Source organism: Emys orbicularis, chromosome 11 (genome assembly GCF_028017835.1).
Source record: "Emys orbicularis isolate rEmyOrb1 chromosome 11, rEmyOrb1.hap1, whole genome shotgun sequence".
In the NCBI taxonomy this organism is placed as follows: domain Eukaryota; kingdom Metazoa; phylum Chordata; order Testudines; family Emydidae; genus Emys; species Emys orbicularis.
In genome coordinates this window covers 38,418,359-38,654,903 of record NC_088693.1, presented here as the reverse complement: position 1 = coordinate 38,654,903, position 236,545 = coordinate 38,418,359, and the positions used below count along the sequence as shown (strand labels likewise).

At 39.9% G+C, this 236,545-nt stretch overlaps 3 protein-coding genes across 5 annotated transcripts; 1 reads left to right on the top strand and 2 right to left on the bottom strand.

The window, feature by feature from the left end:
- Positions 1-3,098: 3,098 nt before the first annotated feature.
- Positions 3,099-207,933, bottom strand: UBR3 (ubiquitin protein ligase E3 component n-recognin 3). Its single transcript, XM_065412946.1, has 40 exons — positions 207,491-207,933; positions 175,035-175,174; positions 172,410-172,568; positions 170,261-170,404; positions 169,552-169,601; positions 163,084-163,150; positions 158,438-158,568; positions 154,301-154,529; positions 148,495-148,674; positions 147,041-147,174; positions 142,029-142,115; positions 141,328-141,393; positions 141,123-141,212; positions 139,868-139,996; positions 139,715-139,767; positions 138,571-138,704; positions 136,644-136,729; positions 134,759-134,900; positions 118,597-118,693; positions 110,113-110,254; positions 104,821-104,925; positions 101,537-101,710; positions 101,224-101,256; positions 99,472-99,932; positions 94,075-94,163; positions 72,133-72,282; positions 71,433-71,566; positions 67,350-67,460; positions 65,667-65,879; positions 64,677-64,813; positions 54,885-54,970; positions 42,115-42,220; positions 33,188-33,288; positions 22,696-22,820; positions 19,009-19,116; positions 17,734-17,859; positions 11,346-11,525; positions 8,853-9,062; positions 5,764-5,903; positions 3,099-4,635 (listed from the first exon to the last, which is right to left on the bottom strand). Exons 1-40 carry the CDS (start codon positions 207,931-207,933, stop codon positions 4,518-4,520), a joined length of 5,610 nt encoding a protein of 1,869 aa, XP_065269018.1. The 3' UTR covers positions 3,099-4,517.
- A 163-nt stretch (positions 207,934-208,096) lies between these two features.
- Positions 208,097-217,636, top strand: METTL5 (methyltransferase 5, N6-adenosine). 3 transcript variants are annotated; one of them, XM_065413125.1, is made up of 8 exons: positions 208,097-208,226; positions 212,108-212,230; positions 213,119-213,233; positions 213,728-213,906; positions 214,256-214,338; positions 214,771-214,822; positions 215,697-215,746; positions 217,522-217,636. In XM_065413125.1, the coding sequence occupies exons 2-8, from the start codon at positions 212,122-212,124 to the stop codon at positions 217,573-217,575; spliced, it is 642 nt and encodes a 213-aa protein (XP_065269197.1). In that variant the 5' UTR covers positions 208,097-208,226; positions 212,108-212,121; the 3' UTR covers positions 217,576-217,636. The 3 variants fall into 3 exon arrangements, with proteins under 3 accessions (XP_065269197.1, XP_065269195.1, XP_065269198.1); XM_065413123.1 differs by having other exon boundaries at positions 208,097-208,326; XM_065413126.1 differs by lacking the exon at positions 208,097-208,226 and adding an exon at positions 211,112-211,344.
- Positions 217,637-230,143, bottom strand: SSB (small RNA binding exonuclease protection factor La). The gene is made up of 12 exons (XM_065413122.1): positions 230,011-230,143; positions 224,050-224,124; positions 222,330-222,433; positions 221,984-222,158; positions 221,636-221,743; positions 221,427-221,527; positions 221,136-221,207; positions 221,006-221,048; positions 220,016-220,156; positions 219,039-219,225; positions 218,731-218,865; positions 217,637-217,734 (listed from the first exon to the last, which is right to left on the bottom strand). The coding sequence occupies exons 2-12, from the start codon at positions 224,113-224,115 to the stop codon at positions 217,637-217,639; spliced, it is 1,230 nt and encodes a 409-aa protein (XP_065269194.1). The 5' UTR covers positions 224,116-224,124; positions 230,011-230,143.
- Between the last annotated feature and the right edge of the window lie 6,402 nt (positions 230,144-236,545).

The window sequence follows — 236,545 nt, the reverse complement described above, 5'->3', positions numbered from 1 at the left end:
GGGCAAATGTCACTATGATGAGTGGAAGTATTTCTTTAGGATTGAACAACCGTGAAAACAAATTGATCTAGCGGATATATTAAAATAAAAGAATGTGGAACATGAGTTTACAGAGAAAAAGGTGGGTGAGGTCAGCGCTGTGTCACTTGAAAGCTTGCCTCTCTCGCCAACAGAAGTTGGTCCAATAAAGATATTACCTCACTTACTTTGTTTCACTAATATCCTTGGACTGACACGACTACACCACCACTACATACATAAGTTTATACATATTGCTTACTTCATTAAAATCATTTCCCCCCCCCCTCATTCTTGTTCTTAGAAACCACTTCGCTACATTTGCTGAAACTTTCTAAAAAAATTCAGCCTGAGTCAGATACCCAGCATGGAAAATTTCAGCCAGAATGGTTAACATTTGGCAAAGTTATAAGCAACTGATAATGGGAAGTGTCAGTTTTTAATTATAAGCAGCACTACCAGCTCTTCCTATAATTAATATATATACACACACACACACAAACATGCATCATCCTGCACACATAGTGTATGAAGCTGAATCCAGGAAATGGTAAATCCATTGCTTCAGACTAGGCTTTACAGGGAAATACATTTCTCAGAGAAAATTCATGCTTTGTGAGGGTGGGGTGATGGAGCAGAGAAAAACATTGTAGGTTCCAGCTCATAAACATCTGTTTTCACACTTGACTAGTAAGAAAGGTTTACTAGCCATTTGGTACATACCAGAGATAAAATACAAAATGGATAATAAGTTGTTTATTGGGTAGTAAATTATTCAGAGATGTGAGGGTTTCCATGGAGTCTGTTCCAATTTTCACAAATTAAAAGACGACCATTCACTGCATCAAGAGGTAAAATTATAGAAAATAGCTTTCCAAATGATACTCTTATATGGACTCATTTTGAATAAATTTAAGTAGGGCTATGAAGGCTCATTTTAAAATGTTTAAAAAAAACAACACCTATTTTGAAAAACATTTCCCTGTGTGATGCTAGTGCAGACATCACACTAGTGATGTTTGGAGGATAATTAGATTAATTTTTTGAAACTGTCACAATTTAACAATAGAACAAACAGTCAATTTTGCGTTCTCAAACATTATTTAAAGGAACAGGCATATTTAATATGTAAAGCATATTACACACAATCTGTGGAATGTAAGATAGTGATAAGAGAAAGTACAAATTAAAATGTAATAAAAGTGAATGTGTGAACAAAAGAAATTACAATTAAAAATAACCATTAAAACCAAAACATCAGTCTTCATCTTATATTCCTACACCATAGTATACTGCAAATTCAGTATTTCACACACACACACACACACACACACACACTCTCTCTCTCTCTCTCTCTCTCTCTAAAATCTGGTCCCTACCAAAGTTATAACCAGACCTCACTAAAGAATGGTGACACAAATACCTGACCCTCCATAGAGCCAGCAATGGCGACATCTGGTTCCACCAAAAACATTTTATAATGTTAATGCAGGACACTGAGCAGAAGACAGAATGGAGACAGACAACCAAATAGTAAGAACCAAGGTGTGGGTGGAATTGCTTCATCAGAACCTTCTCAATAAACCACCCATCCACAACCACAGAGAGGATAAAGACCAGATTAGTAATAGTAAAGTGAAGCAATGTTTTTTTGACCAGAGCATAACTGTCACCTGTTCAAGATTCAAAGAGGCTTAATAAATCAAATTCATTACTAGTTTAATTCCACTGATAGAATTACCTCAAAGATAAATTTAACTTAAAACCAAACAAAAACAAATAAACATGATTTTCCCTAAATCTTGGTTTCTTAATTTGGACTTTTTATTGTTAGCAGTTTTCAATAGCAACAGTGAAATAACAGCAGACTGAGGTAAAGTTTGGACTAAGATAAGGGACCATTAAGTGGTATAACTCAGAGCAAAATGAAATTAAAGTTAGTAATCACACACACACACACACACACACACACACACACACACACACACACACACACACACACACACACACACACACACACACACACCAGTTAAGTAAAACATGCCAGAGTTGCTTTATGTACATAATGTTTTTGCATGCATTAACTATTAATGCATTAAATAAATATTTGGACACCGAACGCATTTCAATAACAAATATACCTCGGATCCTTAAGGTGGAGAGAAAAAAAGCCCACAGACACACAGAATGATAGTAGACTTTTATTAACATATCTTACAATGTTGATTACTGTATTCCTATTTTTGTACTTTTTGATGTGTTATAAAGTGATTTAAATGCTACAGTAATGTACTGTACTTAAATGATCATTCATCCAGGATACCACACCAGTACATTTGAAGAATGCACACACCCACACCCACCACTCTAGTTTGGAGCTGTTATTTTTCAAAGTAAGCTTAATATAGCAGGCTTAAAAAAGTTATGGGGGAAATCAAAATTCTAGTTTAGCAGCATGCATGTATATTCAAGTAAAATTCTTGAATCAAGTGCTTTTTTCTTTATTTAATTGACTGGTGACTAATTCACCAATACCAAAATAAACACTATGAAATACCCAGATTTTAAAGTTAAGGCTAATAATTTTACTTCACATCCATATGCACAACCATAAAACATTCCATTTTAAATAATACACAGTAATCAATTTCTGGAGACATTATCTCTTGTAAATATAGCATCAGAGTTTCAAACTATAGATTACTCTAGTTCATGAGCCCTGTAATAATGTTGTGCTGGAGATGTAAAGAATCTTTTTGCTCTTCAACCACGTTTACAAAATGGCCTAATAATTAATTATGAGCAATGCAAAAATATTACAGGCTGAACTTATGATACAATATTAAAAAAAGTAGTATTTTGGAAAAGACATAGCTATTCAGTTGGTGAAACAGAATAATTCTAATCTTACAAGTAGTATTCTAATGCTTTTGAAATATATATATGTATATAGAAAAAACAGCACACCATTATAATGTATTTTAATTGTAGATCTTGGGGAAAACCCTCAGGGCATCACATTTTTTTTTTTTTTTTTTTTTTTAAAGTGGATTTTTTTTCTGTCCGTCCACTGCTCTTGACTGCTGTATGGTCATTGTATTTCCCCTATACACTTTTCACTAGATAATGACTTTCAGTGAGACCCTTAAAGAGGGATCTGTTTTCATTTTGTACACATGGTTTTAGCATTAGATGTTTTTATTTTACACATATAAATTTTATTTTACATAACAAGCTATGAAAAGTCTATAGTACCAGGAACTGCTTGATAGTACTGTATGAAATAGCCAACAAATGTCTGACTCATTTGAGAGAAAAGCTTAGTAGCAATATATTACATACCAGTATTTATCTGTAATCTTCCCCACCTACTTACAGTGTGGAGTTTAGCCCAATCATGCCTATTCTCATGGATCTGTAAGACCTCTGAATATAAACTGTTTATTCGGCATTCTTCCAATGAGGATTCAGATGCATTGCTCATTCACCAGGGCCACCTCTATTGCGCTTTTTTCTTTTTAGGAAATCAAGCAGAAAGAGCACTGATTACTCTGCACAAATACAATACAGATGAACCTCTTGAGCTGACATGAAAGATTCAAAATTATGTTTTATTTGCAGGATAACCCGCATGTTTCCAATCCAATCATTCTGAAACATGCATCTGGTTGGCAACGAAAGGCAGGCAGGGTTGTAATTAGAACCTGCCGTGTTGTAAGTCTGACAAATTTTGTACATACAGTAACATCTATATATGTTATCACCAGTAATTTACTCAACTGAAATGGCAAATTTCATTTCTGGAAAAGAAAAAATAAGAAAGAATACGTGTTCTGTTTTCATAGCAAGCTACTTAATTCGCAGCTATTTCATTTATACATGGAAAATATCTATGAAATTCCTGAGAATAAATAAGGTTTTCAGCAATGCGTGAAATCTTTCAATAGACCTTTCACAATAAGTGAAATGTTCTTTAAAGTTCTATTTTAGACCCAGTGTTACTATACAGTCTCACAAATCATGTGTTTTATATAATTACAATTGGATATCAAGCAAAAATCTCAAATTAATACCAGAAAGGCAAAGAAAAATCTATCCAGTATGTTTAGCAGATGTAATACACATATAGTGTTTCAGCAGAAGATGCTAAATGACTCAATTCCACCCAGAGAAATATAAGTTCCTGGGACCTGTCATCCCTAAACAAGTATAAGTACAACTTGTGCTTCTTATCATTAGTGGAATTCTAAAAATACAAAACAAAAGGAGACTACTGAATGAATTTAGATTTTTCACACCATTCAGAACGGATTTTTAAATTGTCATACCATTAATTTGGTAGCAAAAGCACCTATTTATTGAAAGACTTCATATATTGGCATAGTTTCACTCCCCCCCTCACCCCCCCGTGAGAGCTAAACCCACATTCAGTTAAAGCTATTGTCAGTCAAGTTGCATTCATTCATGGTAAGGCGATGATATGGTACAATAGTGATAGTTTACAATCCATTGTAATGTGGTCCCCATCTTTTATTGATGTGATCGAAGGTATGAGATACCCACTGCTGTTCAAGCACCTTATATCTTTCCTTACATATATAGAGAGGTTTACCACGCCTACAGGGAGAGAAAAAAAATCAACAGTTAATAGTGAAAAACAAACGGAAAATGTTTATATGGTGGCTCTAAGTTAATAGTAATGTTCTAACAGCGAAGTTAAATGATGTTTGCATTTTTTTTCTTTTCAGTTTCCGTGTACATATGTATATATTTATATTATAGGATGCCGGTCTTCATTTGTTTTAAAACACACATGCATTGAAACTCTTGACAAATAAACACCTTAAAATAATGAACTAAGTGGTAAGACCTTAATGCCCAATAGCCCGTATCGTAGGGAAAGCTGTGGGAGAGGCCGGTGGGGCAGCAGTCTAGGTACTGTAGCATGCTCCGTGGGTCTGCAGAGAAGTGGTGCTCTGTGTACAGAGGGCTCTATATGGTTGATCAGAACATGCAGGAGAGGAGTGGCTGCCCAAGCAGTCTGGAATGTCACTCAGGCACCTGAAAACCTGGGCAGAGCGGCACTGCGACCCCATGCACCAGACGAAGGGGCTATCGGGTATTAATGTCTTACCGCTTAGTTCATTATTTTAAGGTGTTTATTTGTCAAGAGTTTCAATGCATGTGTGCTTAAAGACAAAGACAGGCATCCACTTTAATTGGCGGATGAAACGGACAAAACCAAATCCAACTATGAAATATCATATTCTCCTCCATTGCCCACCTAGGATGAATAGCCACAATCCTTACTTTATCCCCTAAACTCATATTACTTACATTCTGCACGTATATCATTATAGCCTCAACAATATTCCTAATAATCAAACTTCTAGAAACAAACAAGATTTCTGTAATAACAAGATCATGAACAAAACTCCCAACCCTAAACACCATATGGATTCAGAGATGGCAAAGCCTCTCCTTCTCAAATTGACATTCTGCAGGAAATTCCTGCACCACAACGTACACCTTGCAAGTAGCACAATTCATTTCTTAGTAAACAAGTTCCAGATCATTTTATTTATATAAATCTAATTAGCATAATATAACAAATACAATGACAACATTTACATTTCTAAATATGGGCTACTCAGGAAGTGAGAACTTGTTAATTACTGTATCTGTTTTATTACACACTGTAAACATAAAGCAGCAAAATCAAAACATGCTTTATTAAAAGGTTACCTAAGATCTCTGTCTTCTTCACCATGTGCATCTAGATAAACAGAACCCCAAAGGCAGAAACGATGGCCTCGAATGATGATGATTACAGATGCATTGATCAGAAGAAATATTCCTGTCCCAGCTCCACAGTTCTGAGAATGCTAGAAGTTTTATTTTGGGGTTAGGGAGAGAAGAGTACAAATATCCTATTAATGGCTGACAGTTTTATAATAAAGAGAACATTTTATTTCAAAGACACTACTTATATGAATGAGAGTCACATCACTTACTAAGGAACAATTTGATCCTTGCCTCTACTGTATACTTAGACACTAAGGATTATATGTTTCCAGGGATTTGCATGATAAAGTAGAGCCTACCATACATTTTATGAATAAGCCAAAACCTCGTACATGATATGTTGCCATAATACATATACTCGAAGTTCCATGCAGAAGATGGTTCCAAACTCAAAAAGGGAATGTTGTCTAAGAAAATCAGAAGTACAACAACATGCCACCCTGGGGAAAAACTAAGTTACTATAGAAAACTGAGTGAAAGTGTTCACAACAATATCACTAACTTGCTACTAGCAGAAGTGCACAATTTGCTGTGGCAAAATATTATTTTTTAGTGAACAGTGAGAATTTGAGATTCTCTCAGATTATGAAGTACCCAGGGTATTTTGCTGCACACTGCTCTACAGGATGGACTCCTATTTGCAGATGTTGCCATACTTGTGTATTGCTCCTCATCTTGCCCTTCACAGTATCTACACTGGTCACAATTTAAAAAAAAAAAAGACTTCTTAAAAGGTGAAACTCCTGGTTACAACAATATATTTTTATTGTTCATGAATGACATATATATTAATTTATGCAGTTCATTTCTGTAATTGTATTTTGAAGATTTTAGCCCTTTCCACACATTTTTACTACAAAGGAAATTTATGACCACAGAACTAAAATATAATTAATGATCTAAATATTGCAAAGTATTCTATTTTTTGTCTTATACCTTTATTGTCTGCAGTATATTTTCATAAAAATGACCTCTCAAATGTAGTCCTTATGTCCAACTATTTTAAAGTTTGATAATTTTTTCTCATACCATATTATTTTTTTGTGACCGAGTTGGAGATAATACTATTTTCCACTTATAAAGCACCTGTCACTTCAAGTACTTCAGAAAGGTGCATAAGTATTATCCTTATGGGGGTTTTTCATCATGGCAATTTTTAGGAATAAACACATGCAGAGCTCATGCTGAAAAGAGTAACTCATGGAAATATAATTTAAAAATTTTAAAAGGTCAGGTGTCATTTAATCCCCAATACCTTTAAAAAAAACATGTTAGAGGAAATTACTAGAACTCTACTTGCGCTGTGAAAACAGCAGCCAACTTTGAGTATAGTACAATAGTTACCATCTCAGGGTTGAAATTTGCAAATCCATTCTACTATAAACTCTTCACAATTTAAGCCTTTTTCTTGCATTTTATGCTGGATGGGGAAGAATCCCCCCCAGAGTTCCCAGGTCTGCCCCTTCCTGCTCTCTGTCTCATGTGCAGCCTAAGATTTAACATGGCAGCACTCAGTCCTCAGTGAAACCACCCACATCCACTCACCGATAAATAAAAAAAGTCACTAAAATTCAAGAGTAAAGAATATATTTTTAAAATATTAAAATCACAATCTAACTCCCATGACAAAAATGCAGCCTTAATTATCTTTATTTTACAGGTGGGGAAAACGAGGCACAGAAATGTGGAAACTGAGAACACAGCAGTTAAGGCCCAATTTTAAAAGTTATAGCCAAAGTGACATCAAAAAAGTGGTGGTTCAGAATAGAATCCAGATGTGCTGACTCCCCCCTCTGCTTTTCTCTAATACTGGAAACATATTCCTACAATAAAGAGCATGTAGTTCACAGGAACACTCATGAAATGTGGAGACTTTAATTTTTAAGTTATTGATATGAATATGCATCTAAAGATAGTACTGATAAAACAGTAAAGACTGATGGCTCTTATGTGGCTTATGAGAAATGAGTTTGTGGTCTCAGTCAACTTTCTAGTGGTCAAGCGGCCACAAATAAACAAACCACACACACACAAAAATCATAACCACAATTTGTAGCCTTGTTGGGAAACTTAGTAGAGTTTTATAATAATTCAAGTTTTATGTTAAGATTTCATGGGATTGAACATAGTCAATTTAAAAGACAGTGTTAAAAATCCTATTTTCAAGAACATTTTCTTAATGGTGTTATTAGCAACAAACCAGATGAATCAAACAAAAATTAAAGATCATTATCTGTGTTGTTTACATTTTGCATTTCATTCAGAAAAGGAAAATAGACCACTCAGTTTTACTTTTATTTCTGTTCAGTTTCACTTTGTAGCTTCCCTGCACTAGTACAATGCTAAAAAGTTTAGGATGAACACACTACAGGAAATTAAAAATAAACTTGTTTTCATTCACATTTAAATAAAACATCTATAAATATCAGATGGTATAAAAATTAAATACAAAACTGATTTTTGGACTTAAAAACCATGTGATAGTTTCTCTTTAAATATATTTATACTAATTTTATAATGGCTAGTCTTGTGTCAGTACCATGGATATACTAATTCAGGAACAATCACAAGATTCTTTTCTCAAGCCAGCTTTGCAGAGATGGCAAATGTGAACTTCAGAGCGAGAGTGGGTGACAGCCATTGACTTACAGAACTGTTCCACCCATTTAGTAACACTAGCACTGGCCTCAGAGCAGACCATCTACTGTCCATCATGGAGGGAGAATAAGGCTAGTTGCTGTCCAAACAAGGAAAGTAAGGACTGGCCCTTAGAGGAAGAAGTACCTACATATTCTCTCACTCAAGTTGCCTTAGAGACAAGGCCAAATACCTTAAGGGCTGCCTCCTCCTCCAGAAGTCTCCTGTGAGGGGGCAGACTAAAAATTTAATTAAAACATGTTTGGAAAAGAAAACTATCAGAGCTGAGAAAGGAACGCAGAACTTCTTAGCATGATTTTTTTTTTTTAATTTAAAAATGGAAATAAAGCTACAGTAGTTTGAAATTCTCTTATTGTAGAATCCTCTCTTACCAGTACACATTCACAGTAACTCTGTTGTTTGCAGCAAAGTCCTTTCAAGCATACAAAAGTACCACAAACTAGACAAACAGCGGGATCTTTAGGAACCTTGGTACAGACAGTACAAGTCTTTCTGTGATAATACTGGAAGATGGTATTATAATTTTCAGGCAACTGAAGGAGACATGGCAAGTCCCACTTAGGCTCCTGTATAAGCAAAACCTAAAAAGAAAATGATAGAAACATTTATCAGTGTTGTATGTATATTTATCTGAGCTATGAGAACTTTAGAACTTGTAGCCCTAACAACTCACAGTAAATCGAGCATTGTGGAGTACTTTGCCACCTGAGCATAGGATAGGAAAAAAAACTTTTAATGAAACAGTAGCCCTATTAAACCAATCAGCATCCGGGGCAAGCTGGGATCCTTTACCCAAAAAAGTAAAGGTGACCCAAAAAGATAAAACACCCACGCAGATGTCTAAAGACCTTTTACCTAACCCAATAGACAATGAAGAATGGCAAAGGGGATTTTTCAAAGTTGTACCCACAGACTTAACAAGTAAACCACAAGTGCATACACACCTGTCATCCATACAAGGAAGGATTTCCGACCAATGCCCTATAAAAAGGCGATTCATCTCACCATTTTGGAGGCAATCTACTCTTCATTGTCTCCAACTTCAACAACGTATCGATGCTACCCATCTACGACGGCTATTAACTATTAATAGGCCGTACTTTTTTTCTTTTCAAACTAAGTTTTAAGGGGAGTAGGCTAAGCTTGGTTTCCCTACACTTTATTTCAGTTTAAGGTTTATTAAGTTAAGTTAGAAAGTAAACAGCTTTAACAGCTCTTTGCATCAGTTTCCTCTGCTGGAGCTGTGAAGCCGGAACCGCCAGAGGCGGGGTCCTGTATCTTCCAACACTAGGTTACTAAAATAAAGTGTGAGTATTAACCAAAGTTTGCAGCACATAATATTGTATTATCATATGTATCTCTTGAATAACAGTAGTACAATTGCAACTCTGTAATTCTAACTGTTTTACCATTTGCTTACTATTTCATTGATTTTAATAAAAGGTCTTTATGACTGTCTCAGTGTAAGTTTCCTGTCATACCCCCGAAGGTCCTTTTATAAACTCTGTGAAGCCTGATTCAGGACGAACTTTTATCTTCTGATCAAACAAATTGGCGAGCCTAAACCCATACTAATTAATATCCATAATAATTATTATATTACTATTAATTAAGAATTAATTAAATACAATTAAATTAAGCAAATGAATTAAATCAACATTACTAACACACCCAAAATCAGGCTACAAACTACAAAATGTAAACATCAGAATTTTTTTTAAAGGAGGGAAATGTGCTCTTTGAGATGGCCCATTCTTTCTACTGCATTCCACACAAGCTCCAAAGTGTCCTTTAAATGCCTTTTGGCTGAAGACGACTAGACGTGGCTTCCTATGGAGCCTATTAATGCTGCATTAAGACTTCAGCCAGAGAGCATCACTCAAGAGCAACGTGCTTCTTGCCCCAAGGAGCTCAGCATACTCATAAATTGCTTTAGTAAGGTTACAAACTGATACAGACTGCCTTTCCTCAGGGCACAATGCATTACACCTTCTAAAGGCAACAAACTTCACAGGTAAAACATGGGTCTTAAGTCTTGTTTACACTGCGGATTTGCCCTGATTATAGCCATTAGTGGACAGCCAGTGACATAGCTGCACCTAGCATGGACAGGCAAAGCTGCTACTTGTACTGAAATTTGGGGCCAAACACAGTAGGGTAAAGTTAGGCTCTGAAACTGAAGTCTAGGAACTTGCTTGATTTTCAAACAGACTGAGCACTCAATTCCCAGTTAAGTTGAAGGGAATTGCTATTCACTCTGAGGTAAATGTACTCAGTACATTTAAAAATCAGACAGGTGCCTAAATATTAGTTTCAGAGTCTAACTTTACCCTCTTATTTTTTGAAAAACTTTGCCTACAATTTTTAAAGAGCCAATAATACATTACAGTTGAATCTATTCCATTTTTTGCAGGTTACCCACTTAAGGTAACCTGTGTGAGGATCTTTCTTACAAATTACTGTTCTGTTCACAAGAGTTTGTTATAAAAACTGAAAGAGGTCTTATTTGGAAAATACAGTAAAACAGCAGTGTTCTTTTTCAAACATAAAAACGATATCAATAGTTTTATGACCATGGCTCAATGGTCTATCGAATGAATCAGATCTACTAAGGGCAAGAACATTTTGTTATTACCATTAGGGTTCAAGTTTTCAAAACAAAGTTGTACCTGCAAAATATGCAAGTGAAACAGATGCAAGCACAAAACACACATATTAGGGGTTCAACTATGCCTGCTTATTTTGTCATGATAAATTTAAAACACAGCATTACACATACACACACAGCATAACTAGAATCAAGGAATTCCATTCTTACACATCAGCACTGTATGGGGGGGGGGTGTGCAAATTTTTTTACATACCTTCACTTGTTCTGCATGTCTGTCTGCAAATGAAGCCAATTCTAAGCACCACTGTGATATCATATTAAATGCTGGCACTGGCCAATCAAGGCAAGAGGCACTGGTGAATTGATGTGGTGACTGAAAAGATGATGGTAATAGACCCAGGCAGTTTGTAAGAACTGTAAATTCTTCATCTTCCTTTTAGACATGAAACAAGAAAGACTTGATCATTTTGTGTTATACACTCAAAGCACAGCACTGTATGTATCAATTCCATATCAACGAATATGTAAGTGACTGGGAGGGAGCATGGCAGAGTGAGGCTCTGCTACACCTGATTCTTCAGTGGTGTAAAATCCCTGAGGGTCCTTACATCAGAGGTGCAAGTTAAAGCTGCCCCTGAACTTGGGTGAAGTGGAGAATGAAGCCCATAAAATGTTAGCTTACACTTCACAGACCTAAGACTGAAGTCTAGTTTGAATGGAAGTACTGTATTCTCTACAAATCCAGAACAAGTTTTAAGATTATTTTGGTGATATATCTGAGAGGCAGATAAACCGGTGTAGGGCTCCGATGCTACAAACACACATCTGCTTAATTTTGAACATGAGTAGTCCTACTGATTTCAATGGAACTACTTACATGCTTAAAGTTAAGCACATACATACATGTTTAGAACTGAAGCCTAAATTGATAATTAGAGAAAAGGAAGAAAACATAAAATAAGGCTATAAATTTATTCAGAGCACATTGGTAATACAGGGATGAAATGAATGCGATAAAACAATACAGGGAAAGGACCTGAAAGAGAAAAAAATGTGAAGTATTCATAAATGAATTACAGTATGCCCAAGATGCATGCCAGCCAGCAATAAGTATATGATTAGGAATAATAATAATAATAATAATTAATAATAAAAGACCAATTTGGATAAAGATATGCAGAGTAATCAAGGGTGAGAGAGAAGAGGCTGCAAAGTATTAAATGACAGATGATGAGAGGACAAATTATAGAATGACGATAAGGAAGTGTAAAAATGGAAAGAAAATGTAAGTAGGAGAAAGTAAAGGAGCTTGCACAAAAGATTAAGCCAAAGATTATCACATTTTTCATTGGAACAATAGAAATCAGCAAAGGAGACATACAGCTTTTAACAAATATAGAATATAACTGATTGACAGAAAAGATACTACAAATACACATATTAATTTGTAAAATAGAACAGGAGATGGATGACAGAAACAAGATCAGGAAAATATACACTGAATGAAATTAGGATTGTTTCCAAATGGGTATGAATGAAATGTCTGAGAGCCATCAAGTTCTAAGGCAAGACAAGATTCACTGCAGAATTATGGGGTGAAAGTTGCAAGAGATACAGGGCAAACATACTTGATCAACTGGCAAAATATATGGATAGAAAAGACCTATTTACTAGGATCCCCTGCCAATGAAAGATTAGTAAATGCAAAGCAGATAACAATGTTTTGTCCAGTCTAGTTTTAAAATGCAACAAGAAGGGTTCTAATACTTTTTCTATGGAGATCATTTTACAGTCTAATACATCTCCTTGATATATTCTAGTCATACTACATTTTTCATTTAATTTCTTACCATCACTCCTAATTATTTCCCTTTTACTATGCTATGTTATTTCTCCCTTTTCCTTCTTAGTGCCTATGTCCTTTAAATAACTGTAAACTTATGCCCCCCCATTAATCTGTTTAAGCAGGTGCTGGTTGCTATGGCAGAACAGGAGTTATTGCTGGTGCTGGGGAGCATTAAATACCTACAGTCAAATGTGCATACTGTAGTCCGATGGATGCTAGTAGTTTTTTGGGGTGGTGGCTAGTAAGACTGTCCAGGATGACTCCATCTTGAAGGAGTATGTATGTGAAGTGGAAAGACCATCTTTTGACTATAACGTAAACCTAGTAGGACCATGAGAATAGCTGGTCTGAAGAGAAAGACACCCCTGTTCCTATCACTTTTCTAATTTAATTGGCCACTTGCGTTAGTTCAAGTACATATTAAGCAAAAACCCATCCAGCTAGAGATTGAGTTTGTCCACTTGCAGAAGAAAAAAGGAACAGACAACGAATATATTTTAAAAATGAGTTTTGAGAAATATGGAGACTCATCGAGAAGAGAAATACAGAAAGACGGCTGCCATCATCGAGAGCTGCAGAAGGAAAGGGTCTCTCAGCTATAGTGGCAATACTGTGTAGGAGGACTGATTTAGGAGACCATTGCCAGAAGAGAGTGGTGGGATAAGGTCAAGATCTACTGAGTCAATAAAAATTGAAGGGCAATAGAATATAGAATGACTAGGATAGACTAGAAAAAGAATAGGAGAAAGGGTGAGATGAGTTGCAGACAAGGCTGGCCCACAACTCTATCCTTCCTACTCCTCACTGGAAAGGATAGGGGAGGAGCAGAACTGCTCTTTTTCTATCTCCCTTTTAGCACAGGGAGCCGGCCAGCATCTGGGTTTATTCTCTTCCAGGAAATACATGGCAATTGTTTTAAACACCACCACTGCAAAGAAAAAAGGTGCCAGGCTATTTAAAGACCTCCTCCTACTCCTCCAGTAGAATCAATGACCGCTGAAATGGCTACTCGGGTTTCATGCAACTCCCAAGGTGGCCAGAGATAAGGAGTGCCACCTCAAGCAGGGAAAAAGCTTGGCCCAGATCTCACCCCTCCCACCAATTTGGGTATCTAAATTCCATCAGGAAGCATGAAAGAAGCATGGAGAAGATCATCAACAGCATTAGGCATTGTAAGAACCCTGTCTGAGGATTTGCCGAGAGCCAGAGCAAAGGAAATGTAGCATCATCTGAAGTGGCCTCGAGCCCCTGCACAGCAGCACCTCATGGATGGATCTGTATTTCAGTTAACTGCAAGACAGGGAATCCTGTGTTAATGCAGTTTTGTAGTTTACTGAAGTACAGATGAATTAAGTTTTATTGCAATTGTGATAATCACTCCAATCCTATTCTGCCATAGATAATGTGCTGGTGAATATCCAGCAATTCTTGACTCTAGGCATGTAACTGCTTCAGACTCATTCATTAGAGTTTAGCTTGGAACAACCACTTTCCTAAAAGCAATTACCATTTAAGCTGTAAACTCCTGCAGAGTCCTAAATCCTACAGTATTTTCATATTCATTTCAAATGAAATAAATGAAAAGGGAAAAATAGGGGAAAATCCTAAGATCTCTCTGGCCATTACTGGGATTCGATCAATTTTTTTATGATGAAAAGACGACAAATTTTTTCCTTACCCGTAAATGTCTTTTCTGCCAACAGTACATCTGAAATTCTGTAAGTGTTAATGGGAAATCTTCCTTAGGGGATATACTGGTAGAGCATTAGGACACGCCCACCTCAGAACAGCTCACTCACCTAACTGTAGAAACACCACCAGAACTGGCTAATAGTTAGCAGCAAGTTTAAGAATCGGGAGAAAAGGAATCAGGAAGTTTTAGCAGGGATTGGATGGAATGGGTCCTATTCTATATTTGGGGACTGGAGTCTCTGACCAAATTTCTTCTGTGACAGAAATACTTTTCAAAACAATGGACACAATCAACACTCTTAGCTGGGGTAGGAACAGACAGGCGCTCTTCCTGAAGTCTAATCACAAAATTGGTTGGTGCTGCAGCCTCAGTCACTGGTGAGTGCACCCTCAGACGATCATCGTCCAAAAATGCACCTCTGTAAAAATCTGTACCTTTGTGCTCAAAGGTGGGTTGTCAGTGTAATCAGCATCTGGGTAAACACTCAAACAGTAAGTGAAAAAGTACCGTATATACTCGTTCATAAACTGAATATTTTTGGTAAAAAAGTGACACATCAAACAGCGGGGGTCGGCTTATCAATGGGTCTACACCAAAATGTGATGATTTTAAACTCTATGGAATCATTGAATTGAATACTAATACATTGTTGTTTTGTTTACCTGGAGCGTCTGCAGGCATGTGAACGCTGTGGTAAACAAAACGTCTAGGCCCGCTAGCGGCTTACCCTAACGGGCCAGGAGCCAAACTTTGCCAACCCCTGAAATATAGGGTCGGTTTATGAAAGGGTCATACAGCTTTTGCTATTTTTATCTATCCATCTTGGGGGGGGTCAGCTTATAAATGAACGGACTAATGAACGCGTATATACAGTAAGTAAAAACTGAAACAGTAAGTGAAAAAGGTGCTGGTAATGGGTATCGGATATTTTTGTATCCCAGTTTAATCTGGGTGTGAATATGTACCTTTTTCAAGTTGACTGGCCAGGAAGTCTCCAAAGAGAGACATAAGGCTTGACAAGAGTCTCTACATCTGGAACGTGAGATATTTCATGCACTCATTTGTCCTCCAAGATCAGTTGTTTTTTTCAGACTGGCAGCCATGCAAAGATGTTTTGACTGCAACTGAACAAGTGGGGTGTCTCAGTGGGTCCATGGGCACAACCACCCTGACTTATTTGGCTAATAACATCTTCACCCTAAGAGAATATTGTGGGAAGCATCTTGGAAGTATGATAACCCAAGTGAATCATGATGAGGATGCAGAGGAAGGATATATAGTTCCATATTAACGCCAATAACAATTGTGTGTGTGTTCCACTTCTGGAGAAGAAGTCTCCTGCCTGCTCAATTATGGCATCCTTTGCAGGTGTTGCCATTGCTGCATCCACTTTAAATGATCATGATGCAAATGGTTTTGGTTTCTGGTTGTTGGCTTTAGTTTTTTTTACCTTTTGCTGGTTCATTCGCTTTCTCTACTTGTCTATAATGACTTTCAGCAGATTTCAAATTCAAATTCACAGTCTCAAATTTACCTGGCCCTTTTATAGATGGGCCTCAGAAGTCATTCTGATTATTTTAGAGGCAGACTAGTGCTATCAATTCAGACAGACTCAGGAAGCCAGACTGTGAAACAAATGAATTCATTTTGGAGAAATTTATTTAAAGCAGGGAGTTCTTGATAGATATTTTCTCCCATTGGCCTTCAAGTTCACATCGAATGGTTGCTGTGACTATGCACGGGACTGCTCTCCTTGGGCAGTATTCCTCTGGAAGAGCTTGGATGGATGTGGCCGCTCCCTAAGCCTCCTTCTATGGGGCCCTGAACCTTTCCCTTTATGCATACATACTGCAAGGACAAGTATTGCAGGAAAAGCAGAGGCACTCCTTTTGTCATACAGCAGGTCTCTCCAGCTGGTGAGTTCATGTTAATAAGCTACACGGTGAAAAGGAGATCCCTGTGCTGTGGAAGTAAAGCCAATTAAACTAAGCCCATAAAAGAGCCCTGAAGTTATCCTGTCAGCAAGAAGTAAGATACATTTGATCAAAAACCCAGTTCTATGAGAAGAATTCACAATAGGAAGAGGACACAAACAAAGGCAGGATCACTAATTACTACTGATTTCCCTTGACTAGAAGCCAGAAGTTTGAGGAACAGGTGGTTGGCAGGTCACAGTGCCAGCTGCTGGAAGCAGATAAACTTCTGAGGAAAGAAGACCCTCCCACACACACAGGATTGTCAGACATACCTTTGAGATGGAATATTACTATAAATGAAACATACATTTTCCACATCTCAATTCCCCTATGCACAAAATGAACTCCCTATCCCCATTTACTAAGCCATACTGTCTCGACACTTAAATCTCTATTAAAAATTTTATCTGATCTTAAAAATAACTTTTGGAAATTTATATTTTATTACACACTCACACACGCATCCACCCACTCACACAAAATAAAAGAAATTTATTAAGGTTGCAAAGTTAAACACTCAAAAGTTAGGAAATGCCAGAATTAAAGTGGCCTGGGCTAGCGTATTAAAATACAGTATCTCTTAATTCTTGATGGAATTGTTTTTAACACGTTACTTGCACAAAGAAGAAAATTCTGTGGCGGTTAAGATTAAACATTCTAGGGACGGTGTGGGGTTATTTTTTAGCATAAATGTACACAAAATAAAGTTACACCACGGCCAGTGATTTCACTCTATATTTTGTCTTTTCCATGCAAAAGAGCCAATTCTGAAACCCTTCTGTCACATAACCTCCTGTGGGCTTCTCTGGGAGTTATGAAAATGAAAAGGAGGAAGTATCTGGCACATATTATATTGCAAAGTTAGCAGTTCTTCTTGCCATGACACTTTCTACAAAAATATGTGAAATATAGTAAAACATTATATAGATTCTTACCGTGTACCTGAAGTCTTTCACGGGTGTCAGACATGAAGCAATGTTACAACTAAACAAATATCTGCTCTAAATAATACAAAAATGTTGGACCTTTTCTCATTTGGGGGTGGAGTAATACATGTTTCAATTATACTATATAAAACTTTCAACAGAAAAAAAACAGTGTCATTTCCCGCCTCCCTCCCTTGTACCTGACAACTGGGTAAATCCCCTCCGAAAAGATGATGTTGAAGAAGGCAGGTGATCCTGAGGAAAGGCAGGCAGAACTGCTGCAGATAACACTCTATTGAGTCAGGAGACCAAACACTAGAGCTAACCTACAGTGGAAAGAGAGGTTATTAAATTCTGCTTTCCAAATTCTACATTCCAAAGGCTAACAGTTCACTAATAATCTCAAATGATTTTGTTACAAACAAATCTCGGATATAGCACCTTCCAGTTAGGCATTTTCTTTCTCAAAAAGCTGTTTTATACATAAAGCCAACTTTAACAGAAGCAAAGGCTTCTGGTCAGTTAAGAAACAAAAAAAAAATAACTAATTTAATTTCAATCTTTTCAGACAACTTTCCGAACAAAAAATGTCCATATAGGACATGGTGGGAAAAGGATTTGGCTAGACAAATTTCCCCAGAGGAATGGGCTTTGATCTGACAAAGAGGACCTTTATCAGTCTGTAGCACAAAAAAAGAAAGTATCTTCAAGATACCATTTCAATGGTTCTCATGCCAGTCAGATTAAAATATGTATATAGATAGAATGGAGATAAATGTTGGAAAAACTATGAGAGATTTTATGCATATGGTGGACATGTCCAGTCATTAGAGAATACGGGGACATGATTTGTAACCAAATATTACAAATTGCTGAATATTTATTACCAAATGATCCTTTGGTAATCCTCCTGGGGCTTCCTAGCAGAAGTGGTCACACCCAAATTAATATCATCTGCTACTAGCCACTAGATTACTAATAGCCTCCCACTGGAAAAAGAAAAATAGTTCAACACTAGAGGAATGATTACAAAAAATACGGGTGGTAGATGTTATGGAAAAATTAACACATCAACTAGGCACCCAGCAAAATAGACAGACGACAATAGATGCTTAGATTTTTTTTTACCATTCAATTTACTACTCAGACAAAATACATTCTCTGAAGGAAAAAAAAAAAAAAAAAAAAAAAAAAAAACCACACATGTCCAATATTTGATTATTAACATTTATAGACATGCCTGGTTTGATCGAGTCAGTAGTTTCATTCAATTTAATAAAATCACCAGAAATAACACATCATGAGTGGTCTAAAGAGGCTCAGTGTAATTTGTTAGCACCCTGCGAAACAAAGATTTAATGACTACATAACTGCATAATATTTCCAAAACAAACAAAAGCTCATTTTGTTTTTATTTACATGGTAATGATTTGTAAACTTGTTAAAACTTCCTAAACAAAACTTTAAAAAAATACCATTGCTAATTCTTCAGTTTCTCCTTCCTCAAACATCTTCCCTTTAGAGAGCTCAGAAATCACATGACTCAGTAATGCTTCCCAAGACTTTTCTCCATTGGATGTGTTCTGTGAATAAAGAAAAAGGCAGACTCAAATTGCATCAGTCATACAAAATAAGGAGAAAATTGTTTCTATAGAGGCTGCAAAGATGAAATATATTTCCTTTAAAGCAACACACACATTCTGACTCAAAGAGAAGAGGTACATATGATATTGGAAGGGTGATGTTTTAAGCACAAATAAATACTGCATAACAATACACAGGATGTAGAAATTGAAACAATATTTGGATAGTGAAAAGCTACCAAAAACAAATACAATTCAGATGGAATATATTTAGCATATACAGTGAGGTTAAGTGGCAGTTTTGAGACTGTAATTTGCTATAATGCATTAATTAAACTGAACCAAGAAAGGCTTGCAATTTAAATATACTGAATGAGAAAGAAGCTATCAAAAATTTAATGCTATGTAGAGAATGGGTAACATTTATACAGATAGGGAAAAATTGTTCGGTGGACTTTATTTTTTTAATCAGCCACTTAGCTTTGTGTCATAATAATTATGTGTCAAGAAAGCTAATAATTACAGAAACCCATGAGAAATAAGCAGCATATTTCCATAAATGTCTTCCTTGAAATTATACAAAAATACCCACAAGAAGAAACAATATTAGAAACAAACTTTAGTTCATGTGAGAAAAGTATAAACATGCTCAACAGAAAAAGACAAAATGTTACCAGGACGATTATTTTTAAAAAATACCAAAACAAATGAAGTGGGCTGTAATATATAAAAGCTCTACCATACAATGCTGTATAAAAACTGACATTCATTTCCCTAATGTACAACAAGGTTAATCATCTCTTTCTATGAGTTTAAACTCCTCACTGAGGGTGAAATTCACCGCAGGGGCCAGGCCAAATCCCTTTTCCCCATTTAGGCCCTTAGCTCTAAGCCAATGGTCTCCAATCTTTTTTGTTGGAGGCTCCTCTTGTGATGATTTGGTAAAGAGATGTTTCTCTTTTCACCCCGTGTTCCATCTCTCCACGACGCTCAGTACCACTATATGTCCTTTCTTCTGCCCATTTACACTCTTATCTATTATTTCCATCTATTCTTAACCCTGGTCTCTCTCTCTCAAAATCTTTTTTCTTCTTTTGCTCTCTCCTCACTACTACTTCTCCTTCCTTATTCCCCCAGTCACCAAAAGGCTACATACAGCTTGCAGAGTGATTAGGGCTTCACTGGGCTGGGTTTCAGGTAATCTCAGGGCTGATCTGAGTACGAAAAGGAGTAAAGAAAACAAACTTGACATTGAGCTACTACCTGAACCTGTATCCCTGTACACATGCCAGCTGTACTAAGGCATCCGCCAGAAACAGGCAGGGAAGGCAGGCTGCTGTCAGGAGCTACCAGGAATGCTTCAATTGCCACTATTGGACTATGTCTGCTGAAGGGTGCAGGTTGGATTCTGTGTCCAGTGGGTAGTTCTCTGCCTCTCTCACGCTTTACCTAAAGTAGCGTATGAAGCCGTCAGTGGGCTCTCTGTACTGGGGGGGGGGGGGGGGGGAAGGATATGTCAACCTTCTTGAATTGACAGACTTTCAGTTACCATTCACTTTGATTTACCTACACAAACCACGAACAGCCTTCAGCAGCAGGGTGTCATATAATGTAAAACTACTACCCACATAACAATGTTAACATCTGTCAGCGACAGCCATGCCAATGAAAATGCCAGTTTTTCTTCCTAGAATACAAAAATATGCTACCAATGCATATTTAGCTACATATGTCAAGAGGTTTCACCACTTGTGATTCTGAGTGCCTTTAAGATGAAAAAAACTCTGCTACTTCATAAATCCATTTGCTGATCCATGAACATAATTTGCAACCCTAAGGCACAAATTGCCTTATGTACTAAAAAAGCTATTATTCTGCTAGAGAGAAAAGGTCTTAGCATGTAGCAAACCTGACTACGGTATGCCATCATTCTCTATTTTCATACAATAAAATATTTCATTGTAGCTAGCTGTTGAAACATTTAAAATATATATTCAGATAAAACTTGACCCATTCTACTAGCATTTTATGAAGGATAAATAAAAGCTGCCTACATTTATCAAATTGATTGCGAAAGAATATAAACTGGCAGCGCTTTCAAGCACTCTGTGTCACAGATTTACACCTGTAAAACTGTCTGTCACTTAGGTCTCATTTAGATAAACAAAAAAGTGCACAGATCTCATGCTAAAATTGTGGGTTTGAAATTGAACTCTTATTATGACAGTATCCTATGGAAAAACATTTATTTAACAATAATGCAGCATCCATCCCATTGCACAGTAGCCTGAGACACCAAATAGCACATACAGACAAAACTAAATTTCGTTACTTAGCCCCCTCTGGACAAACTACTGACTTGCACTTAAAAACTGTAGGTGTATGTGCTGACAAGCATGGCCAATTTGTGATTACATGGGAAAAGGAGGCCAGGTGTCTCAGTTTCCTCTTAAATACTACCAATGGCAGGAGGGAGGATTACCTGCCTGGCCCACAATATTGCTAAATTCCTCCTCTGGTTCCTTAGTCAGTTGTGCATCACATATTGTATTTTGAGAGGATTGCACATGGCTAGTGATTAAGAACTATGAACAAAACTAGAAAATTCCATATTTTCTTTGCAGACAACTTGCTTTTTTATTTACTGAAATGAGTATATTAGACTGATATCTGGCCCATCTAACAGGACTTCAATTTTACAGTGAGAGGAATATTCTATTCTATTCCATTATAACTAGCTAAAGAATCAATTTTTAAAAAAGTCTTATTCTCAGTCTATCAATCACTTCTTTATCAATGGCACATTGTGAAACTTCCAAAACCTCTTCATGTAAGTGTCTTTATCTGATTTCCACTATCATTCAAACACATAAAATTACACACACAGAAAAGAATAGGCAGGACTTTCCGTTCGTGAGAAGCAGAAGAATAATCTTCTGCACTGGGGGAATGACCAATCATACCATGGTTGGACCTAATGAAGAATTTTCTTTCTGTTCCAACAGTTAATTAACAATTTCCAATAACCAATTTTGAGATCGAAGTTGACTTTGGACAGGTCACCTTAAAAATTTGCCTATCCTGGCAACAACATATTGACACCATCATATATTAACCAAAAATGTAGTAAACCAATCCATACATGGATTTTTAAAAAAATGCAAAGCAGGACTAATGTGTAAAATTAAAATACTACTTGAAATATTTTATTAGCACTTATGTAGATTTTAGTGCTCCTGTCAGTGAGGGACTTACATCACTAGATACAGAGGCAGTATGTAAGCTTTTAAGCACAACTCTGCAAATCTATAGTATAACAATATTAGAACTTTGATATATTACGAAGATAATTACTTATGCCAAAATGTGTAGTAGTCCACTGAGATTAAGCTAAAATGAAACAAATCTGATTCACTTGTTACTTGCACAGTAGTTGAACCAGAGATGAAATTCTCATGATGCTAAGCCACACCTATTCTACATTAAGTTCACCATTGAATTGATATAATATACTAATAAATGCTTCATAAATTTAATAAACAATCTACTAAAAACTATATATTGATAAAACTGACCAACCTTTTTCAGAGCTCCTGAGTTCTTCCATGCCACCCTGTCTTCAGCGCTGCATTTTACAGAAAATGCTGCCAGGGCTTGGGTATACAATAATGTAAACAGCACCTTTACAATGCAGGTAAAGTGTTCTATAAAGTAAACAAAGAGTCATTGTGTTTCACATTTTTTAAACCATGACTTCAGTTTATTGTAGACCAACAATGGGGGGAGGGATAGCTCAGTGGCTTGAGCATTGGCCTGCTAAACCCAGGGTTGTGAGTTCAATCCTTGAGGGGGCCACTTAGGAATCTGGGGCAAAATCAGTACTTGGTCCTGCTAGTGAAGGCAGGGGGCTGGACTCAATGACCTTTCGGGGTCCCTTCCAGCTCCATGAGATAGGTGTATCTCTCTCTCTATATATATATGGAGACACACCTATAAAAAAAAAAAATTACACAGTCTCTTTCAATTTGCAAACATAATGCTTCTCAAATGAAGAATGAATTCAATATGAAAAAATCCAAAACGCACAATATCATTTTTAAAGTACAAGCTTTCGGACTCTCCCACCCCACAGGGTCCTAGAGGCCATGGTCCAGCCAAGCCCGGAAGTCTACACAACAGTGAAACAGCCCTGCAGCCCGAGCTCCATGAGCCCAAGTTGGCTGGCATGGGCCAGCCGTGGGGTTTTCTTTGTTGTGTAGACATACCCTCAATGCTTTAGAAAGTTATGGCAGACAGCCCTGGAGCCTGTGAAGTCTTCAATGTACAAAAGAGGTACAGTGCAAGTATTCTTTCACTGCCCTGAAAATTCACCTCAATCTTGATCAGCAGTGACTTCCTTCTAGGGGGCTTCACATTTGTCATGTTCACGTTACTGTAAAGAGGTACTGATAAGATGTTCACCACAATCGACTGCGAGTTGTAGACTAGAGCAAATTGTGTATCCTATCATGTCAGCAAACCTGATTCAAATATCTTGGGTTAATCACAGTTCTAACAAATACTGAAATAGGTGCTGAATGACCCAAATAATCACAGTAACAGGGGCATTCAGCACATTTGTTTAGCTTAATTCCTGACCCTCCACTTCATTTTTCAGATACTGAAATTCCAGGCCCACCACGAGTCACTAGTTCCTGTTTAATACAGTACCACACCTATGGTACTATATTAAAACAGAGCTGAGATGTGGAGCTAAGATAAATCCTGTTGTATTCTTGTATATAAAAATATGAACTATGTTTCAACTTTTTTAGAAATAGCTTTCTCTTTTCTTTCAGAAGCCCTCATAATTGACACACACACACACACACACACAATATATAGATATAGATATATAGATTACACAGACAGATAGGACATCTCTCCCCTATAGGAAGGCTCCAGTGCAGGGAACTGCTCTGAAATCAGCTGTGAGCAGCTGGCAATCAGAGGCAGAACCAGACTTCACAACATTTGAAAGAGAAGAAAGGTGAAAGTTAGGGTTATGGTGCAGATGTGCTAAATGTCCCTTTTTCTCACCTTATTAGAGGCTTACAGCACTCCCTGCTCCAAACAATTTCATTTATGTTCAATTTTGCAGATCAATTATAAAACTTAAGTTTCCACCACCTACCCTTTTCCTACTTCAAATCAAATCAGTCCCATACTAAGGGGACAGTCTTCCATACTAGCATCAATGTAACTCTGATTCATATTAAAAATAATGGGAGTTAGGCACTTAAAACAAGTTCTCCCCAGATTTTGGTAGCAACATGGTTCACTTTTAGTTAAATAATATGATGCAACAACAAACCAAAACTGACTTAAATTCATTCCTCCTTAACCAAGGGCTGAGTGAACTTTGTGCATAAAAACAAACAGGAGTTGAGGTGGATTGAATTAAGTGCTTATCCAGCATATAAGCAAGACTGAGGGGCTGCAGCCGGGGTTCTTGGTCCTCGGACCCAACATTAGACTGCAGGATTCATTTGTGAACTAGTGTCCATTTTTGTCTTTTTGTTTAATAAATGCTCACAAGAAATCCATACACACACAGAAATCTATGGATTTTCACATTCTTTAAACACTATCTGAACAGCATATATTTACTAAGCACAATTTACATCTAAATGGTCTGTGTAATTGAAAAGGTACTGGTTTTTCTATCATCATATGCATCCCATGTTAAACAAACCAATGCACAGGCTTTACTTCCTATCTCAACTTAAATACACTAGTTTTCTTATAATGGATTTCATAGTATATGTCATCTTCTACTCCAACATCCTCCCCAGAGAGAGGGTAATCTCCTGAGCCTCTATCACAGCCCCCCACAACCTGATCCCTTCTTTTTTTCCTCTCCCAGAGGCTCCATTGTCATGGCGTTTCCACCTCCAAAGATTAACGCAGGGAAGGAGATCCACAGTTAAAGGCCATGCATGCGCCCGCATGCACACATGCAGGTATACATGGCTCCATCTACAGACACTTAATTCCATTCTAGTTTAGGACTGAGCTCAGGTTCTCAATTCTGATCCCCTTTGTGGCAGCACAGAGATTTGAGCTAGCAAGAGACTGTATATTGATTTTACATCATGAAAGGGTAAATGAAAAAAAATACAACTTCATAATTCTTATTGTAAAACTGGGACACCCTCCTAACCCAGTCTGCACAGCCACTATCTTTGTCACCCCTTCAAATCTCTTAATAAGACTCACCTCTGTCATGTTACCTATGATAGCAGGACTCTGTTATGATGCCTAGTGATAATAGCTAGGGAGGTGGCCTTCCTTAGAGTTTCTTATGCACCTGTTTTAATTATTTTTTTTAACAAACTCAAAACAGTACACCTAGGATAAGATTGCATATGTAAGCTATAAACATTACACTTGTCTTCCGCCTCCTTGTCATTCACTTGTATTATACACCCAACTGTCATGTCTTAACCTTGCTAAATTATAAGGTCTGTGGGGCAGGGGCTATATTATAAGTGTGTACAGCACACTGGGTCCCCAGTCCAGTTTGGAGCTCTGGGCTCTACTGCAGTACAAAAAAGTAACAATGATTATAATTAGGGCCCTACCAATTTCACAGCCGTGAAAAACGTGACACGGACCCATGAAATAAGCCCTTCCCCGTGAAATCTGATATCCCCTTGTTCCTAGGAGCACCCCAGCGAAGGGGGATCCTAGTTCCGGCTGGGCTGGGGAGGGACAGGACTTTTCCATTCCCTGCACAGGTGTTGGGTGGAGGAGGGGGGCGGGAGAGACCAGACCCACCTCCTGGTGCCTCCCCCTACTGCAGGATGCTCTGGGACTGGGCAGCAGCCCTGGAGGTTCCTACAGCTGGAGGCAGCTTGTGGAGTTGGATCCAATCTTCCCTGTGCTGTTAGGAGCGCCCCAGCAAAGGGGGGCTCCTAGCTGCTAGTCCGGGCAGGGCTGGGGCAGGACAGGACTTGCTCTTTCCCTACAGGGCTGCTCTTGGGTATCTCTCCCAGCTGCAGATAGCTCCGCACCCCTCCTCCCCACTCTGTCCAGCCCTGAAGTTAGGGTGACAATCTCAAGACTCCCCTACAACAGGTTTGTGACCCCCCCCCATACCCTTTTGGGTCAGGACTCCCACGGTTACAACACCCTGAAATTTCAGATTTAGCATCTGAAAACATGAAATTTACCAATTTTCAAATCCTATGGCTGTGAAATTGACCATAATGGACCGTGAATTTGGTAGGGCCCTACTTATAATGACATTATGGGATAACTACCACATAGATTAATTATAAGCTTTTTGCATGTCCATTTTACACATTATTATTGCTAAAATTAAAGATCTATCATGCTTTTGTTGTTCTACTTACAAAATACTTGCATTGTTTCATTAATAGTAAAAGATGAATTTTTTTTCTGATGTGCAGAAATTTTAGCAGAAGCCAGAACTGCTTTCAGAACCAATTTAAATTACTTGGTAACATCAAAAGAATTAGGTTAAGAATTTACCATTTGCAGAAAATGTGATTTGTACAATATGCAGCAGTAAAATAAAGAAATATTTCACATAAAATACCTCAATACATACACAATACAGAGATACCTTGCAGTACTGCTAGGATTAGGGGGTCTGCCAGCCTTTCCTTTATAAACTCTGTTTTTGAGCGGGCTTTAACGTAGGCTGTGTAAAGGGACACTGTCAAGTATTTGGAGCCCAAAATGTTGTTTTTGTTTAAAAATCTATTTTAAAAATCCAATAGAAATAACTGTTAAAAGCATTACTTAGTGGTGTTGAAAACCCAAATACCAACAGCATGGCAATAGTCTCACCCTTGCTAATGCGCAACTCCACCTACTATCTGGATAATAGCAATGCAGTCTATTTTGTTATGGAAACATCAACCCTGAAAGGACTGCACCTGGGGCAGAATGCAGCAGGAGGTCTCATCAGCACAGAAGTTACTGAGAGCACATCAGCCCAGTGTTCTTCTCCTGACACTGGCTCCCTGTAGAGCATGATGTTAAGTTTAAGATCTGCATCCTGATTATCAGAGCACTAAACAGCTGGGCACAGGATACCTAAAATAGCATCTCACCCTCAGGGACCAGAACTGCCCTCGATGCAGCTCCACTCCTCTGGTATCTGCCTCCAGGATGAAGCCCATCTGTGCAGAAAACAGGGCTTTCCTGGGGGCTAGCCCATACTGTAGAACTCTCTCCTGCAGGAGCTGAGGAGTACCACAAACCACACCATAGTGCGGTACAAATGCAAGACTTATTTTTTCAACCTTGCATTTGCTAAGAACAGTATTACCACATTAGCTTACGTTTAAAAACCACACATGCACCCTAACAATACGCTTTCGCCTGGGAGTAAGGAGCAGTACAGGAATGAAGAGGAACTGCACTTGATAGATATTTGTCTCCTTGTTTCATTTCATAATTCTAGAAGGAACTAAGATACAGTGTTGGGTGCTGTGAAATAACCTAAGTAGGATAGAATCAGAACTGGAAGATTAAACTGATTTTAATGGAATGGAGAATGACTTAAATAAACCAGTCTAGTTTCTCTCCAACCTGAGCGAAGTACACAAGGTCAAAAACATCATAAACGGTAAAAATATAATAAGTTTTTAAAATGTATTTTAATTCTAATAAAGCTATTGTTACAAAGAGCTTTTTTTTATATAATATACTTTTTATCTTGAAAGTGTCTCTTTAAAGGCCATTTCCTTTATTTCTTTTGAGACCCCTTTGCTTTGCTTTTTTGTACAATAGGGTGAGAAGTCTTTTCTACACCCCTCAAAAAATGACAGAAGAGGGCATGGCTGGAGCATCTTGCATTCCACTAATCCAAGGCAAGAATAACTGACCCTAGTGTGTTCTTGCAACCAGCAAAACTTAAAACTGCCCTGAGGCAGTCAGAAGAGTTCAAATGCTACATTTGAATTACTTTTCCGTTGGCCCCCTCCCCTCAAGTCCTGCACCACTGCATAGCTTTCATGGGCATCAGGGTATGTCTACACTGCAGCTGAGTGTGTGCCTCCCAGCCCCAGTAGACAGACACACTCTAAGGCCTGGTCTACACTAATCCCCTGGGTCCGTATTCCAATGGCTAGCCTATGCTGTAAAGCCCACACTGCTATTTTTGGTGCTCAAGCTTAAGCAGAGCTAACGCATGCCTGTCTACCAGAGCTGGGAGGCACACTTCCCATCTGCAGTACAGACCTAGCAAGTCCTAGTCAATAGAATTTAGGGTATGTACATTTTCATCCTAACAAAGCTAAATTCAGCCATTGTATTTAGGTAGTTCAAAATGCAGGGTTTTAAAAAATGTGGTTATGCTTTTTGTACTTTAATTGAAAAAATTAATAAAAATTAGATTTGCAGGTTAGTTTTTTCACAATATAGGTTCTTTGGGAATCCAACACACACCCACTCTCACACTCACTCAAAAGGCAGAATGTGTTTGCACTGGGGCATCTACTATAAATAACATTAATTACATATTATTGTTTGTTGCATGTTAGGGATAAAACAAAATCATATTAATGAGACCACTGTACATTGGTGTACTATTCTAATTTTGCATTTACATGACAAAAATATCCAGGCAGTGTGTCTTTTATTATTTCTTAACTGTATAGCAGATTAGGGTGAAACACAAGTGTGTGCAAAAATCATCCCATTTATCTTTAATATATCTTTATACAACCTACATTGAAGTCCATTATAGAGTTTATAAAGGAAAGGCTGTAGACCCCCTAATCCTAGCAGTACCGTGATAAGTCATTTATTGATAACTCGGCATATGCCTTTTTATTCTGTCATTTATATCAAATTAAATGTCATATGCTGGAAGGCAACAACTGCAATAAGAGATCTTGCTGAGTAAACAAATTCAAAGGAAAAGGTTAGCAATTTTGCATAAACTGGAAATAGTCACCTTTCGTAAATAAACCTTTTTCTTTCACTGAAACTTAAACAGATATTTGAAAAAACATTTTTAAAAAAGGAAGTCAGCATTAAAATTTAAGATAATCCATGAAAGGCTAACCAAAACCCCTGTGTATACATAATCTACTTTTAGTGTAAGAACTGAAATATTTACTATTCAAGCTAAGATTTTTTCTCTATTTAGTCAAGATACATATCCAGTGATGAAAGATAAATTTTAATGTTCACCTGAGGTGCTGCTGGACCCTTTATGGTGCCAGAGGGGGATTCAGGCTATAAATGGGCAATGGAGGCAAACATTACTTCCCTTATGATCGGCTACAAGTCACTTAACCTTAGAGTGGCATAAGTTAGAGCAGCTCCCAGGCTGCTTTCACAGATGCTCATGCTGAGCTGGTGAAGAAGCAGGAAGCTATAAGCAGTTCTCTGATGGTTCATGCCCACCCTCATTCCCGTGGCAAACTGAGTGACGAGCTGAACAGAGGAAGAATTGAGCTCCATATTTTGGTTATTCAATAGGTTGTACTCTTCTTTCAGTCAGTACTTGACCAATGTCCTTGCATGTTATTAGGGGGCACCGTGCTTTCAAAGGTATCACCTTTCAGACAAGATTTTAAAAAGGATTGCCCTGGCTTGGTCATTAAACCTTCTCCTCTCCTCCCCTCCAACCCACCCCAAATTATTTGCTAGTTTGCCTGTACAACCTTCATTTGGGCCCCTGGTGTTCATGAATTATGAGACATAACTACACAATCTCATACTATTTTTTCACAAGATGCCTGCCTTTTTCTGTGTTCTGGGGAAATGGGGTAACTGAAGGGGTAACTAGTTAATATTTCTTTTTACCTCATTGTTCAGTGTGTGGCCCTGGGTCTTATTTACTGCACACCATCTAAATCCTGTTCCGAATACAAAATTATTAATTTCCTCTGGGGCTTTTCTATAGTACTCATCACAAACAATCCATTTATCCTCACAACGCCCCTGTCAGACGGTATTATCATCATCTCCATTTCACAGATGGGGCACCAAATCACAGAGAAAGCAAGTTCAAAATTGTCAAAATGTCTACCAATTGTGGTTGCCCAACTTAACACACCCAGGTCCTGATTTTACAGAGTACTTAGCGTGTATATGATACTTTATATGTTCAAAGCACAGCTCTCCTTCACTTCATTACAGCTTTGACCCCACAGTTTCAAGTCAGGCACCCGGGAAATGAGGAACTTATGATGAGTGGTTACCTGTGAAAAGTTTGGCTTACGTGATTTGCCCAGCATTAAGAATACTGTGGCAGAGGAAGGGGCAGAATTCAATTCACAAGGATGTCATTCAACTGCCTTAACCACAAGACCACCCTTTCTGTTTCTGCAGTCTCCTGCCACATACATTACATAACTACCTACTTCTGCAACAAATGTGTCAGGGCTTCTATAGACAACAACCGCATTTGCTACACAACCCTGATTCACTCCCTGAGAACTGTCTATTCTGTGCACTGCACGATGGCTGTAAAGATGAATTCACGGTACCCTACACATATGAAGAGAATTTCACTTAATCACAATGCCAAGCATGTCAAGCACACATCAGCTCTGCCCATCTTAGAGTGTTTAGGTTTTTAAAATTCACAAATTGTTTCAGCAAATGAACACAGTGACTATTTTGCAGGTCACACTACACAGCAGGTGCACTCTACACGTACAATGTGTACTCTCTTAGTCCTCTCTTAATAAATTGATGTGACTAGAGCCTGTAAATGTTCTGACCTCTACCATTAAACTTCTCTGTAATAAAAGACTTAATTTGTGTTCTTTCTTTACAATGGGTTCAGATCAATTTTCACTCTCTGAATGAAGAGACTGAACAGTTATAATGGTATTATTTTGCCTTAATCAATGTAGGAATGAAAAAGATACCAAGATGGTACAACAGTTAATAAGGTAGCTAATGCAATTCCCAGAACTATACTTGAAGGGCAATATATGAAGTTTCGGTCCTGCTTCTTAAGTGCTAATGTTCTCAAAGAATACTATGTAGATATGATTAGATCCCAAAAATGGATTTGAAGCAAAAAAGATGAACTGACACATTAAATACTTGAAGAATAAGGTAACTGTAGTTTACCATAGGGACCATAATCAAATGTACAAATATTTTATGACTTTAAAATTGTCTGCACTCCAAAGAATGGGTAATGTAATATGATGCAGAATCCAATGCCAGTATAAAATTGTCTCTCTCAAAAAATGAAGAGGAAAAAAAACCTCCATATATTCTAAACACAGATTTTCTGTTTGTTCTTATGACTCAGAGCCCCCTGGCACTAGATTTAGCACTATATTGCAATACCATTTCTTCTATAAAATACTTTAGTATAAAGTTGGAAGAGCATTCTAGGAATAGGTAAGTATAAGACCACATCCCATACATCCTCTTTGCCTCGGAATCCTCATGTCCAGTCCTGCCACAATTGCTGTGCTCTGGAATCAAACCGAGAAGTTGGAGAAAGCTTGGGAAGTAGCATGGTGAGATGTGGGTTCTAGTCTCAGCTCTACCACTGACCTGCTGTGTGACCTTTGGCAAGTCACTTTACCTCTCTCGGTCTCAATTTCACCATAAGTAAAAGGGTGATCATGATACTTTACTTTGTGAATTACATACACATTACATAAGAGCTAAATATCACTATTATTGCATGTACAAATAATAACACATTTCACCGAGCTCCCATCTCTGTGTTTGGAGAGTGAGAGATGGAGGGGCAGAGCTTGAGTCAAGCCGGGACCCAGGTTCAAGTCCGATTGCTTTGCGATGTAGACAGAGACTCAGTGGACTCATGCTACGGGAGTCTGCCAAAAGTATCTCGCAATCCTTCTGATCTTCTTTGTCCTCTGGACAGTCAAGTTTTCCCACACTGCACACGAAGAGAGGGCTACAGCAGTCACATTTGGGGAGGATACTAGGAAATCTGGGAATGGATGGTTGGACTCAGGCCATCATATGCAGTGTAGATGCTGGAGCTCCAGGCTGGGACCCAGGGTTCAACAATTCCTAACCAAGGGTTACAAATGAGTGTAGCTGCTATAGTCCTATGTTAACAAACCCAAGGTCTTTTAACTCGACTTCTACTAACCCTGAGCTTAAACAGCAGAATAGACATATCCTTTGGCACCCAAATGCCTACCTTCCCCTAGTGTATAAATCACTGTGGGCCTCGGGGAGGAGACAGGCACCCTGGCGCCTAGAGTGAGGCCGCAGTGCACATTCTTAGGGGCCAAGTCACAAGCACGTAGGGAGCTTTTACTGCACAAGTAAGCTGAGATGCCTACAGGGTTAGTCACCAGCTGAGTGGAAGCACTGTGGATCGCAGCGGTGCCTAGAAGTGGGAGTTAGGCACCTAAGTACCTCCGCGGATTGCATCCTACGTAAAAATAAAGAATTGTGAAATCAAAAGCTAAGTCGCCTTGTTTAGGGCCGTACACTGACTACTCACAAAATACGCCATGGTCAACTGTCCTTTTTACAAATATAGATATATTTCAAATATCTTGAATTTTGGTAACTAAGACTTCAGTTCATGAGTGTCTATTTAGAATTTATACCAAGTTATACTATATGCTGACTCCATTATAGTTGCTGCGTTACTGCAATTAACATCTTTGTATGTGACCTCCTATTAAACATGATTGCTGCAATTTGAACTCAAACTCAAAATAAATTACTATCTTTCACCCTTAGGCACTCAGTTCAACTTGAAATATTGAGCTGCCCCTCTAGAGAAAAGAGATGAAGGTCACACAAAGGACACGTTTTTTTTTCCAGTAAAAGAACTTAATAGTTTTTCTCAGGCTTTGGCTCTTTGTTGTATTGGTTGACTGATAAGGTGAGAGAAGACAGGGGACACAGATAAGCCTGTCAAACCACAACAAAAATTTCTGTTCAATGCCACCTTCTGTAGATAAGGCAGAGTCACTATTTCAGAAAACACAGCAGACAAGCTCTGACTTGCTGTGTTTTTAAAACTACCACGAATGCACACAGTTATGTTTACAATCATTTAAATATATGCATTTTTGTAGCATACCTTTGCACAATGGTTGTGGCATGGTTAAAATCTGGATGAGCAAAAGGGATGAGACATCTCTGTAAAGTACTGGAACCTCTGGTAATTCTTCACTGCTCATCCTGAAAAATTATTAAAATCATCACTTTTGACACTATAATCCATCTTTCATTTTTACATTGTACTTTGCATTTTAATTTTAAATGTTTGTCATTGCAATATTACATGATCGCAAGCTTTTGGAATTCTAATATCTGATAATACTAATGAAACTATAGTTTTAAGATCACATTTTAGTCTATGGTACTTATGACAAATCACAATTTGAGTAGTTTTAAGCTTTTAAAACAGTCTGTAAAAAACGTTTCTCAAGACCTAAAGATACAACGCACCTGCGACATTCAATGTGTCTCCCTAAATGCTCATGATCCACAAACTCCCAGTCATTCACAAAAACAATTTATAAAAAACCTTAAAATTCTGGCAGGCAATTTAGCGTGTTCCTCCTCAAAAGGTTTAGCACATATACATACGGATTCACACACACATGCACGCACACACACACATCACTACAGTATTCAAGATTAACATTCTGTCCCACAGGATGAATTCCACCGAAAAACACAGATCCTATTTAAGACTTTCCCTTCCTTCATGAGATGGAATAAGAACTGTTCTGCCAAATGTATAGGCTTGGAAGGCTTAGATTTTTATCGGTAAATGTTGATATCACTATACACACACAAAAACCAACAAAAATATTTACATCAACAATAATCAAAATTTACAGATAGGCAAAGCAAGAAAAATGCTGCTTGAGAGCTTATTAGAGTTTGATGTAAGGATATTTACTTTATATACTTTGACATGTGATATTGACAATTTGTGTTGTAATGGTTATACAGCTTTAACATTTTGAATCTCAATGTCTACTGTCAATGAATAACTATTGTCTGATTCCCATATTGTCTGACTCCTGCCATAATTTCCTGCAACTGTGAAAATTTAAATTGATTAAAAAAAGAAAGAAATGCTTAAATCCAAAATTTTGCACAACTATAAATACTTAAATTGATAAAAATAAAACATACTTAAAATAAACATTATAAATAAACATAAATGTTTAACAAATACACATATCCATCAGAATTATAATAAAAATAAAAATTGAATTCTGCCAAGCCTACAAATGTTAGGGTAAAGGAAAAAAGTCAACTAGATTTCTGCCCGATTTTTAGGGTCTCAATCCTGCAACATTTTATTATGAACCATAAGTTTTATGAAAAAATTCATATGGCTAGATAGAGAGAGCAACCACAGAAAAAGATTACTACAGATTTCCTGTTTGATTAATCAGTTTCATTCAACAATACAATTTTATCAGTTATCTACTTATAAGTAAGGCTACGTTTTAGTCACAGGTATTTTTAGTAAAAGTCATGGACAGGTCACGGGCAGTAAACTAAAAATACCTGTGACTAAAACTTGGTGGGGGGGCCCTGCTGCCTGGGGGTGCCGCGGGTGCTGGGGGGTAGGCTGGCAGCAGCCCGGGACCTCTGCTGGTAGTGGAGGGGGAGGCGGAAGGCGGCGCGTGGCCCGGGACCCCCGCTGGTGCTGGGGGGGCAAAGGGGGGTTGGTGGAGCCAGCAGACTTCCTATCAGGCTCAGCGCCTCTTCCCCCCCCCCCCACCAGCAGCAGAGTTTGGGTGGGGGAGGGGGCAGGAGGTTGGGGCACGGGACGGGGTGAGCCGCGATCGGCCGGACCTGCAAAGGGGGCAGGTAAACAAACCGGCCCGGCCCGCCAGAGGCTACACAAGCGGCGACCCCTGTTTGAGAAACCCTGACCTATTCCCATTTTCAGAAATGACACAGGCAATTAGGAGCTTAAATCTCACTGAAACATAGGGATATAGGCTCCTAAATCACTTAGGCACTGTTGAAAATTTTACCCATGATTAGTTTTATTTTGCCTTTTGTGAGATAGATTTATAAAAGTTTCATTAGGCTGGTGCCCTAAATTATAAACAAGTCATTTTAATACATTTCTCACCTTAATTTTTTTTCCAGAATTTTAAATTCATTAAAAAAAGAGAGAAAGAAAGAAAAAGAACTCTTAACTCTAGTTGGTCATGTTCATATTTGAAAAGTTCTTTCCTTCAGAAGGTATCAGAGTTAAAGCCATTTCACAGCAACAGACAATTAGGTCAAATGCCAATTTTGACATGATAAATTAGATAAGATTCCAATTTATATAGTATGCAGTGATGACTGGCAACATCACAAAAAAAAGTATGGAAGACTCACTTTTTAAATGCGAGAACAAGTGAAATGCTTGCCTAATTTATTCATTCCATATGAATTGGAGAAGTAAAGCTATATGAAATGTCAAGGTTTTCGATAAGCTGCTTCAGTCTACGTCAATAACTGCAGCACATTAAGCACTTAAAAAGCGCTCTGTCATTCGTTAACAGCCTAAGCAACTTCTTCATTATGACATTGAAACTGCATTTATAAACTCTGTTTAGAGTATGGAACTTATCCATCCTGCTAATCCCCTATGCATATGAGAAAGCCTGATAAGTCTGACTTTCCAACAGATTGTACCACAGTAGCAGCTAATGAAAAGCTAGTTAATATAACTTCTCATGGTGCTGAAGCAAGGTACTGTAAAATGAATCCATGCATCCATTTTGAAAAGAATCTATACGATACAGTACAAAGAGGCACCTTCTTATATGTCCATAAATGGAAAATTTGTTACTGGATTTCCTTTCTGGGACTGATCTCTCCCTCTAGTCCAAGACAACTGGGCTACATTTCTCTGGCAGAACAAAAGTCCATGGGCTGGGACTGGGAGCAATTATGAAAATGCTCCACTTTACCCTTCTGTGGCTCCTGAGAGAGTCTCCGAGTGTAAAGCACCTCTTAATCTCTGGTTTACTCCATTTGGCCTGTTCTGTGATGATGAAGGGAAGGGGAAACAAAGCCACTCTATGGGTGATCTCATCAGGGTACAAAGCCCTAGAAATATTGGTCCCCAAGGGAGAGAAGAGAATGACACACAAGCTTTAAACATTAGCATTTTCAATAAATAAGGTGTGAAGGCTGAACCAAGGCTCTGTTTGCATTGTCAGGGGCAATCTGACGGAAGGGAAGAAGAGTGGCCAAGTACAGAAGCTTCATCAACAAGGACAAGCTTACACCACTTCTAAATTCTACGCTTTGTATTGGGCACCACATAGGACATAACACAGCTTTATGTTGTTGCCCTTTTGCTGCTAATGTTTGTGGGCTTTTGCAGCAGGTCAGTTTTTCATTTGATGAGAAATTGGTGATGGAGTGTCAATGTATTTTCTAATATGATTTATTTAAAAAATGCTCATAACCCTGGTTTCCCTGAACAGAGGTGGGGTCACAGACTGTACATAGGCAACTGCCGCTTGCAGAAACTTCAACTAATGCACCACTGTCACTGTCTTTTGGTCTCTGTCTCTTACGGACTGTCTGCTTAAAACATTCCCTCTTCCTCCCTCAGCCCCTGAGCTTTACTCCTGGTAAATGCAAAGCTGCTCATTTAGCACCATATGGTGTCAAAAGGTGGCTTGACCATTAATCTTCCTTTTGTGCAGCTTCTCTGCAACACACAGGAAATGGGCAGAAAAGGTTTGACTGCCCATCCAGGCAAAGAGTACTTTAACTTGCAGTTGTTAAGAGAACCGTGCCTGGGTGCACCTACCGTATAGGGGAACTTCACAACTTTCTATGGACAGTTCCATCCTGAGTGCCTATATATCAGGGGTGGCCAAACTTACTGACCCTCTGAGCCGCATACGACTATCTTCAGAAGTTCGAGAATCAGGGTGCGCCTGCTGGGGCTCGGGGACTTCAGCCCTGCTCCTGCTGAAGCCACAAGCCCTGGCAGGTGTGCCCCTGGCAGGTGGGACTGAAGCCCCGATCCCCTCCTCCCTGCTGGGCAGAAGCCCCTACCTCCCCGCCCTGCTGCAAGGCAGAAGCCCCAAGCTCCCTCCCCTCCCCCCTCATCTAGTAGGTAGAGAATGGGGGGGGGGCTCCGCGAGCCATACTTTGACTGTAAAAGAGCCGCAACACCCCCACTATATATCAAAGATTCATATCATCCTTGACATTAGCACCTTTTGCCAAAACATTTTATCTGTCAACATACCAACCACAGAAGACTAAGCCAACATGGAGAATTCAGTTTAAAGCAACATTCACTTTTATCCCAGATTTGGGATGGCTAGGTCACCAGGTGGTCAAGCAATGACCAACAACAGGCCACTATGTCACTGGTTCAGCAGAGACTGTAAAGAACCTGGTATATCACCAATAACAAAGTTTACCACAAAAATCTCCATAATTTATTAGACACAGCTTTTTCGCTTTATAGAATAATTCACATATTTTAAGTTCTTTTGGACACTGAATCTTCTTGCTTAATATTTCTCATACACATAGCACTTCACTTGTGCGTGGCTAATGTGACATCATATTAACCCCTTCCTAAATTGCCTAGGGTTATTTACATGGATAAAGTTGCATCCAATGATCTGTGTGCTGTACAAGAGAGTTACAAACAAGGCAACTGCGGGTGTGTGGGGGGGGGGGGGGGGGAAAGGACTATAAATTTCTCCTTATTCCTTCTTGCACAATAAATCACCTCTCCATCCAAACCTACACCCCAATCAGATGCTTCCTTTCTACAGGAAAAGCCAGGAAAAGCAACTGAGTACTGCTGTGTGTATCCTGAAGTTCAACAAGTCTGAGCTCTGGCAGACCAAGTAGCTGGTGGAAGAAAGTTCCAGAGTCATGAATTCCTGACCAAAAATTCCCTGATGCTATCCTGCTTCTGATTAAACAAGAGGACTGTTCATTCAAGCACTCAATGAGGCATCACCCAAGAATGGAGGCAATCTCTCAGGTACCCAGATCCCTCACCAATTATGGAGGCAGATCTTGGCATAGATTGGGGCTGTTAGCAACACTGACATTTTTTTTTTAAGTAGAAGTATTATTTTGATTTAATTTTCCTATACATTTGGCATAAAATCTCCAGCCTGATATACAAATTAGTGTCAGTTGTGTAGAGGAAAACCAAGCTTAAAGTGTGAGATCTAGAGTCAGGAGATTTTAAGTCTAAATTTGTATTTATATAGAGAAAGTTATTAACATTATATAAGAGCTGCAAAAATACAATGCAATGTTGCTTGTGTTTTGTAGATTATTTACAAAGCTGAAAATGAAAAAACCTTTTATTAAGGATATAGTTATGCAACTAATCTCCTTATGAAAACTGTTTTCAATTAAAATGTTAATTTAAAGTAAAAATGAGATAGAACAAATCCAGAATGTTACTAGGAAGTTTTGTTTTTTTTACAAAACAAAGAACCTGGATGAACAGTACTCTTCTGACACAGAACAGGTTTTGCTAGTCTTGGTTTTTGTCTGAAGATTAGAGGTAGCACAAGTGAACACATTAGTGATGTTCAGTCAAAAGTTGTTTAGCTGTTGGGACTTTGTCATTATGCTGTTTGCAATCAGAATAAGCAAGTGAGGCTATTTGGATCTTTTTCTTTTATTGACAGATATTCTCCTACTGGGAGAGTCCTGACCTGGGAAAGATGATGATTTAAATTACTAAAATGCTTAGTTAGACTCAAAATGACAGAGTACAATCCATTTCCTAAGCCTGCACTGATATTTCTCCATCAACCTTCTAACCTTCTGCAGGTTATGGCAAGAGTTGTAGTAAATCACCTTCTCATTATGCTGAGTTCTTACAACTGTATCTGAAAAAGATGCACTTTAAAAAGATCCCGTGAATTTTGAAGCAGCTTCAAATCACACATGCTCAATACGTCATAGTTCACTCCAAGATTTTATTTATTTCTTCAAATTCCAAAAGTGTAATTACAGGAGCTCAAACTGTGCTCTGGGTGCTTACGCTACAAATTAAAATCACAAAATAATGCAAAAAGACTGGCTGCAACTATATCCTCCTTTGCCACCCTTTCCTCAACAGCTGTAGAGAAGAAAAAAGATGGGCTTTGCAGTGTGCTCAATAGGTTACCAATCTGAGCTCCGGAGGACCAAGGCAGGTAACAGCGCAAAACTGAGGAACCTTCACAGAATGCCCAGCCAGCAGCTCCCTCGCATTTCTACTGAGGGAGCTCCAGCTTGAGTTCCTCTGCTGATCTGAACTGTGGTAATATGGCATGATGAGAAAGGCTCTCCCTCGGGTAAACAGGTCCTGAACCACTTAGGGCTTTATAGGTTAAAACCAACACCTGGAATTCTACATAGGTAGTATAATGGAGTAATCAAGGCAGAGTTCCTCTTGTATGGCTGTTCACTTTGCAAAATAGATAAAGAATGGGTACAAGAACACTTGGAAAACCTGAACCTGTCAGCACTAATTACAGTAAATATTTAGAAAACCAGGAAACATCAGTTTCAGAAGTAAGAAACCTATTATACCACCAGCTGCATCTGTAACTACTTATCTCAGAGGTTTTTGAGCACAGTATCTAGTGTGGCCCATAGCTCCATAATCACTAAGGGCTCTAAGTTCCATAAACAGGCTCTGTGTAAACCTGTACAGGTTCCATGGGACTTGTTTGCTACATCACATAGATATGAAATCTTTCAACTGATTCAAAAGCTCAAATAGAAAAAAAAAAATCTCAGTAGCCACTCACAGACAAATCTCCCTCTTCTCCCCTAATACCACTCCACAGACATAGGTAATCCTTCGTTTGTGATTCCCATTGTTAAACTTTAATATTATGAAATTATGCACAAGCAGTACCCAAAATGCCTTTCACAGGGGGATAGGCTATCCCTGGCTGACCAATGACGGCTTGTAGAGATCAGTATGGAAATCATAATATATGGAGAAAACTTTAGAAAGGTAACTTTCAAGTGTTCTTCATGCAGAGCACGTTGCACTAATCCAATCCTGATATCACACCCAGGTGTGTTTTACTGTAACCAGGTCCATATCCAAGAGAAAAGGCAGCAAATGCTTAACTAGAAGCAGGCCTGGTCATTACAGTGATTTTTCCTAAATATCATACATTCTAACAGTCCCTGCCACAGTCATCCAAGATCAGTTTTGAAGGCCCACTAGCCATTCATCCACCAGTCCTCAATTTACTGGAAGCTCTTAGACCAATCTTTAGCAATAGGGAGAGGGGAGAAGCACTCAGACTGCAGAACTGTCAATGAGCATGCTGACAGAGCCAGTAGCAGCATGCCTCCAAGCCCAGGTTGAAAGACTCAGGCTCATGCTACCACATTAAAAATAGCCATGTAAACAGCACTTTTATGTTGCAGCTCGGGCTTTGAAGCCCAACCCCTTCACTAGGCTTCAGAGCCCAAGCAGCAACATCTACACAGCTATTTTTAGTGCACTAGCACAGGCTCCGTAAACCCAAGGCTGTCGACCTGGGCTTCAAGGCTCATGCTGCAAGCTGTGTAGACATATCCAATATGGCCACAGGGGAGCAGCTCATCTATGAGGACAGTGCTCGGTGTGCAGAGAAGGAGGGACTCAGCATCCTTCTGGTAATACTAGCCGCTCCCTTAGAGGGGATCAAGAAACAATGTGGTTTCAAAGGAGGGAGAACCTAGCCTTTCCCACCACTCTCAGTAGTGGTGGTAGCAGACCTTTCATATACCCGCTCATTAAAAAGAGGCGACAAGGCAGAGAGATTGAGGAAAGGCAGAAAGATGAGTCTCCACAAAGAGGAGATATCCAGATTTTACTGCCACACAAAAAAGAGCATCAATTCAAAGCTCTGGATGCCCTTGAATATAATACACATAATTGAACAGATTACCTTAATTGTTCTAATAAAGAACAATATTTTAGCATAGATTTTTTTCTTGGTCTTCTCACAGATCTCCCTATTGCCCAGTTTTTCACACCTCTACCCTCCCAAAAGCCAGGGAGAAAAAGTAGGCCTTGCAGTGTGCCCAAAAGAACAACAAACTCTCGTTAATTCAGACCAGGATCATTCACGACTCTTTCTCCTTCCTGCTTGTCTCTGAGTGATTTCCTCTCCACCTCCTCCACCATTTGGTTATTTGTCATCTTTGCACGCACACAACCTCCATGCTTTCCTCCATACTGTTCCACAATGCATGGTGTTTATTGCTGGGTATCTGGGGATTTTCCATTAATTTAATTATATATTTTTCTTTTAAATAAATATTCAGACAACTTTTACTACTGGATTCAGGCACTCTCATGAGGATAACCACAAGACCAATGTGAAGGAAGTAAGTATAAAAGAATAAAAGAGAAATTAGGATAAAGTACCTCAAAGAAAAAGGGGTCACATTTTATATCAAAATTCCATTTAGAAATAGTTTCAAAAGGGTTAATAAGTGATTTATAGATGTTTTAATATATGGTTAATCAATTGTTATAAAGTCCAACAGATCAATAAACTGCTTATAATAAACGATGACACATTCTAGCCTATAACCATTTTGACATATACTATTTATGTCAGTAACATTCTTATAACATCTATTAATCATTTAACTCTTTATAAACCATTTATAAATGGAATCTTAACATAAAGTGTGACAAAAAGAGTTGCTTCCATTGTCCCTGGCTATATAAGTTAAAAGATCAAAATGTACAGAAAATTACAAGCCCAATTTCCTACCATCCTTAATGTTGGGCCTACTTGGCTTAACAGTATTACTTTAAATCACAAATATTAATCTCTAATATTTTGTATAAAACAGATTTGAAAATTCTTCTCCGCAAAGAAATACACTGTGTGTTAGACATTAAGTTTTGTATCTTACATGCTTGGCAATTCAGATTGTTGACAAGTAAAGATTTTTAGCTTCAGAAAGTTGAAACTCATTCTGTCCACAGAACTATACTGATGTTGGGTATTTTAAAATACTTACTGTGAATTCCTATCCTGCATTAGCTGTGTTAGTTTTCTCCATGGGTTGTACGCAGAGTCAATGCTGTAAAGCCGCATGTGCATGGCCAAAACATGGAACAGCTGATCTGAATTGGTGGGGGGAAAAAAAGATAATTTTGTTAAATATATCTAAAATATTTTATATCAGTTTACCACCATTTATTTCCTAAGCCGTCTACAAAACCTGATATCTTTTAGAATGTTATAAATGATGCTCTAATGACAGGTCTACAAGATTCTCTCTCTCATAACTTCCCCTATGCTTCGAAACCCAGGGATTATACCTAGGGCCCTACCAAATTTATGACTGTGAAAAACGCGTCACGGACCATGAAACCTGGTCTCCCTTGTCAAATCTGGTCTTTTGTGTACTTTCACCCTATACTATACAGATTTAATAGGGGAGACCAGCATTTCTCAAACTGGGGGTCCCAATCCAAAACAAGGTTGTGGGAGGGGGGGGTCGCAAGGCTATTGTAGGGAGTCATGGTATTGCCACCTTTACTTCTGTGCTGCCTTCAGAGCTGGATGGCCGGAGAGTGGCATATGCTGGCTGGCCGCCCAGCTCTGAAGGCAGTGCCGCAGCCAGCAGCAGCACAGAAGTAAAGGTGGCAATACCACGACACCCTTATTTCTGCACTGCTGCTGGCAGTGATGCTGCCTTCAGAGCTGGGCTCCCAGCTAGTGGCCGCAAAGCTTCCTGCTGCCGGGGGAGGTTCCTGGAGGTGGGTCTTACCCGGCCCCAGGAGCGGCTTCTGCAGGGGAAGAGGAAGTCCCATCCCTCACCAGCCTTGCCAGGACCAGCAGCTGGAGCCTGGCGTACGGTAGGAGCCCACAGCCAGAGCGCTCACTGCTCTGCCCTTATATTTATCAACAGAACTAACTATTCATGGGGTATAATTAGGGCCCTACCAAATTCACGGTTCATTTTGGTCAATTTCACGGTCATAGGATTTTAAAAATCGTAAATGTCACGGGGGTTTCAGATATTTAAATGTGAAATTTCACGGTGTTTTAACTGTGGGGGTCCCAACTCTAAAGGGTGTCATGGGATGGGGGGGTCTCAAGGATATTGTAGGGGGGGTTGCAGTAATGTTACCCTTATTGTGTGTTGTTGCTGGCGGTTACTCGTGACACACAAGATTTTCATTATACAACTTCACAATATCAATCAGAATTTATGAGTTGCATAGATATAGCCCCAATTCAAAACAGTGACACCGTGCTCTCACTTGTTTGTCTCGTATCTGAAGTACTCTTCTTGTGTTCCATATGTCTAAGGTTTAAAATTCCTAAAGTTGCTGGAATCAAAGGTTCAGATTCCAGCCCTTCATCTTTTGGGGGTAGAAACTTTTAGTGCCACAAGTTTATTATGCAGTCATCTTTTGGATAAGACTTTAAAAACAGAGTTTCTGCCTACTTTGCATTGACATTACAGATAGCATGGTATTTTTCTTAAGAACACTATTTTGCCCACATATCCTTTCTGCAATGCGTTGTGCAGTTTGTCATCACCCTCCAACCCAGATGTGGCTGTATTTCAAGGGCCCTGGATATATATATGATTATTTTCAAAATACTTTTTAAATCCTTTTGAACAAAAGGCGCGATTATACTATTAATGTAAGTTATTACAGAATCATATATTAAATGTGATTATTGCCACATAGATGCGAATTGTACAATTGGTCCATAGAAACAAACTAATATATTCATGAATTACGGATAACTATTCACTTGAACTACATACATCTGCTCTTTTTTCAGATTTCCTCTTTGTTATGTAACTTAGGCTGGCAGTCACAATCAGTGCAGGCACCATCTTCAGAGTGGTCCCTAATTTTTACATTTTGCAGGTTTTGAGACCCCGGGAAGCGCTTTCAATTACTCCTTGTATGTTTATTGTACAGTTACATCCCTAGTGAAAATGTATATGCTATTCTACTGTAATGTTTTGATATGAAAGTCCTATTTTTAAAAAATGAACCTTCTAGGTTTCCCATAATTTGGCTCAGTTTTTCCTTTTCCCTTTCTTCACTACATATTTTCTTTCATTTTACACTATATTGGTGTCTTCTGCTGTGTCTGTTTCAGTGTCTGCCCCACTCTAATTTTTCTGTAAAGTTAAATAATGGTTCCTTCTTATTTTCACTCTCTCTTCCTCTACTTCCCTTCAATTTTTCCTTTTTGCTCAATCCTCTCTCCCATTTTCTCCTCAAATCTTTTACTTCTTTCTCTTGCTTCATGTTTAATGTCTCTCCTTTTCTTCTCTTTCTGCAACCCCCATCACAAACTCATTCCACCTGCACACACATCTACAGGTCTCCATATTTAAATAAAAATAGTAGCTATTAATTTATTTTCCACAAATAGACAATTACTCAGAGGTATTTGGTGGCCAAAAAAGTCTTATGCTACAGTCAGCTGACTCTGCCGGAGCCTGAGGGCTGTAATTAGTTCCCGGGGTTTGTAAAATAATTGAAGACGTAGATGACACTGGAACTGATTGCTGTCACCTGCTTTCTGAATAAAATCAGTCAATGAGGACAAAATAAATCCTCATTTCTCCTAGCAAGAAATTATAACAAAATGTTTTGTTGACAGATTTCTCAACACCCTGAGAATATACTGATCTTTCAGAAAATTATACTAATTTCTTTTTATTTAAATGAACACCACAAAACTATTGGTTTCCTCCCTTCTCCAAGGAAAAAAAATAGAAAATATGATAATTTACACTAAACTGCTCCTTGCTTCAAACAGAAAGGAGCAACGAGGCAGAAATGTGCTCAGAGTAATTAACTCTTTGTTCCCATATTGACTATTTTCCAAGCTTACATTTAACATAAAATGAATTGGTCAAACATCAAAATCTAGCACCAGAGGGTTTATTATTTGTATGTTCTGGCTCTATGTTTGTGAAATTAGTACGTGTTGTATTGTAGTATTAATTTGAACAGAAAAATTTTTGTTACCAAAAGCTTTATGAAACACAAAATCTTAGTTTGTTTGTGATGGATCTAGAAGACATTAATCTTACTACCTACTTCTGTTCTATATAAATACGATGCAGGATATTCAGTCTAAGATAGGCAAAAATGAGCAATGCTTATGCTGGATTTTTTTTTTTAAATGAAATATTTTCTACGATGCTATTTTAAAATATAAAAATAATTCTCCTATGTCAATGGAACACAAGCATAATGTGTTTTCTTCTAGATTTAGAGTAACAAAAGAATACATTGCGCCCAATGGGAACACAGTAGCAAAAAGACATGGTTTTTGAGTTCTCTTCTTGATGTCTAAGTATTCTTCACTGTTTAGTAAAATGAAGTCCTGAAGTGGCCATTTGTTTTTTTTACTACTCCTTTTGAGGTGACTATGTGATTATGAAAAGCAAGAGAATAAGGACTAATGGCTTGTCTACATTACTGGCTGGATCCACGGGCAGCAATCGATCCAGCGGGGGTCGATTTATCACGTCTAGTCTAGACGCGATAAATCGACCACCGAGCGCTCTCCTGTCGACTCTGGTACTCCACCGGAGTGAGAGGCACAGGCAGAGTCGACGGGGGAGCGTCAGCCGTAGACTTACCACAGTGAAGACACCGCGGTAAGTAGAGCTAAGTACATTGACTTCAGCTACATTATTCACATAGCTGAAGTTGCGTAACTTAGATCGATTCCCCCCCCAGTGTAGACCAGGCCTCAGAGAGAATAGAGAAAGAAAGGCATGATATGCGGTTTCTTCACAAAAATTGGCTTGTCTTGTATACCTCAACATTCGAACCACAACCTTTGGAGTAGAATAGCAGGAATGTTTTCCTGCTTATGCGTTTATGTGATGCGGTGGAAGTCCATGTGGGGCTACACAAAGGCAAAATTTATCTGCCTTTATATACTATGTTCTGCCATGATTGCACCTCACCAAAGTGTGGAGAGAGGCCTATAAAAAACAGTTACCTCATTTTCCATAGACTTTGTTTTAAAGATCTAAAGTACAGCCTCTTCTGTTAACAAGCAAAAGCAATATATTAAATGACAATGAATCATTACAGAGCCACCCTAACTGCTCTCCAGCAGCAAGAGGATGACAACCGTAACTCAACAGGCATCCCAGACACCTCCATAGACAACAGTGTTTCTTATGGGCCCCTCTCTCAGGGATAATACAATGTCATCAAGCAGTGATGGTGTGCAGAGGCAAGTGAGGGGTCTGGCCTGGAATCTCCAAACTAATATTCTTCAAGCTATTTGAAAAAATCTGTTAATTTTTTTAAATCATAGAAGTATCAAAAATTACAGGTTTACAATGTAATGAATGGGATAGGACAACTTAAGTTGGATTCTCCTATTTTTCCTCATATAATACATGAGTGAGGTGACAGCCAATTAAGTTGACCAAATGTAAATACATTTAATTTAAAAAGAAAACCACCACACAATACAATTAACTTGTGATTCTCACTGCCAGAAGTTAGCACTGAGTCCAAAAGCCTACCAGGACACAAAGGATTAGACCAGGGGTAGGCAACCTATGTCACGTGTGCCGAAGGCGGCACACGAGCTGATTTTGAGTGGCACTCACACTGCCTGGGTCCTGGCCACCGGTCCAGGGGGCTCTGCATTTTATTTTAATTTTAAATGAAGCTTCTTAAACATTTTGAAATCTTATTTAATTTACATACAACAACAGTTTAGTTATATATTATAGACTTATAGAAATAGACCTTCTAAAAAGGTTAAAGTGTATTACTGGCACACGAGACCTTAAATTAGAGTGAATAAATGAAGACTCGGCACATCACTTCTGAAAGGTTGCTGACTCCTGGATTAGACATTTATATTGATAATGAGAACACCCACAGTTACATAGACATGTGACTTCAGCGGGCTTACTCACATGAGTGAAGTTAAGCACCTGCCCACAGGTTTGCAGGATCGGGGCCTTAGTACTATTTAGAAAGAGGAGTTAGATTGTTTTTGTTTTCAGAGAGTACCTATTTATGAGCACAAACTATGTAACATACTTATCAAAACATCATCTACACTTACAGTCTAAAAGTTAGTTTTCACTTTGATTCATGGTAATTTATTACCAAACACTCCCCTCAAAAATTATCTTGCTCAAAGAAAATATGTCATCGGCTACCGGGGGTCTGTTCTTTTCAGCTGCCCCATGCCAGCTCTGCTTTTAGTGTTATCTTATTGTGAAACAGCAGAGATGAATTAATCAGTCAGCACTTTCAAAAGAGCAGCTGGAGAGAAAAGACACTAGCACTGCTTTGAGACTGAAGCTGCTAGAAAAGAGTCTTCTAATGTTCTCCCTCTCAAACATCAAGGATAACAGGCATTCTATATATATTTAGATCACCAGCACTTGCTGCTGTAATCACATCCTTTATTATTTTCAATATTAAGGAATACTGGTATGCATTTTTGATTCCACAGGAAGACAGAAAAAGATGGTCCCCCATAGATCTTTTTATCTTTCATTTCTATTTATGCATAGGACAAACTAAACAAATTTGGAGAGATGATTATATATTATTTTGATAGGTGAATGGCAAGATGTATCCAATGTCTGCTAAATTTACAATATCTACATTAAATTTACTGAAGCTACATATTTTCTTCTTGTTTAGTTTGGAACTCTTCTTCTGCCCTACAAGGAAACTTTGCATATCTATTTAACCTACTGCATTGTCTTTTGTCAAAGAGAGAGTTTAGCAACTTCATTCATATGAGGTATCACATTCTACATACGGAATGGAGGAGGTGCTGTAGGAGTGATGAAAAACTGCATGTTTGGCTCACATATTTATTTTACCCTTCAAAAGTCAGGAGCACATTTTTATCCTCAATTCTTCTCACGTTTGTATTTTTAAATACAGATAAATATTACCTGTTTTTCTGTAATGCTCATAAGTCTCTGTTTTGACTTTACTTTTCTTGATCTGCCCTTTTCTTCTCCCCATTCCAGAGACTATTATTCTTATTTCCAGTGTTAACAGGGACAGCTTGCAGGAGGCAGCAAACAGTCCTCTGCAAGTGGAGCATAGTAAGTGCTTCTTGTTTCAGGCGCAGTATGAAACCAGTAGCCCTATTGCACTCCTCCCCCCAAACTCCTGGTCAGGACTCTATGTAGATCATTACTGGAGACATTGGCTGGAGTACTGATTTTTTAACAAGGAGTCCCAGATTTCCTTTTTCCTCTTTATAGAGCTTAGTTAGCCTATTTAATCTCTTCAGTAGGAAAGATTTGCTGTCTGTCTTCCCATTCATCACTGATCCTGTAGACTGGAAATAGTGAGAAAAAATTTCCTTTCTGTGAAGGTCAGGAAAATCCTTTTTCTTTTAGGCAATAGGTGATGCAGCGTCGTCAGACAAATTTAAGGCCTTGAGCACTACACTGATTAAGTAGCTAATATCCTCTGGACCAAAACTCTTCAGAGTGGTGTCCTTACAGTAAGAGATCTATTTTAGAGAGGATGAGAGAGAAATTTGCCCTTTTTCTTTGAAGAATATCATTGGCTTTCTTTTTAGATTCCTTCCTCGGGTACAGAAGATATGTCAGACTTCTTAGCGACCAGCAAGTGGGGCTCTTTGCTATGTGATCAAGGATACTTTTTGCGGCTATATTTTTAGTTGACCTCTGTACTTAAGCTGAGTGGGAGCTATCTAGGTTCGGCAGAGGTTTTGGCTTTCTTGAAATCAGTGTCAAGACAGACGACCAGCTGTGACTGAAGAAGGCAAAAGGGGAGACAGGCACACCCAGATGGCTGAGGAGCCAGCAGCAGCTATAGGAATGTTTGCATACGCCTGGGAGATGCTCATAATAGCAAAGGAACAGGACGTGGTTGAAAGAGAGTTTTACCTTTTGCTATGACTCCTGTAAGAAGTTAGCTGGGAGTCTACTCAATTGTGCTCACATTACTAAACTCTGCGAGATAGAAATGCTACAATCTATACTGGGGGAACAATGCAAGAACCAAATGACTTTTCTGGAAGAAACAACATATACCATCTCTGGATGGTGGATCTAAATTTCAGTGTGGAAAGTGTGGTCCGATCCAAAGGATGGAGCCAAGAGCTATCATTTGATTTGGCTAAGGAATTTGGTTCAGAGTTCAATAGAGAGCATACTTATTATCTGTGCAATGTCAATTTGTTTCAAGTGCTTAAGAAATTCTGTGTATCAAGAAAGCTAGCTAGGCTGATGGAAAACATTGAAGTAACTGATTAAAACAGACACTGGCATTACATCCATGACAACTGACGTTATCAAGTCATCTGATAATACAGAATGCTGAGCTCTAAACTGAACAAGAGCCATTAGAGAGGACGTAGAAACAACCTAATGAGACAGTTTTTCATTGCTTAGGACCACTATACAAGGATAAGAAGGTGTTGAGCACTTCATTTTAAGGACAGCTTACAAGAGTCCCAAATACTCTTCCAATATGCATATACATGTGAATTTCCTTCCAATTTAAAAAACTGGTGCTGTGAGCTCATATGGAGATCACTGTTTCCTTTGGCTTTCTCACAGTCAGCTCTGACTGGAAGCCTACACCAGAAATGACCTTTCATCCCAGGTTGAGATCAGAAATGTTAAATTTTCCTATCTCCATCTGCTGCTATCAGGGCACTTTGAATTAATAGTTACTTAGAAAAGATAAGCAAGTACAACTACTTAAGGAAAGTGAAAAATATGGAAAAATAGGATTTTGTGATATTTATGGGACATTAGAGAGTTAAATACCATAATGAAACACACATCAAAGGAACATCAGAATGTAATAGAGAAGACAGGTGGGAGAGAGAATCTGGGTCAAAAATGTCTGTACTACATTAGAAGATGAACACTGCTACTTAGACATTGAAGGAATCAATAGTATTTATAAAAAACTCAAGGAGATGAGATCTCTGTTTTCATATACCTTTCTCCTTAGCATATGTTATTTACATAAGAAGAAAGAAGGTATTTCATATCACATTACATAACATGCTATGGTATGACAGGAGAATTCCGTTCTGCATTCTTCTGACCAAATCCTAGAAAAAAAAGCAATTGAGAGATCTGAGCTTTTTATAAACCTTTACAATATTCCAAAGTAAAAAATAAAATTTGTACAAATATTAGAGGATATAATTATTTCTCCTTAACAACAACGTTTCAAGAACTCTGACCTCATGTTGCTATCAATGCCTAATGTCACACCACTTCTAAAGAACCTACATGTGAGATAAAGAGGACTTGACATGCATGTTTGTGTTGTACACGGTATACAAGCACATATTTTCATAAATTCACAAAATTTTTAAACCTTAAAATGACAATTACATGGCCAGATTTCCTTTATCATTCTTGTCACACTGGCTCAGTCACTGACTCTAGCAGCTACATTAATCATTCTTAATTTTACTTCCCAAGTGCAGCTGCCCTCATGGTGCAATCTACTAAAACAGCACTTGACCTATTTGTTCCCACCATCTTCACTGACACTTGCTGCTGTAATAGCTCACCTGGGACACCATATTCCATTTTCTGCAATATCTTATCAACCAACTTTACAGTTGTTACAAGACTAATATAGAGTGATGTGCTTAATCACAAGAGAGATACCCGAGTACCACAGCTGTGAGAGAATCAATGCAAGATCTATGGGAGCTTACATTTTCATGGATTTTAATTGTCCTATACTGAACAGAAGCAGGTTTAGAAAGACCACAAAGTTAGTATAGTACTGTACAAATAAAGCCTACATTTCCTAAGAATAAGATTCAACTCAAAATAGTATTAAATTACTACATAAGGAAACAAATTGCTCGCCAGCAATCATTTCATCTTTAAATAAATAAATAAATAAAGAAAGAAAGAAAGAAAGAAAGAAAGAAAGAAAAAAAAAGTGATTCAGTTCTATCTACATAAAGATAATGAAGAAACTGCAGGTATTTTGTAAGTAATTTTTTTTTTTAATGGAACAAAATACAGGACTATGGAAGGATAATTATACATGGCAAAAAAAGAAGAATTTTGTCAGGCTTATGTTTCTAAATGATATTTTGTAAAATGACTATAAAGAGAGAAAAACAAGAATTCCCTTTTTAAAAAGTGCAGCATCTGTTTTATAAGTTCAGCTAACCCATACACTTGAGGGACATATTTTCACTCAGTCCACAGACATCCCAATGACATGAATGGACTCTCTCTGTATGGGAGGTTGAGGACAGAACATTCTCATTAAGTTACACACCATTTCATAAAACCTGTTGTCTAGGGAAAAACAATTCTCTTGTCATTAGTCAAAATCTTACTGTTCAAAGCTAAACATATTAATACTAAACTCAAGTCCAGTGTGATTCTGTTCAAGCAGGACCTACATTTAAACAGGAGTCTATTTTATTGCAAGATTTAATGTGACTGAATAGTATTCCAATCAGCTGACTATCCAAGCTTTTTTTACCAATTTAATGAATGCAATATAAATAGCGTGTGAATGAGTTAATAATTAGATGACATTCATGGTTTTGTAGTTTGTTAAACAACATGATCTTAGTTTAAATAGTGCATTTCAACTGACGCATCTAAAGCCCTTTTTCAAATTTTCTGAACTATGAGCAGATATTCAAAACTACTCCCAGACCTGACTTAGCCATGTAAAAGACATGCTTAGATATGACTCTGAGTTTTACACTGTCAGGTGTGTGAACCTTTGTCCCAAATATTATTTCAGGTATTTCTAATATATAAATCACTAGAGTATACAGGAATTATGCGACCCAGCTTTCAAGTGCAGCCACTGCTGCAACCACAGCCATGGCTAACATATTGTAGCAGAACTACACAACAGTTTTGGACAGCAACTGAAGAACACCATGTTCCACTGAAATTTCAGTATATAATATTGATAAAAATAGCAATGCAAGCTTAGGAAATTGCAATTATATTTATAAAAAAGTAGAAAAACAACATTTTAGGGTATGTAAAAAGGTTAACAGAACTTAATTTCAAAGTCTTTTCTTTCCCCTCTTGTGTGTGACATGGCCCAAACTCTCGTAACATAAAATGAAAATATTAATTGTTTTTGTCCAAAAATCCTATACTAAAAAATTCTGCTATGTACGAAAATGAATCAGGATTGAAATCTTAAGGTTTTGTTTCTGAGACTATTTACCTTTCAACACATGCAATTAATTCCCATTAGTATACCAGGAATTCTGTGTATCAAAAGGCAAAGTACTCTATCACAATATTCAATGCAAACTTTTCTAGTCAGCTTCTGACAGGCTGAGTGATTAATCAGGAGTTTATCAGAAAAACCTTTTAAAGTACTATAACTTAACCATTTTTAATGAAACGTGTGTTGTGTACTAGTTTATGTACATCATCTGTATTTAACCTGGGGTATGAGAGAAAGAAAGAACTTGGAGGATGTCTTTCAAATACATTTTTCATTTTTAAAAAAAACTGTGCTTTGTTTTAAATAAAAGCTACAGTTTGAGTGCTCTTTTGATATTAATATAAAAGTCAAATATTTTTACAGTGCTTTAAGGTCTGGTGAGTTTCGTTCATTCCACTTTTATCATACATCAAAAAATCGTAAGTGGTACTACTATGGGGCTAATAAGTCTCATATTTCTCAAGACGCATGGCTCAAGATAAAAACATTCCTTTACTCACTACAGGCCACTTTCTCCAATTATAAAAAATTACCTTAACTCAGAAACATTAAAATGGTAGAGCATGAACAGACACTGATAGTCATGTGGGCCAAAAGGCCAGACTGCTACTATCAAAGACCTGTCATTTATTAATGGATTGTACTCAAAACACATCCAGTACTTTCTATACATAGCAAGAGACAATCCTTTTCCCAGCGAGCGCACAAATACTTTTCACTTCTAGAGAGACTTTCATTGAAGGTTTTCATAGTACTTTACAAATATTATGCGTCACAACAAACCTGTGAGAGAGGTAATATATCCATTTCACAGGTGGGTAAAAGGCAGTAAGAAAATCTCCATTATACCAATTTTACATTTGGATAAACTAAGGCACAATGACTCGCTCAAGGTGCCCAAACACAGACAGAAACAAAACTGGGAATAGAACTGTAGTCATCATCACCAGCCATTAGACAATACCTCCATTACAAGAATTCCTATGGAAATAAGCCTTACACAGCAGAAGCAGTTGTTCTGCAGCTGTGTGGGAAATGTTTTGCTAATACACACTGGATAATATGCTGCTTATTGTACATTACATTCAAAAAATGATGTTAAAATAACATTATTTAGATTGCAAAGTGAAGCACTTGAAAGTTAGAAGATGTCCACACAATCTTAATTCTGCCTCTTTGTTCACCCACCCTGTGCAGTGAATGAGGCAGTGGTTTTATGTAGAAAATAGTATGTGATTATGTTATTAAAGACAACATAATGCAAATGCACAAGTCGGCAGAATTAAGGTTGCATGGATAATTGTAAATCTGGTGCTTCCTAACTTTAAAATGCTAGGATTTTTTTATTTTTTTTTAAAGGAGAAAGTTGATAACAAATCCTATTATGTGCAACTGTATCCTCCCGTCACTTATCAGCAGAATCTGAAGCTAGGTCTTCAGCAATACAACACAGACTGCAAACCACTTAAGCTACAGAACTAACTAAATTGGCTGGTAAAAGCAGAAGGTTGCATCACCCCTACTCCTCCAAGAAAGGGAATGAATCACAGGGTCCTGATGCTGGGTCTTGGCAGTGATTGTGGGTGACAGAGCCCAGTCCCAGCCCCCCCGCCACACACGTACACCCCACCCCAGGGGCTGGGGTAAGCTCCTGGTCCATGTGGTGCCCAAGAGGTGGGCATGGACCACTGGGACCATGTGCCAGTCTGGGTGGAGAGCCTAGCCCAGTCCAGCTCCCTCAACTATAGCTGCTCTGATAGCTCCCGAGCATTCCCAGTATAGCATCCGCTGCAGCATGAGCCCGGCCTCAAAATGTGCTGTTATTATTTTGGCAGGCTGCCCAAATTTTCCTGAAAAAGGTAAACCACAGAAGGGAAATGATCATTTTTAATACTTTATATCTCAGCGAATTCATGGGAGAAAGAAAAGGTACTTCTTAGCTCTCCTTGCCAAACAGCAAGGTCTTTCTAAAAACAATGGAAGTGTAAAAGCTTCTCAAAGTAACGGTCACAAGAATTTTTATCATGACAAATGTTAAGCAAACTAAACATAGGTGTCACCACCAGCTCCCCCATTAAAGAGTCAGTGTGTTCATCTAGCGTGAGTTACACAAACACAAAGTTGTGGATATCTTTACTTACTAGCGATAGCAGCCAGGGTTGTACAAAAATTCTCTGGCAAAGTAAACTGCTTTTGTATAAGCATTATCTTTTGCTTTTAAAACGCTTATAGGTGCTTTGTTTTTATAATTTTAAGTCATTCAAATGATATTACATGGTTTTGATATTTGCTTTCTAAATGGATTATCTTTACAATACAGGAATATTCTTTGTGGATAATCTTTGTAAGTTACACTTCTGTTTTCTCTTAACGAAAATTACAGTGAACAAAAACAAAAAATTAGCAATCTGAAAAAAACTAGCATAGAAATAATAAAAAGTTGACAATAGCAGACCTAGAAAATATGCTAAAATGTAAAAACAGGCAGCATCTTTATTTTAAGCTAAATTTCACAGTTCTCATTTAATTTTAAAATAATTTAAATCACACAAATTAAACTTACTTAAACAAGATCTTTTTCCAGCTGTGCTTGCCCCGCCTAAGCATAAATTGCCTCCTCGATGAACCAGTTCAAGTTCCAAGTTTGTTCTGCATGAAATATATAAAGGTATTAGGATGGAACTTCAGTATTCAAGCGACAAAAAGGAACTTCCATAAGCTCGCATTGTATACCATAGGGAAGAACGCTGCGCATTAGTTGCTTGGTGGTTACATAAAGGGAAGGTTTGACTATTAAAAATAGCAAAATATAATACTTTTGTGATTTAAACAGCTTGGTTGGCAAGTATTGTATGAGGCACTCAAACTACAGCGGTGACTGCATTACAGATAACTAAATATATTTATTTTGCGGCATGTATCATTTTCAGACACTTTCACAACTCATTGCTGCTAGTGGAATGTTTGTGTAAACCTGGAAAGACAACAAAATTTTAAGAAGTTAGATATATTACAAACATGTGACTTCCTTTGTGAGGCACAGAATTTTTTTAAAGTAATTTACAAACAAACAAACATAAATCAGATGCTTCATCTTCAGATTATTTTAATTCCATTACAATGGAAGCCCTGTCCTTTGTTTGGTAGCAATGTTACTGGAAGCCGTGGAGGTAAATTTTCAGTGAAAGGCACTGGGATTTAGCTGTGTCGCTCATTATTATGAATGGGAGTTGTGCAATGAAATCCCTGCATGTCACATTAACACTTTACTTCTTAGTATACTATAATACTCTGATGATTAGATACTATTTTTTGGCCAAATTCATTAACAATGTTTGACTTTGGAATTGGATGTTTATGTACTGTATTACCGTTTACCCTCACGACACTGATCAAGCAATTTACATTTTGTCTTCTGAAAGTTTGTTTTAACAAATAAAGATGCATTCCTACATTTCTGGTGTAGGAAGACAAAATTACTATGCTAAAGTGATATTATGCTAAATTAATTCAAACGGCAATCTATTTCCTTATATGTTTTTCTTTAATTGAAATTAAATAAACCATCTCTAGACTCAGTTTAATTTGATTGAATATCACTAATTGCAAGAAAACCTATTTTAGAATTTTAGGCATATGCATATTTAATCTAAACTACAGGATGAAGAGAACAGAAAAATACTTCATTCAAAATAAAATATTTTGGAAAAATTTCAGCTCTATCAGTTTAAGAGACTACTGGGTTCTTGATATACAGTGTTTGTAAAGATACTTTCATATGTTTCTAAAATAGTAACATTTCAAAATATTAATATCCCTAAGTTTGCAGCTCATGCCACCCATTTCTGAAGGAATGCTTTAATCCTCTCTACTCAGGAAAAAAAAAAAAAAGGCAATTTAACACTGATAATGTTCCTGCTCAGAGCTCCATCTGGTAGCTGCTGATAAGGGCATCTGTGTGACAGGGGAATTTTCCACTCTTCAGGCGATTTGCAGTGCTCACTGAACTTCTAAAAACCTACCAGCAAAGAAGCAGGGACAGGGATTTCATATTAGTGGGCAGAATAGCAAGTGTAGATCAGCATGTGTTAGTTCATCTTTGGAATATAAATGAGACAAAATGTTTTATTTCTACAAATCTTCTGATGACTAATTTGTAAATTAATGGCAGTCTTCTACTACTAAAACCAAGACATTTGCTAGATGTTATTTAAATGATTTAATCAGATAATCAGAAATACTATCTCAATCTCTTAAGAACAAATTTGTCATATCTAGAATTTTCAATTTTCCTTTCACTAAGACATATATATAATTTTACAAAAGCAAAAGTCAAGGACAAATCTGACAGAACAAGACATGCATGCAGTACTATGCTCCGTAGGAGGAGAGTCCTGGTGACAATCTCTCCCCAGCCCTCCTCCCCCTGGCACACTCACTCTCTTTCCCTCCCAAGAGAGTAAGGCACCTCCTTATAGTGTATCATATCTCCACAGCAGAAACACCAGCCCTCTTCTGGTGAGGCATCCCCTCCAAACATGCTCATATTTATGGGAGATACTTTCCCCTATTATGCTCAATCTTCTGAGAGACTAGAGCACTTCTCCCATAAATAGGCACTTTCTACATGGCTTTTTTCCCATATTACCCGAAAACATAGAACATTAGGTTTCGAAGAGACCTCAGTAGGTCATCTAGTCCAACCCCCTGCTCAAAGCTCAGTTGTTGGAGAGACCTGCACTACACTTCCTGTTCTCTTCATCCCCATTCACATTCCCATCCATACTAAGGTATTGGTTAGTCCCTATAGTCAATCACCCACTGATGGAGAAAAGTAAAGCTGAACTCTCACCATCTAATCTCCTGTCACTGATGGAAAAGTAGGGGCACCTGACATACTCTAAATAAGAGAAGTGGAAAGTAAACTTGTCTCTCGATTGAATCCTTTTGCCAGAAGCTGGGAATGAGCGACAGGGGATGGATCACTTGATGATTACCTGTTCTGTTCATTCCCTCTGGGGCACCTGGCACTGGCCACTGTCAGAAGACATGATACTGTGCTAGATGGAATTTTGGTCTGACCCAGTAGGGCTGTTCTTATCCTCCACTATCCCACCTCCCTCAAAGAAAAGTAAGAAAGATCAACCACTTCCAGCTTGATACTCCATCTCTCTCAGAAGAGGAGAAGCAAAAGGAAGTGTAGCCTCTCCATCTTTCACTGGGGCAGGGACATAGGTAGCACAGCCTCATTTGGATTGCTCTTCCTCCCACTGAAGAAACTGAGAAGGGAGGGCTGCTTTGGCTCAGGCCTTGCTTCCTTCTGCTGCAAGGAAGGGACCGTTTTTAACTCGTGTTTGTGAACTCCAATTAATCTGAAAATATATGTGATGCCTTGTTTTTTAGTAGCCATCAGAACACAGAGTAATACAGGGGTATAGATAAGTTAATCCTCTGCTACTGCTCTTGACCAGGAGGGGCAGATAATGGGGTGGAAAGCATGTCTGGAGGAACCAGCCCTTCTCCTACCTTTTCACAGGAACAAGTATTAGAATGGGAAAGTCCACTACCACTATCATTGCCTCTCTCTCATCTCTTTAAAGAGTTAGCATGTACGAGACAGTGAAAAGGGAAAGGAGGGGCAAGGGAGAACTGTGTGTCAATGTATACATAGCTGACAGCATAAACAATGGCTTTGTCTAAACATCCAAAAAGCAGAGATCTATCATATGCAACGCGGCAGAAGCGGTTTACAAGATGCTGCCACAAATGACAACCATCAGTACAACATGGAGCTATTACAATTAAAAGTAACATACTGTGACGTTATGAGTATAATATAATCTCTCATTGAAAGGTGACAGGGCCAGAAAGAGTTAATTAACTCACAGACTGACCTGACCCATGGCTGACCTGTAGAGACTGGTTAGGAAGATAGGTAAATGAATAGAAGAGCTTTGAAATGTAAGTCTGTATTGCTAGAGGTAGAAGGGTAGGTGTTTGCTCAGGTCTTGTGATGTAAGCAAACAAGTCTTGTCTATTGCTATAACTTTAATTCAAAGATCAAAAAAAGAATATTAACATTTATGATGATACTTGAGTGAAATAGTATTATTGTCTATATGTCTCTTTGAAGGTTGTGGTAACCTGTATCTGAACTGTTTAATGGATAAATTACCCTGTGCTAATTGCCAGAATGTTTGGAAGGAGAATTAAGCCTATTGTTTTCTCAGGCCGAAAGGCTGCTGGAAATGTATAAGAACCCTGGGACACAATCCTTCTTCATCTCAGATCTGCTTTGGGTTTCAAGAGGGGGGAACCTTAAGCCATAAGGATTGAGATCCCCAGTCATTGACTAGAGCCACCCTGAATATGGCCATTGGACTATAACCTCTGGACTATTTCTAAAAGGACTTTTGTCAATTACAAGCTCACCTCTGCTATCTATCTGAACCTCAAGAATTGAATTCAAGTCTTTATGTATATTGATCTTTTAACCAACAGTCACTCTCTTTTCTTTTTTAATAAATTTTAGCTTAGTTAATAAGAATTGACTATAGCGTGTATTTTGGGTAAGATCTAAGTTATAATTGGACCTGGGTATGTGGTTGATCCTTTGGGATTGGAAGAACCTTTTCTTTTATATGATGAGATAAGATTTTCAGTAATCATCATCATATCTGACGTGTGTGTCTGGATGGAGGCCTGAGGCTGGGTACTTTAAGGGACCTGCGTTGTTTGGACTTCTGAGAAACCATTGAGGTACTATAGAAGCTGTTTTGTGCTGGCTTGGTAAACCTAAGTATTAGAATATCCACCAGCTTTTGGGGTTTGTCTGCCCCGTTTGGTTTGCAGTTCACCCTAATTGAGTGACCTCAGATGGCTCCCATGGGCAGCACCGTCACACGTACATACACCACTGTACCAGGCCTATAAACGCCTGTGAAGAGAGAGAAATGGAGCAAATGGAGGAACAGACTTAGGTAGCAAGATAAGAGATTGGGTGAAAGAAAGACGGGACCTCTATAGATAGCTAAGTAGCTGCTTCTCCAGCTGCACACACAGACCAGGAGGCAATGGCCACGGAATGTCTCTGGTACTGGGACAGCTGGCAAGAACCAGCTCTCTCCCCCTTAACAGCTGCAGAATACCCCCTCTACTTCCACTCCTTTACCTCTACTTGCATGTGTCCAGGCAGCAAGAGAGTAATAGGTGAGGAAAGCATGTTGCATTCACACTGCTATGGAAAAGGAATGAACTGCTACCACTGGCTACCTCAGGGCATCATAATTCAATCAATAACACCCCACTTTCAGTATGTGGAGTTTACAAATGGCTGCCCAAATGCCCCTTTCATCTATTGCCTATGGTATCTTCTCCTCAGCTCTGCTTCAAAATTCTTACCTGCAAAATGGCTACCTAGAGAAGGTAGGGAAGGACATTTCTCTTACTACAGATACCCCAGCCTATCCTCTGACAGAAAATGGAACAAAGGGCTGATTAAAGCAAGAAGATTCAGAGATTTAAAGATTAATTCACTGGCTAATAAAATGGCAAGGTTGAAGGTCCAGTGGATATAATAAAAAAATATTTTTGAAAAGTGCTTTATTAGGAAGTGGCCAATTGTCATCTTGACCACTTTATGTTGTGCCTTTACCCCAACTCTCTATTTGTCCATGTTTTTGATTGTAAGCTCTTCCGTGTTTGTACAGTGTCTAGTGTATTTTGCACAGGCAGAACCAAATTAATAATAATAGTGAACCAACTATATACAGTTTGACTAAGACAGACTACAAAAGGAGAAAAGTGGGCAAGAAGGTAAGAATCTACAAATAGCAGAAACATCCAGAACAGTTATTTAGTGTGCTAAAAGGAGAAATGAGATAGGATTAAGAAGGGAAAATTTAGGCTGAATACCAGGATAAACTTCCTGATAGTGAGGAGTATTATTCTGTCATTTAGCAGTGAAGTGGAGGATACTCTCTTGCATGGACATTTAAAATTACACAAAACAAGTCACTAGAAAACCTACAACAAAGAACAATCCTGCTTCAGATAAGGAGGTGAACTGCTGACCTGCATAGGACATATTCTTATTTCTATTAATGTTATGTATATTAAGGTTAAAGTAAAAGCTTTTAAAATTAAGGTTTATGATCATAGATATTCCAACCCTATAGTCCTTATACAGATAAAATTCAATAGGAGTTCTGTGCACATTTGGATTGCTGAATCAAGTTCTAAATCATTAAGAGTGAAATTAACACTGCTGCAGAAGACCTGGCAAAGGCCCTCCATGTTACCTCACATGTATGGGAACAATATGGAGTGTCTGAAAACGTCCATGTAGGGGAAACAGAAAGCAGCAACCACTTATCCAGTCCAAAGGATGAAAGAACAGCCATGGATGGGGAGTGAATTTTATCTCTCCCACCCTAACGGATGTTCATGTCATTTACTTCTAAAGCAGTGTAAGGAACAATGTAACACTGTTCTGGTCTGGGATATTTTTAACTTTCTTATATTTTTAACTGAATTCTGAATTTAGATTTTAGCACAAACACGGAATGTCCAATTTACTTTTTAAATTGGTTCAGCTGACATTTTCTATGTTGCATACCTTTTATATTATTATAAACAGGTTTTTGCATTTTAAAAAGGCATTTAAGCAAATCATTTTTCACACAAGGAACATATTCATTTGTTGAGCTAAACAGAGCGACAAGAAAACCTCAACTGTGTACCCTTGTATACAATATAGTGTATAGATTATAGTACACTCCATGTAAATATAACTGTTTTCTATTTTGAAATTATCCTTACCATTCATAAAAATGAAGTTACTCTTTCACATTAGCTAAATATTCTACTTACGATGTCAACAAGACCCAAGAAAATCATTAAACAATTATTATGAAACAAAATTCAACTAAAGTATTCTTAAAGAAATTCAAATAATTTTCCATTTAACTGACTAGTTTGTTTTATAAATAAAGGCAACAGTGGTTAGTTTTTATGGATATATAATAGACACAACAGGGCTGTGAATCTTTACTGTGACATGGCTGTATTTGAATCAGCAAAATATTTGTATGAAAGCTTTAAATATTTGGAATCAATAAATGAAATTGTTCAGAAGAGGATTAAAATGTTACTCAGAATTAACAAAAAATCATCATTAGAAACTATATCAAAACCCAAAACTTTCTTTTACCAGTTAAGGTGGCTATGTTAAATTATAACAATATAGTTACCCTTTGCATCACTTACAAAATCAGGAAGTGATTAATTAAGGATATGACAGGGCTCGTCAATCTATAGATGCACCAGGGCTCTGTTTGGTGCACAGCTGAGGAAAGGGAGGAGAAAAGTGGGTGGCATTAGGCCACCTTTCTTCTCATTCACTTATCCCTGATCATGGGCATTGCCTAAGGGCCATTATGCAGGCAGCGATAATCAGCATGCAATCCATGCAAAGAGGAGGGGAAGACTGAGGGAAGAGGACTGGCTGGAAGTGGGTGGTACAAAGCTGATAGAGCTGGGTTTACACAATCAGGTGAATCCCTATGCAAGCAAAATCTCCAGCTGCACTTTTTTACGGTAGCTTTAAGTTCCCTTTAAGCTGCCAAAGAGGCACAAAGGACAACTGGCATAGGACAGAACCTGGTCCATAAGTCTTATACTGTCCACTTTATTCTTATCAATGCATATTTCACCACAACACAGCCTTGACTCTGACCCATGATTTTTATCATCTTGATTTCAATTTCCAAACATTTTAAAGGGACAGTATTAAACGGGAAACATTAACAGTATTGTTTTAAAAACTATGTATCATTGTTCTTTCTTGTACATATACGGACAGATCTTGCAGTCGTACCCTTGGAAGCAGACATTTGTGCCCCCACTGAGGCCCACTGAAGTCAGTGGTGCACTGGGTGGGGGTACGAACCCAGGTGTAGGAATCCAATTGCAGGATGAGGCCTTTCGTTGAAAAAGAAAAATGTATAACTTAACTTATTTATAAAAAAACGATGTGTGTGGATTTGCATTTAAAACTGAATCAATGTGTTTTAAGAAGAACTGTATGCTGCAGTTCTCTTTTGAGATTACTGATGAAAGAACAGTATTTATTTCGGGAATTAATGTGCATTATGATACAATTTTTTTTTTTAAACCCGTGATAAAGAGTAAATGGTTAGGCTATTATGCAGGCAGTTTAAGATTTATGATACTGTACCTTAAACTGGTCATTTCCTTGCTTTCCAGTATTTCAGTTTTGCACATGATAGCTTAGTAAACTGTTGCCACTAAGCAACCATAATTGGGTTTTAAAAGAAATTGATGCTGATCAAATATTAAATATTAGCATTCGCATTTTAACAAAATCCTGAAGTTCATAGCTAAACTGCTTAAATTTTCCTTTTGTTTTTATAACACTCTAAGGCAGTGGTCACCACTCGTAGATCGCAATTGACTGGTCAATCCTGGAGCCTCTGCCAGTTGATCGCAATCCCCGGCCGCTAAAAGTCCGGCAGCGCAGCGGGGCTAAGGCAGGCTCCCTGCTTGCCCCAGCCCCATTCCGCTCCCAGAAGTGGCCAGCACATCCCTGCAGCCCCCCCAGGGGGTTGGGGGGGTGGAGGCAGGGGTCTCCACACGCAGCTCCCGTCTACAAGCACCACCCCCGCAGCTCCCATTGGCCGGGAACAGAGAACTGTGGCCCATGGGAGCTGTGGGGCGGTGCTTGCAGGCAGGAGCAGCACGCGGAGCCGTGTGCACCCCTCCCCCCATGGGCGGCAGGGGCGTGCTGGCCACTTCCGGGAGCAGTGTGGGGCTGGGGCAGGCAGGGAGCCTGCTTTAGCCCCGCTGCACTGCCAACCAGGAGCCCCCTGAGGTAAATGCCACCAGGCGGGGGCCCACACCCCAACCCCCAGCCCTGAGCCCCTTCTCAGAGACAGCACCACATACCCCTTCCTGCACCCCAAACCTCCAGTCCCATCCCTGACCCCCCTCCCGGAGCCAGCACCTCATACCTCCTCCTACACCCCAACACTCTGCCCCAGCCTGGAGCCCCCTCCTGCACCCAAACTCCCTCCCAGAACTGGCACCCCTCATCCCCTCCCACACTCCAAACCCCTCGGCCCCAGCCCAGAGCCTGCAACCCCCCTGCCCCAGCCCAGTGAAAATGAGTGAGGATGGGGGAGAGCGAGCAACAGGGGAGGATGGAGTGAGCAGGGTGGGGCTTTGAGGAAGGGGTTGGGTCTCAGGGAAGGGGCAGGGCAGGGTAGATCCTGGATTGCATTTAAATTCAAAAAGTAATCTTGTGCGTAAAAAGGTTGGAGACCACTGCTCTAAGGGTACAGCTATTCATCACTGTGTGGAAACCATTGCTCTTCTGTCAAACTTCACCTGCTCAGCCACACTAGAGTAGCTTCCTGCCTGTCCAAGAAAAGGTTGCTAGTCCTCATACTAGTATGTCACATCATTACTATTTAACATTTTCTTATTTCTCAAGCAGAAAATAACTAGCTGTAGTACCATAAAAGAAAACTTTGTAACATGAGAGGAAAGAAGATATTATGTTGAATGAGCTAGACTCAAAGAAATTAAACAGGCTCTTTGATTAGCAAATTCTATTTTGCTTTAATTGCATCTTTTCCCACACAAGTAAGTCTGTAAGAACAGCACTCTGTAGTCATAACAACTTGTGTTGAGAGCCAGTCAGCTCTCCCATATTAAGTAGGGTCAGGCCCAATCAATACATAAATGGGTGACCTATGGGAAGATATGTTGACTATTCAGTAAGCAACACCTCATTCCTTTGAGTCAGTGCTAAGCCAATGCCCCAACACGGTGGTTGTGTCCCTTGATAATGGAGATGTGGTCCTTCAGAGGATATGCAGAACTCAGGTCCTATCTCTCCACCTCATTAGACTAGCTATTCTTAGGAGACAAGGGTTAAATAAGGTCCATTCCGACACAGATAGTTCACTTCACACAACTAGTGATGTTATGACAAGTTTCACAATAATGTGTGTTTTTCTTAAAGCTCCAGCTGTTGGAGTTATGTGAATACATGTGAAACTCAGAATTCATTAAGAAACAAAACAAACACAAAACAACCCCCTCCCTAAAATTCTAGCTCTGATTGTCCTAGAGTGAAAAATGTGACCCGAGGGCACCCTACATATTGAAAAAACAGAAAATAAAAAGAACCCAAACTTTATTATTATTTTTTAAATCTCATGATTGTTAAACCAATCTCATGATTTTGGTGGGTTTTACTAATTATTTTTTTGGGGCACTATTACTAATAACAAATGCAAAAGGAACGGTCAAAATAGCTTAATAGACCTACCTAGCTACAGAATACATGAAGAGAAAATCATTGTCTGGTGATCCAGGAGTCTTGCTGTAGTCTGTATATTTCTTCTGGGTCGTACTTTTTATATCTTTCATTACAGATTCCATTTCCTTACTAAGATTGGTTTCAGACTACGAAAAAAGAAAAGGCATTAATAGGTTAATTTACTCATCCGGAGAAAAGCAATATACAATTACAAAGCTTAACATTGTCGTATAGCTATACACAATAACATTTATGTGTTATATGAAAAATATGTATTAACAGCAGCTATCATACTTTTTTGTCTAGTAGAAAGGTATATTCTGAATAGGCAGGGAGATGGACAAAGCAATTTCACTGTTTTGTCTACATAATGTACAGAATTTTTAGTCTGTGCTATCCTAAAGTCAAGCCAATGGGGCATATGGATTGTGCAACAAGTACATGAAAATAACACATTTAAAATTGCAATCCTTAGCAAATGGATGTATTGTTACTCTGAAATACTTTTTAAATAGAGGTATTTCCTATGAGATTGGAAGACTAACATGATTTTACAGATTTAATTACATTGAATGACATTATAAAGCAGCTATATTATGTATGAGTAGATGTAAATTGTTATCTTTGCAAAACAAATAATCTATACGATTACATGTTCTGAACATACTTTAAATAGCTTCCAGTTACAAGGGATTCATGTTTTACATTGAAAAAATATAGTGAGCTTCATAAAATACCATTCAGTTCTATGTAAATTACAAGAATGAATTGAATTAAATGAATAAGAAAAATCCATTCAAAAAATAAACTTTTAGATTAATAATGTTTTGGTCATAACTCTGTTTTTATTTGATTACATTTAATCCATTAAAAATAGTACAATTTTCCCATACAGAAAGAGGAGGAAAAATTTGGCTTTATAATTTAAATAATCACAGAAAGAAATATGAAACAAAGTTGAAAGATAGAAGCAAATTAACAAGGATCTTTCTGCCTTACACTGATGCTTACTGGGAAAGTTCCCAGCTGTTCTTGAAGCTCTTCCACCTCTTTTATAAGATCTTGCATACTCTTGTTACTATGACATTGCAAAAGGCTTCTTTCCACACTGTTTCCAGGATAACAAGGAAGAACACTGTTTGCAAATTGCCTACAGAGGGGACAGGTAAATTCTCCTTTGTCCACAGAAAAACCCTGGAGGACCTGGTCATTCTAAAAAATAAAAAAAATAAAAAAAAAAAAGGTAGATACATATGAAGTCAGTGAAGATGACAATTGTGTTCTTGAAATTTTATAGACAATATCTCACAGATAAAAATACAGACCATCTACAAATAACTGAAAACCAAGAATGATACGAATATGTGCTTAATTTTGTAAGAGCACTCTAATTACTAAGACTGTCTCATGATATCCCCATAATTTACAAGTATTCCAGAATGTCCAAGACAATCCCATAGTTAATATGTCCCACAGTTAAAGGAGAGATATTCCTGCTGTTCCCATATCACAAAAACAGTGACTGCATCATCTCTAACTGACACTCCGATTTGCTTGAACAAATTCTGCGTGGGACATGGAGCACTCACCAGAGGACTTCTCCTACTCTGCTTGATTCACGTTATTTCAGGCAGAACAAGGAGCAATATACAATTACAAAGCTTAACATTGTCAGTATAGCTATACACTATACCAGCAACAGAGAACCCTGTGACATTGCAGAATGCCTTCCATCACTGGGAAATAGTGGGGCTAGTGTGGGGGGAAGGGGTTAAAGTGGCATTTAATGTTTGTTTTTTATTGCTGATTGTTAGCAACTGCCTTAGAGTTTGAAAGTTTCCCTTATTAACTTTATTACTAGCCATCTGGCAAAAGGGAAATTTACTTATCAGTAATGGGAAATACCTGAAGTTACTGCCTCAGGAGAAATACATTCTTGAACTTAGTTCACACTATAGTCCAGAGACCAAGAACCTAGCCATTGGAGGGCACCATGCCAGATGGAACGGCTCAGTTTCTCTCCACTACAACAAATCTCAATGGACTCTAAAGCAATACGGAAGAGGAGTGTGGAGCTATAGGGGGGAAAGCTTCAGAGAGCTTCAGTTACTGTACGTAACTTCCCATTTTCACCTTCACAAAGTGCCTCATCAGATTCCCACTCCTGAGAGCACTGCAGGAATAGTGCTGACTAAGTGTAATTTGAGTTCAAACAGGTAGTCCTGGTACTGAGACAGTCTCCAGCAAACTGACAGAATTACCTTTGTAACTTTCTGGGTCCCTGACTAGTTAGATCAAGTTTGAATAAAAAGTTTTATCCGTGAAATGGGAATGCAGTTTTCTACCAAAATTTACCAGACATACAGTATATACATAGCATAATTACAATATTTTTAAACAGTGAGATTAATTTGTTTAACTTTTCTTCTTTATATTTGCTTTGGTAGGTCAACATAATTAGATATAAAGTCAATTTTTTATAAAAAATGTAAAGAAGAAATAAAAAGGAGATGTTAAAAGTACACTGTTTGGAAGATGATCAAAAAAGCCTAGCACATCAATGTAGAAAATAAAAAGGACAGTCTTCCATTTAAATTAGTGGTAAGCTCCCATTGACTTCAATGGGAGCAAGATCAGGTGCAAACAATACAAGACAGTTTTTGGAATTGCAGATCAACTTACTCTTAATGATTCCATGTAAGATTTATGACAATCTATGTGTAACGTATGACCACAAGTTTGTACATAAACACCTCCTTCCCAGCCTATTGACACTGCTTGAAGACAGGAACTCTTTAAAAAAAAAAAAATGTACATGATGTTATTCAACAGACATTTCCAGCTAAAATGTATACATGTGTTGTTCAATAAATATTTCTTTCACTTTTATAGGGCTTAGTTATAATAATCCTTCCACTATATACCTATTGCTGTGCTTTACATTGAAAACCGAATTTAAGCTCTTATTAAAGCTATAATACTGCAAACATTTGTCTCCCAGGATGGTGATAGAATTAGGGAGGAATAAAATGCATATAGAGTTCACATAGATTTTACCGTGTTAGAGCATTCATAGTTATACTGAAGGTAAGTGTCACAATGTAGTTCTTGCAATTTTATTTCTGAACTTCTAATACACTCCACTCCCCTAAGTTACACATTATTTCAGCACCAAAGCAATCTTTTTAAAAGAATCTCTGGCATTCACTGTATTCAGAGAGCTTTTAAAGTCCATTCTGCTGTAAAACTACAAACTTTTTCCTGCTTCAGAAAAGCGGACGCCAATATATTTCATTCAACATGAGCAATACAACGATGCCATAAGGCTTTGAACATAACATATATCATATACATTAATAAAATGTCCACAGTTGCATAATTAAATATCTATCCCATTTTAATTCAATTCTAAAACTTCAATTCTCTTGCTAACTGATTAACAATACAGTCAGGAATACAGTATAAGATGAAAAAAGGCATTAAGTGGCACAATAATTCAGTGTATCAACTTTTGGGCTGTGGAGATCTAAAGTCAAACCTTAGCCCAGGTCTAAAGCCTAGCATAGGGTGCTAGGATGATGCCAACAAATTATTTGGCCACATCACAAAACCACACAATTTGGTGAATGGTACTCTAACTCAAGAAATGATCAGCTGGAAAAACAGAGAGTTATGATGAGAAACTTTTATAATACATGCATGTAATATATCTAGTTATAATCAGTTTTATTACTTCTCATTTCATGAGCAACAGTTTCAATCACAAAATTAAAATGCATGTATTGCATTTACACAAAAACCTTGCCCTAATAGTGAAGAGAGAACAGTAAAAATGATCAGTAAAAATACCTGTTTTAGCCCTAAGACAGACTTGCCCTGCAATGATTTATAATGGAGAATGTAAAAATAACATAGTGGTGGTTTGCTTTTTTTGGTGCTAGAACACCTCTCTTTTTCTGCAATTGAGCATATAGGACATTCTTCTATTTTAGGAGTTACATTAGGACAAATTCATTAATATTTGTGAGGCAATCAAAAAATGATAAAACACCACTGAAAAATCTATCAAGAAAAATTCCTGCTTCTGAGCCAGATGTGGATTTTATGCAGTGAATAAGGTACAGGGCCTCACACAAACAAAAGGCTTCCTTAAAGTCCTGCTTCCTTCCACATGCACCTTACTAGACCATGTTTCACAATCTCCCTACCTGTTAAAATTGAAATTCCATTAAACTTTCTTATGTGTGCATGTGCAAATCCCTTAGAACAGTGAGAGAGTGCCTACTCAGTGGAAGTCTGCACACAATTGATACATACGCATGCACTTGAAGTGCCACTGGAAAGTTGGCAGATTGTTAGTTTTGTCATATGACAATAATCGGTGTGAATACACAAAGTAAGATTTTTAAACATTTTTAACTTCAATAAATCAAAAGAGAATTTTTACCACAACATGTGTAAACAACAAAGGACCAATAAATGACCTAGGGATTACCTATCTGCCAAATTTCAAGATTCTAACAGCTTCTAAGGGTCTAGAATTGTGGGTTGGTTATTTCTTTTAAGTTTTCCCACAGTTGAAAAAACACTATTTCTCTCCTCCGACACACACTCTCCATTCTTAAAAATAGCTCAGCCATTTTCCCCTGACTGAGCAAATACACCAAATTTCAGCCAAAAAAGGTAAAACTTTAAATGACCTTCTTTTGCACTGTATAGTATATGGCTTCTGAAACAGTGTTTATGTTTTTCTTCAAGTGGAAGAGTATGGATCCTACTTTGTATCTTACAAACAATTTTCACAACTAAGTAAAATCATCCTTCCGTCTCCTGAAATCTTCTGCAGTACTTGTCATTACGGGAAGGACACCTACCACTGAGGGCACAGCTGATCAACAAAAGGATTTCTTATTGCTTAGCTCAGCGGAACAAGCCACTCAAGACACTAACAGATGTTTCTGTTTTTATGCCAATAAGAAATTTAAGGATTTGTTCTTTCATGCAGAGACATTTTTAACACAGTAGTGATCTAGAAACTTGAAAGCAGAAACAACTAATCCAACTAATGTCTGAATTGAAACCAGAGTTTTTTAGAGCAGAAAGTATTAAGCCACTGAGTCATTACAGTATCTTTTAGATTATTTTACAAACATTCAATGCAGCCTCACAGGAAGGGAGAAATCTGATTGATCATGAAGTTACACTTCCATAAGGTCGAGTTTAGATAAAATACACTTTTCACCAAATCCCCCAATATTTGTATCATGAGAAAAGCATACAGATATAGATTACATACATTTTTTTAAAACACTTCACTGGGGAATAACTGTCCACTAGCAGTTTGAAACACTGCCAGACAAAGACCCACAGTTATATTAACCAAGTAAACATTTACCAAGTTTTGCACTTTGTTAACAGGTTTCCTTCTGAACTTGACAAAAGCAATATATTATTAATCGCAACAGGTCAAAGTAAGTGCATTACTGTCATTCTTTGGTGAGTATTTATAGCACAAGTATATTATGCTAGGGTTGACTAGGGTGACCAGATGTCCCGATTTTATTGGGACAGTCCCGATTTTGGGGTCTTTTTCTTATATAGGCTCCTATTACCCCCCACTCCTTGTCCCGATTTTTCACATTTGCTGCCTGGTCACCCTAGGGTTAACAAAATAGCATCATGAAATGAAAGGTAACATCTAAATGATATAATGCCATCATGGGGCTGACACAAGTCACATTAGAGTTAAGATGGCAGCGACTTTTCTGTTTAAAACCAGAGTTTCAGTGTTCTAAGCTCCACATGTCTAGTTAGATCAGTTTGAAAACTGGTATGCCAGCAGAGGGCCCAGCGTTTGTGCTGCAAATCTGGGGTCATTGGATCTCAGGATTCGGAGATACAACCCCCTCCCCAGCAAATGACCTGTTTTTTAAAATGTTCACTCTTTTACAATACTTTTTTGTACAGAGACAAGGATAAAACTATAGGCTGTCTCTACATAAGTTATCACTGGGCTAGCCCTGCTGAGATCTAGTGTTCAGTACCAAGAACCAGCTCCAAAACTGAACAATTAATAAGTTATTAGACATTGTTTTTGGTTTTATGAGGAGGTGAACTGGGCTGCTGGGCGCAATGCACAGAATGTCACAGCAACTATGTGCAGAACCCAGACTGGAGCTGCGACATAGAGAAATTATACCCAGTCACCTAGGGGAAAGTGCAGTGGGCTGACAATCTGACTCTTCTTGTTTTGATCCCTGTTAATATTTCAGTGTATTCTTATTAACCAGGCATTATATCTTTACCCTAGGTAGACAACTATCATTCCTTCATTCTGCAGAAAAAATAACCGGGAGGATGAAAAAGGTCACTTCTACCAGAACTGGAAATAGAACTGAGGTCTCTAATATGGCAAACCAAGTCTCATTCCCTTAGCCACACTATCTTTTGAAATGACATCCACTATTCCAGTATTGCAAGGATATTGTATGAAAATTTTAGCTTGCAGAGTTTCCACTGACCTATGCAGAATAACCTGCACAAAGAGAATTAGGCCCTAAATTTAAAAACCAAGGAGCTTATCAAATGTAAATACTTTACACCATTCTTATTTCAATTAATTTTTCAAAAAACAAAAGGCAGAAATAAAATCAGGAAGTCCAATTCTAAATACACTGCGCACAATTATTATACAACTGGTAATTCAATTCATGTTTTTACATAGCACTTTTAGAGATGATAGTACTGCCCTGTATCAATACTTACATCTTTAAAGTACCGCTGTAATGTTGTAAGCCTAACATCATGTACTGCTGCACATGTATCCGAAGGGTATATTTGCTCCTCTTCACTGGTAGGTAGTTTCTTTGGCTCAGTGCTATTGCGACATTGCCCCAAAACTATACATAGAAAAAAGATGAGCAAGAGTAAAATGGACAATGATATATGCCCAATGAAAAAAGATTAAATGAAAATTTACCCCAGGAAATTGTAGGTATAACCATATTTGTCAGATAAAAGGTTTTGTTTCTGTTGCTAACAGAAATGGTAGGAAAAAATTAAAGAAAAACTACTTTGTGAAAATGTCTTTTGCTCTATGCTCTGATGGAGTAAGTACATACTGTGTATACACTGCTAGTTTTTACATTTTTCCTTTAATACCAGGTTCCTATGCTCCCATCAGGAGGTTTTCCTTTGGGATTATTCAAGAGGATTTGGAGGATTGGGAGGGTAAACAGGACGAGCCTCCTTCTCATCTCCAGCCCCACAGAAGAGGCCAAGTGTTTAGCTCTTTAAACCTACAGAGCTCTTTAAACCTACAGATCTGCATGATGCAAGGACCATCCATATGGAAGCATGTCTCCCTCATCCCCTTTCCCAAGCTCCATGAGGCACCTTAACAGTATGGTTTATGCTGTCAAGGACTCCTGGAACAGTGGCTCTTGCAATAATCCCCTTTTCATACCTGAAGAGGCTTGTAAAAGCACAACTAGTCCTGTAGGTCGATCTTCAGTGGAAGGGCCACTCTGTCCACAAATAACACAATCATACACAGCCTCAGAAACATGCTGTTCTGATGTGGCTATCTCCATGGCAATATCAGCATCTGGCGACTCTAAGAAAAACAGACAAGTTATGGAATAATTAAGATGCAATAAACATCTTGCATATAGATCGGGATAAAATGTCATTAATCCTGTTCCCAGATAGAATATCATCGAAAAACACAGAAGACTACTTACACCTAACCCTGATACTTCAAGTAGACTAGGTGCACATGCAGACTGTAAACTAGAGCCAAAACACTGTAGAAAAGCAAAGACTACTCCCTCACAGAACTGAATGTTCACTTCAAACTTATAAAGAGCCTTAGCTCTGAGATGCTGGTTTCTTTCACCTACTTAGATTCTACATGAAAAACTCTGAAGAGCAGGGATGAAGGGTGATGAGTGTGAATCCATATCTATTGAAACCAGTTAATGGTAAGTAATCTTTACTTTCTCTAATTCGTGTCAGAATAAATTCTGAAGAACTTGGGAAATCAGCAATAAAAACACTTTAAGGGGGTGGAGCTGAGGAGAACTAGTTAAATAAAGGTATCAGGACTGCTCTGTGAAGTGCGTGTACATGCGTGAATGCACCTCCAGGTAGTAGCCTTGCATATTTCAGAGATGCAGACATACCCAAGAAATGCTGTAGAAGTTGCTTTAGAGTCAGTGGGCACTGATAAACCTGCAAGGGCATAACTGGTTTGTATAAGGCCTGGTCTACACTACGACTTTAATTCGGATTTAGCTGCCTTAATTCGAATTAACGCTTGACCCGTCCACACAACGAAGCCATTTAATTCGAATTAAAGGGCCCTTTAATTCGATTTCTGTACTCCACCCCGACGAGCGGAGTAGCGCCAAAATCGAATTTGTCAATTCGAATTAGCGTTAGTGTGGCCGCAATTCGATGTTATTGGCCTCCAGGAGCTATCCCACAGTGCACCATTGTGACCGCTCTGGCCAGCAATCTGAACTCGCATGCACTGGCCAGGTGGACAGGAAAAGCCCCGGGAACATTTGAATTTCATTTCCTGTTTGCACAGCGTGGAGAGCACAGGTGACCACAGAGAGCTCATCAGCACAGGTAACCATGCAGGCTGATAATCGAAAAAGAGCACCAGCATGGACCGTACAGGAGGTACTGGATTTGATCTCTATATGGGGAGAGGATTCAGTGCTAGCTGAACTGCGTTCGAAAAGACGAAATGCCAAAACTTATGAAAAAATTTCCAAGGGCATGATGGAGAGAGGCCACAATAGGGACACAGATCAGTGCCGCGTGAAAGTCAAGGAGCTCAGACAAGCCTATCAAAAAGCAAAGGAGGCAAACGGTCGCTCCGGGTCAGAGCCGCGGACATGCCGCTTCTACGCTGAGCTAAATGCATTTCTAGGGGGGGCCGCCACCACTACCCCACCTCTGACTGTGGATTCCGAGCTGGGGATAATCTCATCAGGTACACCTGATGATTCCGCGGAAGGGGAAGAGGAGGAGGAGGAGGACGAGCTGGCAGAGAGCACCCAGCTCTCCGTTCTCCCCAACAGCCAGGAACTGTTTCTCACCCTGACTGAAGTACCCTCCCAAGCCTCCCAAGCCAGCACCCAAGACCATGACCCCATGGAAGGGACCTCAGGTGAGTTTACCTTTTAAAATATAAAACATGGTTTAAAAGCAAGCATTTTTAATGATTAATTTGCCCTGAGCACTTGGGATGCATTCGCAGCCAGTACAGCTACTGGAAAAGTCTGTTAACATGTCTGGGGATGGAGCGGAAATCCTCCAGGGACATCTCCATGAAGCTCTCCTGGAGGTACTCCAAAAGCCTTGCCACAAGGTTTCTGGGCAGTGCAGCCTTATTCCGTCCTCCATGGTAGGACACTTGACCACGCCATGCTAGTAGCAAGTAATCTGGTATCATTGCCTGACAGAGCCTGGCAGCGTATGGTCCCGGTGTTTGCTGGCATTCAAGCAACATCCGTTCTTTATCTTGCTGTGTAATCCTCAGGAGAGTGATATCGCTTAGGGTAACCTGGTTGAAATAAGGGAATTTAATTAAGGGGACTGAGGTGGCCGTTCCTACTGGGCTGTTTGCCTGTGGCTGAAAAGAAATCCTTCCCTGCATTTAGCCAAGTGCAAGGGGGGGGGGGGGGGGGGAGGATTGGCCCAGAGCTTTTCGCGTTTTGCTAGCAGGGATCTTCCCTGATACCAGCCAGGCGGTGGGGGGAGGGAGAAAGCACTCATCCCAGAGAATTCATGGCGGGTGGGGGGGGGGGGTGTTAGTTTGGTTCCTGCAGGGATCTTCCCTGATACCAGCCACGCGGTGGGGGGAGGGAGAAAGCACTCATCCCAGAGAATTCATGGCGGGTGGGGGGTGGTGGTGTTAGTTTGGTTCCTGCAGGGATCTTCCCTGATACCAGCCACGCGGTGGGGGGAGGGAGAAAGCACTCATCCCAGAGAATTCATGGCGGGTGGGGGGGGGGGGTTGTTAGTTTGGTTCCTGCAGGGATCTTCCCTGATACCAGCCACGCGGTGGGGGGAGGGAGAAAGCACTCATCCCAGAGAATTCATGGCGGGTGGGGGGGGGGGGGGTTGTTAGTTTGGTTCCTGCAGGGATCTTCCCTGATACCAGCCACGCGGTGGGGGGAGGGAGAAAGCACTCATCCCAGAGAATTGGATGGGGGGCGGGGGTGTTAACCTTCAGCAGCAGAAAACAAGCTAACAGGAAAACTGCAGCACAACGGGCTTTGCTTGGTATGTGGGAAAGCAGGGCGCAGAAGCCTAAAGACAGTGGCTTACCATGGCAGCATGCAAGGTGAATTCTGTTGCCCCGACCTGCGTCTGTGATCTCTAGCAGCAAAGCCACAGGCACTCAATATTAAGAGGCAAAATGCGACCTTGCACAGAAATCACATGTGCTATGTAATGTGAATAGTATACACCGTGAAAGAGTATAAGCATTGTTCTGAAAAATGTATCTTTTAAAAAAATTCTCTCCTTTTTTCACTCCCTCCAGCAGGTGCAAATGTTTCAAGCCTCCCTCCTCCTTCCCGAAGGCTATCCCAGATAAGGCGTCGTAAAAAAAAGACGAGAGAAGAGATGTTTTCCGAAATCATGCAATCCACCAGGAATGAAAGAGCTCATCTGAATGAGTGGAAGGAGACGGTTTGCAAGTATAGGAAAGAAGCCAGTGACCGTGAGGACAGGAGGGACCAACGTGAGGACATGAGGGACCAACGTGAGGACATGAGGGACCAACGTGAGGAGAGGAGAGACGCTCGAGATGAGAGGTGGCGGCAGGAAGATCAGAGGAGTCGGGAAGCAACGCTGGGGCTGCTGCGTGAGCAAACAGACATGCTCCGGCGTCTGGTGGAGCTTCAGGAACGGCTGCTGGAGAACCGAGTGCCGCTACAGCCCCTGTATAACCCCCCTACCTCCTCACCATGTTCCATAGCCTCCACACCCAGACGTGTAAGAACACGGGGGGGGAGGCTCCGTACACCCTCCCATTCCACCCCAGTGGACAGCCCAAGCAAACGGCTGCCATTTTTTTAAACCTTTTTTTACTGGGCTTTTCCTTCCCGCAGATCCTCCTCCCAAACCCCACTCAGGTTCTGTGCCGCTACAGCCCCTGTATAACCCCCCTACCTCCTCACCATGTTCCATAGCCTCCACACCCAGACGTGTAAGAACACGGGGGGGGAGGCTCCGTACACCCTCCCATTCCACCCCAGTGGACAGCCCAAGCAAAAGGCTGCCATTTTCTTAACCTTTTTTTACTGGGCTTTTCCTTCCCGCTGATCCTCCTCCCAAACCCCACTCAGGTTCTCTCCCTCTTTTTATAATCAATTAATAAAGAATACATGATTTTTAAACAATGGTGACTTTATTTCCTTTGAAAGCAAGCTGGGGGAAGGGGGAGGGTGGGTTCCTTACAGAGAATGAGTCAATAAAGGGGGCGGGTTTTCAGGAAGGATAAACAAACATAAATTTCACACTGTAGCCTGGCCAGTCATGAAACTGGTTTTCAAAGCTTCCCTAATGCGCAGCGCTTCATCGTGTGCTCTTCTAATCGCCCTGGTGTCTGGCTGCGAGTAATCAGCAGCCAGGCGATTTGCCTCAGCCTCCCACCCTGCCATAAAGGTCTCCCCCTTGCTCTCACAGAGATTGTGAAGCACACAGCAAGCAGTAATAACAATGGGGATATTGGTTTGGCTGAGGTCTGAGCGAGTCAATAAGGATCGCCAGCGACCTTTTAAACGGCCAAATGCACATTCTACCACCATTCTGCACTTGCTCAGCCTGTAGTTGAACAACTCCTGACTCCTGTCCAGGCTGCCTGTGTATGGCTTCATGAGCCATGGCATTAAGGGGTAGGCTGGGTCCCCAAGAATAACAATTGGCATTTCAACATCCCCCACGGTTATTTTCTGGTCCGGAAAGTAAGTCCCTTGCTGCAGCCGTTTAAACAGATTGGTGTTCCTGAAGACGCGAGCGTCATGAACCCTTCCCGGCCAGCCCACCTGGATGTTGGTGAAACGTCCCTTGTGATCCACAAGTGCTTGCAGCACCATTGAGAAGTACCCCTTGCGGTTTATGTACTGGGTACCCTGGTGCTCCGGTGCCAAGATAGGAATATGGGTTCCATCTATTGCCCCACCACAGTTAGGGAATCCCATTGCAGCAAAGCCATCCACTATGACCTGCACATTTCCCAGAGTCACTACCTTTCGTAGCAGCACCTCCGTGATTGCTTTGGCTACTTGCATCACAGCAGCCCCCACAGTAGATTTGCCCACTCCAAATTGATTCCCGACTGACCGGTAGCTGTCTGGCGTTGCAAGCTTCCACAGGGCTATCGCCACTCGCTTCTCAACTGTGAGGGCTGCTCTCATCTTGGTATTCTGGCGCTTCAGGGCAGGGGAAAGCAAGTCACAAAGTTCCATGAAAGTGCCCTTACGCATGCGAAAGTTTCTCAGCCACTGGGAATCGTCCCACACCTGCAACACTATGCGGTCCCACCAGTCTGTGCTTGTTTCCCGGGCCCAGAATCGGCGTTCAAAGCCTATAACCTGGCCCATTAACATCATAATCTCCAAAGCACCGGGGCCCGCGGTCTCAGAGAATTCTGTGTCCGTGTCCATGTCCTCATCACGCTGGTCGCTGCGCTGCAATCGCCGCCTCCTCCTCCTCCTCGCCTCTTTTTTCTGGTCCTGTGTAAGCATAAACTCCACGAGAAAGCGCGAGGTGTTTACAATGTTCAAGACTGCGTTCTGGAGCACAACGGGATCCATGCTTGATGCAGAATGGAGTCTGCAGAGTTCACTCAGGAAAAAAGGCGCGAAATGGTTGTCTGCCGTTGCTTTCAGGGAGGGAGGGGGAGGCTGTACCCAGAACTACCTGCGACAATGTTTTTTGCCCCATCATGCACTGGGGTCTCAACCCAGAATTCCAAGGGGGGTGGAGACTGCGGGAACTATGGGATAGCTATGTAAAAGCTACCCACAATGCAACGCTCTGGAAATCGATGCTACTATGGTAGCTTGGACGCAAACCACCGAATTAATGGTGCCTAGTGTGGCCGAATACATTCGAATTTATAAAATCGGTTTCCTAAATTCGAATTATATAAATTCGAATTAATCCTGTAGTGTAGACATACCCTAAAAGTTTGACATTCCCCCAGATTGTCTTCATACACCAGAAACAAATAGGTAGGTTAGAAAATATTTAAGTATTTATCAAGATAATTTGGGGCCTTTTAACATCTAAACTGTTCAGGACTGTGACAACAGTGCACCTCCAACTCCAACATTTTAGTAAATTAACAACTAACTCTATACAAACGAGAGTTGGAGTTTTGAGAATGGAAAATAAAAACAGCCATAAAAACGTAACAGCAGGAGAAGCAGAGAGAATTCTGAACTCATTTCTCCATAGACTGGAAAGAAGAAAAAGGAGAGGTCTTGAGGAAACAGCATCTTAACATCTTGCACTGAACGTTTACTACTGCACAGAAGCATGAATGCTGCACCAATAGTCATTAATCTTCTAGAGGGTTCAAACTTCAATGTAAAGGGCTCACATGCACCCAGAAGAGCAAACTTGTACTGACACTATTTGAAGGACAGCATGAAGGTCTTCCTTAAACTGATCAAGTTTGCAAAAACATGGCTATGAATTGTTTCAAAAAACCTTAAAGCTAAAACTAACATGGACTTTCATCTTCTTGACTGAAATATGGAATTGCTGATCTAGTCATTGTACAACCAATTTATTTAAGTCATGAAGAAGAAAGCATTTTTACAGAGCGTTGATGAGATTTTCAGTAAGTCAAAACCTGGCTGCCACCTTGGTTTTCCTTGTATATCTCTGGAACTCAAGTGGAGGCCTGATGATTATTCTAACCTTCCTCCCCTCTACCTCAGTAACATCAAGTCCTTTTGCTGATCACAGATTGAACAGAACTATTTTCAGAGTTTAACAATATCCTACTGAGTATGGTGAATCCGTGTAACAGAAGGTGAAACAGGCATATCTGCAAAAATTACAAGACACATTTTTCAAGAGATATTGCTTAAAAACAGAAATGTTTATTATTTAAAAGTGCTCCAAAGACAGTGATCCATCTATCATCAAGCAATAAACAAAAACAAAACTGTCCTTTTGCATTCTAAGTATTAGTGCAGGCCACTCAACTGAAATGTCTGAAGTATGACAGTGGTCACAAATAGTGTCTATTATAGTAAAGGTTGCAAGACAGTTTTGACCATAACTCTGTTTTCACTTGCTCATAACCTTCTCATGAAATTCAGATTTGGACTGCATTTTCCATGCTTAGTCTCTTCCCACAGATGATGGTGGATGTTCGAAGTCATTTTTGAGTTATGGGAAAGTAAAACCAAACCAAAACACAACACACTTTTGCATTGTAAAAGAAAAGTTAACCATTCAGCTAAAACAGTTGAATATGAAGTTGGCATGTAAAAAGTCCTTACTGAAGAGGCTTGTGCTTTGAGTAAGGTTTAAAAACATGGTTTCAATATAAGTATTTATAAACATTTTAAAATAGCATACTGATCATGCTTTCATACAGTATTCTAGTCTATAAAGGTTCTTGGATTCCTATACCATGCTCAATGCTATAGTATCTGAGCCTTCCAGTACGGCAACTAACATCTGCCACATGCTTGTTCTCTCATTTTCTTGCCAGTAGAAGGAAATGCATGCAGTGGAGTGTTTTTTTTCTTTGTTACTTTTTCAAAATATATTATAATGTACACACACAACACAAACATTTACAGATTTCTATGTTTGTTAGAGAAATCAAGGTCACAGAAGAGTGTCTTGCACTTAGAGTAGAAGGCAGTGAGGTTTGTGATGGTCATAAGTTCCTGTGGTCAACTTGATGCTAACGGTATGGTCGTACGGGTAAAGAATAGGTAGAGTTATGTGTCATCTGCATATTGCTGGCATGTTGGTCCGTGTCAGTTCCCTTAGTGGATGCATGCAGATGTTGAACAGGACTGGAGAGAGAATCAATCCCTGTGGGACTCCGTAAGTGAGGGGCCCAGTTGCGAAGGTGTAATTTCCCATCACTTCTCATTGGGTGCATCCCTCCAACAAGCACTCAAACTATTTTAGCCCAGGACCCGTCTCCTCTCTCAGGTGAGAAAATTCACAACAATGTAAATACAGAATGCCAGTGACGTTTACATATCTTGCTTTAGGCACACACATTTCAAAATATCAGTATTTAGAATAGGATTGTTTATAAGTGTAAACAGCAATAAAAGCATTTTCACTAAGAAGGCTTTCTAATAGCACTAAAATCAGTACAAGTTGCAGGATGAAAAAAAACATCATTTCCAAAATTATATTATTTTAATAGGTACTCATTCCATAATAATTCATTTTAATGTCAAATGAAAATGATAACCTTCAATATTTATATTCTTGAACACAGAAGTTCCACCTGAGGTGTTTATATTAATTTGGCTGAACCATTTCTCTAGCAGCCAAAATAATGATAAAAATTATATTTAGTCTAGTCACATAATGCAATAATTGAAATCACTGTTATAATTATCAAACGGCCTCTCTGTTCATTTGTAAATTATGCCCCCAGTTCTATTGATTTCCAGAATGATTTTTTTCCCCTTCTTCATCTTTTTGATGGATGTAACATGAACGTTTTTGAAGTACAAAAGGAAGGCTCATGATTCCCTCCTATTGTATTCCTTCGGTGCTGAAACGATTTTGTACTACTTTTTTTTTTTTTAAACTTAAATATCTGAATTTCCTTGCTGGAAACATATAAATTTCCACAGACAGACTCAGAAGTTATTGGGAAGATTATATATTTGTTTAGATCACAAATAGATATAATAATATTCAATATCTGGTTATTTGTTTCTTTAAAAGGGACTCTGTCAGAGTGAAGACTTTTTGTAATATGCAATAATATTTACTTCATACAACAGATGGACCTTCTTGATAGGATTTGGGATATCATACAAACGGTTATCAACAAACATGGAGGTAACCACTTTCCTCCAGGAAATCTGAGGATCCTCCAAACAGCAGTTTTATTTTAGAACTTTGCTAAAGGAAGTAGTGAAAATAGTACACCCATAATCACAATAGTGTCAGTCAGCTACGCACCACCCTGGGAAACAGAATAGCACATTCAGAACTGGTGTTTATTGTCATAATGCCCAATATACCAATTCATAAGTCAGATATTTATCAAATGCCCATAAAGAGTGTGGTGTGAAAGGTAGCTCACTACCCATTTATCTCTAATTTATACAAAATATGGTATAAACATTTCCAAGTCTAAATGCAGTTTAAAACACCTAGTGTATAAAAATAAATCATCAGTTGTCACAAAAGGAAGATATTTTAAGTTGTTGGGAGCTAAAATTACAATGGGAAAGGAGGCCATAATATGCTGATTATTAATTTGTATGTGCACTTAATGAATACCATTGTAATATAATTTTTCCATATATTAGCAGAGAGCTAAATCAGTTTATGAAAAACAGTTTCCTTGCAATCCTTATTAGCCTATGGTTATTAAAATTGTGCAAACATTTATCACCATCTAGTGGCAGCATGATGAACAGTAAATGAAAAGCAAGCTATATAAATATTTTTCCCCACTCTGAAATTCAAAGTACTCCATTATACATTAGCTATCAGAGAAAGTGTGTGTGACATCAGTTATCATAAGGGGGAAACAGCAACACTAAAGTTATTTTTAATTTTCAATATTTTTGGTGCCATTCTAAACAATGGCTGACTGGCCAGGGCTTTGGGGTTGTTTTAGATTCTTTTTGTTGTTGTTTTGCCCTATCTCCAAAAGCCAGAGGTGTGTGGAAAGGAAATAAGGGAAGTGTTCCTGCTCTTTCAATACTGTCAGATTTAAATAAAATATCACTTTCAATACAGCATAGTGTGCACATCAATTCAATATCCTTTCACAAGGAGGTGGAACACTAACTGCAAAAAAAACCTCATTATCACTTACATATCTCAACTATTAATTGGCACATCCCAGATGTAACCTATATTTTTCAAGGCTCTTGTATATGGTGTGCTACCAATCTCTGTGTTAGTTTGGTGTAAGCAGGTTTTTTGCCTTTTCAGCTAATACTTTTCAAGATACTTATTGCGTTCTGCTTGTCAGTCGTGATGACAGATGCAATTTCTATTGCCCTAGTTTCTGAGAAATGGTCAGCCTTGTCTCTTCATTTTTAAATCTTCCAGTGAATTAAAACCACATAAGGTTATCTAACATGAGAGCATTTTCGCCTTTTACTTCCTTCAAAGTTCTCATTTCCCTAACATGCATTTTTTAATATAAATAGGAAATTAAAATAGCTTAGATTTAGCAGTATTTGTTCGACAATTTACAGCAATATACTGTAACAAAAAAAAGTTATGCATTTGATTTATTTAGGCTCTGCTTCCCTCCGATTAGCACAAAAATCAGCCAGATCCATTAGTGCACAATTTGGATGTCAGGGTTCAGGCAGATTGTTGAAAAATATATATATTTGCACATTGCATGAACATATCAAAAATATTTTACTCCAGGGTTCGCTTGTTTTACAGTTGTTTGCAGGGACAAGTGTCAATATCTGGTACTTGTATCCACACTATGATAATCTATTTCTCAATAAAATTTGTCTTTAAAAAATGAAAATAAAACTAGCATAAATTTCAAAAGTAAAATATAGATACTACTTTAAAGAATTTCAGAGCCACAGTTTCAAGACACAGTGATGTGTGCCAACATTTCTTCTAACAATGCAAATGACCAAAAGTAAGCTTGCTCCATAATCTTTTAGACGTGATGCAGGGCTCTTTTAGCCACTATTTAAAAAAAAAAAAGAATTAAATACAATGGGGCTAGATCTTTGAATCCAAAAGACTACTTACTATTCAAATGAGAAGGCAATTTCCTGACTGACAGTGAAGGAAAAGTGGGTGAGGATACAAAACCTCGATAGTAATCATTAAAACAAGACAAGATTTTTGTTTAAACAGACAAGACCATACTTAAGATTGCTGGTTCAGGCTAAATTAATGGTCCCAGTTAGCTTCTGAGCTGAAGCCAAGTTTTCTGCTAAGAAAGCATCATCTATGTAAGCTCCACATACTGTACTTATGGTTTCTGAGACTGTACTGTCCAAGAACAAAATTCACAAATACCGTTCCATTAGCCTAAAACTCCAAAGTCAGAATTAACCCAGGTTACACATATTTACATTTGAAGACAAGACAGGTGTATTTATTGGTGACACAGTAGTTGCAGGTAATTAAGCATGTCTTTTGCAGTTAACTAACCACATAAAAGTAGTTTTGGGTCTATGCCAGAAGGGCATTTTTTAAAGTATACCATCAACTTCTGGCTTTACAATACTGTTACAAGATGACAGTATGGTAACAAACCCGGGACAACACGCTTAAAATAAACATAGGGAGGAGGAAAGTGTAGCTTGTTTGGTAGAAAGGAGGGTTAGAAGAATATTCTGAGGAGGATTAGGAGAACTGAAAGGATTTTGGCAGTTTGGAAGAGAAGATGCAGGCTGTGGCTTATATCACAGAGTAGAGTTTTGCAACAGGAAAGAGGATGGGCACAGGGTGCATGACTGGATCAGAATGCTGAAGGTGAACTGAAAGGAGCCACATCACTAGCGGTGAGGGAGGTTTAGGATGCCTGGCAATAAGTGGAGTGCCTATTCCTATGTTCCGTCTTGTCCCAGACTTCCAGTTTCCCCCCTCCTCTCTATTGAGCAACCCATCCTCTCACTGCCTTAATTCTAACTACATGCTCCCAGCTGAACTTGTGCTGGGTCCAGACAACCATGTTTCTCACTCAAGACACTGGAGATGGATAGAGATTCCTCCTTCCTACCTCCAAAACACGTTACTACTATGTCTTATGAATGTGCAGTAAGGACTGTGGCATTCAAATGGTTCAGAAGTACTCAGATTTCAGTTATCCATTTTGGGTTTCATTTGGAGGTTGTTCATTCAAATGCAATAAAACTCAGGGCTTTACTACAGATGGAATTTATATGCAAGTTTAATATTCAGTATACTTTTTGACACCATACTTATTTGTTTTAATGTATAAATAGTGAAAATAATAATGCAGAAATGTCTTGTGTAATCTGTCATGAGTTATTCATGCCTTGTTAGACATTTATAAAAAAAATTTATAGAATATTCAATTGACTTGACTGGTTTCTCTCTTTAGTATTTAGGTAATTTTATTTTAATTCTACCAGTTATGTTCTCTTTTCCTTCCTATCATTTTTAGCTGTACTTGAGGAGTTGAAGATCATTAGAGAGTCAGATGGGATCCAGGTAATTCATTCCTTCTTCCATGGAACCACAGTTATATAACTTCACAAGGGTTATACTGTACGTTGAGTAATGGTTTGGTTATTTCCTTGTAGTAGTAGCTACTCCTGTTGAAGTGAATTCATAGATTCATAGATTCATAGATTCTAGGACTGGAAGGGACCTCGAGAGGTCATCGAGTCCAGTCCCCTGCCCGCATGGCAGGACCAAATACTGTCTAGACCATCCCTGATAGACATTTATCTAACCTACTCTTAAATATCTCCAGAGATGGAGATTCCACAACCTCCCTAGGCAATTTATTCCAGTGTTTAACCACCCTGACAGTTAGGAACTTTTTCCTAATGTCCAACCTAGACCTCCCTTGCTGCAGTTTAAGCCCATTGCTTCTTGTTCTATCCTCAGAGGCTAAGGTGAACAAGTTTTCTCCCTCCTCCTTATGACACCCTTTTAGATACCTGAAAACTGCTATCATGTCCCCTCTCAGTCTTCTCTTTTCCAAACTAAACAAACCCAATTCTTTCAGCCTTCCTTCATAGGTCATGTTCTCAAGACCTTTAATCATTCTTGTTGCTCTTCTCTGGACCCTTTCCAATTTCTCCACATCTTTCTTGAAATGCGGTGCCCAGAACTGGACACAATACTCCAGCTGAGGCCTAACCAGAGCAGAGTAGAGCGGAAGAATGACTTCTCGTGTCTTGCTCACAACACACCTGTTAATACATCCCAGAATCATGTTTGCTTTTTTTGCAACAGCATCACACTGTTGACTCATATTTAGCTTGTGGTCCACTATAACCCCTAGATCCCTTTCTGCCGTACTCCTTCCTAGACAGTCTCTTCCCATTCTGTATGTGTGAAACTGATTTTTTCTTCCTAAGTGGAGCACTTTGCATTTGTCTTTGTTAAACTTCATCCTGTTTAACTCAGACCATTTCTCCAATTTGTCCAGATCATTTTGAATTATGACCCTGTCCTCCAAAGCAGTTGCAATCCCTCCCAGTTTGGTATCATCCGCAAACTTAATAAGCGTACTTTCTATGCCAATATCTAAGTCGTTAATGAAGATATTGAACAGAGCCGGTCCCAAAACAGACCCCTGCGGAACCCCACTCGTTATGCCTTTCCAGCAGGATTGGGAACCATTAATAACAACTCTCTGAGTACGGTTATCCAGCCAGTTATGCACCCACCTTATAGTAGCCCCATCTAAATTGTATTTGCCTAGTTTGTCGATAAGAATATCATGTGAGACCATATCAAATGCCTTACTAAAGTCTAGGTATACCACATCCACAGCTTCTCCCTTATCCACAAGACTCATTATCCTATCGAAGAAAGCTATCAGATTGGTTTGACATGATTTGTTCTTGACAAATCCATGCTGGCTGTTCCCTATCACCTTACCACCTTCCAAGTGTTTGCAGATGATTTCCTTAATTACTTGCTCCATTATCTTCCCTGGCACAGAAGTTAAACTAACTGGTCTGTAGTTTCCTGGGTTGTTTTTATTTCCCTTTTTATAGATGGGCACTATATTTGCCCTTTTCCAGTCTTCTGGAATCTCTCCCGTCTCCCATGATTTTCCAAAGATAATAGCTAGAGGCTCAGATACCTCCTCTATTAGCTCCTTGAGTATTCTAGGATGCATTTCATCAGGCCCTGGTGACTTGTAGGCATCTAACTTTTCTAAGTGATTTTTAACTTGTTCTTTTTTTATTTTATCTGCTAAACCTACCCCATTCCCATTAGCATTCACTATGTTAGGCATTCTTTCAGACTTCTCGGTGAAGACCGAAACAAAGAAGTCATTAAGCATTGATGGACTGTATGTTCACTGACAATATTCTGTTAAAAGTTTTAAGTAGTTATTTGTTTGGAGTTTTTGTTGAAGTGCTATGCCTCCTTACCCAAATCCTTTATATTAGTCAATGATTGTAAAGTGCTGTAAAGAAGCAATATAGAGAGAATCTTAGCTATTAATAAATTTAAAAATATGTGAACTGACATTTTCTAGCTTCTAGGGTGGTATTAAAACAATGATGGTTTTATAAAAAGCAAGTAGTCTAGGTACTTTTCAATCTGCAAATTATTCTTTATATTCATCATCATTTTCTTTGGATGTCTTAATATATTAAACATAAAATATCTCCTATTGCAATCAACAAGACTTCACTGAAACAAGGTAAGCTGTACCAAATTAACTGAAATACATTTCCAAGGACATAAAGTAATTTAATTTTGTAAGCCATTGTTTGTTTCTCATATAACAAATTGCATTGTTAACCCACTAGTGAAAACATTTGCTACAGGGTTTGAATCATTCACCAACTAGAATGGCACTGGCTGCACATATCAAGAAGAAAATATGGTTAGTTTGTAGGCTGGGGGCAATTTTCTCTTTCTGAGCAAGGAAAATTTTTGCAAGCCATTTGCAAAGAGATACTGGTGTCAAGTCCTAAGGCAGTTTACTCTTCCTTCTTTTGAAAAGCATTTTTTAACAACTGCCAACAAGGAAAAACAGTGATTTAAGGGAAAAAATTTGGATTATAAATAAATTGCTTCTCAACTCCAAGCTGTTTAAAGGGGCTTCTTCATCCTATCCTGAATATGAAAAACTATATTTATGTCCTAACCAGACAAAAATAAAAATCTTTCTCCCACAGGATAGAAAGGAATCTTGTCTTGAATTCTGTATGCATAGGCAAGACAGCATTGTTCTCTGTAACATTCCAGTGCTGAATTCTATGGCAAACTGGACATTTTGCAGTAGCGTCAAGTAAATTTAAAAAAACCCAAGTACTTTATATTCAATATAACAAATAAATACAAGGTATAGAATAGGATAAAGAAGAACAAATAAGCAGAGCAAGGAGAAAAGAAGAAATAAAACCTTAGGTGCTCACCAAATTTCACCTCTGATCATAACTACGTCATAAATTCTTTAGAGAAGGAGTCTGTGACATGAAGCATCTAGCACACCCTTGTACTTTATACCTTATAAAATTAAGTTACATATTTCTTGTTTTGTTTTTATATTAAAGTGCTATGGTACACCTCCATGTTTTCAGTTTGCATCAGCTTTTTTTCAAAACATATACACACTGTAGTAGTTGCTGATGAAAAGCTGGAGGTCTTGGCAGCTGCGAAGGTGACATTTAAAGATTTTAACACCCAGGAGGGAAATTGTGTGAAGCAGGAACCAACCAAGAGGTGATTCTGCTTTTGGCAATTGACAAGAAATGCATCTCACCCCGACCCTCCTTCTAGTGCAAGGTCAGAGATGATATTTTTGTTTGTGCTTGATCGCGCAGTTCCCTAGGCCAGCAACCTTTGACAAGAACTTACTGCCTCCGCTGCAACCAACAGCCATGGATAAGCACATTAGCTAGATGTTTTTGCTAAAATAAATACCAGTGAAGTAGCTAAAAATGGTTGATTAAACTGAACAGTGCAAACATCTCAGAGCTTTTGGATTCAGGCTGTCTGCAGCCTCAGGCAGACAACACAGCAGCAGTTTACATTTGGTTCACATTTAGAAATGTAAATGGCTAGAAATGCAATTAAGGACAAAAAATTATTTTAGAGGAAGTTTAGGTTATAGATTCGGAGACAAATTCCAGGACTGCAGCATCATGGACCTGTGTACAGATCAATCTCACAGAATACTAAAATCCAGTCCTGGTCATTAAAAAGGTTAGCCTTTAACCATATTAATTTAATATAGCCTTAGCCACATGTTCTCTGTTGCCATGGTAAAGTTTTTCAATTTTTGGAAAGGATGAAAACTGCTCTCTCAGAAAGTAATTCAGAATGGAAAAAAATCAATGTTTCCAAAATCTCATAATAAAATGGCACCAGGAACGTCCGTGTTTTGACTGATCTAATATAGTCATGATTCTATCCTTGCACACTACTAGTTGGGAATCCTTTTGTTTACTGAAGCACGCTATCACTGACACCAAAACATGTAACGTACTGTTCAGTCAAAAGGCAGGTTTTCAATACCATCTCAGTACATCTCTTGTTTTCTCTTCCCCTCTGTCCACAGTTCTCTAGTAGACATTTTATTGTTCTCCCTACTCCTTTCAATCTCATTCACTCTGCTCACCTAAAACCTTCCTTCTCACTGCCCTTACTTGCAGGCCCTTCCTTTCCAGTTATTTAAACCTTTTTCCCCTGACATTTTTGCAACCTACATCCAACAGGTATCTCAGCTTTTCAAAAGCCATTCCTGGCTGACAGGTGTCACTTCAAAAAGAAAGCTGCTGATGCTTAAGACCAGCGGTACTTGGGGTTAGTTTGTTGGAATTTTTTAAGCACCACTGCACAGTGGCACTACAAAGATGGGGATGTTAGGAAGCCAAGTTGGGGAGGAAGTGAATAAGACAAGTGAGGGAGACAAGGGAAAAAGAAGAGGTTAAGTTATTCTAGCAGAGAAAACAAAAGAATTATCAGCTATTGACAGTCAGAAAAAGGGTATTTGCTACTTTTTTAATTACCTTAATTTTGAATCTGGAAACATTTCTCTTGGCATAAAAAGTATGTGGTCTGTTCTGTACTTTCCCTTGCCCCGAAGACCTCACTCACACCTTTCTGCTGTGTGGCTCACTCTTGCTATTCTTCCCCAGTTTGAGAAACAGACAGACAAACACCCCTACCCACACTTCCTGGCTCATGCTACTCATTCTCCGGAGTCCTTTCACTCTCTGCCTACATCTAGTTTGGCTCAAGAGGTATCCCAGGACCACATCTTTCCTAGCCCTAGAGAAACACTTAGTGCTTGCTCCTTATGAGATTTTCAGTACTGATTGAGATTCAGTATCCAGCAGATACTGATAACCACATTCGATATTCAAGAAATTCAGAAAGCTTGGAATTATCACATCCCTTTTCTGAATATTGTACATCTCCACACACTTGAAAAATACTAGTACTGTGTATGTATTTCCAGTCAAGACTAACACACACAAACTTGGACACTGTCTATATTATACTCAATTTAAGGCATCAATCCTCCAAAGACTTACTTGCATGCTTAACTTTGATGGGGTCCCACTGAAATCAAGGGTATTACTCACAAAGAAAGTTAGGCACCTGCTTAAGTCTTTGTAGGAATGGTCCTAAGGGTATGTCTTCACTAGCAACATGGCTGTGTAGTCGCGGCACTCCCAGCTCTGTAAAAGAGAGCTCTCCCAGCTCTGTAAAAAACCCACCCCCATGAGGGGAGTGGCTCCCAGTGCTGGGGCACTGTCTGCACTGCCACTCTGCAGCACCCAGAGGGGTGTTTTTTCACACCCCTGAGAGAGAAAGTTTCAGCGCTGTAAAGTGGCAGTGTAGACAAGACCTAAGTAGAAGGCACAAAACAGCAGGTGAATACAAAAAACCAGGAAGAACAAGGTAACAATGAGATGATAATGATCAGCATGATAACAACGCCCCATCTCAGTCAATCATGTTTTTCTTGCATGATTTCTGGGACATCATAAACCTCGTAGTTCTCCAGTCAATCATTGGATGTTCCAGGAAAGAATGAGTAGACAAGATATAAAATTTCTCAAATAAAAGAAAAAATTCTTTAAAAATGAATATTAGGCCTCCCTTAAAAGTCATAACACTTAAAGAGCACATTTTGCTCTTCCTTTGCAGGTCATCCTCAAGATGAGCTGAAAAAGTCTATCTTTGTAAGCATTTTCATAACACATAATTTGTTTGGAATTGCTGGAAACTGTGTCAGGTTTCCTTCATGCCATGGTTTGGGAGTGAAATATCAAAGTGAAATTTCAGTGCATTACTTTCTGATGCCAATTTCTCTGCATTTCTAGCTCTGGAAAACATGCCAACCTTATTAAGTCAACATAACAGCTGCATGGTTCAGCTTGCACACAAAACTTTTGTCTGTTTTCATGACAGACAATCCACTGTCATTTCAACAGTCTATGCCCAGAAGATAGTCAAAGTACTTCAGAGAGGTGCTAGTGATAGAACCAGCATTACAGTATAGGAGGGCTGCTTTAGAACTATGGGGGATTCTCTGATTATCACCAACTAAAAAGTTCTTGTGATTTTTTTAAGTGTTCCATCATCTCCTCAGATTTATGTGTATCCAAAACTATTAAATAAATTGACTATAACTCCATGTAGCTAGAGAGAATAAAGTTAACACTAAATATTACTGAGGGACGAAGAAAGCATTTAAATCTGTGACTGATATCCTCGGTGGTGCAAAGCATCCACTAGTCCCATGCATTTCAACACGAGCTGTGGTTGCTCAGTACCACTCAAGGTTTGGCTCCGTATCAACATAACTGAGTGCCCCAAGATAACAAAATCCCAACATATACTTCCGCCTAGTACAAATTTTAACCAATTTGATAAACATCTGGTGCTTTGTTTTATTATAGAATTTAACAGTGACCTTGCTGACATTATATTTCATTCTGTATTCTCCTGAGTTTAAGTGCATGAGATTCAGAAATCAAAGAGCTAGTTAAAGGTGTCTAAACATGCTAAATACAGTTTACAATTTTAACTGTAGGCAGCATTCCTCCTGCTGAACATTATGTGTCAAGGTGGTCCCCTAGCATCAAAGCAACTATTAGCACACTAATATCTTTTGCCCTGACCCAGCATGTGTGCTCTCAGGAGACCAGTAAAAACTAATTTATTTTTCTAACTGGCTTCAGAAGATTGAGTGTTAGGAAATGTGTGTCACCTTGCTTTAAAAATGTGCACTTTTTCCCCTTCACTAAGGAGCACTGCTTCAAGGACTGAAAGATGTCCTGCTGAGAATCACAGCAAATTAGGAAAGAACTGAGTAAGCACCGATAATTCCCACTTGTCGAGAGGCATTGCCATATACATTTAATTGAGTACTCCAAATTGATAAAACTATTAAAGGAACACAAGCTATTTAACATTCATAATAAAATAAATGATAAAATTATGTAATATGTCAAGTTCAAGACAAAGGTATATTTGAGACAATGGTTTAGAAGTTTGCCTGGAATAGTTTTTACCAATTCACTTAAGCGTTCATTCAATTATTTACAAGTATCTATACAATTTATTAGAAGACATTATTAATTTGAAGAAGAGGACTTGAGCTTTGCTAATTACAGTTTGTAGGACATTAAATATCCCAAATTTTTTTGTAATGTGAATGCAACATTGTAACTTTGCGACACTGCACCGCTATGGAGTGGCAATGACCAAGCCTAATGTCATCACATAACAACTTTGTTTTAGGAGGAAGTGTTAAAAGTAGCCATTTTGGGGAGTTACAAGGCTCTGGAGATTACAACAGATATCTTATTGGCAGTTTTACTCTGAAACGTGACTATATAAAGATAGTTGTTTGCAGTGTTGTTGTAGCAATGCTGGTCCCAGGATATGAAAAAGACAAGATGTGTGAGGTAATCTTTTATTGCACCAACTTCTGTTGCTAAAAGAGACAAGCTTTTGAGCTCCACAGACCTGAAGAAGAGTTCTGTGGAGCTCAAAAGCTTGTCTCTTTGACCAAGATATTACCCCCATCCACCTTGTCTCTCTCATATAAAAATGACTTTCTTAATCAATAGACCTTCTCCATGAGTATATTCAGAATCGTATGTGCTTACTTTAGTGACGTATATATTATATATATATTGCTGTAAGTCCTGCAGAATCCATACTATTGTTAAAACAGAGTAAGCTGGACTCTATTCTTTCTTGTGCATAGATACAAATGTTTACAAAGTTTCATTCAATTACATCTAGGTAACCCAAATGGCAATATGGTTGCACGGGTCTCAATGAGAGTATAATTAGAAGACAATGAGATATATACATGCAACTGATGGCCTAAATAATATGCAGAACTTCTTTTACTGGTGATTACATACAAGAAAGAAAGAGCTCTGAGCTCTCTCAATCAAAACTGAGTTTGCAAGGTTGCAGTTAAGAGATTCTTTTGAATTGTAAACTGAGCATGCTTAATATTAAAACAAAAGCATGGAAAGTCATGACATTTTTACTAACACAGAAAGCACTCTGAGGATCAGACTGTCTGCGTTTCAGTATGCAGTGTAGCTGTAGCCATGTTGGTCCCAGGATATTAGAGAGACAAGGCGGGTGAGGTTTTAAACTTTTATTGGACCAACTTCTCTTGATGAGAGGGACAAGCTTTCAAGCACTTTGGAAACGGTAAAAGATTTCTGTTTAAAGAGATACCATTCCCTATTCTCTGTCATGTTTGTCACTGTCTACCCACATTTACTCTAAAAGGGAATGATCATACTGTAATACAAACAATACAACACATTTACACTAAATTTGATCTACTTTTTGATAGCCTAGAGGATACACTATATCTATACTAATTTATTTAAACAATTACATAGCTTACTATACATTTATTCAGAGTCAAATTTTTATATGATGTTAAAAAATGGTAACTGACCCATTTCTTATTAAATAAATGATAGGAGTTTTTTTAGTAGGGTTTTGTGTCAAGCTGTATTTGGACAGAAATTGGAAATCAATTAAAAATTTACAACAGCAGTTGTTTTGAAATTATTTTCATTAGTTAAATAAAACTACCTTAAATGTGCTTGGTACCTAAGGAAAATATCATCAAAACATTTTTTGCACTTAAAACTGATTTATTAAAACAAATGATGTATTAACTTTAGTTAGTGAATTGACAGATTGTTTCCAGTTCTCATAAACCAGATTTTTTCAAAGGTATTTAGATGCTTAAAGATGCAGAATAGCTGCCTAGTGGGATTTTCAAACTTTAACAGGTTAGGTGGCTAACTCCCATTAAAATCAATAGGAGTTAGGCACCTAATGTACTTAGACACTTTTGAAAATCCCATTAGGCACCTATCTGAATCTTTAGGTGCCTAAATATTTTTTAAAATCTGGCCCCACATCCTTCAAGTTTTTAAAATTAGCAGAGCTCATCCCTTCCCACTTGATTTTTATTTATACATTTGAAAAGGAAAACAAGCTTTCCTGCCTTTTTAACTCCCCAAAACGTCATCTTAACTTTGAGTGAACTAGTCCAAATGAAGAAAATATTCTCTCTGTATCTGCTAGCTAAATTGAAAACAAAAGTAATTAATTCAAAAGCTTTTCTGCACAACAGAAACTGAAAGTACTTACATTTGGAAAAAAGTAAATACCAGTATTCACTTCATGGTCTGAAAATAATAGATATAGTAATGCAGTACATGACATCGTGATAGATTTATCAAGCTTGAGCTGACCTCAAAAGTTAAGATGTTTTCCTTTTGATTCTCTATATAATTAAAAAAGCAGCATCCTTTAACTATTAACATGTGAGAGGGCTCATTGTTGCAGCTTTTTTTATTTAAATTACTTTAATAGTTTCCAGTAAATTTAGGCCTAACATAGGCTGTCATAATTTCAATTTTAAACAGGTTTATTTTAAAAAAGAAAAATGTATTTAATTTTTTTTTAAAAAATCCATCAACTTTTATCCACCCTGTGTTAAAACTATTTGCCCTTTATTGATGGTTGGGCTCAGTTCTACAAACTAACTCCTGAAGTTTTCATGATTGCTATGCTTTGTTTGGTAGAGAGCATGGTCAGGTGGTGAGAGAGCAGAATTAGGAGTCAGATTCAATTCCTGGGTCAAGCCACTTACCATTACTTTGTCTCAGTTTATCTGTAAAAAGTACAGAATGTGTCTGTGTGTCACAGGAATTTTGTGATGTTCAATGTTTGTGAAGTACTTTGGAGGTGCTAGGATGTAAGTAGCTATACAATGTAAGTGCACAGTATGAAGAATTATTTGAAGTCCAAGAAATGTAATTTATAAAGGGCATCTTATTAAGCAGCGGCTTTTTTTTTTTTTTTTTTTTTTAATAGAAACTGCATTTGTAAGCATCTGTGGGAGCATCAAATGCACAGAAATTGCTACAAGAGACTTTTTAAAAATAATTTAACTACATACAATAAAATAAGTAATACAACTTACCAACATCCATGGCAGTTTCCATGAAGCTTTTCTGTCTTGAAGCAAATTCAGCTAGCAACTTTTGTTGCCTCTCTCTGGCCTTTTGTCGTCTACATGAAAGAGATAGTAGAAATTTACTGGAGAAACTGGTATAACAGTGAGCAGTGGCGGCTCCAGGCACCAGCGCAGCAAGCGCGTGCCAGGGGCGGCGTGCCGGTCGCGGTGAGGGCGGCAGTCAGGCAGCCTTCGATGGCATGCCTACGGGAGGTCCGCCGATCCCGCGGCTTCGGCGGCGGGTACACCGAAGGCGCAGGACCGGCAGATCACCCGCAGAAACGCCGCTGAATCCGTGAAGGCTGCCTGACTGCCGTGCTTGAGGCGGCAAAAAACAGAGCCGCCCACGACAGTGAGAGAAGAGTTAAACATTTATTTTCTTGGGTTGATAGCATAGCAGTTAGCACTCCACACAATTTCATCTGAGACACAAGATTTACCACAGTCCCCTCTTTGCATTAATTTGTTAGACAGACAAATGAGGAATCTAATACCCTAGAAGTGATCCTTGATGATAAATAAGGAGGACTTTTTGTTGGTTGCACTGGAAGGGATGAAAGCCAGCCAACAAAACCAAAGGATGATGATCTAATCAGGACTTACCAGTGTAGAAGACATAAGGACATTACTCTTGAATGTTATTTTTGTACCACATCAGGGAAGAGCAACTCCCAGAAAATGGAAGCAAGCCGGAGGAAAATGGCAGCATCAGTATAAACACACCACAATATCTTCTAGTGTCCATACTTTTCTGCTACCCTTGCAAATAGTGATTAAAATTTACTAGTCCAGGCCAAAAAACGGCATACAAATCAGATAGTTTTGTTGCTATTGCCTGTGGTCAGGGATAAAAGAGGATAAAGGACCTGGAGTAGGAGGAGGGAACAAACACCAAATTCTTGTTTTAGCTATCCCATTTATAAATATGTACAAAATGTATTATAAAAGATATATAAAAGGATGCTAAGGTTGCAACATCAAGCATTCAAAAGTTAAGAAACACTAAAATTAATCCTGCTCAAGCAACCCAGAGACTGATTTTTCCAAAGATGCTGAACATCCACAGCTCCAACTGACTTCAGTTGCAGTTGTGAGTGCTCAGCTCTTCTGAAAATCATGATCATGGTGTCTCAAATTGGGCCCCATAAAACGAGTACCACACAATTAGTGGTCACCTAGGGAATTCTGGTTTCAGTGACTTGCCCAGGATCACAAAGGAAGTTCACAGAAGAGCCAGAGGTAGAACCAAATTGTCCTGGGTATTATTCAACTGCTTTAACCATAAGATCATCAATGCTCTTCTTGAGTTGCTACCTACTAACTGGTTCCAAGTTCATGTGACTATATCGTCATCACAAAATTAGTATAAATTATTCAGCATAAAACAGCCTGGGAAAATATCCAAACTCTGTTCATAAAGAGCCCTAAGACAACACTAGAATCAAGACTGAATTATTTTTTCAACCAAAGATGATAGCAAGGATTAAAATCATTGGTAAGGTATTGAAAAACCTCATACAGCAGTTGCTTACACTGGTGGGGAAAAAAGTGGCCTTTAAATTCCAGTGCTGCCTGCTCATTATCTTTCACAGGTCTGGTTTCTCCTCATCACACTTTTCCCACCCAAAAACACAAACAAATTAATTAGAGCCAATAAACAAATATCTCTGAAATGAGCTTCTATAGCTGGGATATTAGCTGTTTTGTCATTCTAGTTTATTTTTTAAAATTAAGTTTGCTTTGGAAATGTTTTGGAAAAGGACCTTACACAGTTTATGGTCGTATTAACAAAGAAAACTCACTAATTTATTTTAAGATGCATTTAAAAATATTACAATAAGTATAATGGTACCTATTAATTGTTTGAGTATTTGGAGGAGTCAGTCACTAGGCTCTCTGTAGGCTGCCCATCCTCCCCCCCCCTTCCCATTTACTGAGAAAAATGACATACACACGCATTATATGGAAATATATAAAATTTTATGTTTTAAAGGAAACAAAAGTTACCCTTAAAATTAAATCACAGTGAATTGTATGGTGTCTCAATAGGACCCTGATAATGAAATTATTTACACTGATTAAGTAAAATATAGTTTTAAGAAAGGGCAAGAGTAATTAGTAATTGTTTTTCTTGGGCAAGTATTTATTTAACTTAGTCAATTTTCTTAGGCATTTTTAGAATTCAAGTATCCCTGCATGTACACATGATTATTTGTCACATTGAAAAGTCACCACTTTTTAAAAAAAAATTCCTTACAACAATTTTAAGATTGATTATTTTCGAGGATGCATCAGTAATGTGAGACAACCTCTTATTAGAATTATTGTAGTAATTTTTCCCTGGAATTTTTTCCTCAACCTATGCTTCGCTTTTACTAAAACAGTCTGACTGTAAATAGAGAACCTTAATAAGGAGACATAAACAAACTCTGACAGATTCAGTACAGCTCAGTAATTTTCCGTGATGGCCCAAGGGCCTAAGATACTGAGGCTGAAAAATATTGCAAGCAGTTCAGTCTCTCTTCTAACTCTATGTCTTAGTTTCTATGGTGACAATCGATCATGTGGGAGATGTCAAGTTTGTCTTTGTAGGTTGAGGTAACTAGAAATGGGTCATCACTGAGTGCTCAAACACTGCCTGCTCAATCTTCATTATTACAAAACTAGACTTGAAATACAAATGTACATTGAAGCTTAGATTCATGCTGCTCACACAGTCATCAGATTAGATCCATTTTAATTCTAAACTGTAACAAGGTACTGCCTGTTAGAATATTTGTTTCAAGTCTTTGCAAACTTCATCACTGATTCAAGGAGGTGGAAAAATAGTCACTTGGGTGACAAAGAACTGGAAATTATCATTTTTTATCATCACGTGATCCTTTGAGTTTTATTCAACATAAAAGTATTCAGAACATGTCTGCTCAAATGTCACATCCTTTACAGAGAAAAAGCACAAATTATCCTTTATTACATGAAAAATACAGTTCTGTTTCACTTATTCTCTCTTCCCCTCTGTGTAAACTGAAGAACCCTCAGTTGCACAACTGAGGCATAAGTATTTCTAAGTGCAGCACTGTGTTTTTAAAGAGACGATCAGCACATTTTAAAAAAAGCAAGTTTCACATTCAAAAGTTTCTTCTTTAGTTCATTGAATGATTGAAAAAAGTTTTAATTTTTATTTTGTAGTGTTTAGTTTATAATTTAGTTTTGGTTTTATATTTAGTCAAGGTATTTAGATAATATGGTTAGTAAAAACATGAATTTATTTTGGGTTTATTTTATTTAAAGAAAAATACACTTCTAGTATTAGGGTTTTGTATGAGTCTAAAGCACACAGTAATTTTAAGCAGCCACAGAGACTTCAGTGAGAGAACTGATTATAATGAACATCATTTACCCTTAATTGCTCAAGGTCGCACCGGTCTTTTCTGAAAAGACCAGCTTTCTTCTTTGCCACTCCAGCCAGTATAGCTTTTCTTGAAGTGCCTAAAAGCTGTACGTCTTAGAATCCTACAGTTCTTAAGGTCTATATTGTATTCAACTAGAATAGAATGAATTTTTTTTTTAAACTTTCCCAAACCATTTTAAAACAAATTGAAATTACAAGTACACTATGTACACACACACACTTTATGTTCTTGGAAATGTATAGTTTTTATAAAAGACTGAAAAAATGGATCAGGCTGATCCATTCTATTTCTGGATTTCTTTCAGCTATGTTCATACCAATATTATCTTGACAAGTAAACCACTTGAAGATGGAACAGCTCAGAAGAAAGCTGATCTTTTCAAAAAAGAAAAAAGTGTTTCCTTGAGCAATGAAGGACAAACTGACCTGCTAGATGATCCAATCTTTCACTGAAGTCTCTCTGGTTCTCCAAAAGTTACTAGAAATGTAACTGTATGAAAGTTACTGGAAATGCATTTTTCTTCAAATAAAATAAACCAAAAATAAATTCAGATGTGATATTCTGTGTGTAGGTGTGTACACAACCACACACAAAAATATCCCCTATTTACTTAATGTTATTAAGGTTGCACAGTAGATCATCAAAAGTTCCTCATACAACCTTAATTCTGCCCTATCTGCATATGCACTAAGATACTCTTCAATTACATGATCACATACTATTTTTTGCCACTTAATATTCTTTTAACATGTTCTATCCAAGTACTTTAGAGAGAGAGAGAGAGAGAGAGAGAGAGAGAGAAGGAAAAACACACTATGTGTGACTGTGCCCCATCCAGAAGTGCAATTCTTTGTGGCACGAGTGACATGCTGGAAAGCACTGAATGTTGAGCAATTTTAGTAGCAAGACGCTAGCATGCTCTTCTGGGCATAACACAAACTGCATACAGCGATTTTTGAAAGCTTCTCTCTGCCAAATCTGAACAGATTTTGATGGGAACATCAACAGGCACTCCCCTGACCCCAGGATTATCCTCCTGCCAACTTTCAAAATCATACCGAAAGCAATGGAGACACTAGTGTTCCACAAAAAAAGTAGGAAAAGTACATTAGACAACCTTTATACAGAAGTTACGTCTCTCCTGCTACAATATACACACAGGTATACACAAAGACAATAAACATGTGACTGTGCACTTTATCAGACATACAATGTCATTATGTGCCCACTAATCCATCTCCCCTGATCTTATTCCAACCTTGCAAGCCCATGGTCAGCTTCAAACTGCCTTATTTAAAAAAAAATCTATCGGCCATGGAAACAATTTCTTCCTTGTCTTTGCTAATGTAGAGAATTTATCTCCCTTTCCATCCTCCCAAAAGTACAGCTGGCTCAAAGCCTAGGAAAGGAGAGAAGGTCTTCAGATAGTAACAGCTGTTATAGACATTAAAAGGTGTCTGCTTTAAAGTTCTTTATTTTGTAGCCCTGAATGTCTAGAATCTATGTTTTTGATCATGGACCAAAAATGGTTGAGAACCACTGATGCAGACAAAAGTCATGATCCCCAATCCAAAGACCTCACATATAACATGACAAGAGATGACCAGGAACAATGGGAAGAGTTAAGGAAAGGGAAGACAAGTGTTACAAAAACAAGAACATATGCTAACTATCATTAGTTATACACATAGCAGGAAACTTTTCCCTAAGAAATTCTTCATGTAAAGGCCCAATCCTGCAAGGTGCTGATGACACTCAACACACACTTAAATCAGGCAGCTTGCAGGACTGGCTGTTGAAGACTAGAGTTATAATTTAAGATTTTAAATTTTTTGGTAAATTATTTGTTGGTTTAGCGATTACTGCCGAAGAGATAGATCAATTTATCAGACGGAGAGGGGTACATATCACCACCCCTCCATTGTGCCCCATATTATTTTTAATATATTACCTTTCCTCTTTGTCCAAGGTTTTCTTCTCTGCAGGACTAATCTTTTTTGGTGGTACAGGAGGAGTCACTTTTCTGCATATCTCTTCAATGATCCGTTTATTCAATCTGCTTTGTACTGCAGCTTTCAATAAAATTCTTTCTACTGCTGTCATCCCATCACCATGAGAATATTTAGGAATTTCTGGTTGGATTAAAACCTCCATATCATCAAACCATGGAGGATAGTAAGAATTTTGTTTTCCTGAGAGTTTATGATGAAGTTTGATTAGCAGGGACAATATGCTTTCTTTGATTTCCAGAATGGCTGTGGTTAGCTGTGGTGTTGCACCAGGTGCTGACCATTTCATTGATGTCTTGGGACGAACTACCTGACTTGCTTCACTACTATTGCGATTGATAATTTCCTGAAATTTCTTTCTACGTTCTGCAACCAAGCTGAACACTTGAGCTGTTCCTGAGTTCTTAAAACAAGAAAGAGCTATTTGTAGTGGATTAATAAAAGGGAGTACAAGAATCAACAATAATCATTTTGCAAAACTATATGCAACATCTTTTCAGCTTCCAACAGCTAGCTAATGAAAAAACAATGAAGCCATTCCTATGCCTTTAATTTCCTCTTCCCAAGCAATTAGTTATTTTGCCATAATTTAAAAATATTTCTATATTCAAAATACTCCTGCATGTCCAACATGCTTTTATACATATTGATTATACTCAAATATAAAAAGCCAGGTATGAAAATGTAAAGTGTGTGTGTGTATATATATATATATATATATATATATATATATATATATATATATATATATATATATATATATATATATATATATTTAGCTGAACAGCAAATAATCAATTTCATATTTAACATTAAGATACTGAACTCAGTGGGAGCTGTTGAGTGATCAAAACTATAGAGAATCAAGTTACTTTTTAAGTGCCTAAATGTGGCATTAGGAGCTTAACTTGTGGATCCTATTTTTTTAAAAACTTAGTCCTCATTTTCCAGAAATGCTGAGCACCCAACAGCAGCCAATTATTTAGGTGACTAAATATGGAATGGGGAGTCTATTTACGCACTCACGTTTTTTGTTGTTGTTTTAAATCATGGCCAGTTTTTATTGCAAAAAAAAATGTTGTGCTAACACACAAAAATACCTACTATATAAACTACACTTCATTGCTGTAGCTTTCTTTAAATCTGGTGTTCTTACGTAAAAACATTGACAATAAAGACTGGATTATATACTGGATTATAAATATTTTATTATTCCAGTTTGTAAAAATTAATTTTGCTTCCACAAAAACAAACCAATTTGCCATTAATCATTTCAAATACACTTTCTACATCACATTAATAGGTTAAGATTATTCAGATACGAGAAGCTAAACAACAGAACATTATTATATGTTAGTAACATTAGTTTGCCATCTGCAGTGGCAAAAACAAAACAAACAAAAAAAGGCACATATATAGTGAGCCCATATTTGCTCAAGTAGTAGGCCAGCAAAAAAAACATTTAATACCTTTGATAGATGGAAATTATTTTAAAAAACAAATTATGTCAAATTCTAAGTCATTCAAGTCTATTAGTCTATTATTTAAGAATGAGAGGCTGACAAAATGCATAGGTACTTGCAAAATAAAAAAAGTCTCAGAAATTAATGGATTGCACTGGAAGTTATGGTGAGCATAGTTAAAGCCATGTTGCCAGTTAAGGGCATTAGAATACAAACTGCACACAAATCTACCTCTCTTTGAAGGCTCTTAGACCGCCTTGGACTCTGGTAGGTTGGGCAGGGAGGAAAAAGAGGGTGGAATTAAAAACGGTCATTTGGAAAAAGGTATGTTTTGAAATAACTTCCACACTTTAGGAATAATCCTGCCACAGAAATAATGTAGGCGTACTGGTGAGGAAAAATACTCCTGAGAAACTTATAAAACTAATCAATATTAAGGTAAGTTAAATGGTCTTCAAAAAAAAAAAAAAATCAATACATTAGTTACATCTTTCTGGCATTCTTATTACAGAAGGCAAAAAACCTGGGATTTCTTTACACTTACTTGGGAAGAAGCTAAACCATCAGAGCTGGTACTTGCAGGTGGTTCTCTCTTTACTTCTGGAGCAGTCTCTGGTACTCTCACTCGAACATAGTTAATAAAGTGACGCATGTTAGACACCAAGTTATTATCTGGAAACCAACTGTCATGGCAACGTTCATGTTCACCAACAGAATCCTAGAGTAATAGCCATGAAAAACAAATCAATGGAAAAAACTTTGTGTAAATTTTATTTTTATATATATATTAGATAGATATTTCTTTTATAGACTATGATAAATAATGTTGCTTTTAGAACTGTACCAAAGCTGATTATTATCTCTGTAGTAAAAGGGAACCGTACACTGGAATATGTACCTCGGTAAAAATGATACAGATCTTCAAAAATGCTAGTGACAGACTGCTGGACTGAGAACCTCAAAAAATGTACAAAGATTATATTTTGTTCAAATATAAGCATCTATAAGTATATAAAAAGAGCACTCATGAGGAGGAAAGGAATTCTTCAGGGTAGAAAAAAGTGGTATGAACTGAGAGTAATGGGACAAAATTTCTAACTGTGAGCTCTAGTATCGGGTAAACTAATCTTCTAAGGCAGTGGTTCTCAAACTTTTGTAGTGGTGACCCCTTTCACATAGCAAGCCTCTGAGTGTGACCCCCCTTATAAATTAAAAACACTTTTTATATATTTAACACCTCAGTTTACAGGCCCTGTGCCTGGAGCTGAAGTCCTTGGACTACAGCTTTGGTCCCCACACCAGGGACTCGGGCTGGCTCAGGCTTTGATACCCCCTCCTGGGATCATGTAGTAATTTTATTGTCTGAAAGGGGTCACGGTGCAATGAAGTTTGAGAACCCCTGCATAGGTCAAATAGTCTTTCATTATGCTGCCATTATATATTTTTATCAAATATTGTCTCTTTCACCGGTATTCTAGATATCGTCATCTACAGTACTAATGTTTAATGACCTCAGTATTTTCAGTGCTGACAGTTACATGGGTAAAGGACAATGATTTCTCCAATGGTTACTAGGATTCCTCCATGAAAATTTCTCACTTAAACACACTAAACTGGATGCTGTTTTCAGTATTTTTCTAAATGGGTTGTTCAACTATACAAAAACTACGAGATGGTTTAAGATAACTGTTGTTCTGGAACTGTAATGCTGTCAAGTAAATTTGAGGAATGGTAACTTCCTCTCATCCACCACCACTTTATCTCCATTTTAAAAACAGTTTTTAAAAGTAGAGTTTCTGTCCTAAGTGCTTTCTCCTTTTTCATATAATGTTTCTTATTAAGCTATCCAAAATATAGCTTCACTTCAAAATTTCACTTCAAAATTATTTCCTTGTTTGCACATTACATTAAATAATGGAACAGTATGATTCTGGGAATAAAATTTGTTTGTTAAATTCATTAACAAAAACACTTAAGATTTTGCTTCCTTTATGTAATGTCTGGGGCCAAATTCTGCTCTCAGATATTCACAGATTTTAAAGGCAGAGAGATCATTGTGGTTAGCTAGTCTAACTACCTGCATAAAATAAGCCATAGAATTACACCTAGGAAACTGCTGTATCAAGCCCAATAACTTGTGATTGAACTACAGTCTGTCTTTAAGACAGACAACCAATCTTGATTTAAAGATTTCAGGTGATGGAGAATCCACCATATCCCTTGTTAAGTAGTTTCAACGATAAATGACCCTTAATGCTAAAAAAAACACACTTCACTTCCAGTCTGAACTTGTCAAGCTTCAACTTCCAGCCATTGGGAGTTATAGAAGCATTTTAAAGGAAATAATTTGATTCTAACTTTTTCAAAAGTCCATGGAAAATGGAAATTTTACCTTGGCCCCTGATCCTGCACGTTACTTTTTCCATCCACATGGAGTCTCACTGAGGCCAATGGACTCTGTGCAGGTACAGGGACCTGACCATGTGGAACAACCCGAATGGCTCTCAGCCTCCCTGTAAAGAATCCTCCCAGACGTGGGATACTCAATTTTAAAACTACTAAAAAAAAAAAAAAAAGGTATCTTTACTACGTTTCATTTGTGTAGCCTTCAGTTGGTGACTAAGCGTTGGTGTGAAGATTAATATTGTGCAATTGGACAGACCTACTCTAGCTTCATAGAACATGTAGGAGTTTTTGTTTGTTTTTAGCTAGCAGAATATTATTGATCGCCATGAATTCTCTGAATATCTCATTTTTAAGGGTTTTTTTGGTGCATACAGATAGGATTTAAAAACCTCTTTTCATCATTAAAAAGCCCAAACCTTAATAAGAGTTTGACCTTGTGGTTGTGACATACCTTTGCAGACCTGTTGTTGTGAATTCATTTGATAATTTTTGCAACTTTTATATTTTCTATAATTTTTGTAATGTGTAAGAATACTGAAAGTGAGAAGACCAATATGATTGCCTGTTCTCAAGTTGATATATTGGTTAAGAGATACTTGAAAGCTATTCTTTAAGTGAGCTTTATAGTCAGTTCATTTTCTATAAACATCTTCAAGCAATAATTTACTAAATATCAGCCAAAGCAACTGCACCACTCATGTTATGAACACAGAAGTCCATTAGCATTACACAGACCATTCCAGCATATGCACTACAAGATTTTAATTTAATTTTCACCACTGTATGCTACCTTATGATATTCAAAAATACATATTAATTTAAAACAAAAGTTAAGCAAAACACTCCTGAAGAAAGTTTATTAACTAGCTATTATTTATTTTCTCAAGATAATTTCCCCAGGAAATAGCCCAAATCTTAAGGAAGGGTCCTGAAATCCAAAAAAAATATTGGCTCAAGAGCCCCATCTTGTAAACCTAGCTTACACATGTAAATCCAATTGTAATTGCATACAAGTATGGACTGCATGATTAGGTGCCAAGTCTTCAGGTTAGACTACTAAAATGATATTATTTCATGAAGACCTGTTTAAAATAGGAGGAAACAAGAGAGAACTAATTCCAACACCAGCTAATTTCAGCAATTTGGCAATGTTCAATCACAGTCACATCAACAAATAATAAAGCCACTTAACTGCCTGCCTTGCTGTAACCTGAGACAGAAATATTAAGTAGCCTCAAACTGATCCCTGGTTATATGATAAAATGACTTAATCCTGTATCCCTAATCAAATTTTAAAATTCTCATGATTAAATTTGGTTTTAAAATCATGCCTACAGCTTCTTAATTTTATTGTTTAAAGAACATATATAAATAATACTTTCCTTATTAAAAAGGAAAAAAATAATCACATTTAACACTTACTTCTTCATCAGACTCCTGCTCTGGTGAATCTTCTAGTCCCAATTCGATCAAATACAAAACCATGCAAAGGACATGTTCTGACAAATTTTGATGATCCATCAAGATCTAGGGGGAAAAAATTATATTTGTAACTCAGAAGATGAGCATTTTGAGACCCTCATATGAAAAGTGCAAAGACAGCTGCCAAAGAAACTGAAGGAAGAGGTCTGTAACCTAAACTGAAAGATAAAGAAGATAACCAAGATTTTCTTTTGATGGGGGCAGATAAGGGGTTCGCGTAAGATTTGCTGCCCCAGAACATGAGCCTTTTTCCACTTACACCTGATAGCCCTTCCAAGTAAGCTCCTTCAGAGAAAATAGATGGATTTGAGACACCTGCTTGAAAATACCAAACCTTTTTCTTTGCATACTCTCAGGAGCCATACCTATTGAGAGTGGAAACCTGAGTGGGAATGCATTAAAAAGAGCAGTTAGACAGACAGTATGCCACATCAACACTTCTGTTGCCCAATTCTTTCATTCAGAATTTAAGCTCTGATTTTAAATACAAGTTTCTTGCTCTTAGAATCGTGAAGGAAGACTGCCAATGTGAACTGATTTAGTGCTATCCTATTGCATCTACAAGGAATGACAGTCTGAAACAATAGCTCTCAGATAGGTCAACTGCCCTATTCATCTTACTGGGATGTTTACTCTGAAGCACCCCAACAACTTAAACGTCATTCTTTTCCTCAAGAGAAAACTCTACATAGTTTCTAGACTCCAACCCAGTATCCATCTCCCAGTTTGCCTGACTCCTGAAAGGCTATAAAAACAAAAGATTTGGGATCTCCAAGTAGGTATCTCAAGTCCTCTTAACTTCCCTGAATGAGTCTGCTGGAAGGACATTTAAATGTAAACAGAGAATGACTGTTTTCCTTTCCCCCCCCCCTACAGTCCAGAAACTCCTTCCAGCAGAAGCCTATGAAGACTAAAACTCCTCAAGTTTACAAAGAAAAGGGGGCAAAGAGGGAAAAAAAGGGAAAATGAAAAACTAAGAAAGGCACAGTACCTGGCTCCTACCTTACTGTTCAGTACTCAGAGACAGAACTCTACCAGCAGGAGCCTTTCCCACAGCTTAGTACAAATAAAGTACCACAGACAGGCAGTTATTCTGCTCCCATTAAAATGCATTTTCTGCCTACTACCATGCACCCATCCAAACTCCCAGTGATAGTAAGAAAAAACAAAACATCAGAAATGTAAGGTTATACAGAAAACAAAAAAAACCTACCCACCAGATGCCTTTGTCACTCACGCATGCTCAGCTTATAGCAATGAGATGAGAACAACTCATGCAGTTGTTAATTGAGATCATGCACTCACAGTGCTGAGAGTCTGACTATTGACTTGTTGACCCTTGATCTATCAGAACCTTAGAAGATGAGAACCCCATCTAGGTTTCTTTTTATTAAGACATGGTTCGCATGACATTACAAACCCAATACTGGCTCACACTTCACTCCCTATTACTCATTCACCATACCCTTTGAATGCATTAAATGAGGGTACAGCAGAGATTCTACTCCCAGCCAGTCCTCACGTGCAGGAAAGGCTCCGCTAGAAAAACAAGACTATCCACCTCATCTGCAAATCAACAGACAATCCTAGAAACTCTATTCAACTACAGACTGCAAAGGCTTCTCAGAAGCACTGCTGGAAATGCTGAAATGACACGCTAGAGGAGTCTGCTACTGTACCTCATTTTTCTTGAATGCTTCGACATCAGTATAGATAACACCTTGATACTATTGCGCAAAATCTCCAACCCACTGTTAACGATGGGTCTTGTACAAGTTATTTCCACACAAGACAACTGGTCACACAACAGACTGGCTCCTTTGCCTGCACATCACTACCTCCTACGAGCAGTCTGCAGCAGAAGGGTCGTTCTGGATTTCTCATTGTTGCTGAACACACAGAGTAACAGCACCAAACATTACTTTTCTTCCATCTTCCACTAGCCAGAAGACTGAGCCCCAAGTTATCAAAGTGATCCAAAGCTTTGTGAGCTCCAGGCTGAGACTATTAAAATTCACTCTGCCTAGGTATGAGCAGTCCAATATTACAATAAAGCTTCCATTAGCCCACAATTCAATAGCTCACATCCTCAGCCACACCATCCACCAAAAACATATTATCCTCGTGCTCCACTCATTATACTGGCTCCCCACAGAAATTGGGCTGAAGGGCAAGGTCTCTGGGTTAACTTTCCAGGCTCCCCATGGAATTAACACAAGATACCTCAGAAAGTATTTCCCTTTTGAAGAGGCCTCCCTTGACAGTTATATTAACCAGGAACAACAAAGATGTCAAACTCAAAGGGAAAGCTCATGAGAGCAGAAAGCAGGGCTTTCTTGGCAACAGGACCAATTCCTAAGAACTCATTACCTAAGGAGATATGAATGACCACAAATTTCACTGTCTTCAAATTGAAGTGAAAAGCTCATTATTTGACTTAGCTTTCCCACAATTCCAGCTAAACAGAGCAAAGAAAAAAAAAGGGGGGGGGGGGAAGAGGTAGGAAATAGAACTAGGGGAAACAATAAATAAATGCAAACAAACAAAAAAAGCCCAACTGCCTTGGATGAAATATGGAGGAAAATTAGGCCACTAGCCTATTATGATCTTGGTTATCTCAGAGAGGTATTCAGATGTTTCAGTGATGGACACCATTATAAGAAGCCAGATAAGTGTCAAGACCAACCTGAGGATCTGAGCTCATTTTTTGAAGCACAGACTTGTTTTCCAGATCAGCTCCCACATTTGTGTTGACTTTGGTCTCTTACTTAAAAACCTCTGCTAAAGTACACAATCATTCAAATTGAGTTGATGGTGAAGAGTGGTGAGAGAATGAGACTACTGAAGAGCAAGTTTGTCTCTGGAATGCACCAACTTCATTATCAGAGAAATTTGAAGAACTTCAGCAAGTGCACTTTATGTACATTTGTTCAGCAAGAGGTGATAATCTTTTTCTTAATTATGTTCAGGTGAAAATATTGTTTAAATGGAAAAGACAAACATAGTTCCCTAATCCTCACTCTTTCTTTCCAGGCAAACATTATGGGTACATTAGGATTATGACCAAATCAAAAGGTCAGGTAAGCCTGGAAAAACATTAAGTCTGTTCAAGCATGATTTTCAGCATCTGGCAAACAGCTTCTCATCCTCTTCGCAGGTAAACATTAGTCATCACACTCCGCTGCTAAGGTCCTTGTCCATGTTTCATAACCTTATCAGAGGAGTCCAGATCATCCGGAATATTCTCTTTATCTACCAGGACTGTAAATGAGAGCTCCAATTTATATCCTTCTTCCTCACTGTGATCAGTTTTGAAGTAGCTATTTATGACCCTAAGAGAATAAGCAGGATTAGTAAATCCAGCTGACACTCTTTTTAAGAGCGTACAGACTAATGCAATTTCCAGAAGGTCCAAGGAGAGTACCAGCCAACTTCACTTTTCCCTGATGAGGAGCATATTCAAAAGACTTCAGAGATACATAAAAAAGCAGCCAAACAAAGCTTCTCAAAATAAATATAGTTAATTAATTAATGTAATTAATTAAAGAGATAGCTTAAGCTTTCGCCCTTATCAATTCGGGAAAAAAGAGTTCTTAAAAAAAACAACCACCATTTCTCATCCCCTGAAGAGGGAGAATTATTAGAGTCACAGCCAACAGAGGTCAGACGAGTAAATTCAGGAAGTCCTCTCCTCTGGCGAATCTTTTCAATCAAAGGGAAGAACAGTTGTAAGAACCCCCAATTTACAAGAAAAGGTGGAGGAGAAAGTAAACTAGAAGCCTGTCTATACTAAGCTCAAACAGATTGTGTTGCAATAAAGTTTAAAACAAGTTTTAAATACAGTTTAGTTGTGAATGGGCCAGATTATTTTATAAACATTTATAGCCCTGAGCTCCGCCAGAATGCCATTTTAAAATTTTTTATAACAAGAACTGTTTTGCACCCAGTCTGGTCTAGCTAGCTAAATGATGTTTGAACAGTTTTAAATGTATTCAGCAAACACAGTTTAACCTCACTGTGAATAGGTCTTGAGAGAACTGCATTCAAGACAGCATTCAAGACAGCATTAGCATGAAGACTGTTCCTACCTCTCCTGTTCCTACCAGTTTTCTGTCCCAGTTTCCACCCCAACAGGCTCTATGTCCCAATCTACTCTCCACCACCGTGGTCTGTTCTTGTCCCTTCTGCATTCCTATAAGGCAGCTTCTACACTGCCTGGATGTCAGCAAGGAAAGGCAATGAGAATACAGGAGATACAAGCTCTCAGTTCCAGTGCCTGGACCTGCACCTGCAACTGCAATTGCAGGGAAAGTCCTGATCACCCCTAGGGATCATGCTCAATGTGAATGAAATCTTTAGAGGCTTTAGCTGCCCACATTTACCAAGTATCTACTGAGCAGATGTGAACTGTGATTTTTCAAAGGCGTATAACTTGGCCAAATGTGGACGTATTTTCATAGGGATGCCAAAAGGCACATCCCTGACACTTCCTTGATAAATTTCAAGTCCCTGCTCAAAAGGATGGGGGGTACCAAAAGAAAAGGTTGCCAGATTTATTTATTTTTTTAAATCATGGGCATGACAATGTATTTTTCCTAGCCTCATTCTTAGAAATGTCTGAACTGTTTTAGCTGAAAATTTTCCAAATAAATTCAGCATGAGGCACACACGACATGTAAAATTTCAGCCTAAATGATAAAAGTTAGGCAAAGCCATAAACAAATGAAAACACTAATGGGGCACTAAAGTGTCAGGCAACCTTAACAACAGGTGGTGCTATTAGGATACCTGACTGCTAAGTAACATACATAATATATAACAGACAGTGACAAACACACAAAAATCATAGAACATGAACAAGGTCACAAAATAAATTACTGAACAAATTTAAATAATGTACATCTTTGAATTCATGCATTTATATTCCACTTCATTTTAAAATAGGAGCTACTAAAAAAAAAAAAACAGAACGAGGAAAATGAAAAATTTAAAAAGTAGAAAATGCTGTATTCTGATGTTACAACTCGACCTTCGTTTAATTAATAAACAATCATTCATTAATCAAAAACAAATGATTTTTTTCTCTAAAGAACAAAAGTATCAATATTTACATACATATGAACCTGAACACTGTAAATCAAGTGTAAGAAATCTACTTAATTTTAAGCACTCTTATTTTAAGATGAGAAAACAAAACTAGTTTTTTCTCATTATTCAGAACTACAACTGTACCTTGTAAAGAAGTGTGAACAGTACAATGTGCAAGGTTTTACAGTGCAAAAGCTTCATGAGACCTTTATAGCTTGGATGCAGTGGTGTTCGTTTCTTGTAGGGAGGCCAGGGGTTTCCAGGGAATTTTCCACTCTGCTTTAAACTGTTAAAATAAACATGACTAAAATTAAATGCTTCACTAATCAGAACTAAAATAATAGCTCTATTATAGACAGCACGAAATCAAAATATACAGGTTACTTATGTCTTAGGGTACTGACTGTTTCAAAGCATTATTTATGTTACATAACATTTTTCAAACTTGGGTGTCCATCTCTCTTTTATGAGCAATGGATTGACAAAGGTCACTCATTGTTATTACTGGGAGCCAGTGCCGGTGTAAATCCCATCTTGAATCATGAGGAGAATGGACCTGTACAAATCAATTGCAATGGATTCAAGAATGCTTGTTTCAGTCTTCCAAGGATCGTAAAAGAACAACAATTTGCAGAAATGTCTTCACCTCAGCAAAATCTGTTTTTCCATGTGGCTATAATTATAATATATATTAGCATGGACCAAAGTTTTCTAACTTGTGTGTCAAAAGTAAGGCACCTGCTTTTGACTTCTGAAAGTTAGACTACTTTATTTAGAGGTACTGAGCATCTGTAATACCCATTATTTAAATCTGAATTATCTTCAGTGGGAGCTGTGTTCCCTCAGCACTTCTGAAAAATCAGATTTGACTTTAGGTATCTATATTTGCAAATTTTGGCCTTGGTCTCTTCCCTCAGAACCCGATAAAAACCAATATTATCATGAAACCAAGATACACAATGTTCCAATACTGCACAAATTATATTTTTATGTACTGTATAAGCATCAATTTTTCAGAATATGCTAGTTTATGGGCCAGTTCCTCTCACCCACTTATTCCTCAGAAAATTATGATTCTTGTTGCCTGAGTCAAACATATACTTATCTATAGACAAGATGATACAACAGGACAATGTTTTTGTGTGTTTAAAAAAAAAACAGAAAAAGTATTTTTAATACACACGGTATATTTAACACCTTGTAAAAATTAAATTATTCATTGCGGTATGGAACATCCTCCCTGTATTTTTTAATTTTTTCCCAAATCTCTCCTGAAACCATACAATTTCTCCTTTGCTTATACCTTGTAATTTCTCTCCCTTTGCTATTGTGTCTCTTTATCATTGCAGAATTTAATTAGCTGATGGGGTCATGTGACTTTGTTTGAATGAAAAAGCCAGCAGCAGACTTCTGCATGTGCCTGCATCTGGACATCTGAAATCTGGGAAAGCCTCATAGAAAAGCCTTGCAGTTTTCAAGATCAGACATGAAGGCATTGATGAAAATTTCTGCTGAGACAATTTGATAGCTACACACTGGTAGTCTTATGTAGGTGGTGACAGGCATGTCTGTAAACACAGAAGTAGTGGAGGAGCACAATTCAGGGTAAAGTACATACAGTTGAATATCAGTGCAAGAGTAGTAACTAAGGGCAAGTACTCAGAGTGGCTAGCCATCCTGTGGCTCAAGCTGCTGCATTTATACTCTATTTTTAGCACACTAAGTCAATGGTGAAAAGGTGACGAGGACAGGGAGAAAAGGCAGACTGAAAAGAACAGGGGGGCTAGAACAGAATCCTGTTGGATTTCACAAGAGGAGCAGTCTAGACACAAAGTCCACTAAGGAAGTGGGCATTACAGGGAAGGGAGGGGCATGGCAGAGCTCAGCCCAATACTCAACTGGCATACTAGTTCTAATTTGCATGCAGCTGGATGGCTGTGAATTCAGAAGCCACAAATTGGTCCCTGCAGTCCCCTTGCCCTGCACGAGAGCAGAACTTGGTTGGAGTAGAGATTCTAATAAAAGAGGAAGAAAGTGGTGTTAGAAAGAGCTGAGGAAGAGGAAAAGGATGGGTGAATTAAAGCAGTAATGTAGAGAGCAAAAGTACGGAGAATGGAACAAAATGAGCAAATGAACTAGTAGATTTCTCGCACCTGGTCTGGGACAGGCTGGAAGGAATAGACAAGCCCAGACACTGAATTAAACCAGTAAAAGTAAAGAAGGCTCATATTCTCTCTTTCTGAAACTAACCTCCGTCAAAACTCATATACCAAGCAACCACTGTGCAAATGAAAGTGACCTGCATTTTTTCTTTTCAAATGCAGCAATTCTAAAATTACGTGTTGAATGCAAAAGTTACCCAGCCAACATTTTATACATCAAATTACATTTTTTTTAAAGTGTTAAAAGATGGGCTCCACCTACACCAAATCAGAACAAGATTGCTGGCGTATATAATTAAAAAGGTCATAGGGGAGTTTTTAAATTAAGGGCTGGAGGAAAGCCAACAAGGTGTGAAGGAGCACATAGTTTGGACAGAGACATCTCTTATGGGAGGATTTATTAAAAGGGGTATGCTAAATCCTAGTAAAGTAGAGAGGATAGAAGTTGATAGATACAGGTAGGAATCAAAGGGAAACAGTCAAATGACAGAGTCCCATTCAATTACATCTCATGAAGACAGACAACTAAATATTGGCAAATTTAATAAAGTGCGTGTGTACAAATGCTAGAAGTCTAAATACTAAGGGCCTGTCTACACATACAGCGCTGCAGAAGTGAAGCCGTACCGATGCAGCTGTAGCACTTAGTTAAGACACTACCTACGCCAACAGTGTAGGTACTTCACTTCCCAGAGAGGCGGTAGCTATGTTGATGGGAGAAGCCCTCCCATTGACACAGTGCTGTCTACACCAGGAGTTCAGTCGGTATACATATGTCGCTCAGGAGCGTGGATTTTCCACACCCCTGAGCGACGTAGTTATGCAGACGTAAGTGTATGGTGTAGAACGAACCTAAAATGGCTGAACTTGAGTGCCTGGTATTAAATGAGCATATTGTTATAATAGGCATCACAGAAACTTGGTGAAATGAAGATAATGAATGGGACATGATAATACCAGGATACAAAGTATACAGAATAAGTAGCACTACATGTGAAAGCAAGTATAAAATCAAGTATAGTAAAAATCTTAAATAAATCAAACTGTACCATAAAATCTCTATGGATAGAAATTCCATGCTTGAACAATAAGAGTATAGCAGCAGGAATATACTACTGACCACCTGACCAGGATGGTGATGGTGATTTTGAAATGCTCAGGGAGATTAGAGAGGCTAAAAAAAAAACAGAAAACCCAATAATAATGGGGGATTACAACTATCCCCATATTGACTGGAAACATGTCACCTCAGGATGGGATGCAGAGATAAAATTCTGAGACACATTAATGACTGCTTCTTGGAGCATCTAGTACTGGAACCCACAAGGGGAGGGAATGCTTGGTTTAGTCCTAAGTGGCACACAGGATCTCACCCAAAAGGTGAACATAGCTGAACTGCTTGGTAATAGTGACCATAATGTAATTAAATTTTACATTCTTGTAGGGGGAGGAATACCAAATAAACCCACCATAGTACTATTTAATTTCAGAAAGGGGAACTACACAAAAAGGAGGAAACTAGTTAAAGGAAAATTAAAAGAACAGTCACAAGAGTGAAATGCCTGCAAGCTGCATGGAAACTTTTTAAACACATCATAACTAAATGTACACCCCAAATAAATAAAAAACCCAGTAAGAGGATCAAAAAAAGCCACCATGGCTAAACAACAGAGTAAAAGAGGCATAGACAAAAAGTGATCCTTTAAAAATTGGAAGTCAAATCCAACTGAGGAAGATAGAAAGGAGCATAAACTCCGGCAAGCCAAGTGTAAAAGTATAATTAGGCAGACCAAAAAAGAATTTGAAGAGCAACTAACAAAAGACGAAAAAAAATTGCTGTTAGTTTTTGTAAGTAAATCAGAAGTGGGAAGCCTGCCAAACAATCAGTGGGGCCACTGGACAATCGAGGTGCCAAAGGAGTGCTCAAGGAAGACAAGGCCATTGTGGAGAAGCTAAATTAATTCTTTGTATAGGTCTTTACTGCAGAATATGTGAGGAAGATTCCCACATCTGAGCCATTCTGTTTCCCACATCTGAGACATTCTGTTTAGGTGACATATCTGAGGAACTGTCGCAGACTGAGGAGTCAATAGAGGTGGTTTTGGAACAAACTGATAAATTTAACAGTAATAAGTCACCAGGACTGAAGGGTATTCACTCAGGAGTTCTGAAGGAATTCAAATATGAAATTACAGAACTACTAACTGTGGTATGTAACCTATCGCTTAAATCAGTCTCTGTACCAAATGACTGGAGGATACGTAATGTAATGCCAATTTTTTTAAAAGGTTCTGGAGGCAATCCTGGCAATTACAAGCCCATAACATCAGTACCAGGAAAACTAATTGAAACTATAGTAAAGAACAGCATTATCAGACACATAGATGAACACAATATGTTGGGGAAGAATCAACACAACTTTGGTGAGCATGATTTCCATTTACAAATCTATTAGAATTCTTTGAGAGTGTCAACAAGCATGTGGACAAAGGTGATCCATAGTGTACTTGGACTTTCAGAAAACCTTTGACAAGGTCCCACACCAAAGGTTCCTAAGCAAAATAAGCAGTCATGTGATAAGAGGGGAAGTCTCATTCCAGTGGAGTACCAGAGTCGACCGGAGAGCGCTCTGCAGTCAATTTAGCGGGTCTAGTGAAGATTTATCTTGTCTTGTCTTGTTTACCCTTATCCCTGGTAAGTGTAGACATGGTCTAAGACTGGGATCTCACTAAACTGGGTGACTGGGCAACAAAATGGCAGATGAAGTTTAAAACAAACAAAAGGAGGTATTTCTTCACACAACACAAAGCCAACCTGTGGAACTTGTTACCAGGGGATGTTGTAAAAACCAAAAGTATAACTGGGTTCAAAAAAGAATTAGATAAAATTCATGGATGATAGGTTCACCAATGGTTATTAGCCAAAATGGTCAGGGATGCAATCCTACGCTCTGGTTGTCCCTAAACCTCTGACTGTCAGAAACTGGGATTGGACAGGGGATTGATCACTTGATAATTGCCCTGTTCTGTTCATTCCCCTGAAGCATCTAGCGCTGGACAATGTCAGAAGACAGGATACTGAGGTAGATGGATCACTGGTCTGACCTAGGATGGCCGTTCTTATGTTCTTAAGAACATTAAAGTTGCAAATTCGAGCACTCAACAGTTAGGCACTGTACAGACATACAACAAAAACGGCAAAGTGCCCCAAAGAGTTTACAATCTGTGTTTATATTGAAAAAAGAGGTTGCTACAAGAATCATAGGGATACGAGAGTACTCAGCTGAGGCTATTTTAAATTTATGCAAGTTTTTAAGTACTTATTTTGTACTCCAATAAACGTTAAAAAAAAACAGCAAGTCACCTCTATGATCCTGTCCCCTTCTCTCAGGCTGGTGTAATACCCAAACATCTAGGAGTGAAGGACAGAGTGGTAACCTAAGACTGAATTTCCTTGCTTCTCAGAACTTTTATTTATTTTAAGGTATTATTTTGTCTCTGTTTAATTCAGCATCTGTCTACTACAGTGCACCTATATAAATAAAAGGCAAAGTTATGATCTCGGACAATTTCAATATACAGAATACTGTAATATTTTATTATGCAAATGTAGGAAAAGTAAAGTGAAGACAAGTTTATTTTTCCAAGCATTTTCTAAGCTGGCCTCTAAAAACGCATTACTCAATTAGTTCAAGAATAAAAGGTTATGTACTTGTTCAAGCTGATCATTGTGACTTGTCATTTCAAAAACATTAACAGAACAATCTAAACTCAAAGAAAAATGTCAGCATTACTTCATGAAAACTCAGGGCTTGATTTTTAAAGAGTTATATGTATTACCGAAAGTACACCATTACGTATACAACTACGTGCCCAATTTTCATGTACGTACCCTAACTATGCATGCAAACCAGATGCTGGTACATTTCAGTGGCCACATGGATACAAAACTGACCATGTATGTGTAGTCATGTTAAATGCATGATATTATACAACTTGTTTGAAAAAAATCAAGCTCAGCATCTCTTACTAATGCTCATTCTCTGACTAACAAAATCAGAGACTTCTCAAACTTTTACTCTAGATTAAGAAACAAGGAAAGATGCTTTCATCCTGACAAAATGCGCTTAGTGTTATTGAACTGAAGTTTAATTTACCCCGTCACTTTCAAAGTCTTCAAATTATTTAGTTTACTGATCTGAGAATTTCCCCTCCCCTCACCAACAAAATTAGTCTCCAATCATGCAATATGGTATACTTATGACACATAAAATATATGGTGTTCCAATACAGAATATGTCAGCAAAAGGGAGTAACTAGTTAACCGGAAGAAGACTTTCAATCAGTATAAATGGATAAAAACAACCTGAGATATTTTAGCTATATAAAATCTAATGCAATGCATGGATTATGAAAAGCAATATTTTCCAAAAATAATTATTCTTCAAGCCAGAAAAGATGTTTATATTACACACATTACATATGATGCAATCAAAATAGCAAAAATTATAGGTTTTAAATTAGGATGCAGGTGTTGTCACATGTCTGCTTCTTTATAAGACAAAATTAATAAAAGCAGCAAAATTACTTTGCCTTTATCTTTGTGAGGTCCCAAATCATTATTAAAGTCATTTAAGATCATCCCCTCTTTTTCTATCCTCATATGAGTAACCTTACATCAAGATCATAATCCTGCCTTCATAACAACGCAGGGTGTTGTCAATGAAATTATTACACAAAATCAGCATTTAAACAACTTCTCTGCAGGATCAAGATAGAGGTGAAGCTAAGGATTTCCTCCCTCACAGCCTGTTTAAACACATCTCTTTGCTAACAGGCAAAAGGAATTATAAAAACATATGATGGGTAAATAGAGAAACATAAAAAGCTCCACCCCATCCAAGATTCGATTTCAAGAGTCACTTGTATGAGAAGCAGCAAAGAGTCCTGTGGCACCTTATAGACTAACAGACGTATAGGAGCATGAGCTTTCGTGGATGAATACCCACTTTGTCGGATGCATGTAGTGGAAATTTCCAGGGGCAGGTATAAATATGCAAGCAAGAGTGAGTAAGGCTAGAGAAATTGTATGAGAAGAAACACATTTCAGAGTTTTAAATACAGCCACAGGCAGGAATTCATCAGATGCTCTTTCACCTACATCCAGTGCATACACAGGCATATGTATGCCTAGTGGTGCAAGGATGCATGTGTAGAGCAAATCCAAAATGAAGGCCAGGACTTCTAATCTATTGGTCTCAAAAAGTCTTCTACAGTTTATTCCAAAGGTCTGATACACTCCCACCACCAGTTAACAAAAAGAAAGGTCACATTTTCACATCTATGATGTAGCCAGAGGACTATATGTCAGAACCATGAATAAGGCAACACGCACACACTCAGGGTTCCGATGCTTCAGTCTCTTGATTACTATTACCCCTTACTCAGCATTACATTGTAGCTGAGTTCTCTATTCTGCTTCCTCTCATGCCTAAAAGTAATTTGCATTGATGTAAGATCATCTATCCGAAGGCCTCAAAACACTTCATTATTAACAATGGATTACACCTTGCAATCCCCTGTGTTATGTCCATTATTATTAATATTTTTATTGTGATTGGGCCCATCGATCCCAGTTAGGATAAGCACCCCTTTGGGCTAAAAAGCACTGTACAGACAGATATGAAGATGCAGTCTTTACCCTGAAGATCTTATATATTCAAGCAGAAAAGAAACAAACAGTGATAAAGACAACATGTAAGAAAAGATCTAAAGGTAAAAGGGACCAACAAGATTTTATAGTTTGCTTTGTACTCCCCCCACACACACACCAAACGATCCCATTTGTCATGTTCCTCTGTACCAGATATGGACTGGCTACCCAGCTTGCTTATACACACCAGATGTGATCATCATAAGATCCTTTAATGCTCTGCCAGGTATGGCTGGGGTTCATTTAAATAAGATACTTTACACACCGTGTCTACCATTTACAATATTGACATTATCACCTTGTCTTTGAAGTTCAGTACGTATCAGTCTGTTAAGTGTCTCTGAATCATACTGGTTTTCTAATTACATGACATAAACTCATAACAACTTGGTCATCTGGCTGTCCACTAGTTGCAACCACTGGCTGTGGTCAGTTTGGAATACTTTAGTCTTCTTCATGGGCATAGTTTGTGGGGACTGGAGGAGGTATTGCCCCCCAAACTGCAAGTCTCAATCAGGTGTGGAACCTGGGGTTAAGTTGATTTGAGGGAGGATGGTAGATTAAAATCATAAGAATCCAGACACTGTCTGTCAATTTATAATTATTTGTTGAAAGTCAAATTTGAGGCCTAAAAATATTGATAATGTCCTTTTAACTACATAATGACATAGCATGCCAATGAATACCCATAAAATAAAGACCCTGTACAATATGCAGTATTCTGTTCTTATACTACTGAGTATGATCAACTTACAATGCTGTATATCTGTCCATTGCAGATTGCACATCTCTACGGTAAACTGTACGAAGAATTACCATGACTGGGTCAAATTCTTTATCCCAGATATCAGCTGTTGTTTAAACAAACAAAAAAAAGCAAGCATAAGTTAACATTAACTTCTAAACACTATAAATTATTCCAGATTGTTTTGTTAATTAGCTTACAGGAGGCACATGTATTTTATATAATTTTTTAATTTTCTAAATTGTCTTCAGCAGCAGACAATGTAGCTTAGTTTCTTACTTTTTCATACATCAGTGCATATCTTCACTATTAAAGATATTTTTGCTCAGTTACACAATAAAAATTAAAAAGTAAGAGCATTTCAGGCAATAGATATCTTTCACTAAGCAGCTTGACTTCAATACCTTATAGAATTTCATTTATTTTTGTATAATACCTTACAAAAATACTTGTATGATGCCTCTAAAATGACAACTGACAATAAAAGAAAAACTGGATTTATAAAGCATCATTCAAAAATTATTTTAAAGCCCTGAATAACAGCAGTGTTTCCTTAGTTGCAGTTCACATCCCCACTTTTTCATATTCATGATATTTTGCTTTATTTTGAACTCTTTTAGGAAAAGATAGCATTTGGTAAATACAGCCAGCCATGGAAATAAGAGGTAATGAACATGAGGTAGTTAATGGTTGGATGACATTTAGGGGTTGTCTACACCAGGGAGAGGGGCAAATGGAGGGGTGTTAAACTGGATTAAGTCAAAATAATCCAGTTTGAAAATACTCGTGTATGCACAACACAATTTATTGTAGTGCACTGACTCCGCATTTATGGCAAACTCTGGAGTCATCTTTCAAAGTGAACTAACTTTGCTGGAAATCAAGTTAGTACAGTCCATTGTTCATGTGCATGCAATGCTGTTGCAAACTACTTTGGCACTCTTCCAACAGCTGCCCCACACTGCTTTGCAGGTGACCATTACTGACCTGTTTACCTGTGTGTCCTCCCCTGCTCTGGGGTCAAGTTAAACAGATGTCCCGCCATTTATCAACTGGCACACAACCAGAATTTGTCCTTTTGCTCATGGATTCCAATTTCTCACCATAGCTACAATAATACTCCAGAAGCCCCACGACATGCCTCAAGCAGCTACTTGGAGCTGCACCAAAAACCTGGATCTTGTCACCATCTTGGGAGAAGTGCTGGGGCAGGAAGTTCTTGTAACAGCCACCAGAATAAAGACCTATTTTTGCAGACACTGCTAGACAAATGTCTGCGAGGAGCCAAGACCAGATGCCAAACAGTACTAGATAAAGAGCAAGTAGCTCGGGAGGACCTACATTAAAACAAGGGATGACAGGAAAAAATCTGGCCAGGGACATGCAACTTGTCAACTTCTTGAGATACTGGATAGGATTTTACATAACGATACAACCTAGAAACTTGTGGAGCCCGCTGCCCACTCACCCCTCCACTCCCTCAAGGATGACCAGCAAAACCAGCAAAATTCATCGGATGATGAGCACGAGGAGATCCATAAAGAGATCATCCCAGAAAGCCAGGATCTGTTCAAGACTCAGGATCCTGATACAGAAGATAGGAGAGCCAGATTCCCGACTTGCAATAATCAACCTCGATTCCCAGGCAGCAATGCAGACCAGGACTGAGGAGGCTGATCCTATCGGATTGTAAGTCTTTTAATAATTTTTTAGATAATTTAATATTAAAGTTTTAATTCATTATTGTTATTATTGTTGTTGTTATACAGCCTTGGTAGCCTGTGTTCCGGTGCTCCATGGCCACAGTCAGTGTAGGCAGATGTGAGCTAGAAGCCTTTCTGAGTCCGAGGTCTCCACCTCCCTCCCTTAGTCCATGCTGTCTGTTTGGTGCCCCACATACCTTTCCAAGACAGCAGCTACTCTGGTTGGGCAACTCGCCTCCTTCTCATACTAAAGCCCCAACTACTGACAGTTTTCAGGCCCACACTATGGAAGGGACGTGTCCATGTATCTATTTTCCTTTCCCCTTCCCTCAGCTGTCCTGCCTGGAGAACGCCCACTCCACACACCCCAAATCCAGTTTGCCACCACAAAACGGCAGCTGGCAGCATGGCGCAGCTGCAATCTCTATTCTACCCTCCCTCCTGCAGTAGATTCAAATAAGGAAAACATTCTTGTGTGTGAAATGCAAAAGTTTATTGAGATAGTGATTACAGGAAAAGAAGTTTGGTTAGTGTTCTGACTTTACACAAGATAGACATCGACACTGCATGCCTATAAGGCCACAAACGGTACAGCTCCCTGCTGACGTACAAATGTCCTGTAACACCATTCTCAGTGATAAGAGTGAATCTTCACGTAATCAGTGCAGAAAGCTAGCTATTTTTCACTGCACTTTCAACATGTCTGCAGGGCAGATAAAGCAAAATCTAAGGCTGAGAGATTGTTGTTCGGCAATTATAAAGAATAGCTGCACGGCCTTCTCCCCAGGGTAGTTCGCAACTCCCTTCCTCACCTATAGCACTTCTGGGGGAGAATCATCTTGGCGAATAACTTCACAGTGTATCTTGCTGGTCTGCCCTTTGCCTTTTTCAGTAAGAACATTCTCTGCCCACTAATCACCCATCTCAGTGAAATGTCATCCAAAGTCAGGACAGCCAAAAGGGGATGTAGAGGGGATTACTATACAACTCCCCCGTTAACTCCTCCAACACCATGTAAGCACCTCCAAGACACACAAATACTGCAAAGGCAGATCAGGAACATAATTCCCAACAGCATCTCCGTATCAGGAACATATTCCCAAACACACATACTCTCCCTCAGCCTCCAAGGCACAACTGCAAAGCCAAACAGTATATACTTGTCATAAATATAAAGGGAAGGGTAACAACTTTTATGTATGCGAGTACCGACCAGACCCTTTGTCTCTAGGACACTGAAAATCAATCAGGTTCTTTAAGGAAGAACTTTATTTAAAGAAAAAGTAAAAGAATCACACCTGCAAAATCAGGATGGAAGGTAACTTTACAAGGTAATAAAAAGATTTAAACACTGAGGATTCCCCTCTAGGCTCAGCTTCAAAGTTACAAAAAACAGGAATAAAACTCACTCTTAGCATAGGGAAAATTCACAAGCTAAAACAAAAGATAATCTAATGCATTTCCTTGCCTCTACTTACAATTTCTGTAATTTTAGATGTATCATTTCAGGTATATTTTCAGGATATATTTACCTGCTTGGTCTCTCTCTCCGTCCAGAAAGGGAACAAACAAAGAGAGCACAAACAAAACCTCACCTCCTCCCAGATTTGAAAGTATCTTCTTTCCTTTTTGGTCCTTTTGGTCAGGTGCCAACCAGGTTATTTGAGCTTCTTAACCCCTTACAGGTAAAGTGATTCTGTACCTCTGGCCAGGAGGAATTTTATGTTACTGCATACATAAAGATTGTTACCCTTCCCTTTATATTTATGACAATACTGCAAAGCCAAAAATCCCAATGCATGCATCACTTACCATCTCCAAGATTCCCTCCCGCCTGGAAAGAATCTCAGGGATGGTAAAGCCAGAAATATGTGCGAAAAAATTGCTATCACATTCTCCCTAGAACATAACCATAACCGCTTGTTATGAACAAATACCCGCACAGCTATGGCACCCTGCATTGGCCAGACCATTAAGGACAGGGATTTTATCAATGGCGGAGGGCTGGCAAACCTGAGCGAGAGAAAACTGAAAACTTGTGATAAAATGTTCATGGACATCATTTCAGAATCCATGCCCCCCACCCTCCACCAAAAAAATCCCACCCCCACATCACCACACCACGAGAAATCCAGAGAGGTGGAGGCAGAGGGCTGTGTCTGACGACGGGAATGGAATCCAAAAAGAAGATTTCCAGGGAGATTGTTGCAGTGGCAAAGGACCGCATGACAGTTATCAGGGAAAGCACTGTTGTGGCCAATGACAGTATGGAAAAAAAGATAGTGAGATGCAGAGGCAACACCTGGAGGCAATTCAAAGCCAAGATGCCCTGTTGCAATGCACGCTACTACTAAGGCAGCAGGCAATGCAGTACTGCAAACCAACACCCAGCCACGTTATACAGCCCCTACAACAGGGGTTCTCAACCTTTTTCTTTCTGAAGGCCCTCCCCAACGTGTTATAAAAACTCTACAGCCCAGCTATGCCACAACTACTGTTTTTCTGCATATAAAAGCCAGGCCAGCATTAGGGGGTAGCAAGCAGGGCAATTGCCCAGGGCCTCACGCAACAGGGGGCATCGTGAAGCTAAGTTGCTCAGTCTTTGGCTTTAGCCCCACGTGGTGGGGTTTGGGGCCATGGGCTACAGTCCTGTGTGGCGGGCATTTGGCTTTCTGCCCTGGGTCCTAGCGAGTCTAATGCCGGTCATGCTTGGTGGATTCCCTAAAACCTGCTCACAGCCCCCCAGGTGGCCACAGACACCTGGTTGAGAACCACTGCCCTACAACACAGGCCTCTGGGAACAACTCCTCCTCCCCGCTGTACACCTGCAGCACTGCTCCCAGAAGCCATTCCCCAGCTCGGGGCACTGAGAACAGTGGCACCTGGGACCCCAGCTCCTTTGAGCCTTCTACGGCCCCTAGTAATTTTGAGCTTCAGCGCTCAACACCAGAGGTGCAACAAACAAGAAGAGGCAGAGCCAAGCCATATACTTGCCTGTGACTTCAAGCTTCTTAATCGTTGAGTTGACTCCTGCCTGTTGCACTTCCCTGTTTTGTTTCATTACTCTTTTAAGAAAGGGCTCTTTGTTTTTAATATAGTGTTTCATAATTCAAAAAAACATTGTTTCATTTTCGTTTCAGTTGAAGATTCATTTCTGTTTGTTACTCACAGATTATTTAATAATAAAAACCTTTAAAATTTCATTTATAAGAAGTCAACAGCTCATTTTTCACAGAAAATAATTAAGTTTGTACTAATTCATAAGGCTTTACAAAGACATGGAGGCAAAGACACAAGGTACAAGACACACTGCCACAGCATTGCATTTCCACTGCCATAAAAAAAACACTGAGCTGCACAAAAAACTTCCAGCCCTTCCCCCCTCCGCTGGTTAACAGCTGGATGTACAGCTGCACAATTTCAGGTCTAAAGACTCAAATTAATTGCAGTACACATCCTGATGATATTGCCCCAGCTGTTTACATTTTGTATTGGACACCTTGCTGGCTGCTCAACTACTGAGCAAGTCTCTGCACGTCAGCTTCCCACTCCTCACTAAGGCTTTCTCCTTTACTCTCACAAATATTGTGCCAAATACAACACGCTGCTATAATCTTTGGGACTTTTTTTCTGCTGCTTCCAACCTATTCCACAAAAAGCGCCTTCTCCCCTACAAACAACCAAATGCACACTCCACTACCATTCTGCAACTACTGAGGCAGCAGTTAAACAGTTCCTTCCTTCTATCCAATTAGCTTGTGAATGGCTTAATTAACCAGGGGAGCAGAGGATAAACTGGGTCTCTCAAGATAACCGGAGCAATGTCCACCCCATTAATGTCCATAGCATCCCCAGGGACAAGTCCATTGAAGTAAACAGAGCTGAGTTCCAAAAGATCCTGGGGTCATGGACCCTCCCAGACCACCCAGCATTTCTGTCCATAAGTTTGCCATGATGGTGACAAGCCCTTGGAGCACCACAGAGAAATACCCTTTTCTGTTTATGAATTCTGGTGCCTGGTTGGGAGGGAGGGGACAAATAATAAGCATGTGGCTCCCATCAACTGTCCCAATCAGCTTGGGAATTCCATGTGTGCAAAGCTGTCAATAACCATTGCAACATTATTTTTTCCATGGCATCACACGCCGGCATGACAGTGGTAGATCTTTCCATGCCAAGTTGGTTTGCTACAGACTGGAAGCATTCAGTGGTGGTCACCTTACAGATGGCAATTGTGTCCCACTTACTCATGGGTATGGGCACGGCACGTTGCTAGACTGCCGCTGTAGTTAGCTCAGTACACACATCCAGAAAGGTTGCCTTCCCCATCCTGAAATTCTCTCACCACTGCTGGTCATCTCAGGTCTGCAGAACAGTTCTTCCCTACCAATCCGTGCTAGTTTCTAAAGCCCAGAAATGGTGCTGCATGCTGTGAAACTGCTCAAGGAAACAGTCCTCTATCATCAGTTGCCTGTTGTCATCGACTGCTTTGTCCGTGTCCTGGTTCCACCACCACTGAAGCCCCTCCTAGTCTCCTGCTACCTGTTTGATGATGCAGCAGGCAAAGTTCCACGCCAAATTCATGCTGCTTTGAATACTGAAATACATCACAAGCAGCCTCTATGTATTCAAGTATAAGCTGCGCGGAGCATTGTTGGAGCCATGCTGGCCGACAGCAATTAGAAAATGGTGCTAGCCCACCCATAAAGGAAGTACAGGGGGGAGACAGATGAATCATTGGTTGGTTGGTTTTTAACAATTTGAACTAACCTGGCTTCTGCTACTTCTGCTTCTGCCACAATGCACAGTGAGAAAAATCCCAGAATTTCACACTGTTGAGCAGCAAAGCAAAGGAACATCATATCCTCTGGAAATGTTACACCCTCCATTCGCAGCAACTGTCGACGTGTGTACACAACAATGCACTTTGACATAGGACACACCGTCCCATGCAATTACTGTGACTTGCATACTGCCAAAAGCTCTGGATTAAACACCTCGTGTAGACAAGCCCTTGGTTACAAAGTACTGTGATTAATATACTTATAAACTTATCATTCTTAATTCAATCCACCCAACAATTCAGTTTCTTTTCTTACATTTGTGATCAATCATTTTGAAATTGGACTTAATTTTCTAACTAACATTTACAGCTCTCACCTTATTTCTGGAGAAGATTAGCATTATGCGGTACCAAACCCAGCACATTCTTAAACATTACTTTTCTCTTTTCAACTTGGTATCTTAAAAGCCAGGGTAGGCATTAATTTAAAGAGCAGCTGCCAGTAGAGGAGTAAGTCTAAATAGCAGTGTAAATCAACAAAGCATGTCCTTTTAAACAAGTTTAGATTTTTCTAAATGTCACCATAAATCTTTTTTAAAAGATTTCTAACCTAACCCCAGATTTAGTTTATTCATTTCATATAAAATTTTAAGCAACTACCACTTTAACATAGCTACGTGAAAGCAGCATTCAATGATTAAATTACTACCACAGTAAAAACATGCAGAAATCAAATGCATAGAATTTTAGCTCCACCAGGCCCAACACAGAAGAGTTTAACACACTGTAGCATTCCTTAAAACTATGACTGGCAAAAATTATTTTTGATGTTCTAGCATAATATGAGAAGACTAGTGTCCCACACACACACACGCAGAGTTCGTCTATTAATCTTCACATATTATTGGGAGAATACAGGATATAGTTTATTCTGCACAGAGTAGACAAACAAGACGTGGACAACTTTGCCATTTGCAATACTGTTTATTTTAAACTGTTTTATTTTGATAACTACAAAAATATGAGGGGCTAAATTCAGCCCTAGCTAAATGGGTACAACTCACTACTGACACCAATGGATGTCAAAGATGTCCGATTATGCTAGGACTGATTTTGGCCAATGGGTATTCAGTCCCTTTACTGTTGGCAAAATTTACCCTTGTTAATGGCTTAACTGGGATTTAAATATTAGTGGGCACTTTCTGCAGGTCCACTATACTTAGATGAATTTCACTCTATTTAGACCTTAACTACCATTGCTGTTAAAGGACGTTAACTGCATGCATCCCAGAGGAAAATATAACACTAAATGCCTATAGCAAAATTCAACCTTGTAATAAGTGACAATGCATACAATACAATGACAAACAACAATCAGTGTGACGGACAAGATCAAGCAATATTTTTAACTTGAATGTTCCTTTAAGAAATGTGCTCTCTCCTTTGGGTCCCCTGAAGTCCTACAGATGATGCCCTCTAAGCACAGTTGTACAGCGATGGATGTATGGTTATCAGGTTAAGGAGTTAGTATTAGGGAACAGGTCATTGTTTGAGTTTTAATTCTTTTTAAAATGTACATACAGGAAACAGTTTGGGGATTTTGCAGAAAGAGTCTCAAAGTAGCAAAGCACATAAATATTTTTAAACTGCAGCAGGCCATAACACAGAACTGTAGTATTGACTGTGGATTTTCATCATTCCTTCTGGGATCCTATGCTTTCATTTTACAGATGGCTTAGTAGACACATGCAAAACCATACAAGCTCTCATTCTTGCAAGAGCCCTGTAATTTGTTGCTACTTAAAAAAGAGACTCTGCACAGTTTCATAAGTAACCTCAACTCCCACTGCTATAATCCTTTAATCTTCCACCAAGAACACACTCCAAATGGTCCAACAGAGCTAGAAAGGGAACACACCAACCAACAATCTAACTAGTTCCGATAGGTTGACTTTTTCCCATCTTTGGTATATACTGCCACCCAAAAGAGACAGAGTATTAAATATCTAGATAGTGCTCTGTCAACTGTCTCAATTGTACGTATTAAACAGGACTTTTTCAAAGGTGATACATAGGTCTGGTACAGCTAATATGTACCAAAGTGAAAGACTCATCACTTTGCCCTCACTCTCAGAGCTGGTCGAGAATTTTTTCAATGAAATGTTTTGTTTTCTGCCTGATTCAAAACAATGAACTGAACCTATATTTCCCCCATCCCAGGTGAGTGCCCTAACCAGTGGGCTATAGAGTCAGTATCTGTCTCATTCTGGTCCAAATAATATTTTATTTAAACAAAGTTGAAGATTGCCAACAGGAGAGATTGAGAAAGACCCATCCCAGACTAACCAAGTGGTTAGGGCATTCACATGGGATGTGGGAGATGTATGTTCAAGTCCTTGCTCTGAATCAGACACTTCCACTTCCCAGGTCACTGCCCCAAGCACTGGGCTATTAGCTATTCTGGGATATCCCTCTCTGGATTTTTGTGAAAAATTCTGAAACATCTCTGGTTCATCCGGTTGCAGAATGGGAAAAATGTTCAAAATCTCAAAAATGTTTTCAGGACGTGAGAACCGTTTCCCCACTGAGCTATATTCCCAATGTTTGGCAACTGCATTAAAGCTATATTAGTGTCCAGGCCAAAAACAAAACCCATGCAAGACTGGAAACCTTTATTCTGGAAAGTGGTGAATTGTAAGGGTCTGTCTCTCCAGCTCAAAGAACTGTAAACGTGGTTTGCTTTTGTACCTAGCTGCACACCTTTCAAAATCAAGAGCCTATAAACCTATACAGATGTGCCTTCATAGTGGTGGATGCTATCTTTTGTGTAACCTTCAGTATAGCTTGGAGGGGTTTTCTTATTTACAGCGATCTGAATAACTTTACATGAGAGCTTTCAAAGTCATTTTATCATACCCAGACACTAACAAATCCACGGATTTTGTTTTCTCCGAGCAAAGATTTCATGATTACCAGAAGAACCTAATTTTAGTCAAGCCTATGCTAAATAATTCCAACTTGGAGCACAGGTGCTAAAAAGTCTCTTCGTATCTGCTATCAGAACATCATAGTGACAGTTACAGAGAACCTCTATGCTCTCTCTAGTTGGATTTTACCAGAAACTGGTAACCTGGCCTGTATTCTCCCCAAATTCCTGCTGACAAGTTGTTCTGCTAGTTCTCAAGTGATTCCATTGGAAGGAGTTTTATTCCACCCTCACCCCACAACTCCCAGGCATTTCAGTTAATCATTCAATATAATGCCAAAATGCTTGTGGCTTTTCAGATTCCTTTGCTGCTTGTCTGCTGTGGGGCACGAAGAAGTTGGTAGAACATGCTCATTCACCAACATCCCTCAATTCCTCTTCTCCTTTGATATCATCAACTTCTGCTGCATTAAATCCAATTTAGTCTACAAGCTCCTCAGGACAGTAACGGAAACGTTACTTTGTACAGTAACTTGAGTTCTTTGAGATGTGTGAAACCTATGGGCACTCCAAGTCAGAATACGCATGCCCTTGATTGGATATTTTTGTCAGTGGTGTCCACAGATCTGCATCTGCACCCTAGACAAACTCATCCCCCAAATGAGGATATATAGGGAGGATCGACCACCACTCCAGTTTCTTCTCAACCACAAAAGTCCCAAGAGAGAGACTCCCAAGCAGAGAGGGAGGGGGGAAGGCCACAGAGCACCCAGAGGAACACTCATCTAAAAAAACTCAAGTTGCTGTACAAGGTAAGTAACCTCTCCTCCTTCTTTGAGTAGCGTCCCCATGGGTGCTACAAGTCAGGAGACTCCCTTCAGCATGGAGGAGGGTGCCAAAGAAGTGGATTTAGTACGGATCATAGGACAATGTCACCAAAAGCCATGTCAGCCACAAGAGAATAATTCCAGTAAAACGCACGTGGTGAAGACCAGGTGGCCACCCTGCAAATATCTGAGATGAAGGTGAAGAGTGCAGGGGAAGCCCAGAAGAGCATAGTCCTGTCGAGGTAAAAGGCAAGAGCTTTTTTAATGCTCAGTGTATGGAGGCTCACTTCTTCCCTTGAAGAGTGAGGCTTGGAGTAAAATACCAGGAGATGAATCTCTTAACTGGGAATTCAGAAGAGACTTTAAGAAGGAAGCAAGGGTGTGGATGCAGAGACACCTTATCGTGGTAGACCACTGTGTATAGTGGGTCCACCATCAACAGTCCAAGCTCCCCTATCATCCTGGCTGAAGGAACAAGGCCGTAAAGGAACAAATGAAGGAGGGTACAACTCTCCATAGGTTCAAATGGGGGTATCCCTCAGGGCACTGAGAACTAACATGAGGTTCCATGGTGGAGTTGGTTTCTTGGGTAGGAGGAAAGAGATTGAAAAAGGCCTTTAATAAATCTTGCAGTGGTGGGATGAGTAAAGACTGAGAATCCTTCTATGGGAAAGTGAAAAGCTGCGATGGCAGCGAGGTGAACTTTAATGGAGTTCAGCGATAAGCATGTGGTCTTTAAATTCAGCAGGTAATCAAGGATGTGAGCCAAAGAGCATTTGAGAGGCAGTAAGCTTCATGGTTGTACCAAGCCTGGAAGTGTTTCTACTTTTGCAGGTAAGTTTCCCTTGTTGTGGGCTTTCTGCTATTAAATAGCACCCTTTGAATATCTGGAGAGCAGACTTGTTCTATACCAGAGAGCCATCAAGAAGCCAGGCCTTGCAGTGACTGGGGTGGGGTGACCAATCCCTGGGTGAGTCAGGCTCAGAGGAATGTGGAGAGGAGGCTGCATGGACATGCGAGTCAGCTCTAGGAATCACACCTGTCTCAACATCATGGTCATTAGTTTCTCGTCTCAATTTACTTAGGAACTTGAGAAGTAGAGGCATTACTGGATAAGTGTACATCAGAACTCAAGGCCACACAACAATCAAGTCATATCCCATTAAGTTGTGACTGTGCCCTCCCCTTGCACTTTGCATGGGGTGGAGTAGCAAAAATATCTACCTGTGGATAGCTCCAGCTAAGAGATCTCTTGGAACACCTCATTGTTCAGATCCTACTCATGGTTGATGCTGAAATGTCTGCCGAGGGAATCCGCCACTGTGTTCTGTAGTCCTAGTAGATCTATATGTGGTGTGATATGCACCAGTTCCATAGTTTTATGGATTCAGCACATAAGGACTGGGATCTTGCTGCTCCTTTCCGATTGATGTAATACATCACTGCTCTGTTGTCCAGCATTATCTTGACTGGGTGATCCTTGATGTGTTGTAGGAACTGTTGGCAAATTTAATAGACATTAAATTTGAGCTCTAATATGTTGATACGGAGGATCACCTCCTGAGGGGTCCATTTGCCCTGAGCTGTGAAGTTTTGGAAGTGGGCACCCCAACCTATGAGGGAAGCATCTGTGGTGATAATCCTCGTGAGAGGAGGCTGTATACATGGAACTCTGATGCGCACCTTTTGTGGGTCCTTCTACCAGTTCAGACAATCAAGGACCTTCCAAGATACAGACACCCGCTTATAAAGACTGTGTCTCTTGGGGGTGTACACAGTTCTCAATCATGCTTGAAGATACCGAAAGTGCTAAGGAAGTCACAAACATACATGCTGTCATGTGGCCCAGAAGTTGCAGACAAGCCCTTGCAGTGATTTGTAGACTCTGTTGGATTGCTGAAACAAGGTTGGACGTTGTGGTGAATTGGTCCCTGGGTAAGTATGCTCTGGTGGAGGAGGAGTCCACAGTGGCCCCGATTAAATCTATATGTTGTGTGGGTGTTAGGGTAGATGTCTCCATTCTGAAGTAGAAACTCAGAGAATGAAACAGAAAAAGGACCTTGCTGGTTGCTGTCTGTGCTTTGAGAAGCGAGCAGCCCTTCAGGAGCCAATCATCCACGTAAGGAAAGATGATATGCCCATCTAGTAAAGATAGGCTGCTGTGGCTGACAGAACTTTGATAAAGATCCTTGGGGCAGTGGAGAGACCAAGGGTAGGAGACAATACTGGGAGTGATCCCTGTCTACCACAAAACGTAGAAATCATTTCTGCATGGTATGAATGGCATCATGAAAATAAGCATCCTGAAGGTTGAATGAAAAGAATGAATGTCCCAGATCTAGAGAGGGAATTATTGTTGCTAGGGTCACCATTTTTAATTGCTGGGAGCAGATGAAGGTATTTAAAGTCCTGACGTCGAGAATTGGTCTCCACCCCCCATTTTTCTTTAAGACAAGGAAGTACCAAGAAAAGAACCCTTCCTGAGAAAGTCTGGTGGGACAGGTTTGATTGCCCTCACACCTAGGCAGGATCGTACCTCCTGCTTTAAAAAGTCTTTGTGAGAGGGGTTCCCAAAGGCAGACTGGGGGGAGGTTGTAAAGATGGATGGAATAGCTTGTAGAAATCTCCTCCAGGATTCAGCTGTCTGATGTGATGAGCTCCCAATAAGGTAAGAAATTAAAGAGATGCCCTCCATAAGGGTGGAAGGGGAATAGGTGCAATGCAGGATCTAGAGTGGGAGTTAGTTTGTGACCCTCAACCAATGGGTCAAATGGATGTTTTGAAGATGTCCCTGGCTGAGTGGTTGCTGAAGAGGAGGGCCCTTTCTTAGGGAATCTGGTCTTCTACGTGGGGGGCTTCAGCCGGTTTCATGGGCTAACAGTACATTGGGAGAGATTGTTGAGCTGTCTGCAACCTGCTGTATTTTTAATTTATTTATTTATTTATTTATTTATTTAGGCAGATGTAGAGATGCCCTGAGATTGTAGTGTCACCTGAGAGTCTTTGAGAGAATGCAGAGACCTCTCGACCGCATCACTAAACAACTTTGGGCCTTCAAAAGGAAGCTCTTCAACCAGATCTTGTACCTCCTGTGGGAGGCCAAAAGACTGCAGCCAGGAAGCTCAGAGCATGACTACTGCCATAGCCATGGAACACGCAGCTGTGTCAATGGTATCAAGTGAGGCATGGAGAGATGCCTTGAAAACGGTCTGACCCTCTATCATGAGGGCCTGAAATTGTTGTGTCTGCTCCTGAGAAAGGTGTTCAATAGAGAAGAAAATTTTGAATAGACTGTGAAGTCATACTTTGACATCAGGGCTTGATAACTGGCTACTCTAAGCTGTAAGGAAGCCAAGAAGTAGCTCATACAGCCCAGAAAGTCCAATTGTTTTAGGTCCTTATCAGAGGGTATTGAACAGAACCAATGTTGCCAATTCTGTTCACTGGCACCACCTGCGAGTTGGGAATCAGACAGGAGGTACCCTAAGCCTCTGGGAGGGATGTACTTATTTTTGTTGGCTTATTTACACGTGGGTGAGAAGTGGTTGGAGTTGACCACACTGTGCGTGTGCAGTAAGCAAAGCTTCACTGATGGGCAAGGCAAACTTGCCCTGAGGAGATGAAGGAAGGCTATCCAACATGGAACGTTGGGATTCCTGAATCTCATCTAATGGGACTTGTAAGTCGTCTGCCACCTATTCTATGAGTTCTTGAAAGGCTCTGAAGTCATTGGGGTAAGATGGTGGGGGAGGTATGATATCCTCCTCATCTCTAGATGAGGCTTTGTGGGAAGGTGGTGTTTCTTCCTCTTCCACTGGTGTCCTGTCTGGAGGGATCTGGGGGCATCAGTTTATGTTCTTAATATGACCTCTTTTGTGATGGCACGGTGTAGAAAGGGTCACCATAATTAACTCACAGATTCCAATAAGCCCAAACTCTCAGAAGACCAGAACGAAGGGGCTGACCCAGAAAAGTCTCCTTTATTATGAAAAATATTTTTAAAAAGGATACCTCCAGGTATTAATTCTCCAGTGTTTTCCTACGAAAAGTTATGGATTTCCTATGCAACATTTGGTAGATGAAAAATAGATGCTTTTGGTATTTAAGTCATATTAAAGAGATTTCAGCTTTTCAATGGCTTTTACAGAATTGTCATTTATATGCTAGCAGGCAGGAAGCAAGTTAACTGAGAACATGAAGAAACTCATTTTGCCATGGAATCAGAGTACAAAGCACAGTATTTTAAACATCAACTTTACATAAGTTTCTACACACATGTTTTGTTTTAAAATAAACTTTCTTCCCAAACAGAATCCAGAGATTTCAAATCACACATAGCCTGCACCAACACCCTGAGAAAAGCCTCTCTGTCCCCCTTCTCAGCCTGGTATTCTCAGACCAGACCACTGTGTCAGAGGGCAGGTAGGTTACAGTGTTCAGAACAGGCTATATAAGGAATCTTGTGTGTTCTCTCAAACAAAGCAAATCAGGAAAGGTGGACAGATCTAAGGCACACCATTTCCCAGGAAGAGAAATTCTTAGACAGTCTGGCAATAAAATTAAGCTAAGTTACAACAAAACTACATTCATCCATTTTTTAAAAAACTATATTTTGAAAATTCCTAAAATTAGTGTTCAAAATCCAGTGCTTTACTTATTTAGATGTGCAGAATAAATTTCTACCTGTTCCAATTTCCCTTGATCATTAATAAGTCCTGTCTTCAAAAATATGTGTTTTTTGACACAAGTTTAGTTATTTATGAACTTAGAAAAATACCGTAGCTTTTGTTCTAGCTTTAAATATGAACACATCACTGAGCACAGTGATACCAGTGCATCAATACAGACCTCAACAAACAGGTGAGAACTCAGTATGCTTCTCTGGAGTCTTCATTTGCTGTTCTACTTAATTTTCAAATGAAGAGAGAGCTCTTACATAGTTCTTTTCATCGGTAGCCCTCAAAGCACTTTACAAAGGAGGTGGCGTTTCTCCATTTTACAGATGGGGAAACTGAGGCACAGAAATTAGATTTGCCCAAGGTCACCCAGCAGGCCTGTGGCAGAACTGGGAATAGAACCCAAGTCTCCTAAATCCGAGTCCAGTGTTGCAGATCTCACTTGCATCTGTTAGTCATTTTCAGTTAGCATTACAGTAGAACCTCTGTAAGTTATTCTAGTCACTACTGCAGTCACTGCAGATGGTTTACTTGCAAATTCGAAAATTTCAATAAACAAACATGGAAGGATAATATATCATGTACATTACAGTTGTCAAAATAAATGAGCAGTCTTATAATATACTTTACAGTATTCCAGACAATATACTATATAATAGTTTGTCAAAGTAACAAAACCCACCTAGAGTACATGGCTATTAAATCTTCACTGAGGAGACACCAACATTTTTTGGTGTATGAATCAAAGTATTCTGATCACTAACTGCAATTTAGCAAGATTCTTCTGTTTTTGATTTTAGCATTGGCTTGTGATGACACAGGGCTAAGACCATGAATCCATCACTGAGGTCACTGATTCTGTGATTTTACGAGCCCTCTGTGACTTCTTGAAAATTCCAATAATTCAGCCCTGGCCAGCGGGGTTCAGGTTCCGGCTTCACCCCGGCCAGCGGCTCCTCAATAAATCCATGCTTTATTGTTTATTGCTAACATCCTGTGCATGACTTTTGATAAAAATACCCGTGATAAAATCGTAGCCTTACACATGGCTAATGCTTGCCTCATTAGGGCTTATGTTTGGACAACAAGCAAAAATTCATTTTACATCCAAACTCATTTTATGTCCATCAGTGCTTACTATGCAAGACAATGATGAAAAAGTCAAAACAAACAGAAGGGATAAATAGCTTATTTTTACCATATAAAGCATCTCCACAGTATGTAACTTGATTATAAAAAAATGTTAATTATTATACCTTTGGGTGTATACATTCCTTGTTGCATAGAACCTCCAGGTTCAAAAACGGGAGCTTTAAAATCAGCAACTGCTGACAACATTGATTCAAAGCTTAAACTTCCTGGAACAATGCCACTTTTGGGATTGGGGTTTTCTGGAATGTGATCTTCATGTTAAGAAAAACTATTGTTATCAAGGACTATTTAACAGCAGAAACATAGCACATCACTATTTACTTTCGTCTAATGTTTTAAGAGCTTCATTTAAGATGCTAAACTTTTGCAATGCTTTAATTTCACCACAAGAGGTCTGTGTACTACAGCAGTTCCAGTGTAATCAAATTTGTATTGTATCATATCAACACTTTTGGGGTATAATTTTAATTCTGTACACTACTTGCATTATTGCTCAAACTACTATGGGCTTATTCAGGGATTATATACTAATGCACATCACTACAAATATTCTTGAACATGCTGTTAAACTTGTGCAGCTACCAATAAGGTGTGGTGGGGAGGATTGTTTAAACTTTCCAAAAATCTCTTCTCTCAATCAGCAATCTTTCTGTATAGAAACACTCTCATCCTCAGAAAGTAAGTCTTGAGAGTGAAAATGTCAAGCAAGCTCACTGATTGGCGATTATACATACATATGCACTGACGTGCACTTTTTGTTATTAAAAAAAAAAACACATACATGCTTGTATCCATGTGATAAATAATGATCACTTGATTTCTAGTACTACTAGTAACAAACATTATTTTGAGTTAGGGTTAAGCACAAACAAAGTAAGCAGATGACTGGGACCCACAGACCCTGAAAGCTCTGTAAAATGGGTTGGCTATATCTGATTTTCTGGAAGTGGTAACCTGCAGGGGAATGACTCATTTCCTGATCTCCCCTTCTGGCAGTCCCAAAAATCAGAAGGTCAGCCCTGCTTTAGCTATTTTAACTTTTGGCAAGCAATAGGATTTATAAAAATTTAAGTAAGCCACTAGTGTTGAGTAAACAGGCAGCTCGGCTGACCCACAAACCAAGAGGCTCTTGCAGGAATGGAGGAAAAAGGGGGGTGGGTAAGAGAAACTTGGCATTGACTCTCTCTTGAAGAAAGGTTGGTGAAGCGCAAACACAGAAACGAGGATATTCATGAATTAGTCTGGTTTTAAGTACTAATAGAAATACCCTTTCATGCTGAGGAGGGACATAAAAGTTGCTGAAAGGGAGGCTTTATGATTTATGTGCAGGGAAAGACGGGGGGCGGAGTGCTTGATGATAAAAGGAAAATTCAGGAAGGGGGAAAACTAGTGGGTTTAACTAAAAATATTAAAAGCAATATTGTGTGTACAGCAATGGGGGATGGATGGGAAGCTATAGGTGGAAACAAACTACAAAAGAAAAAACAAAATAAAATGGAAAAAATAGATTGTGAAACTAGCATGATGTGCACATATCATACCTAAGCACTCATATTATTACCTTAATATTGTAAACCTCAACCTACTTTTCACCATTTCTGCCTTTAAATTATTGCAGTCACTTACTGCACTATGTTTATATTTGGACTGCAAGTTCTTTAAGGAAAAGATCATGTATATTTTACTTGGCTGCAAAGCACCTAGTACACTGTAAAAACATCTAAAATGTATTGCAAAGCCTTACGTGTATCATTTGCATACGAACAATTAAGGAAGACTAAAGTACTGAAGAAAATTTCATTGTGATCAACAGTACATCATAATCCAATGACATCTGCCCACAACTCCTAAAGTTTGAGGTTGTTACGAGCGAGCAATATTGATGGCATCGTGCACAAGCTTGAAAATACTGCACAACACAAATTTCTTTTATAGTACTAGTTACACACAGAAATCAAAATAAATAAGTTAACAAGATTCCAAGGATATGAGATCCAGTAGTGAACTATGAGTCCTGTCGTTCATACAGAGTTGGGCTACCATCTCTGCTCTGAGGATCTCGTCATCTGTCATTCCTAGGGCAATAAAAATAAAATTAAATACCCTGTACAAGTTGCATGAGTAAAGAAAAAGAGGATATAGAGGCACACACATGTAGTCAAATCTCAGTAAGTTAAACACTAATTACAAATGTGAGACTCAACGGTTTGATATCCTAGTTAACACAGTTACATTATTACAATTACAATTCAGATTTCTGGTTGATTCCCTGAAGATGTCCACAACAATTTACTAAACTATTCCTATTTTCTTATAAGAGTGCTCTGTGTATTTGCAAGTTGTGTAAAGTAACAGCTCGCTGATATTTCTCAATACATATGCTGTTTTGAAAACAAACTATTGCACAGGAGTCAACACTAAAGCATGTTTTCCAAAGACTGTATTGTAAAGCATGGTAATAAACGAAGCTTAATAAAATACAACAGAATGCAAGTTTTAGCCAGGATTTTAAGTAATCTCTTAGGCCCAATATTGCAAACATTTATGCACACTCTTAACTTCAGGCACATGAGTAATAATCATACGCGTAAGTATTTGCAGTACTGGAGTTTAATTCATTTTTCTATGGCAATATCAAAGTAATTTTATTCTGTGTTAAATACTGTGTATTTTGGGGGGTGAGGGGAATATACCAAAACAAAATCACATGGAAGGTTTCACAGATGCCTAGCTGAATGTTTGGAACTTATGCCACTAAAGCAATATCAAATTAGCATACTGCAGACTTATTGTACCAACTAGCACATGTTCCTACATCAGTAACATTAGAAATGCTGGAAGGGGTGATTACAAAGCTCAGTTCAGCATAATTCTGAATAAAGATCAGTGTCAATAACACTAAGATATATCTACAGGACTTTACCAGGGGTAAATCCCCCTCCGTCACTCTGCAGGTATGGAAGGCCCAATGGACAGGATAACTGCGGTAGTTGCACGGCTCATGTTTGGGCCAAGATGTAGGAAGTGCATGTAGAGAGACTGTATGCCACAGCATGTGCTCTGAAAGGGCAATTTGTGCAAAGCTGCAGAAGTAATTTATGGAATGGGGTAAGGCTAGTGGATCCAAAGCAAGAAGAGCAGCAGCCACTGGGGCAACAGTAACTCTAAAGTTTTACCAGCTGCCAAGTTTTGCATGGCCAGGGGAGAAGTCTTGGTACAAGACCAGGATTTTAACCCAGGTTACTGGTAAGATACTTTCTACATCATTTCTATTACAAATTAACAGAAAAGGAATGTTCACAAAGCTGAAAATATTGCACATTTGCTTCTTCGCACATAATTTTTGAGGTGCACAAGTGGGAAATGAGTCTTTCCTTTAATTCAAGCATTGACTGGATAATGTCCTATTCACTTTACTTGATACAAACAGCAGAAACCAAGTCATGTATATAAAAATAATAAAATACAATAAAATTTCAGTTAATAAGGAATGTCAAAGTTCAGACAGGGAAATAAGAAGCTCAACTATAAGAGATTATTACAAGTAGGAGCTTTAGGATTTGCTGAGTCAAACACTAGTATTGACATTTACACTTCAATATACATCTCATGAGCATATGTATAAAAAAAATTCAGCCGTTTATTTCTCTCAAGGACAGGAATGGACTGGATTGCAATAAAGAAAAAGACACCCTAACCCTGTATTTTGGCTGTTTCTAGTTTTTAGGATGGTTAAAATGAAGCAACTGATGAAACTGAAATCAAATTATAAACAAAGAATGACCATTTGATTTTATTTAATAATTTTACTTATTCTGCTACAGGACAGCTATTAAATGCCAAAAAATTTAAAACCAAATACACATAAAATTCCATGTTACAGTAATATTTGTGACTAGACAGTTGTGATTCTTACCTAAATGTAAGCGAAGACTTAACAGAATGACAAGAAATGTTAAGGCTCCTTCCAACATAGATCTCTCATGTTCTGAATCAAGAACTGTATTCTGATGCTGCGATGCCATTGTTAACAGATCTACCACCTTGAATCTACAGAACACAGAGTAAGGTTAGAGACGTCATTCTTCCATATCAAGAGCCTGATGCTGAGAGGTGCGAAGTACCCGGGATGCCTACTGAAGCACCATTCAGGCCCAGGCCCAAAAGGAGTACAAAATAAGTTGTATATAATCTAATTAGAAGCAAACCTTGAAGTGAAAGGCTTTTTATTTTCAGAAAGTATATCCTTATCTTCATTGTACTGTACTGATCCTATTCATACTTCATATTCAAATACATGACATTTACATCAATTGAATACTTGAAAGTAGGTTAGTTGGTATTGACATTTATGTCCTGCTTTTCTTCAGCCATGTCTATGCTACAGCAGCACAGCTACTGTGCTGCAGCTGTGATCCTGTAGCATAGACATTGCCTATGTCAGCGGAAGGAGTTTTTCCGTCAATGTAGGAAATCCACTTCTCCGAGAGACGGCAGCCATGTTGACAAAATAATTCTTCCATCAACCTAGCTGCGTCTACAGAGAGGTTAGGTTGACCTAACTACTTTGCACAGGGTGTGACATTTTTCACAGCCCTGAGCGACAAAGCTAAGTTGATCTAAGTTTTAGGTGTAGACCAGGCCTTCTCCTGTAGAAGCAAGCAGATGTCTTGTGATCCTCACTGCTATTCATTCTCGCCTTCAGTGTGGGAGTTCCAAATACTTATACACCAGAGTGTGCAACACTTCTAAAATTGGAAAGCTCAGGAGATTCAACTCTGGGGTTTCATAAACATATTGCACACATTGGAGTATAAATCCAAAACCAGCCCTAAGTGAAAGGGAGGATGAATGAAACTGCCACAGTGGAACCCATCAGAGAAATTGTATTAATGGAAGTGTATTCCTCCATCTGGGAAAGAAAAAAAAGACAAAGTGCTGTGGTGCAAGAGGGATTCAGCAGGTCAAACACCTTTTCCCCCACAGTATATTTTAAATAGTCAGTAAGTGGCAGAATGCAATATAGTGGTATTCATTCTATCCTTATGCTTTGACCTTACCTTTCAAAAACTGATGAAATAAAATAATCTGGGTCAAGTCTAGAAGCACAGACCTGTAAAAACAAACATGTACATGGTACATCATCACTTTACTCATAAGTCATTAGCGTTCTTATAAACACAGTACTTGGGTTCACAGAAACTATACCTTACCTGTAATAGGTAAATGTCAGGATCAATCATGGAGTTACAAAAATGAGACTGCACATAAGTCATTGCTTGTCCTTTAATTTGTAGACCATTCCTTACCCACATGTTACTATGGATTTCAGAAAGGCTTGCCTATTTTTAAAAGAAAAAAAAAATTAGCTGAAATAAACTTTTTGCAAACAGTTCAAGGAAAAATCAGCTATTCAGTTGTCTGTAGCCACACCATCAGCTGTGATCCCCTCAGATCTCAAAATCAGCAGAGCTGGACCATGTCAAAAGTTGGATGAGAGTCATCCCAGAAAATACCCTTAGATGTTGCAAAAAATTCAGTTGGGACCAGTATGTGGTTCTCTTCTTGCTGAGACAGTACTGAATCCATGCATGAGGCATGATATTAAATTACAATGGTGAATGAGACTTAAACCCAAGGCCTTGATCATTAAAAATATACTGTGCTATTTTTTGTAAGTTTGTTAACTAGGTGCGCTGCCCAAATTCAAAGCAAGATATTTATATTCCACCACAGATCTGTAATACGTATAATAATATGGTCCACTCTAAAAGGAGGTGGCATTTCAGGAAATGGAGGGGTAAGGGATGTGAAAAGATCCACGATTCTTTATCCTGAAAAAGTACCCAAAAAATGAAGTGTGTCTCTTATAATAGATTATCCATTATTACAACTATTTCTCTTCATCTCCTAACTTCGATATAAACAGAATGTTAAGTGTAAAGCCACAGGCAAGAATTCTGCCCATTACTGCTTATAAAAATCAAGGAATAAAGGGTCTTCACAACCCAGCCTCTACATTCACTCCTGTATCCTCAATCTGTACATATTAATATTAATTGCATGCACAAATTGTTCCGAGCACAAGTACTCAAATTTAGCAGTAGCTTTTTGAAAATGTGATCCTAAACATTAAGCATAGTTCTCAGCAATATAAACACCTAGGGTCATTATATGATGCTAACAGTATTTGAAAAAGTAGTTCTATGTGATTCTAAGAAATACTTTTCTAAGTTTATTCTGACAAAATCACTGTAAAACTGTGCTTACACGTGATAAACATTTCATATATTGCAAGGAGTTGTCACCTACTTTAATTTTTGTATTCCACAATTAATATGTTTTTCCCCTGCTGTTTAGACATTTTTTAAAATACTTAAACTATTTGGACTGGAAGAGGGGAAAAGAGATAGCCATCCTCTTTCGTATTCTGTACATTCAAACCAAAAAAGCAGCCTGGCACCATACCTGAATCTGAAGTGGGTGAATCATTAGTTTCATCAACATCTCCTGATCTGGTAAAATAGAATCCATATCTAGCTCTTGGCATTTGACAGCCTACAAACAAAATAGAGTATAAATTTTACGGAGAACGTAAGGAAATGATTTTTTCATACTATAAACAGACAACACCTTATTTTCTTATAGAATATGGTAACAAATGCATGCTTACCTTACTCAAAAACATAGCATAGTAACGATGTAGTGGCAAATGAAAAGTAACCTGGTTAGGAGCTGGCTGCAATGAAAACAATGCATTTTACCATCAAATACAAAAAAGTATAAGAATCATACAGACTATCATTTCACCTGGCACATCCACTGCTGATGGCTCTTTCCACTAGATATTGCAAATGTTACTGCATCTCTCCCCCTGCCAATGCTTCATCTCCCTTTTCCCAAACCGTTCCAGTTGATCTCTCCTGCTTAGCCCCTGGAATATTAGTCTCATCCCACCTGGAATCAGAGAAATGTCTCCCAATACACCAGTCCTGACCACACCCTAGTACTTCATACGAAATGGAGTGCAGAGAAGCTTTGCTTTATCATTGCTAATGCCCTCCACTCAACTGCGTTGGAGTGCTCCTATGGCATCAATTGGTAGAACCTCATAGTCTGAATACAAGTTCACATTAATTAAATTGGGGATTCCAGAATCCTTAATTCACTGATATATCACATCATACCCATGAATTACAAAGGTTTTAACAAGAGCCGCATTGTTTTTAACATGGTAATCCATCTGTTACAGTATTTAAAAGGATAATTTTCTTTCTCCTTTACATAATAAAAATATTAACTTTTAAAGTATTTTTTTAAGTTTAACAAGACATTTCTGACAACACTTTGTTTAATCATATAAAGGATGCAAACCTCATCTACAAAGTTGATAGCATCAAACCAGTCCTGAAGTGCTTCAAGGCAGTATCTGACAACATTTCTTGTGTACTCTTGTGTCTCCTGCAATAAGAAAAATTATTTGACATTGCACCATTGTACATTGTACCACACTATTCAAAAATAGTTTTGAGTAACAGTTTCATTAATACAATGGGGAAAATAGTTTATTAACCAGTATGATGGTTTAAGGATTTTTTTCTGTTCTTTTCTGTTCGCAGTTTTAAAACAAGGCACAAATATGGAATTTGCATAGTGTTAACTTTTTTTAAATAAAAAGAGATTATTTTCCAACACTGAAAATTAACATGTTTTAACGATTTACTGGTGGTTGACTCTGTCCTTCTCTACACTGAGGCTTTTCCAAAATTCATCAATGGTAGGAGTGCTAGCATACAAGAGCCTAGAATGTTTTTGCTATTGTGTTGTCCAGACCTGTTCTGAGCTGCCATGCTGGTGTAGCCCTCTATCACATTCAACTAAGTTTTATAAAAAAAACTTTCATTTTATTGTTTCAACCAATTTACCTAATACTGAATTAAGTTTTCCGGGCCTGTAATTCCTAGGACTATCCCCAGCACCATTTTTTAAGAGACAGGTAAACATTTGCTACTCTCCAGTCCTTGGGTATAATAATAGCAGATTTAAATGTTTGTTCAGCCACTTGATTGAGTTCCTTTGAAATTCTTACAAATAAGACTATTTGGTCTTGGTGGCTTAATGTTGTTTAATTTAATCTATTTGTTTTAGCACAGAAACAGGAACCTGTGCATACAAAGGGACCCTTCATGCACATATTCTAAAAGGAATTACGCATCTAATATCCTATTCAAACACTTCTACTGCAATGTCTTTAGAGTTTAGTAAACTCAATGCAGTAAAATCCAGTGTTCACCACTAGATTAACAAACATGAGTGTAATGATAATGAAAGTATAGGAGTAATTTTGTTTCAGATTAACCATAAACTAATATCAATATATATAATGTTCTCACATTGAAATACAATTTAAATTCAGTTGCATCTCTCTAAATTAAGGCAAGATAGGCTATATACCTCAAGCAGTGGGGTCAGAAGCATGCGGGGGGGGGGGGAAAGGGGGGACACACTACTCGTTTTTGAAGTGCCAACTAGTTAACTGTAGTACAGTATTCTAAGGGCAATTTAGCCTCAAAAGAAAGATTTAATAAAAATATCTTAATATGATTTACAATATGAAAATGCCTTTGCAATTGCTAATTTAAACTTTCGGAATATTTAGTTTACTCAAAGAAGTCTTTTCAGTGCACATTTCAATCCAGACTTTACTGTCCTATGAACACCAACATAACTCCTCCTATTTATATTGGAAAGTAGTTTAAATTAGAATATTGATGTTTTTTATTCATAATAAATGATGATGAGGTAGAAATGTAAAGTTTTTCATGTCTCAAGTATTCCTCTCAATTGAAGAATTCCATTTTCTGCTAGTCTATCATTGTTTGACACACAAATTAACAATTGTGTGGTGTAATGATGAGAAAAATCATCATCATGCAAGAGATTTAATCTCATATAGTTAATAATCCAGATCTCCATATAGTTAATAATCCAGATCTCTGATTTGATAATTATGCACAAATATGTAGTTTTATTACTATCCCAAAATGTCTATTTTCAGGCACAAACAAGAAACAACCAATATCATAATCACATCACAGCAGACTTAATTTTCTCCTTTCCCAACATTACAGTATAATCACCACAGTTTTTCGGACACATGTATCAACCTATATCCCATTACATTTTAATCTCATTCCTATTACAGTCAGTGTAGTTTCAGTCTAGTCTCAGTTCTGGAGACTATAACTAAGGTTATGTCTACACTACGAAATTAGGTCAATTTAATAGAAGTCGATTTTTTAGAAATCGATTTGATACAGTCGATTGTGTGTGTCCCCACTAAGCGCATTAAGTTGGCGGTGTGCGTCCACAGTACCGAGGCTAGCTATCCCACAGTTCCCGCAGCCTCCGCCGCCCACTGGAATTCTGGGTTGAGCTCCCAATGCCTGATGGGGCAAAAACATAGTCACGGGTGGTTCTGGGTACATGTCGTCAGGCCCCCCTCCCTCCCTCTCTCCCTCTATGAAAGCAATGGCAAAAAATCGTTTCTCGCCTTTTTTCCTGGGTTACCCGTGCAGACGACATACCACGGCAAGCATGGAGGCCACTCAGCTCACTGTCACCATATGTCTCCTAGGTGCTGCTGGCAGACACGGTACTGCAGTGCTACACAGCAGCATCCCCTTGCCTTGCCTTGTGGAGGGCAGAAGGTGCAATAAGACTGCTAACCGTCGTCGTCGTCCCGTGGGTGCTCCTGGCCGGCCTCGGTGAGGTCGGTCGGGGGCGCCTGGACAAAAATGGGAATGACTCCAGGTCTTTCTCTTCTTTAAGTTTCGTCTAATGGAGATTCAGTCCTGCCTGGAATATCATGCCAGCTGGAGGCTTCTGCCTCAGGCTGATTTCCCAGTCGGCAGCACCGCGCGGTCGCACCTACCCCAGCCTACCCTTTGTTCCCATGGCTCATGAAGCCTGGACAGTAGTAAGGAGCAGTTCAACTATAGGCTGAGCAAGTGCATAATGGTGGTAGAATGTGCCTTTGGACGTTTAAAAGCTCGCTGGCGCAGTTTACTGACTCGGTTAGACCTCAGCGAAACCAATATTCCCATCGTTATTACTGCTTGCTGTGTGCTCCACAATATCTGTGAGAGTAAGGGGGAGACGTTTATGGTGGGGTGGGAGGTTGAGGCAAATTGCCTGGCCGCTGATTACGCGCAGCCAGACACCAGGGCAGTTAGAAGAGCACAGCAGGGCGTGCTGTGCATCAGAGAAGCTTTGAAAACCAGTTTCATGACTGATCAGGCTACGGTGTGAAAGTTCTGTTTGTTTCTCCTTGATGAAAACCCACCCCCTTGGTTCACTCTACTTCCCTGTAAGCCAACCGCCCTCCCCTCCCCCCTTTGATCTCCGCTTGCAGAGGCAATAAAGTCATTGTTGTTTCAAATTCATGCCCGGGAGGGTGGAGGAGGAGGGAAGCACAGGGGTGGGGTAGTTGTAGGGGCACCCCCTAGAATGGCATGCAGCTCATCATAGAAGCGGCATGTCTGGGGCTCTGACCCAGAGCAGCCGTTTGCCTCTCTGGTTCTTTGGTAGGCTTGCCTGAGCTCCTTAAGTTTCACACAGCACTGCTGTGGGTCCGTGTTATAATCTCTGTCCTTCATGCCCTTGGAGATTTTTTCAAATATTCCGGCATTTCATCTTTTGGAACAGAGTTCGGATAGCACGGATTCGTCTCCCCACACAGCGATCAGATGCAGTACCTCCCTTTCGGTCCATGCTGGAGCTCTTTTGCGATTCTGGGACTCCATGGTCACCTGTGCTGATGAGCTCTGCATGGTCACCTGTGCTGATCAGCTCGCCACACTGGCCAAACAGGAAATGAAATTCAAACGTTCGCGGGGCTTTTCCTGTCTACCTGGCCAGTGCATCTGAGTTGAGAGTGCTGTCCAGAGTGGTCACAATGGAGCACTCTGGGATAGCTCCCGGAGGCCAATACCACACTACCCCAAATTCGACCCAGCAGGGTCCATTTCAGCGCTAATCCCCTCGTCGGGGAGGAGTACAGAAATCGATTTTAAGAGCCCTTTAAGACGACAAAAATGGCTTCGTCGTGTGGACGGATGCAGGGTTAAATCATTCTAACGCTGCTAAATTCGACCTAAACTCGTAGTGTAGACCAGGGCTAAGTAACATCAATCATATTTAAATAGGCACTTCAAAGGATTTATGAGAGTGCTGTTACAGAGTTATATCCTCAGCTCTAACAGGTACAGCCTGAGATGTCCTTTGTTTGCCCATGCTATCTTTGTTTTCACTAAAACAATGCTTCTTTCAGAGAAGCAAACAGTAGCTTTTCTACTCTTCCACAGAAACAAGTCTCCAATATCATCATCCTTTTCAAAGCTCCTGTGAAGACACTAAAATCAAACTGGGGGTTTGATATTCTCATATACATTTCCTTGGTTTAAAGAGATTATTCTCTCAAACTCATAAGCAGGACTCCTATACATTGTACTATGCAGGTCAGAAGCTATTTACAGTATCATTCAGTTGGCTGGCAAAGACAGTTGTCCAGGCTTGGGTACAACCCTACATGTAACATGGACACCAACACCATAAGGACAGATGTTAGTGCCAAGTCTCATGTGGCCTTCTTGATGGCAGTTGTATCGCCTACTAGAAGAAAGCAGCAATTGGTGCACATATTACAGAACTCCAACCATTACTGCCCTCATCTAATGTCTTGATAAGCCAACAAAGGGGACTGGTTTGCTTTTTTTAAGCCCCCTTATTTGAAGTACAAATGAAAAGCCTTAATTCACCTAAATAGAAAAATAAATCTCAACACACTCAGAGGCTTCACACAATGAAGATTCTGGAAAAGCTTGTCCTGAATCATCAAGACAAACCGATGGGAACATTTCAGCCCGCAGGTATTGATGAAAGTCATGATTTAGTCTATGGAAAAATATTTGGTGCTCCAGCTGAGCAATTTGGAGAAAGAAAACCCTTCAGCCAAGAATGCTTTTACTCAAAAACTCCTCTCTGGTTTGTTTCGAAGATCTTCCAAGTGAAGATTTGAATTCATCACTCTTTTCTCCAGTCAAATGACTGGCCAAATCTAATGCAGAGAACATGGGTATAAACGTCTTCTAAAGGATGTGTGAGTTCTGTTCAAATAAAGCTTGACTACAAAATACTGCCTGATGTATTTTTTACTCAACTTCAATTTCATACACCATCCAGAAAGTAACACTGGATGGAGAACTGATAAATGACCCTAAAATCCAACTATTTGTAAAATTTGCTGAGACTACAAAAAGGAAGTTAAAAGTAGTTATTTATTTTTTAAAAAGACAAAGTAAAAATGAAAAAAATGTTTGCCTTACCCTAACTTTGCAATGTGATAGCAGTCCCCACATTGGCTGGGCACAGGCTTCCAGTTCAGCAGCAAATGCAGCATAGTAGGTCTGTGATTCAAACTCCACATGCTCATTTAATTCTCGCTTATTTAAATTCATACCTTAAAAGACATAAGCAGTGTTATACAACAGTATCTTTGTCTACCATTAAGTGGAATTTAGTATTTTTTTAAACTATACACACTTACACATATGCATACCTATACAGGGAGATGATATCCATGCAATACGTTTCAGAACGTGTGATCAATTGTACCTAAGTATCCACAAGATTAAGGATTTGAACTGAGCAGAGACCTTGAAAGTTGACTAGAAAGAGATCATTTGAGTAGAGAAAGTCTGGCCATGTTAGGCTAGCAACTCAAACACCCATGCTGAGTAGACATGTGATCTGAATTGGGCCCCTTTTAGTCTCAACTCCAAATCAATCAATGAGAATCTTTAAATTGACTACAAAATTTTGGATCTTTCCATAGAGGAAGCATGCTTTCCACTACGCAAACATTCAGGGAAAAACAAATCAATAAAAAATCCCCCACGCGTTTCCACATGTTAATACAAAGAATACCTAAATACGTCAAGTTCATTTTCCCTAGTATTGAGTTTAGGGCTTTGACACTGAAACATATTTCTATCAAAGTAATAACTTACACTGTTAGTACAACTTCTTGAGAACTTTGGCAGTGTGTAACCCAGTGCATTTTACTCAACCCCTCTGTGCCTGATCAACATGGGCTACATGGGTCTGTTAGAGCTTTATCTCCAAAGCCTAACATTTAAATTCAAGCCGTAGAGAGACTCATGCTTTGAGCTCTGGAGATCCTCAGCTGCCATGATACAAGTTGGGGCTTATCCAGAATTCAAATCATGGTGGGTCTCAAACACTTGAGACAAGTTTCCCTGACCAGAAGTAGTATGTAACCCATCAGTCAAATGTATTACGCATTCCCTGGTATGCCCCAATCCACAAGGGATACAAACCTATTACAGTTCTCATCTTGAGACCCTGCCCTCTTTAGTTCAAGCTATAGAAACTAATGCGTTTTAGATCTCGGACGTCTCTGGTTCAACGCCTGGTATTGGTCAAGATGTCAGTTGTCACAATTGCACCTCAGAAGTGCTTAATGCCTTTACATGTTCAGCCTTTGCATCTCATCAGTTGGCATTTCAGAAACAGAATTCTTTTGGCTTGAGTAATTTAGAGTAAACTATCCACTTCCAGAAATTTGCATCAGATTAATAATGAACATGCTAATGGATTAAATATTTATATATAAGGGTGTGTAAGGTGTATGTTATTGTAAACATTGTGCCACCTTTAAAAATTCTTGCTTAAGTACAGGAAAGAAAAGATTTGAAATTAGGCATATTCCAAAAAAGGTATTTATAATCACTGAATAAGCAAGCTAAAAGCCACCTACCTTGAAAGAATGATACAAAATTCATCCAAGTTACTAACAGACTATGATCCTCCAGGAATTTCTTAGCCACACTTTGGTGTGAAAGGATATTAATAAAATCACTAACAAGTGGCCAGTAAGTATTATTCTTTAATAGTGCTTCCCCGCAGTTCACTACGACATGTAAACTGTTTTCTTCATCTAGGAAAAAAGCGATTTAAAAAAACCCATCACAATGTTTTTTAAAGAAAAAATATAGTAACTACCATAGTGAACAATTAAAAGAATCAGGGTTTAAAAACAATTATAGCATGCACAGCATATGGCTGTAAAGAACTATTACTTACCTTATAGCAACGATTGTTCTTCAAGATCTTGTCATCTGTGTGGATCCCATTCTAGGTATACATGTCCCCCACTTGCGCGAGATTGGAATCTGAATAGTAGTGGCTGTTGGGCCATGCCTGCACTGCACATGTCCTTGTGCCCTGCCTTTCTAGAGCATAAACGGCATAGCAGTAGCAACTATTGCTCAGTCACCTTGCTAATTTAAAATCTCACGTAAAGAGGACTCCAAAAAAGCAGAGATGGAGGGGCAGCTTGTGACACACACACACACACACACACACACTCCTCCAAGAACCAAAGTTACTAGAAGGTAAGTAACTGTTCATTCTTCATGTGTCCATATGGCTCTCACTGAAGGTGACTAATGAGCAGTGCTCCATCTGGACATGTGACTGAGGAGTCCCAACTTTCACTAGCTAACTGATTATTGTAATACTGCCCTACCAAAATTGGCATCTGACCTCATGGCCAGGACCAGAGCATAATGTTTAACAAAAGTCAGGCATTACTCTAAGTAGCTGCCTTGCAGATTTCAGACATAGGGATGTTTCTAACAGACCTGACTGGAGGACAAGCCCATTTTACAGCAACTTTCAAAGTTTGTTTTCATTCTGCAGTGGAACATTTTCATGAAAACAAAGTTGATACAAAATGTCCTTTTTCAGACCGAAACCAGAGAGAAAGAGAGACAAAGAGAACGCGTACATACTGCCTAAGACCTAGGAGATCCAGGTACAAGTTCCAGATGTGCCTGATTCAGAGAAGAGTTTTTCCATCCCTGATCACTCTGAATCCCACCTTGAACCCCACATCCAGGACAAGTGCCATAGCCACCAGGCGAGTGAGTGAGTGAGTGAGACAGACTCTCCCCATTTCCCACACAAACTCACACACACGCTTCCTCCCCAATGAAAATTTTGTCAAAAGCAATATGTTTAAACAAAACAGCATATTTTGGTGAAATTTCGTTTAGTCAAAAATGTTCCAACCAGCTCCAGTTTCTAAAGCATGCAGAGGAGGCAGTTTGCACTCTAGGGAAATGGAGCTTTGATGTTTGGAAGAAGAGGTGTATGAGACATGCCTTTGATTAGCAACTCTCGAGATATGGCTCAATGTGAATGCCGCGTCTCCTCAGGTGCACTACCGTCACAACTAGGTATTTAGTGAAGACTATTGGTACTGTGGAGAGAACAAGTTGTAGCACTTTGTAGTGATATGATTGGGCCCTACGAGGAATTGCAGGTTCTTCCTATGGGCCAAGTGGATCACAATATGGAAGTATACATCTTGGCGGTTGTGACGCTTCTCAGGGTTATGGCCAGGGTTGTGCAGCACCTCGTCACCACCCATCCTTAGCTCACCCCAGTATCTCCTCCAGCATTAAACAGCCAGACCGGCTCTGCGCCTCTATTTATATAACAAGCCTGCTGACAGCTTGCCTTTAGGTGAAGTATACCTGGGTGTACCTCTGTAGCCCCAGACATAATTCCAACAATCTGTTGTCTTCACTTGGAAACAGGGTACCTTCTGCTGCTTGTCTTTCCCGTAGTGAATCTCCCCTGGAGACTTTGCAATCTCTTGATTAGCATTTTGCTCAGTCTGTAAATAGGCATTCGTTGCAAAGTATATAATATTAAGTTTACATATAGCCACGTCAAGTTTCTTTCAGGTGGGAGATGCTTATCATCAACTTTTGGTGACCAGTCCCAACTCACAGACCTTAAGAGCATAATTTTCAGGAAAGAAGGATGGAGTGAGAGAGAACCTTACATATTATCTGTACATACATTTCATAAGGATTATGATCATCAGTGTGACACAAACTTTTGGTAGAGACCTTACATAACCCCCTTTAACAAATTATTATATAGGGAGAAGACCCAAAGAATCGCTGTGCCCACTGCCAGTTGGCATCAAGAAGTCCCTGGGTGACAGAGGTCAAGAGCCACAAACCAGTCTTGTGCCTGAAAAGAAGGGCTGAATTTAAGACTGTGTATAAATTTGTTCAGTCTTCTCAGGTCTAGAATAGCTAACAAAGTATCAGGAGCAGGGGCCTCTTTCCCTGAACTTTAGAGGTAACTCCTCTGTGGCTCCTAGGCAAAGAAGGGTACCCACTTCTTTTAATTGATTATAAGAAGGGTCTCTGAAGACGGATAGTGAAGGGGAATGGGTAGGGGGCCATGGACTGGAATTGGATGGAATATCCATGTGAGACAACTTCCAGCACACACGTCTGTTATTCCAGTCCAAGCCCGACAGAAGAAAGCCAACCAGCACCTCAAGAAGGAGGTCTGGGCATAGCCCTTGCCCGATCTGAGTGTGGCTCTCAAATCTCATGACAAACCTGCTGTCTTGAAGCAAGTGTAGTCTGGTTAGTGACTAAGGAAGATGACAGTCTCATACAAGATTACCTCGGCTTCTTCCTGGATGGTTACTCAGAGGACTATTGTGGGCAGCTGGGTGTCTTCTGTCTAGTCTCCCTTGCCCCTGATATTTAAAGGGCCTGTGAATGGGGCAGAGGTGTAAATGCCTAGTGAGCCAAGTATCTAGTATCTGGTGTCTTTTTAGGGTGCATAGTGCATCATTGGTACATATGGTGAGTAAGTCTGTACACTCGAAGGACAAGTCCTCAATTGTATTCTCCACCTCCCTAGGGATGAAAGAAACCTGTAACCATGATGCTCTGCACACAATCACCACAACAGCCAGGGATTTAGCGGCCACGTCCAATGCATCCATGGCTGTCTGTAAAAGAGGCCTCTGCCATTGGTTGTCCTTCAGTAATAATGGCTTTAACGTAGAGTACTGAGGGAGTTTGGCCAGAAAGGGAGATACAACTATCTGACCTAGGGCAGAGTTATTTGACAAACAAAGTTTGACAGTTACCTACTTGTAGCTGGAGTGATGCTGACAAATAAGCCTTCCTTCTAAAGAGAAGAAATTTATTTGGGTCCTTAGGAATGTTCTTGGACAGTTTGGTTATCAGTCTTTTGGGGGACTGGTCTTCCTTTCCACTCTTTTAGCATTTAGAGGCAATGTGGCTAGCATCTGCCATAGAATTTTAGCTGGTTCTAAGATGCCCTCATTAATTGGCAATGCTAGTCTGGCAGAAGAGGAGGAATGCAATATGTCAAACAGCTTGTAAGCTTTTTCTTCAATTGTTGAGGTTTCTATTTCAAAGGTCTCAGCTAAACGAGAGAGCATCTCCTGAAAGGCTCCAAAGCAGGTATGGGAGTCAAGGAAAATGCCTCATCGGGACTATGAAAGATGTTCCCGAAGCTCAAGACATGCCAGTTTCTCCTCTGTCAGCTGTACTTGTTCCTCCCTGTCTTCAGATGGGATTCTGGCAATTGCTGCAGAATGGGAGCATGACCTTCTGCATTTTCTTGAGTGATAGGAGGGAATTAGGTTCCAAGATGCTCTAGACAGAAGTCCCCACTATGCCCAGAAGGGACAAGGGAGAATAGGATAAGGCTGGTTTTGGTCAGGCTAGTTAGGCCACTGTCATTCCTGAGATGGATAAGTCAGAAATCTGGAGTGCCCTGATTGTAGAGAGAGACTTTCTCCTGATCTGTGTGAATGGCGAGAAGATTCTCCGCTGTAAGAGAGGTGTGTCCCGGAGATGAATAAGAGTAGACTGCCTCCAAAGATAAGACTGATTTTTGAGGTGACCTCAGTACCATGAGGTCAGAGACTCATATCGACACTGAGTGCAGTGCCATTGGTGCCAGAAATATAGGTACCTCCTCTAACATTAGATTGGACAGTACCATTAATGTGTCAATGCTGGTACTGGGGCCAGTAGTTTGTGGTTGCCAGCACTGTCAAATATAAGGCACCCTCAGTGCCTACATATCTTCAGTATAAGCTGGAAGTTGAACCAGCATCCCTTGGCTCCTGTCACACCAGCAGACCAAGTGCTCAGTTCCTCGGAGGAGAGTAAGGGCTTAAGCATCTCCTCATAGGAAGAGAGAGTTTTCATATCTCCCTTGCTTTAGTAAGGAGGCGGTAGCGGTTTTTGGTGCTGAAGTAATAGCTGGGACCAATATGGTCAGATGGTCCCAGATCCTTGACAGACAGTGCCATGGATTTTTTTGCCAGTACCAGCATTAAGTGTTGTATGCTGGCTAACAAGGGCACTGGCTAACTGGGACTTGGACATGACCAGTCCCATCTTAGAGGTCAAGGCCTGTTCTTCAGGGTCTGAAGTCCCTTTCATTGATTGTCCAAGAAGATTCAACTTCAGCAGAACATCTCTGGATTTTCTTGTGCCGGTAGAAAACAGCATATAGGGCAACAGTCTCGTACATGGTTCTCACCAAGACAAAAAATGCCTGCTGTTGTGACAGTTTGTAATCAGAATGAGTCTGTCACAGGACTGGCACTGTTCGAAACCTGAGGGCTTTGAATCTGTTATTGTAAGCAAAGATAGCGGCATAAAACACCAAGCAGAAATTTTAAATTTTCATTTAAAAAAAAAAAAACAGATTTTTTTTTAAATCCTTTTTTTGGCGGGGGTGGGTGGGGAGGGGAAATAAAATTAAAAAGGGGGAGTTTGTTGAGAATTATGCCTCGCTAATTAGCCAAAAGAGAAGAATATTCCACTAAGGGGTAGTGAACAAACACCTTGTTCTGTCTCACTGCCACAGACAGTAAGAGGGAACTGAGGGACAGCTGCAGCCACTCTGCCCTGTATACCCTTTGGGTTGGGGCATTCATGAGAACTCACAGGGCACATGAGCAGCCCAAGGGACACAGCTATTCAAAGATTCCAGTCTCACGTGCATGAGGCACATGCACACTTAGAATGGGATCCATGCTGACACACACTCAAAGAACCACCACTGTTTCTCACAGTCTTTCATAACAGTACCCACTACATTAAAAAAAACAAAACAAAAAAAAGGCTGGAAAAATAAAGAAAAAGCTATGTATAATTTTGCCCAACTATTTCAAGAGCAGTTCTTCCTAGCTTGAAAAGCATGTCTTCTTTAAATCAAAGTATTGTATTAGATAAGGTGTCCAATCTGTAGCCCTCAAGAGCAACATTGTTAGGAAAATTTGTATTGCATTATAAACTGAAAGTGTTCCTTGAGCCATGCCTGGCAATTTTAAATGGTAGTATGTGAATCAGCCCTTTTGCTACAGGGAGCTAGTAGGGGACACCACTTCCCTAACTGCCTCCTGTCCCTTTTCTCTGCAGTACCAGAAGCAGCATAGAGCAGGGAGCACTCGTATCAGCAGCCTTCCCACTGTCTACTTGCTGCTTTACAGGGGAGGGAAAGAGTAGTTCTGGTCACTCCACTGCCTACATCCCTGACAGGCTGTGACTGCACAAGAAAGAGCAGGATATAAACTCAACTGGCTCTGCCTGAACCTAGTTCTGAAAAGTTAGGGGCTAAACTCAAAAACAGAAGATTAAACATTCAGTACAAGTCTCTTGTTTGATATTATTAACGAAAACAAGAATTCAACTTACCTTGCAGCTCACTTTTAATAAGACAACTTTCCATCATATATAATAGGACAGTGACCATAATATCCAACAGTTGACATTCTTCTGTCACTTGACGTGCTAGCTCTTCATTGCTGAATAACTGAACACTGATGTGCACAATTCTATTAGACATAGTGTCCGATTCATGGCTTTTCTTCAGTGTTTTCATAATAAAAGCATAATGCTGAACAAAAGTTTTAGTAAAGGCAATCTGCAAATTTAAAAATAAAAAGAATTTTAATATTACAATAGTTATAGTTCCTCTTATTTCAAAAAAAAATTATTCTCAAACATACAATCAGTATTTCAGAGAAACATCACATTTATCACAACACATCAAAAATCAGTGGTCCATCTTATCCAATATCCTGCTTCAGAGGAAGGTGCAAGAAATCTCACAATGGAATATCCTTCCCTTCTCAACCTCCATCTTATATAATTGCATGTGTTCTCATTACCCATATAAACAACTCATCTTTTTTAATATCTTGGTTCTTATGACTGAACCCTTAATTGTAGCATAACTGTTCACTTACAGAAGGAACTAATCTAATCCTACAAAACTCTTGCTATCAATATCTTCTGACAATGGGTTCCACAAGCCAATTAAACATTGTATAAAAACTCATTCCTACCAGTTTTAAATTTGCCATCTTTTCCATTAGATAGCCCCTTGTTCTTGTATTCTGAAAAGGATAAACAGGAGCTTCCAACTTAGCTTCTCTACCATTCACTGTTTTATATATTTCTATAATATCTTCTATTGGTAATCTCTCTAAACTAAAAAAAACAGGACTAATGTTTTCAATATTTCCTCATCAGGAAGTCTTTCTGTGACTTTAATTTTCTTTCCCTGTCACTAGATCCCAATATTTTCTTCTAGAACCTTTTCCAGATAGGATGACCAGAAATGAACAAAGTATTCAAGCTGAAAGTGTACCACTGATTTAATTAATGGCAATATTAAAATTTCAAGTCTATTATTCAGTATTACTATTATTATAATATTTTATCTATCTATTATCATGATATTCTAACATCATGCTTGATTTTTTAACTGCTGCTGCACATACAGCAACTGTTCTCACTGAGTTGTCCGCAACGTCATCCAGGTCTTTCTCATAGATGGTTTCAGTTAAGATGGAACTGCAGTGTATATAAGCAGTTCATATTATTTACCAACATTGAATTTCATCTGCCATCATGGCTTCCCATATATTTATCTTTGCTAGGTCCCTCTGGGGTTCCTTTATTGCCTTCTCTAGTGCCAGGGGATGTTGTGAAGGCCAAAACTATAACAGGGTTCAAAAAAGAACTAGATAAATTCATGGAGGATAGATCCATCAATGACTATTAGCCAAGATGGGCAGGGATGGTGTCCCTAGCCTCTGTTTGCCAGAAGCTGAGAATGGGCGACGGGATGGATCACTTGATTACCTGTTCTATTCATTCCCTCTGAATCACCTGGCTTTGGCCACTGTCAGAAGACAGGATACTGGGCTAGATGGACCTTTGGTCTGACCCAGTATGGTGGTTCTTATGTTCTAGGTTTGATTGTCCTAAATAATTCTATCATCTACAAAGGTTTACCTCGTCATTGTTAAACTTTTTTTTCCAGATCAGTAATTAATATATTGAAACAATATCAGTCATAGTACGGCTCCTTGGGGCACTCCACTATTAACGTTTCATCATGTTATAAACTGACCTTTTATTTATACTTCTGTCTTTTAGCCAATTTTTAATTCATTTCAATTCCAACTTAAGTGCTACTGCTGTTCTAAACTACCACCATATGGACTTGCTTAGTCTGAAGAGATGAGATAATGCAAGCTGTCTTGGTGATGACAGAAAATTTTCAGCTCAAGAACTAAAATCCCACGTCTAGTCTAAAACTTGTCCTTTGAATGTGTTAAGTCTTTCTGGAATATAAAGTAGGCATTTTAAGGCTACCTTTAAGCCAACTGTAGCTTCCATGGTCTGAGACTACAAAATCACTACTTCACTTTACCCATGTCTGTCCACACCCTGAAATACATGGCCCATTTTTATTAAGAGCACTGCAGTTTGCTACTTTTATCTGAACTGATTCTCCACAATACTGTGAAGCATAAAGGGACCATAAACGGCTCTCAAGGAACCCTACACACACCCCAGAATAAAGTAAGCCCAGAGTAGCGGACATGTCTGGAGTACACTGTGCTTTGATTATTCTTGGCTGGAGGATGGCCTACAGATACCATTCAAGCCAGAACATAAATTACAGTGGATGAGACTATATTTCTGCAGGAATGAAAAAAGAGAATCTAGGCTTATTAGAGAGACAAGGTGGGGGAGGTAATAACTTTTAGAGACAACAGAAGTTGGTCCAATAAAAGACATTATCTCACTCACCTTGTCTCTCCAATATCCTGGGACCGACGCAGCTACAACACTGCATAAAATCTATCCCTATAGCATTCAGTGGGCCAAAGAGCACCAGCAGAGGACCATGTAAAATTTTGATTCTTCTGCTGAAAGCCAAATAACTGACTCCTGACATTCCTATCCAAATTTAGGCTGGATTTATACAGAGACGGTTACTCTTGAACTATCTATGCACTACAGAGTTTATTTCCATTTAAGAACTTTATTTCTTGTGGTACTGTACAGCAATAAGAAACTGAACTAACTGGTGATCTTGTGGTCAAGATATTAGACTAGATGCAGAATATCTGGTTTAGCTGTATCAGACACTTCTCTCTGTGCCTCAATTCCCCATCTGTAAAAGGTAGGTAATCCTTCCTTTCTCCAATAGCTTGTAAATTCTTTAGGCAGGACTGTCTCTTACGACATTCATTTAACATTTAAAAAAAGGAAAAACTGGTACAATTCAATGACTGAACTGAGCTAATATGTAGTATACAACTTCACAGAATAACTTTGCAATCTTCACCATTCCTTTCCCTTCACTTGTGTCTCTTGTTACATCAGATCTAGTAGGACTCCTAAGCTCCTTGGGACAGGATCTGTATGTTACTTGTTTTGTAAAGCACTAGAACTGGTTTTAAAATGGTGGTTTCCTCCCTGCAGAAGATTTCCTCTTTTTGTCCCAAAAACACAATCTGAACAAACTTGGTTTTCTGATTTCCTAAAATTTGAGGAAAGTAGACACTTTCTGCAAAAATATAATTAGGTCAAAAACCCAATTTTCTGCCAAAAATAAGTTTGATTTAAAAAAAAAAAAAAAAGTGACCACTCCTACCTGACACACTTCAGGTGCTGTAGAGATAATAAGGCATAATGTTCTGCTTCCAAAAGTCATTAGTTAACACACATTAAAATTAGTAAGTCTCAACAACAGCAGATATTCTTTCACAATAAAGATGCTGAACCAAGTCATTTCTTATAACCAGATGAGATACGAGTTATTATTTATTCCTTAGTTTATTATAGGTGGCATAGGTAAAAATGTCTATAGTTAAGCCTGACACTTTTCAAGAGATTTTAAATTAGCAACAGAGGATTGAGGAAACCTAATTAAAAACTATATAAAGCAGTCAAGCTAATTTTTATCATAGAAAAAATATTGTATTAACACATCCTCCTGCCACAAGAATTACATGCACTGGACCTTTAACTGAACTAGTTCTAAAGAGTATATTAACAGTAACAAAATATCTTAGGAGCAGACGTCTCTTCCCCATCCTAAATGTCTGATGTCTAAGGAAACTTGGGGGGTGCGGGAGAGAGGGGTGTAGAGAAACAGTTTGTTGATATTGCTCTTGCTCCAAGACTGGAAACTAAAACTGTGAAGGCTTGTAGGTATCTTCAGAGAGCTAGATCTTATAAAGTCTAACAAAGCTTATGAGCTATAAAGGAAATAGCCAAAACAACAAAACAAACACAATACTCTGGCTCCTGAAGGAATTTTCAGGCCAACCTGTTTTGTCCACATCTCCTTCCATGTATTGTACGGCTCTGGGCATACCAACAAACCCTCAAATAATAAAAGAACACAGGGTTTGTTATATTAATGATTTATATCAACCATATGCGTACTCATGCAAGATGCAATACAAGTCGAAAGTAAGTGAGTAAAGGAAATTGTTTTGGGAGGGAAGGCGGGCATGCAAATACCTTATAATCTTGATCTGGTAGCATGTTGAGTAAGAAAGTTACCATCTTTTGTGGAAATTCATATTTTATTGTCCAAAATAATAATTCTTCAAGAAAACATTTATGCTTTAAAACATCCATGATGGACTGATCTGCATAAAAAGTAGGAGAACAGAGGGGGGGGGGGGGGAAGACTTCAGAATGACTTTAGGTTTTGTAAAGGACATTCCAACCTTAGTTTATTAATATTCTATTTAACTTACTAGATGCAAATATCTAAGAATCAGGAACATCTTAATGCTACCATCCTGCTAATGTTGATAAAAGGGTTTTTTAACACTTGAGGAAAAAAGTTAACTATCACCAATACTGTATAGAGTATATGCTTGAAATGGTTTCATGTATAGAACTCCTGCAGTCATCAATGGAAGTCCTCAGTACAAATCAGCTGCAGAATCAGGCCCTTATACAGAACCCAATCTATCAGCCTTACACTGGGTATTGACTTACTCTGCAAATAGTTACATTGGGCCAGACCTTCAGCTGATGGAAATTGTCATAGTTCCAGTGACTTCAACTGAGCTACAACAATTTATACAAATTGAAGATTTAGTCATTGACTTCAGTGGGATTACTGATGGAGTACAGTAATATTCAACAGGAGCAAGTGTGGCAGAATCTGACCCACACTAATTGAATGTTAAAACTGTGACATAAATTAGGTGTAATTCCTAAAAACATATGTGATCTGTTTGCAAACTTTTAAACCCTTTAAATAAAATTTAACACTTACATAATATTTTAATTCTTCAAATCAATTTACATACAAAGAATACATTCTCAAAACAATCTTGTGAAGTAGGCAAGTATTATCCCAACTCTATAAAATGAAAAAAAAAGATCAATAAAGCAGCTTTTCCGAAAATTATAAACCAAGTTAGTAGTAGAACAGGGATCAAAACCCAGTTTATCTCAACTCCCAGACTCATTATGAGTCTACTAGATCACACAGTGTCTTCACTGTCCTTCAAAGCTGTAATACTTACTATTCACAGATAACATAACCTGGCCACTCCTACAGCATGGAGAGATTTATGCAAATATAACCCTCCTGTACCTATTGGAGTCAACCGGGCTAGGGGAAAAGGAATCTTGCCCCAGAGGACGGCAAGCAGCAATAATGCCACCTCTCCCCCAGAGAAGGCAGAGATAAATTCCAACTGGCTCCCCCAAATCAGGGCAGGCAGTGCAAGAAATGCTGAATCAGTGCATCTCCTGGCCTGGCACTGTTCCCCACCCCTCCAAGCCAGACCCAATCATCTTGTGGAGTGTATTGGATGACTTTTGGCCCAACGGTGAAGGGGGATTTGCTAGCATTTTGTGCCACTTTGCCCGCTCCAGGTGAGCTTACCACCAGCAGAGCCAACATTCCACAGTCACATGCCAGTGGTGGTGGACTCTGACCACTATGTTAGAATTTTCAGAAATTGTTAAAATATCACAAGAAATATGAATTTAAACTTGAGAGGCATTTTCATGAGGAGTCTCTTTTTCTAATCCAAACAAAGAAAAAAAAAATCTATGTTCTGGAAGCGTGATATCAGAGAATTCATTTTTATCTCTCTTAATCCTGAATATTCCATCAAAAATCACCAGTCACTTACTACAGCAAGCATGCAACAATAATTTAGGGTCTCATCCTCCTCCCTTTTAAAAAGATGTGTGTATGAATTTACTACTGATTAAAGATGCAAGCTTGACAGCCATGCAGATTGAAATCATCCATCTGCACAACAGACCCAATGATTACGAGAAGTAATGCTTCCGCTCTATTCCGGGCTGATTAGGCCCCAAATGGAGTAGTGTGTCCAGTTCTGGGCACCACATTTCAGGAAAGATCTGGACAAAAGCGGGAAAGTCCAGAGAAGAGCAACTAAAATGATTAAAGGTTTAGAAAACATGACCTATGAAGGAAGATTGAAAAAAGTGGGTTTGTTTAGTCTGGAAAAGAGAAGACTGAGAGGGAACATGATAACAATTTTCAAGTGCATGAAAGGTTATTACAAGAAAGAGGGAGGAAAAATTGTTCTTCTTAGCCACTGTGGATAAGACAAGACGCAATGGGCTTAAACTGCAGCAAGGGAGGTTTAGGTTGAACATTAGGAAAAACTTCCTAACTGTCAGGGCAGTTAAGCACTGAAATAAATTGCCTAGGGAGGTTTTGGAATCTCCATCATTGGAGATTTTTAAGAGCAGGTTAGACAAACACCTCTCAGGGATGGTCTAGATAATACTGAGTCCTGCCATGAGTGCAGGGGACTGGACTAGAACTAGATGACCTCTTGAAGTCCCTTCCAGTCCTATGATTCTAGGTACACTTCAGATATTCTAATATGTGGACACCAATAATGTATGCTGTTCACACACACTCATTATCCACTGCTGAAGTGCAGCTTCCTCAGACCAGAAACATGGCAGTTTAACGGTGCATAACAACTCTACACAACAGCCTGAGGACAGGGAGGGACCACCACCAGATCCAATTTTACCTGCTGAAGAATTTAGAAAGAGAGCTCTTATCCAAGTTTGTCTAGGACATCAAAGCCATTACTCCTATGCTTGTGAAAAGTATTATGCAATTTTTTTATAAATAAAAAAAAAATAGTGTCTATAGGGTTGAAAATGTCTTATAAATTAGATCGTTTAGATGGACGAGTGTTTTAGAAACAGCAAAACAAAACAAAGAGAAAAGAACAATTTTATAATACGCTGCTCAATACCCAAACCCACATTTTGTACCGAAGTGTCACCTAAGTCTTTTAAATCTTCTTTTTATTTTTCCCTATCACCACAAAAGAATAAATTTATAGCTGTTGAAAACTCTTCTCCTGGGATATCAGTGTTAGTATGCCAAAGTATCACGAATGCATAGCCTGCTGTGAAGACAGTACCATTAAAGATCTATGCTGGGGCAGGGAATCTGCTTTTATGAAGAGGTAAAATCTGTTTTTATTCAATACTCAGTTTTCTAAAATTTTCTTTTAATACTCTTATTTTATACCCTATAGGTCATAAAATACGAATACTGAAAACTTCAGAAAACTATGTAATATTTAATAAAAACAGAAACTTACCTTTCCCCCACTGGCAGACTCCCTCCTCTGGGGCTGACATTAGGAGCTATCAACATCACCAGCAAATGACTTTGAGATGCCTCAGAGGGGGGGAGACTACAAGCCTGGGGGAAACGAAAGGTTTAATTAAAAGAATCATTTTGCTGAAATGCCTTAAATGATGTCCATTTAGGCATTTGACAGCTTCTAGGCCTGAATTTCCTGCCCCACAATAGAAGTTCACTTTTATTAAGGAAACTGCATTATTTCTGGAGTCCTGAGGATTTTACTTTATCTTTTAGGAACTTCGGTTAAACTGTAAAGACTCATAGAAGTGTCTTAACTAGCGAGCTCCCTTCTCTGCTTTTGTGTCTTGTCTCTGAATTGTAAGTTCCTGAAAAGCAAACTATGGTTTTCTTATAACATTTCAATATATTTCCTAAATTTTAATTGCCAATTACAAAAATTGCCATTGTTAAAACTATAGTTATATCTTCTTTTCTAGCCTCTCTATCTCTATTCTGCCCAGTATATGTGAAACATCGTAAATTATAATTTTCATCTCCCACCATCACAACTCCTTCAAATCTCTGTGTTCACTTCCTGTACCTTTCCATTTCAAATTCAAACTCCACATCCTCACTTTCAAGTCTTTCCAAAGCTTTGTTCATTGCCTTCATTACTGTTTTCCCTGCAGATATTCCCTTCTTATGCCTTGTGGCTACCCAGTGCTATCTTCCTGTCTTGTCACACCTACAAGTAATGGTATAATGTAATTTTAAAGAAAGGGAGGCATTTGTCTCTTGAAAATATCGGTATGGAAGGCATTAACAATTGCCATTAGCACCTTTTCAGAACAACGAACCTAGCAACAAAAAGCATAAGACATGGATATTCTCCCACCTCCAATCCCCAAAGGGCTAAATCCTGATGTACTTTGTCAGTCATTCTTCAGATAAAACTCTCATTGACCTCAGTGGGAATTTTGCTTAAATTGGACTAGACATTGCAGGATGTGGCCTACAGAGAGGACTGATTTAAAGGCATGATATAAATGTGAGTAGTTTCAAAGGACTCTCCATTTGAATATCTATTTCTAATGACACCTCTTTTCATATTAAAGTGTCATTACAGGATTGGTTTACTTTAAGACCAAAAAGGATCAGCGGGGAAGTGCTCTTGTCTGGCCCAAACTGCAATTATATTGCACACCAACATAAAGAAAGACATTGTCAGGAACAAATTAAGCTTTCCACTAGATTTTTTAATTTATTAGCAGTTGAAAAATCTTCCACCTAAATACTGACAACACAATGAGTTTTTAGAAGTTCCCTTGCAAAACAAAGGTGACGAATGATCAGTTGACACCAAATACTGAATGGTGGTACTTGCTCCCTCACGAGATGAGAGCTGCAGATTAAAAATACTCACTGACAAATTAAATGCCTGTCACATGTAGCTTCCCAGTGCTTGAAAACAGACTGAGCGTTCTTAGATACTATAAGATAGACACAAAGCAAGCATGATAAATGGAGATCATTACGTCATAAATACCTTTGGTACTGCTGCTTAGTTTCACCCTCTTGCGCTTGCCCACACCTTGGCTTCCATCCTGGTCCTCCTGGAGTAGGGGAAGAGATTACAAAAATCAATAGCTGTACAGATTTTACTGCAGAGAGTAAATACTCTGTAATTCACTTCTGGATTAAACACATAGCTAAAAAACAACAGGAGACCCTGTACATACTTGGTAATAGGACAATGTTTTATCTACTATGGGAACCACAAACTCAATACATTTTAAAAAATGGTTTCCCCAAGGACAACATTATTACGTGCGAGTTCAGACATTTTAATGTATTTTATTCATTTAGAACATAAGAATGGCCATACTGGGTCAGACCAAAGGTCCATCAAGCCCAGTATCCTGTCCTCTGACAGTGGCCAATGGCAGGTGCCCCAAAGGGAATGAACAGACAGGTTATCATCAAGTGATCCATGCCCTGACACCCAAAACCAGCTTCCGGCAAACAGAGGCTAGGGACACCATTCCTGCCCATCCTGGCTAATAGCCATTGATGGACCTATCTTCCATGAATCGATCTAGTTCCCTTTTGAACCACATTATAGTATTGGCCTTCACAACACCCTCTGGCAAGGAGTTCCAGAGGTTGACAGTGCGTTGCGTGAAAAAATACTTTGTGTTTATTTTAAACCTGCTACCTATTAATTTCATTTGGTGGCCCCTTGTTCTTGTATTATGAGGAGTAAATAACACTTCCTTATTTACTTTCTCTATACCACTCATGATTTTATAGACCTCTGTCATATCTCACCTTAGTCGCCTCTTTTCCAAGCTGAAAAGTCCCAGTCTTATTAATCTCTCCTCATACAGAAGCTGTTCCATACCCCCTAATAATTTTTGTTGCCTTTTTCTGAACCTTTTCCAACTCCAATACATCTTTTTTGAGATGGGGCGACCACATCTGCATGCAGTATTCAAGTTGTGGGTGTACCATGGATTTATATAGAGGCAATATGATATCTTCTGTCTTATTATCTATCCCTTTCTTGATGAGTCCCAACATTCTGTTCGCTTTTTTGACTGCCGCTGCACATTGAGTGGATGATTTCAGAGAACTATCCACAATGACTCCAAGATCTCTTTCTTGAGTGGTAACAGCTAATTTAAACCCCATCATTGTGTGTGTGTGTGTGTGTATATATATATATATATATATATATATATATATATATATATATATATATATATAGTTAGGATTATGTTTTCCAATGTGCATTACTTTGCATTTATCAACATTAAATTTCATCTGCCATTTAGTTGCCCAGTCACCCAGTTTTGTGAGATCCTTTTGTAGCTCTTCGCTGTCTGCCTGGGACTTAACTATCTTGAGTAGTTTTGTATCATCTGCAAATTTTGCCACCTCACTGTTTACCCCTTTTTCCAGATCGTTTATGAATATGTTAAATAGGACTTGGCCCAGTACAGATCCCTGGAGGACACCACGATTTACCTTTCTCCATTCTGAAAACTGACCATTTATTCCTACCCTTTGTTTCCTATCTTTTAACCAGTTACCAATCCATGAGAGAACATTCCCTCTTATCCCATGACTGCTTATTTTATTAAATTTTGCTGGCTACTTTACTTTCTTTCTGAAACGAATTGCTAAAAAATGTTTACATACGTAAAATATCTAGATACGGTACATGTAACTATGAAGTTTAATTTTTATCCCTTTGTAGGTGTTTTTGCTGTTTTGGGTTTGTTTGTTTTTTTGCATGCATGGCCTCTTCTGGCTTTTCCAGCCAAATAACAACTATGAATCTGAGATGGCAACACAAATAATTGAGTAGACATTTTCTAATCAATTTAAATGTTTCCATCCAACATTGAAATAATTTAATTTGTTGGCAGCCAGTTATAATTAGAAGAGCCCTAGCAAATAAAGTAATATTTCAGATATATAAAAGGCACTTGTCAGCTGAAGTGCACAGAGCCCTTTATAAACAAGCAAGCCAGCCTTACAGAAACCAATTTAGATTAAAAACATGATCACCACCACTTAAATGGGAAAGATAGGGCATAAAAAGAGAAAGTGACATGCAGACAGATATATGAGTTAGGATGCCCTGGCCTCCAAGTCTACTGCTCTAACAAGCAGATGACACTGCACCCACTATAATACTAGAGAAACAAGTTAAATATATTTGTCTTCATTAGAGTTTCTGAAATGTGTGATTTTATCCATTTAAGAGGATGAAAGCTGTGATCAAATTTGGGGAATAAAGTATCATTTTCTTGAAAAATATTTTCCTCAACTGAAATGTGTGCTGATTATTTGTCTCCCATGTCATAGTAGGTGAGGATTAAATCTTAATGGAAAGAGTTGAAGTTTAACAGCAATGTATCCTGAACACTAATCTTTTTAGATTCATCCTAAATACAAAAGGGAAAGTACCTTGCTGAATGCCATCTCTCTCCAATTAATCTCCCATGAACTAAAATACACTTAGAATTATAAAGGACAGAATAATTCCCCACTCCTACTTATTCAGGAAATAAAAAAGTCTTACATGAGGAGAAAGCACGATCTTTTCTAACAAACTTATTTTCAATTTTGCTGTAAGGCAGTTTTGCTTTAGTGTTCTTGCTGCAGAGTTACTGAAAAGTAAGTAATATTTTCCTTGCAGTAATTTGCACTGTAGAAACTGAACAAGGTTAAAAGCTTGTTAAAGTAGCTTAGAGTAAGTTAACTGGATTTATATTTACAAATGTGCATTTCAGGTCCCACATTTATAAAAGGCCCTTCAGTCTCTTTTTGAGTTACTAAAAAAACTGAGGGGATATGGAAGTTATTTTTACCCTCATCATATTTACTTGTAATCTCCAATTTGTCTGAAAATATGTCAGGAAAATTAAGAAAAAAGTGTACTCAAAAATTAAAATTGGTTGTGTTTGTTTATTGTTAATCCTTCTTGCTATAGATGTTTCTAAATAAAAAAGTCTTGGTTGAGATCAAGTGTGAAAATGCCCACTCATGCTCTTTGAGATTACATTTCAATACGGTAACTGAGAACTTGACTCGGATCCCAGATAGGACCAAATTTCTCAGTTTTAATAATAATAAATAATAAAAACAACAACTGCATGCTTAACATAGTTGCTAGTTTGATCTAACATATGGCGATTTGCAGCTTTATACTGGAGATTGGAAAGAAAGAATGAATGAAGTGTCTACAAGGTGTAAAACACTAACTGACAGGCATATTTCAGTTGCTGCTATTCTCTCCCCACTAACCCAGGCAATTCCTTTCCCCTGGGCTTTCCATTCTATTCCCCAACCTTCCTTTTAAACTGCTATACTTCACCCAGTGAAATAAATCCTTTTCCCTTTCCACGTACCATTATACCTCCCTAGTCCCCAGTCATACCCCACCATCCTTTCCAAAAGGAATGCCATATCTGATCCCTCCCCAAACTACCACAATAGCGTCCATTTCCTTCCCTCACAATAGAGCAATCACAAACAAGGAGTGAGCATCATTTTGAATCAAATTGAGAATATTAAGATGAACTTTCTTTTGTTTCATTTAATATCTCATCAGTAGTATTTCTAGTTGTTATTTCATATTGTGGGGTTTTGTTTGTGTAAAGATATGGTTAAAGAATAGCAAGCAGTGCTTTGAAAAATGTCAACTTATAAATAGCACTGCTGAGAGCATAACATGCTGTGAGCTGGTGACAACAGAGGCAAACATCTGATGTAACTTATTGTAGGTATAAACAAACAATAGATTTTTCACTGTTACACCTGTTCAAATAGATTTCAGGATAAACTAAAAGTCCTTGCCAACGATGATGTTTTAAAGCATTTAAAAAGTTTGTTCTGTCTCCCTGCTCAGATGTCTGAACAAGTTAGAGATGACTGTTGTCTGCTCCTGTCAGCTGGGACTAAGCTATCATCTGGAAGACGGTTAAAGGTTTAGTAAAAAAAATTAGGTCCATAAAAACAATATTTCAAGTAAGTTAAGAATACATTAATAAAGCAACTCTACAGCGACGTAACTATTCCCCATCAATTCTTTTTGCTGATTCCAGCTAACCTAAACATAGGTTTTTTCTCCTTCTCCCCTACCAAACATGATTAGTAAATAAGGCCAGATCTACACCAGGGAATTTACATAAGAAAATATTCCCACTGTTGCTATCACCAGCTCAGCTGCACCAGTGTTAGCATCGCTGGGATATCTAGTGCCTAACACTGCTCACACCTCTTTTAGCATCATCTGTATTAAACCTACTTAGAACAAGTCTAATGGACATGATGCTGAAAATGACTGCTGGAAAGAGAGCCACCTGTGCTAGATATAGCAATTTCCTGCCATATCCTTGGGTGATCTACTGAATTAAGTTTAAGTATCTTTGGGGCCTATGGTATTAAATTAATGGTTTATGTATTCCTGTGGGCTAGAATTGTATGCAACTTCCTGAGGGTGGGGTGGGAGAGAGATGTACTAGATGACAGACCTGGGTGTTCAACAGACTATACTGAACAAAGTGTCAGACAAGAATGGACTTTTGCAACAAAAAGTGTTAAGTGAACTTCCTGGGGAATATCTAGGGGGAGGTAAATATAAATACTTCACCTCCAATTATGCAAATATCAAACCTTTTGAAGCTATGCTCTGAGTAGGCCACTTTCCGTTGATCACCTGTTACATGAGGCCAAGATCAAAGGACAAGCTGTATAAAGGAAAAACTGAACTGTTCAGTAATTTCCACTACATGCATCCGACGAAGTGGGTATTCACCCACGAAAGCTCATGCTCCAATACGTCTGTTAGTCTATAAGGTGCCACAGGACTCTTTGCTGCTTTTACAGATCCAGACTAACACAGCTACCCCTCTGATACGGAACTGTTCATGGTGGTTCTGGTTCTGAATATGAAACAGTTATGAATTTATAACCTGGGGGAAAACCCAGTTATGGACTTGAAGCTACCAGAGCTCAAGACTGGAGTCGGGTGACCTCTGGTTAAGTTTTTTAGCAAATGTAGGTTCTTTTACTCTTTTTAATGTTTTTTCTGTAATGCTTTCACTTTAAAAATAAATTTGCTTGCTTATGAAGAGCTGTGTGGTAACTTGTAACCGTGGGCAATTCCACTGGTCATAGCCATTAGCGAGAAAGCAAAGCACAGATGCTGGCCTGTTTAGGCAGGCTGGCTTGCTGAGACATCACAGTGTAGGCAGGGAAGTGCACAGCCTAGAAAAAGCCAAGCCAAGAGGGAGAGAGACATGGGTCACTAATAAAGCTGCAAGTTTGTCATGGAGGTCACAGATTCCGTGACTTTCCGTGACCTCTGTGACTTCTGCAGCGGCCGGTGCGCCTGGCTCAGGGGCAGCTCAGGCAGCCCCTGCGCCAGTCACAGCGGCCACTGCTGGGGCAGTCTTGGGCCCCCACGTTCCGTCTCCCCCTCCCCCCAGCAGCAGCAGAGTTTGGGTGTGGGAAGAGGCAGGGGCACAGGACGGGGTAAGGCGGGCTCCAGGAGGCAGTTACCTGAGGGGCTCCCTGGAAGCAGCGACATCCTCCCTCTCGCTCAATTGCTAGGCGGAGGCGTGGCCAGGCAGCTCTGTGCGCTGCCTCCACCCAGAGCACTGGCTTTGCAGCAATGGGAGCTGTGGGGGCAGTGCCTGCAGGCAGAGGCAGCGTGCATGCACCCTGCAGAGCTGCCTGGTCATGCTTCCGCATAACAGCTGAGTGAGGGGGATGTCGCCATTTCCGGGGAGCCCCCCAGGTAAGCGCTGCCCAGAGCCCACCTCACCCCGTCCCGTGCCCCCTCCCACACCCAAACTGTACTGTTTGGGGGGGAGGCGCAGGGCCAGGTAGGGAGCCTGCCGGCCCCACCAACCCCCACCCCCCACCAGCAGTGGGGTTCCTGGGCTGCGCTCTGCTACCCACCCATCCCCCCGCCAGCACCTGGGCCGCCCTCCCTCAGCCCCCTCCTCCCCAAGTTTTAGTCAGGGGTATATAGTATAAGTCATGGACAGGTCACAGGCTGTGAATTTTTGTTTACTGCCTGTGACCCGTTCATGACTTTTACTAAAAATGCATCTGACTAAAAAGTTGCCTTAGTCACTAACCATGATGGCTGAGGACCTAGGAGCTTAGAGTGGGTGCCCTTGTTGGACCACGAGGGGAGAATACGGGTCACAGTTGCCCTGAACTGTGACACCACATATCTATGTTGCTTACACCAGTTCAGCTGAAGCAGTATTAGCAACGAGATGATTTTTTTTTTTTTTTAAATTAGAGTTCTTTAGTGGAGCAAGGGCATAAGGAGCTGGTACTGTAGATCCCTACTAACAGATGTTCTCTCCACTGAACTAGATAGACATACCCCGAGTATTAAAGATTTGCAGGATTGGACTAAAGTATTCTCTCTGTTTATATATTGTTACATTTCTATTTGATTTCTTTGAGAAAAAAAAAATCTCACCTCATCTGAAGACTCTCCTTGTCCTGATGTTGTTGTAGCGCCTGCTAAACCTTTTGAAATAAACATAAAATAAAATAAAGATTTCCTTCACAATTCTTGTACTGACGAGAGACACATTTTATGAGATGTAATGACCCATAAAGAAACACAAAACAATCTCAGCTATAGCCACACTGCCTCATACTGATCTCGTTAGCTCTCACAAGATAAGCAGTACTGGGCTTGGCAGTACTTGGAGGGGAGATCTCCAAGGGATATTCAGGGTACTTGAAGAAGTGATGCTTGTGATTCAGAATTAGGTCCCACCATAGTGCTTCAGTGCACCGTGTTGGTGGAAAAACATTCTTTCAGAAGAGACAAACTGAGTTCCTGATCACTTCTGGCCATCAAAAATCCAGGGCACTATTGCAATAATAAGGATTTAACCCAGTTACAATCCCTAAATTCCAATATGAGTAATTACATCTTGCCTACTTGAATTCCACTAATTCTCTGATTGGATAAGGATTATTGTTCACATCCTATCCCTGAAGTACTATGTTTAGTTTTGTTGGTGCAGTTACAATGGGTCCTGCATTTTGGCAGTATGTGAAGTGATCCCTACAAATAGTTTAATTCCATGAAGCACTTCAAATACTGTTTAGGACACAATAGAAGTTTTTTTTAAAAGCAAGATTCCCCCCCACCCATGATGTTTTTCTACACAAACCTTGAATTGCTAAAGTGCTAGTCCCAGATGCTTGCTCTTGCATACCACATGCAAGTTTATCCTCAGGAAATGCCAGTCCAGAGCCTTTCAAAGCTATGAGGTACTTTTCATGACTTTTCTTTGCACATGCATTTTCTCCAACACCTTGAATATATATTTAAAACAACATTAAAGCAAAGACAAACAAGTATTCAGCTCATGTACTAACACAAGAGGCCTCACTTAATGAGATTCGTTCCAAAAGCATTTATTTTACAAGATTAAAAAATTTAAAAAGTGGTCCACAATATTTAAAAAAAGATATGAACAAAAGAGTTAGAGATGCAAGTCTACAAATTTGACCCTAAACAAACACAAAGTCAGTTTGCCAGCGGATGAATTTAAATCCAAAATACAATAAACTTTTCTGATCCGTTATTTTTTCCAAATCAAGAAGCATTTTTCTTCTAATCAAGGCACCCATCATTTCCGTTGAAGCAAGATTGCTACCTACTATAATACTTCAGCCATCTTCAGCTCAACATGGGGGGGGGGGGGGGGGGGGGAGGGAAGAGATAGAGACAGAAACCCCAGGTTGGTGGACATAAAAGGATACTGAAGTGAATTAGGCCTAATATATAAAACTCATTTTAAAAATTGTCTAAATTTTGGCAGAGAATGTTCTAAGAGCATCAAACAGGAAAAAACAGCCACTTTATTTTTGGATCTCAAAATAAAAAAAAAAGTTGAGTTGAGACTACTGCAGCAGCAGTAAACCAAGATTATTCCCAGAACTATAGACACTTCCACTCACATCCAAGTTGCTGGTTCACAAAGAAGTAAACAAATTGCACACATTGGATTAAAATCTTCAAAGACAAACGGCTAGAAAAAAAAAATCAGTATTTCTCTAGCAAAAAAAAATTTATGGGGAAATAATTGTGTTTTCAGGTTTTTAAGCAAGCTATTAAACAATGAAAAGGCAAATGCCACAGAGATGACAACATCCTTTTTAGCTGGCCACCTGCTCCCTGCAGCCAGAGTTAACCTATGCAGCAAGCAGACCACAAAAACGCCTCAGGCCTTGCTATGTTCTCCCTCCATGGAGACTAGGTCTCCACTCATAGAGGTATGTTCCCTATTCCTGCAAGCATACTTCCTTATTCCACACAATCCTTCCCCCCTCCCAACTCTACCCCCACCCCCCGGGGGAGAAAACAAAAAACAAAAAAACAGGCTCTTCCACCTAAGCACAACATGCATAGGAAGTCTGCTACTCTGTGATGCAGGGTGAGCTTTTCCCCTGCAGAGTAAAAATTATTAAACTTCTTTCATTCAAAAGAGATCATGCTTGGCTCCCAAAAGACTTTTCCCTTAAAGCATGAAAAAGTGAATTTGGGAGAGAGAAGAGCAGGGCAAAGTACTTTTCAGCAGTATTCGTAAGTATTTCTCTTTCAGATAGAAGAGTGCTGTCCAAGAGTTTAGCCCTCCTTTAACCCACAGCTGCTCAAGATAATTACACTAACTTAACGCCAGAGTAACTCCTATCTGCTTTGTAGTCATGTAGAAGTAGGTTAGAAAGACTCAAAAATGAAAGCAGCAAGCTACAGAAAGCAGGGAGTTCATTTGCATCAGGTCCCCCTAACCAGTGACTGTGTAACATTTTGGGCTGGATGGGAGGGGGGAGCATCAGAGAAAGAAAATAGGTGGCTTATGTATCAGGCTATTTTTACTCTGAACAGAATACCCACAGCCTCAGGCAGCGACAGGTATTCTTTATGAGAGCAGGTCCTAAAATAAAATATGAGGCGTTTATGATCATATGTTTTTATGGTAATTAAATGTTAATTAAGTCAGCTCTGTTCTTGATCTTAGACCAATTATAAAAATGTTTATTGAAATTATATGTCCTTATAAAAATACTTGTGCCACAAAAGACCCTACTCCACAGTTCTTACATCAGCAAAATTCCCATTGGCTTCTCAAGCCCTAAAAATAGCAATCAACTCAGATGTCAGTTTATAATTATTTTTATAATTATTTTTCTGATCTTTTTGGTGACATCAGAACAAAAGAATACAGTACACTGGGCTGATAATGAACAAAAATGGCTTCAATTTAAATTTCTAATAATTTAAACATTTAACAACAGGAATATGCATGAACTCACCAGAGTTCAGATCTTTGTAAAACTGTTGGTTTGTCAAAACCTGGGTAAGGACTGATCGCATTGCTCCTCCCATTTTGGTCAAGTCTTCTAGAAAGGAAACATGAGGCTCCAACATCTGAAGGATTCTGTGAAGGTCTTTTTCTGATGGCAGATCAAGAGCTGGAAACCCAATAAAAGAAGTTTAAGGCAGAGAAAGACAATTGTTTCATTTTATTTGTATTGCTTCAACAAAGGATTGTACTGAACATTTCAACAGATTAAAACACTAGTTAGGCCACCTGTAAAATGTATTTATAGACAGTCTAGTCTCCCTTAAGAATTATCTCCATTTGACAAACATACAACATTAGACAATTGGATTTATGATCGAGAGAGATCCAGGACTGAAACAATAGGGACACTATAAGTTAGTACTATGATGCAAAGGCAATAATACAAATACATAGTGAACTTACAGAGCAAAATGAATGGCCATAGCCAGTGTTGTCAGTGTATTACTTTCAAAGAAATAAGATCTCTATACAACAGAAAATCTTGTTTGACTGAAATATAACCGCATGAATCATGTGTATGTCAATATCAATCCACAAGATGAAATTTCTATTTTTCAATTTGCTTTTAAAAAAAAAAAAAAGTAAATTACATACAAAAAGCTATGTTAAAAGAATATTACAATTGCTTGTGAAATCTATTTTGTCCCCTTGTGTGTAAGCATTACTAGAGACCTTAATTACAGTTTTAAAAAATTAGTGTTATGGAGGATGGTTAAGACTGATTCAGAACTTTCTGTTAAAGAGAGAATTTTTCAAAATGCTCTAAAATCCACATCATAGTTCAGGGCAACTGCACCTTTATTCCACCTCCACGGTCCACCAAGGGCACCCACTTTAGGTCCCCAGCTAATCAGGAGTCACCTCTCGTGGGAAGTGGCCCACATCTTTCTCTCTCTCTCCTGACTGGGAGTTTTCCAGGCTGCATCTGTACTTTGCTTTCTCTCCGAAGACTATGAATAACTAATTGCCAGCACTCAAAAAACACATAGATCTTTATAAGCAAGCCAATTTAAAATGAAAGCATTACAGAATTTTTTTAAAAAATAATAAAATAACCTGCATGCCAGTAAGCTTACCAGAAATTACCCCCTCCCCCACGTTTTAACAAGAGCTTTGGTAGGAGTTAGTCCTTCAAACCCTAAAAGGGGGGGTTTCTGTGGTTACAAGTTCATAACAGCCTTAACTCAGAACAAGAAACACCATAAATAGTTCAGTCTTTCCTTTATACAGTTTGGGCCTTTGATCTTCAGATTCCAGGAACAGGTAATTGCAGGCCTGGCTTGACATGAGTAATTGGACATGGGTGAGGCCTCATGTCTTGAGAGAAAAGATTAGGGAGGTAAATGAATCAGCAGGTTGGAAACAGAATGTCTGTACTAGCTAAGACAAGGGAGATACCCAGGAAGCCAGTTACAATGGACAAGAGAAGTCGGGAACATAAAGATGAGGTATAGAGTAAGTAATACATAGACGGTGCATAGACAGAGCATGCTGCAAAGGGATTGGTTCCTACAAAGTAACCAAGCCAATCCCAAAACATATAATGCAATGTATAGTAAATGCAGTGCAACGTGTAAATGTATATAAAGGAAGAGGTCTGCTGTGCAACTATGTATATGTGGTATGCCCTGCGCTCATCCCTATGCTTGAAACTGATCAACTCAAGAGTAGTTTGATTGTATGGCAATAAAGAAACTCCAGTGATGAGTTCGGAGTCGAGCTGAATTCTTGGGGAACTGAGAAGAAGAGGTCTTGGGGAAACCCCAATAATCAGCAGACAGTGGTCCTCTCTTTGGGATGTAGCTTCAAAAGGTTGATTTTTGCACAAAGTGGGATATTTGCATTCACTTTCCCCTAGAGATTCCTCAGGAAAACTACACGACACTGTTCCAAAAGTCCATTCTTGTCTGGCCCATTCAATTACATTGTTCAATTACAGTCCTCTGAAGCTCATAACACTTCCCCAGGCTCATACATCCCATCTCTTCCCCCGCCCCCCCAAAGAGGTTACATACAATTCTGCCCACAATAATACATAAACTCTGCATTGAATACAATGGACTCCAAACATACTTCAACTTAATTCAATAAGATTCTTCAAGAATATTGCAGGAAATTGCCATATCTCTCTGACCCATGCATACAGGGAGCCTGTTATGAAATCTGATATGCCACAACAAGGATTAGAATAGACTTTATAGTGCAAATTTAGCATAATTCTGTCAGATTAAGGAGATACAGCCAAAGTGAGCTGCTTTTAACTTTCAAAGTGCTCTGAAATACACAATACCCTCTGTTTACAGGAAGGGCACAAGCCAATGCAAGGCAAACTTAACTCCACATTAATAAAGTTTTTTGGCAGTGACTAAAATTAAATTGAGCTCACCAAGTACTGGCCCATTGCACACAAAAAAAAAAAAAAAAAAAAAAACCAGAGCTCTGATCCTTTCAACATGTGGTTAGGAAAGGATTCACTAGGTTCAGCACAGACTAAAGTTAGCATCTTCATAAAGAATCATAATCAAGAGACAGCAACATAAACCATGCTATCCACATGCAAATTCAAACATACCAGGTTCGTTATATCCTTCTCTTAAGTACTGAATAAGACTAAAGATGAATTGTGGAAGAACTAGTTCTGACATCATCAACAAGTCTTTTGGGACACAGGGAACATTTGAACTTGATTTCATCCGGTGGCGCTTACAAAACCTATAAGACAAACAGGAAAAAATAAATAAATAGTTAGCCAAGTACCAATACAGTTCAGAACAGATATCTGAAAAACAAAACAACAAAAAAACAAACCCTGAGCCACCACTATTTTCAATTCCCCTTACTGAGCTGCACACTTATGTGCATAAAAGAGGGTACCATGGAATAGGTATTCTGTACAAAAGTTAGTGAAGATGAAGATATAATTGAGTTCACATTCTCCCTGCCATATCCCCAGTAAAATAATAAAATAAAGTTGAGATATTCTTTCAGAGGTTAATCAGAACATAGGATGATTTTCCACATTATGAGCATCTTCCAAAAAACTGGGAAGAGAATACGGTAATGTTATTTCTCATAATTAAAATGTGTTTATGTCAGCCATCCAAAATAGAAGTTGAAATGTTTTCCTCCAGTGAATCTGTACTGGTTTGCTGTATGGATATTGATAAGCACTGAGCTGACGCAAACACCTCTTCGAAAGCATTAAAACATTTGTTTTGAAAGGGAAAAACACTTATGATCACAGATAGTTAAGAAAAATCTTAAAATCAGATGTGGGACCTACCAACTTTCAGAGCCTTTTCAACTGAGAACAATTCGATATTTTATTCTCTTTACTAAATCTGGATATTACAAGTTTGTATGTTTTGTTCACTGTGTGTAAAATAGGAGGGGGAGATTGTCACCCCACTCCAACATGCACAGGATTGATGTACAGGAACCCCACAAACATTGGGTCCAGCCATGGGAGGATTCCCCTGGCACAGGAACTATAGAAGACAGCCATGAGGCTTATGGGGCTGACATAACTTAGACAGGCAGCCAGGGCTGTTTAAGTTGCACCAGGAGTCCCAGAGCACCCCATAATTAAGGAGACACAAAGGTGGCCAAAAGCCACCATACCCCACCTTTCCAACTGGCCTCTCGCTGTCTGAGAGGCACAGCACCGGATCACACTCTGAGTCTTGATGTTATCACGAATTTGCAGGCTTAATTCGGGGGGGGAATAATCCTAAAGTATATCTCTCCCCCACCTCCTACCAATTTTTAATTTAACGGGGGGGGAGGGGGGGAAATCTAACTACAAATCTCCACTTAAATCCTTCTGTGAAATATCTGAATCACTACACAGTCAAAGAGAGGGACTAATCCTTCAGACCCTTAGGCCTTGGCCACACTTGCGAGTTACAGCGCAGTAAAGGAGCCCCGGGCACACTAGCTCACCCCCGTCCACACTGGCAAGGCACGTAGAGCACTCTGACTCTGCGGCTACAGTGCTGCTGGTATTCCACCTCGGCGAGTGTAATAATGTTTGCTGCGGCCCCGCTGGAACACCACAGCGCCAGTATTGACGCCCTGGTCCTATAGTGCGCTCTGATCGGCCTCCAGAAGTGTCCCACAATGTCTGTGCTAGCCACTCCGGTCATCACTTTGAACTCTACTGTCCTGCCCTCAGGTGACCAATCGCCAGACCCGCCCTTTAAATTCTCTGGGAATTTTGAAAAATCCCTTCCTGTTTGCTCAGCCAGGCGTGGAGTGCTATCAGCGAATCTTTCCAGGTGACCATGCTTCCACATGCCAGGCGAGCCCCAGTATGGAGCAATGGCGAGTTGCTGGACCTCATCAGTGTTTGGGGGGGGAGGAAGCTGTCCAGTCCCAGCTGCGCTCCAGCCGTAGGAATTACGATACCTTCGGGCAGATATCAAGGGACACGATGGAAAGGGGCCATGACTGGGACACACTGCAGTGCAGGATTAAAGTGAAGGAGCTGCAGAATGCCTACCGCAAAGCCTGTGAGACAAACAGCCGCTCGGGTGCTCCCCCCGCGACCTGCCGTTTCTACAGAGAGCTGGACACGATACTTGGGGGCGACCCCACCTCCACTCCAGGGACCACCATGGACACTTCAGAGCCCAGTGCAACAAGGCAGGAGGAGGAGTAGGAGGAGCAGCAAAGTGGGAGCGAGGGTGCTGAGGTGGAGGAAGACCCGCGGAATCCCTAGATGCATGCAGCCAGGAGCTGTTCTCAAGCCAGGAGGAAGGTAGCCAGTGGCGGCGGACGGTGCTTGGGGAAGAACAAACACCAAAGGAGGTTCCCAGTAAGCGGCTTTTATTTCGGGAAGGAAGTTATTCTGTGATGGCTCTTGGGGCGAGGAGGGTTAGGGCTCCATGTATGCCTAGATGCGGAACAGGGCGTTGATGTGCTCTCTCACATCACAGTAATCGGCCTCAGTGATCTCTTCAAAGGTCTCATCCAGAACTTGGGCAATGCACTTGCGCATGTTTCTTGGGACAGCCACTGTGGTTCTTGTCCCAGTCAGGCTAACTGTGCTGTGAGGGGCGGGGGGACCATTGCTGCACACAAGCAAGCTGCATATGGGCCAGGGCGGAAGCCACATTGCAGTAGAATACCCTCCCTTGCTTCCCAGGTCACCCTCAGCAGAGAGATTTGTTCCAGGACAAACTCCTGTGGAAAATGTGAGGACAGTGTTCAGTATAGGGGCCCTCTGCCACTGTTGGCTCTCCCCAAGGCACAGAAACCCAAAGGACCAGTACAGCCATGAAACAATCAGTCCCCCTTGACCCTGTGCTTACTCACCATTTTGGGGGTCCTGTGGGTTGTGTGCGCGCGCTTTGGGACGGGCAAATTATGCTATTGTGTAGACTGTGCTTACCCTTAAGTACGGGAGAATCATTGTTCTGTCTGGTGTGAACAATGCTGCCTCTGTTAAGTGTTGCATTTTGCCTTTACAGATGCAACCTTGAGATCTCAGCCATCCGTGTTACCACCGGCTGAAAGACTCCAAAGAATCAGAAAGAGGCCACGTAGAAGCAAGGAAGACATGTTGCATGAAGTAATGCAGCATTCAAGTAATGAAAATCAAAAAGTGCGGGAGAGCGAAAGGAGGGTCCGCCAGCAGAATGAGGATCGCTGGCACCAAAGCACGGAGCGGCTGCTAAGCATCATAGAGCGCCAAGCGGACTCGATACAGGCAGTCGTAGCAATGCAGGCGGAGGACTACCGCACACTGCCCCCCCCACCCCCCCGGAGCCTTTGTCCCAAAACTCTTTCCTTTGTGCCCCCATGTCACCTCCAACCCACTTTCCCCAATATCCAGGTTCTTATCGCCACCAGCTGCCTCCAACACCTGTAGCTTCACCACCCAGCCCTGAAAACTAGGACCCTTACCCACTGCACTCAACCCACATCACCATGCAGTATTGCCATCCTGAAAAGCAGCACTCATTGTACAGCACTCCAGACAGGACATACGCAAATCTGTGATTGTACCGTTCCCCACCCCACCCCCTTGCCCTTTCTGTTTCCCAAGCAGTTGTGTCTCTTTTCAATAAATGAATTTTCTTTTCAATAACCGGGTTTTTTGGCTTTGAAAACAAACCTTCTTTATTATTGCATAAAGTAAAAGATACCTTAGCCCAGGAAAGAAACAGCACTGCAAGTCAGCGTAGCAAACATAGATTCCTACTAACATTGGAACCACTGCACTTCACTCCCGTGCAGGGCACCAGACATTACTGGTGGCTTTTAGCCTCAAATTGCTCCCTCAAGGCATCCCTAATCCTTGCAGCCCCGCGCTGGCCCCTCTAATAGCCCTGCTCTCTGGCTGTTCAAATTCGGCCTCCAGGTGTTGAACCTCCGAGTTCCATGCCTAAGTGAATCTTTCACCCTTCCCTTCACAAATGTTATGGAGGGTACAGCACGCGGCTATAACCACGGGATGCTGTTATCGGCCAGGTCCAGCTTCCCATACAGAGAGTGGCAGCGGCCCATTAAACAGCCAAAAGCATACTCCACAGTCATTCTGCACCGGCTCAGCCTGTTGCTGAACCGCTCCTTGCTGCTGTCAAGGCTCCCTGTGTAGGGTTTCATGAGCCACGGCATTAAAGGGTAAGCAGGGTCTCCAAGGATCACACTGGGCATTTCGACTTCCCCTACGGTGATCTTCTGGTCTGGGGAAAAAAGTCCCGGCTTGCAGCTTCCTGAACAGGCCAGTGTTCCGAAAGATGCGTGCGTCATGCATCTTTCCGGGTCAGCCTGCGTTAATGTCAATGAAACGCCCACAGTGATCCACAAGCGCCTGGAGAACCATCAAGAAATACCCCTTCCGATTAAGGTATTCGGAGGTTAGGTGGGCTGGTGCCAGAATTGGGATATGCATGCCATCTATCGCCCCTATGCAGTTAGGGAAACCCATTTGTGCAAAGCCAGCCACAATGTCATGCACATTACCCAGAGTTGCGGTTCTTCTGAGCAGGATGTGACTAATGGCCCTGCAAACTTGCATCTACACAATTCCAATGGTCGACTTTCCCACTCCAAACTGGTTAGCGACCGATCGGTAGCTGTCTGGAGTTGCCAGCTTCCAGATTGCAATAGCCACCCGCTTTTCCACCATCAGGGAAGCTCTCAATCTCGTGTCCTTGCGCCACAGTGTGAGGGCGAGCTCCTCACACAGTCCCATGAAAGTGGCTTTTCTCATCCGAAAGTTCTGCAGCCACTGCTCGTCATCCCAGATTTGCATGACGGTGTGATCCCACCATTCAGTGATTGTTTCCCGAGCCCAAAAGCGGCGTTCCACGGTGGTGAGCATGTCCGTGAATGCCACAAGCAAACTCGTGTCATATCGCCTTGAGTAACACATATCATTGTCGGAGCTCTCACTGTCACTTTGGATCATAAGGAGTAACTCGACTGCCAAACGTGACGTGCTGGCGAGATTCGTCATCATACTCCTCAGCAGTTCGGGCTCCATTCCCACAGACTGAAAGGGAAAACAGAGCGCTCAGTACAAAAAACATTGAAAGATGGCGCCAAATGTGGACGGAAGCAAAGGGAATGCTGGGATGCGAACCGATGCATCACGGGGAGTTGGGACAGGACCCAGAATGCCCCACACTCCACACTCCCTTCCCACAAGCCACCGCGCCAGAATGGGAAGAGGTGCTCTGTGGGATAGCTGCCCATAATGCACTGCTCCCAATGCCACTGCAAGTGCCGCAAATGTGGCCACGCCAATGTGCTTGCAGCTGTCAGTGTGGACAGACTGCAGCACTTTCCCTACTGTGCTTTCCGAAGGCGGGTTTAACTCACAGCGCTCTACATCTGCAAGTGTAGCCATGCCCTTAATCACAGAAGCAGGCTTGCTGACCTCAGCAGAACAACTTGTGTGAGTGTAAGGATTCACACCATGCCCTATCTTTGACTGTGTAGCAATTCAGAGATATCTACAAAAGAATAATAGGCTGATCCTGCATCAACTTAACTATGCATATTGCTTACTAAAAGCCACTCCTCTTGTCCTTGTTGGGAAGCCCTGCAGATGACAGCACCGCAAGCCTGGAGGATTCCTTAGGCCACAGGTATAATCCAATGTCCACTGAAGTCAATGGAAAAACTCCCACTGATCTCAATGAGCACTGAATCAGGCCCACTTGCATTCTGCCAGGTTAGTGTTACCAAGGGTCTTCAAATCACACATCTGGGATGTTTACCCAAACCAGAAAAAAAAAAAAAAAAAAAAGGGCTAAAACCCTGGAAGGAGTCTAAAAATATATGGTTTAAAAATAGTAAATTTGATTTGACAGTGTCACTTAGCAATAAACAGCTACTTATGTTTATCATCAGTTGATGTATCACTGACAAATGACTGTGCCTGAATATGCAAGTTATTTTCTATAGTCATACTCTCATTAAATTGGCTTTACCAGCACTTTATGAAGAAACTCTGTTTTCTATAGAAGAAGATTCTTCAAGAAGGAGAGGCTCAAAAGAACCAATTAGTGTCTTATAGTGAAACAAAGTAATACAGGAAGGGGCTTACAAAAAGAAAAATCAGTTCTAAGGAAGCGGGTATCAGACTTTTAGGCCAAAAACAAAGAGGCTGTCAAGTCCATGGATCAACTGTGCATTAAGACAATATTCAAATATTTCCCAGCTCACAGCAGCCCAGTTTCCAATAGCTTCATCTTCACAAGAGTAAGTTTTTTCTCTTTACTCATTTGTTTTCTCTTTTATTGAACAAATAATGCATTGCTTAAGTGCAACTATAGTTGAGGTTAGTCTGTTGATTTAGAGGGCTACAACTATTGCTTGTTCATCCCTGGGAACAAAAGTGCCCTCGGAGGAGGAAGACAAACCAGGTGATGTGTCTGATCTCGTGTCTGTGGGTTAAACACAAAGCCAGTGAAAAGGAATTTAGGAACAGGTGAACTCTGTACTCATGTGTATTGCTGCCTACAGATGGAGGGCCACGCTGGCAGAAAATGAACTCCAACCTAAAGGTTACTAGGAGGCTCAGTACCTCACTTAGAATGTTAAGATATTCAGTTTCTCTTTTATCCCAACTACGCAGCCTTTTTATATGAGGTTTTTCCAAGGTCAATCAAAAAATTTGTAAGATTTAAAGGCATACCAGCAATTATAAGTTTATTATTTAGAATGATGTATATTTTATATCCTTATCACTTTAATCAGTCCACTGTACATTTTTAATTTTTATGTTCCTCAAATGTATTTTTGTAGGTAAGCATCTCACGCTGGTGTTCTGAAGATCCTTGTAACTAAAAGCCTGCAAATATGCATGTAGAGCACAACCTCCAACCCACCCTATGCTGCTGACACCTTCTTCCCTTCTCCAGAAATAACTCTGCTCCTAGGAAACCTTTCCAAATGCGAGATCCACTCATGAATCAGGCCCATTGCAATTAACCCACAACTGATCTACCTGGAGCTAAAGGATATGAGGCATGTCTCCTCCCTAAACGCCCCAAAAATGTGATTTATAGCAAATTTGAAAGGGCTTTTTTTAAAATATAGGCTCTGCAAGATCAAGAAGGAAAGCAAATTCCATCCACAGTGAATGACCCTTCATAAAAAAATTAAAAAAATTAAAATTAAAATTAAATTAACAAAAAAAAAAAAAAAAGGGACCATCTCAGCAGTCCCCTCCTACTTAAACTGAGGGAGATCCAGACATGGATTACTTCCCAGATAACCAGGTCCCAAGACTTACAGCATGTGTGCCAAAATCATTCTGTAGAAAGAGACACATTCCATATCTGTGGTTCATGAACTGGGAATATAAACATACAGTAACTCGTCACTTCAAGTCGTCCCGGTTAACGTTGTTACGTTGCTGATCAATTAGGGAACATGCTCGTTTGAAGTTGCGCAATGCTCCCTTCTAATGTCGTTTGGCAGCCGCCTGCTTTGTCCACTGCTTGCAGGAAGAGCAGCCCATTGCAGCTAGCTGGTGGGGGCTTGGAACCAGGGTAGACCGGCAGCCCCTCTATCAGCTCCCCGCTCCCCTAAGTTCCCTGTGCTGCAGCCGCCCAGCAGGCTAGCAATTGGCAGTTCAGCTGTCCCTCCCCCCACTGCCATGTGCTGCTCCTGCCCTCTGCCTTGCAGCTGCTCCCAGAGACTTCTGCTTGCTGTGCAGGAGTGGGAGGGCGCTAATGTCAGGGTGTCCCCATCCCCCCTGCTCCTGCACCTTGCTTACTCCTTCTCCATATAGAGCAGGGAGGGGTCTCTGATGGAGAAAGACAGAGACAGCTTGGGGCAGCAGCTGCTGTCTCAACTTCCTGATCCACTTAAAAAGACAATGCACTTAAGAGTGGGTCATCTTACTTAAAGGGACAGTGTGCATCTCTCTCTCTCTCATACACACACGGTGTGTGTCTGTCTCTGTCTGCTACGCTGTCTCCCCTCCCTCGTGTTCGTGCTGCCTTGTGCGAGAGCCTACATTAACAATGTGTTAACCCTTGAGGGCTCAGCCGAATGCTAATTCATCATTTGGCAGCAAGGCATTCCCTGGGAAATATCCCTCCCTCTTCCACCCTCTAGCTTCACCACCTCAACCAAGCTTCACAATCATCATAGCTGTGAAACTGTTTGTTTAAAACGTATACTGTGTGTATATCTATATAATATCTAGTTTTTTGTCTGGTGAAAAAAAAATTTCCCTGGAACCTAACCCCCGCCCTATTTACATTAATTCTTATGCGGAATTGGATTCGCTTAACATCATTTCGCTTAAAGTCACATTTTTCAGGAACATAACTACAACGTTAAGCGAGGAGTTACTGTACTCTCCTCAATCCACAATGTCTATGAGAGCTTTGAACAATGATCAGGAGTAAAATATAGCCATTAAGTAGTAACTAAACTATGTTATTGTCACACTCAGCATTAATGAGAAAATATGCTGCCCTTTGTCTCTCTTCCTTTCTTCAGTTTCTCTCCCACTTCTCTGTCTTTGTATCTATCCTTTTTTCCCCCTACACTTCCTTCCCTTCTCAATTTCCACCTCCTGAGTTTTACTCCTACCCCTTCCTTCATCCCATCTGCTGAAGTGATGAGCAATTAAACAGCTAATGCTGACATTTAGAGTGTAACCATTAGTCTTTAGAGTTGCCACTCCAAAGAGAATAATGGGGGCAGGGGAGATCACACTTCTCAGAGCCATTGTTTCAAGCTGTCTGTAGATTCAGTGAGGCTTGGTCTACACGAGCAACTTACGTCAGTATAACTACATTGCTCAGCACCCCTGAGCGACGCAGTTATATTGATCTAACTCCCAGGATAGACAGCTCTATGTCAACAGGAGGTTGTGTCTCCCATCGACATAGCTACCGCCTCTCGGGAAGGTGGATTACCAATGCCAATGGGCAAAGACCTCCTGTCAGCATAGGTAGCGTCTTCACCAGTGGTTCTCAAAATTTTGTATTGGTGACCCCTTGCACACAGCGAGTCTCTGAGTGTGACCCCCTTATAAATTAAAAACACATTTTTTTATATTTAACACTATTATAAATGCTGGAGGTGAAGCAAGGTTTGGGGTGGAGGCTGACAGCTCGCAACCCCCTCATAACCACCTCAATGATCCCCTGAGGGATCATGACCCCCAGTTTGAGAACCCAGGGTCTTCGCTGAAGCGTTACGGTGGTGCAGCTGCATCAGGGCAACTGCACTACTGCAGCATTTTAAGTGTACACAAGCCCTAAGACCACACCACACCAGTTCACACTCAGTTCATGTTTTCAAGGTTATCTTTGCACTCCTGAGGGCCACAAACTTGCCCTTTTATCAAAAGGGAGCTTAGATTCTGCAGTCTAAATATGCCAGATAGGCACATAAACATAAAAAGCAGGGTGGACCCAGCCCCCAGTCCAGGTGTTTGATACTCTGCTTTATAGCTTAAAGATCAACATCTTAAGTAACAGCAGAAAACCATCAGACAGTGAAGATCACAATAGGTCCTTGCTCCAGAGAGGAGTGGTCCTTAGTTACATCTAGTCCAGTCCATTGTTGTCTTTAAAAATCAGGACCAAGGCTGAATCTAAACCAAGATAATCTATAAAGCAAATTAAACACATGAGCCTGGTTTCAGAATAAAACAAGTTAAAGAAGCCTTTGGGTTTATAGTGCTGACTGCCAGACATTTCTTTTACCCATGTTCCAGAAAGCTTGTTCTACCACCATCTGGTACTTCAAATCCTGAAATATCGGTCCTATTCTCTATTTACAGCTCTCCTAACCTGTCATGGGATCACTTTTTTTTTTTTTTTAAATGTGTATCTTGGCCAACACCCTGTAAATTGAACCAGGAACCTAAAGACTAAAAGCACGAGCTACTACAGCTAGAGCCAGGGTTCTGTAACTATTCATATCTTCTTTTACTTAACACAGAGGTGGACCTATAACACTCACCAATGGGTTACATGTACAATAGATTCACTGGGAAAACAGAAGAATAGGCTATTCCATAATCAATTCTGCCATATTACTGTAAGAGCCCCATGGCTGGAGCATCAGTTAAGCAAATGCTTGACTAAATAGTCACACATTTCAAAACACCCTGAAGACGATCAAAACTGTATTTTGATACACTAGGAAAGGGAGCATATTCCACATACTGGACCTTCCACTTAGAACACTGCCACTAGTCCAAGAGTTCCAATGTTTGGAACTGACAAGAATACTGCAGCTAGTCGTCTCAAGTGCTGTAACAAGGCATTAGAGAAGTAACAGCCTCTAAGGTAGACAATATATCGAAATATATATTTTACCTTTATTTTTAGGCATCTTCCGCCATAGTGAGGCAACAGAAAACACACTGAAAAATAAAATTCTGTACTAGAAGACTGAGAGACTAGATAACTAATAGGTCATTTCCAGGTCTAGTTTCTATTACTACAAAGGACTCTAGTACCACAAATATCGTCTTTTTAGATAGGAAAATATATTACTTTTTATATGTCTTACGCTGCATGATTTTTCCTTTGTGAATATTTTACTACTATAAATTCTCTGATACTCACATTCTCAAATATGATTATGTTAGAAAGAGTCATTTCATTAGTCAGAGCTATGCAAATCCCATTTAATTGGAGACATTTAATTGAGGGTTGGGGCGGTTGGTTTGTTTTTTTGAGTTACAAACCCAAAGACAAAGGGAAATACTGTTGTCCCTCCCTGTCCCTATTCCCTTCACCAGTAACTTGTTGAGGTTCATTTTTGTATTCTTTGCACTCCCCCTTCAGACTGGATGTGGCAGACTCTGCACCTTGAACCATGGCCACCAACATTGCAATGAGGTGCAGTGCGTGGCTCCAGGTTTCAGGTATTCCACCAGGGGTCCGGAACACCATACAAGACCTCCCCTTTGACTGCGAGGGCCTGTTCGCTCAAAATACGGACACACGCCTGCATAGCCTGAAGGACTCGTGGGCGACTCTGAAGTCTCTGGGGCTACACACCCCGGCGCCTCAGAGAAAGCCATTCCTTGGACGTTAAACGTGGCTTGGCATTTTACATTGAATACACAAAGCCGTTTCGTAAATCACCGCAGCTTTTTATTGCTATCTCAGAAAGAAAGAGAGGGCTCCTGATCTCATCACATCGCATCTCGTCATGGATCATGTCCTGTATCAGGACTTGCTAGGACCTGGCTAAAGTTCCAGCCCCTCCACCAGAGCGCAGGCGGCGTCCGCAGCATTCCTGGCGTGGGTCCCTATCCAGGATATCTGCAAGGTGGCAACATGGTCTTCAGTCCACACCTTCACTTCACACTACGCCATCACCCAGCAGGCGAGGGATGATGCTGTTTTTGGTAGGGCAGTCCTGCACTCAGTGATCAGGTGAACTCTGACCCCTCCCCCTGGGTAACTGCTTGGAAGTCACCTATTGGAATGCACATGAGCAATCACTCGAAGAAGAAAAAACAGTTACTTACCTCTCGTAACTGTTGTTCTTCGAGATGTGTTGCTCATGTCCATTCCAAATCCCGCCCACCTCCCCCCTCTGTTGGAGTATTCTGGCAAGAAGGAACTGAGCAGGCAGCGGGTCGGCAGGGACATATATACACCGCCAAAAAGGCGCCACTCCAGAGGGTCTCCACAGCTGACCCGACAGGTACCGCTGGAGAAAAGCTTTCCGGCGATCGTGCATGCAGCGCGTGCATGAGCAATCACTCGAAAAAGAATAGCTTTTTCAGAAACATCCTTGAGCTAAGACCAAGCATGTAAAGCTTCTGCTGAAAGAATTTTTGAGAAAGTTATAATTAATGAAAACAGAGGTTTACCATGGAAATGTCACTGCAACCTTAGTTACAATGTTTTCTCAGATTTATAATCGCAATATATTGAGAGATTTTTCCCTGCAATTTCCTCTGCCATGTTGCACATTCAATACAGTTTATGGTATGCAATATAAATGGTATATGAAAGTTCACCTTTAAAAAAATAAAATAGGAATAAGAGATACTATGTATCATCAACATGATAATGTTAACATTTCATCAGAAACCTTAACTTTAGGATTTCTTGATCATTTGATTTCACAACCTTTCACATTACCCTGCCTTTTTTGTCTTTGAATTTCCCTTGTCAATTTCTAAATAAAATAAAATAAAGTGTCAGAAGCAATTTCAGGCAGACACCTGCCCAACTGTTGTGATTTGTAAAACTACATTAAAGTCCCAACAAATCCCCTCTCTACCCCCACCGCAATCAGGCAGTTCCCTCTGCATTCTCTTCTGGACAGTTGGTGGAGGAGCTTCAAAGACTCCAGCTCCCCTAACTGCCAGAGCAGCAAAAGTATATAGAGCAAGGAGCTAGGGCAAGTGCAGGGCCAGTCCAGTCTCTCCCCACCACAGGTGGACCATGGGAGCACAGGTCCATCATGAAGCCTTGTAAGCCAACTTGTCTATTAGTCTGCTAGGGACAAGTCTTAAAACTCCCTAATACACACAGCAGCAGCAGCTGCAGCCACAGCCAGGGCACACCTTCACAAGTCCCGGACATTCTTATCACTGCAGCCCTCCTCACACCAGAGCCTGCACTGTCTCCAGTTTCAACTTCATTCCACAAAACCAGACATATGATCATGCAGTTAAGTAGGCTAGTTATTATTTTACCTTCATCTTCCCCTCCCCTCCTACTGTTTGTCACACACACTTGTTTCAAATTAGATCATAAACCTGCCAGGAACAGCACCATGTTTTCCAGTGTGTTGTACAACACCTAGCACAATGGGCCCTGTTCCTGTTTACAGCCTTTGAGCACTACCAGAATCTAAATAAACAATGATTATTCATATGTTCTGCGTAAAAGACCCACACAAACAAGTGGGGGAAACCAACTACTTAAACTGAATTTGCACTAGCCAAGAGCACATAGTAAATGAAACAGAAAAACAGAGTTTATTTTATCTTATTTTATCTTAGTTTTAGTAATGTTAGGTGTTGCATATAATAAAGTAAAATAGTGTGATGTTTTAAATTGACTTCCTTTTAATGAAAAAAATAAGCCATATAAATAACAAAATTACATCCTGTTTATTGCACTGTTAACAAGATGCTACACTGGAAACTAATCAAAGTACTTTCTGTATTGAATAGCATGATAAGTTGCAAATAAGAACTAAGTACTAACTTAAAAGGGGAGTTTGTATATTGCACCAACTATGAAATTCTCTTAAGCACTTAATTTCAAAACGCTTCTATACAACATAATTTGGTTTTTCATGCACATCTTCCCTATAGAAGTAATAAATTCATAAGTTTTCTGCATTTCTTAACTGCTGCAATACTTCCTGAGAGTTCTTGTAAACTGAATTCCCCCCCCCCCATTTTCTTTAGTCTAAAGCATTCTCTGTATAGCTATTCAAAATGTCTTTGCATGTTTTACAGTTCACTATTTAACTTTATGACAACTACTCTTATTTCTTCAGCACTAGATACAACTTTTTACTTCAGAAGTGAAAGATGTTATATTGGTAAATTAGGATGGTATACTAACTGTGCTTTATACGGGCTTGAATAAGGCCCTTTGACCAATCACTGGTGGCAAACAGCAAGTCCTCCCTAGAGAAGAGAGTAGAATAAGCCATCAATTTCTGCAGAATTTAAGCTGTCATTTTAGTTAAGTTTCTAGTCCTCAGCTGTAAAGATAACATTCCTAAAGTGAACCAATGCAATGTTGACTTCTGAGCCTGGAGAATGCCTACTCCTGTACCTGTGCTGTTGTTCACCGCTTTCTCAAAAAGCAGGGGGATGAAACTGACATATGTGATAAGTTTCATTTCTGCTATTCAGGACTCTGTAGGAAACCACAAAACTGACCAGAATCTGTTTCACTCTGCTGCTAATTGAGAAAGCTCTGGAGCAAAAGCTTTGCACCCCCTCCTGCACCCATACTGTCTCAAACTGGTTTATAGCTCAAGTAATTGGCAATGTTATCATTTGTTTAAGGGTATAAAAAGTAAACTCTTAAAGGGTTCATTGCTATTACCTTCCTGACCACGTTGGAGCTGATCAATATAGATCTAAGTACCCTGGGTTTGGCTTGTATCTTGATCAAATGCTAATAAATGTTTTGTTACTGTATTGGATGTATTGAGTGCTTATTTTTAGGATGCTAGACATGTTTAGAGCAATTGTATAAATATCATTTGGCTCTTGGATTTAGTAAAGGAATATATGATTAAACTTGTGTTTGGTGGTTTCCCATATCAATAATTTCAAATATTATTAATTCCAACAGGAAGTTACTATATATTGGGGGTAACAATGTTTATTATACACCTATAATGCACAAATTCAATGGGATCTTTACAAGAAGGCAACACAATGGTTTCCCAGATAAGAACACCCAAGCACACACTTGAAAAACAGTGGCATCCTTCCAGGCCCTAGGCTGAAGTGACACAGCTGTTTTGACAGAATGGGAAGCTAGAGGGCTATAAAGAATTAAAAAGTCTCTCCCCCTCCCTCCCATATTTTGTAGACCTCTAGAGTCACCAAGGACCATCAGTGAGCTCTGACAGGGTGACAAGTGGACACAGAAGCTCTGAGTAAGAATCTAGAGCTAGTCTTACTAGGATCCCCAAATGAAAGATGGTTAAGCACCTGGTAAGAGACTTGCATGTAGCATATTTTATTGTTTTTAAGATATGTTTTCTCTAAAATGCTTTTGTTCTAATCAATAATACTTTGCTTGAAGAAAGCTGTTTGGTCACTGCTTACAAATGTCATTTCCCCAGGGGGAACAAAATTGCAGGGTCTGAGCCTAAGTCAGACCTGCTAAGATTATCATGGCTAGTCCCAGGAGACTGCAACCCAGAGCCTGCTCTAAGAGTCAGAGAACTGGATAATTCCACCCTGAGCCTAGTGATGGATAGAGGTCTGAGAGTGGGAAAACTTGATAAGACCCAGAGGGGTCGTGGTATAGTTAGCCCATAACTCTGACATGTACAGCTGCAAGTACCCAAGCACACAGATTATGACCAAAATGTCACTGTTTTAGAACACTGGACATAGCAGCTGTGATGGCACTGCTGAGCATCACACAACTGGACAGCATGAGTCCTTCAGTCTTTCTTGGAGCTCAGTTCTGGCCAAGGAGTGATTCAGAAAGACAGATCATTGTGCAAAAAGACAGCGGCAAGTTGTTCCATCAATGAAAAAGAAAACAGGACAACAAATATAGGACTTAGATTTATGCTGATTCAAAACCACAATAGGCAGTATTTTCTAAAGTGCTGGCTGCCATGAGAATGAAGCCTTAGAAGTCATTGCAACATTTAGAAATTTAAACATGTCACCGAAAGATGAAACCTGAGGGGGTTTTGTTTTGTTGGGGGGGAGGGAAGGTTGAGGGGTGGAAGGAGAACCAGAGGGGAGGGACTCAAAACCTTAAAGAAATGAAATGAACATGCTTTGGATTATTCAAACTGACAACATACATATCAACGGCCTTCAAAGATGTTATAAAGTATACGTTATTTCTACAAATTGCACAATCATGAAAAATGCACACCACTACAGAAAATCTTGTCCTTCCCAGTTCATTATATAGTTTCAAGGATTACAAAGCCTAAATCAGCTACCAAATTGAAAACAGTGATTCTGACAAATAACATCGTTTTGCAACATATCAGTGACATGACTGAGGAAGTAAGAGTAGCTACTTTCAAAATGCAGGAAAAGTGAACATTTAGCAATTCAGCTTGATGCATCGTCCAGCACAGCTTTTATAATTTGTTGGATATATGTTGGGAAAATAACACAGCGGGGCACAGACTATCCAACAAATTCTTGAACTGCATTGCAGACAACTTTTTATTTCAGAAGGTTGAAAAAGCTACTGGGGGGAAGCTGTTCTAGACTTGATTTTAACAAATAGGGAGGAACTCGTTGAGAATTTGAAAGTAGAAGGCAGCTTGGGTGAAAGTGATCATGAAATCATAGAGTTTGCAATTCTAAGGAAGGGTAGAAGGGAGAACAGCAAAATAGAGACAATGGATTTCAGGAAGGCAGATTTTGGTAAGCTCAGAGAGCTGATAGGTAAGGTCCCATGGGAATCAAGACTGAGGGGAAAAACAACTGAGGAGAGTTGGCAGTTTTTCAAAGGGACACTATTAAGGGTCCAAAAGCAAGCTATTCCGCTGGTTAGGAAAGATAGAAAATGTGGCAAAAGACCACCTTGGCTTAACCACGAGATCTTGCATGATCTAAAAAATAAAAAGGAGTCATATAAAAAATGGAAACTAGGACAGATTCCAAAGGATGAATATAGGCAAACAACACAGGAATGCAGGGGCAAGATTAGAAAGGCAAAGGCACAAAATGAGCTCAAACTAGCTACGGGAATAAAGGGAAACAAGAAGACTTTTTATCAATACATTAGAAACAAGAGGAAGACCAAAGACAGGGTAGGCCCACTGCTTAGTGAAGAGGGGGAGAAAGTAACAGGAAACTTGGAAATGGCAGAGATGCATAATGACTTTTTTGTTTCGGTCTTCACCGAGAAGTCTGAAGGAATGCCTAACATAGTGAATGCTAATGGGAAGGGGGTAGGTTTAGCAGATAAAATAAAAAAAGAACAAGTTAAAAATCACTTAGAAAAGTTAGATGCCTGCAAGTCACCAGGGCCTGATGAAATGCATCCTAGAATACTCAAGGAGCTAATAGAGGAGGTATCTGAGCCTCTAGCTATTATCTTTGGAAAATCATGGGAGACGGGAGAGATTCCAGAAGACTGGAAAAGGGCAAATATAGTGCCCATCTATAAAAAGGGAAATAAAAACAACCCAGGAAACTACAGACCAGTTAGTTTAACTTCTGTGCCAGGGAAGATAATGGAGCAAGTAATTAAGGAAATCATCTGCAAACACTTGGAAGGTGGTAAGGTGATAGGGAACAGCCAGCATGGATTTGTAAAGAACAAATCATGTCAAACCAATCTGATAGCTTTCGTCGATAGGATAACGAGTCTTGTGGATAAGGGAGAAGCTCTGGATGTGGTATACCTAGACTTTAGTAAGGCATTTGATACGGTCTCGCATGATATTCTTATCGATAAACTAGGCAAATACAATTTAGATGGGGCTACTATAAGGTGGGTGCATAACTGGCTGGATAACCGTACTCAGAGAGTTGTTATTAATGGTTCCCAATCCTGCTGGAAAGGCATAACGAGTGGGGTTCCGCAGGGGTCTGTTTTGGGACCGGCTCTGTTCAATATCTTCATTAACGACTTAGATATTGGCATAGAAAGTACGCTTATTAAGTTTGCGGATGATACCAAACTGGGAGGGATTGCAACTGCTTTGGAGGACAGGGTCGTAATTCAAAATGATCTGGACAAATTGGAGAAATGGTCTGAGGTAAACAGGATGAAGTTTAACAAAGACAAATGCAAAGTGCTCCACTTAGGAAGAAAAAATCAGTTTCACACATACAGAATGGGAAGAGACTATCTAGGAAGGAGTACGGCAGAAAGGGATCTAAGGGTTATAGTGGACCACAAGCTAAATATGAGTCAACAGTGTGATGCTGTTGCAAAAAAAGCAAACATGATTCTGGGATGTATTAACAGGTGTGTTGTGAGCAAGACACGAGAAGTCATTCTTCCGCTCTACTCTGCTCTGGTTAGGCCTCAGCTGGAGTATTGTGTCCAGTTCTGGGCACCGCATTTCAAGAAAGATGTGGAGAAATTGGAAAGGGTCCAGAGAAGAGCAACAAGAATGATTAAAGGTCTTGAGAACATGACCTATGAAGGAAGGCTGAAAGAATTGGGTTTGTTTAGTTTGGAAAAGAGAAGACTGAGAGGGGACATGATAGCAGTTTTCAGGTATCTAAAAGGGTGTCATAAGGAGGAGGGAGAAAACTTGTTCACCTTAGCCTCTAAGGATAGAACAAGAAGCAATGGGCTTAAACTGCAGCAAGGGAGGTCTAGGTTGGACATTAGGAAAAAGTTCCTAACTGTCAGGGTGGTTAAACACTGGAATAAATTGCCTAGGGAGGTTGTGGAATCTCCATCTCTGGAGATATTTAAGAGTAGGTTAGATAAATGTCTATCAGGGATGGTCTAGACAGTATTTGGTCCTGCCATGCGGGCAGGGGACTGGACTCGATGACCTCTCGAGGTCCCTTCCAGTCCTAGTGTGACAGTGTACCCCATAAGGCTTTATGGGGAGGGGGTGCTTATAAATGTATGTATGACATAACTGGAATATGTTTTGTGCTGCCTGTGCCAGGTAACATATCTCCGTAAAGGTTATGGTCTACTATATCTATTCATCCTATTTGTACATATATATATATATAATTTTCTACTTGAGGTTAAGAATATGGGCTGTATGCTTGCTTGGTTTCTAAGTAAGCTTTGGGAGGCATTTGGTCAGCTTCTTTAGGAAGGAATTCGCCAGGTTAAGTACCTGATCAGGAAACACTTGGGGAACAATGCATCTTGGAATGTTCCAATCCACATAAGAAGTCTTCCTGGAGACATGCAAGATACCATGTGGACAATGGCTTCAGCCTGTAAAGACTGAGTCATGCAGGGACATGTGACTTGTCCAGGTGACTCCAGAACTCCATCTTGGAGCTGGACTTTGCATAGGAGGGAGGAGGGGGGTCTCCTCCCACAAGAGAGAGTCTATTTAAACCTGGGGGAGACCCTTCCATCTTGTCTTCAGCTGGCAAAAGAAGGAGCCTCTCCACACACCCCCCCCCAGGATACTTGAAAGAAACTGAAACAAAAGACAGAGACTACAGGGTTTGTGAGAGATTGCTGGACCCAGGCTAAAGGGAGATTAGCCTGTAAAAGGGAGCATTCTGGAACTGGTGAGGAACTTATCTGTATTTAGTTTGATTAGGCATAGATTTGCGCATTTTATTTTATTTTGCTTGGTGACTTACTTTGTTCTGTCTGTTACTACTTGGAACCACTTAAATCCTACTGTCTGTATTTAATAAAATCACTTTTTATTTAGTAATTTACTCAGTGTGTGTATTAATACCTGAGGGAGCAAACAACTGTGCATATCTCTCTATCAGTGTTATAGAGGGCGAACAATTTATGAGTTTGCCCTGCATACGCTTTATGCAGGGTAAAACGGATTTATCTGGGTTTAGACCCCATTGGGAGTTGGGCATCTGAGTGCTAAAGACAAGCACACTCCTGTGAGCTGTTTTTGGGTAAACTTGCAGCTTTGGGACAAGTGATTCAGACCCTGAGTCTTTGTTAGAGCAGACTGGAGTGGCTGGCTCAGCAAGACAGGGTGCTGGAATCCTGAGCTGGCAGGGAAAACAGAAGCAGGGGTAGTCTTGGCACATCAGGTGGCAGCTCCCAAGGGGGTTTCTGTGATCCAACCCGTCACATTTGTGAAGCATGTTTATGATGGTTCTATTGAGGAAGGTTTGTTCTTTGATAAAGCTATGCCAGGAATCACACTAAGAGAATTCTTATATTTCAAGAGGATCAAGATTTTCATTTTCAATGGGAGTGGTGTAATGCAATCTGCTTAGATATTGCCAAGGCAATGACAGATAAGAACACTGGCCCTAGTCTCCATTGTTTCATACACAGCAAAATTCTTGTTAAAAAAATGCCAACAATTCTCAGCCAAGTATTTTACGAGATGTTAAAGTAATGACAATTCATTCAAGGACATCCAGTGAATTCTCAAATTTTTTGCATTTATCTATGACATTAGTTCAGATTTGGAAAATCCTACTGCCCAAAAGCCTGGGACAAATAAAAGAGCTATCTGAGCAAATAAAAGTGTCAGGTTCCCTGTCTATTGGACAACAACAACAAGAGAGGCTGGAGCCAGAGTGAGTGAGATCAAGCAGAGCAACACAGCGGTCAGTCAAGAGTGCAGAAGAAACTTAAATATGAAATTGCAGAACTACTAACTGTGATAAGTAACCTATCACTTAAATCAGCCTCGGTACCAGATGACTGGAGGATAGCTATTATTATGCCAATTTTTAAAAAAGGCTTCAGAAGTGATCTTGGCAATTATAGGCAGGTATGCCTAAATTCAGTACCTGGCAAATTGATTGAAACTATATTAAAGTACAGAATTATCAGACACATAGATGAACATGATTTGTTGGGGGAAGAGTCAATACAACTTTTGTAAAGGGAAGTTATGCCTCACCAATCTATTAGAATTCTTTGAGTGTGTCAACAAGCATATGGACAAAGATGAGCCAATAGATATAACGTACTTGGACTTTCAGAAAGCCTTTGACAAGGTCCCTCACCAAAGGCTCTTAAGCAAAGTAAGCAGTCATGGGATGAGAGGGAAGGTCGCCTCATGGATCAGTAACACATTAAAAGACAGGAAACAAACGGTAAGAATAAATGGACAGTTTTCACAATGGAGAGAGGTGTCCCCCAGAGATCTGTACTGGGACAAGTGCTGCTCAAAATATTCAGAAATGGTCTGGGAAAAGGGGCAAAAAGTCAGGTGGAAAAGTTTGCAGATGATATAAAATCACTCAAGATAGTTAAGTCCACAGCAAACTGCAAAGAGTTAAAAGGGATCTCACAAAACTGAGCGACTGGGCAACAAAATGGCAGATGAAATTCAATGTTGACAAATGCAAAGTAAAGCACACGGGAAAACATAATCCCAAGTATATATACAAAATGAAGGGGTCTAAATTAGCTGTTACCACTTAAGAAAAAGATCTTGGGAGTCTCACAGAATCACAGGACTGGAAGAGACCACAGGAAGTCACCTAGTCCAGTTCCCAGCACTCACGGCAGGACTAGTATTATCTCGTGGATAGTTCTCTGAAAACATGTACTCAATGTGCAGCTGCAGTCAAAAAAGCTAACAATGTAGGAAACATTAGGAAATGGATAGATAATAAGACAGTAAATATCATAATGGTCATATGTAACTCCATGATACACCCACACTTTAAATTCTGCATCCAGTTCTGGTTGCCCCATTTCAAAAAAAATATTAGATTTGGAAAAGGTACAGAGAAGGGCAACAAAAATGATGAGGAAAGATTTAAAAAACAGATTGTTCAGCTTGGAAAAGAGACGACAAAGAGGGGATCTGATACGGGTCTACAAAATCATGAATGGTGTGGAGAAAGTGAATAAGGATTTGTTATTTACTCCTTTGCATAACACAAGAGCCAGGAGTCACCCAATGAACTTAAGAAGCAGGTTTAAAACGAAAGGGAGTACTACTTCACATAACGCACAATCAATCTGTGGAACTCATTGCCAGGGGATGTTCTGAAGGCCAAAAGTATACCTGGGTTCAAAAAAGAATTAGATAAGTTCATGGAGGATAGGTCTGTGATGGGTTCCCTCCCCCCTTCAGGCTGCCACTTGGAACTGGGGTACCCACTGGACCCACCAGCCTGGGCTCCCTTTCACCCTGTAATGCTGTCACAAGCTGCAGACACGCTCCCAGTCTCACACTTTCACCAGCACACAGGTAGGGACACACCCAGCTGCAGAAACACACAGACACTGAAACCAGCTCTGCATGGGAATTGCCCAGTACTCAAGTGCACACACCCCTCTAGAGGGTAAACCCAAAAATGTACAGTCTTGCGCGGCACAGAGAACTGTACAGTGTAAGCTCATGGAATTCACCCTGTCCCTCAATGTGGAGAGGGATATACACAGTTTTCTGTCCCACATTATGATTTCTACACGCATTACACTTAGATTTTATCTTTTGTAGTTAATAATGTGTAAGTGATTATAAGGGATAGCAAACAGATCAAAGCAGATTACCTATCAAATAAAACAAAAACACAATCCAAGCTTAATATACTAACGAAATTGGATATGAGCAGCAAATTCTCACTCTAAATGTTGTTCTAGGCAGTTTGCAGAGAGTCTTGAAGGCAAGCTACACTTGCTTGCAGCTTAAAACTCCAGATATTCTATTCACAGGCTAGACAACCTTCTAGCCTGGTTCATCCCTTCCCCCAAGTTCAGTCTTTTTGTTTTTCAGGTGTTTTCAGCAGTCTTCTTTCTTGGGTGGGGAGTCAGTGAAGAACGAACCACGATGATATCACTCCCCTGCCTTAGTTTTTTCATGTGGTGGGAATCCTTTGTCTCCCAGTTTGATTCCCACCCCCAGTCAGTGGAAAAATACTAGTATTATCATGGAGTCCAGTACCAGGTGACTTGGTCACATGTCCCTGCAGCCATATCTCAGGGCTTGTCTACACTGGCACTTTACAGCGCTGCAACTTTCTCGCTCAGGGGTGTGAAAAAACATCCCCCTGAGCTCTGCAAGTTTCAGCACTGTAAAGCGCCAGAGTAGACAGTGCACCAGCGCTGGTAGCTATTCCCCTCATGGAGGTGGGTTTTTTAATCGCTATGCCGTGATTACACAAGCCACGTTAAAGCATTGCCACAACAGCGCTTTAACACTACCAGTGAAGACGTGCCCTCAGAGGCTGTTTGCAGCGTCCCCAGGAAGGCTTCTCAGGAAGGCTCCCTGGTGGGAGATTAGCATCTTCAAAGACCTAATGGCCCTTCCCAACCAGTCATCTAGACTGACTGCATTCTGTCTAGTGGGCGTTCCCCAGCTGTAAACACATTTGTAATTGATGCATAGACAATATTCCTAACTTCAGATACAAAAATGATACATGCATAAATATAGGATAATCATATTCAGTAAATCATAACCTTTCCAATGATATGTCACATGACCTATCTTGTATAAAATACATCATAGTTATGCCACAATCATATCATAACAATATCTCTATGAAGAATATGGGGTCGTAGTGCCACAAGGTCCATCGGTGATTATTAGCCAAGATGATCAGGGATGCAACCCCATGCTCTGGATGTCCTAAGCATCTAACTGCCAGAAGCTGGGAGTGGATGACAGGGGATGAATCACTTGATAATTGGCCTTTTCTGTTCATTCCCTCTGAAGCATCTGGCATTGGCCAGCGTTGGAAGGCAAGATACTGGGCTAGATGGACCAATGGTCTGACCCTGTGTGGCCATTTTTATGTTCTTCATTTGCCTCCAAGTCTGAAGCAATTTGAAGCAATTCTAAAATTTTCCCCATTACTTTTGAGAAGACTAAATTAGAGGGTTTTTTTTTTCCTATGGCTGTTTCTACCCTGTCACGCATGGATAGAAAACTCATATTGTGCCCCTGAAGAGAAGAATTCAACACTCGTTGGGGGTGGTTTAATTATGCTGACAGGAGAGCTCTCTCCCATCAGCATAGAGCAGCTACACAGGAAACCTTAAAACGGTGCCGCTGTAAGGGCTCTAGTGTAGAACATAGCTTAGACAAGTTAGATGTCTTCAAGTAACCAAGGCCTGATGAAATACATCCTAAAATACTCAAGGAGCTGACTGAGGAAATATCTGAGCCATTCGTGATTATTCGAAAAGTCATGGAAGACGAGAGAGATTCCAGAGGACTGGAAAAGGGCAAATATAGTGCCAACTATAATAAGGGGAATGAGGACAATCTGTAAAATTACAAACTAGTCAGCTTAACTTCAGTACCCGGAAAGATAGTGGACTAAATAATTAAGCAATCAATTTGCAGACACCTAAAAGATAATAAGGTGATAAGTAACAGCATGGATTTGTCAAGAACAAATCATGTCAAACCAACCTAATAGCTTTCTTTGACAGGGTAACAAGCCTTGTGGATGGGGGGGAAAGCAATAGATGTGGTATTATCTTGACTTGAGTAAGGCTTTTGATACTATCTTGCATGACCTTCTCATAAACAAACTGGGGAAATACAACTTAGATGGAGCTACTATAAGGTGGGTGCATAATTGGTTGGAAAACCATCCCCAGAGAGTAGTTATCCGTGGTTCACAATAAAGCTGGAAGCGCATACTATTGGAGTCCCACAGGAATCAGTTCTGGGGCTGCTCTGTTCAATATCTTCATCAATTATTTAGATAATGGTCTAGAGAGTACACTTATAAAGTTTGCAGACTACACTAAACTGGGAGGAGTTGCAAGTGCTTTGGAGAATAGTATTAAAATTCAAAATGATCTGGACAAACTGGAGAAATGGTCTGAAATAAACAGGATGAAATTCAATAAAGATAAATACAAGTAATACACTTAGGAAGGAAGAATCAGTTGCACACATATAAAATGGGAATCGATTGCCTAGGAAGAAGTACTGCGGAAAGGAATCTGAGGGTCATAGTGTATCACAAGCTTAACATGAGTCAACGGTGTATTAGCACAGGGGTTCTCAAACTGGGGGTCGGGACCCCTCAGGGGGTCGGGACATTATTATGTGGGGGGTTGCGAGCTGTCAGCCTCCACCCCAAACCCCGCTTTGCCTTCAGCATTTATAATGGTGTTAAATATATTAAAAGGTATTTTTAATTTATAAGGGGTGGGGTCGCACTCAGAGGCTTGCTATGTGAAAGGGGTCATGAGTACAAAAGTTTGAGAATCACTGTATTAGCAGGAGCGTTGTAAGCAAGACACAAGAAGTAATTCTTCTACTCTACTCCATGCTGATTAGGCCTCAACTGGAATATAGTGTCCAGTTCTGGACACCATATTTCAGGAAAGATGTGGACAAATTGGAGAAAGTCCAGAGAAGAACAACAAAAATGATTAAAAGGTCTAGAAAACATGACCTATGAGGGAAGACTGAAAAAATTGGGTTTGTTTAGTCTGGAGAAGACTGAAGGGGGACCCGATAACAGTTTCGGGTACATAAAAGATTGTTACAAGGAAGAAGGGGAAAAACAGTTCTCAGCCTCTGAGGATAGAACAAGAAGAAACGGGCTTAAATTGCAGCAAGGGGGGTTAGCTTGGACATCAGGAAAAACTTCCTGTCAGGGTAGTTAAGCACTGGAATAAACTGTCTAGGGAGGTTGTGGAATCTATGTCACTAGGGATTTTTTTAAGAGCAGGTTGGACAAACACCTGTCAAGGATGGTCTATACTTAGTCCTGCCCAGGGTCAGATATCTCTCCTGTGGGCCTGGGGCTATTAGATTATGTGGGGCCCCTGTATACAAGTCTTTTTCCTAAATTAAAACAAAATGACCACAATTATGGCATCACTGCTATTAACGCTATACTAAACTTACCTTTTAATTAACATAAAGCCTTTCTGTAGTTACATTTCAGTGTTAAAACATGTAGAATATCGTTAAGTTAATTCAAAATAGCCTACTTCTTACCTTAGAACAGCTGTTATATTATTTTCTTTCTGTGAGGGAGTTTGGGTGCAGGAGGGGGCTCCAGGCTGGGGCAGAGTGTTGAGATGCAGGAGAGGGTGCGGACTTTGGTAGGGAGTTTGGTGCAGGACGGGATTCTGACCTGGGTCAGGGGTTGAGGAGGGGGGGTGTGGTTCAGGCTCTGGCCGGGAGGTGCTTACCACAGGTGGCTCCTGGCCAGCAGCGCAGCAGGGCTCAGGCGGGCTGCCTGCCATAGCCCCACACCGCTCCCAGAAGCAGCTGGCTGCTGGCACATCTTTGTGTGCCCTGAGGGGAGGGGGACAGCGTGTCTCCATGCACTGCCCACGCCTGCAAGCACCACCCCTGCAACTCCCATTGGCCGGATACCTAGGAGATGGCAGAATCTCCATCCTTAGAGGTTTTTAAGGTCCGGCTTGACAAAGCCGAGGCTGGGATGATTTAGTTGGGGTTGATCCTGCTTTGAGCAGGGGTTTGAACTAGATGACCTTCTGAGGTATCTTCCAACCCTATATCAGAGGGGTAGCCGTGTTAGTCTGGATCTGTAAAAAGCAACAGAGAGTCCTGTGGCACCTTTAAGACTAACAGATGTATTGGAGCATAAGCTTTCGTGGGTGAATGCCCACTTCATCGGCATCCGACCTTTAATCATTTTTGTTGTTCTTCTCTGGACTTTCTCCAATTTGTCCACATCTTTCCTGAAATATGGTGTCCAGAACTGGACACTATATTCCAGTTGAGGCCTAATCAGCATGGAGTAGAGTGGAAGAATTACTTCTTGTGTCTTGCTTACAACGCTCCTGCTAATACAGTGATTCTCAAACTTTTGTACTGGTGACCCCTTTCACATAGCAAGCCTCTGAGTGCAACCCCCCCCTTATAAATTAAAAATACCTTTTTAATACATCTATTAGTCTTAAAGGTGCCACAGGACTCTCTGTTGCTTCCAACCCTAATCGTCTATGATTCTATGAACAACTTTGTTTTCCCTAGCTTCATTCTCAGAAACAGTTCAACCACTTTGGCTGAAATTTTCCAAAAATATTCAGCCTGAGACAGACACCCAATATGGAAAATTTCAGCCTTAACAATTAAAATTTGCCAATGTTATAAGGAACTGAAAACAGGGTCTTATCATGGAATGTGTCGGGCAATGTCAATGATATGCAGTGCTACCAGCCCCGCCTATAATTAAACAAGAGCAAAATGAAATGTCTGACCAAGTATGGGTCAAACACAATAAAACAAGATAACAAGAGAAATCCTGGCACAAGTCCAACAAAAAGCAAAATATGAAAATTACCTGTAGACAATCACAGCAGCAATAATATTTCAATTAACTTGAGAAAACGCCCACATTCTTAGGTGGTGGTCTCAGACATATTTTCTTGTCAGATAACCAAATGAGAAAAGTGATCAGAATGCGGATAGGAAAATTTTCTTTGCTTGCTATTCACCAGCAACTCCTCTTTCATGCCAAAGTGAAGTGGCTTTCATAAGGTAAAGTGCTAGCTATTCTTAGAATTAAGGGCAGAAAAGCAAGCTTTCCTGAATGATCTCACTTCCACGCTCAATAATTCACCTTGCTCATCTTTGGGATCAAAATGAGTTGAATTCTTCTCTTCAGGAGCACGAGAGTTTTCTATCCACACATGTCTGAATAGAAACAGACATCAAAAAAATTTAGAAGTTCTTCTTCTCAAAAGTAATGGGGAAATGTAGAATAGCTTCAAATTGAAAGACAGCAACAGTCGATGTAAGCAAGGCAGTGTCTACTCTGACATTGCGTCGATCTAACTTCATCTATCTAAGCGCTACGCCTTTCGTGAAGGTGGAATTATTAAATCAGGGGAGTGGACAAGTTACATCGGTGGGAGCTACATATTAGTGTAGATGCTTACAGAGTTAGGTCGATGTAAGGCAGCTTACGTCGACCTAACTCTGTAGTGTAGACCAAGCCTTAAAAAGAACTAGATAAGAACTATCAGGAACTCATAAGTCAGCATTTGAAGAACTATTTTTCCGATGACCCAGAGAAGCAGAAAGAGGCTGCTTTCCTTCACGTCAGTCAGAGGCTGTTCACTTGGCAAAACTGACTGGGCAACTGCAAAACAAAACAACAAACACAACTGACTTTCTATAACTCATATTTCATAAGTTCTTAGTGTTCTGTGAAGAAGGGGAACTCAATTTTAGTAACAAACGTCTTGAAAGCTCTCATTCCATTTTCCATCCTTGTATCCGACAATCAGGATTCTCTTGAGTGGTAGTAATAAAAACAAAGTCCCCTCAGTCGCCTGTCAATTGAAAGGGACCTAAGTGTTCCACCCTCTCCCCTCCCCCCCCCCCCCCTTCAACTTTGGACGGGACAGTTTTCATCAACGAGACAGGCTCATCCATAACACTTAGTCGGGAGTGTATTTAAATTCTTGTAAACCTTTTATAATTAAAGTTTTCTTTTCAAAACTTCATTATTAGTTATTTCTGATACAGTTATGAAATTTTACTTGCTCATGGTTAGACATCTTAGAAGAGAGGGTCATAGAACATTTTAGTCTGAAAGCAGGTCGCTGGCTCTTAAAGTTTGGGAAATCTTGCTCTAGATAGCAGGGTTAATCCTCTCACAAGTAGGTTTCCAAGTAAATTTTCAAACCCTGGTATAGATCATTTCTAATGTCCAAGATGTATTATCAGAACTACAAATGCAGTGGCTATGACAACATTATGTAATAAAGGAGATCAGAAATGCTGAAAATGGCATGGATATGAAAAGGTTTGTACAGCAATTTATAAATTTTAACCTAACATTTTCTGTAACATCTCAAAACTCAGCAAGCTACTTGACACACACACCAGCACCTAAATGTCATGCTAGATGCAAGCTTCCTTGTTTACAGACATCTAATATAAAATTGTATATTGTAGTAGCTGCAAGAAATAGATTACAATCTTAAATACAAGCTTTACTGAAGCATTTATACACCCTTACCACATCAGTCTCTTATCTTTGGGTTTTCATTAACCCTTTTAAAGAGTGCACTACATGGTGAACTAGACAGATTTATACTACAATAAATAAATCATCATGTACTTAGCTAAGACTGCATTAGAAAGTATTCTTCTAAGTCAATATGTCTTGAGTAGAAGTTCAGAACACAGGCAATCAAATCACAAAAACTGAGGAACATAATACCAATATTTGTGTCTTTCATAGATAGTAACTACAAAATTTTATCTGAGCAAAGCAGATGGCAGACAAAGTTTGTAAGCAGGTTCCACATTTGAATCTCTCAGCTATTAATAGATGCCTAGGCTGCAGTGACCTTATGTCAGGCTAGAAACCACACTTCTATTGCATGAATCCAAGTGTTGAAAGCTGCTATCTTAGCTTTGCACATGTCAGCACTTCTTACGTATCGACGACCTAATCTACACACAAAATTGCACCAGTTTTACTAAAAGTGCTACGTTAAACCAATTCAGCTCAACTGGTGGAACTTAATATGTGGACACTGATATTAATTTAAACCTGTCTTACTTTGGTTTAGCTTTTTCCTGTACACCAAATTGCACCAGCTTAACATCATATCTTTAGTTAAATTGAGGAAATTTTATATTTATAATTATATTAAATTTTATATTTAGACCAGGTGACCTCTAAGTACCAAATGCACTTTGTAATGTATTTATTAGCAAACTGAAACTCACCTTCACAGTATTGTTCTTGTACTTTTCAAGAAAAAACATCAAAACAAATAAAGTAGAATCTCGGCGTTACGAACACCTCAGGAATGGAGGTTGTTTGTAACTCTGAACAAAGTGTTCATAACTCTGAACAAAATGTTATGGTTGTTCTTTCAAAAGTTTACAACTGAATATTGACTTAATATAGCTTTGAAACTTTACTATGGAGAAGAAAAATGCTGCTTTGCCTTTATTTTTTTAGCAGTTTACCTTGAATACAGTTCTGTACTGTATTTGCTTTCGTGGAAGTGTAACTCTGCTGTCTGATTGTGTACTTTCAATTCCAAATGAGGTGTGTGGTTGACTGGTCGGTTCATAACTCTGGTGTTTGTAACTTTGAGGTTCTACTGTATTGCTTTATCTGGAATGACCATACCCATTGAATGGGATCTGCCCCACACAACAACTTTCTATAGTTCCTATTCCTACTCCACCAGTGATAGCTCAATCCATCTTTCCCCCTCCCATTTGTCTAAATTTTATTATTTCTATCAATTAATATTATAGGTAACACCTTAGAACACTATAACTGAAAAACTAGGTGAGAAATGTTATTTTTGTAATGTATTTAATTTGTGGATTTAACAACAATTTTGTTTGTTCTTTGTAAAACCAATTTCCCCACAGGGTGAGAAGTAGTTTTAAAATAGGAAACTTATTATAAAAACTGGAATTTAGGATAAGTTACTGACCCAAAAACTGCTTTAAAACTATTTTCAAAATGTGTTTTTCAATTTGGCCATGTCCCACTAAATTCCTGCCCTGTGTCTGTCACAAATGACTTGAATGGCATACCAATCAACAATCCTTCTCTTTCTCTGGCCTCCCATTACCAAAGGGAGCTGTTACTTGTGCTCTCACCTTCGTGTCTCAAAAGAGGAACACTGGAGACACCAACAGTAGAGATAGCTGACTGCCTCAAGAAAACAGCTGGACCACTGACCTCATGGTTTTAATATTCCAATTAAGATCAAGGCAAGGCAAGAGAGAGACATCCCATCCAACTGAGGGGAACTGAAGAGGGGGAGGGGTTCACAGAAAACAGGAGAAGGAAAAAAGTGGGAGTGAAAGAGACAGGCTAGAAGAGCAGCAAAAGAGAAAGGATAAGAGAGGCAGAGAATATTGAGTAAAGTTGTAGGTAATAGAGCAGGTGAATGGAGATTATTATAGAAAAAGAATGAGAGTCAAGGAGACAACTTTAAAAAAAAAAAAATCAAAAATGGCAGGATAAGAGAATACCCTAAAGAGGAATGCAGAAAGAAAGGAAATAGAGGAACAGAATGAGTTAGATCAGTGGTGGGCAACCTGCAGCCCATCAGGGTAATCTGATTGCGGGCCGCAAGACATTTTGCTGACGTTGACCGTCTGCAGGCACAGCCCCCCGCAGCTCCCAGTGGCTGCGGTTCGCCGTTCCTGGCCAATGAGAGCTGCGGGAAGCGGCGGCCAGCACATCCTTGAGGCCTGCGCAGCTTCTCACAGCTCCCATTGGCCGGAAGTGACAAACCGTGGCCACTGGGAGCTGCGGGGGGCCCGCACCTGTGCACAGTCAATGTAAACAAACTGTCTCGCAGCCCGCCAGCAGATTACCCTGATGGGCCACATGCAGCCCGCAGGCTGCCCACCACTGAGTTAGATGGATTTATTTAAATAAAAAGGAATAAAGATGTAAAACGGAGAAAGGGAAACTTTTAATGTTTCCTTACATTCCTGAGACAATGCGGTGAGGTAGTATCTTTTATTGAATCAACTTCTGTTGGTGAAAGAGACATGCTTTTGGGCTTATTCAGAGCTTTTCTTCAGGTCTGGGAAAGGTACTCAAGAGTGTCATGCTAAAATTCAAGGTGGAACAGTAAGGAGTTAACATATGTTGCAAGAGACCATTCAAGGTGAAGCAGGCAGTTAACACCTCTACAGTCATAGGAAAAAGGAGGGTTAGTGAGTTACAGATTGTTGTAATGAACCATAAATCTATTGTCTTTATCAAGTCCATGATTTTTGGTGTCTAGCAGAGTTAGGAATTTAAATTCCCAGGCTTTCCTTTTAAAGGTGTTGTGCAGGTTTCATGTGAGGACGAGGGAGTGATCACTTTGTGCAACATGTTCACCCTAGGGTGATGCACAGAAAAACGATAGAAGACAAAAACACTGAGTTCATTCGAGAGTGGTTACAACATTCCTTGCATTCCTATAAGTTACTGTCAGATGCCATGTCTGAAAATTTTGTTGAAAGGGATTGGATGACTTTTTTGATAACATTATCTAATACTATCTACCTAGTATTTACTCTGAGTAATGTGGTTAAACAACTGGTGTTCTTTTGGAAGTCAGCCAGTACTCATTCTGTATGTAAGTAACCAAAGCAGGGTTACTGCTGTTTACTTTTTTCTTGTAATTATGCTTTCCCCACTACCATCTTTTTCATCTCCTCAATAATCAAGACATACCTACAAATTAGCCATTGTTTGACTACTATTGGCTGACTGCTCTCTTCTCTGACAATGCGTACCTCCTCATTCCCCTTTTTATAATTGTATACCCAGGCCCGGTCAACACTATAACTGGAATCACATTAGTTAAAGTAAGAAGGATCCTTGATGGTCTGCTCACTTTTCTTGGAGCCCCGCCTGGTTCTGTGAATCACCCACCACTCACATAAGGGTAGTGACTCCGAGATTTAAAAGTTATGAACAGCATTCAGACTGAAGGGTAAGATAATCTCAAAATAAAGTATGTCAAAATGGCACTCTTAGCTGATCTCTGTGTATCTCATCATACCTACTGACAAAATATTTTGACATTTTTTGTCTTGTTTGGTTCTGTTCAACAAACACAGCTACCATGGAGTTGAATTTTATTTCTTTTTGTGCATTATCAGACTCATTACTAATTTCCATGTACTGTGCCAATTACACCTGAGCAAGACCAGAAAGCAATGGGTTTGTACAACTGTCCCTGTACAATTGGGCACTTATTGCCACTAGAGGAAGAATTTAGCCTGCAAAACCTATATTGCTGATGATGGGATGGGGCATGAGACGAAAAGAACCCAGCTTGACTCTCCGATAAATTTTGCAGGGCTGACAATGTTATTAAAAAATGCACCTTTTTACTTGTACACAGAGCACATGTGACACAGATTCACGGATACACAATAAGCATGGAACCCACAAAGCCATTTTTGTGGTTACTTTCCTGGCACTCCCTACCTCCCCAAGCATGAGAAAGGATTTTGGTTTAAAGGGGAAAACAGATGAATACATCCCCACAGTTCTCTGGCCTCCCCTTTGCGACACAGGCACCTGGGTCACAGAGCCCATCACAAGCTAACAGATGACATTTCTGCGTGAGCCCGCTGTTTAAATACTAGCAGCACATCACTGCACCAGCCTGACCCTCCCCCCCAAAAAGCGATTCCCACCAGCTGTGCCACCTCTTCCCTTAGAAGCCGGCTAACGACTCACCTGCAGTCCTAGGCCCACCCACTAGGGCAGCAACTGCAGGTGCCAGCCCTCAGCCTCAGGCCCCATCGCCCCACTCCCCTCCCGGCGCTCACCCGGCCTCCCGCATGACGTTGCCGTCGCCGCAGTCGCAGGCGCCCCCTGCCTGGCTCCGGAACATGTTGTAGTCGTGCCCGGCGTGCTCGCCCTGGTGGAAGCACTCGGCGCACAGGCTCATGCAGGGCGAGATGCCGCACGTCCGGCAGCGATAGGCCACGAAGTTGGCCGTCCACACCAGGCCGCAGAGCGTGGCCGGGTCGTAGGCCCGCACCGCCTGCACGAAGCCCTCCCAGGGCTCCCCGCCCGACAGCAGGCAGTGGCACCACTCCAGCGCCTCGGCCACCGCCTCCCCGCCGCCCGGGGCCGGGGCCAGCGCCCGCTCCAGCAACGCCTGCAGCTCCGCGGCCGCCCCGCTCTCCCCGCCACCGCCGCTCAGGGCCGCCTTCAGCCGCGCCGCCGTGGCCCGCTTCTCCCGGCCGCTCGCACCGGCCCCCGCCATGATGAGTACTGGGAACCCGGGACGCTGGAGCCGCTACGGCTGCGCCGGGCTCCCGGCTCTGGGGCTTCCAACCCCCGCCCTCTCTCCCCTCCTAGCGGCGCCTCTCTCGCGATAGCCTGGGAGCCGGCACCGTGCCCGCCGCAAGACGCCCGCTGCCCCCGCCCCGCGTCTGCCTCCTCCTGACATTGTCCCTCCTCTTCCTCCCGGGCCCTGTCTTGGGCCGCCGCCGCCCGCCTTTCTCAGGCACCACCCTACACTGATGAGCACGTCCTAGGCAGATGCTATCCACGGAAGTAACTTCCCAGGAATTTTTAAAGAGGGACCTTGTCGTGTCCTTTAGCCCCATCCTCATGTTTGGCATGGTATTTACAGCGCCTCTCATCGCAAAATAAGGTGAACCCTGGTTTCAGTGATATTGTGAGATAGGCGCCTAAGTCAGAAGGTTGCTTAGGTGTCTTGTGCAGGTTTCACTGTAATCGTTTGTTTAAGAAAAAATAATGGATACAAGTTTTGACCAAAATGATCATAATATTGTCTCCTCTATGTGATCCTAGCCCATCCAAACTTAAATATATACTGGTCACTTGCGATAGTTGTATCAATTGCATTGTGCCACTGTATTTATGGAGAAACACAATATTTCTAGAAAGGTTATACAAACCTATACTAATAGAAATATTTTAATTTTTAATTTTAAAATAAAAAAAGATTTTGTTTGGCTTTAAACATTGCACTATTGTGATTGCTGAATGGGGCCCTTAATATGCAAGTTCATCCCTAGGGATGAATCTGCTTACAGTATAAACTTGCAGGATCTGGGCCCTGCCTGCGAAGCAGAAAGAAGAAAATGACTAGAAACAAAAGTGAAACTGGCTAACCTATTTTCATTGTCCACATTGAATGAAATGTTAAGAGTGAACAAAAAGTGAACAATAAAGCCACAAACCTGCGAACACTTGTGCATGGGTTTACTCACATGAGTAATCCCATTAAAATGATAAAGGCTGGATTTATGCCTCTACTTGTTTATGTGAGATTGCTAGCATTTTTAGGCTCTTAAAAATAAAATAAAGAATAAAGGAATATTGTTACTATTAAGTAAATGAAACCACAAATCAAATGTAAGCAGCCATAGGTGCCAATCCTGCAATTTACAATACAGAGCAGACTACTGCTGTATCCCTGTGGGGCTCTGCACTGTAGACTGCAGGAACAGGAATCTACATTGTTACAAATTAAGGGGGAGAGTTGTCAGGATTATAATATTTTTAAATGTACAACTGTTGGTTATAATACTTTTGAAGTAATATTAGCTCTAATTAAATTTACCATTGAGCGATGACAAATTTTTTAAAAAACATTGTTGCCTTAACAAAAATAGACCTACATTTTATTTGGCCTGCCAAATAAACAAAACAAATAAACAAAACCTAACAAGGTGGATACTCCCTCTGCTGGTTTTGCAACATCGTTGTTCCTAGGGCTGTCCGCTTCTCTGCTTGCAGTGTTGTAGCTGTGTTGGTTCCAGGATATTAGAGGTGGTGGGTGAGGTAATATCTTTTATTGGACCATCTTCTGTCAGGGAAAGAGACAAGCTTTCAAGCTACACATGGCTCTTCTTCAGGACTGGGCAAGGAACTGAGAGTGTCACAGAGCTGAAAAAGATACTAGAAGATATTACTTGTTTCTCTAACTTTCCTGCTGGCATACTCCATCAATAAAGTAAACTACTGGGTCTTGTATTTTGATACATTAGGAACATAAAGCCCAAGGAATAATGTGCAATCAGCATGATATTTTTTCCTCAGAATTCTAGGAAGGAATGGCAAATGAGTGTAAAAACATTTAAATCCAATCTATTAAAAGATGACAGTCTTTCTAATAGACAAAGGAGCTGCCAATGTTTTGGTCTCTAAAATCTGGTGCTAAGCAACGGCTATGATATGAAATAAAGAGATGGTTGCTAGGGAAATGGTGACCTGGGAGGAATTCAAATCTACCTAATAGCTCATGAGTCACTGCTTTGAAATACTGGAACTAGAATTTTGTTGCAGACATTTATTGGTCACTAAACTGTTGGACAAAGAGAAAGCTGTACCTGCAAGTGTTTTGCAAAACATTGAACATTTGCACTTTGCTGGAAAAATAATGAAAAAAATAGTATCTTCATGTATTTAACTCCCACAAATAAGCATTTGCAAGAATAATCACTCAATTACAGATGCATTATCTGCCTTTTTCTGTGTGTATCCTTAAAGAGTGGTTATCATGTATCCTTCACAAAGCCCAATTTCAATTCAGCTAAGAGAGGACAAACCAGCAGAGGAGAGTGTTCCTCTCCATCTGCCATCACAGGGTGAACTCTTCCATTTCTTTCTGCTGTGTCTAGAAGGAGCAAAGCAGGGAAGATAAGGTGGGTGAGGTAATATCTTTTATTGGGACAACTTGTGTTGGTGAGAGTGACAAGCTATGGTGCTTACACAGAGTGCTCCTCTTCAGATCTGGGAAATGTACTCAGAGTGTCAGCTAAATACAGGAGGAACAGAGTGGTTAGCAGCGGTTCTCAAACTGGGGGTTGATCCCTCCGATATCAGGAGGTTATTAGGTAGGGGTTGTCAGCCTCCACCCCAAACCCAACTTTGCCTCCAGCATTTATTTAGAGTTAAATATAAAAAATGTGTTTTTAATTTATAAGGGAAGTTGCACTCGGGCTTGCTGTGTGCAAGGAGTCACCAGTACAGAAGCTTGAGAACTACTGGGTTCAAGTAAGTACTTAACACATATTTCAAGGAACCATTCAAGGGCTCCAAAGTTTGTCTGGAGCCAACAGAAGTTGGTCCAATAAAAGATATTATCTCACCCATCTTGTCTCTCTAATATCCTGGGACTAGGGTGACCAGATTTCCTGATTTTATAGGGACAGTCCCAATATTTGGGGCTTTTTCTTATATAGATGTCTATTACCCTGGACCCCGTCATGATTTTTCACACTTGCTGTCTGGTCACCCTACCCGGGACACAAGCAGGACTACAACAACACTGCATACACGAAAGCAGGAAAGGAAAGGTGCCCTGGCAGGGTACAACGCTGCTAGTACCTGGGTGGACTGAACGGGAACTGACAGTGCTCGTCTCAGTTTCTTATGTGCATGCATGGGGGACGGGTTAAACTGCTGCACCGTGTGGAGAGAGGCTGAGGTGCGCTGAAGTAGGTGCTTGGGGTGGTGGGGTCTGCGGCAGTTGCTTGGCGGTCTCCGAGCCTGGGCTCCGTGTGGGGCGGCCGGGAATGGGCATTGTGCAAAGACGCAGGAGGCAGCCCCAGGACAGGAGCGCCCTGCCCTGCGTGCTTTGCAGCGAAGGAGATCAGCAGCAGAGCTCACAGCAGCCCTCTGCCCCGCTCTCTACGGGAAGGTGAGGGGCCTTCGTTTGTGCGTGGTGATGAGGTTGTGGCAGTGATCCGAGTGGGTAGGCGATGGTAATCCACTTCAGTGGAGCGCTCCTGATGTGTGTGTATAGGGGAGATGTGATGTGTGTGTGTGGATCGAGTTCAGTGGTGGTAGCCCTAGAAGGTGGTGGGCCCCAGAAGGGGAGGGGGAGGATTCATTTTTCTGGCTCCTCAGACAGGTGAGGAAGCAGAAAACCTGCTTCAGCTCAAGACCAATTTTTTTTAATTAACCTCAATATTATTATAGTTAATATTTATATATAACTTTATTTAATCCAAGTCACTTACTAGCATTAACTAATTAATCCTCACAGCACTCAATTTTGGGTTTGGGATAAATTGCTAAGTGATAAAAAAGGGAGTCAACTTGCAGATACATCATATTTACATGACTTTTTCAGCTAGATTTGCAGACATAGCATTAGCTATGGGGCCTATGCAGGCACTGAACATCTGCAGCTGCCATTGAAGTTAATACTTGACTGTGTTCATTAGCCAAGCAGGAATGTACGGGGATTGGTTTTGTTTTTTGCCAACTATATGATCTAAGTTACACTTGGTATGCCATAGCCATAAAAGATAAGTCTGAGAAACAGGATGTGGGTTTTTTTAAATGTATGTTTATTTTTAATGAGTTTTTAGAAGTTTTTGTATTTTATGTATAACTATAAGAACAATTTTAATAGTGCAAACCTATGCCTGGTTATAAACTAATTTATTTTTTTTTAGTTGAGAAAACAAACATGAAGAAGTTAAAACTTAAGGAGCTAGAAAGCCGTCTTCAGCAAGTTGATGATTTTGAGACTCCAAAATTACTTCTTGAACAGTATCCAACAAGACCACACATTGCAGGTAGAGATTAAACATAAAATTGTTGTAGAGTCTCACTTTTCCGTTGCCAACATTGGATCAATACTTAAACTTAAAAAAACTAAAAAAATCTGCTAAATGGTTATTTTGTGTGTATCCTGAGTGTAATAAATTCATTAGAGACTTTTGCATTATTGCCAGAGATTGCTTAAAGAGAAACTAATGCATATGTTTTAGTAAATGTCTCTAATATCTCAAACAATTAAATCTAATAAATGGATTTTAAAGTTAAGGATGTGGGTTGCAGAAAACTTTCTGATTTGTACTGATAAGAACTGTTTGTTTGCGTCAGGTATTAAGAACACATAGAAACACGGCTCTTAGTTTTAATATTGATCTTTCAATCTGAGTAATTATAAAATACACCGCTACCTCAATATAACACGAATTTGGATATAACGCAGTAAAGCAGTGCTGGGGGGGGGGCGCACTGCGCACTCCGGTGGATCAAAGCAAGTTCAATATAACACAGTTTCACCTATAACACGGTAAGATTTTTTGGCTCCCGAGGACAGCGTTATATCGAGGTAGAGGTGTACCATTTCCCCTGTAGGACCATCACAAACAACATTTCCTTGTGCACCTTCCATAATTACAATGAATACAGCACTGTACGTATGAGACCAACATGCAAGACCAATGAGCTGGATTCTTTCTTACTCTTCAATTTTTGTTTCCATACATAAACTAGGATGTGCATTTTACTGGGATCACTAGGTTTGTGTACAGCTTGGTTCCTGTATAATCTACCATAGCCTGTGTCTCCTTGCTTAATTTTGAAATCTGCCTCAAAGCTTTCTGAAAGACAAAAGAAAATACACTAACTTGTCAACTGCCTGTTTGTTCTTATCCTATAATCTTATTTTTCAGCATGTATGCTTTATACAATTCACAACACTTTTGATGATATTGAAAACAAGGTGGTTGCAGATCTAGGATGTGGTTGTGGTGTACTCAGCATCGGAAGTGTAATGTTAGGAGCAGGGTAGGTGTTTAACAACCAAGTTCTCTTTGTTTCTTTCCCAGTATAGAACTAAATGAGAAGATTAAGAACATGACCAGTACTAGACTGTACTTAATTTAGGTAACTAAAAATGAGTGCATGACCACACATTTTAGTAGATCTAGCCACTGTATGAGCATGCAAATAATGACAAGTAATGGGGCACTTGCTCTATATTTAAAATAGAGAATTATTTATTAGAAACATCTTCATAATTTAGAAAATATTTTTCTCCAAACTGTTCATATCCTGTTCAAAAATTCTGAGAAAAATAAAAATCTTCACCACTTACATTCCTTTATTAGTAATTTACTTCTAAAATATATCACTGTTCTGCTTTAGGCACATCTCTCAGAACTTTACAGCAGGAACAAACTTGACTGTGTTTAGAAATGTGCATTCTGAAAAGAAAATGTACCACATCCTTTAAAAGTAAAAATACTGCAGTTTGTTGATGGTTGTTTTCCATTTTCCAGGTTGTGTGTGGGGTTTGACATAGATGCAGATGCCCTGGAAATATTTAGTAGAAATGCGGAAGAGTTTGACCTCACAAATATTGACATGATTCAGTGCGATGTATGTTCTTTAGCTGCCAGATCAAAAACTTTTGACACAGTAATTATGAATCCTCCTTTTGGGACCAAGCATAATAAAGGTTGGTAATTCTAAAAAGCAATTAAAATATTCCTACTTTTCAGCAAATGGTGTTAAAGTTTTACAATAATTGGCCTTTAATAACTAGTTGAACTAGTAGTTTTTGTATATTGCTATTACAATTAAACTTATCTACACTTATGCTAGACACCACAGTTAGGAAATATACACCCTCTCTTCAGTGCCATAATGTACTCAACACTACTTTTCAAAATGTACAGGCTAGCAAGCATAACTGCAATTATTAGGGTTAAAAAAAATGAGGACACCTAAGCATGAAATTAAAGAAGTTAAGACTTTAAATGCAGACAAATAAGGCTTTAACAGCAGCTTGGGTCCTCTTCTTACAGGAATGGATATGACTTTTCTGAAGGTAGCTTTGCAAATGGCACAAACAGCTGTATATTCCCTACACAAAACTTCAACACGAAAAGTAAGTCCTTGACTTCAGCCGGTTAAGCATTAAGCAGGTGTAAGTGGCACTCTAATCTTCCACTACTTTTGTAAGATCAAATATGGATTCAGTAGCCAAGATGAATACCTGTGCCTTGGGTGTTTGAAAACTAAGATACTTAATTTATAGTGCTTAATACTTGAGTGGGTATATATACACCCACCCACCTTTAAAATAGACTCCGGTTGGAGTTCTGTCTTTGGAGCCTTAATAATTAATGGGTATGAGAATGACAAGGTAGAACACTAGCCTTGATGCAGGAGACTGCAAATGTCAGACAGATTAAGTGTACTTGAGTTTTGAGTTGAAGTATTAAAGTATAAAATATCTTAGTTACTATTTTAATGGGGTTTCCTCAAAATGCCATAAACTAATTGGAACTAAGTTCATGGACTATTTTCTTATGTTCAGCATATTCAAAAGAAAGCAGATGAATGGAAAGTGAAGATGGAAGTTATAGCAGGTAATATCTTGTACATACATGTTTTTTAAAAAATGCACTGTTAGTGGGTAATAGCCTCCAGGACCAGCTACTATTCAGATGTAGCACTAGGAGCTAGTTTAAAAATATGATCCATTGGGATGAAAAACTGGTAGATTGTTTTACCTCCTACCAAACTACAAGGAGCAAGTGATAAAGAGGTCTAAACTATGAAATAGGAAGTTTTGTAGGTTCTTCTGGTCCCAGGACAAACACTTCTAATGATGAAAGATGTCCCAGTTGATCAGAAAGTAAAGCAAATATTCTGGATATAGTCAGGAAAAACTTCTCAAAAGTTGCACCAATTCTCTTAACTGGACAAGATTTAGTATTGAAATAGGAGCAGTTCTGTCATCGGAGAAGACAGCAGACCCCATCTCAAAGCATTGTCAACAAGTTTTACCTTTCCCTGCTCCTGCATTCCCTTAGTCCTCAATTTGAGCGGTCAGTTTTTCTGATCTCCAAATTTTGGTGGCTATTTCAAGACTTGTGCCCTACTTTAATGGCACAGGAGTGAAGAATATCAGGGGGAAAAAGACATAATGCAATATTTATACAGCAGTAGAATGCAGAGTTCCTTCATTGTCACACTCTTTGTGATGATTATCTAGTAGCAATTTCCTTCTAGAAACAAACTTGCTAATATGAAAATGTCTGTTCTGGTATTAATGTGCATTCACTAATCAGGCCAGAGCTCAAGAACAGGCAGACGGAGACCGAATAAATGTAAAGCCAAATAGTTTTAGTCAAGTTGCTGGCAACAAAAAAGTGATAAAGGAATATAGTACAGTTTGTCTAACACCACTGAGCAATTAAGTGATTTTAGTATGACAGGTGTTCTCTGTACTCTTCACAGAACTTAGATATGACTTACCAGCATCATACAAGTTTCATAAGAAGTCGTCTGTAAGTATTTTCCTTATCCCATATTAAATTATGAAATTGTATCTGAAATTTAGAGGTAATTGGCTAATAGTTTAAGACTAAAGTCTGAATTCAGTTTAACTTGCATTGCAGTAGTGCCTAATCATGTGCTGGACACTCTACAAAGGGGTTAGAGCTGCACTTGTGACTCAATTTAGTATTGTTACCAAACTCTTTTGCACATTTGGTTTCAGGATTGATGTCATGTGCTTTGCTACAGAGCAAATTAGGGTCTAATTGAAGTTGGCGGAGTAGAAACATTCCAGAAAATTTAAGTTGTCTCTAACCCTCTTCTAGATGGGTTGAGACCACTGTAGTTAGTACCTCTAGCATAAAGAATTCTATTGTAGGATTGTGTTTGTATTGCATAGCATTTAGGCTCAGATCTTGCCTATGGCTTACCACACTAAGGCCCTGAATTAATCTAATTAAGGCTTAGCAAGTGGGTGCAAGAGGCTATCAGATCATGTTTCTATGTATCAAATAAATTTAGTGTCTAAACGCTACTTGCTCCCACCTATAGTTGACTGGGGTGAACTCCTGCCCCCATTGACTGGAATAGCAGAATTCCATTTGACTTCAGAAGGGACCAGGATTTTACTCTTAAAGGGTCATGGCTTTGGACTAGTGTGAGGGTGTACCATGCATAAGGGCAGCATGGACAAAAGCAATCAAGAGCTGGTGGGAGCAGGTAATTAAGTGATGGCAGAGTAGGAGACAACAGAAGCAGCAATAGGTGATGTAACATACACCTCTACCCCGATATAACGCTGTCCTCGGGAGCCAAAAAAAAATTAAAATTAAAAAAAAATCTTACCACGTTATAGGTGAAACCGCGTTATATCGAACTTGCTTTGATCCACCGGAGCGTGCAGCCCCGCCCCCCCGGAGCGCTGCTTTACTGCATTATATCCGAATGTGTGTTATATCGGGGTAGAGGTGTATGAGGAAGTGGTTGAGTTATGCTTAAGGACCAAAACTTTGTATTTCACATAGTGGAAGCAGTATGTGTTTTGGGTTTGTTGGGTTTTTTTTGGAAGGAGAGGAGATGACCACCTGGTTAGAACAAGCTGCATTTAGAGTGGATCCAAGCGGAGCAAGGTGGATGCCAAGAAGGTTAAAGGGGAAGGGTCAGTAGTGTCACAGAGAGGAGGACCTGGATAAGATTCTGATCAGAAAGACCAGCAGTTACCTGGAAACTGTACCAGCAGTTACCTGGAAATAAGCTGCAAGGCTTAGATGAGAGTAGGTGTAACATGAAGGCAGAGTCCGAGACCAAAAATTGTAGCATAAATGGCACTTTTGATTATGTATGTACCACTTGGAGTTGCATTTGGCTAGATATCTTCTTCTCCACAGTGAGGGACTATAAGAGTTTTATCCCACTGAAGCTATCCTTAATCAAACTATTTCCTGATTAGCATATTTATAGACCAAGTAGTGTGCACATATGAGCTTTGACAGAGTTCTGTCCACTAACATTAATAAGTTTGAAGCTAGCATTCAATGGTGCATGATTTTTAAATATGGAATTTTATTGGTGTTTTTCATACAACTTCAAAATTACAGTCAGATTCAGGAATAGACCCTCCCTTTATACATTTGACTCAAATGCCAGAAATACTGAGAGGATCTGACAGTATAAGCAAAACTATAAATATAAAAAAATATCCAAGTTGGCATGTTAAGGTAAGCATGCGTCTGAAGAAAAAAAAAAAAAACTTCACAAAATAAAAAAAGCTTTCCTTTCATTACAGGTGGATATTGAAGTGGATTTAATAAGGTTCTCCTCTGAAAAACTTCCAAACTGAGGATTGGCTTAAAACCTATTTAAAATGGATTAATAAAAACTCAGTGCTTTTTTAAACACTATTACTGATCTCCAGCTCCATTTTCTGTTTTCAGCTGTTTTGATGCAGGTTCTTCTTTTTCAGTCTCTTCTAGTGGTCTTTTCTTGGGACTTGCTGGCCCTGTAAGAGTTAATATAGGCAGACACTTATGGGACTAGTGGAAGTTTGATATTACTTTCAAGACTATTCCTATCCAGCTCAAGACATACAATCTTTCAGGCTGCTACATATGAACAGGCTGCCTTGAAATTAGTACTTCGCATATTGCCTATGGAACAATTCCAGGTGATCCACAGCTACTATGTAACAATGATGAATCACCCATTCATAACGTGTGTCCAGAGGCTTTGGACCACATAGGAGGGGGAATTAACTAAACAGGAGCACCAGAATTTTTCCAGTCTGAAAAACAGTAATAGTATTGGTCATTGAGATAGACAAGGTAGGTGAGGTGGTATCTTTTATTGGATCAACAGAAGTTGGATATTACCTCATCTCTCTAGTATCCTGGGACCAGCACAGATACCACACCACTTCAAAACAACAGTGGAAGATACCATATTTTTCCTTTAGTCAGGCACCAAATCTCAACAGGAAGGGAAGACAGCCCACAGTATGGAAGAGTTAAGAACCACTGCTGTAGGCCATGGCTAACAGACAAAGGTTTACTTCTACCATACTGAGGTAAGGGCATTCATTTACTTGGAAAAATATGAATGATTAATTTACTGTGACAGCTGTGTAGAGCTAAGAAAACGTAGGACTAATGACAGTCTCTCTTCAGTGAAAACTGCTTTGTATTGCCCTGTAAATGCTCAACTCTGCAGAGAAATAGGTCAGTTTCTGTACAGGTCAGTCCTTAATTTGACAGACCTCCACAAAGGCATCAGTTAAGTGTCCCTGTGAACATGACTAAAATTTGAATGAACAGGAAAACTGGCCTGGGAGGGAACAAAAACTTTAATAGCATACGATAAACCAACTTGACCAGTTTCTAGAAAATACAAGAAGCAACTATTTGTTCAGTCTTATCTCTATATACACACAGACATTGCTTCAAAGGGTTGCTTCCAAGCAGCACGTGAACTACTCCATCTCAGGCACAAAATAGCTTACCTGTTTTAGTGTTCTCTTCACCCTCTTCATCCTCACTCTCAAATTTTGTTTTCTTGCCTTGGAACTGTACTTTCCCTTTGTTCTGCGAGCCCTGGGGTACTTTGCCACCTCTTCCTTTACCTTTAAATTTGCGACCTGTCAAGATGTACAAGATAGTTCAAGACCTTTTAAGAACCATGCATTAGTCATTTACTAATCTAAAATCATACAACTCAGTGAATGCACTATCTGACAAGTTCACTTTAACATAATAGAACTTCCATGAAAGTTATCCAAGTGGTATTCAGATTAGTCAGGGGAAAATTCACCTTTTGCTTTCCATTTGTTTAATGATTCTTGCTGACCCTCCATGATTTTTTTCAATGCTTCTTTCTCTGCATCTCCTTCCAGCACCTCCCATATGACATCTTTGTTGCGCAACTGTAAGTTCCCATTATTTGCTTCTTTGGCTTTATCCAGTGCTTCTTTTGCATTATCCTTAAATAGGATAATCCCCTAAAGACAGAAACAAGCACCCTTTGCATTATGGAGTCTTGCCAGTGCAAAAACATTAATATGACTGCAGCTGGAGTGTCAGGTACCCCCAGGTCTCCTGCCAGATTCAGATGCTACAATTTGCAAACTCATTTAGAATAAATTTCTAGCCCATATGGTTTTGAAGATAACCTACATATTAACAGGTTTAGTGCTTCATCATTTTCAGACTTGAGTATTAACTGACCCACAATTCATGTCAATTTAACATTTGAGCCTAAAAATCCCAGCCCCCAGATAACTACATGTGCACTTCATATGGACAGTGACATGCATAGCTATGCACATAGACGGTTGAATAAGAAAAAGGCCAAGGTTTGCTCTGCATAATTCTCTACTCTCTCAGCAATCAGTGATGTTGCATTTAATAACTGGTTTGTTTGAGATCTTTAGTCTAGCCTTTATGTTTTATGCAAACTCCCACAGCTATCAGTATGCACTCCTCTGTGGCTCTAGGTTAGCATGTCCTCATTTTAGCCAAAGTCTAAGTGTAACTCTGCAGGAGGAGAGTCACATTAATGCTTTTACCTTTTACTCAGACCGCTTTCTAATAGCGGTTACTCTAGAAAGCTGAAGAAATAAACTAATTGATCTCTTCAGCACTATCATATTCTGCATTCCGTAAGTCCCCAATGGAAGGTGTAGTATACCATTGCTAAGTTAACCATCAGACAGACACTTAAGCAGCATTCAGATAACAGACAAATTTCACATAAGACAAAAGTAACATCTCATCTGAGAGCCTTCTGACCTCTTTTGCCCCTCTGACAAAGTCTATCCATTTAATTTCTCCATGGTCAGAGAAAACTGCATGAAGATCTTCTCTGCAAGTCTGATCTTCTAGGTCACCAGAGAATTTCAGCAAGCATCCTGTCTTTTCATCCAGTGATTTCTAAATACAAGAGAACTTTTTTTTTTTTAAAAATAAGGCAGCTAGAATTTGAGATTTGCACTGAAGTGCAGAGTTTCAGGGAGCTGTATTAAGGAGATAGTATTAAAAAGATTGCAGCAACTGATAAGAGATCAAGTGACATGGATCCACTTGTATTGCCAGTAGACGAAATATCTCATACTTTTACACCAAAGCACCTCCGAGCACAAAAAAGTTTCTAGAAGTCTTGCATGGCATTGTCAGTCTGGAAAAGACTGAAAAAAGCAATGTCACAAAGTTTTGTAACCCCCTTTTCCTGACTCTCCATAGGATATTCACAACCCTTGACACCCATGTGCCACTAGCCCTGTGGGCTGCAACCCCAGTTTGTGAACCTATGCACTTAGATGGTCAGTACCACTAAAAGTGCTCATCCCTGCCATTCTCCCTCCCACCCATCTTGTTTCTTCATATATGGGATATTACCCAGCCATTCAGTGCTAATTGTGGAATCATGTACAGTGACATTTGTTCTACACAGTAGAAAGCAAATTAACATCTTGTAATAAATTGATAAAATTAGGCCTTAAGAAAAAATATGATGTGCTTCTGGGTGGAAGGTCAGATTTGATTATGGAGGCAGAGTGGTACTCCAAGCTGAGTGTTCACATTTTGGGCAATGTTTGGCACCCTCCTATAACTATGTTAGAACACAGGGTTAATATAAAAAACACAGTAGGGCAGAAGTAGCTTTAGTACTTATCAGGTCTATGAAAGCACACAGTATCAAAACAGACTTGACAATTACCAAAGCAGATTCATTGTAACCTTGTTTATTCTACCCTTCCAGACCATTCAAGAGGTACATACCATTTCAGCATCTTCGGCTTGCTTCTGTTTTTCTTCTTTCTCCCTGTAAAAGTTCAGATCACAGTTGGTTAGAATATAATTAACTAAATAAGGCAAGGTGCTTCATTAATTAAACAAGAGCCTAGCTTACTGTTTTGCCTTTGCTTTAGCCTCTACTTTGTTTTGTTTCCTCTCTTCATTCTTCTTTGCAAAGTACTCCTCCCTTCAATAGAGGTATAAATTAAGTTAATGCAGCCTATTAAAAAAGCCTTTATTTTATTAAAAGAGAAGATGGTAGTAGCCAAAGAAACTTCTAGCCCTAGAACATCTTTATAATTAGAAACTATTCCAAAGGAACAGCAAAGCCTGCACAAATCAAGCAGTATTGGAGACCTGTATGACAATGCAGGCATCTGTTCAAACATAAGCGAAGTTGACTTACTTGAAAAGCACAATCAGCTCTGTGTCTTTGTACTTTTGGTTTGGTATCTCTGTGAACTTCTTAGCAGATTCAACACTATCAAATACTGCAAAAATTGATCCCTATTGAATAATTGGGGAATATTAAGAATTAAATAGATTAATGGAATGTTCTCTAGTAGCCTGTTTTTCATAGCTAGCAAAGCATCAGTTATTGTGATATACAATTACCTTGAATGTTTTACTCAGTGTTCTCCTCATTTGAATGTTTTCTACTGAGCCTTTACCTTCTAGCCATTCTTTGATATCATCAAGTGTTGCATCTGTTGGAAAGCCTTTCTGCAAAGTAATATTGAACTTCCAATAATTACATGAAACAGAACCTATGACATTCCCATTAAAGAAAGTATCATTACAAACTGGTATGGTGACTGAAAAGTACAAATCAGTTACTTAAAACTTTTGCCACACCTCGTTTTATATTAAAATAAAACTAAGCAATAGAATCAGAATTTCATTTGGGTTAAAGCTTTTTAAGTAATAAAACTGAAAGTAATGCAGTAAAGTATGAAAGCTTACAATATATACAGATCTGTTTTTAATTGCAATTTTATACTGATCATTCACGTCAGGGAGGGGTTTACTTGGAGATCTTCTGATTTTAGTTTTGTCTTCACTTATTTCCATAAGTCCAGCTTTAGATTTTCTCAGTGCTTCTACTATAACATTGAAGTCTTTTGAGAGACTGCTTAACCTATGGAGAAAGAACACAGTATATCAAACAGGGCCACATACCCCATCCCCAGCATTACTCAATTATGATTTGAGTTGTACATACAGAGTGAGGACATGTGGCCCCTAATTCAGACAATATGGTTATTTGGAAGGCACCCAGCCACAAAAGGTTACTTGCACTTTGTTTTACCTGTTAAATTTGATCATTATTTCTAAAGGCACCCAGCCATCATCCAGTTTGACCTGCTCCTTTAGGAACTTGTCTCTTGGTAGATTGTGATCACCAAAATAGTACTGCAAAAATAAAGACAGATTTGTCCTAGACTGTTGAAGCATAAGAGAATTTGATGGAGACTTGATGCAGTAATGAACTAGCCAATGGAAGTTTGGCCTGCCCCTTTACACCAATATCATAGGAGTTATCTGCATAACTGAGTTAAAGATATCTTTAACTTCAGAATTTCTAAATTCTCCATTTAACCTCCAAATCTAACTGCAGGTGGCTGACCATCTAAAGAGTGATCTTGTCTAGTGGGACAGTAGTAAAGAGTTGCAGACACAAAGTCTATGGCCTTAGCTGAGCAAATACATGGAGACTTTTGTTCCTATATCATTTAGGACATCAAACTGATCAAATTAGTTTGATTACTAGTCAAAATTGGTATCCTAGTGGCTTTTAATTAAAGAAAAAAAAAAAGAAAAAAAAACACCCACACAAATGAAATGTAGCATTTGTCCTAGTACGATACCATCTATTAAACAAATCAATCGAGTTATACTTCTATGTGAATTTAACTTACTATTGTTACATTAACACTGTTGGTTTCTTATTTTAATTATGGCAGTTCTCCCTCCACCCCAGCATTTACTCTGAATTTCACAGCACTTCCAGTATTACTAATACACAGGTGGATTAAGAAAGCACTACAAGGACACTTCTACTAATCTATTATGTCTACTACTTTCAAACTTAGTTTTTAGACCTTTACATCTTGTGATGAGGAGGTATAAAGATAGTTGATGCCTTATGTCCAAGTCTTCTTCAGTCAGTAATTCAAATGTATTTTTTCCAATAATAAAACAGGATTGCAGGGTAGTATAGAACAGTAGTTCTCAACCAAGGGTACATGTACCCCTGGGGGGGTACGCAGAGGTCTTCCAAGAGGTACATCAACTCATCTAGATATTTGCCTAGTTTTACATCAGGCTACAGAAAAAGCACTAAAGTCAGTACAAACTAAAATTTCATACAATGACTTGATTATACTGCTCTATATACTATACACTGAAATGCAAGTACAATATTTATATTCCAATTGATTTATTTTATAATTGTATGGTAAAATAAGCAAGCAATTTTTCAGTAGTAGTTTGCTGTGACACTTTTGTATTTTTACGTCTGGTTTTGTAAGCAAGTAGTTTTCAAGTGAGGTGAAAGTTGGGGGTACACAAGATAAATCAGACTCCTGAAAGGGGTACAATAGTCTGGAAAGGTTGAGAGCCACTGGTATAGAATATCACCACAGCAGCTAAAAAATTAAGACATTGAAGAACTTAAATGTAGTAAGTAGGAAGCTGCCATCTTCACAACCTTGCTCAGATTGTAACACATTAAATACCTCTCTCTATTTGCATGCATAGGGAATGACTCTCAGAGTTGCAATAAGATAAGTTAATATTTTGGTTTGTTTAACGGTCCATAAACTTGCCAGTTTGTAAGGTGACTAGTATTTAAGTTGTTAGTAAATGCACAGAATGAACACTGTCATGGAACCATGAACAAGCATTTCTAGAACCGGTTTAGAAGACTGAAGTTTAAATACTAGGTTTAGCATTTTTGTTTAGAATACCTAGCCAGATTAACAATTTACCTAATGAGAGAAAGTGATTTAGTGTTAAAATAAACATACCTCAATTTGCTGACAGATTTTGTTTTCCAGGTTAGACATATTTTCACCCTCTCCATTTTCAGCCATTTTGGCTACCTGTATTCACAAACCGGAGTTTGGTATTACTTAGTATTGTTGCATCACCATAAACTTTGTAAGTCTAGAAGTTCATTAAATGAAATCCCTAATTTTGGGCAACAGCCAGATCATATAAAATAAAATTGACAAATTCTTTATACATTTAAGACATCCAATCAACTTAGAACATGAACTCAGAACCTTAGTTAGGAGTTAGTCAGAATGCACGATAAATAAAATGCATATGAGACTTAAAAGTATCAAATCAACATGCAGCATTAACCACTGTAAAAAAAGCAAAGCAATTTCACTTCTTTCCAACAGTGATTTAGAGAAACGAGGTGGGTGAGGTAATACCTTCAGGTTTGAAGAAGAGCTGTGTGTGGCTCAAAAGCTTGTGTCTCTCACCAAAAGAAGTTAGTCCAATAAAATATAATACCTCACCTATCTTGTCTCTCTAATATCCTGGGACTGACAGAGCTACAACTATACTGCATACAACAGTGATTTAGGCATTTAGCCATCTAGTGCTTAGCAAACTTCATCTTGGGAAATCTGATGCCATGTTGACACATTCTAATAAAATCCAGTCTCACCCAGGAGGTTGTGGCCTCAAGAAAAAACATTGATGGTCACATGTGGCTGCATTTGAGAAACAGTGGGTTAGACTACCTTTTAAGGAGTACGATGAAGTTATTTACAATTCCTAACCCTGCCTCATCTTCCAGTTTGAAAGAAGCTGGTCATTTACTACACTGAAGAGGGAAGCAGAAGCATCAGAGCACCACACAGTAGAAACCCAGCCTCTTCTGGTGCTCCCTATAGAAAGAGGTCTGTTCTCCCCTATGAGGGCTTGTCTTTATTGCATTGTTTGCTCAAGGTATAACTCAAGCGTTGCCCTTAACCCAATTTGCATCCCCGCAAACTTCTAACTCAAGTTAAGTGCTGCTTTAAACTCCAACTGGCTGGCTTGTTGTCAGGGTTATGGGTTGAAAGCTCAAGCTGCTGGCACTGGAGCTAGTAATGCAGTGAGAATGCAACTAAACACTACACCTAAAAAAATACTTTGCCTCAGTTTTGAATAAGGGTAATGAGATCTGGGACAGTGGCAGGATTCTGAATGGGAACAAGGATATGGAAGTGAAAATTACCACATCCAAGGTGGAAGCCAAACTCAAACAGTTTAATGGGACCAAGTCAAGGGGCCCATATAATCTCCATCCAAGAATATCAAATGAATTGGCACATGAAATTGCAAGCCCAATAGCAATGATTTTTAATGAATCCGTAAACATGGAGATCAAACCTTATGACTGGAGACTTGCAAAATACAGTACCTATATTTAAGAAGGAGAGAGGTGGGCAAGTGATCTGGGAAACTTTTACAGGCCCATTAGTTTCACCTCAATTGTATGCAAGGTCTTAGAACAATTTTTAAAAGAGAGAGTAGTTAAGGACAGAAGTAAACAGTAATTGGGATAAAATACAGTACAGTTTTACAAACGGTAGATATGCCAGACCAACCTGATCTCTTTTCTTGAGAAGATAACAGATTTTCTATACAAAGAAAATGCAGTAGACAGTGTCTTCCTGGACATCAGTAAAGCATTTGATACAGTTACACATGGAAAATTAGTTATATTAATCCACTTCTTCTTCAATTTGAGAATTGAAAGGTGGATAAAGAACGGATTAAAGGGGAAACTACAATGGGTCATGCTGATAGGTGAATTGTCAGGCTGGAGGGGGATTACTAGTAGAGTTCCTCAAGGATCAGTCTTGGGACCAATCTTATTGAACATTTTCATTAATAACCTTGGCACAAAAAGTGGGAGTGTGCTAATAAAATTTACAGATGATAGAAAGTTGAGATTTGTTGCCAATACAGAGAGAACCAGAATAGCCTAGATTTGGATGGCCTTGAAACTGGAGTTATAGAAATGGGATGAAATTTAATAGTGCAAAGTCATGCACTTTGCAACTAAAACATTTTTAAAGTAAGCTGGGAATGTAATGGTTGAAAGCAACAGAAGAGAAGAAAACCTTGGTATATTGGTCATTACAGTACTATGAGACACCAAACATCCTGTGAAAAAGGCTAATGCAATCCTAGGATGCCTCCCTCAGGCAAGATATACGCAATAGAGATAGGAAGTGTTATTACCATTATACAAGGCACTGGTGAGACTATCTGGAATACTGTGTGCAATTCTGGTCTCCCATGTTTAAGAAATGTGAATTCAAACTGGAACAGTTGAACAGGTGCAGAGAAGGGCTACTAGGCTGATCAGATGATTGGAGAACCTACCTTGTGAGAGGAGTCTTAAGGAGCTCAGCTTGTTTAGCTTAACAAAACAAAGGATGAGGGAAGATCTGATTGCTCTCTATAAATAAATCAGAGAGATAAATACCAGGGAGGGAGAGGAGTTATTTAAGTTAAGGGCCAATGTTGGCACAAGAACAAATGGATAGAAACTGTCCATCAACAAGTTTAGGCTTGAAATTAGATGAAGGTTTCTAACCATCAGAGGAGTGAAATTCAGAAAACCTTCCAAGGGGAGTAGCGGGGGCAAAAAACCTAATTCATTTTAAGACTGAGCTTGATAAATGTATGGTGGGGAAATGATGAGATTACCTACAATAGCATATGACCTCTCAGTAATTGTTATTAGCAAATATCCCACCAGCTGGATAGGATACTAGATAGGGAGGGCTCTGAGTTACTACAAATAATTCTTTCCCAGGTGTCTGTCTGGTTGGTCCCACCCACATGCTTAGGGTCTAACTAATCACTATATTTGGCATCCAGAAGGAATTTTCCCCTAGGTCAGATTGCCAGAGGCCGGGGGGCAGGTGCCTTCCTCTGCAATTTGGGGAACAGGGCACTTGCTGAGTTGAACTAGAGTAAATGATGGTTTCTCTGTAGCCTGAAGTCTTTAAATCAAGATTTAAGGACTTCAGTAACTCAGAAGTTATGGCCTTACTTAGGAGTGGGTGGGTGAGGTTCTGTAGCCTGCAACGCACAGGAGGTCAGCCTAGATGATCATGATGGTCCTTTCTGACCTTAAGTCTCTGAGAATGTGTAAGGGTAGCATACTAATGGGTGTGTTATTGGTGGGAAGACATCACGCAAAGAGGACAGAGTTAAGATTATGTTGTGGAGATGGCACAAGAAGAAGAAAGAGTTAAGTTATGCCTTTTCAGAATGTGAAGAATGGCTGAGGTAGCACCTGGCAATCTTACCCCAGTTATGTTACTCCTTAACATAGAGTTATTTAATTTCCATGGTTTTTTAAAAAACAAATTCCTCTGCGTACTACAGCCCAATTTTGCCCCTCCGCTGTCTCTAGCTCCTCAGCTACAATTTCCCTGGCCACAGAATGCACTGGCTGCATGCTACTTCTGTCACAGGAGTAACTAATATGATACTCCACTATGTTAGTTAAAACATGCTGATCTCAAAATTTGCGATTCCATTAGGGATCTCTGGAGACTAAACAGGCATAACTATGCCAGCATATACCTTTAGCACAGATGCATCTACACCAAAGAAAAGGAAACATCACCTCCCTGAATGATGGTTGATGCGTCAACTGAAGCATTCTTCCATCGATATAGCAGTGTCTACACTGGGGGTTAGGTTGGCATAACTATGCCATGACCAATGTAGCTATGCTGACTTAAGTACAGGCCAAACCTTTATTAATCCTTCTGTTTAGTTTACTCCATATTCTTTCATTCAACTGCACTTTTTAAAATCTTGAGTCTGTAGACCACCTTGTGTTAAGATAGCTGCTTTTACCACCATCAAAAATGAGTTGGTGTTCCTTGATTACCTTTTCAGTTTACACTTGAAAATGGTGCATGAGCAACAAGTTCACATTAAGGCTTCATACAGAATATGCAGACTTGATATGCACTTTTGCACAGACTGATTAGAAACCGGGATGGGGCCTTTTATCTGGGCAAGCTGCCAATGGTTTTGTACTAAAACAATTCTGATAGCAAACTCAATGTCGTCATGTCAATAAATGATTCAGGCAGATCAGAGGAAAAAATCCTATGGTCAGCCATGACAGCATAAAGCTACATGACAGCTGATTAGAGTTAGTAAGGGATGGTCTATACTTACATTTTACCAGGATAAGAGTGCCTTGTACCATGCAGTTTATTTCAGTTCCCAAACCAGTATAATCACTTGAATACCTGTGTCCACACTAAAAGGGGGCCAGGGGCTGCTGCTTTAAGATATACTGATATAGTTCAAGTAGTAAAGCTTCCTGGTTTAGACAAACCCTGATTTATATTATCCAAGATGTTAGAAATTCTTTGTTGTCCACTCATCCCTGCCTAGCAGGCTCACCTCTCACAGGCCATATTGTATACTATAGCTAATGTGATTGGTTACAGCCAATGCACTTAGGTTCCATCCACACTACTAATGAAGCTGTTGGCATGGAAGGGATTCAATTAACAGTTTCCCTCCCTAGAGTAGACTAGCCCACCCATATTGAAACACTATTACTAACCAGCCAGTTGCTAGACAGAGGCCTAATTTTACTCTGTAAAACTGAGGGTATATCTACACTACCCACGGGATTGGCAGGCAGCGATCGACCCCTGAGCGCTCTCCCATCGACTCCTGTACTCCACCACCGAGAGAAGTGCAGGCAGAGTCGACGGTGCAACAACTACAGTTGACTCACCGCAGTGAGTAGATCTAAGTACGTCGACTTCAGCTATGTTATTCACATAGCTGAAGTTGGTCTAAGTACCTCGACTTCAGCTATGTTATTCACATAGCTGAAGTTGCTTAATTTAGATCGATTCCCCCCAGTGTAGACCAGGCCTGAGTCAGCATACACCATTGTTAGAGTGTTAGCATTAACAGCTTTCTAAAATGGCTCAGGCTAATACATTTACTCCAAGAGCATACAGGACATGAGATTGAGATCCAGTAGCATTATTAATCACAGGCTTCCATATGAAATACTAACATCAGGGTAATAAATGAAGAGTCAAAGTGAACAACATCTGTGACACTTGTTTGCATTATAAGCACTGATACAGGCATATTAACCTTAGTACTTAGTTTAAATTATCTACACTACAAGGGCAATCATGTTCAAGCACATGACCCAGTGCTCCTTAAAGCTTCCTACCCTTGCTATGATCAGTACAGCTCCACTAGAGGCAATATGGCAGGAGCACTGGTGCAGAAGTTAGCAGTAGTCATTGGGGTGTCAGCCACCAGGTGGTATAGACCTAAACCCATACTGACCAACGTTAAACAACATAGTTAAAGCTCTCTCGTGGTGACCAGTCTACTAACAGCAGCAGGGCTCCCCCACTGCTTCCCCAACACAGCCCTAGGTGCTAGGCTAACACATGGGTCTCGAAGATGGTTCTCCCCGGAACCCAATAGCGCCAGGACAGCCCCAGCGCTTTACCTGGGGGCACGCCTCGCACCAGTTCAGCGCTGTGCGGAGCTGACGTGACGCTCCCGCTCGGTATTTGCACAGCCAGGACTATCAGCCCCGGTAAAGTGCGGTTTGTTCGCAAGCCGGTTTAGACACGGTTACGTTTCTAGCGCAGCCCAGGCCCGCCGCAGCTGCCGCCCGCGGAGCGCTGTGCAAACAGCCACCAGCGGCCAAGGCCCCACTAGCCCGGGCTCGGGGCAGACGCCGGCGCAGGGAGCCGCATGGGCCGGAGATCGAAAGCCCAGAGCCCCGAGGACCCGCCAAGCCGCACGCAGGCGGCACCGGCGGAGGAGCAGCCCCAGCCACTTCCCCCGGGGTCTCCGCACATGGGGCTGGTAGCGGCCCGGGCCGGGGAAGACTCTGGGCTACACATAGCACCGGGGGCGGCAGCTCCAGGCCCCCATCGCGCGACTCGGACACAGACCTGCTGTGGGTCCCGGCGAGGGCAGCACCGCACGCGCTCGAACCTCTAGTGCCGCCGCCGCTCCGCAGGCCCCGCCCTCCGCCTTTAAAAGCTGCGCTGCGCGCTCGGCGCTAATCTGGGCAACCCCAGCATCCCCCGCGAGCGTGCAGCTCCTAGGCCCCGCCTCACGTGGGGCTCCGGAGGCGCGGCGCGGCGCAGGACAGGACGGGAAGGAGGCGCGGCTTCTGAGCGGGCCGCCGCCGAGCCGAGCTCCGCTGGGCTGCTGTTGTACAGTCAGCGAGGCTGATTCCAGGCGCCTGGGGGTCCTTCATCGCCCGGGCTCCGAGACAGCGACTGCCGGCTGGTGTCTGAATCCGCTGCGCCCCCGCTAGGGAAACTCCATCCTCCACACCAGGGGTTTCCCCACTTTCCCTGAATTTCCCCAACACCCCACCCCAGTTTTGTGAACTAGTTGCATGCCGTGTTGCCAATGTAGTGATTGTTTGAGAATTTGAATTGAAATTGAAACATTAATACACACTTTAAAAGCATATACAGTGTATGATAAAATACCTGTATGTGAAAAAGTATAATACATTTGAACAGTATTAACATAGACTAGCTTCCTTATACAGCTGTTGTTTTTTATGACAATGTCAGTGTATTCGGTTTGGTGATGTTGGCCAATCCAATAATTTCAAATTATGATTTGTAAGCAAAGTCTAAATGAGCTCTTCCTGACAGCTAGTGCTGGGCTGGGGGGAAAGGCCTCAGGACCAGATTGCATTTACATTCACACCTAATCTACCTAGGTATCCAGCAAACAGAGCTGTGTTGCCCAAGTGATAGATTTTGGCTGGGGTTGGGTTACAAATCACTTGGCGGGGGGGGATTAAATGTTATTGTATGAGTAAAGGGCAGTAGAACTGTACTTAGCCTGTGCTGTTGGAGGGCATCAAGAGAGAGCGTGGGGACAGGTGTTTTGCTTGATGGTCTGCCTGACTCACAAGTACTATTTGACCTGTCCCTCTCCATTGTTTAAAGACTGAGCTGATTAGGCTCCATAGATAGTCTTTTGTTTTGTTAAGTGACCACTACAGCTGAAACAACAAGGAGTCTGGTGGCACCTTAAAGACTAACAGCTGAAATCACTGATAATCAGGTCTAAGTGCTTAGACCTGCTGTGGGACAGTGTTTCTGTGGAAGAGATGGCCCAGTCTGCTCTAGCAGTGAGGTTCCCCCACTCAGAGCTCAGCTGAAATCACTGAGAGCTGGATGGAACCTCAAGAGACCAACTAGCAGAGGTCACAGTAGCAGGTGGCAGCAGAAGGTGACAGCACAGGGCCATTGGCAACAGAACGATGGAGTGAACAGTGACACAACAAACAACAGTGGCCAGAGCGAACAGTGAGCAGCTGGAGGAATGAGCAAGATGCCTTCTTGTCCCCCACCTGGGAGGTGAACTCATGTGAAAGCACCTCTGAACTCTGAGTCTCCGCTGACCAAGGACAACACCAATGAGGCTGTTAAGAATGCTGGAGACACAACACAGTTCATGGGAACAAACATGGCTATGGCATCATAGTTTCTATTAGGGTGACCAGACGTCCTGATTTTATCGGGGCTGTCCCGATATTTGCTTGTTTGTCCCGTGTCCCGACTGATGTGCAGTCGGGACATGGGACAAACAAGCAATTTTGCGCTCCCAGAAGGGCTCTCGCCCCACCCCCACCCCGACTCCACCCCTTCCTTCCCCCATTGGCTCCCTCCCCAAATCCCCGCCCTGGCCCCGCCTCTTCCCCAAGCACGTGGCATTCCTCCTCCCTCCCAGGCTTGCCACTGTAATGGCGGCAAGCCTGGGAGGGAGGGGATGGTGGCCAGCTTCCAGTTCCTGCAGCTGGTGAGTACGGGCACCGGGCGGGCAAGGGGGCTGCTCCCCCAGGAGTGAGACGGGGGGGCTCCGGACCCCGGCGGCAGCAGCAGGGGAGAGCGGCTCAGGGCTGCACGAGTGGCCATGTAAAGTTTATCGGCTCGGGGTGGACCCCGGCCGGTCCTCGCCCCTGTAGGGGAGTGGTAAGGAGCCGAGTCCCCCCTCATCCTGGCTCCTCAGCTGAGCCCCCCCCCCCGTCTCCCTCCTGGGGGAGCAGCCCCCTTGCCTGCCTGCCCGGTGCTTCCAGCTCCATGAACTGGAAGCCAGCCACCACCCCCTCCCTCCAGGCTTGAGCCGGCATTACAGCTGCAAGCCTGGGAGCGAGGAGGAACGCCGCTCAGCTGAGGAGCCGGGGGGAGGGGGGAATTCGGCTCCTTACCTGGCCTGCGGTAGCCGGCAAAACATGCTGGCATGGGGCGGGGACGCTACCCCCCTACAGGGCAGGGCGAGGAGCCGGCCGGGGTCCCCCCCCCAGCCAATAAACTTTACGTGGCCACTCGCGTGGCCCTGAGCCGCTCTCCCCTGCTGCTGCTGGGGTCCGGAGCCCCGCGCCTCTCCCGCTCGGCTGCGCTTCAGCGGCTCCTTCCCCGCGGGGCGGCGGGACGCGCCGCATGTGGCTGCGGCGCCGCCGAGGCCTGCTAATTCCCCTGGCACCTGCAAAACGGCTTTTTTTTTTTTGTGGTGGTTTTTTTTTTCTTTTGCTCTGCCTTCCCCCCTCGCCCCCCGCATCCTGATATTTCATGGTCACCCTACTTTCTATTTAAGCAAGAGATACCACAGACTACAAACTGAAGGCCAATGTTAAGTGCATTGTCACTTGTTCATCCTGAAGTTGAACACTGATTCTGAACAAGACCAGCAAATGCTCACTATCTTTCTGCAGGAAACTCAACTGACTGGCTAGAAGCATGTGGTGCAACAGTGAAAGACTCAACAGTTGAAAAAGTGAAGAAGTCTCTCACCATACTCAAATTTGCATATATGGCTGATGAATGCACCGATGCAAATGGGCATCAAGTATTAAGTCATTGTGTACGTTATCTTGATGTCAGTGGTATGCCAGTAGATGCATTTCTAGATGTTCACGTTACAGAAGACACATCGGCTGCATCTGTGACAACCCACATCTTAGAAGAGTTAAATGCTTGTCAGTTGGACCCCCAAACAGATGGCTGCTTGTGCATTTGATGGAGCCGCAAACTTCTCTGGAAGACATGGTGGAGTACAAGCTTTGCTCAGAGAAAAGTGTAACCCTAATCTCTCCTATACACATTGCAGAGGCCATCTACTCTAACTAGCGCTAGTATGAGCTGCAGACTCTTCAAAAGACATTTAAAAAGCTATAAATGTAATGTCTTCATTATATTTTTTTCAGCAAGAGTCCAAAAAGACTGAATATCTTGGAAAATATAGAAGATACACTGGGACTGAAGTTCAAATTAGTCCAACCTGGGAAAACCCTCTCGCTTTCTCATGAGCGATCCTTGGCTGTTGTCTTAAAATTACTCCAGCCGTTATTACTGGCTTTGGAAAGTATCTACCAAGATGGGATGGATTTAAGTAGTGAGGCTGGTGGATTACTTTTGCTACTACGGTCAGAGAAGACTATTGCCATTCTCTCTCTCGTAAGTCTACTGTTGAAACCACTTGGGTCATGTAGCAGATGCCTGGATGGCATTGTTTAAACAGTAGTAGATATTTGTCCAGCAATAGAAGCTACATTTGGATCAATCAGAGAGCTATCCATTAAAAAAGTACTGGAAGAAGCAAAGACTTCAGTCCAGAAGTTGACTAAAGAAGGTATTTATATTGAATCCTTAAGTGAAGAGGACAAGAAGTGTTTGTGTACTTTTTCAGTTGTCTTAATAGACTCATTCTTAAAAATCTACAACAGTGACTTCTAGATTCTACTCAACCTCTATGTAGCTTTTACAGATCCCTGTCCTATAAAACACCGACAGTTGAGTGGAGTGAGGCACTACCAGCAATAGGGCTGCCATGTGCTCAGGACAGAATAGAGAATTTGAACACAGAGTGGAATATCATATGACAAATGACTGAAGATTTGACTTCAACTTCTTTTTTATCATCACTAGTGGCTTGACCCAATCTTTGCGCTATGTTTCCTGGGATGAAAGAAGTAGGAATTCATCTCTTTCTGCTCCCAGTCACAACAGCTACAATTGAGTGTTCTTTTGCCTCGTTTAATAGAATTTTGTGTTGTGAAAGAAGTCGCCTTCTGCCTGATCATGTGAATGAACTAATCAGCATATCAATTGAAGGAATGGAAGTACTGGACACACGAGAAGCCACCAAAGATGAACGCACTGCATTCAAGAAGTTCATTAACAGAGTTGTGCAAAATTATAACAAGAACGATGTAGATGTAGTGCTTTATAGAAGGCTTGAGTAGCCAACTTTAATTAGTGTGATCATTTTAAAACATGAGTTAAATCTAATACAATGGTCATGAAACATTTTTCAGTTTTTACTATGGTGCCATACAGCCCACCTTCACCCTCACAGTCTCACCCCTCATTGGCCCTGGCCCCCCCCCTGTAAATTCAAACCCACCCCCTAATTTCAGTTCCTGGGGAAAACACTGCTCCACATGGTCCCGTGGGGGAGCAGAACAGGACCCCCACACTGTCGGGGGTGTCCTCCCTCAGCACAGACTGCACAGCTCTTCCTGACCAGCCTCAGGGAGGGGCGTGAACCATGCCTCAGCCTCAGCGTGCCTGGCAGGGCCAGGGTCCCTGGTGTAGATGTGCCGTGAGCTACTACCAACAACGGGCTTGCTTGGGCTGCCCTGACCGGGGCGAGTTGGCTCACTCGCTGTGAAAACGCCAGCAGCCTGTTTACATGAGGGTTGAGATGAATCGGTGTTAGCAATCGTGGGAAATCTTTGCAGAGCTTCCCTCCTGTAGCCAAGGCCAAAACATGTTATGTGAGGATGATGCAGGTGAGGTGTCCCACCCGGATCCCTTTTGTGATTGCAAGGCCTGTGAGAGGTGTTTGGGGAACAACGGTTTGGTTTGAGAAACCCAACAAGTACGTGGGGGGTACAGATCTCAGGCCATGTAGTAACCCCTTCTGCCATTCTCAGAACCCTTTTTTTTTTTTTTTTTTTTGGTGGGCTCTTTGCCCTCCGGGTCCCCAAGTCTAGTTGATCTTTCATTTAGGCTTATGACTCAGGACTTGCCTGCAATATTCTATTTACAGTATTTTCCTGCAGTAAGTCTCATGCCTCATTTGTAAGTGCCACAAAGTGCCATAGTGCTGATTCATGTGAGCAACATAAAAAGCTGCAAGTGGCCAGACTGTACTGCTCCTGGCTGGCAGTTTGAATGGTGTGTGTGATTTTTACAATAAACAGTGCCTGGTGAACGAGACTCTACAGTTCAATAAGAGCAACACCACACCTTACATTCAGAAATTTTATTTCAGTTTTCCTAGAATTCTTAGCTGCATATAGCTTAATCAACTGCACTTAAATTTTTGCAGTTAGTAAGATATTAATACACTTTTCTGCTGGGAACTGAGCCATTGCTAGCTCTAAGCAACCTTATGATAATGGTTTCTTTTAAATTAATAGTGAGTCTAAAAAATCTTATACTTCAATTAACAGCAAAAAGTTAAAAGAAAATACTTCCTACAAATGGACTTCCTTTTGTGTGTGGTTATGGAAAAATTAACACCAATTACATACCCAGCAAAAGAGGACAGTTAGATATTTGGTTCCTTTTATTCAATACTCCTGTACATTCACATTACAAAAAAAAGTACCTGTCCTCTAAGTAGTTAAAAAGATAACATTTGATAGACATTCCTGCTCTGTTAAATGTGTATATTCAGATTTCATTCAAGTCACTAGAAATGCCACATTATAGATGATGTAATGATGATCACTCCGTAATAGGGTACCAGCCTGTTAAAAAGATCTGATTACTTTATTCCTGTGTAATGTCTCTAAACAAAGCAAGCTGTTGTAATGATTATTTTGTTTCTGATATTAAGCCTTGCCAGCTATGTAAACTTGTTAAAACTTCCTAAATAAAGGGTTTAAAGCAGCTCTGCTGGGTTTCTTTTTCTTTTTTAAACACATTGAAAGGGGAGGAGAGGGAGAGGGAACCTCCTTCAGTGTATATATGCATTAAATAAATTACTTCAGGTCTTGTATAGTTCCTGACCATTAGAGTCTTATTTCCTTATTCATTTATATGTATGATTAAGATGTCTGATGTGAGTTTCTTCTTAGATCTCAATATTTGAAATTCATGTATGAACAGTAACTGATAGTTTAGATCTATTACATTGTTAATCCTCTTGTAAAAAAATTTTTGTTCAAAGGTGGTATTAATACTTCAGTGGAGTCAAACATGTCCTGGTTTTATTTTTTTTAATAATCACTCTTGTTCTCTGAGCAAAAAGTTAAGTTCTGTCTATATTTGCAATTAAACTGCATTAGACAAGCTAATTGTAAAACAGTTCAGATAAATTAGTTTGAAGGGCATTTCCTTGATCGAGTGGATAGCACTTTTTTTTTTTTTTTTTTTTTTTTAATTGATGGGAGCTCTAGTGAAGAAAAAGCAAAGGAGTTTTTAACCCGTCCTGTATCTAAACCTG

Excerpts from the sequence above, each read along its gene's own strand:
- METTL5 (XM_065413125.1), top strand. The coding sequence starts at position 212,122 with ATGAAGAAGTTAAAACTTAAGGAGCTAGAAAGCCGTCTTCAGCAAGTT. Across the intron at positions 213,234-213,727 it reads AGTGTAATGTTAGGAGCAGG|GTTGTGTGTGGGGTTTGACA; the intron begins GTAGGTGTTTAA and ends TCCATTTTCCAG. Across the intron at positions 214,339-214,770 it reads ACAAAACTTCAACACGAAAA|CATATTCAAAAGAAAGCAGA; the intron begins GTAAGTCCTTGA and ends TCTTATGTTCAG.
- UBR3 (XM_065412946.1), bottom strand. The coding sequence starts at position 207,933 with ATGGCGGGGGCCGGTGCGAGCGGCCGGGAGAAGCGGGCCACGGCGGCG. Across the intron at positions 72,283-94,074 it reads GGAAACTGCCATGGATGTTG|AGTCGCCAGATGCTGATATT; the intron begins GTAAGTTGTATT and ends TGTTTTTCTTAG. Across the intron at positions 9,063-11,345 it reads GACATGCAGAACAAGTGAAG|GTTTTGCTTATACAGGAGCC; the intron begins GTATGTAAAAAA and ends TTTTCTTTTTAG.
- SSB (XM_065413122.1), bottom strand. The coding sequence starts at position 224,115 with ATGGCTGAAAATGGAGAGGGTGAAAATATGTCTAACCTGGAAAACAAA. Across the intron at positions 221,744-221,983 it reads AAAACAGATCTGTATATATT|AAAGGCTTTCCAACAGATGC; the intron begins GTAAGCTTTCAT and ends ATTACTTTGCAG. Across the intron at positions 220,157-221,005 it reads AAGCCGAAGATGCTGAAATG|AAATCACTGGATGAAAAGAC; the intron begins GTATGTACCTCT and ends TCTTGTATTTAG.